Source organism: Carcharodon carcharias, chromosome 14 (assembly GCF_017639515.1).
Source record: "Carcharodon carcharias isolate sCarCar2 chromosome 14, sCarCar2.pri, whole genome shotgun sequence".
Lineage (NCBI taxonomy): Eukaryota > Metazoa > Chordata > Chondrichthyes > Lamniformes > Lamnidae > Carcharodon > Carcharodon carcharias.
In genome coordinates, this window is record NC_054480.1 from 18,842,153 (window position 1) to 19,130,510 (window position 288,358).

Below are 288,358 nucleotides of genomic sequence, written 5' to 3' on the forward strand. Positions count from 1 at the left end.
AAGCCTCTTGTTCTCTTTACCCAATCCTGTATATCCTTCGACATCCAGGGTTCTCTGGATTTGTTGGTCCCACCTTTTGTCTTTACTAGAATATGTTGGCCCTGTACTGTCCCTATTTCTTTCTTGAATGAGTCCCGCTACTCTGACGCAGAAGTAGCTGCTCCCAGTCGTCCACTCTGACAAAATCATATCTGATCTTATTAAAATCAGCCTTCCCCCAGTTTAGAACTCTGATTTCTGGCCCATCCTTGTCCTTTTTCATAACAACCTTGAAGCTAACGGAGTTATGATCACTATCTGCAAAATGCTCCCCCACTGATACCTCTACCACTTGCCCAGCTTCATTCCCTAAAAGTAAGTCCAGGACTGCCCCCTCTCTTGTAGGGCCTTCTATGTACCGGCTTAAAAAGCTCTTCTGGATGCATTTTAAGAATTTCGCTCCCTCTAAACCTTTCACTCTATGATTAACCCAGTTAATGTTGGGGAAGTTGAAATTCCCCACTATTACTACCCTATTATTTTTAAACTTCTCTGAAATTTGCCTACATATCTGCTTTTCTATTTCTCTCTGACTGGGGACTATAGTACACTCCCAGCAATATGATTGCTCCTTTTTTGTTTTTAAGTTCTACCCGTATGGCTTCATTTGAGGAGCCTATTAAGATGTCATCCCTCCTTACTGCTGTAATTGATTCCTTGATCAATATTGCGATGCCACCTCCTCTTTTACCTCCTTCCCTGTCTCGCCTGAAGACTCTATATCCTGGAATATTGAGCTGCCTGTCCTGCCCCTCTTTCAACCATGCCTCTGTAACTGCAATGACATCATCCCTCCGTGTGTTAATTTGTGCCCTCAACTCATCTGACTTATTTGTCAGACTCCTTGCATTCAAATAAATACCATCCAACCTTGCCAAACCCCCTTGTGCCTTAACTGGCCTATAATTTCTATGCCTTCCAGACTCACTTGCTCTCTCTTCTAATTTTGGCTGTGCATCTCCCCCTACTGAACCTCCTCTCAGGATCCCATCCCCCTGCCAAGTTAGTTTAAACCCTCCCCAACAACACTAGCCAACCTCCCCGCAAGGATGTTGGTCCCATTCCGGTTCAGGTGCAACCCGTCCACCTTGTACAGGTCCCACCGCCCCCAGGAACAGTCCCAATGTCCCAGAAATCTAAAGCCCTCCTTCCTGCCCCCTCTCCCCAGCCACGCATTCATCTGGACTAACCCCCTATTTCTATACTCATTAGTGCATTTCACTGGAAGTAATCCAGTGATTATTACCTTTGAGGTCCTGTTTTTTAATGTTTCCTAGCTCCTTAAATTCTGCTTGCAGGACCTCATCCCTCTTTCTACCTATGTTGTTGGTACCAATATGTACCACGATCTCTGTCTGTTTGCCCTCCCCCTTTAGGATGCCCTGCAGCTGTTCGGTGGCATCCTTGACCCTGGCACCATGGAGGCAACATACCATCCTGGAGTCATGTCTACAGCCGCGGAAACGCCTGTCTGTTCCCCTTACTATTGAGTCTCCCACCACTATTGCTGTTTCTCTCTTTTTCCTTCCCCCCCACCATGTGCAGCTGAACCACTCACAGTGCCATGAGCGTGGCTGCACTCCCCAGAGGAACCGTCACTCTCATTGTTTTCCAACACAGAAAAACTATTCTCGAGTGAATGCACCCTGGGGATTTCCTGACTACCTGCCTGACACCTTTCTTCTGACTGATGGTCACCCATTGCCTCTCTGTCTGCACTTAACGTAAGCTGTGCGGTGACCATGTCTAAAAATGTGCTAATCAAGAAACTCTCAGCCTCGCGGAAGCACCTCAGTGCCTCCAGCTGCCGCTTAAGCTCTGAAACTCGGAGCTCAAGTAGCTGCACATTGTGGTCAGTCAGAGCGCAAGGAGCGGCTAGGCTTTCCCACATGTTGCAGGCGGTACATAACATGGGCCTAAGCTGCCCTGCCCTGCCTCTAGTTGAAAAAAAAGCCCTTACTTTAAGTTAAATACAGTAAAAAAAAGTTAAATTTTTTATGTACTTTAAATAAAAACTAGAACTCTTACCTTTCCTTAGCTTAATCTAATTTAAACTGGAGAAAAACATTTACCCATTACTCACCAATCAGCTGTTACCTTTGTGCTGATGTTGCTTTTTAAGCTTCTCCGCACTCGTGCTGGTTCTGATTTCTCCGCCGCTCTCTCGCTCTGTCTTGTGATGTCGCTCTTGTTATTTTCAACAAGAACTGACTGCAGGACACTCTTCCCAGACATTCTCCCTCTACTCACCCTCCCCACCCCCTGCTGACCCTGCCCCACACCCCGTTAACACAATTGTCCACCACTCCCCCTCCTGGTTTTCCAGTCGCTGAGTTGGTCACCCTGATGTGAATATATACCCTGGGACGACATGTCCACTGTCACTCTGCCATCTTGCGCCGAGCCACAATGTACAGTCCACCAGCCACATGGAGAGCTGCAAGAAATACACTCGAGGAAGCTCCAGCAATTTGAGTCTGAAATGTGAATATTTGGTACTTATGGGATCCAGAAGGTCAACGCTCTGTCTTACCTTTCAGGTGGGTGTAAAAGGTGCCACAGTACTGTTTTGTAGGAGAGCAGGGTAGTTTTCCCCAGTGTCCTGGCCAATATTTATTTCTCCAGCAACATCGTTTAAAAACAATCACGTTGTTACATTGCTGTTTGTGAGATGGTGCTGTGTGCAAATTGACAGTCACGTTTCCTGCATAACAACAGGGACCACACTTCAAAAGTACTTAATTGACTGTAAAGCATTTTGAGACGTCCTGAGGTTGTGGAAGATGCTGCAGAAATGCAAGTTGTTTCTCGTTTTTTAGTTTAGTTAATTTGCGGAATAGACGTTGAGATGATAGACTGTTTAATAAAATGAACAGGGTGAACAGGGTGAACAGAGTTCTGACTCATTGGGAATAGATGGTTAGACAGTGACACCAAACTAGGAGAATCATCAAAACATGTTGAGCTGCTACAGGATATGAACCTAAACATTGAGGTGACAAAACAGTCTCATGACTGAAACCTCCAGCTTGCAAGTAACAGCACATCTTCTGACTTAACAGCGTGCAAAAAGGCTGAATGGTTATTTTTGTTCAAACCTCGCTAATACACTCTGCATACACTCCTACCACAGTCATTAATTGTACAGATAACCCTGTTAGTAGCTAGTACTGGAGAGTCAGCCCTGTTCCATATACAGTGAGGACTGGAAGTAAGTACTGACCTTTGTGCAGTCAGTAACAATGGCCAGTTCTGCACTCAGTCTAGTTCCATGCACAGTCATTAAGACAGACACTCCTTTTTTTGTGTGCAGTCAATACAGCCACCAGTCTGGTTTTAAATACAGTCAGTATTAGATGGTCAGTCCTGTATCCAAACCTGAATAGCATGGTCAGGCCTGTGATATATTCTGTCAGTTCAGTTAATATTGTAATCAGTGTTACACAGTCAGTCCTGTTACAGTCAGTATAACACAGCTAAGGTCACTATTAAACAATCTGACCTGTTATAGTGAGTATTTAACAGTAAGTCTAGTTACATAAAGTTATGTGTGGGTGTGGGGATTAGAATTCCCCTCATTTGAATTCTAGCTGCCACTTTTATGTCCGTCCCAGCATTTCTCAGTGTCCACATAGTCCTCAAGTTATTTACTACGATTCTTATTTTAATATCATCTGAAAGTTTTGCTTTCTCTAACCCTATATCCAAATGCCAGAATTTCATTGTGTTTGTTTTGGAGTGAGTCCTTTGATAGTTCTGTTCTTATCTATTTCATTATAACCAGAGTATCTGTTATATTGTTACATTTTACCAAAATGATTTAGGAACTATATCATCATGTGTAAGTATACATTAATATCCAGAGTGCCAAATCACCTACAGCTGTCAGAGTGCCAAAGCAACAATGTATGGCTCCACAGCACATGGTGAGACCTGGGAAAATACTTTCAACGAAAGCTCCATTATTTGTGCCTAAAAGTCTGATTGTCCTGAACTTCTGGGAATCAAAACAGTCTCACTGGCAATGGCTTAGTGTCCTGCTTCTGCACCATTACCCCTGGTGTCCCACAAGAATCTATCCTTGGCCCCCTTCCTATTTCGCATCTATATGCTACCCCTTGACGATATCATCCAAAAGTACAGTTAGCTTTCACATGTACACTGACAACATCCCGTCCTACCTCACCACCACCACCCTCGACCACTCCACTGATGCTAAATCATCAGACTGCTATTCGACACCCAGTACTCGAAGAACAGAAATTCCTTCCAATTAAATATTGGAAAGACCGAAGGCATTGTTTTTGGTCCCCCATCCATTTTGTTCCCCAGCTACCGATTCCATCCTTCTCCCCAGCAACATTCGACCCCAAGATGAGCTTCTGACTTCATATTCATGCCATATACAGTTAGGACTGGAAGTAAGTACTGACCTTTGTGCAGTCAGTAACAACGGCCAGTTCTGCAGTCAATCTAGTTCCATGCACAGTCATTAAGACAGACTCTCCTGTACTTTGTGCAGTCAATACAGCTACCAGTCTGGTTTTAAATACAATCAGTGCTGGATGGTCAGTCCTGTAACGTACAAAACCTGAATAACATGGTCAGGCCTGTGATATATACTAAGGCAGCCTATTTCCAACTCAGCATCGCCCTGGCTTTGCCCCATTTCAGCTCATTTGCTGCTGAAACCCCGATTCATGACTTTGTTACCTCTAGACTTGCCTATTCCAACGTTCTAACCTCTGTAAACCCAAGGTCACCAAAATGCTGCCTGTGTCTTAACTCGCATCAAGTCCCATTCCCCTATCACCCCTGTGCTGACTGACCTACCTTGGCTCCCAGTCAAGCAACATCTTGATCTTAAAATTCTAATCCTTGTTTTCAAATCTCTGCATGGTCTCACTGTTCCCTACTTTTGCAAATTCCTCCAGCTCCACAACTCTCTGATTCTGTCCTCTTGAGCATTCCCAACTTACCTGTCTATGATTGGTGCTATTCAGCTGCCTAGGCCCTAAGCTCTGGCATTCCCTCCGGACACTTCTCCACCTTACTTCCTTGCTTTTTTATTTTAAGGCACTCTTTAAAACCTACCTCTTTGACCACGCTTTTGGTCATCTGCCTTAATATCTCCTTATGTGGCTTGATGTGGTAATTTATTTTATAATGCTCCTGTGAAGCGCCTTGGAATGTTTTCCTACATTAATGGCACTAAGTAAATATGAATTGTTGCTCTCGATGAGAACTGTTATTGCTGGGAATGATTGTCCTCGGTTTGAACAGTGGGTGCTGGACACATCAGGGAGGGAACCTTGATCTTTCGAATAACTATTCCTCAGTTGCTGTTTACATTCGGCATCAGCAATGAAACAAACCTCAGTAGGTGATGTATAAGTCTTGTTATGTGCATCCATCTTCTCCTCCCTGTTCTTTTGTAACAAGATCTAACTATAGTTGTCCTCAGCGCTCATGGTGACTACTGATAGAGGGAACAACGAATATCTTTTTCCGAGCAGTTTAATTACTTTAAGACTGCCTGACATATTAGCTGCATCTGAGCTCAGGGCGATTTTTCAGCATTAATTTTCCACATGTAATGAATTCCTTTTGGTTAAACATTTAGAGTGTTTCTTTTAATTAGACGCCATTAATTCAGAAGAAATGCTTTTATTTGCAAGCTGGAAGTTTTAGTGATGAAGCTGTTAGCCAGTTAGCAGGCACTGTTGAGTGCTGTCTATGGCTCATTTAGCTGAGTTATATTAAACTGTGCGATTAACAGGAAACCAAGATTTCTTTCCGATGTACAGCTTTGGCACTGGAGGCATTTCACACTTGACAGTAGATCACAGGGAGAGAGAGGAAAGTACAGGCAACTCCTTTGTTTTATCCAATGTGAGTAATGCAGAGATCTTATTGCTTTGCTTACATGACAGGACAGAACAAAATCCCTCTGAACCTGTAACATGTCATAAGAGCGGGACTCAGGACATGGCAAGAGCTCAGAGTCCAGTGTGTGTGTGTGCGTGTGTGCGTGCATGTGTGCATATGTGTGTATGACTGCGGTTAGAGTTAATTGTGTTGCCCATTGTAGTCAAACAATTCCCTGGGACTCACTGTTAAAGTTTGCATGTGAAGAAAAGCTACTTGGGGGTTTAACTGGGACCAATGAAATGGCACAAAGCAAGAACCAATGTGCTAAGGAGGGGATGGAGAGAAGTAAAGGAGAAGTGGATTTAAAATGTTTTGCTCCTTCAGGAACACTGCACTCAATCAGACTGCCAACCTTCAAATGTACAACTATAATGAGTGCACTGCTCTCTGAGAGACAATGTGGAGTTTCTGGCTTGCATGTGAGTATTACATGGCCTCAGAACGTTGCCTCAGTTGGAATTCACAGGTTTCAGTCTGACCCTGATATAACTGAAGGTTAACAGTTCCACCAGCATCAGTTAACTACAATGACGTTCTCTCCTTATTTTTCTAACCGTAATTCATTTTTTTTGTTGAAGTTTATAGGTGATTACAATTTAGTGGCAAGCATCACACTCCACTAGAACTGACTCTGAAATGAAGCAGCATTTAGTACAATCCCACGTAATTGAAGCATGTAAAAAGCTTAGGGGTACCTAGGAAATGGAAAGCAATTGAGTGTCAAAGTAAAATCTTCTGGTAGAAGGTGACATACTGACTGCTGAGTGATTAAAGTCATTCATTATTCAGAAGGTTCCTTTTCATTTTTGGAATGACTAATTAATGTTAATATTAATTAATGAAATGCTGGATTTTTGCTCCTCATGCACTGTGTGGATGACACACCAATAACCGAATGAAGGGATATTCTGGACTCGGCTCCCAGATTTCTCAAGCAGTACCTGCTAAGGACTGCTATTCCTTTTTTTTTAGTGGATTTTGCAGTTGTCAAGGTGGTAGATGTCAATGTTTGGAATGAATACGTGTTTTCCTCATTGTGGGCACTCTGTGTCAGCATGAAGCGCTGCCGTGTCAGGTAAAACACAGGTTATTTCCCCCCCCGCCACATTCCTGAATGCGCCAATGGGATGTTTTTTCCAATTCCCATATTAGAAATGGAAATACTCAGCTGGCCAAGAAGAGGGGCCAGAGAAAATGAAGGCCAGCAAATCTCGCGCCTTCTTAGCCCAGTGTCTTCATCTGCAATAAATACAACAGAGGCCGGAATGCCAGAGTGGAGCTCATGAGCCATGCCAGGCCACGCTTAACATAGGGTTGACCACCTTGGCGCAAACCATTGTCTTATGAGACAGAAGAGAAAAAGAACATTAGCTATTTTGTGGTCTTTGATCAAGGTTTCCAATTTAGGAGTAAGTTATCTTGATTTTCTCATATATGAACCTTGGGCAAGGCAAGGATGCCTGAAGTGAAAATCTACTCTTTAACACTAAAACTGGCACAGTTTAGTGTTGCCAACACGGCCTTACATAGACAGGATTCAGACTTTATAAATAATGAAGTTTCAGGATGTGAGTTTGACACTAAGATGATCTGCCCACATCACCAATTTTAAGACTCTCATCCTTGCTTCCAAATCATTCCATTGCCTTGCCCCTACCGAACTTTGCAACTACCTTCAGCCCTACAAGCCTTCACTTACTCCGTACTCCTCCACTCCTGGCCTCTTGCACATCCCCGATTTTAACTGGCTCTACCATTGGTGATCATGCTGCCTAGGCCCTAATCACTCAAATTTCCTCTCTTAACCTCTCCGCCCCTCTATCTTGCTTTCCACTTTAAGGCACTCTCATCAAAAAGTTTGAGCAAGCTTTTGGACATCGGTCCTAATATCTCCTTCTGTGGCTGTGTGTCAAATTTTGCTTGATAACCCTCTTGTGAATCGCCTCAGGACATTTTACTAAATTAATAGTACCGTGTCAATTAAGTTGTTGTTGCCATTGGCAAAGCCAGAACTTTGCCCATTCCTAGTTGCCCTAGGTTACGGCGGGCCCTCTCGTTGTTGCAGTCTATATGGTGAAGGTGTTCCCACCACGCTGTTGGGTAGGGAGTTCCAGGAATTTGACCCAGCGATGACGAAGGAATGACGATACATTTCCAAGTTGAGAGGTCATGTGACCGGGCGAGGAACCTGGAAATGATCGTTGTTCCCAAAAGCACCTGCTATCCTTGACCTTCAGCATGTGGTGGGGGTCAGGGGTTTACCGAATTAAAGTAATTAGTGACCTGTAATCTTTTTAATCTCTCGAGCGATTTCAGGTATTTCGATATTTCATATAAACTGAAGGATTATTTATTATTGTATTAAAGAAGATGAAGCTGGTGAGGCTGCTGAAGTCACAGCTGCTTGAATCCAGTGGTTTGATGGTCAGAGAAATTTGTCTAAGTGACTTGTTGTCACTCAGAACATAGCATTTTCCACCAAAACTCTTTAAATGCCACATTGTGGCATTAGTGAAATTCATTACTGGACTTCCTGTTGGAGCAGATCATTTGACCTATTACAGTGACTGAAGGTCGCACTGCTTCTAATTTAATGGTTGCAAAATTTTTCCAGGCCCTTTCAACCTTTATTCTCTTTTCATTTGGTTATTTTTTAATCCTTGCAATCCCTGTACTTTTCCAGAAGGTGGCACTCAATCAGTGATATGCAGATTGTCACACTTGCTTCTACAGGAACCCATCCAGAGCGTCAAAATTAAGAAATTAGGGAATTGTAATTCATGTTCACTAACTTTTAGGCTCAACTGTTCTCTGCACAATAAGAGGCCCAGAGGCTAATGATCTGGGGACACAGGTTCAAATCCCACCACAGCAGCTGGTGGAATTTAAATTCAATTAATAATCTGAATTTTAAAAAAAAGCTAGCCTCAGTAATGGTGACCATGAAACCATTGTCAATTGTCACAAAAACCCATCTGGTTCACTAATATCCGTTTGGGAGGGGAATCTGCTGTCTTTCCTGGAAAAACTCAGCAGGTCTGGCAGCATCGGCGGAGAAGAGCAAAGTTGACGTTTCGAGTCCTCATGACCCTTCAGCAGAATGCTCTTCTCCGCCGATGCTGCCAGACCTGCTGAGTTTTTCCAGGTATTTCTGTTTTTGTTTTGGATTTCCAACATCCACAGTTTTTTGTTTTTATCTGCTGTCTTTCCTGGTCTGGCCTACATGTGATTCCAGACCCAGAGCAATATGGTTGACTCTTAACTTCCCTCTGAAATGGCCCAGCAAAAGCCACTCTGTTCAAGGGCAAATAGGGATGGGCATGAATGTTGGCCTTGCCAGCAATGACCCCATCCCATGAAAGTATAAAAAAAAAGTATAGGCGAGAGTGTTCACAGTCCCAGTCACTTATCACTCCTGTAGCTCAGCTAACTAACTTCAAAATTCTTGCCCTCATGTAAAAACCCCTCCATCGCTTCACTGATCCCTATTTCTGCAACCTACTCCTGTGCTCTGACATTGCTTCCAACTCTGCTGAGTTGCTCCTGTTAATGTGCTACTTTCAGTGGTGGAGCCTTCATGTGTCCTGTCCCAACATGCTAAGACTCTCTACGTAAGACCCCCTGCCTTGCTCCACCCCTTACGCCCTCAAAAGGAAAATTCAAATCAAACTTTTAGACCTTGGAGTGTTATCTGTCGCTCAGTGGGTAACAACCCTGCTTTCTGAATCACAAGGTTCTGGGTTCAAGTCCCATTTCAGGGCTTAAGCACAAAAGTCAAGGTTACCACTCTAGTTTAGTACTGAGGGAGTGCTGTACTGTCAGAAGTGCCACCTTTCAGATATGATGTCTGTCTGCTTGGGTGGATGTGAAAGATCCCATAGCATTAGTTGAAGAAGAGCAGAGGAGTTCTTTCTGGTGTCCTGGCCAATATTTATCCCTCACTCAACATTACAAAAATATTGCTGAATAAAGACATTTTGTCGAAGCTTTTTATCTTGCACTCATTAGGACCAACGCAAGAATACCAATGACAGGGAAACAACTTTATACTGTATGAGAAGACAGTGCTGATTTGTTGGCAAGTAGACCATGAATGGCAGAGGCGTTGCTATGGAGAATGCACCAGTTAATGGAGACTGGCAATTAACTGCCAAGCATTGTTTGAAATTTAAACAAGGCAGCTTGATTATGATTGGTCAAGGCATTACCCTGAAGAATGAACCAGTGAATGGATATCACTTATTTTGTTTAGCTGAAACAGGCACAATGTTTGTACATGTTCTTTCTGTCTGCAAAGAATAGGGCCAACCAATCAGCAAATCTTCTCATACAGTATAAAGTTATTGCTTCCCCTGGCATTGGTATTCTTATGATTGTCCTGATGAGTGAAAGATAAAAAGCTTTGGCAAAATGTCTTTTTCAGCAATATTCAAGTTCTACAAAAAATAGGTTATCTGGCCATTATCTCAATGCTGTTTGTGGGAGCTAGCTGTGTGCAAAGTTGCTGCTGCATTTCCTACTTTACAACAGTGACAACACTTCAACAGGATTTTATTGGCTGTAAAGTGCCTTGAGACATTTGGTGGTCATGAAAAACACCATAGAAAATGCAACTCCTTCTTTCTTTTGAAAAAAAAACTCTTTGAACTTAAATCCAAACTCTTTAATTGTGCCTCCCATTCTGCTCTATCCTGCTCTTCCTCAAACCTCACCTCCAACTGTGAAGCACCTTGAGATGCTTACCTTTATTCAATTAAGGTACAACATAAATTAAATTGCTGTTTTTAATACCTGTCCTTTGTAGCTCCATTATCAATCATAATGGTATGTGTGATATAGTGACGCCATATCGTTTTGCCCTTTATACCCTCCCTCAATAGAAAAGAAACATTTGCAATTATACAGTGCTTTTCATGACCATGAGATGGCTCAAAGCACCTTACAGCCAGTGAGACATTCTTGAAGTGTGGTCACTATTGTAATGCAGGAAAAGTGGCAGCCAATATGTGCATAGCAAGCTCCCACATACAGCAATATGATAATGGCCAGATAATCAGTTTTTGTTATGTTGATTGAGGAATAAATATTGGCCAGGACATGAGGGAAACTCTCCTGCTCTTATTCAAAACAGTGCCTTGGGATCTTTTACATCCACATTCACATCCTCGGATTGGTCTAAAGTACATTACAGACAATTTAGTATTTTTGAAATGCAGTCACCGTAGGGAATGCAGGAGCCAAAATCCCACAAACAGCAATGAGATGATGACCAGATAACATGTTTTAACTGCTGTTGATTTGCTTGGTCAGGACACCCACGAAGAACTCCCCTATCTTTCTTCCTCAAATAGCGCCCTGGGATCCTTTATGTCCATATGATAGGGCAAATAGGGTTTTGGTTTAATATCTCATCTGAATGACAGCACCTCCAACAGTGCAGCACTCCCTCAGTCATGCACAGGGAGTGTCAGCCTAGAATATATGCTCAAATCTCTGATGTGGGTCTCGAACCCACAATCTTCTGACTCAGGAATGAGGGCTCTACCCCCACTGAGCCACAGCGGACATTTAAATAGCAAATTTCATCTCAGTTTCTTACATGATTGCCATCAACATTGGGAACTCACCAGGCAGAAACGCTCAGGGCCAGCCTGCTTCCACTAATTCTGGGCTGTGTGGAGTCTGGGTGAACATATCCTTATGCCTTTATGCTACTTGGGTGATCACCAGACATTGATTTTGACTGGGGCTTGAAAAGCCAAATGGTTTGAATCAAACCTTTAATGAATTAATAGTCAATGCAGTTGCTTTCATCTTCTTTTTGGAATTCTACCTGGATGTCTAAATCAGGACTTTAGACATAAGAGGGCAAGGTGTGAAAGATGAACAGCCTGTCCCTGTGTCGTTCTACTGTTTTTGTATCTTCTCAACTCAGTCATTACAAATGGATTTCACACCTCTATGTTCAGTGTTTAGCCCTGAGGGTTTTCTTTGTGTGGAGACTTCCAGATTCATTTAATCTGCACCAATACACCGCTGTGGTTAACATTCATGCTGTGCAACTCAAAGAACAATGAACTACACATTAAAAGCAGTGGGTTGGGAAAGGGGCAAAATACCCAGCCAAGTTTCTGAGTCCTGGTTGCTCTTCAGTGATCTCTCTTGGAGCTCGTGTGCACACTGGCGTGGGTGAGAACAGCTATGATTAAGGTACTGGAAACTGTCAGCAAGTGTGGAATCATATAAAGAAAGAACTTGCATTTATATAGCATCCTTCATGACCTCAGGTGTTTTACAGCCAATTAAGCAGGATTGCTGTTGCAATGCTGGAAGCACAGCAGCTAATTTTGCACACCGCAAAATCCCACAAAGAGTACTGTGATAATGACCAGCTCACCGGCTTTGTGATGGCTGATGGGTTAATAGCCAGGCATCTCAGGTGAACTCCTCTGCTCTTCTACACCCACCCAAAAGATAGAGCCTTGGTTTCACACTAAATCTGTGCATGCAAAATTTCAGGTTGCTGAGCAGTTTAGAGGCAACATTGGTGTCAGCTCAGGTATTTGTGTACATATCACTGGAGTGAGACTTGAACACATGACTATCTGACCCAGAGACAACAGCGATATCCACTAAGCCACATCTGACTAAATAACCCAAAAGGTACTTGATAGAAAATGGGTAAAAAAGACAATAGTGGTGAAGGGGAGGTAGGGCCAGTGTACAGTAGCTAAATTCAGTGGAGAAGAGGAATCAAATAACCAAGGAATAGTTCGGGGGAGGAGGGAGGGGAGTTGTGGCAGTGAGGGTTGCAGGTTGAGTACAGTGACAGGAAAGCACAAAGACATCATAAACTATTCTTCCCATTACTAATTGTTATGACCGTCATCCCAAGAAAGGCTCATGTTTTGGAGAAAGTGTTTGCATTATCTAAAACTACAACCAATGCCGAAGACAAGATTAATGAAAAAATCAAGAGCTTTGAAAATGATAAACACAAGCATATGGAAAAGATGCAACTTATTGGCCCAAATTGTACTCCCATCGACAGCTTCTTCCTACCCAGTATGTTCAGTCAAAGTGCCCATTTGACAGTGGTGTCTCCTCAAAGACAATCAAGCACCCATTTTTCTGAAAGAAAACATCTAGATCAGCCAATGAATCATACATTTTTCAAAGATCAGTTATATGAACGGTTTGAAAAGAAAGTGAAGAATTTGGCAGCATTTGAAGAGTAACAACCGATATTTTAAAAAAAACAAGAGTAAAATTACTTTGTAACGTTGGCACCCATCCAATAATTATGGTGGATTTATTTATTCATTTGCCGCTAACCTGTTTTTGTTTTTCTTGCTTAATTACGACAAACTTGCATTTTACCCAATTAATTAATTCCAGATGTAATGCATTACCAGCCATGTAGCAAATGACTAATTAAACCAATCATTAAGGGGTTGACTTGACTAAAATAACCAAATGAGCCATCTTGTAGCATTTTGTGCCTGTTAAGTATGTTTGCTGTAAGATGCACCCTGTGTTAAAGGAAAGCTGTCACAAATCTACTGTATTTGGCATATATTAAACGGCTGTGATTTATGCTGTGATTAGGAAATACTATGATGAAATTATAGACGCACGTTATTAGTTTTAAACAATGTCTGATTTCTATTAAGTAACTCTAATGACTGCATTGTATTTCTATACTTAAAGGCTAAGGCACAAACATGCCATAAATGGAAATTGCTCCCTAGGTAACTTGTGCAATGATTTTGCTGTCATAAGGTGAGTCAACTTTGACCTGTATACAGTAAAAATAAATGAAGGCTCAGACGAGAAGCACATCACACACTGACTAATAGACCCCAGAAAGAGTCAAAGCAGGGGCCCCTCATTGCACTGCCTCTGCACTTCAATTTATTTTTTATTTTGAAATGATGACAATTTTGCCAACATCAATGATAATGAACTGATGATTAAATGATTAAAGAGTGCTTTTTGTTTAGTGAGATCTCAGTTGATGCTGCAAATCTCCAATGGTTTTGTTTAATGTTAGTTGTAGGAAATGGTATCATTCTTCAATGTGTTTGTTGTAGCAGACTGAATTAGGCAAGAACAAGGAGAACATACATTAGCATTTCAGTGTTACAGCTCAAATCAATTATAGATATAATAGTGATATTTAAAGGAAAAAAACCTTTTTGCTTAAATATCAATTATGATTACATTTTTCTACACCATTTGGAGGTAAACCTTGGGAAGAGATACCATTCCAAACATTGTCTGAGGATAGTCTCTAAGAATTTTTGTTATAATGATTACAAACAACAATGATTTGCATTTATATCTGTAGGGGAGTCTTCACAGGATCGTTATCAAACAGGATTTGACACAGCCATATGAAGACATTCATCACTGATGTAGGTTTTAAGGAGCATCTTAACGGGTGAGATGTTGGCGGGGAGGTGGAGAGGTTTAGGGAGGGAATTCCAGAGCTTAGAACTCAGACAGCTGAATGCAGTAACTCTCAAAGCTGCCACAATGATTCCAATGTGTTACCTGCCTCCAGGCTGAAAGAATATTTGGCTGTGGCAAAGGTGTTTTGAAGGCTAGTCTGGTTGGCAGATTCACAAGATAGTTAACCTGTGTAACTAATAACCGCCAACCAACATGCATAACTGTAATGTAAAGACTAACATGTCTATGGTCTTGCCACACGTTTGAGGGTTTTGATGCTACATTTCACAGTATCACAGTATCTTTACAATGCAGAAGGAGGCTACTCGGCCCATCAAGTCTGCACTGGCTTGCTGAAAGAACATTCCACCTAGTCCGCTCCCCTGCCTTATCCCTGTAACTTTGCACATTCTCTCTTTTCAGGTAGAAATTCAATTCCCTTTTGAATACCTCGATTAAACCTGCCTCCACCACCCTTTCAGGAAGTTTGTTCCAGACTCCAACCATCCTCTGGGTGAAAAAACTTTTCCTCTTATCGCATTTACTTCTTTTTGCCAATTATTTTGAATCCGCACCCTCTAGTTCTTGATGTTCTCTTGAGTGGGGACAGTTTCTCATTATTTACCCTGTCCATACCCCTCAGGATCTTGAATACCTCTATCAAGTCTCCTCTCAGCCTTCTTTTCTCCAAGGAAAGGAGTCCCAACCTCTCCAATCTATCCTCATAGTACAGTTTATTTTTATTTTTTTTTTACATTTACCTGTCAATGACAGGCCCAGCTTTGATGAAGTAAATGAATTGGCAATGCAGCTTCTGGAGACACCAAGACCAACCTAAACTTATGGTTTTCTCTGGTGCCTCCAGGGTCTCTGTTAATAATTGTTGCTGGAGCTGAATAAGGCTGTCTTGTCTGTTCAATGTCAGGCTAAGTGGTTTTTCTCACCTGCCTGTCTGTACCTACCCCTGTCAATGAGCCAGAAACGAGGTTGCAAATCTCAACTTAAAAACAATTGTATGCATACAAGTGTGATCATGCTCAGTTCTTTTTCTGTTATTCTGATTTTGCCCTGAAATATGAATGTGGCAGTAATTGCCAGAACATCCCAAACCACCAGACTCACTTCTTAAAAATGATCTGACCTTCTGCCCCTCTGAAGATGCTGAACCTCTCACTGTTGTTCAGATCTATGGGTACAGGCCAGCTTCAGTTCTTCACTCAAAAGATCATTGTTCACGCATGTATCTTAACAGTGGACATTGGTAGTGCTGTCTATGGAGACTGTTCTTAATCTCACTTGACATCTACGCACTCACAGTCCCAATAAGCAGGGTCACTGTATGGATTCAGGAGTGTGAATCCTGACCAACCTATTTTACCTCAGAGACAGCAGGATGTGTCTGCCAAACTGCTTCTCTGTTGTTATCGCTACTGTGCTTTATGTAATTTATTTTGGGGGACATGTTGATACCTAATTAACACAGGTAAACCATTTTTGGAGCCCATATTTTTACACTGCTTAAAAAATAGTTTTTTTGGTAAAGCTTGAAGCGTGGGAACTCTGAGCTTACGCTTCAGTAGGGTGCAAAATAAAGCACAGATCAAATGGTTAATTAAGCACTTTAATTTCCACAGTTCTTACACTGGATTATTTAGTGCACCATTGATGTTACAGTTACAAACGAAGATACACTAAATAATGTGTTATTAGTTGAACGACGAACATCAGGTGACTGTCTGGTATTTAATCAATAAATAGGGCTAATAACTGCAGACAGGGTAATCTTGCCACAAATAGTTCCAGAATCAATTTTAGTTTTGTTTTGTGTGCGGTTTTGTTTAAACAGAATGCTGACAACATCATTAGTCTGGGTAACATCAGTCAGTCTAATAGAACAGAGGAGTTGATTCAATGCCATGACCCCAGCTAGCGCAAAAAAATAAAACAGGTCGGTATGTGCCTGGGTTTCTCAGGGGTAGAAGGAGGTGGGTGGCACAGTTGAAAAAAGGGGAACCCAAAGGATGGATCTGGGAGTAGGCAATAAGAAAAACAAGGGTTGCTGCTGTTGCTTCTGTTACTTTAAAGTATGAATGGCCAGAATTGCCCATACAGTGCAAGAGGTCATCGCTGACGGTGCTAACAAAGCTGTTTCTGGCAGATCCACGCAAGACTGACAGGAGCAGAGCTGAGCAGGTTCTGGACAAGTGTGCCTTTTTTTGAAGACTGTGCCTGTGAAACTTGGGTTGAATGGGAACTGCTGTCGGATGAGAATCGCTGGCTAAATCCTTGTGGAAAAGGGACTGGAATTCTATCGAGGGAGATGCAAGTCTTGAAGGGCTTTGTGACTTAAATTGGTGCTACACATGCTGAGTGGGCTTCTTGATAAATCTCTGAGATCTATCTTTGCTGTATCTATTATTTAATGTGTAATTTATAATTTATATTGACCATGATTTGCCTGTTAATTCATGTTTAATTTATGCTGATTTTGGTTTGATTGTTAAAGTAAAAGTTATCAAAAGGTGAAATCTTGTCCATTGTTGTTTTTCGTTGGGGAGCCTAGTAAATTCATTTCTTTTGGTTTGTTGATCTCCACTGGGATCATAAAAATATGTTGGGGTGGTTTTCATCTGCCTACCATCTGTTTTCTTTGACATGTACAGGGTTAGTAGCAAGTCAAAACTTTGATCTGATGCCTGCCTGATGCAATTTTCAGGCAGGATTCTATAGGTGGCTAGTTCTCTCATCTTATTAAGGAATTAAAGAAGGTTAAGAGGGCAGTGAACTCAGGAGAGAGAGCATGATGAGTTGAGATGGAGGTTCAAATCACTTAAAGAGGTCGAGGGAGGAAAGCAGTGAAAATAGCTTATTCAAGCAGCAAGGTAATTCAGAGGGTGGTAGAAAAACAAAGATTTTACATGAGAAGTGAGGGGTGGAACAAGGTGAGGTACTCAAAGGAGGAGAAAGTACCAGAGGAGGAGGAGGATAGACCAAGGTGAGATTCAGTGATGAGTTCCCTATCACCACAGTGATGATCTGGGTGGGGCAAATGGTGGAAGGTGTGACCAGGCAGAAAGGCTTCGGTTAGTGGGGCAGTGTCATCACCCCTCAGCCAGGTTCCTGTCAAGGCTACGATGTTGATGCAATCATTCACAATAAGCTCATATCGTGAGGGCTTTGTTCATGAGTGAACGCACATCATGGTAGGTGATGTGGCGAGGGGTGCGTTAGAGCTGAGCCGCTGCCAGAGTCCACAGGGTCAACACTGGGAGGGGTAAGTTTTGATGGGGAGAAGATTGGCAAGGTTAATGCCCAGAGATGGAAAGGTCAGCGAGGGAGTAGAATGGGGCAATTGGGTTGCTGCGTGTAATGAATCCGCAGCAAGTGCCTCGATGGGAAATTTGAAGGATGCAGTGGGAATCTAATGTTGTCCAAGAGGGAGTAAAACTTGGGCTGGAGGCAGGAGATTAGGAAGGTGAAGGAACACTGGAGGTTTGGAATAGGGATTTGGGAAAGTAGAGTATCTGAAAGGGGAGAAATGAAAGGAAGCAAGGCAACAGGAGAGAAAGATCGAGGGAGGGTAAAGAAAAAATGGAGGAGAAAACAAAGTAGAAATGGAAGTGATGGTCCTTGGATCCAGAATGGCAGCCAAGATGTGGGATAATGGGGAAAATTTATTCAATCACACAGGCCTGGTTATGTATTATTAATAGGAATGCATGTATTCTAATACTGAATGAGGAACAAAGAGGAGGTAATAGGCAAGAGTCAATGTTTTATTTTGAAGCCAAGAGCAGCATGATTGCATCTGGCTCAATTAACACCTAATGTTGGTCCCTCGTTGCCTTGCCCCTCCCTTAATATCCCACTGCCAGTTTAGCTTCACAGAGGATTTCTTGCCCCTTTGGGATCAGTGAGATGCCTTTCAAGGCTTGTTACCTTCTGGCAGATTGTAGATGTTACTGTAGCGAGAACTGACCATGAGGGGCTTCAGGCCTCTCATCGACACCCTGTTCCAATGGACGGAGCAGGCCAGGCTGGGTCCTCGTCCAATAGAAGACCAAGTTTTGAGGTTCTAAATAGGACTGGGTTTAAATATGTTACTGAGGTTGCAGCTGAGAGAGCTAGCCACCTATGTTGAAGCCAGCTTGACAATTGCATCAGGTGGACATCTAGTGTAAATTTTGGACCCATTGCCCCTTCATGCCAAAGACAGCAGGTGGTAGGCAGGTGTAAATAACCCCATGATGTACTTTGAATCAGCTCCGTGACACTATTAGACTAACATTGCCTAACCTAATGATATTGTCAGCATTCCGTTTAAACAGTACCGCATACAATACAAAACTAAAATTGATCCTGGAAATCTATGTAGCAAGATCGCCTTGTCTGTGGCTATTAGCCCTATTCAACAGTTAAATACCAGACAGTCACCTGATATTCATTGTTCAACTAGTAACACATTATTTAGTGCATCTTCACATGTAAGTGTAATATGTAGCATCGAAGTATTCACTCACCTGTGCTAATGTCTCCCTCTTTGGCGCAGTGTAAACTTTTGCCTAATTGTGCTCATGTGAAGCATTTGGAGCATTTAATTACATTAATGACACCATATAAATATAAAACAAAGACAAAAAAACTGGAAAAACTCAGCAGGTCTGACCACATCTGCGGAGAGGAATACAGTTAACGTTTCGAGTCCGTATGACTCTTCAATACAGACTCGAAATGTTAACTGTGTTCCTTTCCGCAGATGCTGTCAGACCTGCTGAGTTTTTCCAGGTTTTATGTTTTTGTTTTGGATTTCCAGCATCCGCAATTTTTTTGCTTTTATCCATACAAATGTAAAATGTTGTTGATGTCATCGATGAGAAGCCTGAACCATTTTCAAAGCGGTTGTCTTTAAGAAGGAAAGACCCTACATTTATATAGTGCCTTTCACCACCTCAGGGCATCCCAAAATTCTTCACAGGCAATTCATTACTTTTGAAGCGTAGTCACTGTTGTAATGTAGGAAATGCAGTTGCCAATTTGTGCACAGTAATCTTCCTCAAACAGCAATGTTTATATGACCAGTTTTAATGATTTTGGTTTAGGGATAAATATTGGCCAGGATCTCCCCCCGATAACCATCCTGTTTAAAAGAGGAGATAGAGATGGCGAGGCGGAGATTTCCAGAGTGCAGGGCCAAGAAAGCTGAAGGCACAACCACCAATGGTGGTGTGGAGGAAAGGGGCCAGAGTTCAGCTGGGTATTCCAACCACACTGCCTGCAAAATCTGCATCAGTGCAGATTGCATCTGCAAACAAATATTGGCACGAGGTGGAAGTAAAGCATGAGTGAGTGAACACCTCAGGCTCATGACTGTAAACTATAATGATGTAAATCCAGCCATTGGGCTCAGTAATTCCCCCGATCCAGTTCTGTCAGCCATGTCACTGGCATTAGCTACTGGGGGTGTGGGGTGCACGGAAAAACTCCCAACGATCAACGGATTGAAATGGAAAAGCAATGTTATAGTTAACAGTTATAGTTAATCCTAATACTTTGTAATGGGTCTTTCAAAGTAGCAATGATGGTGAGACACTCTCCTTAATCCTGTAATGAAAATAGAATATGTGCTATTTCAAGTAATATTTAGAATAATTTATCATTTCAGGAAATCTTCAGATTTCAAATACTTTCTATTTAATAGACAGACCACTCTTCCAATATTGGGTTCCGGGCATTCATTCATTTGTTGGCTGGGGACAACTCATCCACTTATTTCCTTCCCTTGTGTGGGGAACAGCCTTGTGGTTGAGATTGGGAGTTTAGGAAGTGAGAACAATCCCAAATTCGACCACAATATAATATAAAAGCAAAATACTGCGGTCGCTGGAAATCTGAAAGAAAAACAGAAAATGCCGGAAAAGCTCAGTAGCTCTAACAGCATCTGTGGAGAGAAAGACAGAGTTAATGTTTTGAGCCCGTATAGCTCTGAAGAATCACACAGACTTGAAACATTATCTCTGTCTTTCTCTCCACAACTGCTGTTAGACCCAATTCTACCACTCTGTACACGTGCACTTTTGAAATCCTCTGCACTTTCTCTCACTATGTATCTAACACAAATTCTATAAAGACTTGCATTTACAGAATGCCTTAATGACCTCAGAACATGCCCCACTGCCTTACAACCAATTAAGTGCTTCTGAAATGTAGTCACAGTTTTAATATAGAAAATGAGATAGCCAATTTGCATGCAATCTTCCAAAGGCAACAACATGATATTAACCGATAATCTGCTTTTGTGATGATTGTTGAGGGATAAATGTTGTCCAGGACACTGGGGATAATTCCCCTGCACTCCTTCAAGTAGTGTCATGGGATCTTTTATACCTCTGAGAGTGTGATTTCAAACACTTTCTATTTAAAGTGGTTTAAAGTCTCGTACAAAAGATGACACCTCCGACAGAGCAGCACTTCCTTAATGTTGCGCTGTAATATGAGCCTATATAGAATATAATCATACAGTGCAGAAGGAGACCATTTGGCCCACCATTCCTATGCCAGCCCTTTGGGAAAGCAATCCAACTTGTTCCAATCTTTTCCCAAGCCCCTGCAATTTTTTTCCTTTTCACATCAGATCCTTACAAACTACTCCAACAAAATGCAGAAATTGGTGCTTGTAAATCTATATGGTTACAATTAAAGCTTTCAGTTTGTTTTGCTGTCAAATATCCAATCTTCAGTTTACATTTGTTCCATATCCCCTTTAAGCTCTCGGAGTTGACAACACCGAGCTGTAGTTTACCTTGTAATAGTCTTACATTAACCATGTTTATTTGATAAATTTACCAAAAGGGAGTTCTCATTTTCAAACATGAAGTGAACTCTCAAGGGGGCTAATCTCCTCAACTGCGGGGGAGATGCAAACTCTGCATTTGGATACAGCTCCAATGTAGCTGCTGACTCTGCCGAAATGGCTCTGCTTAACTTTCTGGAGTGGGACATGAACTCACAACCTTTTGACTCAAAGGCAAAAGTTCTACCACAGAGATTGCTCATTGGAAATCAGTGGGATGTGATTTCCTGTTGTGAACGATTCAATCTCTCTGAATGTTAAGGGGCCCTGCTTTTCCACAATCATAGTGATTTTCGATTTTCTCTCCAATGTACACATACCAGTCTCACAAACCTTGTTGTTAGTGTTCTGCTGTTATTTGGCTAACCAACTCTGATTTGCTTCTTTCTCACCAGTGACCAGTGCAGACTCAATGGGCCGAATGGCCCCCTTCTGCTCTGTAAAGCTACAGTGATACTGTGAACTCACCTTCAATTGCAAGGCTGAGATCAGAAAATTATTGCATGAGAGACTGCAGAGAAAATTGAAGTCTCACAGCTCCACTACGCAGATGCTACTGTGCTACCTGTGTTCCAAGAAGTCCATTCTAAACTATTTCTCAAGTCCCCTGATGTAGTGTGGTCTTGCCACCTATTTGTAGCAGAGTTGATCTGCAGACAACTTTCTAAGTGGAAACTTTAGGGGCAGGATATTTAGCTTGGTGGGTGGGCATGCACCCGACCACCTCGAGCGTTAAATAAAGCGCATTGACGTCGGCCGAGTGTGCCGATGTCAACGCGCACTCTCGCGATATTTCACTAGACGGGTACGCGATGGAGAAGGAGGTGCGCCCGCCGTTAAGTTAAGGCCCTTGAGACACCAATCGTCTGCAACTTTACGAAGCCTGTGTGATTTTTAGGCCGTCGCACGGGCAAAACGGGCAGGCGGGCGTGTCACAATTTGCAAAACCTCACCCACGGGCGGGATAAGAGGGGTCAGTGGCCTTGATAAAGTGATTAGTGAGGAGTGCAGGATATCACTTGCTGCTGGTTGCTTCTGTGAACAGGACTGCTTCATTTCGCTTCAGATCTGCATTCAGATATTTTAGAGGCTTCAGTTCAGGACTCAGTGTTGTTTTCCAGGCCCTCGGAGGATTCACACCATGTGGGACCTTCCAGGTGTCAGACAGTCTTCCCTTATCCTGGTAATGGGGATTGTGGTCTCTGCTGGAGGGTCCTCTTCTGAGGAGGAAGAGAGGGCCAGAAGGGGGAGGAGGACAGGTGTCACTATTCAGCCTCCAGGGGAGCGACCTACGGGAGGAGGGGCACAGATACAAAGGGCGCAGGGCCAGCAGGAAGTCCAAGGCGGAAGAGGCCGCAGAAGACATCACTATCCTGCTGCCAGGGTTTACAGGTGGCGATGCAGCTACTTCAATATGTCTGAGGCACAATGCCGATGGAGGCTCCGTCTCTCACAGGAGACTGTGATCTTCATCTGTCAAAGGATCGGCCCTGAGATCAGCTCCGACTGTATGGGTGGACACCACGCCACATGCCACTGGCTCTGAAGGTCACAGTGGCCCTCAACTTCTACACCTCCAGCTCTTTCTAGGTGCGGGATCTGTGTGGAGTGTCCCACCCAGCTGTCCATAGTTGAGTCAAGCTGGTGACAGATGCTCTGTTCAGGCGTACATTGACTTTCATTCTTTACCGTACAGATGATGCCAGCCAGGCTGAGTGAGCCAGATGCTTTGCAGCGATTGCTGGGTTCCCCCATGTCCAGAGTGCAATAAACTGCACACATGTGGCTATCAAGGCGCCGACGGGTGAGCCCGGTGCCTTCATCAACAGGAAGGGCTTCCACTCCATGAATGTGGAGATAGTGTGTGACCACAGGATGCAGATTCTGCGAGTCTGTGCAAGGTACCCAGGCAGCTCCCATGATGCTTACATCCTGAGACACTCCCAGGTGCCGGGGCTCTTCAGTGCTCCAGCCCGACTGGATGGATGGCTGCTGGGTGACAAGGGCTATCCCCTCAAAAGATGGCTCATGATGCCTCTCCGCCACCCAAGAACAGAAGCTGAGCATCAGTACAACAACAACATGTCTCCACAAGGGCGGTGGTAGAGAGAATCATAGGTCTTCTCAAGAGGCGCTTCCGATGCCTGGACTGTTCAGGGGGTGCACTCCAATACCCCCCAGAGCGTGTGTCACTGATAGTGGTTGCATGCTGTGCTCTCCACAATCTGGCGCTGGAAAGGGGGGGACACAGTGGAGGAAGAAGATCTTGACGCAGCTGCTCAGATAACAGACGATGAGTCCAGTAGTGGATCTGAGGACGAGCCTGGTCAGGAGAAGGCTGAGGGGATAGACGCTGACCTGGGTATCCTCCAGGGAGGCAGGGACACCCGGGACACTTTGATCCGACACTCCTTCAGCTAGACTATCAAATAAGAACCACCATCGCCACATGCCGGGACTGCAGTCTCCACACTCGATCCCTGACAGGACCAGTTCCTTCATCAACAACATACACTATGTGCCTTTGCAATGAAGTTTCAGGAGATACACATCCAGCATAAAATCATGGCTTACCCTGTACCAAAAGCTAATGAAACCTCCAGAAGCCAGTTGCACAAAATAACGTATCATTTATTTGGGAATGTTAAAAGTAGCAGAAATTGCCATGAACTGGCGTTTTCCATCACACCATTAAAAAAAGAAGAAAATGAGGGAACCAAATATCACCAGTGATAAGCCTGTGTTGTGCTTAAGGTGCTTTAAGTTTTCGCTTGTGGGTGCTATGTCTGGGTGCTCCCCCCTTGCTGGCATCAACACTGGAGACAGCCTGCTCACTCTGCTCTCTTGTTGATCTTGATGATCTTGGCGGGCGTCCTCTGGCCTCTGAATCCTGTGCTAGACCCGCCTGGGAGGGAGCTGCCAGTGCCACTGCTAGCAGTTCCCCAGTCGCTGCAGCCTCATCAGATGCCAGGGTTACTGGCAGATGGGCAGAGGAGCTGCTGCCGTCATCCAGGGCACCCTGAGAGGAGCCCGCAGAGATAGCAAGCAGCTCGTGCACCAACATCAGGTCGCTTTGGACCTCTCTGCTCACCATTGCCGGACGGGCACGTAGCTGGGATATTGGGTGACCAATCCATCTTCCACACTGACACTGACCAGCTGAGGTCATTGCTGGTGTGAGGGCTTGCAGGTCCAAGCGCAACCCCAGGAACCCCAGTTTGAGTCCCTGGAGGAGCTTCTCCATGAGAGCCATCTCTCTCCCCATGGAGGAGACATTGCACTCAATCATGAGGGTAAACGCAGTGCTTATGCTCCACAGGGACTCCTCCACAGTGAACACCATGGCACGCTTTCCTTCATGTATCTCCACCAGATCCTCCCACACACCCTGTTATATGTCCAGCATCTGCTGCTTCAGGGACAACTCCAGGGGGACATCATCACCCACTGACTGAGCATTGCCCTGGTCTCCAGCAGTCCTCTGACTAACAGCACCCTGGGCACTCTCTGCCTCCGCCTGCACCTCAAGTGAGTGTGAAGTGTCCTCACCAGTGTAGACTACATGGTGATGTTTTGCCCACCGAGATGCCGGTATCAGTGCTGGTACCTGCTTGACAGAGAGGGTGTGACGCAGGTGCGTGGTGAGCATGGTGGTCCTCAGGGATCAGGGTAGACCTTCAGGCCCCATCATAATGAACTGCTGGTGAGTCTAAAAGGGAGAAGAAGGACGTGTCATTAGTTTAAGTCCTGATACTGTCACTGTGCATGCCTGGCAGCCTGATGAGACAGAGATACGAAACATGGTACCCTCATCTTTCGATTATCAAAGGAGATTAAAACACACAATTAGCTGTACCAAGATACATGCTCGTCTTCCAATGTTTCCTCAGCCTGTGCCATCTTTCAGAGAACAATACAAAGCTTACTGCAGGGACTAGCCCAAGTTGTAGTCTACTTAGATGATGTAGAAATAGGTGGGGAAAATATATATATATATATATATATATAAAAACATTAAAAAATAAATACTGAAAAAAGGGATCAAAACTCTCTCCTCCATCCTCACCCCTTTTTGCTGAGGAAACATTGAAATGTATATTGGTACAGCCATTTGTGGGTATTAATTGTGATTAATTCCCGGGAAGCATTGCCCAACTCTAATTGTTGATATACGTGACTCATGCCAAGCTTTGCACACGTTGTCCCTCCTGCTAGCTTGGCATATAGGACTTTGATTTTTGGATCGGGGTACCTGTCCAGTTCGGCTGCTCTGCTGACCGTTAGTTTATAGTCCCCACAAATTTGGACGCTTTGGTCTGGTTTAAGGCAGGGACTATAGGTGCTGAGAACAGAACCACTTTTATGACACCCAGCCTCTCCAGCTGGTCCAGCTCAGCTTCAACCTTCTCTCTCAGGGATTTTGGCACTAGACTTTCTTTCATGAAGCGGTGGGTTGCTTCTGGATCCATGTAAATCTTGGCCTGCGGGCCTTGGTTTTTTTCCCAGTTTGCCCTTGAAGACAGTGTCATAGTTCTTAAGCTGCTTTGGCAGCCCACTTGCTCTCAACTGGAAAATTTCAGACCAGTTTAATTTAATCTCCTTTAACCAATCTTGTGTAAGAAGGATTGGCTCTTCCCCTACTACCACTATCATGGGAAGCTGTGCCGATTGGTTATAATGGACAGTTACTCTGCTGATATCTTTTACTTGGATTTCTTCGCCTGTGTACGCTTTCAGTTTGGCAGATGTTTGTTCCAAATTTAATTGATGTTCACCATTATTTAAATATCTGAAAGTGTGTTCTTCAATTATAGTAATGGAAGCTCCTGTGTCTACTTCTGTTTTTACTGGTTTACCGTTCACTTGTACTGTAACAAGTATTGGCTCTGTCTTCCCAATTTTCATGTTAAACAATGAATAGATATCAGAATTTGTTGTTTCAGGCTTTTCTACAATGTAGATCTCAGTGGGCCTGTTCTGTTGCTTGCAAGCCTGTTTAAATCTCTCTTTTCACTGTCTCATCATATGTCCACTTTGGTGACAAAAGTCACATTCCACTTTTTTAAACTGCCAATCGCTAAAAGACTGATTGTTTCCACCTCGATTAAAATTGTTCTTCGATTTAGCTGTTAAATATTTATTTTTATTTTTCGGTTAGTGGGGGCTGTTTCTTGCTTTGGGGCAGAGTCCCCCTTTCTCGTGCCATTTTCGGCTGACTGTTCCTGTCCTATTTGGAGTATGCAGCCATTTTGCATCCCTTGTATTGCTTGTGAATCTCTTACAGTGCTTTCCATGGCTAAGTGCTATTTCTAATGCCTTCTTAAATTCCAGATTCACTTCAGCCAGCACTCTTCTCTGAATAGTGTTTTCTTTCACAGTAAACAAGCTCTGAGCATGTCATTCAGAGTCTCAGCGAACTTGTAATGTTAATTGCTTCAAATTCACCACATAGCTAGCAATTGTCTCACCCGGGGCTCTATTTCACAAATTGAACCAGAACCTCTGCATCATGACTGAGGGCATGGGTTGAAAATGTCCCTTCATGAGGTGCCATCAAACTTTGAATCAAGCCAAAGGTTTTGCTCTTACAAGTACTCAAGAGGATCGCTTGCCTCTTTTCTCCCATGATTTTGTTCACTTGAAAGAACTGCGACCAATTATCTGTAGCTGGCTCAAAGGGGTTGATTCTATCAAATTGTGGCATTTTGGGTGAATATATCTTCTGTTATTTTAAACAGATGTTGATACTCATAATTGTGGGGCAAGGTACAGTACCGATTTGGATTTAATCTTGATTTATCCTCAACACCAGTTTGTTGTAGGGTGGCCTTGTCGCCTATTGGTAATAGAACTGATGTGCAGCCAACTTTCTAAGTGGAAACATTAGGTTTATTTACAATACAGACAGCAACAACTACATGTGTGCTTTCAACTCCATCTCTATCTCTACAATGACTGGAGGTAGACTGCACTGCTAACACAGATCATGTGATCTTACATTACAGGGCTATTCTTAAAGGTACAGTCCAACAGTTAACAAAACCATAATTATGACATCCTCCTAATTTTATCCACTCCTTTCAAGGGCTCATCTTTGGACAATCTGGACAATGAAACTCAGGAGAACAGTCAAATATAGTGTATCAGAGTCACACACAGTGGATTTGTTACTGAACTAGTAACCTGGAGGAACAAAAACAGAAAATGCTGGAAAAACTCAACAGGTCTGGCAGCATCAGTGGAGGGAGAAACATAGTTAATGTTTCAAGCCCGTGTGACTCTTCTTCAGAAGAATAATTTGGAGGCTTGGATGAGAATGTGACTTCAAATCCCACGATGACAGTTTGAAAATTTGAATTTAGTTTAAAGATCTGGAAATAAACAGCTGACACCAGTAGAATGTATATGAAGGTGTCAAATGTTATTAAAAACCCACTGATTCACTGATATCCTTTTTAAAAAATTCTTTCACGGGATTTGAGCTTCCCTGGTTGGGCCAGCATTTATTGCCCATCCCTAGTTGCCCTTGAGAAGGTGGTGGTGAGCTGCCTTCTGGTGGTGTAGGTACACACACAGTACTGTTAGGGAGGGAGTTCCAGGATTTTAACCCAGCGACAGTGAAGGAACAACAATATATTTCCAAGTCAGGATGGTGAGTGACTTGGAGGGGAACTTGCAGGCGGTGGTGTTCCCATCAATCTGCTGCCCTTGTCCTTCTAGATGGTAGTGGTCATGGGTTTGGAAGCTGCCGTCTAAGGAACCTTGGTGAGTTCCTGTAGTGCATCTTGTAGATGGTACACACTGCTGCTACTGTGCATTGGTGGTGGAAGGAAGGAATGCTTATGGATGTGGTGCCAATCAATTGGGCTGCTTTGTCCTGGGTGGTGTCAAGCTTCTTGAGTGTTGTTGGAGCTGCACTCATCTGGGCAAGTTGAGACTTGTGCCTTATGGATGTTGAACAGGCTTTGGGGAGTCAGAAGGTGAATTACTCGCTGCAGGATTCCTTGCCTCTGACTTGCTCTTGTAGCCACAGTATTTATACGGTTAGTCCAGTTCAGTTTCTGGTCGATGGTAACACCCAGGATGTTTATAGTAGGGGATTCTATGATGGTAATGCCATTGAACATCAAGGGGTGATGGTTAGATTCTCTCTTGTTGGAGATGGTCATTGCCTGGCACCTGTGTGGCGCAAATGTTACTTGCCACTTGTCAGCCCAGGCCTGGATATTGTCCAGGTCTTGCTGCATTTGGACATGGACTGCTTCAGTATCTGAGGAGTCGTGAACGGTGCTGAACATTGTGCAATCATCAGTGAACATCCCCACTTCTGACCTTATGATGGAAGGAAGGTCACTGAAGAAGCAGCTGAAGATGGTTGGGCCAAGGACACTACCCTGAGGAACTCCTGCAATGTTGTTCTGGAGCTCAGATGATTAACCTCCAACAACCACAATCATCTTCCTTTGTGTAAGGTATGACTCCAACCAGTGGAGAGCTTTCCTCCTGATTCCCATTGACTCCAGTTTTGCTAGGGCTCCTTGATGCCACACTTAGTCAAATGCGGCCTTGATGTCAAAGGCAGTCACTCTCACCTCACCTTGGGAGTTCAGCTCTTTTGTCCATGTTTGAACCAAGGTTATAATGAGGTCAGGAGCTGAGTGGCCCTGGCGGAACCCAAACTGGGTGTCAGTAAGCAGATTATTGCTTAGAAAGGGCCACTTGATAGCACTGTTGATGACCCCTTCCACTACTTTACTGAGAATCGAGAGTAGACTGATGGGGCGGTAATTGGCTGGGTTGGATTAGTTCTGCTTTTTGTGTACAGGACATACCTGGGCAATTTTCCACATAGCTGGATAGATGCCAGTGTTGTAGCTGCACTGGAACAGCTTGGCTAGGGGCGTGGCAAGTTCTGGAGCACAAGTATTCAGTTCTACTGCTGGAATAATGTCAGGCCCATAGCCTTTGCACTATCCAGTGCCTTCAGCCATTTCTTCAAATCTTGTGGAGTGAATTGAATTGGCTGAAAACTGGCATCTGTGATGCTGGGGACCTCTGGAGGAGGCCAAGGTTGATTATCCACTCAGCACTTCTGGCTGAAGGTTGTAGCTAATGCTTCACCCTTAACTTTTGCACTGATGTGCTGGGTTCCCCCATAATTGAGGATGGGGATATTTGTGGACCCTTCTCCTTCAATGAGTTGTTTAATTGTCAACCATCATTTATGACTGGAAGTGGCAGGACTGCAGAGTTTAGATCTGATCCGTTGGTTGTGGGATCACTTAGCTCTGTGTATCACTTGCTGCTAATGCTCTATGGCATCAAGTAGTCCTGTGTTATACCTTCATCAGATTGACACCTCATTTTTAGGTATGCTTGCTGCTGATCCTGACATGCCCTCCTGCACTATTCATTGAACCAGGGTTGATCCCCTGGCTTGGTGGTAAAGGTAAAGTGGGGGGTATGCTGGGCTATGAAGTTACAGATTGTGTTCAAGTACAGTTCTGCTGCTGGCCCACAGCACCTCAAGGATGCCCCGTCTTGAGTTCCTAGAGCTGTCCAAAATCTATCTCATTTAGCACAATGGTAGTGCCACACAACACGATGGAGAGTATCCTCAATGTGGGACTTGACCTCCACAACGACTGTGTGGTGGTCACTTCTATCAATAATGCCATGGGCAGATGCATCTGCAGCAGGCTGGTTGATGAGGATGGGGTCAAGTATGTTTCTACCTCACCGTTTGCCACAGACCCAGTCTAGCAATTATGCCCTTCAGGAGTCTGCCAGCTCGGTGCTACCGAGCCACTCTTGGTGATGGGTATTGAAGTCCCTCACTCAGAGTACATTCTGCGCCCTTGCCACTTTCAGCGCTTCCTCCAAGTGGCATTCAACATGGATTCATCAGCTGAGGGATGGTGGTACATGGCAATCAGCAGGAGGTTTCCTCGCCCGTGTTTGATCTGATGCTGAGGACTCCCAGAGCAGCTCCCTCCCAACCCAACTGTACACCACTGTGCCACCACCTCTGTTGGGCCTGTCCTGTCAGGGGGACAGGACATACCCAGGAATGGTGACGGTGATGGTGATGTCTCAGACACTATCTGTAAGATTATGATTCTACGAGGATGACTATGTCAGGCTGTTGTTGCTTGACCAGTCTGTGAGACTGATTCCCAATTTTTGGACACGGTGTTAGTGAGGAGGACTTTGCAGGGTCAACAGAGCTGGATGTGCCACTGTCATTTCCAGTGCTTTCGTCTCTTTTTTGAGGCTTTATTGAACCATTATGAGAGTCAACCACAGGTGTGCTTCCCTAAAAGGCAATCAACAATGGTTTCATGGTCATCATTAGACCTTTAATTCCAGATTTTTTTTAATTGAATCTGCTGTGGCAGGATTCGAACCTGCATCCCCAGAGTGATACGCTGGGGTCTCTGGATTACTAGTCCAGCATCAATGCCACAGCACCATCACCTCCACTCCTTCTGTAGCTTTTACAGAAGGAAACCTGACATTCTTACTGAGCCTGGCCTATAAATGACTTCAGACTCACAGCAGTCGTGTTCACTCTTATTAACCCCATTTGAAGCGGCTTAGAAAGCCATCCAGGTGCGCCACTACATTCACAAGCAAGTAGGGACAGGAAATAAATGCAGCCTTGCCAGCAATCTCATAGCCCAAGAATGAATAAAACAAGAAGTCACTTACAATTCACAGGTGTACACATTCTGGCATTGGCCCTAGGAAAGCGATCAATCTCCTTGCCAGGGGTGTTTGAGCCCAATTGGACTTAGCTTCTTCTGGTCCAACTATGCGGGTAAGTCAGTTCAGAGCGTGGACAAACCTGGGAGCTTTTTGGCTTTGCAGCACATGACACAGTGCATCTTTCCAGTTAGGCAGCAGCTAAGTTCCAAACCACCTTATTCAAAATTAGCACCTAATATAACTAGTACACAATAGACATTGGGCGTGATTTTCCATCCCCGACACTGGTGGGCATTGTCACAGGTGGGCCAGCAAAATTTGGAGAGCTATTGACTTTTAACAGCTCTCCAAAAATTTCCCATCCTGCCTGCATCGATTCTTGCCAGTGTCAGGGCTGGAAAACCCCACTTATTGTACATCTGGTCGAATTCCTCAGTTATGATATCACGGTGCAGGAAAGGTCTGGACAAAAGCGTGTAGAATTCCCCCGCAGATCACACACTACCCTGGTTTGGAAATACATTGCCGTTCCTTCTCTGTCGCTGGGTCAAAGTCCTGCCACCCTTACTGTGGGAGTACCTTCACCAGACAGACTGCAGCTGTTCAAGAAGGCAGCTCGCCAGCACCTTCTCAAGTGCAATTAGGATGGGCAATAAAGGCTGGCCTAGCCAGCGACATCCACATCCCAAGAAGGAATAAATAAAAGAAATGGCACAATCAATCTTATCTGCAGAGGCGTTTTATAGCAAAAAGCAAAAACACTAGGGAGGGCCAGCAATCGCCAGTAAACACACACGTTTGTCTTTGTTTCTCAGATTTAGTATCACATGGCAATTCTGATGAATTAAATTCTCCTTTAAGGGGTCAGTCAGTGGTTCTATGCTTTACTGTGTCTGCTTGTAGTACATGTGCATTGACTGGTGAAGTATTCAGGGCATGATTCTGCTGAAACTGGTAGGCATTAGTGTTTATAGGAAGTAAATGAGATGGAACTCAATAGTGGAGGGATGAACTGCAGCGCAAAGGCTAAGATGGATGGGGAGTACTGATGCTTAGTACACTCACAGACTGCCAGTGAAATAAATTTCACCTGCCTCCTAACTCCCTTTGTTGCGGAGTGACAAAGAGGTTTAACCCTTGAGAGGAAGAGTCTACTAAAGAGAAGACTTGCATAGTTGGATTACAGAGGTTGAGATTCACGGCAGAAAGCATAATTTGGGTCTCTGACGTAAATCAACAGATACAAATAACATTCAGTTCATGCAACACTCAGGAAAAAATAACAATCTACATACTGTAGGATGTAACAGGGCTAAGGAAGTCTTTAGTTCCAGCCCCTGTTTATTATGATTAGCAGATTGCCTTTTTTTTAACTTCATTTGAGCACAGGATCATGGTAAGGTTCGTTTATTTAAATTTTATACTGTTCTCATTTACATTTCCTTGTTACTCGTTATCGGCACCGTTTTTGAATTCTAATTAAAGCAACTAATTTATAGTTCATCTAATCATACCACCTATTCAGCCCTTCACACCTGTGCTGACTCTTTGAATTAGTCCCAGACCTAAGCCCTTTCCCCGTAGTCCTACAAAATTTCCCTTTTCAAGAATTTATACAATTCCCACTGAAAGTTTTTATTGGACCTACTTCCACTACCCTTTCAGTTGGCGCATTTCATATCATAGCCACTTACTGTGTAAAAAAAAAATCGCCCCATCTGGTCCTTTTGCCAGTTAGCTTATGTCTGTGTTCTCAATCAGGTTCCTGACCATCTAGTCAGTGGAAACAATGTGTCCTTATTTACTCTATCAAAATCCTTCATAATTTTGAATGCTCATTTAAAATTCCTCCATCCTTAACCTTCGCTGCCCTAACAACTACAACTTAAGCATTTAACATATTGGAATACCCCAGAGCACTTCACAGGAGCATTATCAAACAAAATATGACACCGAGATACATAAGGAGATATTAGATGAGATAACAAAAAGCTTGGTCAAAGAGGTAAGTTTTAAGGAGTATCTTAAATGAGGAAAGTGAAGTAGAGAGGGGAAGAGATTCAGGGAGGGATTCCGCACCCCCCCCCCCCCCCCAGAGCTTAGGGCCTAGGTAACTCAAGGCACAGCCACCAATGGTGGAGTGATCAAAATCGGGGATGCTCAAGAGGCCAGAATTAGATGAGCATAGTTATCTCAAAGTGTTGTGGGGTTGGAGGAGTTTACAAAGATAGGAAGGAGCAAGGCAATAGAGGGATTTGAAAACAAAGATAAGTACTTTAAAATCAAGATGTTGCTTGACAGGGAGCCAATGTAGGTCATGCAGGAACCACAGGGGTGATTGGGGAATGGGACGTGTATGAGCTAAGACAAGGGCAGCATGGTTTTGGAGACCTCAATTTTTCAGAGACAGCATGTGCGAGACCAGCCAGGAGTGTGTGGACTGGTCAAGCCTTGATGTAACAAAGGCACAAATGAAGGTTTCTGTAGCAGATGAGCTGAGAGAGAGAAAAAGTCAGGTGACTTTACAGAGGTGGAAAAACATGGTCTTTGGATGGTACAATTATGTGGTTGAAAACTCATCTCGAGGTCAAACATAACATCAGTCTTGCAAACAGATTAATTTAGTCTCAGACTGTTGCCAGAGGCATGCTGGAGTTGGTAGGTAGGGCATGGAGTTGGGAAAACAATACCTTCAGCCATCCCAATATTTAATTGGAGTAAATTTCTGCTCATCCAGTCCTGGATGTCAGACAGATCTAGCTACTCAAAACTGGGTATCCATAAGGTGCTATGAGTCATCAGCATCAGCAGAATTGTATACAACCAGAACCTGTAACCTCATACGAACATACAAACATACGAGCATACAAAATAGGAGCAGAAGTAGGCCATTCGGCCCCTCAAGCATGCTCTGCCTTTCAATAAGATCATGGCTGATTTGTTTGTGTTTGGAATTTCACAATCCCATCTACCCCGATAACCTTTGACCCCCTTGCCCAACAAGAATCTATCTAACTCTGCCTTGAAAATATTCAATTACCCAGCCTCAACTGCCTTCATGCCAGTATATCTCCCACCCTACCATTAGCATCAAGCAAGGGGATCAACCCTGAGGAGTGTCAGAGAGTATACCAGGAATAGCACCTGTCATACCGAAAAGCGAGATGTCAACCCGATGAAGCTGCAATGGGTACGTGGAACTACAGTGAGATGTTTAAAGGAAGAGAATATGCCAGAGGAGTAGGGGGTCAGGCCATGGTGTAATACAATGATAAGCACTGCACCGTCAGCACACTGGTTTTGATGGGGCAAGTAGTAGAAGATATAACCAGGCAGGGAGTCTTCCTTAAGGTGTCATCACCTCTCAGCCAGGTTTCTGTCAAGGCCATGATGTTAATGCAATCAATCATGCACAGTAAGCTCATGGATGGCAAAGGCCATGTTCACAAGTGAATGGCCATTTTGGAGGAAGGTCTGTAGCGGGGATGGAGAGAGCTGATCTGCTAGCATATCAGCAATGGGAGGGGTGAGTTGGATAGGAAGGAGATTGGAACGATTAGCCCCTGCAGCAGGCACACTGGGCAGGAAGGTCAAGACCGCGATGGGGCAATATTGCTGCTCATAATGAGCCTGCAGTGCCGAGTGCCTTGTTGAGCCCTTTGGTGGATGTGTAGAGAGAGGCATAGAGGGAAGCTGTAGGCTTATCTAAGAGGGAGTCAAATCAGCAAGAGAGTAGAAAGGTCAAGGAGTACTAAAGGGCTAGATAGGGAATTAGGAGGGCAGCTCTGAGAGTGGAGAAGTGAAAGAAGCATGATGATGGAAGAGAGGAGTCCAGGAGGGATAAAGAAAATAGAAGTTAAAAAGAGCAGAAGTGAAAATAGAGTGATAGCTCGCTCAGATCCACGGAGGCAGTCAAAATTCACACGGAAATGGATTCAGGGCAGCTCAAGTTATGTAGGCCTGGTTACATAAAAATGAACATGCATAAGAACCTGATAGTAAACAGGGAATAAGAAAGGTATGGTAATAAGAAGTCCAGAGTTAAAGTCAAAGGTCTCAAGGTGGGATAACAATGACATAGATATGGTGGAGTCAGCGTGGAGCATCGATTAACCGTTGCCTGAGTTCAGAGACATGAGTAGTGAGTGAAGTCCAGAAGGTATTTGAGGGTAAGCTATTGGAGGACACACGTATGGAGGAAATTTTGCAGAAATGAAGATCCAGGAGGTGTACAGTTCTGTCACATGATCAGAAAGAATGAAAGCAAAGTTGAGTGACCCCATAAAATCTCGAAGTAGCAGAGCTTTGCTCTATTACTCTGCTGAGTGATTTTCTGGTCAGGAACAGACTGAAGCTGCAAAACCGGTAAAACCAATGGTCAGTCACAATGGTGGTGGGGGATGGTCTGTAGTTTGATCCAATTTACTTCAAAATCATAAAAGAGCAGTAGATCAGTGATGGAAATTGATCTTTATGGTATAGCCAGAGCTGCCAGTGATAAAGTGCCTTCTTGAAGACAAAAGAAGCCCAAAAATTTGAAGCCAAATTTAAGGGAAGATCTCGATCTAGATTTTTCTATTTGCTATGTTTTTTTCATGGCTCACTGACCAAAAGCAGTAAATTATGGACAGTGGCAGAGTCTTGAGAATTGGAATTGGATGCAATACTTTATAAATTCTTTCACGGTATGTGGGCATCACTGGCTGGGCTAGCATTTGTTGCCCATCCCTTTAATTGCTGTTGTATGGTGGTTAACCATGTTCTTGAGCCACTGCAATCCATATGGTGCAGGCCTGCACATTCATAGTGCTGTTAGGAAGGGAGATCCAGGGATTTGACCTAGAGACAGTGAAGGAACGGCGATATAGCTCCAAATCAAGCTGATGGGTGTCTTGGAGGGAAACTTGCCAGTGGTGGTGTTCCCATGCATCTGATATCACTTGTCTCTTGTGGTGGTAGAGGTAGCAGGTTTGGAAGGTGCTGTTGAAGGAGTCTTGGTGAGTTGCTGCAGTGCATCTCTATATAGTATACTCTGCTGCCAATGTGCATCAGTGGCTGAGGGAGTGATTAAGTTGGTGGATGGGTGCTGATCAAGCAGGTTGCTTTCCCTGGATTGTGCTGAGCTTCTTGAGTGTTGTTGGAGGTGTGCTCATCTAGGCAAGCGGAGAGTATTCCATGACGCCCTGAATTGTCCCTCATTGATGGTGGACAGGCTTTGGGGTGTCAAGAGGTGAGTTACTTGCCGCAGGATTCCTAGCCTCTGACTGGTTTCTGTAGCCACAGTATTTATATGGCTAGTCCAGTTCAGTTTCTGGTCAATGGTAGCACCCAGGATGTTGATAGTGGGGGATTCAGTGATCATAATGCCATTGAATGTCAAGAGGCGATGGTTAGATTCTCTCTTGTTGGAGATGGTGCCTGACACTTTTGTGGTGTGAATGCTACTTGCCACTTGTCAGCCAAAGCTTGGATATTGTGCAGGTCTTGATGCATATAGACACAGACTGCTTCACAATCGGAGGAGTCACAAATTATGCTGAGCATTGTGAAATCATCTATGAACCTCCCCATTTCTGACCTTATGACGGATGGAAGGTCATTGAAGAAGCAGCTGAAGATGGTACTATATAGGATACTATCTTGAGGAACTCCTGCAGTGATGTCCTGGCCTGACAACAACACACTCATTTTATTTACCTTTGTGCTAGGCATGATTGACTTGAATCAGTTCCACCCTGATTCCCATTGACTCAAATTTTGCTAGGGTTCCTTGATGCCACTCTTGGTCAAATGCAGCCTTCATGTCAAGGCAGTCACTCTCACATCCGCTCATGAGTTCAGCTCTTTTGTCCATGTTTGGACCAAGGCTGTAATGAGGGCAGGAGCCGAGTGGCCCTGGCAGAACCCAGCTGAGATTTAACCAGTGGTTATGGTTTAGCAGAACATTCTGGCTATGGTATATATTTAATTGGAAAAATTGGCTTTTCAGTGTGCAAATTCTAAACTACTGATCAGAATCAGGTAAAGAATCCACAATTCTATTCTATTATGTAATAAAACTGGACTTGATCTACTGAAATTCCATAAACTAACTCCATCATTGTAATGAGTTAGAATTGTGGATTGTGATTGTAAAGGGTTAACTCTAAAGATAGCTACTGAGCACGTACGTAAGGAGCTATGTCATAAGAGATGTCGCTCACTGAGGTAAGATGAGTGAAAAGCACCTCAGGGAGTAGCAGCTATGTCCTGATGTTTTAGGTGTGGCGTAAATAACACTATTTTGAATGAAAGATCACTGCCTTCAGCAAGACCTCTTTCTAAAGTAAGACGGCTAGGAATCCTGAGACCAAACCCACAATAACAGAGTGATCACCGAAATCTGAAATAAGAATTAATTTGACTTATTCAGTCATTGTAAACCAGTGTCCCTGATTTTATTCAGACACCATTTTCAGTTGCCATTTGGGGGATGCCATTTAAGGAATCATTATACAGTCCTTTACGTCATAATTTCAGCATCATTCTTCCATGACAACATCCCTGTAAACTCTTAAAGCAAACTTTAACTTAAAATCACATTTAAAAATAACTTACAGCTAGATCCTTTCCGTGGAAAAATGCCCAAAAGGAAAAACCTGGAAATAACTTAAATGAAGAATGGTTACTTATTCCGGTGAGATCCCAGAGAGCTTGGAGGTACCAGTGGGATTCTAGTCCACTATTTAGGAGAAGGTGGGGAGGAAACAGAACAAAGATATCAACACGGTGGCCCAACAATCCCCAAAAGGCCCCCTGTTCCATATCGTAACCTCCTGCACAAGGCTGAAGAAGGGCAACTTGATCATATTCATGTCCATGTAGCAAGTAATTGTACCAATAGCTCTGAGGACATGACTACTCCAGAGAGAAAGAGACACAGAGAGAGAGACAGAGAGAGCTCAAGTCTGGTCCCATGTGAACTCCTGCTTTAGTTTTCTTTAAATCACGGCGAGTAGAAACGAGAGAGGGTGGGGTGGGGCGGGTGGTGGTGGGGGGGTGGGGGGTGGGCGGTGGTCATGTCACATTTTAATTAGGAAGTCGAATCAGAATTTCAGGGATGGCGTTGTGCAGTGGAGTAAAGCAGGGCCATTTGCTGCCCATCCTGTTATTAATATTTTAGAAGATATACCAAGGGATGACAAGGCAGCATGTTATCAGCGGCATTACTTGGCCTTTCACTTCTCAGTCCTTTCACATACGCACACAGCACCATTCAGCTGTAGTTTTATAAATTCCTTCTGATGAACATTATTATTTTGAAATATGAAAGAAGGAAGTTGAAAATCATAGGTTTATACTGAATCAGAAACAAATCTGAACTTAATCAAATTTGCTGTTCCCCTCTCATAACATTTGCAGCAAGATTTGTGCTTGTGCTAATCTTTCTTCCGGGTCCGACATTGAAGAAATCAGGATGTATTTTCTCGTGGCGATCTGCATAGTTAGTGACTGGCACTAAACATTCGTCACGACAAATTGTAAACACTGTGGCTCAGTGTGTAACGTTCTTACCCCTGATTCAGAAGGTTGTAGGTTCACCCCAAAGACTTAAGCACATAATCCAGGCTAGTGCTCCACCACTACTGAGGGAGTGCGTTGGAGGAGCCATCTTTTGGATGAGATTTTTAAACCAGGGGCTGGATATCGTGTTCCCCCACCCCCAGTGAGTTTGAAGGCAGGGGCTCGTACAAGCCAGTGGCTGGCCTGCCTGCCACCCTAATTGCCCATCTTCAACCTGTCTGAAATTTTATGGGGACCGGGGGGGGGGGGGCGGGGTGGGCGCGAGGCATCAGGTGACCTACTCACCCTTGTGCCTGTCGAAGCCCATAAGGGCCTCATCCTGCCCCTGCTGCTATTTTACCTGGAGCATGTAGGAAGACCAGCAAGCTTTAGCTGCACAGGCTGGTGTTGGGTAAAGGGGGAGGAACCTCCTTTGTGGGTCCCCTGGGCCCATTGGAGGCCTCCCCTCCAAATTCATACTTCCCCCTTTCACCCCCTGGCCTCTCAAAGCCTGCCTCCCACCCTTGTCACTCCTCTGGCCAGGACCCCCCTTGCCCCAGCAATACCCTGGGCTTTGTTGGAACTGTCTGTAGTCCCAGCAGTGGCCACCGATCCCAGCTGGCGCTGCTGGGACTGGGACCCATCCGGTTGGCTGGCAACTCTCTTAAAGTCCAGACCACCTGCTGAGATGGGGCAGCAGTCCTGCCTTAAAACAATTAACGCATGCTGTGGGGCAGCCATTAATATTGTGGGCTGACTCACCATTGAATTTTTAGCTGGGCGATGTGGGGGTGGGGGGAGCGGGGTATTGGTGGTGTTGGGGCCCACAGCACCAAATCTGTCCCTCAGGTGAACGTAAAAGGTCCCATTACACAGTCTTGAAGAAGTGCAGGAGAGTTCTGCCTGGTGTCCTGGTCAATATTTATCCCTCAACCAGCATCAGTAAAAACAGATTACCTGATCACTATCACGTTGCTGTTTGTGGGATCTTGCTATGTATGAATTGGCTGCTGCATTTCCTACATTATGATAGTGATTACATTGCAAAAGTAGTTAATTTGCTGAAAAGTGCTGCGTGTCATCTTAAGGTTATAAAAAGACCCATATAAATGCAGGCCCTGAGCACACAAAGGACAATGCAGCCCGTGCGATCGGCACCACATCCACCGCATTCATTCCCTCCACCGACGCACTGTGGTGGTGCGTACCCTACACAGGATGAACTCCAGCAACTCACCAAAGCTTCTTTGACAGCAGCTTCCAAACCTGCAACCTCTACCACCTAGAAGGACAAGGGCAGCAGATGCATGGGAACACTATCGCCTGCAAGTTCCCCTCCAAGTCACACAAACTGCCCTGCTTAAAAATACATTGCTGTAGCTTCACTGTCGCTGGGTCAAAATCCTGGAACTCTCTCCCTAGCAGGACTGTGGGTACATATATCTACACCAAATGTATTACAGCCATTCAGGAAGGAAGCTTTTCCCAAGGGCAAGTAGGGACTAATAACAAATATTGGCCTTGCCAGTGACTCAAACTCTGAGGTACAGAGGAATTTGGCTGCCCTGGTACATGAATCACAAGACGTTAGTATGCAGGTACAGTGAGTGATTAGGAAGGCAAAAAGAATGCTGATGTTTATTGCAAGGGGAATGGAATAAAAAAGTAGGGATGTTTTGCTACAGTTTTGGTGAAACCATATCAAGAGTACTGTGTACAGTTTTTGCCTCCTTAAGAAAGAACATCATTGCATTCGAAGCAGTTCAGAGAAAGTTCACTTGGCTGATCCCTGGGATGAGGGGGTTATCCCATGAGGAAAGGTCAGACAGGTTGAGCCTGAACCCATTGGCATTTAGAAGAATGAGGGGCGATTTTATTGAAACATATAAATCCTGAGGAGACTTGACAGGGTGGATGCTGAAAGGATGTTCCCCCTTGTGGGAGAGACTAGAACTAGGGGACACAGCTTAAAAATGATGGTCTCCCACTTAGGATGGAGATGACGAGAAATGTTTTCTTTCATAGGGTCGTGAGTCTGTGGAATACTCTTCCCTAGAAACCAGTGGAGGCAGAGTCATTGAATATTTGTAAAGTTGAGTTAGATAGATTGTTGATTGACAAGGGAGTCGAAGGGTTTAGGGGGTAGGAAAGAAAGTGGAATTGAGGCCACAATCAGATTAGCCATATCTTATTGAATGGCGGAGTGGGCTTGAAGAGCCAAATGGCCTAATCCCTCTCCTAAATTCTATGTTTGCAGGTACACATCACATGAAAGGACATTTAAAAAAACACAACTATCTGATGTAAAGCTACAGATGGCACAGTGTGAGGTGATACAGAAGAACTAAAATGCTTGAGTGCAGGATAAAAAGAAACCTCTTCAGTCTACATCTGTCCTAACATTTTGAGTTTTGCTACCTTTATTTATTTTTGAAAACGTCAGTTCAGAAGCAGAGATGAATTTGTGGTATACCACTCTCACCCTATCAAATCGTCCCCATATTGGCATGAATAGTCAAAAGTTGTTTTTTAACTAGGACTCCATCTGAGCCCTTTCAGTCTTTTTTTTTCACAAAGGCCCCAACCTGTTTTTTTTTCAGCAATTAACTGCTGAGTGCCCTGGGGGAAAATGAGTCATCATGTGTCAGACTTGGCAGACATTCAGGACCGAAGACAAGTGCAGCTTCAACTGAGAGGCAAGAGATAAACATCTCATGGTGGGCGCAGTGACTCTCAGCTCCGCATAAAGGTGCCTCTGACTCTTGCTTTGTGTGTAAATGATCTGTAGAAAACCGATATGGCAGGAAGAAAAAAATGCCCCGTGAAAATCTGATATAAATAGCTGGGAGTGAGAACAGAACAAAAGGGAAATACATAGGAACTCAATTTGCATATTTAAGCAACCTCCCACAGGAAACAGGCAGATGTGTTGCTCCTGGAATTTATAGGCCTGCCTGAAAATTGCATCAGGTACGCGCCTTGGAAATCTGAATTGATGGCAGAAAATGCTGGAAATACTCAGCAGGTCTGGCGGCATAGGTGAAGAGAGAAACTGAATGAATGGGCGGAATTTAATGGGCACGGCTGTGGGCTCATTCACTGGATGGAGAGCCAGAGGCAACCTCACTGCCGCCATTCCGCGCCACCTCTTCCTGACCCGACTTACTGCCAGTCAGGCACTGACCTGGTTGACTATGGGTTCCTCGGCTTCTTCAGGCCGGATGCCCCGCCTGTGAGTGCTGGCAGTCAGTCAGAGGTCGGCGGCGCTCCGTTACTGGTGGGAGCGGTGGCCACTGCTGACAGGAGGTCCAGGGAGAAGGATTTTCACTGGAGCCCTGGAATCAAGTTCGGTAAGGCAGGCTCGCCTGGGGCCCACTCAGGGAGGCCCCGGTGAGGGAGACGGGACATGGGGAGTTAGTGTTTTGGGGCAGGTCAGTGTCTTCACTCGTGGGTAGCCCATGCCTTTGGTGGGTTTTTCCATTGGACGTAGGCTGCCTAAGTAGAAGGAACCCCTCCAGTGGGCTGCAGGTTGCCTAATAGTGTGACCCTCGCCTGCTGCTGGTTGAATACCAGCAGTGGTGGAAAGAGACCCTGGAGTGGATACTTAGGGGCCTCAACTGATTTCCAGGAAATAAGGTTGTCCTTGAGCTTTCCCAACCCTGACTTAATCCGGGGCAGGGGGTGGTGGGGGTGGAATTAGGATGGTGACAGGGTCCCTACCCCGACATTCATGCCTGCTTAAACAGACTCATGTCTCCTAGCCCACCTCCAGGGGTAGAGGGATGGAGAATAAATTCCACACAATGTTTCAGGTTATGGACTTTTCATCAGAACCCTCAGAATTTTGCTTTTGTACACCTTGGAAATGAATGGGGCAGGGGAGGTGCCTCCTCCGATGTTCAGCTGAAGACAGCTTTTTTTCCAGTCGAATGATGGGCAGCCAGCAGTTGAAAATCACCGCCTAATGAGTTATAGATTTCATAATTTTGTTGAAAATTGACAAATGATGTTTGTCCTTAGCCATCAACAGCAAAATAGTAAAATAAGGAAAATGCTGGAATCTATTATAAAAGATGTGATCAATGGATACTTGGGCAATCTTTAGGGGAGGCAGTGGCGTAATGGTTTTGTCACTCACTCATCTTCCAGAGTCCCAGGGTATTGCTCTGGGGACCTGGGTTCAAATACCGTCACAGCAGAGGGTGAAGTTTGAATTCAATAAAAACCTGGAACTAAAAGCCTGGGAGAGGATTTTCTCCTTGTTTGGGCATGGTGGGTGGGCCTGGGAATGGCTGAGACTGACCGCTGACTGCGCTTTCACACTAGCTGGCCAATGGTTAGCCAGCGTGAAAGAGACTCAGTGCTGATGGGGTGGGGTTGGGGTTGGGTTGGGTTGGGTGGGGTGGGAGGAGTGCAAGCGCAGAAGTGTGTGCACGTGTGGGGGTGCTGCCTCAGGGAGCTGATGGATTTTAAATATAAAAATAAACATGTTACATGCGAGATCAACATGTCCCCATATGTGACTCAGTCAAAACATTATCATTGTTTTTTTTTCAGTAGGCATTAGAAACCACATCCCACCCATGGATGAGGTTTCATTTTTCATTTAAAAATGCAAAAGCCAGCTGGCCTATTTGCCACCCAACACCGCCCCCCCCTCCCCCCCCACCACCACCAACCGAAAGGGTTGGGCAGGCAGCGAGAAATGCCGCTTAATTCATTACATGAGGGCTTTAATAGGCCTCTTAATTGTCGGCGGGCACGCAGCCGCCCCTCGTTGGCGCCCTCTGACCCAACGATTGCAAGAGTGTGCGTGATGATGTCAGGACTCTCGCCCAACGTCATTGCGCACTATTTCACTCCCATTCGGGTCAGGACGAAAAATTCTGCCCATGACAACCCATGAAACCACTGGCGATTGTTGTAAAAACTCATCTGGTTCACTTATGTCCTTCAGGGAAGGAAATCTGTCATCCTTACCTGGTCTGGCCTACAGATGGCTCTTGACCCACAGCGATGTGGTTGACTCTTAAATGCCCTCTGAACAAAGGCAGTTAAGCTTGCTGGCCTAGCCAGCGACGCCCACATCCCATGAAAGAATATTTTTTTAAAAAATCCTGATCTGATTGGGCACTGTCAACATGGATTTGCGAATGGTAAACCATGTTTGATGAGCTTGTTCGAGTTTTTTGAGGATGTTAATAACAAAATTGATAAAGGAGAGTAGAATACTTGGATTTTCAGAAGGCTTTTGATAAAGTCCCCCACAGGAGGTTGATTAGTGAAATAAAAGCTCATGGGATAGGTGGCAGTATACTGGCATGGATTAAGGATTGGCTAACAGGCAGAAAACAGAGTAGTAATAACCGTGTCATTTTTGCATTGGCAGGCTGTGACTAGTGGCGTACGGCAAGGATCAGTACTTGTGTCCCAGCTGTTCACAATATATATATCAATGATTTGGATGTGGGGAACAAATGTAATATTTCCAAGGTCGCGGATGCTACAAAGCTAAGCAGGAATGTGTGTTGTGAGGAAGATGTAAAACGGTTACAGGAGGATTTTGGATAGACTTAATGATTGGGCAAGAACATGGCAGATGGAATATAAGGTGGAAAAATGTGAGGTTTATTAATTTTGTGGACAGTGAAATGTGTTCTCCATTTCAATTTTCTCAGCAAGCTAGCCTAAAAGGCAGTTTGTCTTAAAAATGCTAGTGGTTTTGAATGTAGAGGGAACAGATGTGCAGAGTATTTCCTAAATGGTAAGAGATTAGAAAGTGTAGATGTACAAAGGGACCTGGTTGTCCTTGCCCATAAGTCACTGAAGGCTAACATGCAGGTGCAGCAAGAAATTATGCAGGTCAATGCAATGTTAGTCTTTATTGCAAGAGGATTTGAGTACAGGTGTAGTGAAGTCTTGCTTCAGTTGTAAAGACGTTTGGTTGGTCTGCACCTGGAGTACTGTGTGCAGTTTTGGTCCCCTTACCTCAGAAAGGATATACTTGTCATAGAGGGAGTGCAACAGACTTGTTCCAGGGATGGCAGGACTGTCCTATGAAGAGAGATTGGGCAAACTGGGTCTGCATTCTCTAGGGTTTCGAAGGATGAGAGGTGATCTCATTGAAACCTACAAAATATTTAAAGGAATAGACAGGGGAGATGCAGGTAAGATGTTTCCCCTGGTTGGGGAGTCTGGAACCAAGGGACACAATTTCAAAATAAGGGAGAAGCCACTTAGGATCGAGATGAGGAGAAATTTCTTTACTCAGATGGTTGTGAATCTGTGGAATTCTCTCCCCCAGAGGGCTGAGGAAGCTCAGTCACTGAGTATGTTTAAGGTAAGGATTGATAGATTTCTGATTAATAATAATGTAAAGTGTTATGGGGATAGTGTGGGTAAAAGGCATTGAAGTGTTCATCAGCCATGATCGTATTGAATGGCAGAGCAGGCTCGATGGGCTGAATGGCCTTCCCCTGTTCCAACGTTCCTATGTACCTATGTCCTATGTTCCTAATCATGTTCACGTTCAATAGTTTGTTGAGTTGTAATGTGACATGTTTTTTCATCTCAGTTTCCTCAACCTCTCACACCAGTAAATATTAAAAATGCTCAACATAAACAGCATTTGGAACAATAAGTTGTATAAGAGCTGAAATAAAATCAGAATGATGCGCTTGTGCTCAGGTCACAGTCAGATTTTTCAATCTTATACTCTTCAAAATGGATGCTTATATCAGTGTCATGTAATTATATCAGCTCATTCAAGTCATGTGTTTAGCTCCATATTCAAGCTAATTAATAAAGCCTAGAAATTACTGTTGGTGATGCCAATGCCAATAACTCCCATGCCCCATCTCCCTCACTGAGGCATCCCTGAGTGTGGACCCAGTGAGCCTGCTTTACCATTCCTATGGGAACGCAATCCCATTTGAAATTCTGCTGTCTACACATGAACACAAGAAATAGAAGCAGGAGTAGACCTCATGTCTCATCGAGCTCGCTCTGACATTCAATACGATCATGTCTGATCTGGGGCTTCAACTCCATTTACCCTGCCCGCTCCCCATATCTCTTAATTCCCTGAGAGACCAAAAATCCGTCTATCCCAGCCTTAAATGTATTCAACGATGGAGCATCCACAACAATCTGGGGTAGGAAATTCCAAGGATTCACAACCTGTTGAGTGAAGCAATTTCTCCTCACTTCAGTCCTAAATGATTGGCCCCCAATCAGGTAAGAACCCAACCAGGTCAAAGCCTTCATTAAATTAGTGGGAAGAGGAGTATACAAAGCTGAGAAGGCCTTGACTGCCAATATTGCCAGCGATAACTATTAGCCTTAAATAATGTTGAATATAATTTACTTCAAATATTTGACTCTCTCTCCACCCTCCTTCAGCCACCCAGCCTTTCGTCATACTAACTCTCAAACCTTTTGAGCCTTTTTGCTGTGCTTTGCGTTGTAATTGGCAAACAGTAGGAGAAAGTTAATAATTGAAACTGGAAGATGGAGTGAGACAGAAAGGATTCATGGATTTTAACAAATTTACAACCAAAAGAAAGGCGGATACAACAGGCTGATTGAGAGACAGGAAGTGAAGCGAGTTCGGAATAACAATGATGAGGCTTGAGAGACTACCTCTGGGGTTTGGAAGAATGCTGGAACTAACTAGAATGCAAGTTATTTTGTGAGGCAATACAGCATTTCATTCTTTTTCAACTCTCCCAGATATCTGCGCTCCTCTAATTCTGGCCTTTTGAACACCCCTGATTTTGGTGCAGGTCAACTCTTGGGTGGTGGCCTGGGCTTTAAGCTCTGGAATGCCTTCCCTACACCTCTCTGCCTCTCACTTTCCTCCTTTAAGACACTGCTTAAAATCTACCTCTTTGACCAAGCTTTTAGTCATCTGCCTCAATACCTCCTTATGTGGCTCAGTGTCATATTTTGTTTTCAATGTCCCTGTGATGAGGCTTTGGGATGTTTTATTACATTAAAGACAGTATATAAATATAAGTTGTTATTTTTGTTATATGTAAAGTACAGACTAGGTAATAAAAGGAATAATTTGATATGATAGTGTTTCAGCTCTCGTAGATCTCACCACCAATATTTGTGCATATGCCGTGTATACCAGACAAAAGGCATAACTTATTCTCACCGTGAACTCTTCCGTTGACACCTATTTCAGTGTCTTGTTTATATTAAATAAAAACAGGATAAAGAGAACAGCAGTCTCATTAGTCAGCTCTGATGCTTTGTGAACTGTCTGAATCCCAGTGTGAACTTTTCCACAGTGTCACTGTAAACAGTGGATGAGTAACTTCTGTCTGGTACCTTCTGATTTGTCTCTGCCTTGATATCAACTCTTGTGTATCTGCATTGTAAACTGGGTGAAAGGTAACAATTCGCTCCTGTCTGGTTACCGTTTGACTCATCTTGTCTCAGTTTCACACCTTGTATAAAGAGCAATAAATATGTCAAGCACTGGTGTCTGAGGCTAGAGGTTCAGGACTTGTCAATACCCCTGACCAGTAGCAGGCGTATAAACTGAGATGCAAAAGAAAATTGATTATATTGATAATGTTGTTAGAGCCTTGGAATGTTGTACCACCTTAAGGTTCGATGCAAATGCAAAGGTTGTAGAAATCCAAAATCAAAACAGAAAATGCTGGAAACGCAAAGCAAGTCAGTCTGAAAGAGAAACACAGATTAATACCTAAAATGTTAACACATCTTTGAGATCTAAACAAATGTGTCCAACACAAACAGTGTAAATAAGTAGCAATCACATTGAGGAGCAGGTCTAAACTGCAGCCCACAACTGATCCGTGCAAATGGGACATTCCTGACCTGAGTCACAGGGGCAATTGGTCTCAGTAAGCCCTGGGCCAAGGGAGGTAAACCAGCCAGTGTTCCCTCCCCTGATTGCTACCTATTGACATAGGCGAAGAGGGGTTTAAGATAATGATAGCTGCTTACCTCATGCAGGATAACTAGAATTTTAAATTTGTTTTCTGAACTCTGATAAGCAGTTCTGCTACATCAAAAGCAAAACTCATTAGAAGATTAAAGGTTGTACAATTATAAACCTCAAGCACATGTCTACTAAACTAAAACACAGAGTAATGTCTGGTCAAGAAGTAAGTGATATTGTTACATTGAGAATAGAGCACAGAAACAGGGCATTCAGCCCAACTGGGCTATGCCGGTGTTAGGTTCCACTCCCTATTAAGGGCAAGTATTAAGGCGTAACACTTCTCATGTATAGTCATGGGGAAGCTTTTTTTTTAATATATCTTTCTTGTTCTGGCCCTGTACTCCTTGAACGGATTAGCACCAGATCAGAAAATCGAGAGTGTGCATTCATTATTTACTGTTTTGCAAAGAGTGTGCTCATGGGCCATGTTAACTAGAATCTGGCAATACTGTGAGAAGCAAAAAAACTTCCAGTCAAATGCACCAATCCTGGATATAGATTTTTTCCAAACATATATTTTATTTGTAAAATTTATAAAAGTACATTACATGACCATTCAAAGTTGACATTACATAGAAGTGCATTTATGAAAGGGAAATCATGTTTGACAAACCTGCTGGAGTTTTTTGAGGATGTTAACTAGCAGGATGGATAAGGGAGAACCAATGGATGTGGTGTATTTGGATTTTCAGAAAGCTTTTGTTAAAGTCCCATATAAGAGGTTAGTTTGTAAAATTAAAGCACAGGGTAACGCAGGTAATACATTGGCATGGATTGAGAATTGATTAGCAGATAGAAAACAGAGAGTAGGAATAAATGGGTCTTTTCTGGATGGCAGGCGGTAACCAGTGGGGTACTTCAAGGGTCAGTGCTTGTGCCCCAGCTATTCACAATATATATCAATGATTTGGATGAGGGGACCAAATGTAATATTTCCAAGTTTACTGATGACATGACACTTGGTGGGAATGTGAGCGATGAGGAGGATGTTAAGAGGCTTCAAGGTGTTTTAGACAGGTTGGGTGAGTGGGCAAATACATGGCAAATGTATTATAACGTGGATAAGGGAGAATTTGGTAGGATAAACAGAGTGACAGAGTATTATTGAAACAGTGATAGATTGAGAAATGTTGATGTACAAAGGGACATGGGTGTCATAGTACGCCAACCACTGAAGACAATTGTGCTGGTGCAGCAAGCAGTTAAGAAGGCAAATCATATGTTGGCCTTCATTGCGCCAGGACTTGAGTACAGGAGCAAGGATTTCTGACTGCAGCTGTACAGGGCATTGGTGAGACAACACCTGGAGTATTGTGTACAGTTTTGGTCTCCTTATCTAAGAAAGGATATACTTGCCATAGAGGGAGTGCAGTGAAGGCCCACCAGACTGATTCCTGGGATGGCAGGATTGTCGTAGGGGGGGAGATTGGGCTGACTAGGCCTGTATTCATGAGAAGAATGAGAGGAGATCTCATTGAAATATATAAAATTCTGATAAGGATAAACAGACTGGATGCAGGGATAATATTTCCTCTGGCTGGGTGTGGGGGGGTTTGGGGGGGTGGGGGTGAGGCAGGGGGAGGTCTAGAGCAATGGGTCACAGTCTCAGCATATGGGGTAGCCCGTTTAGGACTGAGATGAGGAGAAACTCAGAGGATGGTGAACCTATGGAATTCTCTACCACTGAAGGCTAAAGACACCAAATCACTGAATATACTTAAGAAGGAAATATTTAGATTTCTGGACTTTAAAGGCATGAAGAGGTATGGGGAGAGTGCGGGAATATGGGGTTGAGATAGAGGATCAGCCATGATCATATTGAATAACAGAGAAGGCTCGAAGGGCCGAATGATCTACTCCTGCTCCTATTTTCTATGTTTCTAAACCAAATCAGTTTCTTCCAATGCTGTATGTCTTCACTACTCACTACATTTACAATAATGCTCAATATTTACAATGTTCATTACATGTCAAACATATGGCCCTAGGGGTTTTACACAGTTTCTAGTCCCTCGCTGTACTAAGGCTGAAGGGCCTTGGACAGCAACCTTTCCCCATGGTGCCTTTGTAGCAGCTGCCCCAAGTTTTTGTGCCTTCCTCAGCACTTAGTCCTGGAGCTGGAATTTTCCAGTCTGCAACACTTGGTATTGGACAGTTCTTTGCATCGGATAACCAGCAGGTTTTGGGCAGACTAAATAGCATCTTTGGCCAAGTTGATGGTCCTCCAGCAGCAATGGATGTTTATCTTGGGTGTGTGTCCCTGGGAACAGCCTGTAGAGCAGAGTTCTGCATCACACAGCTTCTTGGGATGAACCTCGACACAATCCACTGCATCTCTTTCCAGACCTTCTTTGCAAAGCCAGATTCCAGAAAGAGGCAACAAAAGAGAATCTAACCATTGCCCTATGACATTCAATGGCATTATCATCATTTAATCCCCCACTATTAGCCTGGGGATTACCATTGACCAGAAACTGAACTTGACCAACCTTATAAATACTGTAGCTATAAGAACAGGTCTGAGGCTAGGAGTCCTGCGATGAGTAACTCACCTGACTCCCCAAAGCCTGTCCACCATCTACAAGGCACAAGTCAGGGGTGTGATGGAATACTCCTCACTTGCCTGGATGAGTGCAGCTCCAACAATACTGAAGAAGCTCAACACCATCCAGGACAAAGCAGCCCATTTGATTGGCACCCCATCCATAAAGATTCACTCCCTCTACCTCATGGTAGCAGTGTATACCATCTACAAGATGCACTGCAGTAATTCACCAAGGCTCCTTAAGCAGCACCTTCCAAACCCATGACCATTACCATCTAGAAGGACAAGGGCAGCAAATAGATGGGAACACTATCACCTGCAAGTTCCACTCCAAGCCACTCACCACGCTGACTTGGAAATATATCTCCATTCCTTCACTGTCACTGGGTCAAAATCCTGGAACTCCCTTCCTAACAGCACTGTGGGTGTACCTACACCACATAGGCTGCAGTCGTTTAAAGAAGGCAGCTCACCACATTATTCTCAATGGAGATTAGGGATGGGCAATAAATGCTGGCCCAGCCAGCGAAGCCCACATCCCATAAATTGATTTTTAAAAATGGTTTCTTCACCATTACAGCCATCTCAAGGTCCGTGTATGGTGGCACTAACCTTTCGGTAATGTAGCTGCTAGGAGACATTGTAACTTTGATTGTAACAATGAAAGAACTAGCATTTACGTGATGACTTTCACAATGAGGGTGTTCAAAAAGTGATTGGTAGTTAATTAAGTACTGTTGAAGTATAGCCACTGTTGTAATGTAGGAAACGCAGCAGTCAGTTTTCACACAGCAAACAGCAATGAAATAAATTATCCTTTTTTTGGAATAAAGTACTTTAACAAGGCTCAGCACAGACCCATCTATTATATCTAATGAAACAGACACACAAAAGACTCACACAAACACACTCATTCAGACAGGCAAACAGAATTAGTTCATCTGGGTTGTGTGAAGAAAAAATGAAAAGTTTGTTAACAATTCAACCGATTGAAACCTGCATTTTATTACGCACAAAATTGGTTTGGACATCCATTAAAACAGCAGAGAGGTGTTTGCTTTTTATACGTTGCATGGTTTTACTAACTCATTCCTATTTCCTAAGCCAGTCCAAGTGAGCCGCATGGCATCGCATATTTCTTTTTGAGTGTTTGTTTTCTTCTCTCCTCCACTGAAGAGCCCCCATGGACTGTTGCTCAGCTACACTTCCACCGAAATCTCTAGTTATCCAGCCAAGAAAGATAGAAAGAACTTACATTCATATAACCCCTTTTACTTCTACAGGACATCCCAAGTGCAAGTCGGCTCTGTTGTTATGTAGGCACAAGTGGCAGCCAATTGTACAAAGCATGGTCTCACAAATGTCAAATGAGATTGGTTGTCAGGCTAATGTGTTTTGGTGGAGAGATGTGTGTTGGTCTGGACACTGAGAAAATTCTCATTCTTGTCATGAGATCTTTGACGCCCAGTGGAACAGATAGAGTGGAACTTAGTTTCTTCCATCTGTGCAGCACTGATTCCTGGGAGAGGAGAGAATTTTTTTTTAATTCGTTCATGGGATGTGGGTGTCACTAGTGAGGCCAGCATTTAATGCCCATCCATAATTGCCTTGTTCAGAGGGCATTTAAGAGTCAAATGTAGACCAGACTGGGTAAGGACAGCAGATTTCCTCCCCTAAAAGGACATTAGTGAACCAGATGGGTTTTTTATGCCAAAACAAAAACAAAAATAAAAATACTTGGAAAAACTCAGCAGGTCTGATAGCATCTGAGTAGAGGAACACAGTTAATGTTTCGAGTCTGTATGACTCTTCAACAAAGCTAAGGAAAAATAGAAGAGAGGTGAAATATAACCTGGTTTAAGGGGGGGTGGGACAGGTAGAGCTAGATAGAGGGCCAGTGATAGGTGGAGATTGCCAAAAGATGTCATAGACAAAAGGACAAAGAGGTGTTGGCGGTGGTGGTATTAGTTAAGAAATGTGCTAATAGGTGACATTAAGGGTAGAAAGCAGGACAAGCAAGGTACAGATAGCCCTAGTGGGGGTGGGGTGGGGGGAAGGGATCGAAATAGGCTAAAAGGTAGAGATAAAACAATGGATGGAAATACATTTAAAAATAATGGAAATAGGTGGGAAAAGAAAAATCTATATAAATTATTGGAAAAAAGGGGGATCGGAAAGGGGATGGGGATGGAGGAGAGAGTTCATGATCTAAAGTTGTTGAACTCAATATTCAGTCCGGAAGGCTGTAAAGTGCCTAGTCGGAAGTTGAGGTACAGTTCCTCCAATTTGCGTTGAGCTTCACTGGAACAATGCAGCAGGCCAAGGATGGACATGTGGGCATGAGAGCAGGGTGGCGTGTTGAAATGGCAAGCGACAGGGAGGTCTGGGTCATGCTTGCGGACAGACCGAAGGTGTTCTGCAAAGCGGCCATCCAGTCTGCGTTTGGTCTCTCCAATGTAGAGGAAACCACATTGGAAGCAGCGAATGCAGTAGGCTAAATTGAGGGAAGTGCAAGTGAAATGCTGCTTCACTTGAAAGGAGTGTTTGGGCCCTTGGACGGTGAGGAGGGGAGAAGTAAAGGGTCAGGTTGCACCTTCTGCGGTTGCATGGGAAGTTGCCATGGGAGGGGGTTGAGGTGTAGGGGGTGATGGAGGAGTGGACCAGTGTGTCCCGGAGGGAATGATCCCTGCGGAATGCCAGATGTGTTTGGTGGTGGCATCATGCTGGAGTTGGTGGAAATGGTGGAGGATGATCCTTTGAATGCGGAGGCTGGTGGGGTGATAAGTGAGGACAAGGAGGACCCTATCATGGTTCTGGGATGGAGAGGAATGTGTGAGGGCGGATGCGTGGGAGATGGGCCGGACACGGTTGAGGGCCCTGACAACCACTGTAGGTGGAAAACCTCGGTTAAGGAAGAAGGAAGACATGTCAGAAGAACTGTTTTTGAAAGTGGCATCATCAGAACAGGTGGGAAGGAACTGAGAGAATGGGATGGAGTCCTTACAGGAAGTGGAGTGTGAGGAGCTGTAGTCAAGGTGGATGTGGGAGCTGTGGGAGTTGGTAGGCTTGTAATGAATATTGGTGGACAGTCTATCACCAGAAATTGAGACAGAGAGGTCAAGGAAGGGAAGGGAAATTCAGTGATGGACCACATGAAAATGATGGAGGGGTGGAAATTGGAAGCAAAATTAATAATTTTTTCCAGGTCCAGATGAGAGCATGAAGCAGCGCTGAAGCAGTCATTGATGTACTGGAGAAAGAGTTGTGGGAGGGGGCCAGAGTAAGACTGGAACAAGGAATGTTCCACATACCCCATAAAGAGACAGGCATAGCTGGGGCCCATGCAGGTACCCATAGACACACCTTTTATTTGGAGGAAGTGAGAGGAGTTTAAGGAGAAATTGTTCAGTGAGAGAACAAGTTCAGCCAGACGGAGGAGAGTAGTGGTGGATAGAGGTTGTTCGGGCCTCTGTTCGAGGAAGAAGCGGAGATCCCTCAGACCATCCCGGTGGAGGATGGAGGTGTAGAGGGATTGGACGTCCATGGTAAAGAGGAGGCGATTGGGGCCAGGGAACTGGAAATTGTTGATATGATGTAGGGTATCAGAGGAATCGCGGATCTAGGTGCAAAGGGACTGGACAAGGGGAGAGAGAATGGAGTCGATAGCAAAAAATGAGTTCCGTGAGGCAGGAACAGGCTGACACGTTCAGTCTGCCAGGACAGTCCTGTTTGTGGATTTTGGGTAGGAGGTAGAAGCGGGCCGTTTGAGGTTAGGAGACTATGAGGTTGGAAGCTGTGGAAGGAAGATCTCCAGAGGAGGTGAGGTCAGTAACAGTCCTGGAAACAATGGCTTGATGTTCAGTGGTGGGGTCAGGGCGAGGTAGGAGGCAGTGTCTGATTTTTATGCCTATAGGCAATGGTTCCATGGTCATTATCAGACTGTTAATTCCAGGTTTTTATTGAATTCAAATTTCACCATGTGGCGTGGTGCTGTGGTAATGGCCCAGAGCATTACCCTGGGTCTCTGGAATACAAGTCAGTGACAACACCACTATGCCACTGGCTCCACCGTTTGGAGATTGGGCCGACTAGGCCTGTATTAACTGGAATTTAGAAGAATGAGAGGCAACCTCTTTGAAATGTATATAATTCTGACAGGACTGGACAGACTGGATGCAGGGATGATGTTTCCTCTGGCTGGGGGGTCTAGAACAAGGGGTCACAATTTGAGGCCATTTAGGACTGAGATGAGGAGAAACGTCTTCACTCAGAGGGTGGTGAACCTGTGTAATTCTCTACCACTGAAGGTTGTGGAGGCCAAGTCACTGAATATATTTAAGAAGGAAATAGATGGATTTCTAGACTCTAGAGGCATCAAGGGGTATGGGAAGAGAGCGGGAGTAAGGTATTGAGGTAGAGGATCAGCCATGATTATGCTGAATGGTGGAGCAGGCTCGAAGGGTCGAATGACCTACTCCTGCTTCTATTTTCTATATCTATGTTTCTACCCCCAATTTAGTGCTGCTCTGAGGTGTCAAACTAGGTTAATTGCTCAAGTCCTGAAGTGGGGTTTGAACACACAACCTACAGACTCAGTCTAATCCTGCCCTCACCTGACAGTTACAGACATGCACTTTCCAATAGAATAATGGGCAGGAATGATGTTGCTGATATTTCCTCCACACTGACTGTGCTGCAAGGACCCGTTGTAGAATCCCCGAGTTAGCAGAGACTCTCTATTAAAGTTGGGATCCTTCTCCTCTATGTAGCTCAGTAACAAATCAGTTAAAGCATCAGGGGAACGCAGACATCATATAATAATTCGTTTGGGATACTAGATACAGGGCTAACAGAACTGTCATATGTGTGGCCAAGGGAGGCTTTTGGTTTAATTCCAGGATTTCTTACTTACAAAACAAACAGGTATTATTTTTTGGCACGAGTTCTAATCCACTGCAACGTTTGTGACATGATTTTTGTTCCATGTGTAAAGGGGGAGGGGAGGGGTCACACTGTCAATGGGAGTATGTGTACGTAAATGGAAAAAGTAAAATAGCTAATAAATATTTAATTAGGTGAAGTTGTTTCATGCATTTGACTCCCAGTTTGAGTAAACAGTTGCCTGTTTGTTGAAGGAAGATTGACTCTGAGGAGTTCCTGAACCTGCACCTGTTGAACTAGCTGTTACTAAACAAATTCCATCTCTGCCGGTTTGACAATTGATTTTCAGCAGAGCTATGTGTTGCAGTCAACATCTCTCTTTCTTTCACTATGTGCTTTCACTGCTGACCAGGTCAGTTCATATTTTCAGTTGCCAACTCAATGCCTGTCCATTGCTCACACCAACTCGCCATGTTCTTCCTTGCCTGCCTTATGAGCTATTATATCAGTTTTCTTTGGGCTGTGGCAATCTTTCCTGTGACTAATGATAATCAGTCATACCATGTCTTGTTCCCTGTTAGTATGATGACCCTCAGTAATTTAACAACATCTACCAAGCCCATGACCTCCACCACCTAAAAGGACAGATGCATGGGAACACCATCACCTGAAAGTTCCCCTCCAAGTCGCACACCATCCTGACTTGGAAGTAAATTAGCATTCCTTTCACTGTTGCTGGGCCAAAATCCCCTACCATCCCACTCCCGACACCACTGTGGGAGTACCTGCATACTGTGTTTAGCGTTAGCTCTGAATTTTCTCAGGGCCTGGAGTGTGGCTGTATCCATGGTAGACACAGCTTCAGCCATGTAGAATTGGAATCCCCTCCAACTGACTTTTATTTAATATAAAACCCCAAAAAATTTGTTTCATGGACATAAATACTGCAAAACAAGCAGGCCAAACCTCAACACACAGAGGCAGGCTGTACTGCCAGGGGTTAATTTTCAAAGCATGTCAACACCAAAATTGATACTATGTAAAGACACCGGGACATTATCATCTCAAGGGCACAAAGCAGATGCCATCAGACATTCCAATTAAAGAAACTAGGAGACCTAGCAGATGGCCCCAGACAACAGTCATATACAAACAAACATTGACAACAGCTAAGGAGAAATGGGCTTTATCACATGCACATCAATTTGGGAGCCAGGGAGATCACACCTGGATGGGGTCCATTGTTTTGGTCATGGATACAACATTGCAATGAATGGGTTTGTCTGGACCAAGGCAGGTATCAGACTAAAGAGATTAAGAAGGTGCTAAGCACCGGCCATCCAAACAGAATATCTCCAGGAAATATGCTTTGATATTGTCGATAAAATTTGTAACAAAAGGCCAAGGCTGTGGGGTCTGGCATTGCAATTACCAAGGAGGATCAGGAATGGTCAACCTGATTCACAGACCTACAGCTCCCACTGGAACAACCAACCGTGGGGGGAGTAGTAAGTATCAGCCGGATCCGATGGATATTGGGGCTGAGGTTTAAGGGTAGTTTTAAGGGTGGCAAAGGTTTGAGTTGGACTGAGTGGGCCTTGGGGCAGAAATGTAGGGTTTTGCCTGTGGGTTTTTCGTTTCAGTGAGGGCTTTTATTAATAAGCCGTGGTTCTGAGTGTTGTGTGGCGTTGTTACGCTGGATTAGAGCTCTTGTATTAGGGAATTGGGGGATGTTTTTGTTAATAAACAAGCTTGTGGTTGAGCCTAAAACTCCATGTCTGTGTAAGTTTGTCCTTTTATAAAATCCTAAAGTCAAGAACTAACAGTAAAGGTGAACCCACTCGCGAAGAGCCCCTTACAGTCGGCTGATCCAACATGTCTCTGGTCCTCCTGGAATCCCTGAGGCCAGAATATTTACATGAAGTGGCAAGCCCTTGTGCCAGTGTTGGCTGCTACATTGATGGGGCTAGCCTGAAGGTATGGCCCTCAAAATACTGCCCACCTTTTTCCCACTTGCAGTCAATTGCTCTGAGAATGATAGTTCTCTAATCTGGCCTGCAGCGGGTAAACGTTCTCCAACATCCCAAACAGCACTGATGCAAGCGATACACAGTCATCCCTGGTGCCAAGCTTTCGTAGGCGTGTAAAAATGGGATGGTGTTTAATAATGCCATTTCTACATCTGCATGTGCCCACCCTGTTGTGGGCAAAGTGTTGTGTGCCTATCCACATATGGCTCAGGAGTTTCAACTGGCAGAATAAGCAGAGTGGGCCCAGTATATGGCATCTCACTCCAATTTTCACCTCTGTTTGGCCCCATTGTGTGCATTTATTATGTCAGCATGTGTATGCCTGTAGGTAACGTGCATTTAGTGTGTCTATCTGTGTGTAATGTGTATAGTTAGTGTGTTAGTCTCCATGTAACATGTGCATTTAGTGTGTCAGTCTGTGTAATGTGTACATTTAGTGTGTTAATCTTCATCTAAAATGTGCATTTAGTTTGTCAGTTTGCATGTAAAGCATTCTAAAATGCTTATTTACATTCATATGTGGAGATATACAAACTGTTGTGCTTATAATCAGCTCTTGTTTGATAGTGAATGAATAAATCACGGCATTCCTGGATAATCAATAGAAAGCTTTTCACTTAAAATAATAAAACAGAGGGGTCTTTAGTTGTGCAGTTTTATGTAGATGAAAGCTATTGTATGTGTGTAGTGAAGTGTATCTTGTACTGCTGTATGTTTCCAGATTAGCTCATTTGCTAAAAATTGGTTTGGAATGCAGAATGGTCTATTAGCGTTACATTATTGCGTCTCAGAAGATAAATTGTCTTGTATTGAGATGATGCAGCTAGCACTGGGAGTTAACAATCCACTTTCAGCCCTTTCCAAGACAGATGGGACAGTCCGTGTCTGGACCGTGATTGATTTGATTGGAAAAGCCTGTTGAACAGGATTGCATGAAGATTGATGGTTGTTCCCTCTAACAATATTTCAACAAGAAAAAAGACAAACAGAAAAAAATGTGACTGCAGTTAATAATATCTAACAGTCTGCTTTGGTTCCGGTTAAAATAAAGTGTGTTAAAAAGTTGTAAAACTGCACTGCGAAAAGTGAATCCCACTTGTGAACTTAACTTCGATAGAATTGTCATTCTTGTTGCAAGGTAAGAGTAATGCTCTGTGGTCAGACTGTCCTGTACCTTTAAAGGCAGCCGAATAGTGTTGATTCCTTACATGCTTGGAGTTGGCCTGAGTTCTAAAGTAATCTTGGAGTAAAGGTAGTCCTTTACAAATTTTTTATTCTGCTAAGCATATGGCCAGGAAAAATCCTCCATCATCCCTCAGACTGCCTGGAAACTCAACATTTCCACCCCAACACACGTCGGGTAAACGAAGTAATTATATTTACAGAGGGGAGGTGAGGAGGATGGTGTTTTTTGGAAGGGTGTTCTTGTAATCTGGATTTACTGGTTTACGCGGTGATGGGAGCAGTAGTAAGTTTCAACAGCAAATTGGATAAATGCGTGAAAAGGGAAAAATTGCAGGCCGATGGGAGTAAGAGCAGGGGAGTGGGACTAATTGGATAGTTCTTTCAAACAGCTGGCACAGGGATGATGGGCTGAATGGCATCCCTCTATATTGTATGATTCTTTACGTCTTCAATTTTGGTGCAGGTCATGGCTTTAGGATGGCGAGAGGAATGGTGGGGAAGGCAGGATGAAGGGATTGTGATTGAGGTTTCCATTCTAAGTTTGGTTGTTGGTTGTCTGTGTGGCAGGTGTGGTATGTGTGAGGGACATTTATGATTTTCTCAGTCCCAGCAACGGGCTCTGAGCATTTTTTTTGAACTCTTTGGGTGTCACTGGCAAGGCCAATATTTGATGTCCATCCCTAATTGCCCTTAAGAAGGTGGCGATGAGCCACCTTCTTGAAATGCTGCAGACCATGTTCTGTAGGCACAACCACAGCGCTGTTAGGAAGGGAGTTCCAGGATTTTGACCCAGCGGCTGTGAAGAAACAGTGATATAGTTCCAAGTCTATGGATGGTGTATGGCTTGAAGGAGAACTGGCAGGTGTTGATGTTCCCTTGTCTTTCTAGATGGTAGAGGTCAAGTGTTTAGAAAGTGCTGGCAAAGGAGCTTTGGTTAGTTGCTGCAGTGCATCTTGTAGATGGTACACCCTGCTGCCACTGTGTGTTGGTTGTGGAGGGAGTGAATATTTAAGGTGGTGGATGGGGTGCCAATCAAGTGGTCTGCTTTGTCCTGGATTGTGTGTAGCTCCTTGAATTTTGTTGGAGCTGCACTCATTCAGAAAAGCAGAGAATATTCCATTACAGACCTGACTTGTGCCTTGTAAATGGTGGACAGGTTTTGGGGAGGCAGGAATTGTGTTACTTGCTGTAGAATTTCCAACCTCTGACCTGCTGCTGTAGTCACAATATTTATATGTCTGGTCCAGTTCAATTTTTGGTCAATTGTAACCCTCAGGTTGTTGATGGTGGAGGACTCAGAGATTGTAATATCATTGAATGTCAAGGGGAGATCGTTAGATTCTCTCTTATTGAAGGTAGTCATTGCCTGGCACTTGTGTCGCATATATACAACTTATCACCCCAAACCTGAATGTAGTCCAGGTCTTGCTGCATATAGGCACAGACTGATTCATTATCTGTTGCAAATGGCACTGAACATTGTGAAATAATTACTTATGACCTTATCCTGGAAGGTTGGTCATTGGTGAAGCAGCTGAAGATGATTATGCCTAAGATACCACCCTGAGGAACTCCTGGAGTGATGTCCTGGGGTTGAGATGATTGACCTCCAACAACCCCAATCCTCTTCTTTGTGGTAGGTGTGTCTCCAACCGCTGGAGAGTTTATCCCTGATTCCCCTTGACTTCAATTATGCTAATGCTTTTTGATGTCGCACTCGGTCAAATGCTGCCTTGAAATCAAGGGCAGTCACTCTCACTTCAGCTATTGAGTTCAGCTCTTTTGTTCATACTTGGACCTAGGCTGTAATGAGGTCAGGAGCTGAGTGACCCTGGTGGAACCCAAACTGACCATCGGTGACCAAGTTATTCCTGTCTAAGTGATGCTTGATAGCATTGTCGATGACCCCTTCCATCATTTTGCTAATAATTGTGAGTAGACTGATGGGGCTTGGATTTATCCTGCTTTTTGAGGTCAGGATTTTCCTGGGCAATTTTGCACATTGTTGGGTAGATGCCAGTGTTGTAGCTATACTGGAACAGCTTGGCGAAAGGCATGGTTAGTTCTGGAGCACATGTCTTCAGTGCTCTTCTCCTATCTTATTCTGCTATCACATTCAGCTATCTTATATTTATGCCACTATCACCACTTTCTTTAGTCTTTAACACTACCATTAACACTCCCTTTGTCTTGTGTCCATGATATCTTTGTCAAATTTCTCCTGAGCTCCCACCTCTCTCTGACCTTCTACTTTGCTCCACCTATTCCACCCCCTCTTAAACAGTATAAAATCTATCATATTTCTACCTCTCTTCAGCTCTGGAGAAGAGTCATACAGACTTGAAATGTTAACTCTGTTTCTCTCTCCACCGATACTGCCAGACCTTCTGAGTTTATCCAGAATTTTCTGCTTTTATTTCAGATTTACAGCATCTGCTGCGTTTTGCTTTTATCTTCAGTACAATTGTTGGGATATTGTCAGGGCTCATAGCCTTTGCTGAATCCAATGTCTTCAGCCGTTTCTTGCTGGGTCCTCTAGAGTTTCAGGTTCAGAAGGACTCTCTTCTGTTTGACTGGGCCACAACTCACCAGTGAGACCCGATCTCCCGTGGGTAGGATCATCAAAATCCTCATGACTATACCCAACCCCAGTGAATGTTGCCTCCAAAAATGCTGGTCTCAGTGCATGTTCATCCTTGCTGCAAACCCTGTCGCTGTGATTTCAGCCACAGACAGCAGCTGGCCCAAAGCTACTCACCAAGAGTGTGTGAAACCATTTGAGGCTCTGAAGAAATTATCTAGTCCTTCTGCACATACGTTTTAATAAACTGGAAATAACACTGTAATATTCAAAACATACAGCACAGAAGGACATGTTTCATTCCATCATGCCTATCCAGATAATCAAATACTCCCTGCTCCTTCCCTATACTGTAGTCCTGAAAATCCTTCCTTTTCAAGCTTATGCATAATTACCATTTGAAAGTTTACTATTGAATCTACTTCCACCAACCTTTTAGACAGTGCCTTTCAGGCAAGTGGCCGCGTAGAAATATTTCTCACCTTCTCTCTGGTTCTTAAATATTATTTATGCAGATATTCAATGCCTTTGTCTGTTGTTTCAATAAAGACATAAACCTATTAACTTCAATTGAGCTAACACAAAGAAGAAATTTGATGCAAGTGGGTTTGAAGTGTTCATGCAACATTAAAATCACATCACTTAATTTCCAGATACATATCTCTCAAATGGACTGGAAATGAACTGAACTGGAAATCTTTCAGGTAATTCACATGTTAGATTCAGGACAGATTTTATTCCCAACTCGGAGGAAGAGGGATGACAGATGGAGCTTCCAGCATGATAAAAATCAGTGTTACCTGGATTAACCCATTTCACAAACGGGTTCTGGAAATGGGTATAGGAGCCTCATTTCGGGGCAGCTGCCATGGTCACCTGAAAAAGGACCCCGCTGATTTTAACAAATCGGGCTTTCCCACTGCTAAATTGATCACAGTTGACCCCATAATGAGGCAATGTTCTTAGTTCTGACATAAGGCCCCATCCAAAACCTTAAACCCTCTTGACTTTTTACAGCTTTAGACCTTTAATGAAGTACGACTCAAACAATACAATACAAAAAGGAAGAAAGGACTTGCATTTATATTAAGCTTTACGTGACCTCAGGATGTCCCAAAGCACGTTACAGCCAATAAAACACTTGTTTGAAGCGTAGTCACTGTTGTGGGAAATGCAGCAGCCAATTTAGGCACGGCAAGGTTCTACAAACAGCAATGAGATAATGGTGAAACATAGGTGAAAAGTCAGGCTCAGTAGCCTCAATAGTTTTTTAGGCGCTGTGAGTGCCTTTAGGTTTCCAGAGTGGTGACTGCAGCACGTGCGCACACTCCTGACATGAAGCGTCCCATATGCCATCTTGGAAAAGGCATTAGTGAGTGTGCCATTAATGTGGCCTGGAAGTATGCAGAGCTGACAGATCATGATGACCTGATTTGACACCAGCACTTTCATCTTGTAGCTCGACATTCCAGCCGATGTTCTCTCCTAAGCTCCCACAGCTGACAGCGTGTTAAGCAGTGGGAAGAATACCCCCCCCACCTCCCCCCACTCACCCGCCTGCACTGTTTAGAGGGATCATCAGCTGGAGGCATCATCATAGAGTCATTTATGGAACAGGAGGATGCCATTCGGCCCATCTAAAGGTGGGTTGGTTGCTGGTTGATTTCTTCTGGTTGACTCTACAATTTTATGTTTCTTTGGTGTCTTCCATAGTTGTTTAAAGTTTCAAAGTCTACAGGGAGTGTGGGGGGGCAGGTGCTGAAGTACTTTTTGCTGACTTCAAGGCAGCTGTATAAACTAGTTGCTCCCAGACCCAGGGCAGAATCTTAGGTCCCGTGGGCAGGCGTGTGCCTGACCCGGTCGGGCATGAATCGTGTGTGATGGCTTCAGGCGATTGTCTCAAAGTCATTGAGCGATATTTCGCTTGGCAGGCATGAGCAGGTGCCGGAGCTGCGCCCATCATTAACTAAGAGGGCATTTAAGGCCATTAACAATCCAATTGATGGCAATTTTTTGTTGCCCGTCCGATTTCACCCTCATAGCATGGGCAAAATGGGCAGGCTGACATTTTCAAAAATCTCATCCGCGGGTGGGATAAAAGGGGTCAGCAGCATTGCCAGTGTGAGTAGTGAGGAGTTTGGTACATAGTTTGTTGTTGGTGACGTATTGGTACTTGACAGATTCATATCTGTCTGGGGCTTCATTCTTAGCATTTCCAGGCTTCATTTCAGGTCTTATTGGTGTCCCAAGGACCCCGGAGGATTCAGACCATGTGGACCCTTCCAGGTATCAGACATTCTTCTGGAACCCTGGTAATGGGGATTGTGGTCTCTGCTGGAAGCATTTTCTCTGAGGAGGAAGAGAGGGACAGAAGGGAGAGGAGGCCAGGTGTCCCTATGCAGCTTCCAGGAGAGTGACCTGTGGGATGAGAGGCACAGGCACAAGGGGTGCAGGATCAGAGATCCGTCCAAGGTGGAAGGGGCCGCTGAAGACGCCACTATCCTGCTGCCAGGGTTTACAGGCAGCGATGCAGCTACCTCAATATTTCTGAGGTCAATGCCGAAGGAGGCTCCGCCTCTCCAGGGCGACTGTGACCTCCACTTGTCAGATGATTGGGCCTGAGATCAGCTCCAACTGTGTGGGTGGACACCCCAGGCCAGTGGCTCTGAGGGTCACAGTGACTCTCAAATTCTATGCCTCTGGCTCTTTCCAGGGCTCGGTGAGTGATCTGTGTGGAGCCTCCCAATCAGTTGGCCACAGTTGCGTCAAGCTGGTGAGAGAAGCTCTGTTCAGGCAGGTACTGACCTTTAGTCTTTACCGTATGGACGATGCTAGCCAGGCTGAGCGAGCCAGAGGCTTTGCAATGATTGCTGGGTTCCCCCACATTCAGGGTGCAATCGACTGCACACATGTGGCCATCAAGGCACCAGGCGGGTGCCTTTGTCAACAGGAAGGGATTCCACTCCATGAACGTGTAGATAGTGTGTGATCACAGGATGCAAATTCTGTAAGTCTGTGCAAGGTACCCTGGCGGCTCCCATGATGCTTACATCCTGAGGCATTCTCAGATGCCGGGGCTCTTCAGTGCTCCAGCCCGACTGGATAGATGGCTGCTGGGTGACAAGCTCTATCCTTTGAAAAGGTGGCTCAAGACATCTCTCTGCCAGCCAAGAACAGGGGCAGAGAAGCGTGACAACACGCATGATGCCTCCACAAGGGCAGTGGTAGAGAGGACCAAAGGTCTTCTGAAGATGCGTTTCCGATACCTGGACTGTTCAGGGGGTGCACTACAATAGTGGTTGTGCTCTCCACAATCTGGCACTGGCAAGGGGGTTGCAGTGGAGGTAGAGGATCTTGATGTAGTTGCACAGGCCACAGATGATAAATCCAGTAGTGAGTCAGAAGAGGAGCACGGTGAGGAGAATGCTAAGGGCGTGGAGGCAGACCTCGGTAACCTCCAGGAAGGCAGAGACACTAGGGACGCTTTGATCCAATGCTACTTCAGCTAGGCTGCCAAAGATCTGCTTCCACCTCATGCCAGGGCTGCTGCCTCCATCCCAGATTTCTGAAAGGATCCTTTCATTTGAACTCAAAGAACACTCAGTGCCTGTGCAATAAAGTCCAGTATTATATACTGGCATACCCTGCACCAATAAAACAAAAAGGTGAAGCATACTCAGCCCATGATGACAAAAACAAAATTTACCCCATTTTGACAATTCCAAACAATTTACATAACCTTCTTTGGTCTTCATTCCCAGGCCAGTATAGATAAAGCAATCATAAATGAACATAAAATCACCTGTGAACCATCCCTCTTTAACTTATGTCTCTGAGTGCTATGTCTTAGTGCCCCCACCCTCGCTGGCACCGACATTGGAGACAGCCTGCTGACTCTGCTGTCATGTTGGCCTTGATGACCTTGGCAGCCGTCCTCTGGCCAATGGAGCCTATGCTGGCCCCACCTGGGAGGGAATGGCCAGTGCCATGGCTGGCATCTCCCCAGTCGCCGCAGCCTCATCAGATGCAACGGTCACTGGAAGAGGGGTAGAGGAGCTACTGCCATCATCCAGAGCGCCCTGAGAGGAGCCCGCAGAGACGACAGGCAGCTCATGGACTAACGTGAAGTTGCTCTGGACCTCCCTGCTCATCATTGATGGGCGGGCACCTGGTTGGGATACTCGGTGCCTCATCCATCTCCCACACTGGCACTGAGTACCTGAGGTCACTGCCTGAATGAGGGCTTGCGGGTCCGAGTGCATCCCCAGGAACCCCTGATTCTGCTCCTGGAGCTGCCTCTCCATGAGAGTTGCCACTCTCTCAATGGAGGAGGCAGCGTGCTTGGCCATGAGAGTCAACGCAGTGCCCAAGCTCTGCATGGGCTCCTCCATAATGGAGACCATGGCATGCATACCCTCATGGACCTCCGCCAGATCCTCCCGCATATCTCACTGGACATCCAGCATCTGCAGCCTAATGGACAATTCCAGAGGCTCATAATCTGCGTTCGACTGAGCCTCGTCCTGGTCCCCAGCAGCCCTTCGACTGCTGGTGCCCTGGGCACTCTCAGCCTCCACCTGCACCTCAAATGAGGGTGAAGTGCCCTCACCAATGTGCACTGAGATACGAGCTGCTAACCTAATGCCCACTGGGGTGCTGGTGTCTGCTTCAGAGAGCGGGTGTGACGTAGCTGCAACTGAAGCCCGGTGGTCCTCTGGCTGCAGGGGTGGCCCTTCGGGGTCCAGAGACCGAGTGCGTGCTGGTGAACCTAAAAGAGAGAACCAGGACATGTCATTAGTTAAAGTCATCACACTGTCACTGTGCATGCCAGGCACCCTGGTGAGACAATGGAGATCTGCAACACGGTGCCATCGTCTTCCAATGATCAAATGGGATTCCAGGTTCGAGGCTTACATCAATAAAGAGGCTGCACTAGATTGGTTGCACAAGCCAAAAGTCTCAATTCTGCACTCATACCTTCGTCTGGCACCCCCGCCTCTCCATGCCTGGTTGCACGGGGAGTGTGCTGGCTCTTGAGCTCAAGGGCATCTCTGAGCAGCAGGAGGATGGGTGGGCCTCCACCTGTATGTGCCCTCTCTGCTTGATAATGGCTTGTTTTCTCCTGAAAGGACAGAGTAGCATTGATTAGTCCACTCTCTACCTACAGCACCATTGCAGCCTGGCCAGCCCCAGCTGAGGAACACCTCGCAGGGCACATCTGAGTCATGGCCCTCGAGCCGCAAGGCACTCAGTCCAAGCAGCCAGGGCTCGGTCCCTTGGCCAGCTCCAGTGTGATTGACAGTTGACACTCAGACTCCAGCACCCCTGAGGTCCATGGGAGGACAGCCACACCTTAACACTTCAGCACACTGACCGATGCCAACACGATAATCACCCTTCCGAGTACAGCAAGTCATTGAAGCGCTTCAGCCGCACCACATCATGGCTGCTCACCACATCCTCCCATGCCCTCTTGGTGAGGTATGGTGGACTGCTCCTCCCATCTCTGGGGACAAGGGTATCCCTCCTGGCAGCTGCCTCCTCCAGGAGGATGGCCAGGCACTCATCCGAAAAGCGAGAGGCTGACCTGCCCTCCAGCTTGCCGTGCCCAGCCACACCCGACTCTGTAACTTTAGTTTGAGAATTCAGAGGAGGTGTCCTTCTGTGCCAGCCTTCCAGGGGTTGCCTGGACCCTTTTTAAACTGGTTGCTGCGTTACCATTGGACCCGGCAACCGACAGGCGACAGGCTCCTGTCCCCGCAAGGCCCTCCCCGGCCAACGGGGTAACGCACTTCACGCCAGGTGGGTCTTGGTTGGCCTGCCAGTGTGAAATCGTAGTCAGTGGCCGATTGCGGGTGGTGGACCATTTCCCGGCTGCTCCCAGGCCCACCCACTGCACCCACCTGACAACCTCAAAATCCTGCCCCTAGATACATTAGTAGACATTCTTCCCTTTGGTATAGGGCATGACTTGGACCTCTGCTCGCTCTGAGGCCTTTTCATTCTGTGTGTGGAGGACCTCCTGACCCCATCCCCCCAACCACCACCCTACCCCCTCGCCCCCTCGCCCCAACACCCCTCCAGGGGCAGGACAGCTTTTCTTGTTTACCCCTTCTCCACCAAGACCTCCAATACAGCATCAGGAAAGCTGGTTGTCCATTCTGTGCCACTGAATTGTCCATTCAACCATTCTTCTATCTTTCCCAGGTCAGATTCAGCTCCCAGAGGGCTCCAGGTATCTGCTGTAGCCATAATGTACCTCCCCTTTGGGAGATGTAGGCTAGCTTTATAGTTAGCAAGGATTGATTTTGGACCTCCCCCTGATACATGCAGCCAATCAAAAACACAGTTAGCATTGTCTACTCACTGAAATCACATTTATGAGCAGACAGCATGAGGATACTATAATGATGGAAGCTTGATCATCTCGACTGGAAACATTAACTCTGTTTCTCTTCACAGGTGTTGTCTGGCCTGCTGAGTGTTTCCAGCATTTTTTGTTTTCATTTAAGATACTATACTCCCTGTGGATGGGCGCAGAGTAATCACATATTGCAATCGCCTCACCCATTTTCAGTGGTTCTCCCATGTTTTAGTTCTTTGTTTTCAGGTCCATGTGCCAGACTACTGGACTCCAATTTGATTATCAGCTCCAACTTTAGACCATAAGACCATAAGACGTAGGAGCAGAAGGAGGCCATTCAGCCCATCGAGTCTGCTCCGCTATTCAATGAGATCATGGCTGATCTGATAATCCTCAACTCTACTTTCCTGCCTTGTCCCCAAACCCTTGATTCCCTTACTGATTAAAAATCTGTCTATCTCAGCCTTGAATATACTTAACAACCCAACCTCTACAGCCCTCTGCGGTAAAGAATTTCACAGATTAACAACCCTCTGAGAAAAAAACTCCTCCTAATTTCTGTTTTAATTGGGCACCTCCCCCCCACTCTAAGATTATGCCCACTGGTCCTTGACTCTCCCACAAGGGGAAACAACCTCCCAGCATCTTCCCTGTCAAGCTCCCTAAGAATCTTAAATGTTTCAATAAGATTGCCTCTCATTCTTCTAAACTCCAATGAGTACAGGCCCAACCTACACAACCTCTCCTCATAAGAAAATCTCTCCATACCTGGGAACAACCTAGTGAACCTTCTCTGGACTGCCTCCAATGCCAGTATATATTTCCTTAGATAAGGGGGCCAAAATTGTTCACAGTATTCTAGGCGTGGTCTAACTAGCGCCTTCTATAGTTTTATCAAGACTTCCCAATTTTTATGCTCAGTTCCATTTAAAATAAAGAAATAAACTTTGCAAATCTTCATCTCCCAAAGTGAGAAAAACATGACTGTTCACCTCCACTGCATAGCCCATTCCACACATACAACAAATGCTTTGAAGAAAAGAGCAAATTTGATAAATATGATCACATTTCAACTAAAACAGAACTTTATGCTAAGATTTTGCTTCAATGAGGCAGGTCCAGTTCATTCATATCTGAATTGTATTATCCCAGGGTGAACTGTAAACAAGGCTTTTGAGATCAAATTCTTCAGGAACGGGTACTTGCGCATGCTGAATGAAACACTTTAGCCTTCAGTCCTATCCCTCTTTCTCTTGAATTTGGGATGCTCTTCAGTAGATAAAAGATTACTAACACACTTTCTCAGTCTTGTAGCCCCAGGCACCTTTCTAGAAGCCTGCTCCTCTTGGACTGTGCTCTCCCAATGATCAGATTGATGATGCCATTACACAAGCAACAATGAGCAGCTGTGTGAAGACAACAGATGGGAGTCAAATAGGTTTAAGGAAGCCATGAATATGCATTCAGAGAAATTTGGCCAGTGGATCGAAAGCCTGAGTTTCAAAGAGTGATACAAGTCCATATAAACTCCATTAGTCTAGGGAACTTGAACTGCCAGGGATTGGATGCATATTCCCCTCCTTGGGGTGTGAAGGATCTATATGGAGATTTACCAGGACCACCGGGGCTTTGCCGATCAATAGGTATATGACCTTTAAAACAAATAAATAAAATAAACTCCCACCTTTGTTGCTATAATGTGGTTTAAAATATAAATTTAATTGGGTTTTCCAAACCTCGCAGCAATTATGCAGCCTGCTCTAACCCACGTAGGAGCCTTGCTTTTGAACAGTTTAAATGAGTATTCTGAAGGAACAAAAATACAATATCGCCATAGATAACTGCTGTCTGATGGATGAGTGAAACATTTATATGAAATGTTAACTGTATGTAAAGTGATTGATAATGACTAATCTGAACCAATTATCAGGGTCAAATTTCAATCAATAACTCTCTGTTTTCACTTTCAGCCTTCATTAACATTGCAGAATCCCCCATAAGAGACCTTACATCTGCACAAACCTCTTAAAGTGTTGAAAATGTTTTAAACCATTCCTTCAAGTATTTTCTACGGGTAATATTTTCAAACATTACTCATGGCTTTTCCTAAATGCTATAGCACAATGATGGGCCTTCAGTCTGACTTTGGTGTTGAGCTACCAAATCTAATTCCACTCTCATGTTTGCTTTTTGTGTTCTTTAGGATTCTTCTTTTTCAAGCAACAATTCATCTTTAAAACACATTAAATTGAAACCCTGTCTGCTTCTTAATTACATAGAGTGTGCAGCACAGAAACAGGCCATTCAGCCCAACCTGTCCATGTTGGTTTTTCTGCTCAACTTGAGTCTCCCCCCCCCATCCTTCTTTATCTAACTCTGTCAGCATAATCCTAAATTCCCTTCCCCCTCATATGCTTCCTGGCTTCTCCTTAAATGAATTTCTACTATTCATCTCAGCTACTCCCTAGATAGCGAGTTCCACATTCTCACCGCTTTCTGGGTGAAGAAGTTTCTTCTGAATTCTCCATTGGATTTCTTGACTATCTGACATTGATGGTCTCTAGTTTTTCTCTCTCTCTCTACAAGTGGAAACACTTTCTCTGCATCTACTCTAACAAAACCTTTCATAACATTAAAGACCTCTATTACATCACTCTTCAGCCTCCTCTTTTCTCTTAAGACCCAGCATGTTCACTCTTTCCTGATAGGTATAACCTTGCAGTTCTGGTATATTATAGAGATGAATATCCCTGAGCATGGAATACAAGAGAGAAAGTTATGCTTCAGTCATGTAGAGTCTTTGCAGGACCCCACCTGGCAATTGGCGTTCCGTTTTGGACATCACACATCCAGGAGGATTTATTGGACTTGTAGGAAGTGCAGTGAATTAGAATTAGGCTGAATCAGGGTTTCGATGGTTAAATTATAAAGACATATTACACAGGCTAGACTATAGCTTATGTTCCTTTGAATATGGAAGATTTGATTGAGGTGTTTAAAATGTTTAAAGAATTTGGTAAGGTAGGAACCATTTGCTCTAGTGGGGGAACCAAAAACAAGGGGATGTAAACTTAGAGATGGGTCATTAGGAATGAAATCAGGAAGCACTTTTTACACAACACAAGGTGGAAATCTAGAACTCTGTCCCCTAATGGTTGCAGATGCCTGACAGCAGCAGCTATCAAGGCTGAATTAGGTAGATTTGTGTTTGGTAAGGATATGGAGCTGGAGCTGAGGCAATAATCAGCCATTGAATGGTAGAGTAGGTTGAAGAGCTAATTGCCTATTTATAGCCTCCTACTGGCACCATGCCCCTAAGAGGACATTGGCAACCATGGACTTCCATTGCATTGGTCCCTGATTATGCTTGGCAAAGTACTGCAGTAAACTCTCTTGGTCTGGAAGAATTAACAGGCTGATAATCAATCTGTTTGGCCAGATTACAAACACACCTCCTATGGCCATCAAGAACTGAAATGGGACTTGAACCCAGAGCTCCTGGCCAAGAGGTAGAGACTCTACCGCTGCACCACAAGACCTCCTCACTTATACTCACCACTATCACCACCACACCACCATCGCCACCACCAACACCACCACTTCCCCCCTCCCCCCAACATCCAATTTCCTTGGAAAGGCAAAAGCCAGAGAAAAACGTGCCTATTTTGGAAAAGAAAACTCTGTGAAATTGCTCGATGACCCCCAAAAATGATTAAACAAGCTCAGGATGACCACAGACATTGGGCGATATAATGCCCAATGAATTAACTACCTCTTGTGCCAACAACTTATGGATAAGAATAAAATGAGAACCATTATCAGCATTTTAGGAGAGAGTTGCTGAGCAAGCGAATAAACAACTACTTGCTTTAAAGGAGCAAAAACAGAAAATGCTGTAAAAATTCAGCAGTCTAGCAGCATCTGTGGAGAGAGAAACAAGAGTTAATGTTTCAAATCCATATGACCCTTCTTCAGATTCTTCTTGCTTTAAAGGAATGACTTCACTGCTGGTGTGAATTCCAAGCAAGAACATATTATTTTAGTGATTCTCAAGTGATTGAGCCAGTAAATCTTAAGGGAATGTTAGTATAGTGGTTACGTTACTGGAGTAGAGGCCTGGACTAATAATCTGGGGAGACAAGTTCAAATTCTACCATGCCAACTGTGAAATTTAAATTTAGTTAATTAAATAAATCTGGAATCAAATCTGAGTTTCGGTAATGATGATCATGAAACTACCAGATTGTCTTAAAAACCCTTATGGCTCACTAATGCCCTTTAAGGAAAGAAATCTTCTGCCTCTACCTAGTCCGGCCTACATGTGACTCCAGACTCAACATGTTCCATGTGGTGTGTAAAAAAAAAGGCTTCTGTCCTCAAACCTTTGTTTTACCCCAGATGACCTCAGAGGTCACATGATTATGGCAAGTCACAAGGCATTTTCCCAAACACACATCAATATAGTTGACTCTTAAATGCTGTAGTAATTATGGTTTTATTTAGTGTGTGTTGTACTTTTAAGAATAATACTTGTTAAGGAAGATCACATGACCTGTAGTAACCAATAGGAGAGTAGATGGGGCTGCCTCAGGTGTTTGTGTAGAGAGCGAGTTGGAGTTGAAAGCACATGTGTAGTTGCTGCTGAATATATTGTAAATAAACTTAATTCCACCCAATTCTATCATTAATAGACAACTCAGCCATTCTACAACAAACTGGTGATGAGGATGGGATAGGATTGTATAGAAGAAACGAAGTTAAGAAGAAAGGAAGATAAGCTCACCATATGCTGTCACTTTAAGTTTAAAGAAAAAGGGCCCTGATCCAAGTGGCTGAGAAATCTTGTGAAGCACTCCCGACATTTAAAAAATAATACCAAAATTGTAAGACCATCTGTTTGAGAATCTACAAGAAGGGTGAACAAAACATTAAAAAAAGAAAAAACCCTGCAGAATTGCCCAGAAAAGGAAGAAGAAATCGCTGCTGTGTTTTTTTTTCTGAATAGGAACCAAGTCTTACAAAGTTAGAAGGGAAGGCCCACAATCACGGGGATCCTGCCCAAACCCAAAAAAGTGCAGGAAAAACAGCACAAAAAAGCCCGACAATTGCAGAGACAGCCTGAGTGAAAAAGCTGTGACTGCTCTTAAAGTGGCGATACAATTAAAGAGGTAAGAAAGATGGCTATGGACAGAAAACTAGAAGAGACCCCAGAGAGAAGGCAACTCTGCTAAAGGGAATAAAAGACCCCAGAGAGAGCGGCAACTCTATAGAAGGCAACAAGAGACCTCAGAGAGTGGGCAGCTCCGACAAGGGCAACAGGAGACTTTCAGAGGAAGGGCAACAAGAAATTAAACAGTTGAAGGGAAAGTTGATTGTCCTTCAAGGTCAACTGCAAAAGGAATGTGTCACCATTCGGCAACAGGAAGAAATGAAGACTGTCTTAAGCAGTAGGATGGAAGCACAGCAGGATAAAATCGAAGAGGGCTCGGGGAAGCCCTGGTAATCAGAGAGGGCTGACAAGAAGCCCTGGGAGTTGTGTACAGCTGGTTACAGCCAGGAGACAGGAGCTTGGATAAGCTCCAAGGCAGTGCCAGCTCAGTGAAGCTAGTTGTCTAGCAAAGAACGGAAGAACCAGTTAAATGAAGTCAAAGTCTTCATTTGTCTTTGAAAGCAAAAGTCACAGAATTCCCCAAGGAGCAGCCAGATAATGAAATTTTGGGACTCAGCCACTGAGCTCAGACAAGTTGAGCTGGCATCTGAGAGAAGTCTGGCCAACAGTGAAGTCAAAAAGGCCAAGATTAAAGTCTGTGCTTGAAAGCAGAAGGCATGTAGAAAGAAGATATAGAAATACTAATAGGGCCTCCACCTAGTTGAGGAGGAAGTGAAAGCCATAAGAGAGACTCCTGCGCCAAAGAACGCCTCAGAGCTCAAATCATTTCTAAGAATGATCAACTATTATGGGTCTTTCTTATCCAATTTGTCTAAAGTGCAGGTGCCCCTGCATTCTTTACTCAAAAAGAACCAATGTTAGGCTTGGGAGGTGCTCCAGAAAGAAGCCTTCATAAAGGTGAAACAGGTGTTCCACTCGTCCAATCTAGGGCATTATGACTACAAACCATTGCCAGGATTGTTTAGTGAGGACAAGGCTATGCCACCCATAGCCTCAGCAAGAATACACCGATGGGCCTTAATTCTGGCAGCAAGCAAATACACTTTCGTATATAGGCTTGGCAATCAAATCACAAATACCAATGCTGTTAATTGTTTGCCTTTACAAGAAAATGATGAGCATGTCTCAGTTCTACAGGAACTTGTTTTCCTGTTGAATTTCTTAGATTCCTCATCAGTGTGTGCTCGACAGATCAGAGACTGGGACCTAATCCTATCTCTAGTATGAGAACAAGTGCTACATATTGGTCACAGGAGTCCGTATCTGATGAAGTGAAACCGTACTTCAACAGGAGGCATGAAATAATCAGCCAGGATGGCATCTTATTGTGGGGAGCATGAGCGGTAGTTCCTCCAAAGGGAAGGGAGCCACTTTTAATTGAATTATACAGTGCCCATCCAGGAACTTCCTGAATGAAGACGATAGCACACAGCTATCTATGATGGCCTGGAATGAATGGCGAAATAGAGAGTTTAGTAAAGCACTGTGTGCAATGTCAGTAACTGCAAAGGTTGCCAGCGACAGCTCCGTTACACCCATGGGAGTGGCCATGTAGACCCTGGGTACAGTTACACATTGACAATGTTGGACCTTTCCTGGGAACAATGTTTCTGCTCAGTGTCAATGCCCTTTCAAAATGGTTGGACGTAAATGAGGTGAAGTCAGCAAAGTCAGCCACTACAATTGAGAAACTACGTCAGAGTTTTGCCATTCACGGACTACCAGAAGTAATCATTTCTGATAACAGCACAGCATTTACGTGTGCTGAGCTTCGACGGTTTATAAGCGTCAACAGTATCACTCTTGTGAAAACTGCACCGTACCACCCTTCCTCAAACGCACTGGCTGAAAGGGCAGTTCGAACGTTCAACGCAGGCATGAAAAAGCTAACTGACGATTCCTTAGAAACCAAACTAGCAGGCTTTCTTTTTCATTGCAGGACTACCCCTCACACAACACCAGGTGTCACACCTGTGGAGTTATTGTTGAAACGCTGCCTCAGGATGAGATTGAGCTTGATAATGCCGAATTTAGAGGGGAAGGTGGAAAAGAGTCAGGGAAGCCAGAAAACTAGACATGACTGGCATAGTTACGAGAGGAAATTTACCGTGGGAGAGCCAGAAGACATGAAGAACTTCGGCGAAGGACTAAAGTGGTTACCGGGTGAAATAAGTGCGGTGACTGGACCTCTACCTTACCACGTGGAGGTGGAAGGCCTGATCATCTGAAAACATGTGGATCACTTAAGGAAGAGAGAGACAAATCACCGAGATTTTCTTCCACCGGTGATCATGACCGGGTCTGTGTTTCCTTTTGGGAATACTCAACCCAGGATTGTCTGTTGTTCCTGTAAGAATTGAGGATACAGAACTGCAAGTGCCCTCCGAAACACCTGATGTTCAGGCAACTCCAGAAAAAGAGGTTTCTGAAAAAGAATCTGAAGTTGTGGAGCTGAGACGTTTCACACATACCAGGAAACTACCTGAAAGACTGAACTTGTAAATTCCTTACCCAGTGCAAATATGATGTTGTCTTGAAAAATTATAAACATGTAAATACAATATATATAGCTGAGTTAAAGTTGTAGGAAGGTAGTAATTATGGTTTTATTTAGTGTGTAATGTACCTTTAAGAATAATACCTGTTAAGGAAGATCACGTGATATGTAGTAACCAATAGGTAGCTCAGTAGTAACCAATCGGTAGCTCAGGCTACCTCAGGAGACTCAAAGTTGAAAGCAGACATGTAGTTGCTGCTGAGTATATTGTAAGTAAGCTTAATATTTCCACCCAAGAAGTGTCTGCAGATCAACAGTATCATTAATAGCACAACTCGGCCACCCTACAACAAATGGTCTCTGAAATGGCCTAGCAAGTCACTGATTTGTATCAAATGGCTACAGAAAAGTTACACCAGATGGACTTCAGTGATTCAAGAAGGCAGCTCACCACCACCTTCTCAAGTGCAACTAGGGATGTGCAATAAATGCTGATCTTGCCAATGATGCCATCCCACGAATGAATTAGAAAAGAAATTGATTTGTTCAGTCTTGGTTTTCAGTTGCTTTTTAGGGTGATGACAATGAAGCACATTTCAAACATACGGGATTCCCAAAGTGAATTACTGTACAAATTTCACATAAATCAGACTTTCCTATTTTCTCCAAGTGGGCAAGAGAGAAACAGGTGCAGGGGAGAGAAAAACAGGAGAGGAGGGGAAAGAGAGAGAGAGAGAAACCAAGTGGTGAAAGGGAAAATGGGAAAAGAGAGAGAGAGAGAGAGAAACCAAGTGGTGAAAGGGAAAATGGATAGGAGAAAGAGATAGAGAAACTGGTGGAGGAGAAAAGAAACAGAAGTGAAGCTAATATGATCTTGGCAAAAATAATTGTGATAATTAATATCCAGATCTAGTGGGCCTCAAGCGGTTATGAGATTATTTTTTAGTAGGACTTGGCCCAAGACAGATTTGAGGATCATTCCACTGGATTGCAGAATGTCACAGACCCAGGTGGCCAGTTTATATGGAAAGCATGAGATTGCAGTTGTTCAGGCATCAGTAATGTGACTAGAACTGGACGCTCAACATAGTAACACATTACCATTAGCTGAGCAAGGAAGGGTTGCCATTTGTCCTCCTGAAGCTAATTAAAGCAAGTAAATGTCCCCCAGATGATAACACAAAATCCAGTGGGAAAGAAAAGTTTCAGGCTTCATTAGGGACTCATACGCAAGCACTCTGATGAGAGAGATGGAATTTGTGTGACGCTAGGACTTAATTAGCACATGACTGCTACAGTGTCTCTGAGGTAATCAGAGCAGTCTCTGGCTGACAAACAGGTTCAGCATTTGTTAACTTCTCAGCGTCTGTGTTTTTAGGGTGTGTGCATCTGTATCATGTTGACTGTGACTGATGCCTTAGCATTTGGTTGTGCTACTGGCACCAGTCTCTGACACATACATGATGAGTTAGAACCAGTGCACACCACAACCGCGATGCTTTGCTCCCAGCTGCAGAATAAAGCAGGTGGCCAAGAGGGAAACTGGGTGGAGATACCATTCTGCTAGGACTCTGCCTGCTGTTGCCTTGCCTCTACAAAATGCACAGCAGGAATTCATCAAGGCTCCTTAGACTGCACCTTCCAAACCCATGACCATTACCATATAGAAGGACAAGGGCAGCAGATGCATGGGAACATCACCACCTGAAAGCTGCCTTCCAAGCCACACACCATCTTGACTTGGAAATATATCACTGTTCCTTCACTGTCGCTGAGCAAAAATCCTGGAACTCCCTCCCTAACAGCACTGTGGGTGTACCTACACCACATGGACTGTGGCAGTTCAAGAAGGCAGCTCACCATCACCTTCTCAAGGGCAATTAGGGATGGGCCATAAATGCTGGCCTAGCCAGCGACACCCACACTCACATGAATGAATGAAAAAGCAGTCTTGGCAGAAATAATGCCGGATCAATAATGAAATCAGTCTGTGCAGAATAAACACCAGAGTGCAGCGAGTTCCTACTTTCTGAAATTCCATGATTGTAGGTTCCCCATTCTGATCTGGTATGTATATATCTTTATACATTGCTCAGAGAGAGTCATTGGACAGTGAAACTGCTGGAGCTTTCTCAGAAATGACCCTGGCAATCCTAATTTATAATTTTCTGGGACCAAAGTGTTTGATGGGAACTGAACATTGTAAATGTGTACACTTACACATGAGTATGAGGGAGAGGTGGGGATAGGGAGCTGGATAAGCAAATGGTAAATCCCGTTTTTTAAGCAAACATAGGATTATGGTAGTGTAGTGGTTCTGTCACTGGACTAAACCTAGGGCACGTGAAATCAAACCCCACCATGGAAATTAGAATACAATGTTTTTTAAATCTGCAAATTATAAAATTGATACCGGTAGAATTGATATGAAGCTATTCGATTGTGATATAAACCCAAATAGTTCTTGTCTTTTAGGGAAGGAAATCTGCTGCCCTTACTCAGTCTGGCCTATATATGACTCCACATTTTATTTCTGATTTTTTCTTAAATGCAAATTTTCAAACTGCCATAGTGGAATTTGAACTCCCATTATTAGTTCTGACCTCTGGGTTACGGGGTTAGTAGCACAACAATACACTATCTGCACCCATTAATAAAGAGCTAAGAGACAAAATAATATAGATAACTATAGATTATAGAGATTCAACCAGATGGAGATATGAAGACAGATGAGGGATAAAGGGCTATAGCGATAGATTGGGATATAGATTATAGAGATAGAACACCATTAGATGGAGTTACAAAGTGTAATGAACCTGATGTACTGGACAGGTTTCTTACTTGAAACAGATAACTATATTACAGTGCTCTTTTAGAAGTTATATGCTTGAAACAGGTCCATGACTAGAAAGCTCCACCTCCCAAGATTACCCACACTTAGGGCTCATTGGTCAAAACAATCACTTGAACCATAAAGGCAGTAGGAAAGGTTATACCTTCAATCACTACATTTCCTCCTCTATTTTTTTTTACATTTCCTATTTACAAAGAGTATTTTAATCCACAACATATACATATATGCACAGGTCATGCAATTAAAGATTAAGTCTCTGAAATGGCTTTCTAATTCGGTTAGAGCGGTATTGCTCTACCACTTGAGAGTCTCTCACTGGATTGACATGATCAGGAACTGCAGCAACAGGTACATCCTTAGAAAGTGGCAGTTCAGAATTAGGCAATTCAACAGAGTCATCAGGTATGTCTATTCCAGGTCGATTTGTCACCTCAGAGATCAATTATGGGTGGAATAGCTGGTTGCTGAAAAGTCTGTCTACTCCTTAGATGATCCGCATGTTTTCATACAATTCGGTCCTCCACTTCCACTTGGAATGACAAGGGCTCAGTTTCAGAGACAATTATACCAGGAATCGAAATAGGTCCATTTCCAAAATTCCACACGAAAACTGTATCTCCTACAGTAAATATTCAAGCTTTGCTATGAATATTGTGATTCAGTTTCTGACTACTCCGATTCTTCTCTACCTTCCCCTCTAAGTTTGGAAACACCAGACTTAACCTTGTACGAAGGCAGCATTTCATCAGTAATTCAGACGGTGTTGAAACTGTAGTTGCATGAGGAGTCAAACGATAATTGAGAAGAAATTGTGAAAGTCGAGTTTCTAGAGTAGCTTCGAATACCTCTTCATTCTTGATTTGAAAGTTTGCACTGCTCTTTCAGCTAACCCATTTGATGAGGGATGGTATGGTGCAGTTTTAATATGCTTAATTCCATTTAAACTCATTAATTTTTGAAATTCTGTACTAGTAAAGACTTACCGTTACCTGAAACAATGACTTCCAGTAGGCCATGTATACAAAAACGTCAGTGCAGCTTTTCAATAGTTGCACATGATGTTGGTGATCTAACTTCATACACACCCATCCACTTAGAATGCACGTCGATGATCACTAAAAACATGGTACCTAATAATGGACCTACATGGTCTACATGTAGTCTAACTCAGGGTGGACCAGGCCACCCCCACGGATGCAGTGGGGCTGAATTGGGAAACTTCTGTTGTTGCTGACATGGGAAGCAGTGCTTGACCATGCTTTCAATGTCACTGTCCATGTCTGGTCACCGGACATAGCTTCGCGCAAGCATCTTCCTCTTTGATATGCCTGGAGGTGCACTGTGAAGCTCTGTTAAGAGTGGTTCTCTTCCTTGTGAAGGGATGGTGACTCTTGATCCACACAACAAGGTTCTATCTTGACAGCCTAACTCTGTTTTACGGGCATGAAATGGTCTTATCTCTTCAGGCACTGGTGAATTCGACCATCCTTGCAGTATCTGGTCTCCAACTTCTGACAAAATTGGATGCCTGTTTGTCCAATTCCTTATTTGCTTTGCATACACAGGCAAAGAGTCCAAGAAATTCAGCAAGAGCACAACTTCTTGTGGCACTAGAGCATGTACAAGATGACTAAGTGCGTCTGCATTCGCAATAAGTGCGCCAGGAAAGCGTTCTAGGTGCTCTACGTACTGGCTCCAGTCTTCCCCATAAGGGTCAATTCTGCTGAAGAGTGGCATGATTGGTGAGTAAAGTTTTCTTTTTTTCCTTAAGAACTGATGTACTCACATTCACCCAGTGAGGTGCAGTGTTGGAGCCATTTTACCCTTGCTGCCAAATGTAATGAACTTAATGTGCTGGACAGGTGTCTTACTTGAAACAGATAACTTTATTACAGAGATAAAGACAAAAAAACTGCGGATGCTGGAAATCCAAAACAAAAACAAAAACAGAATTACCTGGAAAAACTCAGCAGGTCTGGCAGCATCGGTGGAGAAGAAAAGAGTTGACGTTTCGAGTCCTCATGACCCTTCGACAGAACTTAAGTTTGAGTCCAAGAAAGAGTTGAAATATAAGCTGGTTTAAGGTGTGTGTGTGGGGGGCGGAGAGAGAGAGAGAGAGAGAGGTGGAGTGGGGGTGTGGTTGTAGGGACAAACAAGCAGTGATAGAAGCAGATCATCAAAAGATGTCAACAACAATAGTACAAAAGAACACATAGGTGTTAAAGTTAAAGTTGGTGATATTATCTAAACGAATGTGCTAATTAAGAATGGATGGTAGGGCACTCAAGGTATAGCTCTAGTGGGGGTGGGGAGAGCATAAAAGATGTAAAAAAAAGGAAGGGGGAAACAGAAAGGGGGTGGGGATGGGGGAGGGAGCTCACGACCTAAAGTTGTTGAATTCAATATTCAGTCCGGATGGCTGTAAAGTGCCTAGTCGGAAGATGAGGTGTTGTTCCTCCAGTTTGCGTTGGGCTTCACTGGAACAATGCAGCAAGCCAAGGACAGACATGTGGGCAAGAGAGCAGGGTGGAGCGTTAAAATGGCAGCGACAGGGAGGTTTGGGTCATTCTTGCGGACAGACCGCAGGTGTTCTGCAAAGCGGTCGCCCAGTTTACGTTTGGTCTCTCCAATGTAGAGGAGACCACATTGGGAGCAATGAATGCAGTAGACTAAGTTGGGGGAAATGCAAGTGAAATGCTGCTTCACTTGAAAGGAGTGTTTGGGCCCTCGGACGGTGAGGAGAGAGGAAGTGAAGGGGCAGGTGTTGCATCTTTTGCGTGGGCATGGGGTGGTGCCATAGGAGGGGGGTTGAGGAGTAGGGGGTGATGGAGGAGTGGACCAGGGTGTCCCGGAGGGAGCGATCCCTACGGAATGCCGATAGGGGGGGTGAAGGGAAGATGTGTTTGGTGGTGGCATCATGCTGGAGTTGGCGGAAATGGCGGAGGATGATCCTTTGAATGCGGAGGCTGGTGGGGTGATAAGTGAGGACAAGGGGGACCCTATCATGTTTCTGGGAGGGAGGAGAAGGCGTGAGGGCGGATGCGCGGGAGATGGGCTGGACACGGTTGAGGGCCCTGTCAACGACCTTGGGTGGAAAACCTCAGTTAAGGAAGAAGGAGGACATGTCAGAGGAACTGTTTTTGAAAGTAGCATCATCGGAACAGATGCGACGGAGGCAAAGGAACTGAGAGAATGGGATGGAGTCCTTACAGGAAGTGGGGTGTGAGGAGCTGTAGTCGAGATAGCTGTGGGAGTCAGTGGGTTTGTAATGGATATTGGTGGACAGTCTATCACCAGAGATTGAGACAGAGAGGTCAAGGAAGGGAAGGGAAGTGTCAGAGATGGACCACGTGAAAATGATGGAGGGGTGGAGATTGGAAGCAAAATTAATAAATTTTTCCAAGTCCCGACGAGAGCATGAAGCGGCACTGAAGTAATCACCGATGTACCGGAGAAAGATTTGTGGAAGGGGGCTGGAGTAGGACTGGAACAAGGAATGTTCCACATACCCCATAAAGAGACAGGCATAGCTGGGGCCCATGCGGGTACCCATAGCCACACCTTTTATTTGGAGGAAGTGAGAGGAGTTGAAGGAGAAATTGTTCAGCGTGAGAACAAGTTCAGCCAGACGGAGGAGAGTAGTAGTGGATGGGGATTGTTCGGGCGTCTGTTCGAGGAAGAAGCTAAGGGCCCTCAGACCATCCTGGTGGGGGATGGAGGTGTAGAGGGATTGGACGTCCATGGTGAAGAGGAAGCGGTTGGGGCCAGGGAACTGGAAATTGTTGATGTGACGTAAGGTGTCAGAGGAATCATGGATGTAGGCGGGAAGGGACTGGACAAGGGGACAGAGAAGGGAGTCAAGATAACGAGAAATGAGTTCTGTGGGGCAGGAGCAAGCTGAGACGATCGGTCTACCGGGGCAGTTCTGTTTGTGGATTTTGGGTAGGAGATAGAAGCGGGCCGTCCGAGGTTGGGCGACTATCAGGTTGGAAGCTGTGGGAGGGAGATCCCCAGAGGAGATGAGGTCAGTGACAGTCCTGGAAACAATGGCTTGATGTTCAGTGGTGGGGTCATGGTCCAGGGAGAGGTAGGAGGAAGTGTCTGCGAGCTGATGCTCAGCCTCCGCGAGGTAGAGGTCAGTGCGCCAGACAACAACAGGACCACCCTTGTCAGCGGGTTTGATGACAATGTCAGGGTTGGACCTGAGAGAATGGAGTGCAGTAAGTTCAGAGAGAGACAGGTTAGAATGGGTGAGAGGAGCAGAGAAATTGAGACGACTAATGTCGCGCCGACAGTTCTCAATGAAAAGATCAAGAGAAGGTAAGAATCCAGAGGGAGGGGTCCAGGTGGAGGGAGAATATTGGAGATGGGTAAAAGGATCCGTTGAACTGGGAGAGGACTCCTGCCCAAAGAAGTGAGCCCGGAGACGAAGACGGCGGAAGAAGAGTTCAGCATCATGCCGAGCCCGAAATTCATTGTGGTGAGGGCGTAAGGGTATGAAACTAAGTCCTTTGCTGAGCACTGAACGTTCAGCATCGGAGAGGGGAAGGTCAGGGGGTATAGTGAATACACGGCTGTGGTTGGGATTTGAAGATGGGGTGGGGACGGAGGGACAGGCCGGGGTGGAGGGTCCTAGATGGGTGTTGGTGTCGATGAGTTGTTGGAGCTTGTGTTCCTTAGCACTTGAGAGAAAGAGAAAAAGTTTCTTGTTGAGGCGTCGGATGAGCCGAAGGATAAAAGGAAACTGGGGGCACGCGCAGCTTTGAAAAAGGGTACGGCGGTGCTGCTGGAGGGAGAGGTCGAGTGTGTTCATATGGCGGCGCATGGCATAAGTTTACTACAGAGCTCTTTTAGAAGCTACATGCTGGAACCAAGTCCACAGCTAGAAAGCTCCGCCCCCCAGATTACTCATGTTTAGGGCTCATTCGTCAGAACAATCATGTGATCCCTAGAGGAAGTAGGAAAGGTTATACCTTCAATCACTACACAAGGATGCAGAGATAGAGATTGATAGAGTTAGACAGTGGTATAGAGATACGGAGGTCGATGCCAGTGTAAGAGAAACAATGAAAGATAAGTGTAGGTTATATAGACTGAGGTAAATATAGAAGTAGAATTACATGAAAGTAGAAGGAAGACACAAAGCTTCAGACACAGATTATGGAAATGGATATGGATAGTGAATGAAAAAAGAGCCATCTATACAAGATAGATAACAGGGCTGATTTTCCTGGGTTTAGCACCCAAATAGTGACTGAAGAACAGTTGCCACGCACAGGAAAATTGTTTGCTAATCCTGTCTCTTGTCTCCACTCAGTGCTTGAGTAACAAAACCAATGAACTTGTCTTACTGTTTTTCTGGTGATTACATGGATGTGCAAATGAATGTCAAATGGTTCTCCACAAAGATTTCCTGTTAAAATACTGGGTGCAAGTGAGGAACAAACTATCCCCATAAAAACCAAGTGCCACCCCTTCCTGTGTTGTCACTGAGGTGCTGCAGGACAGGCTAATATTGTCAAGCACAAAGAATGAGTTTGCCACTCAGAATTTGTCACTGCTAGTCTTCCATAATTAGTGATAGAGGCTGTGTTTTTAACTGTTGTACCCCGTATGGCCCCATCCCCAACCTTCACATCTATTGAACATGCCTTATTTTGAAGGAGAAGTGGGTAAACAATCATAATATCTCTTGCCAGCTGTTAACGTTATTTGCATTGCCCTCTCCTTAGCTATTAACAACTGGCCCCCTACCACTGAGTGAGAATGTCCCCATCCATGGCAATATAATTTGAAATAAAAACTAAAGTCTCACAATCCAGCAGCCTCCTTCTATGCCCTGTGCCATCGTTCTTCAGATCCACACTTATTCTCCCTGCCCTTTTTCTAACATTCTTCACAGTTTTAGAAGTGTTGTGGTAAGGTCAAGTCCTTTTGTACCTGTCAGAAGCTGTGGTTTTCATGTTGCTGGTTTTCACATTTAACTAAAAGGCTCTGTAACTCTGCAGCAGTGCCATGACTGGAATGACTGCAATTCCTCAAACATGGTTCACTTCTAAACAGTGGGCAACTCTTTTTCAGTCACTATTTGGGTGCTAAACCCAGGAAAATCAGCTCTGTTGTATAGATGGCTCTTTTTTCATTCACTATCCATATCCATTTCCATAATCTGTGTCTGAAGCTTTGTGTCTTCCTTCCACCTTCATCTATTTTCATCTAATTCTACTTCTATATTTATCTCAGTGGACAACAGACCCACCATGAACCATGTTTGGGAAGTTGCAGCCATATCAGTCGCTGCTGCAGAGTTACTAAGGACAGCGCTTTTTAAATAAGTGTAAAAACGAGCAACATGAAAACCACAACTTCTGACAGGTATGAAAGGATTTGACCTTACCACAGCACTCCCAAAACTGTCAAGGTGAAAAAAACCTTTTCCCATTATCTGTGTGGATAATGTCCTTTTGGGTTCCCAATGTGGCTTCCATTTTACATCCTCTCTTAATGCCACTGCTGCCTCATGAACCTTATTCCAATCAGGCCTGACAGCCTGACTGTGCAGCTATCCACAGAAGCCCCAAAAAAACCCACACTCTACACTGTCTCACTACTTTAAAGATACTCTTTAAAACTGACTTCTTTCTTGTCCTAATATCTCTTCATGTGACTTAGGACACTGTTTTGTTGGATTAAAAGTGCTACCGAAATGACACATCATTGTTATTTTTTTAAAAATCATTCACACAATGTGGGCAACATCACTGCTTAGGCTAGCATTTATTGCCTATCAGAGGACATTTAAGAGTCAACCACGTTGCTGCAGACCTGGAGTCACATACAAGGACAGCAGATTTCCTTCACCAGACTTTTAATGGATTTAAATTTCACCATCTGCTGTGGTGGGGTTTGAACTCCAGGGTCTAGCTGAATTAATAGTCTAGTGATAATACCACTATGCCAACACCTCACATAGAGTCATAAGGTAATCAGAGATATTTAAGGACTACAGAAATTCACAGGGATTACAGGGATAGAAGCATACAGATATAGAGAAATATAAATGAAGAGGCAGGAAATTTAGAGACAGACAGAGATTCAGTGCCAGAAATAGAGGCTGCAATTTTGTGGAGGTGGCAGAACTCCATGAGGGTCAAAAGTTGGGAGGGTGGTGGGGTCGTGACCCCAATTAAGAACACGGGCACCCATTTTGCTGGTGGTAGCTAATTAAGTGGCTACTGTCCCAATTGAAGACACCAGTCTACATCCAAGAGCTGCTGGCCGAATCAGAGGGCCGGCTGTTCAGCTACCTTGGCAGCGCCATCACTAATGGTGGCTGCACCTGTAGGTTCAGGGTGCATTGAAGGCTTTGTGACCTTGTCATTGAAGCTATCTACGTATATATTACGGAAAATATTTTTCTTTTAAACTGGTGGTTTAGTCTGTGGGTGTGTCCGTGTGTGTGTTAACTGGATTAAAGCCAGCTAGTCTGGGTACTTTGATGTGTACTAGTTTTAAGATGTAAGAGAAGTAGATTGAATTTGCATTTTTTGAATGCAGCATTCAGGAAGTAGTGTGAAATCTGGCACCGAGCAAAGCAGACACCAAGCAATACATTTATATTACTCATATAAATAGGTACTATGAAAGGGGTTTTATTGCTAGGAGAGATGGAGTTCAAAGAGGCTGGTGATACAATGAGAATTTACATTCAGTGAGATGTGCTGGATATAACCAATAGCAGCTTTTGTGTGTGGGGAGTGGAGGCAATGTAAGATCAAAGTAGCTGTAAATCTACAACTCTCTCCACAGGAACCAAAGTGAGAAGAACCTCATTTTGAATTTGTAACGTGAAAATGCTTTGCCTGGTGTCCGTTTACATCTATGGGTTGCTGTGGCCTTAATGGAGATTAGTTTAGGAATTTTTTTAAAGTTACGATAGTAGTAATTTGTAGCCATGTATATGTGTTTAATGTGTTGTAGCTTAATAATAGGGTTCATTTAATTTAACATAAACCTCTCGAGAACTGGTGGTCTGATTCCTGAATTTAGAGTTGCATCTCAAACATACCACTTAAAAATATAGGTTATGACAGTTGTTTAAAGTTTCTCTCTGGGATTTTTAAAGAACTCAGCTTTACCAAACTGCTGGGCCATAACAGCCCTTGAAGTTAAGTAAGTAGGTTTGGGGGCTCTAGGGCCAGGCAGGCAGGCTTGGTGAGGGGGTTGGGTGGGTCACTGAGGACAGGCCACATCATTGCCACTACCACTGGAGGGCCCCTCCGTGGGTCATGGAGTGTCCAGAAAGGAGGACCCTCCTGAGACCACTGATATGCCACCAGGGTTTACCTGTCCCCACTTGGCAATGGACCTTCCTGATGTGGGCCAAATGCCTGCGGAGGTGGGAATTGGCCCTTAAGTGGCTCAACTGGTCTCTGGGTGAGCAGCTGATCTGTTACTTTTTCTGTTGCTGGTAAAATGGCATGACGGCAAAGACATCAGACATTCCCCCTAACACCTTCACACTCCATTTTGCCAACCCTCATGCCTCCCAGCCCATTTCTAATGGGCTTGTAAAATTCAGCTCAGAGTTACAGAGATTGGTCATGACAGTGTAATGAATGGAGAGGTAAATGAAGATATAAAAGAAAGATAGAGCTGGATAGAGAGATAGTTGCCTTTGCACTTTAGCTCAGCATTTTGGCATTGCCTTTGACTGGAAACAGGGTAAAGAACAGATTGAAATGTGGAATGAATATACAAATTGTATGGTAATGAAATTGAATTCTGTTGTGGAGGTTACAAATTAGCTCCCTTAGTTGAACATTGCAAGCCAATCTATCTTGTTGTGACAACTGAATGGCATTGTTTAGTTTGCTCCTTTATATTGCTCTGAAATATCTGTATCCATTGCAGTTACCTCATCTGCGTGTCTCTCTTTCTATGTGATTGCACCCCTCTGTTTCTATGTAAGTCTCGAATGTCTTTCACTGCTCAGAAGTACTATGTTCGATCACTCAACTGTGCTGAATTAGTGCTCCTATTTGGGATGATGGTGGGGTGTGTTACAATTGAGCTCAGTACCCTTGGCTGAGGTAGGAGGGAAAAGAAAGGCGGGGCCTCCTGATTTCCATATCTATTACGTTTCCCATTGGAAAATGTGCACATGCAGACATCAAGCAAGGATGCAGACCGAACTTGGCACATCACACGATGGCCTCCAGAGCCAAGCATGCATGATGAATAGCTACTTGTATGAGGTGCTGGAAGGGTGCCACACCCCCCAAGGAGCTGTGCGCTAACATGACTCAGTACTTTCAAATGAAGTAAGAAAAGCAAATATCAAACAGTTCGTTGACAGTTCTTTCTAATCTGCATTATTACACCCAACAATACGTTTGATGGTCTAACTGCCGCCTGTAAATTAAACTGCAGAGTTTGTAATTTGTATTTTATTGCTCGAATAGTAAATGCAGGCCATTACCTGGCATTTTCAGCTCATCTAGTCGTAACATGCAGACCAAATTATCTCTGCGGTAGGTGCTTAAATGTTGTTTATTGGAAAGGTTTGTGTCATATGCATGCATACAAATGTTAGTAGCAGCTATGCAAAAAGTAATAATTCCAGCCTAGTATTCCAGGATTTATTACAGACGGTAAGTTCACCATTTAAGGATAAGTTAGTTCATTGTCCTGCTTGTGAAGACTTCCAGAAACAAAGTATCAAACCTGGAGAAATAGACAGCAAATTAGTCTTAAGAGTCAATCTCGAATTAACTTGTAAAGTAGTATTTATGTTGCCGCTTATGAACTGGGAGGGAGGTGTTCAGCTGAGGGCCTTTGCCACTCTCTGGCCAGGATCTTCCATTCTGGAGTCTATGTTTGGTGACGGGTGAGGAAGTGAAAGCGATTTCCACTGGGGGTGTGGGATGGCTGACCACATGCGATCTTGCGCTCTTCAGCTCATTTCATATGCATCTGCAAGGAGCTCGCCAATTCTCGTGGCAGGAGTGGGCAGGAAGTCCCTACCATTACCTCAGGGTGGGCGGGGGGGTGGTTGGGGTGGGTGGGGGATCAAAGGTCTGGGCGCCATATTTAAAAGGCGGCCAGACAGCCAGTCACTCACTGCAGGCGAGGAGCATCAGTCTGGCTGTTATTTAAGATTCTGCCAAGACCAGAACATCACAGACATCCCCCTGCACCCCCCCACCCCCCCCAGCCCCAGTTCAGCAAAGCCTCCTTGGAGATTCTCCTCCAGGCCGTCCAGGGGGTGCAGTTTCCCAGGGATGGCAGCAGTAGACTCTCCCATCTGACCACGACGGCCTGGGCGAAATTTGCAGCGGAGTTAACGCCTGTGGGGCTCACAGGGGAACAGCCCAGCAGTGCAGAAAAAGTTTAATGATCTGCCGCGCTCTGTCAGGGTAAGTGGCAAAGTAGCACTCCGAATGGCTTACTCCTGTTCCTATGTTCCTATCTCCCTATCAGGCAGTGTAAGTGTGCGAATGCACAGGGATGTCAGACAGGAGTTTGGGTTGCAGCACTCACCAGAAGGTGGTATATGAGCACTGAATGTGTGCCAGCCACTTCAAGCTTTTGAAAAATTCTTTCATGGGATGTGGGCCTCGCAGAAAAGGCCAGCAAAGCGAGCATAGGTCTCCAGATTACCAATCTAGCAACATTACCACTGCGCCACCATCTTCCCACATGCTTTTAATGTTCTAACAGCTGCCGGGCATCCTGCTTGTTAGTCACTCAGGACCTGCCATAGGCATGCATGCTCCTAAACAGCTCATGCACCCATTGGGATGACAATCAATCCTTCTGTCTTTCTGCAGGACAAGGACGTGCACAACAGGAGATGGTGGGCAAAGATGGGAGGTGGCATGCCAGCCATTCAAGTCCTCACCCCTTTTGAGGAGGAGGCTGCCCAGCTAGCCGGCGTGGAGCAGGACTGTGTCTGTGCTGATGGCAAGATAGGACTCCCCCAGGAAGCCAGTGAGGGTGGCTCCAGTCTGCAGATACGCCCACAGAGTGAGACATAGTTTTAATAAGGTAGCCTGCTTAGGCATCTACTAAATCTTTCTTTTCTCCATTCCAGGTACCAGCAAGAAAAAAGAGGAAGGCCCACAAGGGAGACCAGCCATCGAACCAGCCCCAACCCTACCTCTGAGGGCAACGCCTCAGAAGATGCACCACCATGACGTTTACCTGCACCTTCCACCAGAGCAGATACATTCACTTCGGTGGGTCTACATTCTATAGTAGCCTCAGCGTCACAATCTGGTGAGCACATCATTGACACAGTTCCATAGCTGGCAGAGGAAGCGATAGTAAAGGTCTCTGATACTTGGAGGGCTGTTGGAGACCAGGCCCCTGCTCAGCCCCATGTAGATGATAAGCCTTTGGACATGTTGGAGATGCAGAGGCAGGCAGGGGAACATCAGGCAGACATGCCACACTGGACTGAAGGCTGGAGGAGTCTGTTCACATGCTGACTGCTGTCGCGGTTCCGGCATGTGAGTGCTTGGCTGCCATCATGGAAAGGGTGGCAGCTGCCTTGGACACCCAGGTCCAGCAGAACACAGTGGCTGCTGGGTATGTGCTTGGGCCTGCACTCCAACACTCTAGGCATTGGTACATCGCAGTAGTGGCTGGGCGAGAGGGGGCAGGGCACTTTGACCTACCTCCAGATGCCCTTTCTCCTCAAGATATCAGGCAGGTGCTATCATGCTCCCAAAGGGAGGAGGACCACCAGCCAGGCACTCTGGGGGCTTCAGCCCAAGACAATCCAAGCGTTCCCTGCCACTCCACCTCCCTTCAGTCAGTGACCCCACCGCCTCTAGCAGGTCAACTGAAGAGCAAGTACCTGCACCTAGGAGACCCTTAGTCAGCCAGGGCCCTCTAGGCTTCAGTCCACTAGAGGATGCACACCAAAGTCATCATCAACAAGGCATAGTAGTCAGCAGGCTGCCTCAACCTCAGCTGCAGGTATTAGGGCTACATCTAGATGTAATAATAGAAAAAGAATTATAAAGATGCTTTGAAGGCACACAGGTGGCACAGGTGTACAGTATTGTATGTACTTTGGCAGTTGTAAATATATGGTCACTTGCACAGTATTGAAGTATCCTGGATTCCATCTTGCTGCTGGTTGCTTCAATGATCGCAGGCACTGGGTGTGGATTTTGGGCCCCCAGAGTCCGATAATGAACTCCTATGGATTAACTCCTCTCACATTATCAGCATAGTGATTACTCAATAATCCCACACGTGCATGGTTAAACATGTGAGCCTGTGAGTGTGTGACCTGCGCACGCATCACGCAAGGCATTACTTTCAGCTCACCATGTTATACTCTGAAAATGATGTGTGCGCAGTGTTCAGAGAGGTCATTGCATCTCCTGCTACTGTTGCCCTAAACTAAGCTGTGTCTGGATGCAAAGACTACTCAAACAGGCAAGGAACATTGCAGATGCAGTTTCAGTGTTGAAAGATTGTCTTCTTGACAATAGAAAACCAAGGCTTCCCTACATGTCTGGTGAAAGTTTTGGTGGGTGAGTCCAATTGTTAATGGCCTTCCTTAGTGATTTGTCATTTTGAGCTAACGTGGTGAAGGCTGCAAGTGAGGAGACAATGGGCAATTTAGCCTTGACTACAATAGGGATTTGAATGTAGGATTTAAGAGGTGTGTTTGCAGTTGACTGAAGCCTTTGTCAGACCTCACAAAGAGGTTTGTTTGGCCTACTCGTCTCCTTAATAAGGGTGGCAGTAGACCTCGCGTAAAGGGTTTGCAACCAAAGTGCACCAGACATCATTGAAGGACTGGGGTATTAGTTCATGAGGTGACAGAGAGTAGAATGGGCCTCGGTACTGGACCATGCCGAGGGCGATGAGGCGATCCATGTGTAGCATCAGTGGTTTTAACAGGGCTCTGCAGGGACCATGGAGGAAAGATGTTTATCTTGGCTGGGTGTCCAGAAAGATGAGTCACAGTCTCACACTAATACTTAGATCATCCCGGGCTGAGGCTTATAGGCATCTCTGAAGTTGGAGTGTCCGGAGTGCTTGCTACTTAAGAACCCACTGTGCAGGTGAGGCACTCTCCAAAGTAGCCTCAAAGATTCCCAGCCTGAAATAAGTGTCAATGGATATGGGTTTACCATGGGCGAGTGGTGATTGGAGGGCAGGGACACGGTCTTCCCTGATTAATCTGCATGGAGGAGGGATCTCGAGAGATGAAATGGTGTTTTCATGCTGCTCCTCCCTGTAGACCCATCTATCTGGTTCTGCCTGAAAGGGCGCTCTGCAAGATTTGCCCCCCATTGCGAGTTTGTGAGGGTGACATGAATGCATCCCTGCCGAGGTTAGATTTTAAGTCGCCTTCAAAGTGCCATGCATACTGACTTTGTGAAGACATGGGAAAAATCTCATTTCTACCTACAGGTGCCCGAGGTTGTGAGAGGACAAAATGCTGTGCAGACGCTAATGCATGCATTTAGCACCAGGGCTCTGTATATCAGCACACTCTGGCACATGCAAAGAATCAAACCACCAGCAGGGCAGACGTGAAGTAATACATTTTAATTCAGCTAACATAAATCATGGTACATTGGAGTAAAGTGTAATGTCTGCTACCAAAAAGGAGCTGGGGCCTTCCAGCTATCAGAGGATAGAAAACCAATTAGTAAAGGAAATGTCTCAGCAGCTTACTCTGCCTGGAATGTTAGCTATCAGATTGTTGTAAGCCTGCTTGCCATGTCATACCCTCTCAATGGCCTCTGCATGTGCTTACGTGACATCCTGGTCCTCACCATCACCACCCCCTTCAGTATCTTCATTGTCGGAGGAGACGTCTCGGTCCTCTGTCTCCCTCAGCCAAGAAATCCCGCCTTTGTAGTGCGAGGCTGTGCAGGGTGCAGCATACAACGATGATCTGGGACACTCTGGTGAGTTTTAGAGAGCCCTGCGTGAGTTTTCCATCATCTTTTGAATGCCTATTGTCCACTCAATCGTGGACCTTTTGGAGGTTTGTGCTGCAATGTAGCTCTCCTCAGCAGCACTCTACGGATGGTGAACTTGCGTTATCAGCCGCATCTTCTGGGGGTATCCCTTGTCCCCAAGGAGCCAGCCCTGCAATCACCAAAGTGCTTCAAAAACCAGTGGCATCTGGGAAGGGTTCAGAATGTAGGCATCATGAGAGCTTCCTGGGAACCGAGCACAAACATGCAGGATTTGTCTTGTGTAATTACATATCAGCTGTTCAAAGAGTGGAAACCTTTCCTATTGATGAATGTGACTGGCTGTTGCCAAGGTGCTCTCAAGGCCACGTGTGTGCTGTCAATAGTCCCTTGCACTGTGGGAAATCTGTGATTGCTGCACAACTCAACAGGACTCGGGACGTAGGCGGAATTGGACAAATTGTGTGCTTCTTGATCAGGGGACCTGTCACCTCCTTGTATGCACTTGTGTGTCGTTGACTGGGAGATGCCACACAGGTCCCCAGTGGAGGCTTGGAAGAGCCACAGGTAAAGAAGTTTAAGGCAGCGGTGACTTTTAATGCTCGGAATGGGAGGGTTTAAATTAGATTGGCAGGGAGATGGGAGCCTGAGAGCAGATTCAGATAGGACAAATTCAGAGCAAGGAGCGGGACACCAAATATTAGCGAGTGACTCTCACAACAGAAGAAGCACAAGTTAAAAAGTCTACAGCACAGGAATTTGGCAGTGTTAAAAGGTATGTATTTAAATGCAAGGAGGTTAGCAAACAAAGCTGATGAGCTGAGGGCACAGATAGACACATGGCAGCATGATATCATTGCTTGGCTTAAAGAAGGGCAAAAATGGCAGCTGAACATCCCTGGATATAGGGTGCTCAGACAGGATAGAGAGGGGGATAAAAAAGTGTGGGTCTAGCGTTATTGGTTAAAGAATCAATTACAGCTGTGAGGAGGGATGATATACAAAATGAAGCATCAAATGAGGCCATATGGGTTAAGTTCAGAAATAAAAAAGGGGCAGCCACACTGCTAGGAGTGTACTGTAGATCCCCAAATAGTGAGAAGGAAATAGAAGAGCAAATATGTAGGCAAATTTCTGAGTGAAAAAAACAATAGGGCAGTAATAGTTGGGGACTTCAATTACTGTAATGTCAATTGGGATGTGAACAGTTGGGGGAAGGGGGCATTCAAAAGCGAGATTCACAGTGTAGGCATGCCCCCACAAAGAAAAAGGGTGGCACTCCAAATCTACAGCACATTGGTTATCTAGAAGCATGCAGGGTAAAGTAAAGCAGAAAAAGAAAACTTATGACAAGCACAAAAAAAAATTAGAAACCTAGGCCAGAATTTTATGTTTGGCGTGTGGCAATAATATGAACATAATATGACCTGCAGTGACGTAGGCTTGTGTCTCGACGTCACCGTCCACCCTTGCAATATTTCACTAGTTGGGCCTGTGATGAAGATGGAGGTGTGCCCGCCATTAATTAATGGGCCAGTTAAGGCCCTCGAGACACCAATTGTCTCAGAATTTATGCAGCCCGTGCGATTTTTCAGGGTGTCGCATGGGCACAACGGGTAGGTGGGTAAACCACATTTTCAAAAACCTCATCCATGGGCGGGATAAGAGGGGTGAGTGGGCTTGCTAATGCAAGTTGTTTGTACTTTAGCTTATAAGTTGCTGCCGCTTGCTTGTGTGAACAGGATGTCTTCATTTTGCTTCACAGCTGCTTTGATAGAAATATGAGGCTTTAGGTCAGGACTCCGGAGGAGTCATACCACTTGGGTTCTTCCAGGTATCAGACAGCCTTCCCTTACCCTGGGAATGGGGATTGTGGTCTCCACTGGAGGCACCTCCTCTGAGGAGGAAGCGAGGGCCAGAAGGAGGTGGAGGCCAGGTGTTCCTATTAAGCCTCCAAGGGAGCGACCTGTGGGAGGAGAGGCCCAGGCACACAGGGCACAGGGCCAACAGGAAGTTCAAGGCAGAAGGGGCCGCAGAAGACGCCACTATCCTGCTGCCAAGGTTTACAGGTGGCGATGCAGCTACCTCAATATGTCTGAGGTGCAGCGCCGAAGGAGGCTCCACCTCTCAAGGGAGAGCGTGACCTCCATCTGTCAGATGATCGGCCCTGAGATCAGCTCCGACTGTGTGGGTGGACACCCCATGCCAGTGGCCCTCAACTTCTATGCTTCCGGCTCTTTCCAGGGGCCGGTAGGTGATCTTTGAGGAGTCTCCCAATCAGCTGTCCATAGTTGTGTCAAGCTGGTGACAGACACTCTGTTCAGGTGTGCATTGACTTTCATTCACTACTGCACAGACCAGGCCAGGCAGGCAGAGCGAGCCAGAGGCTTTGCAGTGATTGCTGGGTTCCCCTGCATCCAGGATGCAATCGGCTGCACACAAGTGGCCATCAAGGTGCCAGCGGGTCAGCCGGGTGCCTTCGTCAACAGGAAGGGCTTCCACTCCATGAACGTGCAGATAGTGTGTGACTGCAGGATGCATGTTCCGCAGGTCTGTGCAAGGTACCCTGGCAGCTACCATGATGCTCACATCCTGAGACACTCCCAGGTGCTGAGCCTCTTCAGTGCACAAACCCGACAGGATGGATGGCTGCTGGGTGACAAGGGCTATCTCCTCAAAGGGTGGCTCATGACACCTCTTCGCCATTCAACAACAGAGGCTGAGCAGCGGTACAATAGGAGCCACGCCTCCACAAGGGTTGTGGTAGAGAGAACCATTGTTCTTCTCAAGATGTGCTTCTGATGCCTGGACCATTCAGGGGGTGCACTGCAATACGCCCCAGATCATGTGTCACTGGTAGTGGTTGCATGCTGCGCTCTCCACAATCTGGCACTGGAAAGGGGGGGACGCAATGGAGGAAGACGTTGATGCAGCTGCTCTGGCAATGGACAGTGAGTCCAGTAGTGAGTCCGAGGGCGAGCACGGTCAGGAGAACGCTGAGGGGATAGACGCTATCCCAGGCAACCTCCAGGGAGGCAGGGACACCCGGGACGCTTTGATCCAACGCTCCTTCAGATAGCCTACCAAATAAGAAACACCACCACATGCCAGGGCTGCAGTCCCCATACTCGATCCCTGACAGGAACATTTGCTTGCTGAACAACATGCACTATGTGCCATTTCAATAAAGTTCAATGACAAACAAGTCACTCATTACATCATGGATTACCCTGCGCCTGTGGAACAAGTACCCAGAGGCTTGTTGAACAGAAACACGTTTAATGATATGGTGCCTGGCATACATAATACAAATGAAATTGATAGGTGTTATCCATCACACCAATTAACATTTAATGTAAAAGTTGGGGGAAATATATCACCACTGATAAGCCCGTGTTGTGCTTAAGGTGCTTCAAGTTTTTGCTTGCGAGTGCGAGGTCTAGGTGCTCCCCCCTCACTGGCACTGGCATTGGAGACAGCCTGCTGACTCTGTTGTCCTGTTGGCCTTGCTGAACCTGGCAGGCATCCTCTGGTCCGTGGAGCCTGTGCTGGCCCCGCCTGGGAGGGAGCGGCCAGTGCCACAGCTGGCATCACCCCAGTCACCTCAGCCTCATCGGATGACACGGTCACTGGCAGAGGAGCGGAGGAGCTGCTACTATCATCTGGAGCGCCCTGAGAGGAGCCCGCAGAGACAACAAGCAGCTCATGCACCAACGTCAGGTTGCTTTGGACCTTCCTGCTCATCACTGATGGACAGGCATCTAGCTGGGATACTGGGTGCCCAATCCATCTCCCACACTGACAGTCACCACCTGAGGTCAGGGCTGAGCTCATTCCCAGGAACCCCTGATTCAACTCCTGGAGGACCCTCTCCATGAGAGTTGCCACTCTTTCCATGGAGGAGGCATTGTGCTCGGCCATGAGGGTCATTGCATTGCTCACGCTCCATATGGGCTCCTCCATCACAGAGACCATGGCACGCATTCCCTCGTATCTCCGCCAGACCCTCCCCCACACCCTGCTGGACTTCCAGTATCTGCTGCCTCAGGGACGACTCCAGAGGCACATCATTAGCTCCCAAGCATGTTCCTGGTCCCCAGCAGTCCCCCGACTGCTGGCGCCCTGGGCACTCTCTGCCTCCGCCTGCACCTCAAGCGAGTGTGAAGTGCCCTCACCGCTGTGCACCAATGTAATGGCCACCGAGGTGTTGGTATCTGCGCTGGTACCTTCTTGGCTGAGAGGGTGTGACACGGGTGCGTGGTGATGGGTGCTGTCCTCTGGGGTCAGTGGTGGGCCTTCAGGGTCGTCACCCCAGTGGGCTGCTGGTGAGCCTGAAAGGAAGAACAAGGACATGTCATTAGTTGAAGTCATTACACTGTTACTGTGCATGCCTGGCACCCGGATCAGGGTGTCCTCGCCTTTCCATTATCAATGGGGGTTCCATGTTTGAGGCTCACATCAATACAGAGACAGCAGTGGGATAGTTGGAATTACAGACATTCTGACCTCAGTGCACTGCACTCTTATCTCCCGGTAGCATCCCAACCTCACTGCAGTCGGTTGATCTAGGCACATGGCGCCTCTCCAGCTCCAAAGCCTCCTGCTCATGTCGAGTTCGGATTAGTAGGTGGGGCAGGCAACTGCCAGTCCGCAACCTCTCGGCATTGCTATGAGATGTCTTCTCCGGAAGGGACAGAGGAGCATTGATTACTCCACTCTCTACCTGCAGCGCCACTGCAGCCTGGCCAACCCTGGAATACTTCGCAAGGCTCAGCTGGTTTGTGACCCTGGAGCTGCAAGTCACTCACCCCAAGCAGCCAGGGCTCACACACAACCCCCCCCCCACCTCCCCCCCCCACCACCCAGATGCTGCCTCATTGACGTTTTCCACTCACACGCTAAGACCTCTGAGGTCCACGGCGGGGGTCGGGGGGGGGATGAGCAGCTCCTAACTGCTGTGCTAAGTGACCCATACCAACATGGTGCTCACCCTTCCCGATCGCAGGAGATCATTGAAGCGCTTACGGCAGTGCACCCACGTGTGCCTCACCACATCGTGGGAGCTCACCCTGGATGCCACCTCCTCCCAGGCATTTTTGGTGAAGTTGGGGGGGGCGGGGAGGGGGGGCAGCCTCCTCCTCCCCTCACAGAGGAAAGGATCTCTCTCGGTGCTGCCACTTCCTCCAGTAGAGCAGCGAGACACTCATCAGAAAAACACGGGGCCGACTGCCCTGCTGACCTGCTACAATCTCCATTACGAAGTGCAAGTGCCCGACGAGGGAAAGATTCTAGCCTTACAGGAGTATTGAAAATACTGGGATGAAGTAAAAAATGAAATCAGGAAAGCAAAGAGAAAATATGAAAAAAATATTGGCAGGTAAAAGCAAGGAAAACCCAAAGATGTTTTATCAGTACATTAAGAGCAAGAAGATAACTAAGGAAAGGATAGGGCCTATCAGGGATGTACAAGGTAAATTATGCGTGGATGCAGAAGATGAAGGCTGGGCTCTTAATGGACACTTTGTCCCTGTCTTCACAAAGGAGAAGAATGATGATGCAGACATTCCAGTTAAGGAGGAGTGTGAAATATTAGATACAATAAACATAATGAGAGAGGAAGTACTGGAGGGACTGGCATCCTTAAAGATGGATAAATCACCAGGGCTGGATGGATTGCATCCCAGCCTGTTAAAAGAAGGGAAATAGTGGATGCTCTGAGGATCATTTATCAATCCTCACTAGATACAGGTGATGTCCCAGAGGATTGTAGGTCTGCGAACATTGTACCATTGTTCAAAAAGGGTGCAAGGGATAGGCCAAATAATTATAGGTCGGTCAGTCTGACTTCGATATTGGGCAAATTATTAGAATCAATTCTGAGAGATGGGATAAACCATCACTTAGAAAGGCATGGATTAATCAGGGATAAGTCAGCACGGTTTTGTTAAGGGAAAGTCAAGTATTACTAACTTAATTAAAATTTTTGTGCAAGTAGCAAGGAGGATTGATGAGAGTGGAGCAATGGATGTGGTCCATATGAATTTTAGTAAGGCATTTGACAAGGTCTCACATGGCAGACTGATCAGAAAAGCCCATGGGATACAGGGGAATGTGGTGAGTTGGATCCAAAATTGGCTCAGTGACAGGAGAGAAAGGGTAATGATCTACAGATGTTTTAGCAAATGGAAAGTGGTTTTCAGTAGCATTCCACATGGCCTAGTGTTGGGTCCCTTGCTGTTTATGGTATATATTAATGATTTTGACTTAAATGTGGGAGGCATGATTGAGAAATTTGCAGATGACACAAAAATTGGCCATGCAGTTGATAGCGAAGAGGATAATTGTGGACTCCAGAATGATATCAATGGTTTGGTTGAGTGAGTGAAAAAGTGGCAAATAGAATTCAATCCAGAGAATTGTGAGGTTATGCATTTGGGAGGGCAAACAAAGCAAAGGAATACTCAATAACGGGAGGATATTGAGAGAGGTAGATGAAGTGCGAGACCTTAGTCCACAGGTCCCTGAAGATGGCAGGGCAGATAAGGTGGTAAAGATGGCATATGGAATGCTTTCCTTTATTGCACGAGGTAATAGAATACAAAAGCAGGGATGTGATGCTGGAACTGTATAAAATGCTGGTTAGGCCACAGCTGGAATTTTGTGTTCTGGTCACCACATTACAGGAAGGACATAATTGCCCTGGAGAGACCGCAGAGGAGATTTACAAGAATGTTGCTTGGACTGGAGAATTGCAGTTGTGAGGAAAGATCAGGTACCCTAGGGCTGTTTTCTTTAGAACAGAGAAGGCTAAGGGGTGACTTGATTGCGGTGCACAAAATTATGAGGGGCCTAGATAGTGTATTTAGGGAATACTTGTTTCCCCTAGCGGAGAGGTCAATTATCAAGGGGCATAGTCATGCTGCCGGCAAATGTGGTTCCAATTTTGGGGTTGCAAAACCTGCGGAAAGTCAAAGAATCAGGCTATAAGCTAAACTATAAATTCTATTTGGGAGGAGATGGTGGCATAGTGGTATTGTCACTGGCTACTATTCCAAAGGCCCAGGGTAATGTTCTGGGGACCCAGGTCTGAATCCCAGTGTGGCAGATGGTGAAATATGAATTCAATAAAAATCTGGATGACCACACAACCATAGTTGTAAAAACCCACCTAGTTCACTAATATCCTTTAGTCACATTAGGCCTTACCTGGCCTACATGTGACTCAGACCCACAGCAATGTGGTTGACTCTTAATTGCCCTCTGAACAAGGGCAATAAATGCTGGCCTAGCCAGTGACACCCGCATCCTGTGAATAAATAAAACATGGTTGCAATTACCAATTTAGGGATTGTAGCCACCATTCTGTGTTTAAGATTCCTTAAGTTAGGATCCGTTACTATAGCTGAACTATAAATTCTATTTATATTTCAATTCCTGGGAGATATGGAAAATCCAGCAGATTCACCTGCTAAGATGCTTCCATTATGAGCAGATTCACATAGTACAGAGCATCTTCATTATTGCAAATCTCTTGAACTTAAAGCAAATTCCCCAGCTCCATTATAATCTATCGAGGAACTGAAGCTTTGATCAGACAGATGGGCAATAAAAAGCACTTTGATGAAATCCATGGGCTTCTATAGTATGTTTGCACTTTTTGATGAAGTTATTTTGTGACAAGTTCAGTGTATGATTTGCACGTACTGTTTGAGATCCTTTGTGAGAAAACTGGAAGGCAAATTACCCAACTGTTCACAAAAATCCAATTTAAGACTTTACTATGCAGTTAGTTCCTCAGGTTGGGTTAAGCTGCTGGTCTTGTGATTTATTTTGTTTGCTATCTCTGTGCTCTGAAGGAGTGTTCAGACATTACACCCTGCACTCCCAGGGCCCAGTTAACACAAATTAAACAATACTCATATGTAAACTGTGACATTGTACCAGAAGAGCTACAATGAAGAACATGTACCAAACAAGGAATACACAATATGAAAGTGTCATATCTCTTAATAATCACACTTGCAACTCACTACCAAAAGGTGGGAGAATCTGCTGCTTCCCACACCAACCCATCGTTATGCACTCTCAAGAGTGAGACTGTCAACTTAGTGTGAACTTGTACCAAATTCTAGTGAGTTGTTGGCTCTATGCATGACAGGAAAGTGTTGACCCTTCCTAAACTTGTTTAATTGGAAATCTTACTGGAGCGAAAAAGGAACTTTCATCTGCCTATTGGCAAGTCTTTGATGGGGCTGGTTGTCACAACAGCAGTAACTCGTATTTATCAAAATGCCACAAGATGCTTTATAGGAGATAAAAGGAGCTGGCGCCAACACTTTTGTGGGAGGGATAGGAGGGATGGCCGAAAGTTTGGTTGGGACAATGGGTTTTACGGGGACTTCCAAAAGATTGAAGTGGAATGCAGGGGGGTTCAGGAAGAGAATTCCAAAAAGGGCTGAGGCAACTAGCTGAAGATGCAGCAAAGGGTGAATGAGCACCCGGGAAGCTGGACGACACAGTAAAACTGGAGAACGTTATAGAAATATAATGGAGCAAGGTCCATAGAATAATTTATAGATAAGGGCAAGGATTTTAAATTCAATGCACTGGAGGAGTGGGAACAACAAAACCAGCAACAATGTGGGTCACGGATAAGCAGGTCTTGGTGTGAAACGGATTTTAGTTCAATTTTCAATGAAGCTGTGGATTATTAGTTTGGCAGCAGTAGGATAAAGTGGGCAATGCCAAAGGGATGATAGTGAACAATCTTCGTCATGGATAGAGTATGGGGTTTGAAGCATAGCAGTGTTGAAGAGTAAGCTGAGGTTCTGTACTGTTTGGTTCAGCCACTGTGGGAAAGGATTTGATGTTCAGGGTCTGGAGTTTCTGAGGGTGTGAGGTGGGTTGGGGGCAGTGGGTTGAAAATAATAGCTTTCCCAATACTTGCTTCTTTATTGTCGGACAGCATAGAGAAGGTCATGGGTTTACGAGAAATGATGCAGAGGTATGGCTAAATGTTGGCATACATACAGGGGCTGAGCCCTTGTCCATGTATGATGCCACTGAGGACAATCTATAGGTCAGGAAGAGAGGTGGGCTCTGGAGATGATCATATGGGAGATAGTGATGTGTTAGCTGTGCTGGGACAGGTGGGAATGGTACAGTACAAGGATAGTTTCACTTAAGAGGACCATGGAAAGCTGATGGTGGAAGAAAATGACATGACTAATTGTGTCAAAGTGGATATTGTTAGTGCTTTTAACCAGGTTGATCTCAGTGACTAAGTTGAATGGATTTGAACAGAACAGGAAATTGGGACAGATGAAGACTCAACTGTGCAGATCTCTGAAGAGAGGGGAAGGATAGAGTTTGAGTGGTAGGAGACAGAAGAGTCTTTTTGAGAGGTATGGCTGATGGTGACAGTTTTCAAGGCAAGAAGACAATGCCTGAACAGAAGGAGCTGTTAACAAAGTCTGCGGCCACTGGGGCAAGGGAGGGTAGTTGAACACAGAGGAATTAAAGAGAAGCAGCAAACCTTTGGGATTAAAATGAATGAGAGGTTAGAGGGGGCCGGCAGTGAGGGGAACTGCAGAGAGATCCAGGAGCTCCTTATATCGGGCGCTGGAAGTGAGGGAGGGGGTTTGAGGAGCTGATATGTGAGGAAATGAGCTATGGGTTATTCTTGCACTGAAAGACACATTAGATTGATTTGGATTTCAAAAAGCTTGCTGGGTTTTATTTACACATATTGGGAATTCTGCACTTCTCTTCATTTATTCCCTGTAATATTTTCTTCCTATACATTAGACGCTTTCCACACCATTGTGCAACAAAAAGGGCAGAGCAGTGGACTGCTGCCAGGGATGTGTGTGCTTACAGATGGCATTCCCACAATTTCCTTATCCTCATTTACAGGAAATCATCTCAGTCTCTATCCAACACCTCCCAGCTCATATTCTACCACAGCTTATCAGCATCGCTATTTTATTTTAAAGCATTAATGTATAATTAACAAAATACATTAATGGACAATAAATCAACTTGAGGCAACCTGATATGAATTATTGATCCTAACAAGGTATTTGGTGAGTTGACCACTGGCTGACCTCAAAATCACATACGTGGAGTGAGCCAATCTACCAAAGTTCAAATTCATTCACATTTGTCTTCATACCTTACTTATTCTACTCATTCTTATTTTTTTTTTAAATTTTAGAATGCTTCTGCCACCCTCTGTTATTTTAATTTGAACATTTCAGGACATTTCTATTTAAGGTTGTGCGGCAAAAACTAGAGATGTGCATCATTTGAAAGACTGTGAGATTTTACAAGGCCAATGCAACAGCCTCATTTAGTCAAGCATGATCAAAGGCAATATGAAAAATAATTTAAATTAGGTATGTGGGCAGGAATGCTGATTCAGGAGATAATCACTCAATGCAATAGACCTTTGTTGTCTTAACTTTGTCACACGTAGAATGTGTCATCCTGATTTAATTGTTCCACTGCTAGCAGTTGTGCCTTCAGCTGCCAAAGCTCTAAACACTGGAATTTTTGCCCTAAGTGTCTCTGACTCTCTACCTCTCTCTCCCTTTGAACTGCTCCTTAAAATCTACCTCTTTGACCATGATTTTAGTCACCTGCCCTAACATCTCCTAACTCTCCTGTGAAGCGCCTTAAGACATTTCACGATGCTAAAGGTGCTTTGTAAGTGCAAGTTGTTGTTGTTAATCAATATTTCCCTCATATTGCATCAGGGGAAAGTTAGGACCATTTAAAATCAGGGGTGGATGGAGCTTAGTAGTTTGGCGAGTGAGCTTGCATGAATTCCTCACAAGAGGCTGATTTGCCAGCCTCCTTCTGCTCCTGCCCAGCACCGGGGCAATGAACTCAAAGGGTGCTGCTCCTGTCCAGACTCAGCACATGCTGGTGCCTGCAGGGGAGCACCCTCTCCACTAGAAATGTGATTGCACATGCAGGCCTGGCCCCTGGACCCCTGTGGACCCACCGGTTTGATGGGTGTCTGGGACAGTTCATATCTCCAGGTCTCAGCCAGTACCCCCAAGGCTGGGAATATTCTTTCAACTCTCCTTAGTATGCCCACCATGGGGTTGTGCCTATCGCTCGGGGCCAAGTCCACTAAGCGTTGATGTAAAATGGACCGAGATAAAAACAAAAAACTGCGGATGCTGGGAATTCCCCCCCTCTCCCCTCCACTTCTCTCCCCCCACCCAACCACCCCCCCATCTTAAACCAGCTTATATTTTACCCCCTCCTTGGATTCACCCAGTTCTGCTGAAGGGTCATGAGGACTTGAAACGTCAACTCTTTTCTTCTCCGCCGATGCTGCCAGACCTGCTGAGTTTTTCCAGGTAATTCTGTTTTTAAAATGGACCGAGACCTGTTTTGCTGGGTTTCTTCCCATTTGTCCTGTGATCAGTTGAGAATGTGTAAAAATCTTTGTAAAATGTGACACAGTGTCAGGTTAGGATGCAATGGATATTAATAGAAAAGCATGGTGAGTAACCAGGACATGGAGAATATAAATAGAATAGTTTATTAGAATCAGAACGTACATGTATCTCAGTAAACAGAACAAAATAGTGTGATAGATCTGGTAATACCAGTGGTGAGCAATTGAGCTCTTTGTGTTTATTTTGATGTAAGGGATGTAGTCTATCCTCTGCTGCTTTCATTTACAAGATGACACTTCCCAAGTATTGCAGCCCTTGAAATAAACTGTAATCTGGCCAACATGATCTGACTGTAGAGTTATCCCCTTGCTACTCAAAGGGTTAAATGAATTGATGAACAGGTTACAAGCCTGTTTGACAAAATGGACAAGAACATATCTGGACTCACAGCATTTCCCAAAATTAGCTCTGTATGTGTTTGAATGAGATACAAAGAAACCACACACCTATACAAATGAGCGAATCCGTGCACAGTCACAGGGCTATTTTCTGCTATAAGGATTTTCAGCAGTATATGGTCATTCTACAAATAGGCAGACAGGAGTCGGGGTAGGTGTTAATAAACCCTGCTTAGTCGCAGCTCGGGAATGCTACCAGCCTTAACATTCTGGAACTCAAAGACTCGATGGCTTTTGACAACTGCAACAGCCATTGCCAGCACAGTCTTGTGGGGTGGGAGGGCTGGGGGTAGGCGGTGGGTAGTGGGAAGTGGCTGGGAACATTTCAGCAAGGACTTGGCCTTGCCTCCGTATTAGAATTACAAGCGTTCCAAGGATGAAAGTACTTCTCTGACTGTGCAGCAATTTTCCATTGGCAGAAGCCACAGCACTCAGTCTTGGAAGAGAGGCGAATAAAAGCCATGATTTCAAAGGCCTGGTTTTCCTTGTGGTTATGCCTGTGAAATGCTCAGTTCCCAGACACAGAGAAAAGAGAGACAAGACTAGTTGTGGATCCACTACACTAGCTATCCCCGGATTATGAGGAGAAACCCCATCAGGCAGAGCTGGGGCCCACTCTTCAATTTTTCATGGGACAATATGAATGTAAGTCAACTATTTGACTTTGGGGCCTTCACAGTCAAAACTGGCATCATTTGATGCCCCATCACATCCATTTTACAGCTGCATTGGCAAATGGGAACCTTGGTTGATGTTATTTCACTCCCTTGTTCAGGACCCACAAAACTATTCCTTGTTTAATTTAATTCTATACCATGCATCTTGATGACAAAAGAATAAGATGTATCTGGGATGATGAAGATAAATAAAAGTATGCAATTATATGGCCATCAGGGAGCTCAAGCTGTTTGCAGTCAATAAAGTACTTTCCAAGTGTGGTCACTGTTGTAACATAGCAAGTGCAGCAGCCAATTTGCACATAGCAAGCTCTCACTTTATCTCATCAAATAAACTATTTATTGAGGGGCAAATTGTGGCAAAGACACCGGGGCTAACTCCCCTGCCCTTTTTCAAAATAGTGTTATGGGATCTTTTACACTCACCTGAGGGGCCAGACAGGACCTTGGTTTAACATCTCATCCAAAGGATAGTAACTCTGACACCCCCTCGGTACTCCATTGGAGTGTCAACCTTGACTTTTGTGCTCAAGTTCTGGAGCAGGTCTTGAATCCACAACCGCCTGATGGGAAAGTGACAGCTCTACCCACTGAGCCATGGTTGACACTCAAATTGGGTAGATATTGATTCTTGTTGTGTCCGCTCTGTACATCGCTAATGAGTGTAATAACACACACCCAATCTGAGGCTGCATCATGAGGTTCACCATTCTGAACAAAGTGGATTTGCAGGTGTCCTGGGAGGCCTCCTAAAAGAGGCCACTTACATATGTAAATGAGGTGTCCAAAACCTGTTTTAGACCCTCCTTATATAAATTGGTTTAGATTGAGCAGACATGTGTTGGCCCTGCTCCCTTTAGGATAGATATTTCTGTAACCATTGCAGCTTAAGTGGTGCCAGCCAATGAAATTCATTTTTGTTCGTGGCATCCTATTGGCAGTAGAAGGAGCAGGACACTGGCCGACGCCACAGATCTTGCGATTGGGCACTTACCACCACCTGTTGCTGCTCCAACCCTCCCTCTGAAACTTACCTTAGGGCCTCCTGCTGGCCAGGTAAGCAGCCCCCATTCAACATTGAACTGTGTGAGCCGATTGTGGAGATGTGACAGAGGCTGGCAGTGTGTGGAAAAGTTGTTAAGGAGGCCTGAGGACAAATTTCGGGCAGGCCTCAGGCTTCCTGATTTGGGCACACACTGTCGGTTGGGACCACTGATTGTGAACCTGAAAATGGGCTGCAAACAATTTCCATCCCTTTCTTTCTGATGATATTTTGGCCTAAGTGCCTAGTATTCCCATCATCCTTCAGTAGGATGGAATTGTTGGAGTAGCAAATGAAAGTTGTAACTTTGGATAAACCAATGGTTATTATTAACCATTCAAACAAACCAGGTTCTTCGCCACATTTCCACCTGTACATTGGGGGGCAGTTAGTTTCAGATTTGGGTGTGAGCATTTGGTAAGCACAGCTTCAAGAGTTACTTTTGAGCCTCAGGTGGTTTAAAAACCTGAGCCTGAGCTGTAGAAAATTGGTCAAAAAGTGAGAAAATATGGAACTGGGTGTGAGGACCGGACATCCTGCTGGTCTGTTCATGACTGCTCAAATCCAGTCTGAAGCTGAGATTCAGGATTCAATAAATAAAGGAAAATTTGGATTTGAATTATTAGACACAAGGACCTTAGTCTCCAATGCTGAATGTTTTTTTTGCTCCTTTCAAACCATGCAGACTCTCCAGCGTACTGTCCGATATGACCACATGTGCAGCATGTGTTGCCAAGTGGGGAAACTTGAGCTCCGGGTTTCAGAGCTCGAGCAGTGGCCGGGGTCACTGTGGCTCACCTGCCTGGCTGTGAGCTACGTGGATAGCACATTCAGAGATGTGGTCACACCGCAGGCTAGGAGCATGCAGGCAGAAAGGGAATGGGAGGCCGCCAGGCAGCCCGAGGGAACCAGGCAGGTAGTGCAGGAGTCCCCTGGGATCCCGCTCGCAAATCAGTTTTGCATTTTGTATACTGGTGTGGGTGCTGGTTCCTCAGAAGAGTGCAGTCGGAGCCAGGTTTGTGGCACCACAAGCAGCTCGGCTGCATGGGAAGGGGGGGTGGAAAGAAGAGTGGAAGAGCAATAGTGATAGGGGATTCATTAGTTAGGGGAACGGACAGGCCTTTCTGTGGCCATGGAAGTGACTCCAATATGGTATGTGGCCTCCCTGGTGCCAGGGGGTCAAGGATGTCACTGAACGGCTGCAGGACATTCTTCTGGGGAGGGTGATCAGCCAGAGGTCGTGGTCGACATTAGTACCAATGACTTAGGTAGGAAGGGGAAGTGGTCCTGTGATCAGAATTTAGGGAACCAGGTCGAAAATTGCAAGCAGGACCTCAAATGTAGTAATCTCCGGATTACTCCCAGTGCCATGTACAAGTGAGTCCAGAAATAGGAGGATAAGGTAGATGAACGCTAGGCTGGAAAGATGGTGCAGGAGGGAAGGCTTTAGATTCCTGGAACACTGGGACTGGCTCTGGGGAACAGGCATCTGTACAAGCTGGATGGGTTGCACCTGAACAGAGCTGGGACTGAGTTCCTTGTGGCGCGTTTTGCTATTGCTGTTGTGGGGGCCTTAAACTAACTCAGCAGGGGTGTGGGAACCAGGAGAGTATTAGCGAGGAGTACCGGCGTGCACAAAGTACTCGGAAGAGACAGATAGCACTAATAGAGAATAGGAAGTTAATAGGCAGAGCCGGAGTAAATGAAGTCTAAATCAGGGTTACTGTGCATGTATGTGAATGCACGGATATAGTAAATAAAATTGCAGAGTTATAGCCTCAGATCGCCATGTCGAACTATGATGTTGTAGCAATAACAGAGACCTAGCTCAAGGAAGAGCAGGACCGGGTGTTAAATATTCCTGGGTACAAGGAAAGAAAAGATAGGAAAGAAAGGAAACAAAGATGGGTGGCGGTATTGGTTAAGGAGAGCATTGCAGTACTGGAGAAAGAAGATGTCCCAGAGGGCTCAAGGGAAGAATCAATTTGGCCAGAGCTAAGGAACAAAATGAGTGCAATTACATTGCTCGGTGTAGTCTATAGACCACCAACTAGCGGGTAGGATGTAGAGGAAGAAATCTGCAGGGAAATTACAGAGAGTAGCAAACATTATAGAGTAGTTATAATGGGGGACTTTAATTATCCAAATGTAGACTGAGATAATGGTAGTGTAAAGGGCAGAGAGGGCAAGAGTTCCCAGATTGTGTTCAGGAGAATTTTTTGCAGCAGTATGTGTCCAATCCAGCAAGTTAATTCTTTCTACCAGCTGTGGCTCAGTTGGTAGAGTTCTTGCCCCTGAGTCAGAAAGTTGTGGGTTCAAATCCCACTCAAGAGACTTGAGCATAAAACCTAGGCTCACTATCCAACACAATGCTGAGGGAGTGCTGCACTGTAGGCCACGCCATCTTTGGATATGATGTTAAACTGAGGTCCCGCCTACTCTCTCAGGCATAGTCCTATTTCAAAAAAAGAGTTTTATCCAGTGTCCTAGCCAATATTCAACTAGTATCACTCAAACAGATCTTCTGGTCATTTTTACATCGCTGCTTGTCAGAGCTTGCTGCGTGCAAATTGGCTGCTGTGTATCCTCCCTTACAACAGTAACTGCACTGAAAAAGTACTTTATTGCCTGTAAAATGCTTTACAGCGTCCTAAGATTGTGAAAGGCATGATATAACTGCAAGTCTTTCTTTCCTATTTGTTTTATGGTTTAGAACTACAGCTGGGAAACAGGCTAGGAGCAGAGATTTAATCATGGACTCGCCCCCACTACGGCATCATGAAATTCTACTCGAGTGACGTTGCAAATGACAGTGCAACTTACAGTCTCCACTATTCACATTCATGTCTCTGTACACATTTCTTTTTGGCACAGACCCACATTCAACCAGGTTTGTTGGTGTTAATTACACGCGGTTCACTTCCAAATAAACTGTTTACTTTCTATATATTTTTCTCGATCTACCTTAAACTAGGAACAGAAAATGGTCATCAGATCCAACCAGCCTATCTCCTGTTAATGCATCAACTCCAAACACCTTTCAAAATCTGTGCCAATTCTGTCTCTCTCCAGATACACATTCAATTGCTGGTTGAAAACATTTTCAGTTAGTTTTGAAATCTTTCCCTGGTGATCATTTCCACAAGTTTCTTATCATTAGAATTAAAATAATCCATGTGATTTCCCTTCTTCCTCCTAAGTTCCTAATTATTGACTCAAATTTTCCCCCTTCACTGTGATGAAAGTTTTATTTGTATGAATTCACTTGTATAGAACAGAATCCTCTCTAACTGCTTCTTAGAATTTATAAATTCAAAAGTTGTTATTCCCCAGGTGAGTTCCATCAATTTGTTATGATTCTGGATGAGATACCTCAATTTGTTATGCTCCCAGGTGAGGACGGATGAACTGGCTCCCCTTCTTTATTCTATCACCTTGGTTGGTGGCAACAAGGTTAATTTGAAAAGGAACCCTTCCCTCGTGGATAACTTTTCCCAATCCAAATGTATTTATGTTTTAAAAGGAGCCAATTTAACCAGGATTTCTTGAGTCAAAGAAAGTGAGTTTATTAGTTACTAAAACACGAGAAAAAACTAATAAAAATGGAGCATGTATATAGATTAGAATTGAGAAGTAAGTCCATAAATACAAGTTAAAAAAGATATACGAATCAATCTTTGGCTTGACCATGAGGAGCAGATGGTGAAACATTGTGACTGTTAACTTCGATGATTCCGGCAGAGCTGACTTTGGCAGTTGTGCAGTTGATTGGGAGATTCTTGGTTCTACAGGTTAGCTGAAAGGAGTTGTCCTGTTTCCTTTCTGACTGCAGCTTTGCTTCTAGCAATTGGAGAGTGTCGTTTTACCTGCAAGTGCAGGGATGCCTGGTTGATGTTCTTCAGCTGTGACCTTCACAGCACATACCAGCATCAGGACAGAGCACCAAAACTAGTACACAGAACTAAGGTTGTGGTAGTCTTTTTAACTCCTTTTCTTGTGTATTCCTGGAAGGGAAAAACAAACACGTCTTTTGCCCAGAAACTGCTTTCTTTCAACTCAGATTATATTCACAGTCTGGGATATAACTCAACAGGAGATGGTTCCTGCTGAGGTGGTAATCAGCTTCTATTATCTCTGCAACCACGGGAGATTACAGTTCAGCTTTTGCATTGCATCTCTCCCTTTGAAGCGTCTCTGTCTAAAGTAGGCCTTGACACCTTTTAAGGTGCGTCATTCCATTCTCTCTGGGCTAGTTGCTCAAGTGTAATCCACATAGGAATTTTCCAGCAAGTGATTATTTTACAGCCTTAGTCAGCTTTTGCTTATAAGTCCTTTTTTTTCAAAAAACACATGGCTTACTTAAAAGTCCAATATGTCCGTATGTAAGTCAGGGCTATGATCTGCGGTCATGACAAAGTGAAAGGAATAGGTAATGTTCTTTGCTTCCAAAGGGTGCTGATTGGATTGGATCCTAACTAAGGAAAAAAAATTACAGGGCTGTGGGGAAAGGGCAAGGGAGTTGGACTAATTAGATCGTTCATTCAAAGAGCCAGTACAGACATTATGGGCCGGCTGGTCTCTTTTTATGTTGTAAAATTCCATGAAAAGGGCAAGGTGGGTCATTTCTCATTGGCATGAGAGGAATTTTACCCTGTTGGCATGATGCTATAAGCATGAGAGTGAGCTATATTAATCGGTATGTGGGTCTTTTATATTTTTTATTGGCATAATTTACTTTATGGCATGATGTGTGTCCCTGGAATGGAGAGAAAGGTAGATTGTATATGATCAGCCTCAACTTTGGAACTTAAAGAAAGAAGAAACGTGCACTTAATGCCATTTGCATTCAGTGTCCCAGGATGACCCAAAACACTAAAAAAAAGTCACGTTTTGCTTAAAGATAAAAAAAAGAGGAAAGTGGTGGCAATTGGGGAGTTGGGGGAGGGGAATAAAGTCTCTCAGCGGTTTGATGGGAAGAGGGGGTCGAGCTTCTCCTGATTCCACACTCAGGTACAGTGAGTATATTTTAAATGCTTACTGGTCGTGTCCTTCAGTGTTCTCATTAAGGTCAGCCTTTTAGGCTGCACATAGCCCTAATTTTCCTGATGGCATCAACTGTGTTCGGGGCCACCCAATATTGGAAGGGGGCAATCGAACAGGGGTTAGGCTTCTTGTTCGAATTTGCAAAGGGCCTAATGCCTGTTTCTGGCATGAACCTTGGCAGCCAACATTCTTGCTTACATTCAAATGGCGAGCAATGTGACCTTTGGCCCATGTTGAGCATGTGCTTCCTGTCTGCCATACTGGGAGGGGGGAGAGACACCACTTTGCGCCTGGAAAATGATGGCAAAGAAGCAGTGGCATGTTACCACCCACCCCCAAGTGAGATCTCCCAAAGTTGTTGACCCAGGGGCGACCCCTCAATTTGTCATTGTCTGGCTGAGACACCCCCAAATTGTTATGCCCTGGGTGAGGAAGGATGAACTGTGCAGTAATTATGGTTTTATCTAGTGTGTAATGTACCTTTAAGAATAATATTTACTAGGGAAGAACCCATGATCTGTGGTAACCAACAGGAGAGTAGCTTGGGCTACCTCAGCAGTCAGTGTAGAGATAGAGTTGGAGTTGAAAGCACACATGTAGTTGCTGCTGAGTATATTGTAAATAAGTTTAATGTTTCCACCCAAGAAGTGTCTGCAGATCAACTGTATCATTAATAGCACAACTCGGCCACCCTACAACAAACTGGCTCCCTGCCTTTTTTTAAAACCCCCCACCCCCTTTGTTGATCGCAACATGATTTAATCTAAAAAGGATCCCTTTCCTGGATACCTTTCTCCCAGACCCTATCATTCTGGTTTTGAGGGAACCAATTTGATCAGACTTCCCTGAGTTAGAGGTAAGAGTAAGTTTGTTAACTACCAAAGGCAAGAAAGGATAAAACACATGCATACATGGTCATAAAGGTTAAAAGTACGAATTTAGCTTGAAGTAAGTGAATATAAAATAGGTATACAGAACAGTCCTTGACTCATGGGGAGTAGGTGATTGAGTATTATGGGCTTTTGCTATTCGAGATTACATAGAATTGACTCCGGTAGACAAATAGTCGGGTTCGAGGTTCTAGTAGAGTTGACTCCAGTAGACGAATAGTTGGTTTTGAGGATCCAGTAATGTTGAATTTGATAGAGAAGGAGAGAGATTGGGATACCTGCAAAATGACGAATTGCAGGGGCATTGTGTGTGACTGTTACTTCTGAGTCCAAGGGCTGCATCTTCCGGTCGGCAAGCAGAGGGTGCGGGGGGTGGGGGGGGGGGGGGGGGGGGGGGGGGGGGGGGGGGTGGGCGGCTGCGGGGGGTGGGGTAGGTTGGGGGGGCCTGCTTGCCAACACTTAAAGTGACGGGGTGGGGGGGGTGGTGACGTCGGATGCACACCCGACGTCACCCCGGCGACATTTAGATTTTCAGTTCGAACTGTTGAAGACCTATATTAAGGCAATTAAAAAAGCAATTAAAGTGATTAATGGGCCTGCCTGCCCAACCTTAAGGGCTTCTGACAAAACACGAAACCTCATCCATGGGTGGGATGAGGTTTCATGAGATTTTATGAAGTCTCTAAATAAAAGAAATTGACATGTGACACCTCATGTGACAGTGACGTATGAGGGGACATGTCAGGAATTGTTTTTCAATGTTTCGAATCTGAGCCGATCTCCCTAAGGCAGCACTTTGCCTCAGGGAGCTCCGTGCGCTCTTGTGTGCCAGCGTGCGTGAAAGAACACACTCCCGGCCCAAGGAATCCCCCCACCCACCACCCGCACAGCGCTTCCTGGCTGACATCACGCTGGGTGGGCCCAGCGCCAATCGGGAACCTGTCTACTCTTGCCAGCTCCCACAAAACCCTCCTACCACACCCCCCCCCCCCCCGCCAACCCCCCCCGAAGAGGGGAAGATCCTGCCCCAACTCCCAGCACTTGCTCTCTCTTCTCAGAATGCCTGCCAACAGACAGGTACCAGAGCCGCCTTTCAGCTCTTTTAACCCCTTCTCTGTACATTCTGAGTGGGAAGCGAATTCACAAATCTGCCCGGGGATTGCTGACAGGATTTCTTGATGAGATGATGGTTATCTCCCACTGAGTCCCATCGTCTCTGCTGGAGGGAGCAATTAGTTTCTGCGTTTCTTTGGAAGTATATTGTCTGGCAAACAGGGCGGGATTCCATTAGCTCTTAGGAAGTCGCCCTGCAGCATTCCAGCCAGTGGCTTGTGTGCATTTAAAAAAACTTAGGAGGGAGGATTTTGGGCGTTGGGCGGACATGGTGGGTGGGCCTGGGAGTGGCTGCACAACAGTCCGCCGGCCGCGATGGGGCCCCTGACTGTAATTTCATGCTGGCTGGCCATTAATTGTACCTGCTGCCTGGGTGGAGGGATGGGGGTGGGAGGGCGAGTGCGGAAGTCAGCATACACGCACGGGCGTGCTCACAGAAAGCTCCCCGAAGGCATGGAGCTGAAGGTTTCTCACATTCAAAGCAAAGTTTAAAAAAAATAAAGAAAACACGTCCCTGTGAGCAGGGACATGTTGAAAACGAGTTCAAAAAACATTTGCTTTCTTTTTGATTAACGTCGGAAACCTCGTCCCGCCCGTGGATGAGGTTTCCTCGAAAAACCCAAAGGCCACTTGGTCGCGTTCGCCCCCCCCTCCCACCCGCCTAGCCGGAAGGTTGGACAGGCAGGGAAAATTCTAATTAACGAATCGATTAATGGGCTTAACGGCCCTCTTAATTGTCGGTGGGCGTGCTGCCGACTCCCGCTCGCGCCTGCTGACTGAAATATCGCGCGAGTGCGCGATGACGTCAAGACGCTCGCCCAACTTCATCATGCGCTATTTCACGCTCGGGCCCGCGCCAGCTCGCCAAGCTGAAAATCCAGCCCCAGGTCTTATACTTAAAGTCTAAAATTTCCGGATGTAATGCGGGGTGTCTTTTGTTCCCTTCATTATCATGACAGGTGACATGAAGGCAAACTTTTTTCTGCAGCGAGTGGTTAGGGGTTGGAACGCGCTACATTAGATATGGTGGAAGCAGGTTGAATCATTAGACCTTCAAAGGAAAATTGGATATTATTCGAAGAGAAATAAAATTGCAGGCCTACAGAGAAAAGGTGGGGGGAGTGGCACTAGGTGCATTACTCTTGCAGGGAGCTGGCATGGACATGATGGACTAAATGGCCTTGTTCTCTGCTGTAACCATTCTATGATCCTTTGGTTCTGAGTTTCTAGGCCATTATCTCAATAGCGCACCATCTTTGTTGCACATTCCTCTTTATAATATACTTCACGGGCAGGCTTCTAGATCCAATGGGTGTAATTCCTGTATAGTTTCATCAATGTTAAAAGCACTGATCAGTTTATTCAGAAATTCCAGCCAAACACCGAGTCTGGAACTAGGAATAAAGGCAGAGGCCAATGAAGTATACATGTCTGAAAAAAAACTTTCCAAATGGATTGTGCTTGACATGTGACCTTTACTCAGGACCTTTACAGAGAATATGACACTGTAGTCATGTCACTTTCTATTAAGTCAAGTAGTGTCCTCAAAGGATTGAGGAGCCCCCCCCCACTCTTTGTATGGTGTATTTGGAATGTGTGAAACAAAACGAAGGTTACATTCTTATATAAGGGTAGATGAATATTATTATATTGGTTTGCAGGCTGGACAATATTTCAACCCCTCAACTTTTGAAATAGTGCTATTGGGGAAGTGGTGGTGTTGGGGGGTGGGGGGGTGGGTGGGGTGGGGGGGGTGCGGTGTGTTGGGGGGGGAGGTGCTGTGACAGAGGGGCAGGATGATTATGGAAATTAGAATTTAACGCCTCCCCACTACTCTTTCGGTGAGAACAGCTGCTGCTAATTTATCTGTCCTTGACAGTTTAAGCTGGAAATTTGGATACTTGATTAAGATGACACAAAACAAGTGTTGAATCATTTCTACATTAAATCTTAAATCGTCTTGGTACCCTCCATTGAGTTCCCGGTAGGGAGGGGGGTGGGGGGGCGTTGGTGGTGGGGGGTGGGAGAGTTGATAAGCTTCAGGAATGACTGAATGCTGTTTGCAGGACAACAGTTACCTACTGCACATGTCGGCACCTTAACCACCGTCAGTCCCAGTGCAACTAAATACCAAGCGGGTCTCATGTAAACCTGGGGCCAATGTGTACATGAGCCTGCTGAAAGTTAGATGGCAGTAAATCTCCGAGGGTGAGCTCTTGGCATCGAGGTTACCCAGGTTGTGGGTTTCAGCTTACGAGTCTGTTCACTGCCAACAGCATTCCCAGCCCACGAGAGTTCCACTGTCTGTACTTGTGCTCCTATTTTTAAATGTCACAGTGATTAACCCTTCCATTAGCTCCTTCCTGTGGCTCAAATAAACGTTCTTGCTGTGGCACAAAGATTTGAATGTTCTTAAGAGTTCTTATGGAGCTACTTGTTTTTCCAGTATGACAAATTGAATTCTCATGTATAGTTGCCAAGAAATGTCATACTTAGTTTTGGATGGTGTTTCAATCAAAACCGCTCAGAACCATGGATTGAAAAGGTCAATGTGCAAATTTTTGCCCGCGCCCCATTTTTTCATGTGTTCAGCAATTCAATTTAAACAAAAACAACAGAAAACAATGAATAAGATCATAACATTAATTTAACCAAGCAGGGATTTGATTTTTAAATTCGAAATGTCAACACTGCCTGCAGCTGATTTTTGCAACTGATTCACCACGTTTAGCCAAAAGAATATTAGAAATCTTGTTAGGCGAAACTGCATTACAACAACATTCAGCAGCTTCTATTTATGTGGTGACTTTAACTTGGTAAAATATTCCAAGGCACTTCACAGGAGTGTTATCTAACAAAATTTGACACGCTTCCATATAAAGATCTCTTAGGAGTGGCTTGGTCAATGTATTAATTTTTAGGATGCTTTAAAGGAAAAGAGTGCACTAGATAGAGAGGATGTTTAGGAAGGAAATTCCATACCCTAGGATTGAGGCAGCTGAAGGCACACCCGCCAATTGTGAAGTAATGAAAATCCAGGATGCCCAAGAGGCCAGAATTGGAGGAGTGTAAAGGCAAGTGACATTCATGCCACAGAAGTGCAAGGCAGTGACCATCTCCATCAAAAGAATACCTAACCACCTCCCCTTGGCATTTAACAGCATTGCCATTGTCGAATCCCCCACTATCAACATTCTGGGGGTCTTCATTGAACAGGAACTTAAGTGGACCAGTCACATAAATACAATGGCTAGAAGAGCTGGGCATTCTGTGGAAAACTACTCACCTGACTCCCTAAAGCCTTTCCACATCTACAAGGCATGTCAGGAGTGTGATGGAATACTCTCCAATTTCCTGGATGAGTGCAGCTCCAACTGAGAAGCTAAACACCATTTAGGACAAAACAATGTTTTTGCTTATCCACCACCTTAAACATTCACTCCCTCTACCGTTGGCAAACCATGACTGCAGTGTGTGCCAACTACAAGTTGCACTGAAGAACTTATCAAGGCTTCTTCAGCAGCACCTCCAACCCTGGGATCTCTACCGCTTAAAAGGATAAGGGCAGCAGACACATGGGAACACCACCTCCTCCAAGCTCCCCTCCAAGCCACTAACAATTTCGACTTGAAAATATATCATCTTTCTTTCATTGTCACTGGGTCAAAATCCAGGAATACCAACACAGTGAGAGTACCTTCACCATACAGACTGCAGCAGTTTAAGAAGGTAGTTGACCACCACCTTCTGAAGGGCAATAAGGGATGGACAATAAATGTTGCACTTGCCACTGATACCCACTTCCCATGAATGAATAAAAGTAAATCTTGGAAGATTGTAGGGCTGCAGGAGGTTACAGAGATATGGAGAGGTTTGAAAACAAGGGTGAGAATTTTAAAATTGAGGCGTTGTTGACTGGCAGTCAATGAAGGTCAGCAAGCATAAATGATGATGGGTGATTGGGACTTGATGCAAGCTAGGATACAGGCAGCGAAGTTTTTAATGGTCTTTGAATATATTCACGGTGGAGTTAGACTGATTTTTGATCAGCAGAGAGTCAAGGGTTTTGGGGACAGGGAAGGAAGTGGCATTAAGGCCACAATCAAATCAGCTATGATCTTACTGAATGGCGAGCAGTCTTGAAGGGCTGAATAGCCTACTTCTGCTCCTATTTCTTATGATCTTATGAGCGCAAGTTTATGGAAGGTGCACGGTGAGAGGCTGGCCAGGGAGAGCATTGAAACAGTGAAGCCCAGAGGTAATAAAAATATGGACGAAACTTTCAGCAGCAGATGAGCTGAGGTAGACAGGGGTCCTGAAAATGGGAATGATGATAGGACTGAACTTGAATCCATTGGGATTGAGTACTGATCATGTCAGGCATGGATTTATTTGGAGCTGCTTGTGTTAGAATTGAAAGCATTGCTCCACAGTGTTACCTTGCAGCAACAAAATGAATTACTGCCACTCTCCTGATTCAAGGAAAGTGTTTGGCTTGGAGGAGATAATCACAAAAATGCGGGGGTGATAAATTGGGGGAAAAAATCAGGCGAAAAGAAGACTTTTTCTATTTAACAATGTTTTTTTTTTCCTTCCACTAGTCCAGTGTCCTTTCTCTCCCCTCCCTCCACCACCTCACCGTATAACATTTCAACCCTGAGAGACTGAGCAAACAATCTGCCCCTGGACTCTGTAGCTGTAACTAGGGTGCACAGGGCAGGTTGGCTTCAGATAATTAATTAGTTTTGTTATTAAATAGAAACTAGTCATTAATAAATCTAATAGGGAATTCAGGAGTAACTTCTTTATCTTGATAGTGGTAAGAATGTGGAATTTGCTGGCCACATAGAGTGGCTGAGGCAAAAAGTGTTGGTGCCTTTAAGGGGGAGTTAGTTTTTTAAATTCTTTCACAGGATGTGGGCATCACTGGCTAGGTCAGTAGTTACCATTAATCGCCCTTGAGAAGATATTGGTGAGCCACCTTCTTGAACTGCTGCAGACAAACGCATCAGAGAGAAAGGGGTAGAAGGATATGCTGAGAGGGTTACATAAGGAAGGGTGGGAAGAGAGTTGTGCAGAGCATAAATGCTGGCAAGGGCTATTTGGGATGAATGGCCTCTTTCTATTCTATAAATTCTATGTAATTTTTGGACGTTACTCTCCCTTCCACATATGTTCCAACTGAAGATGGAAAATGACTGTTGGATATTGTGAAGGATTGTGCAAACCCATTTTTATAGTATAAATAAAACTGGGGTACAAAATTAGTTAGATTTTCATTTTAAAGGCAGTCGACCATTATTTAATCTGCAATTCTTTTTCTCTTTTAAAGTACTTTGTTTACTACCTTCGCATCCCTTCCCCGTCTTTTGGCAAACGTTTCAGCCAGGAGGGAAGGGCAAGAAGAGACTTGACTTTAACAGTGTCATTCATAAGCAGGAAGCATGCTGTAACAGGCCGTGATGACAGGTGCAAACCTTGAGGCTGGGATTCTCCACCTATTGTTCAGGGTAGGGAAGGGCGGGTACAGAAGATGCACCCTTCCAGGGAATCAGGTACAGCCAGGAGGTATTCATCATTTACGCTGTGCATATTTGTCTCTTTTGAAAGTCAAGTCTTCAGCAACGGCTTGGGAGATTTAGCAATAAGTGCTTCACAGTCATGAAGCAATTTTCAGGTATTTAAGAGAACAGCTGTCCTTACATTGTGAAGAAAGTTATCTTTATATTTGCTGACTACAGGAGCCAACATCAAGACTGTCACAGTGATTAACCCTTCCACCAGTGTGTTGGCATTTAATTCTTTAAATTCAGCCTCAACTGAAACATTCATAACAATATTTTCTCCATGTCTTTTCCTCTACCTTTGCTAATTGCCTTAAATCTGTGTCCTCTGGTTACCAACTCTTCTATCATTGTTTCTCCTTATTTACTTTATTAAAAGTGTTCATGATTTTAAATATTTCTAATCCCTAAGCTTCTCTGCTATAAGGAGAACAACCCCAGTTTCACTAGTCTCTCCACATAACGGAAGTCTTTCATCACTGGTACCATTCAAGTAAGTCTCCTCTGCGCCTTCTCTAAGACCTTCGTGAAGTATGGTGTCCCGTCTTGGCCACAATGCACCAGTTGGGGCCATTCCAATGTTTTGTAAAGCTTTAGCATTAACACCTTGCTTTTGTGCTCTGTTTCGATGAAGTCAATCTTGCAGCTCTTTCGAGCAGAATTTCATGTACAACCTTGCATTGTACCAGATGCAGGTATTGGAAGGCTGAAACCATTTTCAAATAGGGGCTTGTTTAAATGCCACTGACGATGGGAGGGCATGCTACAGATGCCCAGTTGCAGGATGCTTGTTGTGAGAGCAGCCAAGGTATTCCCCCCATTCTCCACCCTGGTTTTCCACTGTTGGCTGCCCACTTTTCAGGTGGTGAACACTCTATCCATTTGCCCTTCAAAATTGCAACGGAGGTGGGGGTCCTACAACAGCTGGGACACTGATTTGCATATTTAAACAGCCTCCTGCCCACAACAGGCGGGGTGCACTGTTTACCAGTTTACAGGCCTGGCTGAAAATTGCAGCAATTGGGCCTTGGACATCCAAGGGACAACCTAGGTCTCTCCTCACTCCCAATTTTCAATGGCCAACTGTCTGTGTTTCTGGCGATAAGCAGGCAGCCAGCAGTTGAAAATTGCACATCAGAAATGTACAGCCAAGAGACTGGTGGGTAAATCATTTTACCCTCAAAAATATTTTGGGTGATTTGATTGATTTGATGATTAGCTGTATCTCAATTGGTAAAACTCTCGCTTCTGGGGGAGGTCATAAGATTGTGGGTTCATGTCCCACTCCAGAGATTTAAGCACAAAATCTAGGCTGACACATCAGTGCAGTACTGAGAGAGAGCTGCACTGTCAGAGGTGCCACCTTTTTTAAACCGATGCCCTGCCTGCCCTCTCAGGTGGATGTCAAAGATCCCGTGCACTATTTCGAAGAAGTGCAGGGAAGGTACCACTGGTGTCCTTGCTGTTATTTATTTCTCAATCAACATCAAAAAAACAGACTATCTGGTCACAACACATTTAATGACACAACTAATGTGACACAGGTAATGCAATGGAATCAGATATTTAGAAAGTATTCATTAGAAGGATATGATTTCCTATCATAATAGAAACATTGAGCAACATGCAATCCATTGCTCTCAGGTCCACCAAACAGTGACTGAGTGGTATCGCTGGGCTGACACTCCACTGTCAGAGACTTCCCCCACTTTCAGATGAGATATTCCATGACACTTTAGCCAGGATTGACTTTTGGCCGCTCTCCAAATTCTCACATCCTGCCCGCCACTGGCAGGACCAGAAAACCCCGCCTATATATCCAAGAAAAGCAGGTGGGTTCTCCCGGCGTCCTGACCAATATTTATCCCTCAACTTACATCATTGAAGAAGATAGACCATCTAATCATTTATCTCATTATTATACGTAGATCTTGCTGTGTGAAAATTAGTCGCTATGCTTCAAAACTATAAAACAGTTTGTACAGCACAAATCGAGTTTGTGCAATCTTTCGCCCTAGTTGAAAAAACATTGCGTGAGAAGCGGCCTGTTCCAAGAAATAGCCGCACTCCCAGATTGAATTAATCACCAATGAATGTTTCAGCTCATTGTGGTCCTTTGAGGAGGGAGGCTCTAAAATTTAAACTGATCATTTTGGATGTAAGAGCACTAATAGGCACCCTCTGAATGCTTTTAAGTGTAATTTTTCTAAAAGTTATGATGAGTCTGACTAACCAGCAAATGGTTCTGTATAGTTATTAACATCACTTTCAGTTATTTAAAATTGGTGCACGGTGTGCTAGGCACTCTTACATTTTTTAAATAAAATTTTTCTAAAAACATTGTTCAAAATGCACCAGTTCATAGTAGATTTTGTATTTGGCGACTAGCAAACACGTTTTAGCAGAAACATGAGTAAAAGTCACTTTTCAAAACTAATGCAATGTTGGGCGTAATTTGCCCCTGCATCACAGATTGGGCCCATGTGGAAACTCAATCCCTGGATGTTTAGACAAGGAAGATGATAGGCAAAAAAAAAAATCTGAGTAACAATGTGTTGGGATAGATTTTCATCTTCACTGCAGGAGATGGAGAATGTGGCAGGCATGTGATAATCGTCAAGGGCTGGACAACCTCACTCAATTCTCATTCCACAGATTTCAATGAACTGAAAATGCATGGAATTATAGAATGTTACAGCACAGAAGCAGACCACATGGCCCATTGTGTTCGTGCCAGCTCTTTGATAGAGCTACCCAAGTAATTCCACTCCCCTTCTCTTTCCCTATAGCTCTGTAATTTTTGTCCTTCAAGTATTCATCAAATCCCCTTTTGAAAGTAACTTGAAAAGAACAGGTGATTCACGTAACCAGATTACTGCCCAGGCAGTATGGCAATGGTCCTTCCCATCATGTTTTTACCTATATAAATAGCAAACTGTCCAGGAATGCTCACCTAAACACATAGAATAAGGTGTTCACATTCTGGAAACCATTAACTGCAAATGTGCAAATAAATCATTAGACCTCAGCTGGCCTGAGTCCAATTCCGAGCACCATATATTAGGAAAAATATCAAAGGCTTGAGGAGGGATTTATCAGAATAGTACCTGGGATGAGGGACTTCAGTTATGTGGAGAAACTGGGATCGTTCTGCTTGGAGTAGAGAAGATTATGGGGAGATTTAATAGAACTGTTCAAAATTACAAAGGGCTTTAATAGAGGCAGTAAGATAAAACATATTCCATTGGTGGATAAAAGCAAAATACTGCCAATGCAGAAACAGAAACAGAAAATGCTGGAAAACTCAGCAGGTCTGGCAGCGTCTGTGGAGGGAGAAACGGAGTTAACGTTTTGAGTCCATATGACCCTTCTTCAGAGCTGAAGAGTTAACAGGTCCTTTGTCCTTTAGTTCATGACATCTTTGTCAATCTCTCCTTTGTCCCCACCTATCACTGGCCTTCTATCCAGCTCCACCTGCCCCACCCCCCTTAAACAGTATAAATTTCATCACATTTCTACTTCTCTTCAGCTCTGAAGAAGGGTCATATGGACTCGAAACGTTAAGTCTGTTTCTCTCTCCACAGATACTGCCAGACCTGCTGAGTTTTTCCCAGCATTTTCTGTTTTTGTCCCATTGGTGGATGGTGGGAAACCTAGGACACAGGTTCCAGATAATTGGCAAAAGAGCCAGAGGGGTGATATGAAGTGTTTTTTTGGTGCGGTGAGTTTTGTGATCTGCAATGCACTGCCTGAAAGGGTGGCTGAAGCAGATTAAATTGTAACGTTCAAAAGGGAATTGGATAAAAACTTGAAATGAAAAGAAATTGAAGGGCTATGAGAAAATAAGCAAGGAAGTGGGGCAATATCCTTCTATCCTGTATGATTCAGAGATTATAATCCATGATTCTGTGTAAAAAGAAATGTCCACTCCCTGTTTAGAAAGCTTACAGTCAATATTGCATTGCTGATGCGTCTCACATTACAATAGTATTTTCATGAGGTATTCAAAGCATTTCCAATTTAAACTGTATTTTGAATCATTCTTCTTGCCCAACTCACTATTTTCTGTCTAAGGTACTCTTCTACTCTGATGCCTCGGCCTCTAACCTGCTGTCTTCGGGAGAGGGAAATAGAGGCTGGACTGACCCATCCTTCTTAATGTGTAAGTGGAGTGTAGTTGGCTCGAGAGCAACTTCACTTATGTTGAAGCAGATAAGTGTGCTCAGCATTCAGAGGTAAGGGAATTGGATGCACAGTCCCTGGGACCAGTGTATCAGTCCCAAAAGGGAAATCAGATGAAGGGTGATATAAAAGACAGGAGCTGTGACAGAGGTTTCAGAGGTAGAGGAAGTGGAGACCAAGGATGAATTTATGAGGAAAAATCAGAAGCTTGCCAGAAGAAACAGAGATGCATAGTTATCAGGAAAATGCTCCAATGTTTCACAAAAAAAGGCTAGAAATAACTGTGCAGTATTAGCTTACAAATGCTTAATCTCCCCATCTGACATTGCCTTTCTGTTCTTTTAACAAGGTGACTTTATTTTGGTCATTTTAACCAGCTAAATTTGTGGAGCAGATAATGTCATATGATTGCATTAGGGTAACTCCTAGACTTTGATGTTATTGCCCATGGAAAATGGGTAAGTGGAATCATACAGCACAATGCACATTTTTTTATTCATTCTTGGGATGTGGGTGCCACTAGCTAGGCCAGCATTTATTGCTCATCCCTAAGATCATTAATTGCCCTTGAGGAGGTGGTAGTGAGCTGCTTTCTTGAGCAGCTGCCGTCCATGTGGTGCAGGTACACCCACAGTGCTGTTAGGAAGGGAATTCCAGGATTCTTACCCAGCGACAGTGACGGAACAGCAATATATTTCCAAGCCAGGATGGTGTGTGACTTGGAGGGGAACTTGCAGGTGATGGTGTTCCCATGCATCTGCTGCCCTTGTCCTTCTAGCTGGTAGAGTCGCGGGTTTGAAAGGTGCTGTTGAAGGAGCCTTGTTGAATTGCTGCAGTGCATCTTATAGCTGGTATATACTGCTGTCACTGAGCGTCGGTGGTGGAGGGACCGAATGTTGAAGTTGGTGGATGGGTTGTCAATCAAGTGGGCTGCTTTGTCCTGGACAGTGTCAAGCTTCTTGAGTGTTGTTGGAGCTGCACTCATCCAGGCAAGTGGAGAGTATTCCATCACACTCCTGACTTGTGCCTTGTAGATGGTGGACAAGCCTTGGGGAGTCAGGAGGTGAGTTACTCATCACAGGATTCCAAGCCTCTGACTTGCTCTTATAGCTACAGTATTTGTATGGCTAGTCCAGTTCAGGTTCTGGTCAATGTAACCCCCAGGATGTTGATAGTGAGGGATTCAGTGATGGCAATGCCATTGAATGTTAAGGGGAGATGGTTAAATAATTTCTTGATGGAGGTGGTCATTGCCTGGCACCTGTGTGACGTGAATGTCGTTTGCCAGTTATCAGCCCAAGCCTGAATATTGTTCAGGTCTTGCTGCATATGGGTGCAGATTACCTCAGTACTTGAGTCGTGAATAATGCTGAACATTTTGTAGTCATCAGCAAACATCCCCACTTCTGGCCTTATGATTGAGGGAAGGTCATTGATGAAGCAGCTGAAGATGGCTGGGCCTAAGAGACTGCCCTGATTGACCTTCAACAATCACCACCATCTTCCTTTGTGCTAGGTATGACCCCAGCCAGTGGAGAGTTTTCCCCCGATTCCCATTGACCCCAGTTTTGCTAGGGCTCCTTGTTGCCACATTTGGTCAAATGCTGCCTTGATGTCAAGGGCAGCAACTCTCACCTCACCTCTTGTGTTCAGCTCTTTTTGTCCATGTTTGGACCAAGGCTGTGATGAAGTCAGGAGCTGATTGGCCCTGGCACAGCCAAAACTGAGCATCTGTGAGCAGGTTATTGCTAAGCAAGTGCCGCTCGATAGCACTGTTGATGGCACTTTGCATCACTTTGCTGATGATCGAGAGTAGACTGAATGGGACGGTAATTGGCCAGGTTGGATTTGTCCTGCTTTTTGTGGACAGGCCACACCTGGGTAATATTCCACATTACCAAGTAGATGCCAGTGCTGCAGCTGTACTGGAACAGTTTGGCTAGGGGGACAGATAGTTCTGGAGCACAAGTCTTTAGTACTATTGTCGGAATGTTGTTAAGACCAATAGCCTTTGCACTATCCAGTGCCTTCAGCTGCTTCTTGATGTCATGTGGAGTGAATCGAAATGCCTGAAGACTGGTATCTGTGATGCTGGGGACCTCCAGAGGAGGCTGAGATGGATCATCCACTCAGCACTTCTGGCTGAAGATGGCTGCAAATACTTCAGCCTTATCTTTTGCACTGTTATGCTTGGCTCCCCCATCAATGAGGGTGGGGATATTTGTAGAGCCTTCTCTGAAGAAACAGGCAGTGGGAAGGTAATTATAAGTTTGGCAGATATTGGATTAACATAGAAACATAGAAAATAAGAGCAGGAGCAGGCCATTCAGCCCTTCGAGCCTGCTCCGCCATTCATCATGATCATGGCTGATCATCCAACTCAATAGCCTGCTCCTGTTTTCTCCCTATACCCTTTGATCCCCTTCACTCCAAGAGCTATATCTAACCCCTTCTTGAAAACAATGTTTTGGCCTCAACTACTTTCTGTGGTGGCGAATTCCACAGGCTCAACACCCTCTGGGTGAAGAAATTTCTCCTCATCTTAGTCCTAAATGGTCTCCCTGTATCCTCAGATTGTGACCCCTGGTTCTGGACTCCTCTACCACCGGGAACATCTTTCCTGTATCCATCCTGCCTAGTCCTGCTAGAATTTTATAGGTTTCTATGAGATCCCCCTCATTCATTTGAACTCCAGCGAATATAATCCTAACCGACTCAATCTCTCCTCATATGTGAGTCCTGCCATCCCAAGAATCAGTCGGGTAAACCTTCGCTGCACCCCCTCTATAGCAAGAGCATCCTTCCTCAGATAAGGAGACCAAAACTGCACACAATATTCCAGGTGTGGTCTCACCAAGGCCCTGTATAATTGCAACAAGACATCCCTGCTCCTGTACTCGAATCCTCTCGCTATGATGGCCAATATACCATTTGCCTTTACCGCCTGCTGCACTTGCATGCTTACCTTCAACAACTGGTGTATAAGGACACCCAGGACTTTTTGTACATTCCCCTCTCTCAATTTATAGCCATTCAGATAATAATCTGCCTTCCTCACCTCACATTTATCCACGTTATACTGCATCTGCCGTGCATTTGCCCACTCACTCAGCTTGTCCAAATCACACTGAAACATCTCTGCATCCTCCTCACAGCTCAACCTCCCACCTAGCTTTGTGTCATCTGCAAATTTCGATATATTATATTTAGTTCCCTCATCTAAATCATTAGTATATATTGTGAATAGCTGGGGTCCCAGCACCGATCCTTGCAGTACCCCACTAGTCACTGCCTGCCATTTGGAAAAAGACCCGTTTATTCCTAATCTTTGTTTCTTGTCTGCCAACCAGTTTTCTATCCATCTCAAAACACTACCCCCAATCCCATGTGCTTTAATTTTACACGCCAATCTCTTCTGTGGGACTTTGTCGAAAGCCTTCTGAAAGTCCAAATAAACCACATCCACTGGCTCCCCCTCGTCAACTCTACTAGTTACATCCTCGAAAAATTCCAGTAGATTAGCCGCCTCTTCTATATCTTCTATGAATTTCCTGTCCACTGCCTTCAATAGACTTGAGGGGAGTGGGGTGGAGGTAGGGTGGGTTTGAGGTGGGGTGAGTGTGCAATGGGAAGCTAATTCACCAAAAGTTAAAATTACCCCTTACTAAACTGAGCTCAGTTAGGGTTTCAAGAGAGCCGACAGCCCTCTGCTCTGTTACCCAAGTGGCTATTCCTGAGCCCTAGACATGTTAAGAATGCAATTAAACACACTGTTAAATTTGTCCTGAAAGGCCTCTTTCCTCTTAAACAGTGAAAGAGATTAAATTGAGACAGAGGTGTTTAATGAGACACTATGTGTGTTGTACACAGTGTCATCATCCCTCCCCCCATCCAAACCAGCCCCTGCTGGGAGTCCCAAAGCCAAGCAGGGAATATGGAGCACCATCCATCACATTCCAAGTTCTTCCCACAGAATAGCATTGCTGCTCCAGACACCAGGATATGCCATTAGTCTTCATCCTTTGATGCAGTCATTTCACTTGTTTCCACCTAACAGATGGCTCCGAGCAGCTTTTGAATGTGGCTTCTCTCAAAAACAATCACTAATGTAGGTGCTTGGGCTGTCTTAGCTGGCAGCATAATCCCTTTCAGCTTTGATAGCAGCATTCATGAAGGCAGGTAAAAATTTAACCAGCCTGCTTTTTAGCCGAGGAAACATGGCTTCATTCAAAGTGATGATGAATTGCCTCTGTCAAAACTACATGAATGGTCGTATTGAAAAGTGCCGCTCTTTGTTCTACAACATCGCTTCTTGTTATCCCATGTTTAAATGCCAACATAGTCAAAGAGTTTTGGAGGCTTGTGCACTGCCTGTCAGGGAAATATTACTGAAGAGTCCTCCCCATCCCCTATTCAGGCTAGACTACCAACTCAATCAGGATGAGTGATTCAAAACAAACTGAGCAGGAACAGCCTGCTGAGACACAAGGGGAAAAAAAAATCACTTCATTTACAGCCCTCTCCTTAGCTGAGCACTCAACTCATGCTCAGCGAGAAATGAGAAAGCAAAAGGCACATTTTGGGGCCTCGGCAGTTCATCTGTTATAGCTCCAGTGTTGTTTGTACTCTTCTCTTTTAGTAAGGAGTAAAAAAAAAACACCCACTACAATCTAAACCTCCATGAGCCATTTTTCAATGTGTTCATGACAAGTCCTGATTCCTACAGCCCGTGTCAGCTCACAAAGTTCAAGGCGATTTTTTGGAATTCATTTTAAAATCTGCGCACAACCTCATTCTTCATAGTCACCAAAAGATCCCACTTCATCGAATCATGTACCGGTATCTCACTCTCACCACCAAATGGGTAACTTAGGTACATGTATGTTGCTCAGCATGCCAGGGGCTTAGCTCCCAGGTTACAGGTGCAGGATAATTTTTGACGGAATGCGCCATCATTTTGAGGGGTTATTGGAGAAGAAATTTCGGTGAATATTTTCGGTCAACTCGACCATCATTAGTGGGGGAAAGCATTGAGAAACCTCACACATAATAATGGCCCACTTATGGACCTGTAACCCAGCAAGAAGTCAATGCATTTAGGAGAGATGGACATTTTAGGGAGAGAAATAACATTGTTTTTTTCATTCATTCTTGGGACGTGAATGTCAGTAGCAAGGCTAGCATTTATTGCCCATTCCTAATTGCCCTTGAGAAGGTGGTGGTGAGCAATCTTGAACCATTGTGGTTTATTGGTGTAGGTAGACTCACATGCCACGATAGCGAGGGAGTTCCAGGATTGTGAAGTCATTATAGTTCAAAGACAGGATGATGTGTGACTTGGATGAGTACTTGGAGGTGGTGGTGTCCCGTGCATCTGCTGCTCTTGTCCTTCTAGGTGATAGATGTCGAAGGTTTGGAAGGTGCTGTCGAAGGGACCTTGGTGAATTGCTGCAGTGCACATTTTAGATGATACATGCTGCTGCCACTGTGTGTCAGTGGTGGAGTGAATGTTTAAGGTGTGGAAGGGGTGCCAAACAAACGGGCTACTTTGTCCTGGATGGTGTCAATCTTCTTGAGTGGTACTGGAGCTTCACTCATGCAGGCAACTGGAGAGAATTCCTTCACACTCCTAACTTGTGCTTTGTGGATGATGGACAGGCTTCGGGGAGTCAGGAGGTAAGTTACTCACTGCAGGATTCCTAATCTCTGACCTATTCTTGTAGCCACCGTATTTATATGGCTGGTTCAGTTCCATTTCTGATCAATGGTAATCCCCAGGATGTTGATGGTGGGGTTTTCATCGAATGTCATGGGGAAATGGTTTGGTTCTCTCTTTTTGGAAATGGTGATTGCTTGGCACTCGTGGGGAATGTTACTTGAAAGCGGGAGAGTTAAGAGTTCAACTCTTCTTGTTGATAATTGTTACCTTAACTGCATACAATAAACAGCAGGAAATGACAACCACAGCAGGGACAAGCTGAAATAAATTCTCTGTCGCTGTTTGGAATGTGGACAGTTTACAAATTTATGAAATGTAATCTTCGGCTCAGAGAAACAAATTAAGGGTCATTGTCAATAGCTGGAAAAATATTGCCTGAAAGGCCAATCAAATCTCCAGAGGACCTCAAATATTTGAGGATTATTGAAAAATATATGATTTAGCACTTGACAAAAATAAATGAATAAGGTGCAGTATGAATGAACACATTGCTATGTCAAAGCAAAATCCCGCTGTGTGTAAGGGGTAAGTAGTACATCATTCCCATTATAAGGTGATAAGCTTGACATTGTCTTTGACTCCATTGTATTGCCCATCTCACATTTTGTTACTTGGGATATGATATTATTGGCTTTAAATATTAAGTATATTACAATAATTTGAAGCAAGTCCTTTCCAGGTATGCTTGTGAAAAACCCTGGCGCATGTATCTCCACAAATACTTCTTTCAAGTCAAAGCCCTTGGGGAGGGGTCAGAACAAATTGCATCCACTGTTTCTTATTCAAATTCTGTAACTCTTTTTGTGTCATAGCTTTTATTCCCTTTACATTATATACAGAGGTGTTAAAAAGTGTGAGCCCTTCTGGAATCAACTGTCCCTATCAATTTCTCGGGTCCTGTCAATGGCTACAAGTTAATGTAGCTGGTGTTTTGACTTATGTCACTTCATGAAAGTATAGGTTCCTTCTCTCGCTTCAGGTACCATGGCCTGAAAGGGCATTGCCAGCCATGGACATCTGTGTTGGTCCATGGTTATTCTTGCGCAGGTATTGCAGTGTTTTTCCATTGCCTTCTGCAGATGGCTAACCAGGAAACTCTCCCACTCGCCATAGGTGTATTAGAAGGATTTACAGGTTGATAATAAACCCGCTTGCTCATGTTACGAACACACCTTTTTGTATCCATCATGTCCTCTGGTGGGACCTGCACATGGATCTTCTGGCTCATAGATAAGGACATTACCACTACGCCACAAGACCTCTTGTGTTAGGTTCCTCACTGTAATAATAATTCTTCACAGGAATATTGTGCAAATATTCTGTATAACGCACAAAAAAGCTTGCAGTTACGTAATGCCTTTCACGACTGCAAGGCATCTAAAAGTGCTTTACAGCAAAATGAACATTTCAAAATGGGAGGCAACTTGTGCACAGCAAGATCCCATAATGCACTGGTAATCTGTTGGTTGAGGGCTAAATATGAGCCTGGATGAGTAAAATTTGACACTGAACCATAGAAATCAATGTTAGGTTAGCTGAACGAAAGCTTGATCAAAAGAGCAGGTTTTGAGGACCGTCAAAGGAGGAGAGAGAGAGGTGGAGAGCTTTAAGGAGGGAATTCCAGAGTTTAAGGCCTGGGCAGCTGAAGGCATGGCCGCCTGTGGTGGAGCGAAGAAAATCAGGGATGTCCAAGAGGCCAGGATTGAAAGATTGCAAAGATATTGGAAAGATGTGTGGCTAAAGTTTACAGAGTCAGGGAATGGTGGGATCATGGAAGGTTTTGAAAACAAAAATGAAAATTTTGAACATCGTGGACAGAATTTTCTGCCTGTTGGGCGGGCGGGCCTGACCCAATCTCCAGCGGGCGGGGAGTCGATCCCCGCCGGAGAAGCGGGCTGCACCGCCATTTTACATGGGCGGGCCAATTAAAGCTCACCCAGCGTGACATCCGGCAGGAAGCGCTATGCATTTCCTGTGCGAGTGGGGGGGGAGATTCCCCAAAAGCGAGTACACTCTTTCGCGCATGTGCACGAAAAAGCGTACATCTCCCTGAGGCTAAGTGCTTCCTCAGGGAGATCGCTTCCATGTTGAAAAACATTAAAAATAGGAAAAAAAATTCCCTAACATGTTCCCCTCATGTAACAATGTCACATGAGAAGGGACATGTTCATAATTTACATACTAACTTTATTAAACTTTTTAAACCCCTACATGAAACCTCATCCCGTCGCTGGATGAGATTTCATGTTTTTTCTATTCCTCGCCCGGGTTCCTGGCCTGCCCAACAACCTGAAGGTTGGACGGGCAGGCCCTTTAATTGTTTGAATGATCCTGTCAATGTCCTCAATTGGCCATTGACAGGTCGGCGGGCCCGCAGCTGATTTTGCTGCACCCCCGCCTTCCTGAAAATTTAAATGGGGCGGAATGACGTCCGGGGTTCAGCCCAAATCATCCCGCATCATTTTACATGTTGGCGAGCGGGCCCCGCCCCCTGCTCACCCACGGCAAAATTCTGCCCCATGACATAGTAGCGATGATTGGATTGCAACAGGACATTTTCACAACAGTCCAACCATACCAGTGCCCCTTGGGATCTGTTCTTCATTTACTGGTGCAAGTCAGTTCTAAATGGGAAAGAACTATTTTTTATCTCGCAAGAATGATATGTAGTAATTGCACACTAATTTCCTGGGTCAGTCTAATTCCATAATGATTCCCATATCCAGAGTTCAGCCGGTGTTGAACATTGCTGGTGGGTGCAAAGAATTGAAACTTCGTGAGATTTAAAGGGATGGGGCCAACTGGTGGGAAGTGTCCCAAGAGGGTGACAAAAATTCTGAAAGCCTTTAAAAGGGCTCAATAATCTTCTCAACCATTGTCAGCAATAGCCAAGGTTGAGAGGATACAGCATTAAGTAGCAACACATATGAAAAAAACAACTTGCATTGATACAGCACCTTTCATGACTACAGGACATCCCAAAGTGCTTTTCTGCCAATGAAATGCTTTTTGAATTATAGTCACTGTTGTAATGCAGGAAATGCAACGTCTAATGTGTGCACAGTAAGCTCCCACAAACAGTAATGTGATGACTAACAGATAATTTGCTTTTGCACTGCTGATTGAGAGATTGGCCAGGAGACCAGGACCTTGCTCTTTTTCAAAGCACTGCCATCTTTGATGCTCACTTGAGAGGACGGACAAGTCCTCGGTTTAACATCTCATCTGAAAGACTGCAGCAATGGCAGTACAGCATTCCCTCAGTATTGTACTGGAGCATCAGCCTTGATCTTTATGTTCAAGTTCTGGAGTGAGATTTGAATCCACTGCACCTGCATCCTTCTAACTCAGATTCATGAATTCTGCCAATGGAGTCACAGCCGACACACGGTGAAAAGTTAAGTGACAAGAACCCTTGCTTGCAGGCACGCGATGGGGTGATGGAAAACTTGACTCCCCATCCTTCCCTGCCCTCAACCTACCCTCCACATCCCCTGCTGTTTGGTGGCCGCTGGAGCTGACATGGTACTGCACGTGGTTGCTGCAAAAAAAAGTTGCCCTCTGTGTGTCTTTACTTAACCATTACACTGGATTGTACTTGCGAAGCATGCCAGTCATAACATGTTTTCATGAAAGAAGGCTCGACAGGGTATTGTAAGCCAGAAGGATCTGATCATCTGTATCACTAAAGTGTCAGCAGATTAGCTACCATTATCACACACACACTTGACAGCAACTAAACTGAACTCCTGTCACATTGTCCAAGTCAGCAGGAAGTCAAATGGAGAGCTGGTGGTGCTATCTGCAGCAACGTGAGGTGATCCATCCTTAACATGTAGCATAGGTCAAGCACAGTGAGGCCTTTCCACCCAGGCTGAAATGCCATTGAATGCCACTTTCACCTCATTATAATATGTTTTGCAAGATCCTGCAATTTTTAAGGTAGGAACTTCAGACATCCACCCGTTTGCCTGACAGAAATGAGTCCAGCATAAAAATGCAGATGCTAAGAACTATGAGACACTAATCCTCTTCTTGTATCATTATTTCCCATGAACTTGTGAACATGGGCATGTGAATCAATCTTACTGATTTACTCCAACAAACTGAGTCCAATGCAACCCAAACCAATCCAACTCAACCCATTCCCAGTGCAACTCAACCCCCCTTACCCAGTCTATATAATGCATACAATTATCAATTCCATGCTTTTGCTTCTGACTTCCTAGATTGATAGGATTATAGAATGGTTACAGCTCAGAAGAAAGCCATTGGCTTGTCGTGTCCATGCCAGCTCTCTGCAAGAGCAATTCAGCTAGTCTCACTCGCCTGTCTTTCCCCACAGCCCTGGCAAACTTTTCTCTCCAGGTAATTATCTAATCTTCTTTTGAAGGCCTCAAATGAATCTGACCCCACCACTCTCTCAGGCAGTGCATTCCAGATCCTAACAGCTCACTGTATAAAAAAAGGTTTTCCTCATGTCACTGTTGCTTCTTTTGCCAATCATCTTAAATCAGCGCCCTCTGGTTTTCAATCCTTCTCCAGTAGGAACAGTTCCTCCATTTCTCCTCTGTCCAGAAACCACATAATTTTGAACACCTTTATCAAATTTCCTCTTAATCTTCTCTTCTCCAAGGAGAACAGCCCCAAGCTTCTCCAATCTATCCATGTAATTGAAGTTCCTCATCAATCCTTGGAACCATTCTCGTGAATCTCCCCTGAACTGGGTTGTATTGAATTCCATATCAATACAAGTTGTTTTTTTATATGTATGTTACTACTTAAGGCTCTATCCCCTGAACCTTGGCTACAGCTGACAATTGGTTGAGATGATTATTGGACCCTTTTAAAGGCTTTCAGAATGTTTGTCACCCTCTTGGGACACTGTCCATCAGCTGGCCTAATCCCTTTAAATCTCAATACAGTTTCAAGTGTTTGCGCACCTTAGTAATGCCAACATCTATGGAAACCTGGATATGTGAATCATTATGGAAATAGTCTGACCCAGGAAATTTGTGTGCTATTACTATTTACCATTCTTGCTAGGTAAATAGGTTCTTTCCCATTTAGAACTGACTTATACCTGATACTCATCAGGCAGAACACTAGATGGATATCCGAGTATTGGCCTGGTTCTGTCAGACTTAATGACATTTTCATTTAGATGTTTAACTATATTGTTTTTTCTTAAATTCCCAGGCAGAATTCAAAACTACTAAATGGGAAGCATGATAAATTATCTCTAATCACTAAAAACTTTTACCATGTAGTGGGAAGAAAACTGGCAAAATTCAACAGTATAAAAGGATAGATCTACCTAGAATTGAATTAAAAACCTCATCACCTATAAAGTATTCAACATTTTTAGAATTTTATACAAGTTTTAGAAATGACAATTTGTGACTAAATTAACAGTCGCTTGAACAAATGCAGGTTAATTAAGGAAAGCCAGCATGGATTTGTTGAGGGTAAATCATGTTTGACTAACTTGCTTGAGCTTTTGGAGGAGGTAACAGGGAGGGTGGATGAGGGTCATGTGGTTGATGAGGTGTGCATGGAGTTCCAAAAGGCATCTGATAAAGTGCCACATAGCAGGTTTGTCAGCAAAGTTATCCATGGAATAAAAGGTAGCATGGATAGGAAATTGGCTGAATGACAGGAAACCAGAGAATATTGGTGAACACTAGAGAAAGGTATATAGTGGGGTTCCCCAGGATCGATGTTAGGACCTCTGCTTTTCTTATCTGTATTAATTTGGTTGTGCAGGGCAGAATTGCAAAATTTCCAGATGACACAAAGCTGGGAAGTATTGTGAACTGTGAGGAGGGTAGTGATAAACATCAAGAGGACATAGACAAGATGGCTGAATAGGTGGACAAATAGCAGATGAAAATTAACACATGGAAGTGTGAAGAGATTCATTATGGCAGGAAGAACAAAGTGAGGTAAAATAAAGGGTACAGTTCTAAAGTAGGTGTGGGAGTAGAGGCACCTGGAGGTACCTGTGAACAAATTATTGAAGGTAGGAAAAGGCAGGTTGAAAACGCAGTTGTGATGAAAGTATAAAAATAATAATAATTTTCACAATATTTTTCTGGTTTGTTGTGAAGTAGGTTTGTGGGGGTACGTGTAGTTGGGTCTGTGTGTGATTTAATTACATTTTGTAGTCAAGTAGAATGCAAGCTATAACTCACCAAAAGAAGCTAGGTGCTTGATATGCTAATGAGTAAACATGGATACTGGCTTAGCATCTAAAGTGTGAAGGGAACTCACATTCTTAGATAAATGAAAAGATTTGGATTTCAAAATGATCTTGGTCTGTTTACAACTAACCAGATAAGCAAGGCTAAGGAATGTGTTTATTCTTCCCAAAGATTACTGACAATATATTGGCAACATGGAAGTTTTTATATTATGAAGAAGCTACTGTTTCAAAGACATATGGAACAATATAATTTACATAGTAAAAAGAGACAAACATATATAAAGAAGGATGAAAGGCAGGATATCACCCCTGTCGGGGGCGAACTTGAAGTGCGGGTGCGCAGAGGCGCGCTGCCGATCGGCGCCCCCAATTGGGGGCATGGCGCCATTTTATGTGGGCAGGCCAATTAAGGCCCACCCAGCCTGACGTCCACGCGGAAGCGCTGTGCACTTTCTGTGTGGGCGGGGGGTGGGTGGGTGGGGGTGGAATCTCAAAATCGAGAGCGCTCTCTTTCGCGCATGCACACGAAAGAGCGTACTCATCTCTCTGAGGCTGAGTGCTGCCTCAGGGAAATCGGCTGTTCTGTGACAAAAATTAAAAATAGAAAAAAAAATTCCTTACATGACACTGTCACATGAGTTAGGACATGTCCATAATTTTTACAAAAACTTTAATAAAATTTTTTAAAACCTGCGTAAAACCTCATCCCGCCTGTGGATGAGGTTTCATGCTTTTTCCAATTCCCGCCGGGGCTCCTGGTCTGCCCACCAACCTTAAGGTTGGACGGGCTGGTCCATTAATTAGCTAAATGACTCTGTCAATTAGCCATTGACAGGTCAGCGGGCACAAAGCTGATCTTGCTGCGCCCCCGCCCACCGGAAAATTTAAATGGGGCGCGGTGACGTCGGGAGTTCCGCCCGATGTCACCCTGCATCATTTTATGCGTTGGCGAGCAGGCCCCGCCCCCAGCTCGCCGACAGGAAATTCCTGCCGTATGTGTCAGAAATCCATGTAAGATCTAACAGGAGTTTGTGAAATAATCTTAACAAAGCCTCCAGCCATGTGTGCATAAGTCTGCCACATAACAAACCTGAACTTGGGGAAAAGCCTTTTGGAATTCCACTGTCAAGTAGGTATTGTGTTAACTTGCTGATTCTATTTTAAATCTAAAATCTATTTTGGACTGTTGCCTCAAAGGGGGTATAACTGAGGGTCAGGTTAATTAGGAATTTTAGGAGTTATTATAGTAGTAAATAATTGTAGCCTTATGTATGTGCTTGAAATCTTTTATAGTTTGGTAGTAACTATTTTAATTTAATTTTTAAAATCTCTAATGATCTTGGGGCTGTATCTTCCGGTTGGCGAGCAGGGGCAGGGCCTGCTTGACGATGCATAAAATGACACAGGGTGACTTCAGGCAGGTGTCCCGATGTCACCTCACGTCATTCTCATTTTCAGGTCGGTGGGTGCGCAGCTGACTCAGCTGGGTGCCCGCCGGCTTGTCAATGGCCTATTAAGGCCATTGGAAATGTAATTGAACCTTAAGGTTGGCGGACAGGCCGGGAGCCCTGGCGGGCTTCAGATAAAGCATGAAACCTCATCCACGGGCTCATCATTCTCAGGCAGCGCTTTCCAGATCCTAATGACTTGCTGTGTAAAAACGAATTTCCTCCAGCCATATAAATGTGGCTACAAGAGCAGGTAAGAGGCTGGGAATTCTGCAGAGATTAATGTGGGGGGCGGGGGGGGGGTTGTAATGGTATTGTCACTGGACTGGTAATCCAGCAGTAATGCTCTGGGGATCTGGGTTCAAATCCCACCAAGGCTGTTTGAAACTTCTAAATATTTAGAATTAAAAGTAAAAACCCATCTGGTTCACTATTGCCCCTTTAGGGAAAGAAATCCACTGTCCTCCTGGTCTGTGTGTGACTCCAGACCCACAGCAATGTGGTTGACTCTTAAAAATGCCCTCTGAACAAGGGACAATTAGGGATGGGCAAATAAATGCTGGCCTAGCCACCCACAAACTAATATAAAATAAACCTCCTGACTCCCTCAAAGCCTGTCCACCATTTATCAAGGCACAAGTCAGGAGTGTGATGGAATACTCTCCACTTGTCTGTGTGAGTGCAGCTTCAACAACACTCAAGAAGCTTGACACCATCCAGGGCAAAGCTACCTACTTGATTGGCTCCCCATCCACAAACATTCACACCCTCCACCACCCTTGATGTAGAGTAGCAGCATTGTGTGTACCTTCTACAAGATGCAAAACACCAAGGCTCCTTTAACAGCACCTTCTGAACCTGCAACCTCCACCCTCCACCACCTAGAAGGACAAAGGTGGCAGCAGCGGACAAATGGGGACACCACCACCTGCAAATTTCTGTGTAAGCCACACCATCCTGACTTGAAACTATTATCATTGTTCCTTCACTGTCGCTGGGTCAAAATCCTGGAACTCCCTCCCTAGCAGAATTATGGGTGTACCTACACCAAAGGGCTCACCATCACCTTCTGATGGACAATATAAATGCTGGCCTAGCCAGCGATGCCCATGTCCTGTGAAAGGATAATTTATTTTTCTCTCATGTCGCTGTTGCTTCTTTTGCCAATTGTCTTAACCTGTGGTTCTCCATTCTTCTGCCAACGGCTGAAGAATTGAGATGATCTTACCAACAGAAAATGTTTAAAACAAACGGATGATGCTTGCCTTCAGTACTGAGGGTGTGCAGCATTGCCAGAGGTGTTATCCTTCAGATGACATGTTAAATTGTCAGCCCGTTCAGGTCTATATTGGTACCATTCAAAGAACAATAAAGGGGTTTTGTGTGCCTTGGCCATAATTTGACTCTCAACCAACCCCAATAAAATGGATTAACTGCTCATTTATTTCATCTGCTGCACTTAGAACCAGGCCATGAGAAAATTGTTTGCCCCATTTACTTACGAAACTACAGTGACTGCACTTCAAAAGAAATTTGTTGGCTGTGAGATGGGAACTCCTAGTGGATGCAAAAAGTGCCAACTAATTGTATAAAAGCAAAATAGTGCAGGTGCGGGAAATCGTTTGTAGCCTCCTTATGTCCTCTTCACAACATACTTTCCTACCTATCTTTTTGTCATCAGCTAATTTAACAATCATACCATCGGCCCCTTCATCCAAATCATTTATATAAATTGTAGAGAGTTGAGAACCCAGCACTGATCCCTGTGGCACACCATTCGTCACATCCTGTCAACCAGAAAATGAGCCATTTATGTCTTTTTTTCATTAATTCATGGGATGTGGGTTTTGCTGGCTGGACCAGCATTTATTGTCCATCCCTAAGTGCCCTTGAGAAAGTGGTGGTGAGCTGCATTCTTGAACCGCTGCAGTCCATGTAGTGTAGCTGCTGATAGGAAGTGAGTTCCAGGATTTTGACCCAGCGACAGTGAAGGAGCGGCGATATATTTCCAAGTCAGGATGGTGAGTGACTTGGAGGGGAACTTCCAGGTGGTGGTGTTCCCATCTGTCTGCTGCCCTTGTCCTTTTAGATGCTAGTGGTTGTGGGTTGGAAGGTGCTGTCTAAGGAGACTTAGTGAATTCCTGCAGTGCATCTTGTAGATGGTACACACTGCTGCTATTGTGCGTTGGAGGGAGTGAATGTTTGTGGATGTGGTGCGAATCAAGCGGGCTGCTTTGTCCTGGATGGTGTCCAGATATGATTCCAACCAGCGGAGAATTTTCTCCCTGATTCCCATTGACTCCAATTTTGCTAGGGCTCCTTGATGCCACACTTGGTCAAATGCGGCCTTGATGTCAAGGGCAGTCACTCTCACCTCACATCGGCAGTTCAGCTCCTTTGTCCATGTTTGAATCAAGACTGTCATGAGGTCAGGAGGTAAGTGGCCCTGACAGAAGCCAAACTTTTGGAGGTCAGTGATCTCAGCTCCAGGACATCACTGCAGGAGTTCCTCAGCGTTGTGTCCTCAGCCCAACCATCTTCAACTGCTTCTCAATGACCTTCCTTCCATCATAACGTCAGAAGTGGGGATGTTCACTGATGATTGCACCATGTTCAGCACCATCCGTGACTCCTCATATACTGAAGCAATCCATGTCCAAATGCAGCAAGACCTGGACAATATCCAGGCTTGGGCTGACAAGTGGCAAGTAACATTCACGCCACACAAGTGTCAGGCAATGACCAGCTCCAACAAGAGAGACTCCAACCATCGCCCCTTGACGTTCAATGGCATTATCATCACTGAATCCCCCAATATCAACATCCTGGGCATTACCATTGTCCGAAACTGACTGGACTAACTATATATATGCTGTGGCTACAAGAGCAGGTCAGAGGCTAGGAATCGTGCGACGATTCACCTCCTGACTCCCCAAAGCCTGTCCACTATCTACAAGGCACAAGTCAGGAGTGTGGTGGAATACTCCCCACTTGCCTGGATGAGTGCAGCTCAAGAAGCTTGACACCATCCGGGACAAAGTAACTATTTGATTGGCACCACATCCACAAACATTCACTCCCTTCACCACCGACGCACAGTAGCAGCAGTGTGTGCCATCTACAAGGTGCACTGCAGAAATTCACTCTGGCTCCTTTGACAGCACCTTCCAAACCCATGACCACTACCATCTAGAAGGACAAGGGCAGCAGATAGATGGGAAAACCACCACCTAGAAGTTTTCCTTCAAGTCACTCACCATCCTGAATTTTAAGTATATCACCATTCCTTCATTGATGCTGGGTCAAAATCCAGGAACACGGTTCCTAACAGCACCGTGGGTGTACCTACATCACATGGACTGCAGCGGTTCAAGAAGGCAGCTCACCACCACCTTCTCAAGGGCACCTAGGGATGGGCAATAAATACTGGTCCAGCCAGCAAAGCCCACGTCCCATGAATGAATAAAAAAAAATGTCTTGAGTTGCTAGACCTGTTGGAAATCTATCCTATTTAGCACAGTGGTAGTGCCACACAACACGTTGAAGGGTATCCTCAATGTGACGGCGGGATTTAATCTCCACAACGGATGCACAGTGGTGACGCCTACTGATATTGTCATGGGCAGATGCATCTGCAGCAGGCATGTTGTTGAGGATGAGGTCAAGTATGTTTTTCTCTCTTGTTGGTTCCCTCACTAACTGCCACAGACCCAGTCTAGCAGCTATGTCATTTAGGACTTGCTACCAAGTCACTCTTGTTGATGGACATTGAAGTTCCCACCCTGAGTACAGTCTGTGCCCTTGGTGTTCAACATGGAGGAGCACTGATTCATCAGCTGAGAGAGGGCGGTACATGGTAATCAGCAGGAGGTTTCCTGGTTTGACCTGATGCCATGAGACTTCATGGGGCCTGGAGTCGATGTCGAGGACTCCCAAGGCAACTCCTTCCTGACTGTATACCACTGTGCTGCCACCTCTGCTGGGTCTGTCCTGCCGGTGGGACAGGACATACCCAGGGATGGTGATGGTGGTGTCTGGGACATTATCTGTAAGATATGATTCTGTGAGGATGACTAGTCTGTGAGACAGCTCTCCAAATTTTGGCTCTAGCCCCCAGATGTTAGTCAGGAGGACTTTGCAGGTCCGACAGGGCTGAGATTGCCTTTGTTGGTTCTGGTCCCTAGGTCGATGCCAGCTGGTCAGTTCGGTTTCATTCCTATTTTATGGCTTTGTAGCAGTTTGATATAACTGAGTGGCTGGCTAGGCCATTTCATAGGGCAGTTAAGAGTTAGCCACATCGTTGTATGTCTGCAGTCACATGTAGTCCAGACTAGGTAAGGCTGGCAGAATGCCTTAGTGAACCAGATGGGTTTTTACAACAATCAACTGGTGGCTGTCTCCAATGGGAACCCCCTTGTCCATCACCAGCTCACCCAGTAAAAGCAGCCAGGCTGCCCACCTGGCATTGTTCTCCCATGCTGTGGAATGAGGCACTTAAGTGGTTATTAATTGGCCACTTAAGGGCCTCAATAGGTCCAAGGGTGGGCAGGCTGCCCGATGCCTCTAGCACTCCCTATAAAATGAGACCCGTGTTGGGACGGGTGGGTAGGTGGCAGACAGGCTGCATTTATGAGCTCAGCACCACCCTCCCACCCCAACTCCAAACCAGTCAGTGGGGGACCATAAAATTCCACCCCAAGTGGATCAGTACACTGTAACTTGTCCTTGCCAATGGAAAAAAACATTCATTGAGCCCTTGATACAATTAATTATCATGCCAAATGCAATTAATATAATCATTTCAAAAGCTAATATCTGACTAATCCTCAGAGTTCAATGCCAAAATAACTAGTTGTGGCATGTACCCTTACCAAGTAAGCTCAATAAATCCAAAACTAGACAGGGGGCTGGACAGCAGCACAACAAGGATTGGGATCATAAGATTTTCTTTCATGGTCATAAAATATGCAGCCAAAATTTTAATAATAGTGCCTAAACACCATAAAATGCAGCCACAAGTGAAACATGAAGAGAATTATATTCTTAAAACTAATCTGTTGGTGTTTGTTTCACCTTTTAGAAGTATCTCTACATCCTATTCAGAGAACTCTGATTTTCTGTTCCAAGTGTGACAAGCCTACAGTTATTATTTCTTTATTCATTCATTGGATCTGGGCATTTAAGAGTCAACCACATTGCTGTGGTTCTGGAGTCATGTAGGCCAGACCAGATGAGGATAGCAGATGTCCCCCAGATGGGTTTTCACAACAATCAACAATAGTTTCATGGTCATCATTAGACTTTTAATTCCACATTTTTATTGAATTCACATTCCCACCATCTGCGTGGAACCTGGGTCCCCAGAGTATTACCCCGGGTCTCTGGATTACTAGTCCAGCAGCAATACCTCTGTGCCATTGCCTCTGTTTCTAGCTAGCTCGTCAATCTTCTATCCATGCCAATATGTTACCCCCTAGACCATGAGCTTTGATTTTCCACAATAACCTTTAATGAGGCACCTTATCAAAAGCTTATTCTTTAAGCTTGATACCACCTTTAACTTTTTTTAGCCAACCATGGATGGTGGATCCTCCCCTTGGAATTATTTTTCTTTTTGGAATTTTGTGTATTCTGAAACACCTCCATAAATGCCTGCTACTAGATCTCTATTGACTTATCCCTAAGCTAAACTGCCAGTTCACTTTCTCTAGCTCTGCTTTCATGCCCTGATATTGCTCTTATTTAATTTTAAAATACTAGTGTTAGTCTTCTCTCCCTCAAACTGAATTCAATCATTTTGTGATCACTGCTACCTCGGGGTGCCTTCCTATTAGGTCTATTAGCCCTATCTCCTGCACAATATCAGGTCCCCAGTGCTCCCTGGTTGGCTCCAGGACATGCTGATCTAAGAAATTATCCCAAAAACATTTTATGAATTTGGTATCTATGCTACCTTTGCCCATTTGGTTGTTTCAGTTTATATGTAGATTAAAATTCCCCATGATAATCGCTGTACCTTTCTGACAATCTCCCACTATTTCTTCTTTGATACCCTGTCCTACCATGTGATTACTGTTAGGGGGCCTGTACATCACTCCCACAAGTGATTTCTTGTCTTCGTCATTCCTCATCTCTACCCAAACCGCTTCTATATCCTGGTTTCCTGAACTTAGGCCATCCTTTTCTATTGTGTCGATGTTGTCTTAAATTAACAGAACCACCCCTCCATCTTTTCCTAACTTCCGAAAACTTGTGGGAGTGATGTACAGGCCCCCTAACAGTAATCACATGGTAGGACAGGGTATCAAAGAAGAAATAGTGGGAGATTGTCAGAAAGGTACAGCGATTATCATGGGGAATTTTAATCTACATATAAACTGAAACAACCAAATGGGTAAAGGTAGCATAGATACCAAATTCATAAAATGTTTTTGGGATAATTTCTTAGATCAGCATGTCCTGGAGCCAACCAGGGAGCACTGGGGACCTGATATTGTGCAGGAGATAGGGCTAATAGACCTAATAGGAAGGCACCCCGAGGTAGCAGTGATCACAAAATGATTGAATTCAGTTTGAGGGAGAGAAGACTAACACTAGTATTTTCCGAAACATACCCTTCAATGTTCAGGTCCAAATCTATCCCAGCCTGCAGCCATGTCTCTGTAATGGCTATTAGATCCTACTTATTTATCTCTATTTGCACTATCAGTTCATCTGTTTTATTTCAAATGCTACATGAATTCAGATATAGTGCCTTAAGTTTTGTCCTTTTTATTATTTTTGTAACCTTTAACCTTATCTATTGGTTTACTCTTAGACTTGTAATCTCTATCCCATCTTGCCATGGTCTGTTTATCATTTCCCAAATTAACACCTTCCTCTCTTGCCTTGTCTCTACTCTTCAATGTACCACATCTTCCCAAATTTGATCCCTTGCCCCCACGATTTAGCTCAAATCCTTTCTACTTCCCTAGATCTTAAAAAAAATGTCTACTCTTACACTCAGTCTTTGTTTCTTTATGCATATTTTCCCCTCTGAATGCGAAATCCCATTGTTTCACTCCGTCTTTAGACTTTATCTTTCTGATAATAAAAATCTCTCATAGCACTGTGTTTTACCAGTAATCTTTGGGAAAAATAAACACGTTGGGCAGAATTTCACCCGTGTTAGACGGGCTTGGCGGGGGGCAGTCGGAGAGCTGACTGACAACCTCGATCGGGCCAGAAGGCAATTTCATGCTGATGGGCCAATTAAGGCCCACCCAGCGTGAAATGCGAGCGGCAGTGCTGAGTACTACCTGTGCAGGTTGACGGGGAAGGGGGACGTGTGACTCGGGCGAGCATGACTTTTGTGCATGCGCGCCAGTGCTGCCTCAGGGAGATGAAGTGTTAGAAAAAAATAGAGAAAATAAAAACGTAATGAAATGTGTCCCCTCATGTGACTCTGTCACATGAGCAGTTACATGTTATCAATTAAGTTTTATGATTTTTATTCTATTTTTAATTGCGTTAGGTAAACCTTATCCTGACCGTGGATGAGGTTTCCTAAAAAGTGCAAAGGCTGCTTGGCCTTTTCGCCTGGACAAAAAATTCAAGTTAATTGATCATTTAATGCCGTTAACAGACCTTTTAATTGTTGGTGGGTGTGCGACGAAGTCAGCAGCGGCGACCGAAATATTGCGCAAGTGCACGATGATGTCTGGTTTATTTAAACATGTAAATATTCTTGTACACCTTACATTCTAAACTGCCCCCATGTTTAACATGTTTACATCAAAGCATCAGACCAGCTGCCTTTAATCCAATTAAATCTAACATGCACACACGCACACACACACACACACACACACACACGCACACACACACGCACACACACACACACACAAACATACACAGGCACATACAGACACAGATGCCACTATTTTACGATAAATTCCAATAACATTATGAGAATTATTATATCTCCCTGACACAGTACACCCGATTACCTTTTGGAGTTTCATCAGCATGTGCTATTTTTCAGCGAGCCATGGAAAGTCTCAGCAGGGACTTCCACATGTGGTCATTTACTTAGATGACGTTCTTATCTCTGGATTGCATGAAGCTGAACATTTAGCCAACCGTGAGGAAGTGCTGAGAAGATTTTGGAAGCAGGTGTGCATTTGAAGTGAGAAAAATGCACATTTCAAGCATTGGATGTAACATACCTGGGTAACAGAGTGGACACTATGGTGTTGCATCCTGTTGAAGACAAGGTCCAAGCCTTAAAGATGCACCATCGCCCTGTAATGTGACAGAGCTTAAATCTCTCCTAGGTATGATTAATTACTTCAGCCATTTCTAACCTAATCTAACCACTGTACTGGCACTGCTACACTTCTTGCTGAGGAAGAACCATTACCGGTCATGGGGTTCACAGCAAGAAGAAGCCTTTGTAACAGCGAAGAAACTACTTCATTCATCATGCTTGTTGGTACATTATGACCCATCCAAAGAGCTAGTGTTAGTGTGTGATGCTTCTCCTTATGGTGTGGGAGCTATACTGTCACATCAAATGGAGGATGGATCAGAAAGATCCATTGGCTACGCTTCAAGAAGACTTTCCTAAGCTGAAAAGGGTTACTCTCAGTTGGTAAAAGAAGGATTGTCAGTTGTATTGGCATCAAGAAGTTTCACCAATACCTACACAGGAGACATTTTACAATTGCTTCTGACCATAAGCCATTGAGAGGTTTGTTCAGTGAAGACAAAGCTATTCTGCCTATAGCATCGGCGAGAATCCAACGTTGGGCTTTGATGCTATCAGCTTGTGAGTACACATTCACATATAGCCAAGGCAGATGCACTTAGTCATCTTCTGTTATCGGGTAGTGTTGTCAATACGCCTGTTCCACAAGAGTTAGTGTTATTGTTCAATTTCTTGGATTTATCACCTGTATGTGCCAGACAGATCAAGAATTGGATGAACAGAGACCCACTACTGTCAAAAATCAAAGATATTGTTTTACAAGGATGGCCAAGAACACTTGTGTCTGATGACTGTTACGATCCCCGCTGAGCTTACCCCTGGACCAGCCTTATCCCAGAGTGAAACCCAGCTGATAGATCTTGACTTTTATTTGTTTGTTTAGATACATGGAGAGCAGCTACTGAACAGAGGCACCGAAGTCATCTGATGAACTCTTAACAAAAGAATAAAACATTTATTAAAGAAGAAAAGATGAACTATATTACAATACTCCTTCACCCCACACTATATCTTTACAGATATATACAGATTTGTAAGGATAACACAAGTTACAAAAGCTATCTTACACTCTCATGTTCACAGTAGGTACACAGCCCATGTACACAAATAGGCACCCTGTGGTCAGACACACCACACTCTGAAACCAAGTGGCAGATGCCACCTCAATCAGATGCTATGGATTTCTCCTCAACTCCCCCCAGGCACTTGTCACATCATGAGTTAACCGGTCTCACTGAGTTCAGTCTTTCACATGAGGGTTTCCAATCTCCACTCTCCAAGACCTCACCTTGGAATCTTCTCATAAACCAACGCTTTCTCTCAGAGGCCTTCCGCAAGGATTCACCTCCAGGGTTTCAAACTCTCCTTCCAATGTTCCTCTTCCCTGGGTTGCCACATGCATCAAAGCTGTCTTCTGAGCACTGTATCTCACTGACTCAGCTGTCAACAGCACACACTGCTTCACACACCCATAGCAAAGAGTTACAGACCTTCAGTTGTTTCTTTAGACCTTCTTGCCTCCTGCAAGCTGTTCTCACTTTAAATCTGCTTCCTGCAGCTTAAAGCTTTAAACTTGAAGCTTAGAGCCTTTCTCTGCCCCTCACTCTTAACTTCACATAACAGGATCTTTTCCAGGTTCCTGTTCTTCCTTTGTCTAGAAGGTTTTCTTTGAACTTTCCCCTGTTTCTGTCTTACTCTTTTGGCCTTGGAACTTTTTGGTTCTTTTGGGAAATCTGCAGATCCCTCTCCCAGGGCCAAGTCTCTCTGGGGTCTTGGCCTCAAACTGAACTTAAAACTGCTGTTTCTTTAGTTTTTGTGTGTCTGTGGGTCGGACTGGCCTCCCTGGACCCCTGTTGCTAGACAGTTATCCAGTTTTAAATCCTGCACCATTATCTCAACTATGTCTGCTTTCCTCACCCCTTCAGGTAATTCTAACTCTGGCTTATCTACCAAGCTTACTCTTGCTTAATTTCTGTAAATCAGTCAGAGTTACATTTTCCATCTGTAAGAAAAGCCTTAGCAATCTCCAAAGCCATTTTGAATTCTAACCTGTCTAATATACCTCACAGCAACTTCAATTCCTATGTCCAGAACCTCTTCATGTCCTTGTACTTGTTTTGAAGGATTCACAGATCCCACCAATGTTCAAGGGTTTCCAATCCCACCTTATAATGATAACCCTGGATCAATTATTTTTCCACATCCAATCACCCACTGTCCTTATTTCAAATCCTGCAGGAGCCCCACTTTTTTATTATCTAGCTGGGTTCCACCCTAGGATCAGGCTTGTCCCGGGGTAATCTTAGCTGGGATCATAAAATGGCTTACGACCATTTTATTCCAGAAACACTTAACTGAGTTGTCAAGATGGAATTCTACTATGGTGTTCAAGAGCCGTGGTCCCACCACAGGGTAGAGAATCATTCTTGGCAGAGCTCCACACTGCACACCCAGGTATATCGAAGATGAAGATGCTGGCACGTAGCTATGTCTGGTGACCAGGAATAGACAATGACATTGAGAGCATGGTTAATCACTGTTCCCTTTGCCAGCAACACCAGAAGCTACCTGCTTCAGCCCCTCTTCACCCATGGGAATGCCTGCTCGTCCTTGGGTTAGACTGCATATTGATTATGTGGGACCGTTTTTAGGCACCCATGTTCCTATTGCCCATCGATGCACATTCAAAATGGCTTGATGTCTATGAAGCAAAAATCAACTTCAGCTGCAACTATTGAAAAGCTGCATCATTCCTTCAGTATACATGGCTTACCTGAGGTTATTGTTCCTGATAATGGAGCAGCTTTCACCAGCGTGGAATTTCAGAGATTCACAGACCTGAACGGTAGCCGGCACATTAACACTGCTCCCTGGCATCCTTCACCCAACGGCGTCGACGAGAGAACTATCCAGGCCTTTAAAGCTGGTATGAAGACATTGTTTAGAGGTACTCTGGAGCCTTGCCTTTCCAGGTTTCTCCTAAGTTACAGTACAACACCGCATACTACCACGTGCTTGACACCATCAGAGTTATTGATGAAAAGCCGTTTGCCTACGTGTTTATACTTGGTGTTTCCAAATCTAGAGGGGAAGGTGACAAAGAGCCAGAATAATCAAAAATTGAACCACGGTTGACACAGCAAGGCTCATGTAGCCGACCCTGTGTATGTGCATAATTTTGGAAATGGACCCTACTGGGCTCCAGGACCCATCAATTCAAAGACAGGTCCATTATCTTTTCAAGTGTAAGTCAAAGATAGAATTGTATGTAAACACATAGATCATATTAGGACTAGAGAAACATCCCAATGAATGCAAGATCAACCTGTGATTGATGTTTCGCTGCCGACTTCTGAGGTGTGTGACCATCCTACAGCTGATATTCCTGATGTATCTAACGAGTTGCTAAATATACAGAACTACCCAGTTCCGATGTATCTCCTAGTGCAGCTCCACATCCCATTAATCCTGCTCAGGAACCTCCTTCGGTAGAGTTATGCCACGCTAACCGTCTCCACCGAGCTCCTCAGTGACTTGATTTGCAATCACCAGGGACTGTACAAGTGTTTGCTGATTTCTCTGACATTTTTTTTTAAATTGTAAATGTAAGAAACCTAAAAGGAGAGGAAGTTTAGTAACTAGATGTATTGTCTCCCCTCCTGTCAATCACTCGTCATGTGATACGATTACAGGGGCTTCAACCAATAAGCTTATTGCGCAGGTAATCCTGTGGGCGGGACTTCCGACAGAGAGATCGCGTCTAGTGTGGAAGTACCTCTACATGTCTCTGAAATAAAGTTTAGGCTTTTCTTCACCAAACCTGCTGCTCCATCAAGTCATTACAGGTAGCATAAATAAAGAGAAATTGTTTTCATTGGTTGAACTGTCTATAATGAAAGGGTACAGATTTAATGTGTTTGACCAAAGAACCCAGAGGTGACATGCAGCATGTGATTAGATTTTGGAATGGTTGATGGGGTGATCGATACAGATTCAAGGCGAATTGGATAAATACTTGAAGGAGAACAAATTGCAGGGATATGTAAAAAGAGAGGGGGAATGGGGCTAACTGCTTGTTCCTTGAAAGAACTAGTTCCAATAATCTGACTAGCCTTCTTGCGTGCTGTGCTATTTCAAAATTGAATGATAAACAGCATCTGCCCCCACCCCTCACATTCATGTTGAACCCACACAGAATCATCTTCCGATGCTAATGACTACTTCCCACCTTCATTTTTATTTTCTTCATTCATGGGGTGTGGGTGTCACTAATTGTTCTTGAGAAGGTGGTGGTGAGTTGCCTACTTGAACCTCTGCAGCCCATGTGATGAAAGTACTCCCATAGTGTTATTAGCTAGGAAGCCATCAATGATAAAGGAATGGCGATATATTTCCATGTCAGGATGGCATGTAACTTGGAGGGGAACTTGGTGATGTTCCCAGGCATCTACATCAAATCATCAGTGATCAGTAACTCGTCACACTGGCAATGGCCTACCCACTAACTGTAATTCAAGTTTTGAAATTACCACCAAGGAATTCTGACACTATAATTCCCTTCATAGATTATTCTATTCCTTTTCCACATGTTCAAATCTTTCAGGACTGTACAAGCTACAGATGGTTCTTACATAAGTTAGGAGGCAGGCCAGTCAAACCCCTTGTATTGAGCAGGCGTCTAATCAGGGAGATTCCCATCTCCTGACCTGCAGCCTGAGAATTGTAATCTCATCTGTGTCTGGATTGTACTGCTAATTTCTGGCATTTTTCATGCTTTCTCTCACTGGAGAGAACTGCATACTTTATCATTTTCAGAGATGGCTTTCTTTCTCTGATGCTCCTGGTGCCAGTGCTAGGAATGTGGTGCATTGTTAGAGGAACCATCTTTTAAATGAGACATTTGGCTGGATTTTACAGGCTGCCATGGGTCCCCGCCCCTTCCCCCCTTGACTAAAAGGTCAGTGGGTGCAGGCAACCAGCTGAATTTTATAAGCCTCTTCCGCCTTCAAACCCACTGGCGGGGGAGCTTAAAATCCAGCCCATTCAGCCACTGTCTATTTTCCAGCCCAGTTGGACATAAACAATCCCATGATTCTATTTCAAACAAGAGCAAGGGAGTCCGCCTCAGTGTGCTGGCCAATATTTATCCCTCAACCAGCATCACTAAAAAAAAAACTGATCTGCTCATTATCACATTGTTGTTTGTAGTATTTTGTGTTATGATATGGCAGGTGGTAATTGCCAGGCTGACCAAATCCCAAAGGGAAACTTGGCCAAGCTATCATAATTAATTGCAATTTGTATTTTCATTATGAGAAGGTATGTGCAATTAAGTCAGAAGTAAAGAGTCCACTACCAATTCTGGACATTTTTAAAGATTAAATCAAAACATTTACTAATAAAATAAATAAAAACTTAAACACACAAGATTACAGTTACACAGTTAAATTTAGTCTTACAACATTTCCCAAAAGATTTCTACTTAGCTAGACTCCCAAAATAAATAAAAAAATAAAAACAAAAAAAACTGCGGATGCTGGAAATCCAAAACAAAAACAGAATTACCTGGAAAAGCTCAGCAGGTCTGGCAGCATCGGCGGAGAAGAAAAGAGTTGACGTTTCGAGTCCTCATGACCCTTCGACAGAACTTGAGTTCGAGTCCAAGAAAGAGTTGAAATATAAGCTGGTTTAAGGTGTGTGGGGGGTGGGGGGGCGGAGAGAGAGAGGGAGAGAGAGAGAGAGGTGGAGTGGGGGTGTCGTTGTAGGGACAAACAAGCAGTGATAGAAGCAGATCATCAAAAGATGTCAACAACAATAGAACAAAAGAACACATAGGTGTTAAAGTTGGTGATATTATCTAAACGAATGTGCTAATTAAGAATGGATGGTAGGGCATTCAAGGTATAGCTCTAGTGGAGGTGGAGGGAGCATAAAAGATTTTAAAATATTTAAAAATAATGGAAATAGGTGGGAAAAGAAAAATCTATATAATTTATTGGAAAAAAAAGGAAGGGGGAAACAGAAAGGGGGTGGGGATGGAGGAGGGAGCTCAAGACCTAAAGTTGTTGAATTCAATATTCAGTCCGGAAGGCTGTAAAGTGCCTAGTCGGAAGGTGAGGTGTTGTTCCTCCAGTTTGCGTTGGGCTTCACTGGAACAATGCAGCAAGCCAAGGACAGACATGTGGGCAAGAGAGCAGGGTGGAGTGTTAAAATGGCAAGCGACAGGGAGGTTTGGGTCATTCTTGCGGACAGACCGCAGGTGTTCTGCAAAGCTGTTGCCCAGTTTACGTTTGGTCTCTCCAATGTAGAGGAGACCACATTGGGAGCAACGAATGCAGTAGACTAAGTTGGGGGAAATGCAAATGAAATGCTGCTTCACTTGAAAGGAGTGTTTGGACGGTGAGGAGAGAGGAAGTGAAGGGGCAGGTGTTGCATCTTTTGCGTGGGCATGGGGTGGTGCCACAGGAGGGGGTTGAGGAGTAGGGGGTGATGGAGGAGTGGACCAGGGTGTCCCGGAGGGAGCGATCCCTATGGAATGCCGATAGGGGGGGTGAAGGGAAGATGTGTTTGGTGGTGGCATCATGCTGGAGTTGGCGGAAAAGGTGGAGGATGATCCTTTGAATGCGGAGGCTGGTGGGGTGATAAGTGAGGACAAGGGGGACCCTATCGTGTTTCTGGGAGGGAGGAGAAGGCGTGAGGGCGGATGCGCGGGAGATGGGCCGGACACGGTTGAGAGCCCTGTCAACGACCGTGGGTGGAAAACCTCGGTTAAGGAAGAAGGAGGACATGTCAGAGGAACTGTTTTTGAAGGTAGCATCATCGGAACAGATGCGACGGAGGCGAAGGAACTGAGAGAATGGGGGCCCATGCGGGTACCCATAGCCACACCTTTTATTTGGAGGAAGTGAGAGGAGTTGAAGGAGAAATTGTTCAGCATGAGAACAAGTTCAGCTAGACGGAGGAGAGTAGTGGTTGATGGGGATTGTTCGGGCCTCTGTTCGAGGAAGAAGCTAAGGGCCCTCAGACCATCCTGGTGGGGGATGGAGGTGTAGAGGGATTGGACGTCCATGGTGAAGAGGAAGCGGTTGGGGCCAGGGAACTGGAAATTGTTGATGTGACGTAAGGTGTCAGAGGAATCACGGATGTAGGTGGGAAGGGACTGGCCAAGGGGAGAGAGAAGGGAGTCAAGATAACGAGAAATGAGTTCTGTGGGGCAGGAGCAAGCTGAGACGTTCGGTCTACCGGGGCAGTTCTGTTTGTGGATTTTGGGTAGGAGATAGATGCGGGCCGTCTGAGGTTGGGCGACTATCAGGTTGGAAGTTGTGGGAGGAAGATCCCCAGAGGAGATGAGGTCAGTGACAGTCCTGGAAACAATGGCTTGATGTTCAGTGGTGGGGTCATGGTCCAGGGAGAGGTAGGAGGAAGTGTCTGCGAGTTGTTCGGGCCTTTGTTCTCTGTGATTTTTCTTTTCCCACCTATTTCCATTATTGTTAAACATTTTAATATCTTTTATGCTCCCTCCTCCCCCACTAGAGCTGTACCTTGAATGCCCTACCATCCATTCTTAATTAGCACATTCGTTTAGATAATATCACCAACTTTAACACCTATGTGTTCTTTTGTTCTATTGTTGTTGACATCTTTTGATGATCTGCTTCTATCACTGCTTGTTTGTCCCTACAACCACACCCCCCGCCACTTCTCTCTCTCTTTCTCTCCGCCCCCCCCCCTCCACCCCCCCCCCCACACACCTTAAACCAGCTTATATTTCAACTCTTTCTTGGACTCAAACTCAAGTTCTGTCGAAGGGTCATGAGGACTCGAAACGTCAACTCTTTTCTTCTCCGCCGATGCTGCCAGACCTGCTGAGTTTTTCCAGGTAATTCTGTTTTTGTCCCAAAATAAGTATCCTTTTTCAGGCAGCAGTACAAATAGATTCTCAATCCATAAAACATCCAGTAATATTACCACCAGGCTATAAGGAAAGTATTTCACAGCTTCTTTCTCCCTCTCACTTAACAATGGAACTCCAAGCCTTTTAACAAATCCTTGCTCGCTGGAACATGCAAACACTTTTCTGGGGTGGCTAGAAGCTGATACTTCATAGTACACTCTTCAAGATCTCACACAGCCACTCTGCTCAAACAGCTTTCAACCTTTCCTTAAATATATTTTTCCCCCTTTGATCTTTAAATCCATTATTTTAAACTTTCTTTGAAACTCAAACTCTTCCAAATATAAGATCTTTCATGTTTCCATCTTGTCTTTGCTTTTGGGTCAATAAAATACGATATCCCCACTACTTGTTTACCTATGAACTCCTGTAAGATGCAATCGTTTTCCTTGTCACCTTCTAATTCCCATTTGAAATTCAAACAACTTCTCAATCTATTTGCAAATGCAAATGTTAGCTCATCCATTTCCATTTCAAAATGCCTGCTTTTACACTTTAATCCCTTTGCTGATTTAAATCGTACAGTCAGACTGTCTTCAATTTAATTAAATTAGTCACACATACACAGCACACACACACACAGCCCCCATAAGCCTGCTTCGGTATCCCACAGAAATATTAGGAAAAAAATGAAATTTCCTTTACACTTGCTGTGTCTCAAATAGGCTGTCACATTTTCTGCATTACACTAGTTACTGCACTGGAAAATATTTAATTGGCTGTGAAGTGTTTTGGGACATCCTGAAATCATGAAAGATGCTATACAGATCCATGTTATGAATTTGCGGATAGAAATGCTGCATCTCTCGCTGTACTGTAGGAGAAAAGAGAACATGGAGAAAGGATGAAAGGGGGGAGAGAGAGGAAGAGAAAGGCAAGGGCATAATGATGAGAAAACTTTAGTGTCACTTGGCTATCTGCTACAGCTCATGTGACAGATGCATCTTGCCACTTTTAGCCAAGGTTATGTTATTGGCATGTATTTGTTTTACAGCTGAAAATCTTTTGTCTAGGATTTATCCAGCAGTGACAGCACTATGGAGTGTAATCTTCCAATGAATAAAAACATACTCTGGTCATAACTGCACACCAGCTGGAACTTAAATCAGAAAATAGCTGAGTGATGTTTAACACGGATCATTCAAAGCAGAGACCTCTACTGAATACACATGTATACCTCCATGCACAAAAGATTTCTAAACAAGCCAACTTGCACACACCCATATGCTTCACTTTCTTTAACATCCTCTGCACCTGCTAACTTCTAAGTGCTGACATGCGCCTGTGGTCTGAATTGCTTTATTAGATTAGCATCGCGGAAGTTAATAATGTATTAATTTTTATTCATTTGACATATAAAGCCAGTTATTTTAGGCCCTGTCTCCTTCCACAAAACGAAGTATTCATCAACTGTCAACATCAATCTTCTCCAAATGAGACCTCACCGATAATTCAGAATTCTGGATATACATAAATGACATTACAAAAATCTTATTTGAAGATGCACAGAACCCCTGGGATGATTGAGGGATTTAAGGTTATTTAAGGTTATGCTGTCAGCAGAATACAGAAGCTAAAACAAGACGAGATAAAGGCTCCTCCATTTTCAGTGTCGAGATCAATTTTGTCGTAATTTTCAGAAATTAACCCTTCCAAGATTTTTAAGCATCCTTTGATATGTTTCGAAATATCTCACAATGAGGAATGCTTTATTTGTTCATGGCATTTCAAAGTGAAATGAGTGTTACCAGTGTTTATTCTTTAATGCTTTGTAATTCCCTCTTGCAATATCCTGCCTCTCATCATTAACTCGAACCCCACATTCCTGACATCACTGCTAGAAGCAGGCCAACATCACAAAAAGAACTCTGGCCACTGTCTCAGCTTAAAACAGACCAGCAACACCCTAGGCATTCTAATCGGCCCTCAGGCTCTCCACCTCAAAGACTGCTTACCTCCACCTCTGTAACTTGCCTGTCTGCATCCCTACCTCAGTCTATCTGCTGCTGATTTCCACAGCCTTGCCTTTTTCATCTCCAGACTCATATATCCCTGTGGTCTCCGGACCATCCTTCCAGTTTCCAGCCTCCAATCATCAGCTCGCCCAAAACTCTGCCCTCTCCTATACCGCGTCAAAACCCACTCATCCGTCACCCATGTCCTCGATGACCTACGTTAACCCCTGGTCCTCCAACAGCTCAAATTTAAAGCCCCGTGTGCTCATGTTCAAATATTTCCCCCCTCTAGCTTTGTAACCCCCTCCAGTCCCCTCCCTTCCTTTGATCTTGGCACTTGTGCAATTCCACTTTCCCTGCTTAGGCAGCCATGCTTTTTAATGCCTAGGCCCCACACTCTGGAATTCCCTCCATGGATGTCTTTGCACCTCCCTCTCCTCCATCCTCTTCTCATTGCCTAAGCATTTGGTCACCCCCAATGGTTCCTTTAAAATGTACTTTTTGTACGTGGCCTGTTATTTCAGTGCACTGTCCCTTTATGTTTTTTTGTGCGGCTGTGCATGAGCGATACTCATCAGGGCAGAAGGCCTGACCCCTACCTTCCAGGCTACTGTGCTGCTGTGCACCTTCGCAGCTTCGGGGAAATATTACATTGTGTCTTCTAGCTTTTAGAAGTTCGAAATAGTCACATTTTTAGACTCAAAAGGCTGGAGCTTCTTCAAGCGTATTTCTTCCAGCTCTCCGTGTGGCTGGTGGGCTGATGCATTGTTGCCCGGTCCCTCAAGTGGGCGTAGAGTACCTGGCAATGAGGAACCCACACACAGAGCATCCCCCCCAACCAACCCCCGCCAAAGAGGCTGCAGGTTTGCTGGGCGGACTTCCGAGAGCATGGGAAAGCATGGGAAATTCCTGAGGCATCATTAAACTGAGGTGGCCCCAGGGATAATCGGTATCCTGAGTCAGTCACTCCTGTCCTCCCACTTAATTGGGGGAGGTTCTCCTGCTGCTGGGAGACTGACATGGAGCCTCCACCCACCATTAAGTTGGCTTGGCTGCCATGGTTCCTGCCACAAGAGTATTCATTAAATCCAGCCCAATTAGTTCCTAACTCGCCATGAATAACATGACAATATAACATCGCTCCTTCTTTAAAAAATTAATGCCTTTATATCAATAACTCTGCTCCAATCATTAACTTTCTTTTCTGTTACCTAAACTAAAGAAGATTAGCAAATGACTTTTATAAATTGCTTGAAGACATTAAGAGTCTTTTGTTTGCTTGTTTACTTTTCTAAAAAAATATTACCACTGTATAGCTTAGGTGTTAAAATGTTGCGCCCCATCATCTGAGCTAATGCAACACTTACAGTCAGTTGTTGGCCGGGCACCACTTCTCCTCAAGCTCACTTTTACAATTCTGCAGCATATGTTTCTTGTCCAAACGCTTTAAGTGTCTGTCTTCCACTGGTTTTTCAGCCTCTTGCTGTACCCACTCTTGCTTGGCTTCCTGCATTTCGTATTTCCTCTTTTAAGTTCTCCGTAATTTCTCGCAATGGTCACCAGTAAGCCATTCTCTAACTGTGATATCAGGCGGAATTTTAACCATGGTGCACCATTCCCCACAGTGGAACAGGAAGTGGGTAGCGCTTTCACCCTCTCGCTTTTTTTTCTGACTCCCACGCGGTTGCAATTAAAATTTAAGGAACTGGTGGCGTGCATGGGAGACACGTACAAACTCGTAGTGGTGGAACTCACCATCAGCTGACATTGCAACAGGTACAGGCAGGTTATAAAAGACAAACAGGGAGGTTCTTCATCAACTTTTCTGCCCAACTCCATTGCCATAAGACATATTGAGAGCACAAAGATGGCATGGGTGTTTTTCAAATATAAATCTCACTTGTAAATATTTCGTATTATATTGGTTTCACTTTATCCCCGCGTTATTTGTTGAGACTAGCTTAGTCAGAGAGCTAAGTGTACTGGCATGCCTTACGGTTAGCAGGCATTGATAGATACGGGGGGAGTTAGAGACACTGTGGAAGAAACAATGTTGTGTTTTTTTGTTCACTCTTTATTGAACATTCAGGTTAGTGTCCAGCGTAGTATTCACCACTCTGTGGAGCATAGCCAGGGTGACAAACTCTCACGGAGAAGAAAATTAAGGGACAACCTGCCATGGGGGTCTGTGTGAGTTGGACTGGTGGGCGGGGGGACCCTTGGGGGTGGGGTGGGGGTGGGGTCGGTGGTGGTTGCAAGAGCTCTTAGAACATGCGAATAGGTGGAGAGTGGGTGCTGTGCATGTGCAAGATTTAAATTACGATCCAAACTAAGGACCAACAGCGTTCCAGCACCAGCAAGGCTGGTGTTTGGGACAGTGCGGTCAGATACAGGACGATCCCATAAAATAATGGATGATTGGTCGCCCCATGTGACCCTGCAGGCTCGGCCCACACTCTCTCCTATGCATTGCAAAGGACATTGTCCCAGATAACTCTCAGCAGGAAAATTGAAATGTTTTAGGTGAACTCAAAGCCCTGTAAAGACTCTGCTAGCCAAAACCCTGACATAGATACACATTTGGACTGTGCTGACACAGCCTTCAGGTCACTCACTGGAAAGAGTTAAAAGCACCACCTTTGAGCTACCAGGCACACTGCGTTTGAAACTGAAGGCAAGAAACTGCTTGAAGGCAGCAGAAGACCACAGAACTGACTGAAAGAGAGAGAGAGAGAGAAGGCCACATATGTCACCTCCCACCTTAGGCTGAATCAGGCAGCAAGAACTGCATTGAGCCAGTGAAGTTGCTGCCTAGCTTGTTAAGTACTGCTTTTGTTGCTTAATAAATGTTTCCTGGGTACATCAATTGATTGTCTCCTATGACCTGAATGGTGAAAGTCACAAAAGAACAAATTAATATTGAGTGAGTGCAGACCCATGGATTTGGAGATTGAACACCCCTCAAAAAACTTACAATGCGCTGTTGAAGCTTTGACCCAAGGTTCAGGATCTCCCTCTTGGATGCCTCCTCTGCTAACTGTACAGCTTACAGTTTCTGTTCCATATGCTCCTTTTCAGCCACGTTATGTCCTGTTCAAACTTCAGCCTTTCCAGGTCAGTGACTTTATTCTCTGGTTCTAACTTTTTACTTTAGAGTGCTATTTGTTTCTCAGAATCTACTCCTTTGGCTGCCTGAGCTTTCTGAATTAGCTCTCCTTCCTTTTCTGTCAAGAGCTGTTCATATTTCTCAATATTGACCTGGAGAATTTCAATATCTGGCTGCAACCCATTCATTTGGCTTTACACGTTGTTTCTTGCAACAATGGAAATTACCCAACCTGTTGGCTCTGTGATCTCTAGCAATCACTTCCTTGCTTCTGATCAGAGGGCACTTATCCATTGGTGTACACTGCAACCCTCAATGCCACCTCCTTCATCCCCTGGTTTACTGAGATAAGCTGCAGTTGTTCACAACTGCTCAACCCCAAGGCAGCAGGACCATCTGTTCCAGTGACATAGAACATACAGTTAACAGCTTTTCCTTTGTGTGTCCCTCAATTCCCTTGTATGCTATTAGCATGATGTTGTTTGGTTTTGGAACATCTTTCCAAGGGTAACCATTTTCTTACAAATTTTCAGGAAAGATCATCTGGCATAGTCTGAGCGGGATAATGTTACTCTGTGCTCTGGAACAAGATTTATGATTATGAACTTATTTCTCACCTTCTTCCTGATCTGAATGGTTGTGTGAATTTCTTTTCTCTGGGAATTGGTGCATACAGCCATTTCATGCAGTTGTATGGTTCCTATGCCTATGGTGCTCTCAGACTCACCGTCATCTTCCAGAGTATGGATGTTTTTGTTTCTTTTCCTTCTTATTCATCCTGTTGCCCGGTCCCTGATAACTTGGTCACTGTCCTTTTTCTTTGTTCTGCGCATCTTTTCCCAGTGATTGAGCTTTCCACATGCTCTGCAGTTTGATCCATATACCATTTCCATCTGTCTGTGAACTCACGTGGTTGTCTGCAGATCCTGTGCATCTTTCTCTCTGGTGTGCGTTTTTTTTTTGTTGCTGTTTCACTTTGTCAACACTGCTGCCTTTTTCATGACTTAACTGAAGGCTAGTTATTGGGTAGTCAGCATCTTCATCTGTCTACTCGTGGTTTCTTGTACTCTGGCAATGTCTGCTCTTACGGCACATTGGATGTTTTACGTTAAGCTGCTCAAATCCCAGAGGGAAACTTGAAGCAACTGCCACAACTGTTTTGCAATTAATATTTTTATTTCAAGATGTGTGCCTTGAATTCAGTAGTGATAAGTCCACCGAGTCTTAGAGGTTTTTTTTAACATAACTAAATTAAACATTTATTAATGAAATAAATAATGTTAAGCACATACCTAGGTTTACAAATTACTACTATGATAACCCCTAGCTCCCCTAAATAATCTAACTCCCAGTTACACCCCCATTAAGGCATCAGTAAAAACAAAATAGATTTTAACAGACCCAGGCAAAGCACACAATAGCCTGGACAGGGTTATTCATGGTGAATTATCTTAGCTCCTGTTCCAATAGGCAGCAGATTGGTACATAGAGGCTGGAAGCTTTTCACACTTGTTCGGTCTTAGAATGCCTTTTCCTTGCACACAACCTTATCGCCTTCATGCATGTTTCTCCCTTTTTAATGTAAATCCCATTGTTCCAATATGTCTTTGGACTTTACCTTTCTAATAATTTACCTTCCTAATAATAAGAATGTACCAATTTTATCAGTAAGCTTTGGGAAAAATAAAGACACCGTTTGGCTTCTTCTGGCTAAGTGTAACATTTCACCCTCTCTTCTAAAATTCAAACTATTCTACTTTACCTAAAAATGCAAATTTTCCTTTATACCGCACATTCTAAAATTCAGCCACATTTACTTATTTAGCATTTCAAACCTAGCATCTCTTCTGATGCATCAAAGCCTTCAGACCAGCTGTCTTTAATTCAGTTAAGTACCCCACCTCAACATACAGACTATCCAGACCCCACTGTTCCTACTTTACAATAGATCCCAATAACATTATGAAAAGGATCATGTTTTCATGTCACTGCGGTCTATGATATCACAAACCTATCTTTTCCAATCAAATCTTTTTGTACTTCAGGGTAGGGAGAGCCCCAAATGAGCTAAATTTATCAATGTTTCATCTGTTTCCTTGAATTACATTTTCTGGCTGCATTTTTCAATCTTGTCAAGAAATTGTCAACAGGCTCATCTTGTTCCTGCCTCAGGCTTTGAAATTCATATTGGTGGATCCAATGATTTGCTTTTGGCTGGAGATGTGTGCTGAATTTTTCAAAACATTGTCTGGGTTTTTACTGTTATGCTCACTCATCTTGCAGCTATTATACAAATTTAACCCTTTCTCTCCTTTAAAAAAACATCAAAGCTTGTCTCTGAACTAGGGTCAGTCAAATCACCAGTAGCTTCCCCATATTCACCCTTGTCAATTCAGTTTGCCTTAAGTCTCTTTCCCTTTGGGCCTAAACTTCCTTCTGTAGCTTCTCCAGATGGAAGACACATTTCCTCTCTTTCTCTCTTTCCTGAAATTGTCTCCACTCTTCTGGACAAAGCTGCGTCAGGGTTACCCCGTCTCGCTCAGGTTCTGAATCCTCTACCTGTTTCTCTTCTGGGGAAGAAAGAAGTGTGCAGTCAGCACTTTCAACACCTCAAGGTTTTGTGCCTTTTGAGGTATTATAAATTCCAACTGCTTAGCTATGGTTTTTTAGCTGTTCTGTGGTTAGCGATGCTAATTTAGCCTAAGTTAATTCCTCCTGTTGCATGAGTGCCTTTGCATCAAAGTCAGCCATCTTACTTTCTATTGTTAGCAGTCACCGAGCTTATTGCTGGAATCCCTTTTTCTCTTTGTTTCTACACTTTTTTTGATGTTACTTTTCCTGTCTACTTCCAATTTTCTTTTAAAGTCAGGTTTGGCTTGTTTGCACTGGCTTTACATCCCGAATGACATCTCCCAGTTCTGTTGTAGACAGGAGATGTCCGGTCCCTTTGGACGAAATTCTCCCAAAATGAAACTTAAGTGCGCTGGCGGGCGATTTCGGCAGTGCCCAGCCCGCTGTCCGTAATGGCGGCAACTGGCGCCACATTCTGCGCTTGGAGTCTCATTAATTATGCAGAGGCGCGTTCTGCTCTGAGTCACCAGGCAGGTCAGGAGCTGACTTGTCTGCCTGCCATCAGCTGGTGGGTTCGAATGTCCAGGCGCCATATTTAAAAGCCAGTTGAACACACAGTCTCAATCTCTCCAGCCCACCAGAGGTGTCTGCAACCCACAAGAGAAAGGCCGAGAGCCTCAGGATGAAGTTTGCACCCTGCTTCACGCACCAGGCCCTCCAGGCCTTGGTCAGAGGGGTGCAGGAACAACGGCATGTGCTCTCCCCATGCATGGCTGCAGGAAGCACAGCAGCCTCACCTCTTGGGCAAGGGACACCATAGTGGAGCAGGTCAGTGTGGCTGACACCCACACCCGAAGTGCCACCCAGTGCAGGAAGAGGATGAATGATGTCATCTGCTCCAACAGGGTAAGTCATCCTTCAACTCCCTCTGAGGTCACATTCTCATCATGGCATCATGCACCCAAATGGCTACTCTCTTCAGGGGTCTCGCGCAACCATTAGTGGGGAACACATATCAACACTCGTTCTCTCACCGAGACGTTCACATCACCACCATCCCATCTATCATGTTGCTCACACTCCATCCTCTGGCTCTTCTGGGGAGGGCTCACCACACGCAGGGGACATACATCTCACCCACCCTCTGCCCCATCCCTTCTCATCACATGCCTTTCTTCTTCTTACAGTCCAAACTGGTGCACAACAGGCATGAGAGAGTGCAGACCATGGGAGGAATGTCTGACATCCTCGCCCTCACTGCGTTTGAGGAAGCTGCAGCCGAGCTGGCTGGGGAGGACAGGGATCGCTCCTGTGGGGAAGGGGAGATCGGCCTCTCCCACCAACCCAGCACAGATCACAGCTCCATCACTTCTTAAATCTTGACATTCACAGTGAGTCACGTGAAGCCTCCGGATCTTCATCCTCTGATGAACTCTCATTCTCCTCCAGACCATCCTCTGGCAGGGGGTCACCTCTTTGCATTGCCAGATTGTGAAGAGCGCAACATGCTGAGATGATATGGGAAACCCTATAGGGAGTGTATTGGAGTGAACCATCTGAGCAGTCCAAGCATCTGAAATGCATCTTCAGAAGCTCTATGGTCTGCTCTATAAGGGAATGTTGGAGCTGTGAGCAGTGTTGTACCGCTCCTCGGAAAGACTCTGAGGGCGACGCACCAGGGTTATAAGCCAACGTTTCAGTGGGTGACCCTTATCCCCATGCAGCCAGCCCTGCAGATGTAATGGCCCCTCAAAAATCTCAGGCACCTGGAAGTGACTCAGGATGTAGGAGTCATGGCAACTCCCAGGGTACCGTGCACAAACATGCAGTATGTGCTTCCAGTGATCACACAACAGTTGTACATTGATGGAGTGATAGCCCGTGCGGTTTATAAACATTAGGGCCTGTTGCCATGGAGCCCGTATATCCACATAGGTGCAGTCAATTGCACCCTGCACTCTTGGGAAGCCTGAGAGGGTGGCAAAGACGATGAATCTCATAGCCTGGTTATCTTCATCCAGAGCAAACCTGACATAATGATGGGCCTTCCTGTGAAGGGCATCTGTGACCTCCTTTATGCATTGATGTGTTGTGGACTGAGAGGTGCCACACAGGTTGTCTGTCGATCCTTGGAAAGAACCGGAAACTGAATGCTGCAGTCACCTTTAAAGCCACTGGCAGGGGATACCCTCCAACTCCACATGGTGTCAGGTCTTCATGAAGAATATGGCATATGGGATGTACTAGATCTTGGGACAACTGGAGACATGAATTGCATTGCCTCGCTCATTTGTAAATCAGATACTCTTCTATGATAAACCTTAGGACCCTGACAAAGGCAGTATTGAGCCCTGGATCCATATCTACTTTTGTCTTCTCCCTGAAAGAAAACATTGAAGACATTAATGATTCAAGGGGCAAGAAAGTGAAGCTCAGAAGATGACACGCTTGGAGCCCATAAGGGTCCATAGTTTTTCTTGCCCTAGTTGCATGGTGGCTGATGCTGCCTTGTCCTTGAGACACTAGCACCCACACTGAGGTGACCAAGATGGCGTCGCAGATATGTAACATCTTGAGCCCTGAGTGGGATGCTAAAGTTTAAGTGAAATGACTGACCCGATCTAGCTCTGTGTTCCAATCTCTGATGTGGCATATTAATGACCAATTAATTGCTCATGGTCAATGATTGGATGCCCTTTGGCTCGTTAGGAATGTCAAATCTGGTGAACATGTGACAGGCCTTCATTGATGGAATGCCACATATGATACAGCTGTGTCTCCTTCACTATTTCCTGCATTCCCAAATTCTACATTCCTCTATGTTACACTAGGGATGCAGCGACTGTGATGTGTAGCCACTGAGTTCTGAGTAGCTTTTTAACAGTGCTAATGAAGCCATTGGCATTAAGTGGCTTTCATGGCAAGGAGCGTCTTCCTTTCTTTCTAAGCAGGCTGCTGCTTACTACGGGGGCAACAAGAGGTTAGAGGACCACCCCAGAAAGGCACCCCCCCCTTGTGTTCGCCCTCCCCCCTGACTGTCATCCGACAGCCTTCCCTCCCCATGGCCACCGTCATGTTTGTCAGCTTGACCTCTCACCTCACAGCCCACACCCATTTGAAGTGCTACTGTCTGAAAGTGGAGGCCTGCATGTGTACCACAGCCCAGTGGTGTTCCTCGGGACAATGAAAGCAAAGAGAAGGAGCAGTCCAACCCTACAGCCCCAGCAGGGTGGCGTTCATCGCAACAAGACCAGCGCACGCTATGGCAGGTAAGTTCCACTCACCTCGACGTTACCTGCGAACTGAGGTCTGACCAGTGCAGGTCGCCCCTTTACAACCGGGTTTGATGACGGTGATGGAGTTTGCCGCTGGCGTGACGGGAGATTGGAATGCGCGGCAAGATTCCGGCGAGCAGCTGCTTTAATGAGCATTCATGACATGCAAATAAATGCAAATGGCATTCGCGCCACTAGTCAGCGTGATGACCGACCCGCCATTAAAATACCGTCAGGAGAATTGCGGCCTGTTTTTACCACGGCGGGTTTCTGATTTTTTGCCTCCTGCTGGATTCTCCGCTCCCGCTCGTCATGAAACCTGCCACGGGCAGGATGGGAAAATTCTGCCCCTCCAGTCCATAACCAGAGTGCTTGAGTATAAGGTGTGTTTATTTCCTTATCCTCAGAGTTATTTTTCTTAATTAAAAATAAATCCCACCAGCAGGCATTTTGGAGATTTAAAAAAAAAATGGCCATTTATTACCGTACATTTCCCCAGATGTCTGAACGCACCTGTTCCAGTACAGCTACAATGCTGGCACCTACCCGACAATGTGGAAAATTGCCCAGGTATGGCCTTGTCCAAAAAAGGACAAATCCAAACCAGCCAATTACCGCCCCTTCACTCTACTCTTGATCATTAGCAAAACGGTGGAAGGTGTCGTTATCAGTGGCACTTATTCAGCAATAACCTCCTCACTGACACCCAGTTTGGGTTCCGACAAGGCCAGTCAGCTCCTGACCTCATTATAGCCTTAGTCCAAACATGCACAAAAGAGCTGAACTCCAGAGGTGAGGTGAGAGTGACTGCCATTTACATCAAGGCAGCAATTGACCAAGTGTGGCATCAAGGAGCCCTAGCAAAACTGGAGTCAATGGGAATCAGGAGGAATATTTTCCACTGGTTGGAGTCATACCTAGCACAAAGGAAGATGGTTGGAGGTCCATCATCTCATTCCTGGGTCATCATTGCGGGAGTTCCTTCGGGTAGTGTCCTCGGCCCAACCATCTTAGTTGCTTCATCAATGACCTTCCTCCCATCATAAGGTCAGAAGTGGGGATGTTTGCTGATGATTATACAATGTTCAGCACCATTCATAGCTCCTCAAATACTGAAGCAGTCTGTTCCCATGTGCAGCAAGACCTGGACAATATTCAGGCTTTGGCTGATAAGTGGCAAGTAACATTTGTGCCACACAAGTGACAGGTAATTACCATCTCCAACACGAGAGAATCTAACCATTGTGCCTTGACATTCAAAGGCATTACCATTGCTGAATACCCCACTATCAACATCCTGGGGGCTACCATTGACCAGAAACTGAACTGGATCAGCCATATAAATACTGTGGTTACAAGAGCAGGTCACAAACTGGGAATTCTGCAGCGGGTAACTCACCTGCAGACTCCCTAAGACTTGTCCACCATCCACCAGGCACAAGTCAGGAGTGTGATGGAATACTTTCAACTTGCCTGGACGAGGACGAGGGCAGCTCCAACAAAACTCAAGCAGTTTGACGCCATCCAGCACAAAGCAGCCATTTGATTGGCACGCTATCCATCACCTTCAACATTAACTTCCTCCACTGCAGATGCACAAATGTACCATCTACACGATGCACTGCAGAACTCACCAGGGCTCCTTCGTCAGCAGCTTCCAAACCCATGACCTCTTCCACCAAGAAGGACATGGGCAACAGATGCATGGGAACACCACCAACTGCAATTTCCCCTCCAAGCCACTCACTATCCTGACTTGGAAATATATCACCATTCCTTCACTGTCGCTGGGTCAAAATCCTGGAACTCCCTTTCTAACAGCACTGTGGATGTATCTACACCACATGGACTGCAGCGGTTCAAGAAGGCAGCTCACTACCACCTTCTCAAAGACAATTAGGGATGGGTAATAAATGCTGACCTAGCCAGCGATGCCCACACCCCATGAGCAAATATAAAAAAATCTCAATCACTCATCTCCCTCATATTTGCAGCTTCATGAGAATCCTTTGTTTCCCAAAGGCTTTCACTCCAACTGAAGTAGTGAACTCAAGCAAGAAGACATCAGGCAGGCACAAATATCAAGACTGAGTTATAAATTACATTTTTTATGATTACAGCTTTTACTTCACCTGTATCTAATCCTTAAGTTAAAGCCGTAATCATAAAAAATGTAATTTATAACTCAGTCTTGATATTTGTGCCTGCCTGATGTCTTCTTGCTTGAGTTCACTATTTCAGTTGGAGTGAAAGCCTTTGGGAAACAAAGGATTCTCATGAAACTGCAAAGTCTCTTGTAGGTGAATAGTCAGGAGGTTGGTTCTCAGGTAGATTTGGAAGCTGGAACAAGTACAATACTTTAGCTGCATTAGTAGACTTTCAGCTATGATGGTTCAGCTGTTTCAGATGTTTCCTGGTGCTTCAAATGTTTCTCATACACCCAGATATGCTTTGTTTTATGTGTATTATACTGCAGTTAATTTCAGTCACATGACTGCAGGGTTAACGCTTCTGGGGTTCAGACCACCACGATACAAAAGTAGTTGACAATGATTATTCACCCTTATCTCTGTGCCAACTTGAACTCAAATACTCTCCTTTGTGCAATATGGAGGCCAACAGTCTAGTGATTTCATATTCCTCAAAAACTGGTTCATCCTTAAACAAGGAGATGTTTAAAACTTTGCGGTGGCTGTGAAGTACCCTTATTCAGATCCATGTTTAATGAAATATTGGCCACAGAATTGAACACTGTCCACAGTTTAAATGCCCATAGTCACAGGTTAAGTTGCAGCCATCTTAACAGAGTTTGTGGCCACTTCCATAAAATATGATCTTATGCTATTACTGAGTGTACCAATTTGCCCTTGTTGGACAAGGCATCTATTGCCCATCCCTAACTGTCCTTGATAACTGCTCTAGTTCCGCTGCAGTCCATGTGGTGTAGGTACACCCACGGTGCTGTTAGGAAGGGAGTTCCAGGATTTTGACCCAGGAAGAGTGAAAGAATGGCAATATAGTTCCAATTCAGGATGGTGTGTAACTTGGATAGGAACTTGCAGGTGGCAGTGTTCCCATGTATCTGTTGCCCTTGTCCTTCTAGGAGGTAGAGGTTGCGGTTTTGGAAAGTGCTGTTAAAGGAGCATTGATGAATTGCTACAGTGCATTTTGTAGATTGTACAGACAGCTGGCACTGTGCATTGGTGGAGGAGAGAGTATTTAAGGTGGTGGATGGGGTGCCGATCAAGCGGTCTGCTTTGTCCTGGATTGTGTGGAGTTCCTTGAGTTGGAGCTGCACTCATCAGGAAAGTGGAGAGTATTCCATTACACTCCTGACTTGTGCCTTGTGGACAGTGGACAGGCTTTGAGAAGTCAGGAGGTGAGTTACGTGCTGTAGCATTCCCAGCTTTTGACCTGCTCTTGTGGCCACAGTATTTATATGGCTTGTCCAGTTCAGTTTCTGGTCAATAGTATCCCTAGAATGTTGATGGTGGAGGATTCAGTGATGACAATGTCACTTAACATCAAAGGGAGATAGTTAGGTTCTCTTTTGTTTGAGATCATCATTGCCTGGCACTTGTGTGGTGCAAATATTACTTGCTACTTATCAGTCCAAGCCTGAATATTGTCCAGGTCTTGTTGAATGCAGACACAGATGTTTCAGTACCTGAGGAATGGTGAATGCTACTGAATACCAAGCAACCCAAACCTACTGCTGGAAAATTCCTCAGCATACACTTTTGATGAAGTATCACTGGATGAATAGGAACAGCTTCTTGCCCTATAACATACGTAAAAAAAAATGTTATTTCTACAGATCCTAACCTTAAGGCTGTGATATTGGAACTGTAAAGAGGATCAATTTTTTAAATATTGAATTTAACAAATAAACAGCAGGGTAAATGTTTTCATAAAATGTAAGTTAGAGAATTAAGGTAGATAAAACCATTACTCAGATCTTAACTAATTAAAATTAACAATATAAACCAGGGGGAAAATGAAATAAGTTAAGATATTCTTTGGTTATACCATTAATTTCAAAGATGTCCAGATGGTGCTTCGCTGTTCAGAGTGCACTGTCCTCCTTGGAGTGCTCACAATTCTCATAAACTGCTGGCTCATGTCCCACCTCAGCTAGACACAATCTGGCTTGCTATGTTTTCTCCCTGTCTCAACGAACCCATCTCAACCAACCCACTTGACAGTGCTATCCCTATCTGAAGTTGATAACTGATACCACAGCAGCTATTCCTGTGAATTGTCGTGGTATAACTGATGAACATATGGATCAAGTATTGATACCTTTATTATATAATTTAGGGAACTCAATCCTGACACATGTAAAATGGACTAAACAGCCCCTTTCCCGGCTTTAAGCTTCCGTGACTCAAACGCTATCACACTCAAACTTGCAACAAAGTTTTAGAGTGGAATCGTCCCAGATTTGCACTAAGTGTGGTAGCAGGTGGGAAAAGGGGCGTTTTACAAGCCGGCCGCAATGGCGGCTTTTCGTGCCGTTTGTCCCATTCCCGCCTCTTTAACTATGCAGCCACAGGAGACAGGTTGTCTTGCTGGTCGTCAGCCTCCGATTTGACTGCCACGCTGTTGCCTCACTGCTTCCTCACACAGGCCAGTTGTACGCAAACTTCTCAATGTTTGCAGCCCAGGAGGACACCGATGAAGATATGGGCCCAAAAGCCAAGAAGAGTGCAGCCCCCTGATTCAGTGACGCATTCCTGGGACACCTTCTGGACACCTTGGAGCCCGCCATAATATCCCCTACCCTCGCTTTGGCCACAGAAGGCCCAGCAGTCTCACCATTCTGGCTTGGGAGGTGGTGGCAGAGGTGGTCAGTGCCAATGCTGAACACAAGAGGTCATCCATCCAGTGCAGAAAACAGATGAATGATCTCATCTGTGCCGCCAGGGCAAAGCAACCATCTCATCACTCTAAACTCACACACTCACAAGGTCATCACACATTTACTGGCATCTCACTCAGTGCCAGCTCAAGGGACATCACCACTCACTCTCACACACAGGCCCTCACATCTCCATAAATAAAAGCAAAATACTGCAGATGCTAGAAATCTGAAATAAAATAGAAAATGCTGGTAAAACTCAGCAGGCCTGTCAGCATCTGTGGATAGAGAAACAGAGTTAACGGAAGAGTCACATGGGCTCGAAACATTAACCCTGTTTCTCTCTCCACAGATGTTGTCAGGCCTGCTGAGCTTTTCCAGCATTTTCTCTTTTTATTCCCTCACATCTCCATCTGGCCTCATCCCCTCTGGAGACTGCCTCCTCAGCCCTCACCATCTTGAGGCCACTTGCACAGATCAACATGTGCCCCCACACACACCCTGGGATACCCTCCTTCCCCAGTACAGCCCTCGCCCTGCACCTTCTCACCTTGCCTGAGGTCTCTTCTCCCTCTTCTTCAGACAAGCCCTAGCCCTGCAGCCGTTGAAAAGCCATTCTGCCTTATGGCTGGTCTGGTAGGTAGAGACCTGCCCGTGAGCCCTCCCAACAGTGATGTGGTGCTGCCTACGAAGCCTGGCGCTAATTACCATGAGTGCTGCCCGATGAAAGGTAGGCAAGCAAACCTTGAAGTCCCAAGCAAAGTGCAGCTCGCCAGGTGCACATTGCTTATGTACAGTTGTGAAACGTGTTGACGAGTAATCACGCCAACGTTCCAGGATGATCCAGCGTGGAGGGGGGTGGGGAGGGGGGGGTGATTCCGGCAGGCAGGGCTTATAATGAGATGCAAGTGTATTAAAATGACGTTCCCGACATTGGCGGTGGGGAAACACGGCTCACCATTGAGTGGCGGAGCTGAGGCTCGCAAACTGGTTTCACCACGGCATGAAACTGATTTTTGGCCTTCTCGTCGTATTGTCCACTCATCCCGGCATGATGCCTGGCACCAACGGGGGTGGAAAATTCCGGCCTTACTTTTCCTGTTTCTGAACTCTGGGGCAGAACTTTATGGTCCGCTGCCAGCAGGTTTGCATGCAGGGGATGCCCATCAAATTCTATGGGTGCTCTTCCCACCCACCCCTGACCTGGCAGCGATTCTGCAAGCGGGTGGGCAAAGCCTACGGCAGACTGCCCACCCTTGACCCAATTGAGGCCCTTAAGTGACCAATCAGATGGCCAGCAGCTCTCTGAGGCATGACTTCCTCCCCGGAAGAAGATCAGGGGAGATCCCCTAGCGTTCTGGCCAACATTTATCCCTCTTGCAATACCTAAAAACAGATGATCTGGCTGTTTATTTGTTGTTTGTGAGTCCTCAATAATCTTATTGATCATTGCATGATAAGTAAAACACATTTATAATGGCCTATCAATTCTCTGACCCTACTTTATTTAGCTACCATTTTTTTTCCAAGTAATACTGTATTTGTTAAATATTACAAACCTTAGAATAAACTTAGCAACACCTATGAACTGTTTTACTATGACAGCAATGTCAGTGATTTTCAATGGACAGGGATTAACATGCTTAAGTGTTTAAATGTGCATCCAGTACAGCCCATATTGGCTTTGGTCTGTCTTGACAACTAATCAAATCGTCAATCATTTCATTTATAGTCTGTTAGAACTTTTGACCAATCATTTCTATATTGATATAGCCCAACTTACATTCTAATATGTAAGGCTACAGGAATATTTTTAATGGCTTCAGTTCCAAATCTCAGGTACAAAGAATTAGTTTGCCATTAGATCTACAGATGGAATCTCAAAAGCAGAGAGGCTTGGTTACCATAGTGCAGACTGTGAAGAATAGGTTTCTTATATTTTGCACAGAATATTTACCTTAAATCATCAACTTTTCTCAATAAACATATACTAATGAGGTCAGAGCCACTAACTCAGTTGCATCATGCAATGAGGATGCTGACAATTGATGCCTGTGCTGATAACAACTCCACTTGATGATCAATCTGACCAAAAACAGAATAAGTTTTCTTCTCCCACACATAAATCTGAAAGGGTGCTATACCTCATAATACCAGTGAGAGATCTAAGGTCAAACTGTCACCTGAAGCTCCTCAATATATTACAGCCATCTGAATGTTCACAGGCATCCATTAATCTATATATAAACTAGCTCCACCTCTTAATGCCTTAAAGCTTCCATAAACATACTTCCATTAAACGACCCGATTCTCACGCTTAGGTTACATTCCTTAACTCCTGCTCAAGCATCCATTATTCTGTACATAAATCATCCAAACCCTTCAATTATGTTACAGCCTGCGATCACCCAGCCCCAGATATTTGTTATTATCTATGTAATAGTTATTATCTCATGCTAACAGACAAGTCTACTACAGGGCTGTACCCTCCTCTTTCAGAACGCAATTGTATAGTTGTTGGATTAGATGCCAATGTGTGTTTATTATTATGTCCAGCCACATTACAATAACCCATTGACAACTTAGTACTGATTTATAATAATGCTGATTGTCAGACCTGGTTCATAATATCATAAGAAAAATAGGAGCAGGAATAGGGCCCTTCAGCCCATTAAGCCTGCTCTGCCTTTCATAAGATCATGGATGATCTGATTGTAACCTTTACTTTACTTTGCTGCGTGACCCCCAAAACCCTCCACTCCCTTGTTCATCAAAAATCTGTCTAACTCAATCTTGAATATATTCAATGAACCAGCCTCCACTACTATCTGTGGAAGAGAATTCCAAAGGCTAGCGACCCCCTGAGATGGGAAATTACTCCTCATTTCCATCATAACTAGGAGATCCCTTATTTTAAACTGTTCCCCCTAATTCTAGAATCCCACTTGAGAAGAAATATCTTCCCAGCATTGATTCTACCCTGTCAAGTCCCCTCAGAATTTGTTTCGATAAGATCACCTCTCATTCCCCTAAGCTCCAGTGAGTATAGGCCCAACTTGTTCAACCTTTCCTCATAAGACATCCCCTTCATCCCAGGAATCGGCTTAGTGAACCTTGTCTGAACTGCTTCCAAGTAAGGAGACCAAAACTGTGTACAGTATTCCAGGTGAGGTCTCACCAATGCCCTGTCCAGTTGCAGCAAGACTTCCCTACTTTTACACTCCACCCCCTTCAATAAAGGCCAACTTTCCATTTGTCTCCTGTTATGGCCACGTAAGGAGGGGTAAAAATGACTTCTCTGTCCAACCACACCAAGTCTGACTGTAAAAGGCTTTGTAGTGAATTTAGAAGGATGAGGGTATTTTACTCAATGCTTTTGTTTAACCATTTACGTATTGATTGCAAATAAATGAGTTCTTGAGGATTAAAACAAAAAAGGGTTTTTTTTATTGCATTTAAAACCCACCCAGGTAAAGATAGCAAAATATTTAAAAAGGTAAACCTAGCCACCTCGAAATTTTGCGACCCACATCCAAACACACACAAGCATGCAAAATTTACAAGCTATACTGTAGGTAGTTAGTTTCTGAGCCAAATTACAGTTCAATGCTTAAAGATAAAGAAATTGAGAGTTCACTGTTTATGAGTCCTTGGGTGTATCACTGTGGCTGCAGCAGAGACTTTTGCAAGCTCATTTGGATTCCTGGAGTTGAATTGAAGCTCGTGCAACTGCAATTGCTGGAGACAATTTATTTTTAATCAGCAATTTGCCTCCTCCAGAAGTTAATGAGTTTCACACCTTAGGTTTCTTTCGATGGAAAATTCACTATCTCTGATCTGGATTTTTACACTCTAAGAGATAGGAAATTAACTTGGGAGAGGAGAGAAGGGAGCACCTACTGCTCCATTTTCCAGACTCCTCAAAACTGTTTGCAGATTGCATGCTGAGTTTTCAAAATGGTTACTTCAATCACATGATCTCTCTCCCCATAATGATTTCGGAAGATGATTGTTTATCCGACAACTGAACCGATGGTTAATTTTGTTTTATGGCCGAGGGGTGTGTAAATTCTGTAATATCACAACCATTAACCCCCGTGCCCCTGCTCTGCCCATTTGCCTGCTCCCCCCAAGCTCCTGCTCTTGTTTCTCTCCATGCTCCTGCTCTTCCCATGCTACAATGCTCTCAGTGCTCCTGCTCTCTCCCCATTTTTCTGCTCTCTTTGTGCTCCTGCTCTGTTCATACACCTGCTTTTCAGTGCTCCTGCACTCCCTGAGCTCCTGCTTGTACTCTGTTCCTGCTCTCCTGTGGTCTTGCTCTCTATGTGCTCCTGCTCTTTCCATGCTTCTGCTGCCTCCATGCTCCAGCTTTCTCAATGTGCCTGCTCTCTAACTGTGCTCCAGCTTTCTCCATGCTCCTGCTCTCCCCATGCTCCTGCTGTGCCTGCTCACCTGCTCTCCCAATGTGCTACAGCTTACCCTGTGCTACTGCTCTCCCTTCATTCTCCTGCTCTCTGTGCTTCTACTCTCCCCAGGCTCAGACACTCTTCATGCTCCTGTTCTCTCTATGCTTATGATGTCCCTGTGCTCATGATGTCTCTGCTCTCCCCTTCCTCTGACTCTCCCCATGCTCCAGCCCTCCCTGTGCATGTGCTCTCCTGGTGCTCCTGCTTTTTAACCACACTCCAGCTCTCTCCATGCTGCTGCTCTCTCTCTCTGTTCCTGCTCTCTCCCCTTGTTCCTGCTCTTTCTGTGCTCATGCCCCCTCCATGCTCTTGCTCTCTCTGCTTTCCTGCACTCTTCATGCTCCTGCTCTCTCTCCTTTCCTGCACAGTTCATACCCCTGCTTTCTCTGTGCTCCTGCTCTCTACCCAAGCTCCAGTTCTCCCTGTGCTCCTGCTCTCGCTCCTTTCCTGCATGGTCCATACTCCTGCTTTCTCTGTGCTCCTGCTCTCTCCCCTTTTTCCTGCTATCTCTGTGCTCCCAGTCTCTCCATCTTCCTGCTCTGTCTGTGCTCCTGCTCTCTCTGTGTTCATTCTCAGCCCATGCTTCTTCTCTCTCCAGGTTGCTGCTGTTCTCTGTGCTCCAGCTCTCTCTCTGTTCCTGCTCAGGCTGTACTCCTGCTTCCCCATGCTCCTGTTCTCCCTCTCTGTTCCTTTTCTCCCCATGCTCCTATTTCTTGCTGTGCTCCTACTCTCCCCATGCTTCTGCTCTCACTGTGTTCCAGCACTCTTCGTGCTGCTGTTCTCACCATGCTCCAGCTCTCTGCATGTTGCAGCAGACTCTGTGCTCCTGATCTCCCCATGTTCCAGCTCTCTATGTGCTCCTGATCTCCCCATGCTCCAGCTCTCTATGTGCTCCTGATCTCCCCATGCTCCAGCTCTCTATGTGCTCCTGATCTCCCCATGCTCCAGCTCTCTCTGTGCTCATGCTTCCTCCATGCTCCTGCTCTCTATCTATCCAAGTTCCAGCTGTCTCTCTGTTCCTGCACAGTCCATACTCCTGCTTTCTCTGTGTTCCTGCTCTCCATGCTCCAGCTCTTTCTGTGCACCTCCTCTCTCCATGTTCCTGCTCTGACTGTGCTCCTGCCTCTCCCTGTGCTCCAGCTCTCTCACTGCTCCTGCTCAGTCTGTACTCCTGCTTTCTCTGTTCCTTTTCTCCCACTGGTCCTGCTCTCCCTGAGCTATTGGTCTCTCCATTCTCCTGCTCTCCACGTTCTCCTGCTCTGCCCATTTGCCTTCTCTCCCTGTGCTCCGCCTCTCTCTGTGCCTCTGCCCTTCCCATGCTCCTGCTCCCTCACTATGCTCCTGCTCATCCCATTCTCCTATTCTGCTCCTGAGCATTGTTTTCAATTCCACGTTTTATTAATTGAATTTAAATTCCACCAGCTGCTATGGTGGGATCTGAACCCACATCTCCAGAGCATTACCCTGGGCTTCTGGATTACTAGTCCAGTGACATTCCACTACGCCACTATCTCCCCTTGGACAACCTACATCAGGGGACTCAAGGCGTGCAGCATGAGAAATAACACCATTGGTGTCTCCACAAAATCCTTCAAATTAATTTGCAATATAGGCAATCTAATGTCTCTTAAACCAACATTCCCACCATTAAAGACGCTAATTACCCAAAACCAGCTTCCCTGAGCAGGTCACATCGTTTGCATGTCTGACACCAGGTTCCTGAAACTGCTGTTCTACTCTGATCTGCACAGTGGCCAGACAATTAAAAGAGGACAGAGGAAATGCTTAAGGGGCATTCTCAAAGCATCTTTGAAGAGATCCAACAACCCCACCAATTCTTGGTAAACCCTAGCCCGTGACCTCCCAACTTGGAGAAGGTGCGTTCGAGAAGACACTAAACACTTCGAGAGACTTCGATGGGAGCGTACAGAGGCAAAATCCCAGCAGTGAAAGGAACGCACTGCCTCCCAAGCAGCTCATCTACTTGATCCTTCACCACAGCCCACCCCACTGCAGATCGCACATTGGACTCGTTAGTAATCAGAGTTCAGAAGGAACATCCTTGACCTGAAATGTTGGAGGGATTTTGCTCTTCCTGTCAACATAACCAGAAGTGTGTGCCACTTTTGCTCTCCTGCTTTTTGCTGGTTCTCACATAATTACAATGAAAATTTAAAGTGCTGATGGTGTGCACGAGAGACAAGTACAATCACACGGTGGGGGAAGCTTTTCAGTGGTGAGACCTGCCTTCAGCTGTCAATGTGACAGGTATGGCTGGGCTGTAAAAGGGAGGCTCTGCATCACGGCCAAGATGGACAAACCCAACTCCATTACCATTAACATAAGACTTGAGAGCACGAAGGTGACATGGGTGTTTTTCAAAATTAAATTTCACTTGTAAACATTTCACATTACATTGTTTTCACTTTATTCATGTGTGCATCATTGTTATTTATTGAGACTAGTTTATCAGAGAGCTAAATGTATTGACCTGCCTCAGGGTTGACACATATTGATGGTTACAGGGGAGTTCTTTATTTTGGATGGAACAATGTTGTGGGTTTTTTTGTTCACTCTTTATTGAATGTTTTAGTTAGTGTCCAGTGTTGCACTGTATAGGACATGGCTGAACTTACAGGCTCAGCTGGCCCTCCCTTCTATCCATTCGAAAGGACTTTGTCCGAGGATCACTCCCAGTGGGGATAACTTCTTGGACTCGAACTCAATTTCTGTCGAAGGGTCATGAGGACTCGAAACGTCAACTCTTTTCTTCTCCGCCGATGCTGCCAGACCTGCTGAGTTTTTCCAGGTAATTCTGTTTTTGTTTTGGATTTCCAGCATCCGCAGTTTTTTTGTTTTTATAATTAAAACATTGTTGGTGAACTGAAAATACTTTGAGGATTCTGCCAGCCAATACCCTGAGATGGACTCATATTTGGACTATACTGACAATGCCTATTAGACATCTTATTTTCTTATCTTGACTGACGGTTCCCACTGTTAAATGGATCCAAGAATGGATGGTGAAGCAAGACATAGATCTTTTCCTTAATAGTAGGTTTACTCATGAGATGCAGCATTACAGATCTCTGCTGCCGAACTACTAACACAATGTCCCAGCTGACTATATTTGCTCTTAGTCTTCAATCAAACAATATCCATCAGCTGTGTATCTCTAACAACATTATCAACAAATGATTAACACCCATCATCACCCCCACCACACCCAGGATGCCAGCCCCTTCACATTTCCACTCCTCCATGCCCCTGACTCCATCCCCTGTCCTCCCTTGGATCCCTCTTCAACTTCTCCATGCCCCTGAACCCACTCCACACACCCTCCCTCCTGATCAATTGCTCACCCTTTCTGATTCCAAGCCTCCATGCAGGCTGCCATTCTCCTGCTCCCCTCCCTTGGGCCTTAGAGTTAAACAAGGAAAACCGCTGACCTTACACATAACTGCACAAAGCTGACTGGTGAACCTAAGCAAACATGAACTGGGTGCCATGAGATTCTCAAGCACTGCTGATTTTACCATGAAAAGGTTTTGCGCTAATGAATATTCATGGCATGCAAATGTATTACAAGTATGAACATAGGAACATAAGAACTAGGAGCAGGAGTAGGAATAGGGCCTGCCCTGCCATTCATTACGATCATGGCTGATCTCATTTTGGCCTCAACTCCAATTTCTCGCCCTCTCCCCATAACCTTTCAATCCATTACTAATTAAAAATCTGTCTATCTCCTCTTAAATTTACTCAGCACCCGGCATCCACTGCACTCTGAGGTAGTGAATTCCACAGATTCACGACCCTTTGAGAAAAGTAATTCCTCCTCATCTCTGATTTAATTCTACCACCCCTTAGCCTAAAACTATGCCCTCTCATTCTAGAAAGCACCAGAAGGGGAAACATCTGCTCCACCTCTACTTTATCTATCCCCTTTAGCATCTTATATACCTCAATTAGAGGTATACCTCTTATATACCTCAAACAGAGGACTTAGGAGCACAAGTAGGCCATTCGGCCCTTTGAGCCTGCCCTGCCATTCAGTAATGGTTGATCTGGTTGTGATCCCAATTCCACTTTCCTGTCTGCTTCCCATAACGCTTGACTCTCTTGTCTATCAAAAATCTATCTTAACTCTGCCTTGAATAAATTCAATGACCCAGCCTCCACTGCCCTTTGGGGAAGAGAATGCCACAGGCCAACAATCTGCAGAGAGAAAAAAAAAAATCACCTCGTCCCCATCTTAAAAGGAAAACCTCTTCTTCTTAAACTGCGTCCCCTAGTTCTAGTCTCACCCCTAAGGGGAAACATCTCAGCATCCACCTTCTCAAGTCCCCTCAGGATCCTATATGCTTCAATACAATCACTTATCATTCTTCTAAAATTCAATACATATAGGCCCAGCCTGTTCAACCTTTCTTCATAAGATAAGATCTTCATCCCGGGAATGAGTCGAGTGAACATTCCCTGAACTTCTTCTAATTCAATTATATCATTTTTCAAATAAGGAAACCAAAACTGTACACAGTAATCCAAGTGTGGTCTCACCAAGGCCCTGTACTTTTTACACATTGGTGTGTCGGACCCACCCCCACACGCCGACTGAAACATCCTGCCCAATGCCTCCTTTAATGAAGACAGATACAAAATAGCTGTTCAATACCTTCACCATTTGCTTGTTTTCCATTATTAATTCCCCAGACTCATTCTCTGGATGACCAACACTAGCTTTAGTTATTCTTTCCTTACTTAAACACTTGTAGAAACTCTTACTATTTGTTTTTATATTATTAACTAGCTTTCTCTCATATTTTCTTCCTCTTTTGTTAGTCATTCTTCAGTCATTCTGGTTCTGAAATAATGTTCAATCTTCTGACCTACCACTAATCTTTGCAGGTTTGTGCAGTGTTTTTTTCAATTTGCTACGATCCTTAACTTCCTTATTTAGCCGCGGATGCTGAATCCTTCTCAAAGAATCTTACTTTCTCACAGGGATAAATCTTTGCTGAGAGTTATTAAATGCCTCAAAATCTTGCCATTTTCTACTGTCCTAACTTTTAACCTTGTTTCCCAGTTCACTTTAGCTATCTCTGTCTTTGTACCCTTATAATTACCTTTATTTAGGCTTAAAGCGCTAGTCCTAGAGCCATACTTCTTCCCTTCAAACTGAACATGAAATTCCATCATGTTATGATCACTGTTGCCTAGAGGCTCCTATACCATGAGGTTATTGATTAATTCTGTCTCACTGTACATTACCAGGTCTAGAATAGCCTGCTCCCTTGTTGGCTCTATTATGTACTACTCTAAGAAACCCATTACAGGCCAATATGATGCCTGACACCCTGCAAGTACTCCATTGAATTTATCTCTGCATCTCAACCTGCCGTTGGGAAATTGAGATTTCACATCCTATCTAATTAAGTCACTCCACATGCCATATATCCCACTCCTGCGGGCTCAATAAAATTCCCCCTGTTAACTCTGTTTCTCTCTTCTCAGATGCTGCCAGACCTACTGAGCATTTGCTGCATTTTCTGTTTTTATTTCGGATTGCTAGCATCTGCAGCATTTTGCTATTTGTCTCAGTTACTCGTTGTGGTAGTGCGTTCCACATTCTAACCACCCAAGGCTTTGTCGAACTTCCTCACAGGGCTACATTCTCAATATATCAAAATGAGGTTCTTGTAAAAGAACATTATCAACAAACAATGTGAAAAATAATGAGCATTCTTCTTCCCATTATGTTGTGTAGCACAGTCGAGCTCTCCCCCTCTCACTCCATCTGTCTTAAGTACCCTGGCCTGGGGCTGTTGGCTAGCTAGAGCTTATTGAAATCTCACTTGGGAAATAACTTCTGCATTGCTCATTAAGAGATTCTTCACTCCATAAAACTCACAAAGCAGTTGTCGTTTTTTTTCCTTCAGCACTTTATTTATCAAATGCTACAGTTAAGTGTATTCTCACATTTATTGAAAGACACAAGGTATTCTGGATCCTTACAAGGCTCCAGTCATTGTGGCTATAAAACATCAACATTGATAAATGCAGGAGGAGCTGTTCCCCTCTTTCTGTAGTGGTATTACACTAGTAGACTGTGTGTGTTCAAGTTGGCACATGACCTGGATCACAGCATCAGTGATTAGGTGAAAACGCCAAACTTTAATGCAGCCACAAAATTGAGCTGCACAATAGGCAATATAAAATGGTTGTGAACACGAGGGGAACCCAGCCACCGGAGGGTGATAACATATAATGGTGTCACCTCTTTCTTTCTCGCTCCCTCTTCTTGTATTAATTAACAATGCCAAAAAAAAGTCTAGAAAGCTGAATATATGCAAACACCTTCTTTGTATCGAAATATTAGCATCAGTTCTGAAGTATAAAATCTGCTAGATATTTTGGGAGAATTCTCTTGAGCGCCTCAAAGCAGATACTGAGGAAACAGGGCTGGTGGTACATGTAGATGGCTGGTTTGGTTAAAAGCTGGTGCTCTCAGGCTCAGGATCTTGGGCTGGGGGTTAGAAGACTGGAAATGATTGTAAGAAATCAGGGGCCTGCACTGGGCACTGCAACACAAGACTAGGTGATAAAGATAGTGGTTCTGGATTAGATATTAGCTTCTCCGCATTGGGGGTGGGGGCAGCACAGGCATCTATCGCAAAGTCAGTGATTGAATCAGGACCGGGGGCCCACTGTTGGCTGTGGCGTTTGCATACTTGACCATATAGTAAATAACACTGGGACTGTGGAAGGCCTATGGCTCAGGTGGGGTTTTAGGGCTTGCAGGAATGGGCCAGAGGGGTGGGGAGCATTCACCGTGGCTGGTAGAGCCATAACCGAAAGCGGAGCAGATCACAGAGCCAGTTTAGAAGGAAGCGATCTTGCAGCATTCCGACATCTCGATTTGATAAGTTGTGCAATGAAGCTGGGAACCAATAAACTAATGAATATTGCACCAGCTGTCATTGACAGAGGTAAGCAAATAATGTTGGTGGGCCTGTGACTTGTTGTGATCGGTGTGAAGGTAGACCAGATCACCATCGTCAGCTGAGAAGAGTGGTGGGTGCACTCCTTTGGTCTACAGCATAAAATTAGTGTTCCCATTCAGGTGACACAGCATGACAGGTATGGGAAATAAAAATGATAGCATGGCTCAGTTAGGCCTCAGTTTGAAGTTTTAACTGAGTTATAACCTGGGATCATTTTACATTATTACAGGATAGCTGAATTGATGGGAGTCCGTAAGAAACTATCTCAACCAATGATGAGGCTGTTGCTTGGATGACGTGCACCATTGTTGAAGATAATGCCAGTTTTTAGTCTTCTTGTGTTGACTGAGGCAAGGAGAAAAGTGCTTCGGAATTAATTTTGGTGAATTCTTGTGCTTATTATGATATAGGAGGAAGAAGGAATTTGCGTTTATTTAGCGCTTTATCACATTCTCAGGAAATGTGGAACTGTTTCCACTGCCAATTAATTACTTTTAAAGTGCAGCATCAAGATCTCACAAACACCAATTAGATGAATACAGGGTAATCTATTCTTAACAAGGGTGAAGGGCTGATAGGAACCCCAGCAGAACTCCATGTTAACGTTCTAATGGAGCTGTGGGATCTTCATATCTGCTTTAACAGATGAAACATTGCTTTAACATTACACTGAAGCTGTCAAAATTAGGTTTCACTTAGAGCAGTCATCGGACAGCAGAGACTTTTATCTGATCGGTTTAGGTTTGAACCCAGCTGCTGGAGATGAAACGACAGTATTCTAACTAACTCCACATCTCCCTGCCGCAGCAGTCCCTTGAGAGAGAAGAAAGTTTCATTGCAGATTTGGAGACCTGAAAGGGCTTTGGATGAGCATGATTGGTGTAGAGCCCTTTCAGCAAAGGTTTTCATTTGCATCCCATAGAATGAAATGATCTCTGTAGCGTGCCACCACTATAACTCACAGACAGTGAGAAATGACACAGATGACACACGGATGAACCACATTATGGCAGTAGGACCTTACTTGGCCAAGCTTCAACAGCTGTCGTCATTCAACTTTTATATTACTGATTTTGTTGCAAATTCCAGGAATCGAAGCCTAGAAATGATTTATCTAAGATTATAGGGTGTTCTAAGCCAGAGGGAGTGACTGGTTGTCCATTAGAATTGTCGAATGGTTACAGCACAGACGGAAGCCATTCAGCCCCTCATGTCTGTGTCTACAAGAGCAGCTTAGCTAGACCCATTCCCCTGCCCTTTCCCCATAGATTTGCAAAGTGTTTTCTCTTCAGGTGCTTATCCTATTCCCTTTTCAAAGCCATGATTGAGTCTGCCTCCACCATGCTCTCAAAGTGCATTCCAATATCTTTTAGCTCACACACTTCATTAAATGTTTTTCCTCATATCACCATTATTTCTTTTGTCATCCCACCTTAAATCAGTGTCCTCTGGTTCTCAATCCTTCTGCCAATGGGAACAGTTCCTTCCTGTCTAATCTATCTAAATTCCTCATGATTTTGAATACCTCGATCAAATCTCTCAACCTTCTTGTCTCTAAGGAAAACAGTCCAAACTTCTCCCATCTATCTAACTGAAGTCCCCCATCCCTGGAACCATTCTTGTAAACCTTATCTGTATGCTCCCTAATGCCTTCACATTTTCCTAAAATATGCTGCCCAGACACAACACTTCAGTTGAGGCCAAACCATTATTTTATAAATGTTCATCATAACTTCCTTGCAGTTGCCTCTGTTTATAAATCCCAGGATCCTGTAGGCCGCTTTAACCACTTTCTCAACCTGCCCTGCTACCTTCAACAATTTGTGCACCTATACGCCCATGCCCTCTGCTCCTGCACTAGCTTTAGAATTGTGCCTTTTTTTTATATTGCCTTTCCTTCTTCTTCCTGCCAAAATGTATCACTTCACATTTCTCTGCCTTAAATTTCATTTGCTATGTGACTGTCCACTCCACCAACCAGTCTGTTCCCTCTTGAAGTCGATCACTATTCTCCTTCCTGTTCAAAATGCTTCCAAGTTTTGAGTCATCAGCAAATTTTGAAATTATGTCCAGGTCTAGCTCATTAATATATATCAAGTTAAGCAATGGTCCTAGTACTGACCTCTGGGGACTCCCACTTTATTCCTTTCTCCAATCTGAAAAACAACCATTCATTAATGTTCCCTGCTTCCTGTCACTCAGCCAACTTTGTATCCATGCTGCCTCTGCCTATTTATTTCTGTGGCTTCAACTTTGCTGACACGTCTATTATGTGGCACTTTATCACAACCACTTGTGAAACAACTCAGTATATCACACAGAACACTTCCCTAACCCTGTCCTCCACGCAAACATATGGGGCAGGATTTTTGTTTCGGGTCAGGACCATCACTGGACCTCGACCTTGTGCTGTGTCTGCAGATCTCCACCAATGTGATTTTCATATCATTGGCCAATTAGTGGCCATCCAATTAAGGGGCAATGAAGGGCCAATAGGAGGCCCCTCAGCACTGAGACTGCGGCAGATGCCGATGTAGGTGGGGAAAAGAGAGAGTGCCTCAAGGTGGAGGTCCTCTCTGAAGAATCTTCAAAGTTTTAATATAAAAAGTAGCCACAACTGCCAGGCCATCGTTGTGGTGTGGGAATCCCTCCATAGGGCAGGTTGTGACCATAGTTGTGACCCTAAGGTTATCCCACTGAGGTGTTATAACTTTGACAATAGTATCATTGCATATACCAGTCGGAGTCAGCAGATATGCCTTAATAGGCCCTTTAATTGGCTTAAAAAAGTAGGACAAATCAAACTCGTCCAATAACCATTCTTGATCATTAGCAAAATGATGGAAGACGTCACCGACAGTGCTTTCAATCAGCACTTACATGGCAAAAACCTGCTCACTGAAGCTCAGTTTGGGTTCAGCCAGGGCCATTTGGCTCCTGACCTTATTACAGTCTTTGTCCAAATATTGGCAAAACAGCCAAACTCAAGAGGTGAGGTGAGAGTGACTGCCCTTTAATCAAGGTAGCCTTTGACTAAATTGGCATTAAGATGTCCTAGCAATACAGGAGTCAGTGGGAATAGGAGGAAACTGGTTGCAGTCACACTTAGCGAAATGAAAGATGGTTGTGGTTGTTGAGGTGAATCATCTTAGTCCCATGGTCAAGAAAACAAGTAATTGTAATTATTTCACTGCCATATTTCTTATGTACTGGAAGACAGGCTGTTGGGGGTTGTAAATGTGGTAATTGGAATAAGAGCCAGAGTGACTGCAAGAGTCTAAAATCAAGAGTAAGAAGTGGTTTTGATTTGTCAATGAACCAAGAGGAACTTCAATCAGAGTTTTAAATAAAACAATAGCAGAAATAGTTTGAATCAAGTTATTTTAGTTCAAAGGGGGATATATGCAGGTTGTAAAAGGTATAAGAAAGGGAAATAAATGGTAAGTTTTTTCTTTACAAATCTAAGGGCTAGGGTAAGGAAACGAGTCTGATCAATTCCGGAAAGAAAACATTTCTGAAGAGATAGTAGGGAGATCAATGGGAAGGAATGCATTTAAGGAAATATTGAAGCCTAGGTGGGGGTAATTGCTTAGATCTCCCAGAAGACACCAAGATGGCTTGACTGAACTCCCTGAAGGCAGTGTGAACAAGGTCAGACCTGGGGAACCAGCTGCTGTCAGTCTCAGAGAGCACCCCAAGGAAAAAGGCACTGCATGGTAAAAATTACTGGAATTCTATAGGTTTTAAAATCTTTAAGGATAGTTGCCAAACAGAAAAAGGGAAGGTTAGCCCTGAGGGTAATTAAATTCAGATCTTTTGCAACTGTTGTAAAGTACTTGTGTTTAAGTGTAATTGTGTTTTTTTTGCTTTAACTTTTTAAATAAATGTTTACCCTACTATAAAAATCATTACAAGCAGTCAGAGACATCATTTCCTGATTTCAGAACCTCTCCTCATACTATGCAAATTGAAAAAAAACATTTTGGTAGCTGTTTCAAGTTTCCCTTTGGGATTTGGGCAGCTCAGCATTTACCATCCGCCATGCCATAACACCCAGGACATCACAGCAGGAGTTCCTCAGGGTAGTGTCCAAGGCCCTGCCATCTTCAGCTACTTCATCGATGATCTTCCTTCCATCATAAGGTCAGAAGTGGGGATATTCACTGATGAATGCGCAATGTTCAGCACCATTTGCAACTCCTCAGATACTGAAGCAAACCATATCTGTTATCATATGACTTTAAGGGATAGCAGCATGACATCACTTGAAGAAAAATGTATCATGTGATCCACTCTAAGTTTTACTTTTGCTTTGAGCTGAGCATACACAAAGCTCTGATGCTTTCAATCTTTAAACCTATGTGTCATTGTTCTAATGTGCCTAGTCTTAATAAATGAACACATAATGTGTTTACCCATCCTGAGTGAGCGATTGGTGCCTTGTGTCATGTACAGTATATAAACCCAAATTATTATGTCATTATAATAACACGAAAATGTCCATAAGCAGCAACACTTGGACAATGTTCAGGCTTGGACTGTTATGTGGCAAATATCATTTTTTTTATTCATTCACTGGATGTGAGCTTCCCTGGCTGGGCCAGCATTTATTGCCCATTCCTAGTTACCCTTGAGAAGGTGGTGGTGAGCTGCCTTCTTGAACTGCTGCAGTCCATGTGGTGTAGGTACACGCACAGTGCTGTTAGGGAGGGAGTTCCAGGATTTTGACCCAGCGACAGTGAAGGAACGGCAATATATTTCCAAGTCAGGATGGTGAGTGGCTTGAAGGGGAACTTCCAGGTGGGGGTGTTCCCATCTATCTGCTGCCCTTATCCTCCTAGATGGTAGTGGTCATGGGTTTGGAAGGTTCTAATGAAGGAGTCTTGGTGAGTTGCTGCGGTGCACCTTGTAGATGGTACACACTGCTGCTACTGTGTGTTAATAATGAAGGAAGTGAATGTTGATGGTGGTGGATGGAGTGTCAATCAAGTGGGCTCCTTTGTCCTGGATGATGCCAAACTTCTTTAATGTTGTTGGAGTTGCATTCATCCAATCAAATGGTGTGTATTCTATCATACTCCTGATGGTGGACAGGCTTTGGGGAGTCAGGAGATAAGTTACTCTCCACAGAATTCCCAGCCTTTGACTCAGACCTGCTCATATAACCACAGTATTTATATGGTTGGTCAAATTTGATTTCTGGTCAACGGTAACTCCCAGGATGTTGATAGTGGGGGATTCAGCGATGGTAATGTCATTGAATGTCAAAGAGAGATGGCTAGAGTTGGAGACTTGTGCGGCGATGGCATAGTGGTATTGTTGCTGGGCTAGTAATCCAGAGATCAGGGCTAATGCTCTGGGGATGCGGGTTCAAATCTCAACATGTCAAATGGTTCAAATACAAATCTGGAATTAAAAGTCTAATGATGACTATGAAACCATTCTCGAATGTTGTAAAAACCCATCTGTTTCACTAATGCCCTTAGGGAAGGAAATCTGCCATCCTTACCTGGTCTGGCCTACATGTGACTCCAGATCCACAGCAATGTGGTTGACTCTTAAATGCCCACTGAAACTCAGTTGCATCAAACCGCTACAAAGTCTCAAGAAAGGAATAAAACCGGATGACCATCCAGCATCGACCTAGGCATGGGAACCGACAATGACTGTCAACCCCGCAGTCCTCCTTACTAACATCTGGGGCCGAGTGCCAAAATTGGTAGAGCTGTCTCACAGACCAATCAATAAACAGCCTGACATAAGACAAAAGCAAAAAAATTGAGGATGCTGGAAATCCAAAACAAAAACAAAAATACCTGGAAAAACTCAGCAGGTCTGGCAGCATCTGCGGAGAGGAGAACAGTTAACGTTTCGAGTCCGAATGACCCTTCAGCAGAACTAAGTAAAAATAGAAGAGCGGTGAAGAGCCTGACATAATCATCCTCATGGAATCATATCTTACAGATAATGCCCCAGACACCAGTGGTAAACAGTCGGGAAGGAGTTAACCTGGGAGTCCTCAACATCTACTCTGGACCCCATGAAGCCTCATGGCATCAGGTCAAACATGGGCAAGGAGACCTCCTGCTGACTACCACATACTGCCCTCCCTCAAGGGATGAATTATTCCTCCATGTTGAACATAACACAGGGCTACTTGTGTGTCAAACAGCATAAGCAGCTAGTCCACCATCTATAAGGCACAAGTCAGGAGTGTGATAGAATACTCCCCACTTGCCTGGATGAGTGCAGCTCCCACAACACTCAAGAAATGTGATAGCGTCCAGGACAAAGCAGCCTGCTTGACTGGCAACGCATCCACAAACATTCACTCCCTCCACCAACAACGCACAGTAGCAGCAGTGAGTATCATCTACAAGATGCACTGCAGGAATTCACCAAGGCTCCTCAGGCTGCACATTCAAGAAGGCAGCTCACTACCACCCTTTCATGAGCATTTATGGATGGGCAACAAATACTGGCCTCGCCAGCGACGCCTACGTCCTGTGACACATTTAGGAAAAGGTCACCCACCACTGGCAAGTTGGTAAACATCAGCTCCCCACCAAAGCAGCCTCCTTTAAAATGGTCCAGAGACGGGGACATGCTGACAAGCTGGCCTGCCAGCTAATTACAGGAAATTGTTGGCCTGCACGCTTCTGATCCTGTCTCCACAGCTGAATGAGAACTGGGCCCATAGTGTCTGTATCCCCTGTGTTCACTTGAGATTTGAAACACATTATAATTTCTTACTGCTGAAATCTTTTCAAATAAAACTGTACTTTTTCCTCCTTCCTGACCCTCTTCGTGCCATGTACCATGTTTCACTAGAGAACTGGTCATTACCAGTGCTAAAGCCTCCAGTAGGAGCAAATCAGTGTGTTCTGGGATAGTTATCCCTTTGATATTTTCTTTTGTCTCATGTGAGCGTGCAAGGGTTCTGCAACCCCTGTCCATTTATCAAGGCCAAGATTGGATGTTCAATGCCTGGGCATATAATATCCTTGTAAATAGTCCTTTGATAGGACAGAAGTTGGAGTATTGCTGAAACACGAGATATGCTGTTGAAGCTTTTTGTCTTGCACTCATCAGGACAGATGCAAGAATACCAATGGTAACTGGAACAACAATTTATACTGCATAAGAATAGAGTTCTTATTGGTTGGCAAGTGGATTCTTATTTGTAATGGCGTTGTCATGGAGAATGCACCAGGGAACAGTCCACTGCCAAGCTTTTGTTCAAATTCAAGCCAGGCAGGTTGACTTTGTTGTTCCCATTACTATTGGTATTCTTGCAATTTTCGTCCCACACTCATCAGTACAATTCGCAATTGAATTCGCAGTTAACTGTCAGTTATCGGTTAACTGGTGCAGTCTCCATAGCAATGCCTCTACCAATCAGAGTCCACTGGCCCACCAATCAGCACTCTCTTCTCATACAGTATAAATTGTTGCTCTCTTTGCAAATGATATTCTTGTGAACTGCCCTGATGAGTGCAAGATGAAAAGCTTTGCCAGCACATCTCTTATTTGGAATATAGAATGATACAGCTTATAAGAAGGCCGTTGGACCTGTGTCAGCCCTTTGAAAACGCTATCCCATTTATCCCACTTGCTGCTCTTTTTCCACAGCCAGGAAAATTTTTCCTTTTGGTTTTTTAAATCTAATTTGCTTCGGAAAGTTACTATGGAATCTGCTTCACCCCTCTTTCAGACTTTGCAATCCACATCACAACCTGCTGCTGGATTCTTTCTAATGTTGCCTCCCTGGCTACTTTGCTTACATATAAAGATTTTCCTTTTCCCACCTATTTCCATTATATATAAAAAAAACCCACTAGAGCTATACCTTGAGTGCCCTACCATCCATTCTTAATTAGCACATTCGTTTAGATATCACCAACTTTAATTTTAACACCTATGTGTTCTATTGTACTATTGTCGTTGACATCTTTTGATGATCTGCTTCTATCACTGCTTGTTTGTCCCTACAACCACACACCCCCACCCCCCCTCCACCTCTTTGTCTCTCTATCTCTCCGCCCCCCACACGCACACCTTAAACCAGCTTATATTTCAACTCTTTCTTGGACTCGAACGCAAGTTCTGTCGAAGGGTCATGAGGACTCGAAACGTCAACTCTTTTCTTCTCCGCTGATGCTGCCAGACCTGCTGAGTTTTTCCAGGTAATTCTGTTTTTGTTTTGCTTACATTTTCTTCAATCTTTCTCCCCTGGTTTCCCAGCCTTCTGCCACTTCACAATGTTCCTTGATAGATTAAGGTTTACCAAAAATAACAAACCTTCTCATTCAGAAAAGACCATTCAGAGGATGCTTGTGTTGACAGAGATTTTATTAATGAGGCACACGGCTGTTGGGCTATTACTATACTTTGTAATGAGGGTTAGGTATTTGGTCATAATAGGTCACTGCATATTTGATGGACAAACTGTTCTTTAGTATAGCTTCATGATCAAAAACCTGGGGATCTTAAATGTTATGTATTGGTCCCAATCCGCATGCTCTGGTCACGCAGGAACAAAATAAAAGAATTTTAAATATAAACGCCAAAATTATTCATGGGATTAAAAATAGTAATAATGTTCAATTAGGAAATTGGCTGCTACAGAGGAAATGCAGTAAAACTCTTGACAGATTTTGCATACATCATACATCAGTGAAGTCTAAGGGGATTAAATGCTAATAGCTCTGCCTTATATTCTGATTGAATGTAAAATTCTTCACTGCAACATGCTGATGGATCTGTACTGTTACAAATGGAGGTCTATGCTGAGATTCAGCTTGTGAGTTTATCAGAATTTCCCAAATCAGGTGAAATAAACAACTAAAGTGTTGATCCAGTAACAAGCAGTCTGTAGCATTGTCTGATGGACATCCTCTCATGTCTAATCAAATCCTCTTCCCATGCCTCTATTATTGTTCCAGAGACTCCTAACCCTTACCACAAAGTTCTTGTAATCTATTGGGCAGATTTCCTGATCAATTATGCCGGATTAGTGGGAGTAAAGTGGTTTTAACTGATTGGAATAATGGGCATTGATCTTGATGCCAGTTTTCTGCCCATTTAATAGCCCATTCCAAATCTCCAATTGGTTTTGTGGTGTATGAGAAGCGTTACGACTGGGTGAGGAGAGACAAACTGGCTCCCCTTTATTCGACCTCCTTGGTATGGTCGCAACAAATATTTTCAATTTCTTTTGCCCAAAGATGCCTTTTCCAATCCAAATGTATTTACTTTTCAATAAGAAGCCAATCAAACCAAGTTTTCTTCAGTCAAAGAAAGAACAAGTTTACTAGCTGCTAAATCCGAGGAAAGATAATAAAAGACACGAGCATATGCACACACACACACACACGCATATCAGGAGTAGGAAAAGTCAAGGTCCAAATAAAAGTTAAAAGAACATACAATTAAGTCCTTCGCTTGTCCTTGAGGTGTAGACTGTTTGAAGTTAGGTAGTTCCCTTTAAGATCCTGGAATTGAATTGAAGTCCAGGTACTCACTTTGCTTGAGACAATTTCCTTCCTTTTAATTCCATGATCTGTCTCCCAGTAATCGATGGGTTTCTCCTGAGATTCTTTCCAATGGGCAGTCAATAGCTCATGGGTTTTTTTTTTATAATATTGAGATGGGGCTTTTCTTAACCCATTTGTGAGAGAGAGGGAGAGAGAGAGAAGAAAAGAGACTCCTTACTGTCCCCCTCAGCAGTTTTTCCAGATGACTTCAATGATGTATCTCTGTGCATGGCTTGGAAAAACCAGTTCTTAAAAAACCTCCTGTCTCTATATTTCCAAAAAGGAATTCGATTAACATGTCTTGCAGTCATTGTTGTAGAACATGTAATCTCATTTTGATCTTTCATCTCAGAAACTTTTGACACATTTCAGTATAGTAGAAACCAACAGGAGTTGGAGTTATTTTATCTTCCACAGGGGAGTTTGAGTGTCTGTTGTGTGCAACTGGCTGTTTAGCAATTCCTATTGTCATTACTGTTGATTAAAATTCAGCACTTTACAATTTTAATCTCTTTCTTAGTTGGACTGTTCGGTTTTGATGCCTGTAGGTTTCCTTTGAAATGTCTCTCTCTTCACACTTCATTTTGGAGGGGATTCTTGTTTGCTATTCTCACCATCATCTTACAAGGTGGCCTTGCATTTTAAAGCAGCTTTCTGTTTCATTTTTTAAAGAATTGAATTTCGAGTCAATTGAAAGTTTTAAAAAATTGATTTTTCAAAAATAAAGAGGCATTTTCGTGACTGAAGTGTCTGCCAGTTTGCCCTTACATATATTAAAATTCCTATCCAAAATCCACAAATAGGACTGTCCCGGCAGACTGATTGTGTCAGCCTGTTCCTGCCCCGCGGAACTCATTTATTGCTATCTTGACTCCATTCTCTCTCCGCTTGTCCAGTCCCTTCCCACCTACATCTGTGATTCCTCTGACACCTTACGTCACATCAACAATTTCCAGTTCCCTGGCCCCAACTGCCTCCTCTTCACCATGGACGTCCAATCTCTCTACACCTCCATCCCCCACCAGGATGGTCTGAGGGCACTCCGCTTCTTCCTCGAGCAGAGGCCCGAACAATCCCCATCCACCACTACTCTCCTCCGTCTGGCTGAACTTGTTCTCACGCTGATCAATTTCTCCTTAAACTCCTCTCACTTCCTCCAAATAAAAGGTGTGGCATGGGCCCCAGTTACGCCTGTCTCATTATAGGGTATGTGGAACATTCCTTGTTCCAGTCCTACTCCGGCCCCCTCCCACAACTCTTTCTCAGGTACATCGATGATTGCTTCGGTGCTGCTTCATGCTCTCGTCTGGACCTGGAAAATTTTATTAATTTTGCTTCCAATTTCCACCCCTCCATCATTTTCACATGGTCCATCTCTGACACTTCCCTTCCCTTCCTTGACCTCTCTGTCTCAATTTCTGTCCACCATTCATTACAAGCCTACTGACTCCCACAGCTACCTTGACTACAGCTCCTCACACCCTGCTTCCAGTAAGGACTCCATCCCATTCTCTCAGTTCCTTTGCCTCCGTCACATCTGTTCTGATGATGCCACTTTCAAAAACAGTTCCTCTGACATGTCCTCCTTCTTCCTTGGTGGTTGACAGGGCCCTCAAACATGTCCGGCCCATCTCCCGCGCATCCGCCCTCACACCTTCCTCTCCCTCCCAAAACCATGATAGGGTCCCCCTTGTCCTCACTTATCACCCCACCAGCCTCTGCATTCAAAGGATCATCCTCTGCCATTTCCGCCAACTCCAGCATGATGCCACCACCAAACACATCTTCCCTTCACCCTCCTGGCAGTATTCTGCAGGGATTGTTCCCTCCGGGACACCCTGGTCCACTCCTCCATCACCCCCTACACCTCAACCCCTTCCCATGGCACCTTCCCATGCAACCGCAGAAGGTGCAACACCTACCCCTTTACTTCCCCTCTCCTCACCGTCCAAGGGCCCAAACACTTCTTTCAAGTGAAGCAGCATTTCACTTATACTTCCCGCAATTTAGTCTACTGCATTCGTTGCTCCCAATGTGGTTTCCTCTACATTGGAGAGACCAAATGCAGGCTGGGTGACCGCTTTGCAGAACACCTTCGGTCTGTCCGCATGCATGACCCAGACCTCCCTGTCGCTTGCCATTTCAACACTCCACCCTGCTCTCATACCCACATGTCCGTCCTTGGCTTGCTGCAATCTTCCAGTGAAGCTCAATGCAAACTGGAGGAACAGCACCTCATCTTCCGACTAGGCACTTTACAGCCTTCCGGATTGAATATTAAGTTCAACAATTTTAGATCATGAACTCTCTCCTCCATTCCCACCCCCTTTCCCATCCTGCCTTTTTTTTCCAATAATTTATATAGATTTTTCTTTTCCCACCTATTTCCACTATTTTTAAATGTATTTCCATCCATTGTTTTATCTCTACCTTTCAGTCTATTTCGATCCCTTCCCTTCACCCCACCCCACCCCCACTAGGGCTATCTGTACCTTGCTTGTCCTGCTTTCTACCCTTAATTAGCATATTCCTTAGATAATGTCACCAACTTCAACAGCTCTTTGTCCTTTTGTCTATGACATCTTTTGTCTAGCTCCACCTATCACTAACCCTCTATCCAGCTCTACCTGTCCCACCTCCACCCCCTTAAACCAGCTTATATTTCACCTCTTTTCCATTTTTACTTAGTTCTGTTGAAGAGTCATACGGACTCGAAACGTTAACTGTGTTCCTCTCCGCAGATGCTGCCAGACCTGCTGAGTTTTTTCAGGTATTTTTGTTTTTGTATTAAAATTAGGTTGCTATTTTGTCAATGAGATGTCCTGACAATTTCCCAACATTTAATTAGGGATAGCGGTTATATAAAATACAAGGTTGTTAGGTTATCATATTTACAAAAATGCTTTAGGAGAACTCTGTATTAAGAGTTGCAGTAGCATTCATGGACCAATTGTGGGCTTTTTATTCTTTCTTCCTTCCTTTTTGTCTTTTGTTTCTATTAGTGTCAAGTGTTCTAGAATTTGTTGTTGTTGGTATACCTCAGATATTGGGAAATGGGAGTCCTGGTCAGAATCTCCTTTATTTGTTTGTTATTTATGATGCCGGCCTTGGCTCAGTTCTGACTCTTATTTCTAAGTCAGATGGTTGTACTTTCAAAGTCCAGAGCAAAATCCAGGCTGACACTCCTGGTGCCAGTACTGAGGGAGTGCTACACTGCTGGAGGTGCTGCTTTTCCTGATGAAATGTTAATCCAAAGTCCTGTCTGCCCTTTCAGGTGGATGCAAAAGATCCCATGGCAGGGAGTACGCCAATATTTGTCTTTTAACTAACATCACCAATAAAAACTGCTCATCTGACCATCATCACGTTGCTGCTTCTTACATTGCAACAGTGACTAAGAGTAAAATCTTACTGGCTTTGAAGATTTCCTGAGGTCAGGCCCAAAAGTGGATCACGTGCCGTTGGTGATACCTGGCCACCCACCTGCATGATCTTACTGGAGGCGGCCAATTAAGATGATGCCTCTGGCAGCGCCATCCAATTAAGGACAGTGGGCAACCTGGCTGTCCCAATGCGAGGTCCCCCAGCGATGTCTTGCCAGCAGCCCCAGACTACAGCTGTGGTTCTGTGGTAGAAGAGGCTCTGGGGGTGGGTGATGAGTCAAGGAGAGCTCGCTGGTTCTCTGGTGTGCTGCAGGCAGGTTGCCTCCAACAACCTGAGGTGGGGTGGGGGGGTGGTGGGGGGGGGAGGGGGGGGGTGCGGGGGGGTGGGTGGGTTGGGGCGTGGGTGGGGGGAGTGGGAGGAGGAGGGGGGCCCATCTGCCACCAGTTAGATCCTGGCAGCATCCTCAGTCTGGCCCCAAGTGGTCAGTTAATCACCATGAATAGGCTACCCACAGGTGCCAGGCAAGTATCTCTTGCAGGAGGAATGTGCTGGTCTGTTGACCTGACAGCAACCTTTCAGATTTTCTCCCTGGCTGTGCTTGCAGCCCCACCTCTGCTGGTTGGTGAGATCTGACCCTACATTTCAAAAGTACGTGATTGGTTGCAAAGCACTTTGGGTAGGAGCTGGCAAAGCTAACTGCACAACTGCACAGAATTGGATTTAGATCCTGAGTCGACAGGTAGCAAGGTGTGGCACTGTGCCATATACAGCTCACACGCACTATAAAGTTGGCATTCTCAAGTCATTTTTCCTGAGCTCCCTCTGGTAGGGAGAGCATGCTGGAAGAGCAAGCACACCACTCTTATTGCTTTCACCTCATTCAGCATTATTGCCTCTTGAGCAGCTAGTAAAACATAAGGTTGAGTTTCTGTGTCACTCCCCAGCCCTTGCCCACAGGCTCAGTTTCCTGCTGCCACATTTGTTGTGCCAGCCACCGGCATAAATTCCAATGATTTTATTCTCAAGACAAACTGCCCTTTGCAAGTGCGACAAGATGAGATGACGTTTTTTTGACTTTCCATTATAAAATTGGCCAGTTTTCAACCTGCGTCGTGCTTTAGTAATTGTTAACTTTCTTCCTTAAGAGCCTCATTTTCTCTTCCTCAAGCTCTGATGAGTGTGATTAAAAACAACTTTGATTTGTTGCTTTAGTCATTCGATTGGGTCAACCTCACCCTAATAATGAACAGAAAAAGCTTCAAACAAAACAGACATTTTAAGTCTCAGGTTACAAAATATGAAAGAAGGGAAGACTTCCATTTATATAGTGCCTATCATGACCTCAGCGCCCCCAAAGGCGTTTACAGCCAACAAAGTCCCATTGAAATGTACTCACTGTTGTAATGTAGGAAATGCGCAGCTGATTTGCACACAGCAAATTCCCACACACATCAGTGTGATAAAAAAGCAGATAATCTGTTTATGTGATGTTGATTGAGGGACAAATATCGGCCAGGAGACAGGGGATAATTCCACTGCTTTTCTTTGAAGTAGTGCCACTGGATCCTTTACATCCACCTGACAGCAGATTGGGGTTTTGGTTTACCGTTTCATCCAAAAGACACACCTCCCGACAGGGCAGCACTCCCTCAGTATGGCATTGGAGTGCCAGCCTGGAGTTCTCAATTCAATTCCTGGAGTGGGACTTGAACCCATAAATCTCTGACTCAGAGATTAGACTGCTACAAACTGAGCCACAGCTGAAGTACCTTCAATGAGGCTTTCATCACAGGCATGTGACAGACTCATAAATATTCGAAAACTGTGGTCTGAAGACATCACAGAATCACAGAGCAGAAGAGGCCCTTCGAGTCTACGCCAACACGTGAGAAACACCCGACCGACCTACCTACCTAATCCCATTTACCAGCACTTGAATGTTATGACGTGCTCATCCAGGTGCTTTTTGAAGTATGTGAGGCAACCTGCCTCTACCACCCTCCCAGGCAGTGCATTCCAGACCGTCACCAACCTCTGGGTAAAAAAGGTTTTCCTCACATCTCTCCTAAACCTCCTGCCCCTCACCTTGAACTTATGCCCCCTTGTGACTGACCTTTCAACTAAGGGAGACAGCTGCTCCCTATCCACCCTGTCCATGCCCCTCATAATCTTGTACACCTCGGAAGACAAGATGAATTTGACCCCTAGTAAGTTATGCATAGTGTCAACTTGGGAAAGCGGCAGGGACTGGAACCAGGGTAAGAGGCCCAGGTAAGGTATAGTTTATATTTCTTTAAAGGTACCCTTGTAGCCTGGGACGATCAGGAGCATAGCGCCAGGCCCCATCAAGAAGCCTTGGGCCGTCCCTGGCCCTCGCTTTCCTTCACCCAGACTGCAGTCATTTGGTTTCCCCCATAGCCCCCACCATCACTTACCTGCTGGGGACCATTTTCTTAGGTCACTGGTGGCAGTGCTTTAAGATTTGCCAGTCCTGTTCCATGGCCATCATATTGTTTCCATCAGCTTTAGACAGGAGTCCAATGTGGAATGTAGTGATCAGGCTCATGGGTTAAAATGCTCCCTGATGCAGCTGGAAGGGGCTTATCATGTGTCCCCTCAACCAGCGCTGCAATGGAGCCCTGAGTTAAAAGCAAGCCTTTTCTTTATTCAATAAGGTAAGATTTAGCCACTGTGTAACTGAATGGAGTTCTTGTTTATCTAACATGGTAAGGGATATATGTTTATTGGGGATCCTGTTCATTCAGCTGGGTGAAGGCAGCATTACTGTGTGGATTTAATTTATTGTTTATGCAGTGGCTTATGGAGTTCCTGTTCACACAGCGGAGGAAAGGTTAAAACACCCAACTCATCTATTTTTTTCGTGAATTTATTTCCAATTATTTAGCACAGCAGAGGTTAATGAATCCTGAAATGGTAAAATTGATTTGGGGCTGGAATTTCAATGTCGGGAAGAAACTTTGAATAACACGGTTGTCTCTGTGACGGAACAAAACAGGAGCCCCCCTGCAAACTGCCTCAATGAGACCCGACTGCTGTTTGATTTTGGGCAACAAGCTTTGTTTTGCTTATTGTACTCCTTTCATTTGCTGCCGATTTGCAAATCTGAATGGCTGTCGCTTGCTTCATTGGCTTTTCCGCATTTCAGCACAAGCTTCATTCACTTCTGAATTCAACACTTCATAATAACGCTTCCTTCCCAGTTGTTAAAGTTTAACAGGTATTTGTTGAAATGCGAGCCAAGCTCTTGAAGCCTTATCATGGTCTAGAGGGACTCTCTGCACGGTGCAGTATCATCTATGGGTGATTTTTCTTCTACTCTGTCTCCAGTGACACGGAGTACAGTGCTGTAACCTGATGAATGGTCCTTGTTTCCTGATCAGAAAGGCTTGCTAACAGTTTTACTGTGTCTCCATCCCTGTAGTAAAGATTAATTAGACAAGCAAATAAGATCGATTAGTCTTTAGCTGTGACCTTTCAGGGTGTGCATTGGGCTAATAGCTAAAATGGGGATTATAGCTGGTAATAATGTCTGAGTGCAAACTGTAAAGTGGAGCACACACTACTTAGTGAGAATTGATTTAACTGTGCTATGAGACATTTCTAAGAAAAACTCATGATTGCAGTTCTGGCATTTTCATTGACTAATTGTCTTCAATTCACACAGCCAAAAAAGTATTTCAATGAATGAACCCATTAGGTATCTTAATCATTGCAATGTTCTGCTCCATCCCAGTTTTATTGGGTTTTAGTGTAATTATCCCAGATTTCCTCCTTGTGTATTTCTACCCTTTTTTGAGGGGTTTAGGGTAGAAACGGAACAGGTCAGACATTTTTAAGTTTTGCATTGCACTTTTGCTGTCTGTGGCACTTTTTCCCATACATGTGTCATCACCTGGAACTCTGACCCTTGAAGTTCAAATTCAGTTGGGCATCAATTGTTTAACAATTATCAAGCCAGGGGGAGGCCTTGCCCCCTTTGCAGGTGGTTACAAGTACGTCAAGTATTTCTGTTCAGAATCAGCTTCCATCATGTTAACTTCATGAGGTGTTTCTCCTTGCAATAGTTGCTTCTGCCTGAACCTTATAAGAAGCAGGAGGACAAATGCGGCATTTGGGCTACTGATGTTGGGGCCTTGGGCTTAAAAGGAAGTACATGCTGTTTTCTGGTGACTATGGGCCTGGTTAATGCTGGCTGAATAACATTTGCTTTACCAAGCTACTTTGCTTCTATTGATATTGAGCTGCTGTTATGATTGTCTTTAAAATGATGAATGTTTTTTTGACGTCCTGTGTATCTAAGTTACAAGAAAATGTGGGTATGTGGTGTGTATCATGAGCATTGATATAGCCTAAGTATAAGTCATTGTTGTAATGTAGGAAACGTGGCAATATCTCAGCCAATCAGAGTCTTCTTGCCAACCAATAAGCACCCTTTTTTCCTGTAGTATAAATAGTAGTGATCTTCTGAAATTTGGAATTCTTGCATTTGTCCTTGGGTGCAAGATGAAAAGTTTTGGAAACATGTTGCTCTTTTCAGCAATAATGTAGGAAACATGGCAGCCAATTTGTACACAGCAAGCTCCTACAAACAGCAATGTGATAATGACTAGATAACATTTTTATTTTTAGCGATGTTGCTTGATGAATAAATATTGGCCAGCACTCCCCAGTTCTTCTTTGAAATAGTGCTGTGGGATCTTTTACGTCCACCTGAGAGGGCAGGCTGGTTCTGGATTTAACATCTCATTCAGACGACGGCAGCTCCAACACTACAGCACTCCTTCAGTACTGCACTGGAATGCCAGCTTCGGTTTTTGAGTTCCAGTTGCTGGAATGAAAATTGAACTACAACCTTCTGACTCAGGTTACCTCTTATCTCTTCTGACTCAGAGATAATGGTGCTACTGACTGAGCCATAGCTGATACAACTTGTACTAATACTAATGCTGTGCAATGATACCACTGTAGTATAAAGGGTTAACAGTTGGAATATGCTAGTGAATAATGTAGATGATGATGTATTACTGGCATCAGCCAGTCCAGTGTTCGACTCTGGAGAGAGAGGTTTGATTCAAGCCTAGGAGCAGCATGCCTACTCTGTAGCCTGTTCAGATGTAGTACCAATAAACAAGTATTACGCAGATATCAGAATAGGTCTACAGTCTGTCTATCAACCAAGTCCCATGTCCAACGTAGAAGGACACATTTCAGAAGATGCTAGCAGCAGTGGAGATATCAATGTAAAAATCACGTTGGTATTAGTGAAGGAACCAAAGTGTGATGAAGCCTTAAAAAGCAGAATTGGCAGAAGAAGGAGGTACACTGGAGAGAGGTAACGATGACCATACCTGGTGAGCAGTTCCTCACCTTGCCCTGCCGGTTTGACTGCCTCATGGGCCCGCAGAGAGGCCTGTAGTGGGAATTCTGGGAACTTAATTTTCTCCAGTTCTGAGCAGCATCAGACTTTCTCGAGAAGGAGCAAAAGCTTCAAGTTAGTTCCTTTCTTTATACCGTAGGTCCAGTAGTAGATGATATTCTCCAAAGGCAGGGAGTGCAGGAGTCCATTCTTAAAGCCTTTGATGCCTACTTTATCCCAAAGCAAAATTTAGTAATTGAATGAGCACGTTTTAACCAGCACTCACAATGACCTGGGGAATCAATTGAATTATTTCTAACCGACCTATATTGCCTAGCTAGTTCTTGTGGATACTGGGTGCTGAAGGATGAGGTAATCTGTGATCTCATAATTGTGGGTGTTGCTTATGGAAAACTTTCTGGCTTTTATCAGACCAATGATGACCTTACTTTGGATCAAGCGAGGCAGGCTGAGCTTAGAGCATTTAATTAGCCATAATTTGGGGCCACTCTGAGGCTTCACATCAGTGTGTAGATTGGGTAGGCCAATGGGCTGTGGCCCCAACCGTAAGAAAGCCCACCAAACCAAGTGAAAGGACAGGAAAAACCACACTGGCAGCCATTTGGAGATGCTTGCATTGTGGCACAAAAACCCAGCATAGACACCCAGACTGCCCAGCAGGGGGCGTGGAATGCTTCCAGTGTGGCATAACTGAACATCTCAAGCATTTCTGCAAATTCAACAATTTTAATCAAAATTGAAGACCGGACCTAACATATTCCATCTAAGAAATAGAAAGTCAAGAAAAAGATGAAACTACAGAGTTCCCAGAGGAAGTTGATAGTCTTAATCAAGACTATTGGTCAGTTACAGTCTAAGTTGAAGGCTTTGATACTACCTTTAAATTTGATACTGGAGCTGATGTTAACATATGAGTAGATGATCGTGACTGGCTACAGCCTATCACCCTTCATTCATCGGACATCAAATTACAAGGTCCAAGCGGCATAGGCATTCCAATCAAATGCAGGATTATTGCTCCTCTTGCTACAAGGCGTGACAGATAGTTGATGCTCTCTATGGTCTTCACAATCAACGTACATCCTTATTGAGTGTCGACATTGGCATTCGACTAGGAGCCTTAGAAAAACCAGATGATGCTCATCACGTGAATGAATCACTGTCTTTCATGCAACAATCTTAAACCTTTTATTTAGAAGCAGTGGAAATTCAGCCTTCAGAAGCTGAGGAAGTTTATACAATCAGCAGTAAGTTCCTTTCTTTCACAGAAGTACCATCCACTGGACCCAGGGCAGACATGGACATTATGAATCTCTTAGTTCTTCACAAAGTAAGGCCAGAGGTGGCAGATATAGGAGGCACTGCAGCAGACCATACATACAAACATAACAATTATCATGAAGACGTGCTGGAGCTGAATTGGCTCTTCCTAGCAAGTGATGAGGAAGAATCCCTCACAGTACTGAGTGATCTCTTGGAGGTTGAGGTCCTGGAGAATGATTCATCTTTCCTGTTGATGGACACACCATATAAAGTCTCTGTCATCTTTTTAGAGGAGTCAGCTGTGCTTCTCGTGGCTGAGCAACATTCAGATCTTAGTTCCACTGAATGTACTGATGTGTTGCCTATTTTATCTCTTGTCATCCATGAAGAATCTTCAACAGAGGATGCTTTGCCTGAGTCTAGATCAGAGTCCATTGAGGATCAAACTGCTAAAGAGCTGGTACCTTCCCAGAGGGCCGAGGAATACTGTGGGAGATTGAATCCCCAGGACTGTGACTTGTGGAGGGGAAGTGTAGGATTTGGAATTGGGTAGAATCTGTCGTTGTAAAAAGGTAGGTATAGAGATGTAATCTAAATAGTTAAAGACTTGGTCGCATGTTGTTGTTGAAGTAGGGTAGTATGCTTGGGGGGAGGTATAGTATAAAAGGTTAACAGATGGGATATGCTAATGTGTGTGAGAGAGAGAGAGAGAGATATTGAAATCATGCCTAGGAGCAACATGCCTACTCTGTGACTGTTTAGAAGTAGTACAAATAAACAAGTGTTAAATAGATAACAGAGTATATCTACAGTCTGTCCATTAAGCAAGTACCTAGAGTCCAAGGTAGAAGGATGCATCTCAGACAGCCATCATTCCATTTACTACAAATCTGAAAGCATTAGTGGTCAGTTAACGCAAGTAACAAAATATATGGTGTGGGTGGGGGTGGTGGGGGAACAGAAATATGTCTTGGGCAGTAGTGGCAATAAAGGGGTAATTGGAAATTGTTAACCTGCTTTACACTGTCCAGTTTTCTATTGATTGTCTTGCGTTATGTCCAGGCTGAATCTCATCTTAAAGAATGGTAACTTCCTTGAATCAATCATTCCTCACTCAACCAGCATCACAAAAACAGGCAAAGCAGGGGAACACAGGAAATGGAGTTCCTCGAGCTGAATTGTGACCTAACTCCATATACTATGGAGCCCTATATCCCGTGATATTTTTGGTTGACAAAATGGTATCAACCTGAAGATTTAATATTAAGTGATTTAACATCAATTGCTGTTTATGGAAGAGAGTTCAAATCTTCTATCACCCTTTGCATGTAAAAAGCTTTCCTGAAACCACGAAAGGCAATAGATAAATGCAGAGTTGTAGCAGTATATGGCATTACACAGCACAGTATAACAATGTGTAGTTGTGTCTGACACTGTTTTAATGACATGAAAAATGCTGCCGTCATAACAACGGTTTCTCCTCTTACCCATCTGCATCATCCCAATGCTATCTTTTCCACTCATTTTACTGGCATCATGTATGAAGGAGTGTTCCAGGTGTGGATGCTCAGTGATGATCACTTTTGACACTCTAACGAGGAATGGAGCAACAAAGCGACACCTATGCATTCCTTTAAGGTGAGCAGCCAGGGTGAGGACTCGAAACGTTAACTCTTCTTCTCCGCCGATGCTGCCAGGCCTGCTGAGTTTTTCCAGGTAATTCTGTTTTTGTGTTACCAATGTCACAAGGCAAGTGAATCAGGAAATTCATTCATCAGAAGACGAGTCAGAGGTCGGAGCTGGCATTGGTACAACATGCGGTGACTGCCTTCAAAAGAAAGATTGTAATTTATGTAAGAAAGGCCAGGTGATTGTATGGTTCAAATCAAATTGGTATAAACAATTAGCTGCTGTATAAATTGGCTGCAGCACTCAGCTCTGTTTATATCCAGGGGGCCAACTAGCTCTCCAGTGAAATCTCTGCTGCCTTAATGAAGATGTCAGATGGTAGCAGGAGACAGTAAGAAAGAATGTGAGGCAAAGCTGTCACTGCCCTACTGTCTTCTCCAGCACAGAGAACGAGTAGTGAGGGTGTGAAATAGCAGCCTGTCAACAGACAGCTGGACAAATCCATTTTAACTGAGGATAGGCTCAACAAGGGGGAAAAAACAAATGTTACACAGTAAACGGGGCACAGAGACTGGAGCAGGTCCAAACCTGGACACATAAAGATCCGTTTGCTTAATGTCAATATTTTGAAAAGCCTCCTTTGCTTTCATGTGTTGTCAATTGCTGCGCTACAATTTTCAAAATTGTTGTTGTGGGCTTAATTGAATAAAAATCAATCTCCAGTTTTTCAAAGTCCTCCACCAAGGGCAAACCCCTTTTAAGATTTTTACACGCATGTTTATTTTTCAAAGTAGAACTTCCATTCCATGATTGTAAAAATGCTGACTGAGTGATGACAATGCCGATTATCCCATTCACATTTCCATTAAGCAAAGCAGCAAAATAAACTGAAAAGTTTGGAAATGCACAATAAGATCTATTAAGTGTAACAACCATTTTAGGGCAGGGGCTGGATTTTACGATGCCCCCCCCCCCACCCCAACCACCAGGCGTGTTTCCAGCGGGGGGAAAGGGGGCACGTAAAATATATCTTGTGGTTAGCCCGCCACATTCCCACCCACCCCTAATCCGATCCCCATAAGGTGCCCATTAGCTGACTCGCCTTTAGGCCTATTGAGGCCCTTAACTGGTCAATTATTGCCAACTCTCTTTCATTGCCCTAATACACAGGGCAGGCGAATCACCCAAGTTGGTGAAAAGGCAGGAGGGAAAGGGGAGGGCTATGTCCCGTCGGAGGTGCCCTGTGCGTATTGGGGCACCAACCCCTCCTAGCATGCCCCCCAACTTTGTGCCTCCCTGCCTGGCCTCCAAAACCTGCCCCACCACCCCATCCTCCTTGCCCCTCCCATCCTTAGAGTGCCCGATTCCTCCCGCTCTAAAAGCCCCAGAACTTACGCTGGTCCTGTCGCTAAGATTTTCCTCCCTAGAACTCCTTGCAGTCTCAGCTGTGGCCACTATTGAGTTCTGGGACTGCAAGAACAGTTGGCAAATCAGATTGGCTAGCAGTTCTCAAAGATGGGATTTCCTTCTACTGAGGGGCAGAAGTCCGGCTGTCTGCTTGTTTAGGCTGTCTGCAGTGTGTTATTGCTGTGGGGCAGCCCTTACTTCCAGGGATGGGTGAGGGGGAGGGGAGATGGTGAGTAGTACGCACCCCCCATCCCCAATTGTAAAATCCAACTCTAGCAATCACTGCAACCAATCCGCACACCGCGGGATTTCACAAACAGCTCATATTTTAGTGATGTTGGTGAAGAGATAAATAGTGGCCTGGACACTGGAGAGAGTACCCCTGCTCATCTTTGAAATAGTGCCATGGATTTTTAATGTCCATCTGAGGGGCATGCAGGGTCCCTCTTCAATAAAGTCCCATAGGGGGTTGGAGACTAGTGATTCCCATAGCTAGTAGTGTCTATAGTTAGCATTACACTGTGGCTCATGGTAGCTCTTTCATCTCTGAGTCAGAAGGCTATGGGTTCAAAGCCCACTCCAGCCATTGAGCACATATAATCCAGACTGACACTTCAGTGCAATACTGAGGAAGTGCTGCACTGCTGGGGATGTCATCTTTTGGATGAAATGTTCAAATGAGGCCCTATCTACTCTCAAGTGAAAGTAAAAGAGTCTCATGTTCTGGCCAATATTTATCTCTCAACCGACATCACAAAAACATATTATCTGGTCACGATCATGTGGCTGATTGTGGGACATCCCTGTATAGAAATTGGCTGCTGCGTTTCCTGTGTTACAACAGTCACTACACTTCAAAGATACATTGTTGGCTATAAAGCTCTTTGCGATGAGCTGATGTTGCGAAAGGTGCTAAAAATGCCAATACTTTCTTTCTAAAATGGAAAGGAGACATCCCTGCAGGCTTCGTTTTAAATGAAGTCCCAATGAAACCTCTGAAGGTCTATGGATATCTAAGTCTTTGGGGCTGTCAGGCACCCTGGGGACAAGTTCTGGATCTGCTATCAATGGCACTCCCTCAGAGAGTGATAGGATTTTGTAAGGTACTGGTATTCAGAGATAAAGAGCCAAAGCAAAGTGGATGCAATTAAGATACAGATCAGCCATGATCTGATTGGTGCTGGCTTGTGGGCGTGTTATGACATGGCAGACGACGTGTGCCGGGTGGATCAAATTCACGAGGGAAACTTGATCACGCAGTCACAATGATATTGCAATTTGTATTTTATTTTGAGATGCATGCCCTGAATTCAGTAGTAATAAGTCCACCCAGACTCTAGAGATTTTTTAACAAAACCAAATTAAACATTTATTAACAAAAGAAAATATTTTAAACACATATATAGGTCTACAAATTACTACTATAATAACTCCTAAAACCCCTAATTAATCTGGCTTCCAGTTACACACCTGTTAAGGTACCAGTAAACAAAAAAAAAAATGTTAACTGGCTGGAACCTATTTAAACCTAATACCCTGGAGAGTAGAATTCAAAGTGGCTTTTCCCAGCTTCTGTTTCAGTGGACAGCAGCTTAATGCACAACTACTCAAGGCTTTTCACACTTCCGGAAGATCTTACAATGCCTTCCCTGACAAATAGCCTCATTCTCCATTATACATGATTCTCCATTTTTATGCAAATTCCATTGTCCCTATATATTTTTGGAACTTTACTTTACTCACAGTATAAATCTATTCATGGCGCTAATATTGTTAATAATCTTTGGGAAAAATAAACACACTGCTTGGCCTAGCTTCTCTGGCTAGGTGTAAGCATCCTACCATCCCTTTGAAGTTCAAACTACCCTGATTTATCTAAAAATGCAAATTCTCCTCACTTTACATTCTAAGACTTCAGCCATGTTTACATATTTAGCATTTCAAACCCAGTTTCTTTTGATGTGTCAAAGCCTCCGGACCAGCTGCCTTCTTCAATTCAATTAAAACACACACACGCACAGGCGCAAACTATCCAAACCCCACAATTAACCTACTTTTAAAATAAATCACAATAATATTCTGAGAATTATTATACTTCCGTGACAGGGCTTAATGGCCTACTTCTGTTCCCATGCTCAGCAATAAGTCACCTTTACAGTAGGCCCTCTGGGGTGGATTTTATGTACCCCTGCCAGGTGGGTTTTTGATGGAGGGCATATAAAATAAGGTGGATGCCAACCCAATCACCTTCCTTCCCAGCCCCAAGATCATCCCAATAGAACACTGGGTGGGTACATGCTAAAATTGGCAGCCCTCCTGTCATATTTAAATAAATAAACAAGGGCCAATTGAGCTTGTTAACAAGCCATTGACCCCGATAATACGATGCCCCCTGATAATATGTTGCCCATGCCAAAACACAGTTGGCATGGGCAGTCAGGCAGGAGTGAGCAGGGCTCACTTTTTAAAGACTTTTTAAAAAGGTGGGAAAGAAGGGAGGGTACCATCTTTGGTGGTTGCCCTTTACACATTGGGAGGCAGCCCACTCCCCTCCAAGATAGTGCCTCCCTTTCTCCATACCCAGCTGCTTTGTAAAATACACCACTCTTCTCCCCCCTGCTCCTTCCCTAAACTGCCCAAACCCTCCCTGTCCAATAGCCTGGAATTACCTTGCTCTGGGATCCATGGGCCTTCTTCTTGGGCCTGCTTGCATTCCTGGCAGCACCCACTAATGTGCTCTTGGTGCTGCCGGGACTGATGCAGCTGCTGGCCAGTCCAATTGGCTGGCAGTTCCTGAAGGCAGGACTTCCTCCAAAGTGACGGGCAGAAGTCCCACTAGCTACCTATTTAGCCCACCCCACAGTGCGTTACAGCAGTGGGGCAAGCGAGTCAGCTCCACACCAGATTTGCTTCTGGGAGGGGAGGGGGGGGCGAGCTGTCGTTGCCCCGCCCCCCCCCAACCTTGTAATATGGTCTTCTTTGGCTATTCAAAATTAAGAGTGACTTAAACAGTTTCTCTATTTTCCCAAAGTGAAGCCAGTCATCTGACAAACTCTCTGAGTGTTGGTGGGACAGTTAGTTATAAGCGTGATTGATGGACAAAGTCAAAATGTCAAAGGTCACTGGGATTCCAGCTTGCATTCCCACTGAGGTGTGATGTGGACGCTTTAACCACTGTGCGATTTTGCCTTTTCACTTAAATCAATTTTTGAAAAAGAAAATGCGTTACATTTGACCAGTTTCCGAATGTAAAAATGAAATGGAAAATCTGTGTAAAGACGCATGAAATATTCTTTGGCAACATCAATATCAAGGGGGCTATTGCCAAGTCCAGTTAGACAGTTTACGAGTGAACAGTAAGTGGACTGGAATAGAACAAGAATGAAAAATGTGGTGAGCCTCTGTATTCGTTAAATATTAAGTGTTTTCTCTGTGGGAGGTGTCAAGGAAAGTATAGTGTAATAAATGCCATCAAAGCAGAAAACAAGCAGCTCCGCGGTGATCAATGAATTACCAATTTATCTTAAAGGGGAAATTAAACCTACCACTAAATCACTAAACGTTTCCAAATAATGTAGTATTTAATACAGATTGACAGCAGTACCGTTATAGGTGAACATTTAGTTCAGTAATCGAACGTTAATTGAGAACGGTACTACTGATGTCAACTGAAATTTTGATGGTCTATTAATCAAAAATAATTATTGTGCTTCTCATGCATTTCTTGTTTTAAATCTGTCCCCTTCCAGTTTACCTATTTCCAATGTGAAGTGTGTTCAAGATAAACCAGAAGTTTTGTAATCTGGTGGATAGGGCTTGATATGACAGTCAATAATAAGGGTGCTGTACCAATGAGCCATTGCTATAGTTTTTGTTACATTAGCAACCAAAAGTATGGTTTTATATTATTCATAGCAGGCAGTGTATCCTACCAATGCTTTAAGCCTTTGGCAGTGGGCATTATCTTATAGCAACAATAACATAACGATATATCCCAGGAACATCACAAGAACATTATAAAGCAAAATTTGACACGAAGCTACATAAGGCGATGTTTGGACAAATGGCCAAGAGCTTGGTCAAAGTGTTAAGTTTGGAAGAGCATCTTAGAGGAGGACAGAGAGAGACGGAGAAGCAGAGAGAGCTAGAGAAGGAATCCAGAGCTTAGGACCTAGGCAGCTGAAGATACGGCCAACAAATGGAAGAGCAACCAAAATTGGAGATGCTCAAGATGCCGGAAATAGAATAACGCAGATGTCAGATCAGAAAAAATAGCAGCAGGAGTAGACCACAAGGCCCCCTTGAGCTTGCTCCGCCATTCAATACGATCACAGCCTCAGCTCCACTTTCCTTCCCACTTCTCATATTCCTTGATTCCTTGAGAAATAAAAAATATTCCCATCTCAACCTTAAATATATCTCAGGTTGTGAGGCTGAAGATTACAGAGATAGGGAGGGAGGAGGCATGGAGGGATTTGAAAACAAAGATGAGGATTTTAAAATTGAGATATCGCTTAACCAGCTCCCTCCGCAATGATGGCAAGGCAGCTGTGGCCACAGTTTATTATCAACATTTTTTGCAGTCTTCAAAGGATGCCTCCATCTCAAGGCGCCCTTGCAGTCTCTCACCTATGTCGACAGTTCCTACCTCCCCTGGTGGGGTCAGTTGGCCCCCAAGAACCTCGGGTGCTCCCATTGGCCATACCGCCTACATAACCAGCCTGCCGTCCTTCATTGGACGGGGCTCCCAGATGTGGACTCTTAATTGGCTGTCTCCAGTATATCTCACAGAGATGGTCAGCTCTCAAAAACATTCAGGGTCGGGACCTGGAAATGGTTCTACCTGATGGGGAAAAACTAATTATAACTGGATGAGAGTCATTCAGGGCAGGATTCTCAACTGGGGGTCGACAGTCCCCAGTGGGTCCAGAAGTTTTCAAGAGGGGTGTTAAATCTTTCAAGAATAACATCTTTTTGAAAATCTCTTTCTGTGAGCTAGATCAACAAGAATTATAAGCGAGGTTAATGACCAACGACAATGGCAACCTATTTATTGCTAAGAATGTGACCTTGAAAGTGGCTATAAATGTTTTTATCCACCTCCAAGTAAGAACTTAATTTGGTGCACCGATGCAAGTTTGGTCAGAAGTGGTGCCAATGCCACTGATGTTGGAGGAGGGAAGACACTGCCCGTTCTCCTCCCTAATGTGTTAGTGACAGTTGGCAGCAGGTTCTTTTCCTGGCACTGGTGGGGGGGTAGGGGGGGTGGTGGTGGGGGGCACATACCCTGCCACCAAATTTAAATCTGGCAAACAGGTTAGTGTAGCTGGGTGTCTGTTTTATGGGATAAATGGGCTCAGAATGAATCAAAGAGCCTCAGTGAGTGTTCGGCTGACTCAATCTTTCCCTCTTTACCACTTGTGCTTACCTCTTAAAAATAGTTGCATTACAGGGGCCTGTAAAGTTCCTGGGAAGATATTCAATAAGAAGCATTCAGAATCAGAACTGCATTTGCTGTTAAAACATGGATCCTTTTTTGATTCCTCCTAGACTCTCTGTACAGGTACATGTGTGCATGGTAGCCTTAAGCGGACAAGATGCACAATGCAATTTTCAATATGCTACAGGGGCCATGGAAATTTTTATCACTCAGGAAGGGTGTTTCAGAAGTCAAAAGTTTGAGAACCACGAGTTAGAGTACTAACGCCTTAATATTATAGTTGCTAACCCAGCTCAAATAGAGAGGCTAAAGGTCTTCTTAAAAGGTTGGGGTCAAAGGATGTTAGGTACTGTTATGTCATCTGCATTTCAAAACAGCCTCCAGGGAGAATGATAGTTTCCTTACTGGTGGGACTGAGCAGCAGATGTAGTTAGAATATTGTCATTCTGAGGATTTGGGCTTCAATCCAATAATGAGAAGGTGTTTAGGAATTTATATATAAATGAGTCAATTAATTCCTAAATAGGACCTAGATATTAAAAGGCAGCCTCTGCCCATTCAAAATGTGCAGCTGATCCTTTTTGTCCAGACTTTGCTGAGTGGTTATCATGACAAATAGATCAATTTTTTGAAGTTTTGCTCTTCCACACAATGATAGGGAAATAAAGCAGAAAATAAATAAGATCTCCCCACGAGTTGGTGAGATTGTCTTCTTAAACTGATCTACTTCAAGGCAGATGTAAATAAACATAAACTAATAGAGAATTCCTTCAGTTGGAGATGTGGGCTGTTAAGAATGTAATGCATTCAGTTTGAAGCAGACAGGAACACAACATTTAATAGAATCAATCCCACACAGAGGAATTCAGGACACTGTGTAGGCAGTAGGAGAACAATACTGAGATTCATCATTCTTTACTCAGTGTTTATTTCCCACTAATAAAACTGGGTTGTGGTTGCCTTTCAAACCCATTTTACATGTTTTAGACAGAAGGTACATAGTTCCATGAGCTCCGCTGGAGAGAGATAGTTGTGTTAACCTTTTTGTGTCCAATCAGGTGACAGGCATCCTTTGAACGGGAGTGCCTGAGTGACAGCTGAAGTGAGCATGGTACTTATAGATCATAAAAATCATAACGCTATTAAAAATCTTTTGCAACAAATTGTCTTTCTGCAGTTAGCAGAGGAAATAAAACTGCAGTGAGCTGAACTCCAACGAAAAACAACTTCCTCAAGTTTGTACTAATCAGTTCAAGTGTAAAATCTTAAAATCATACTAGGCTTTCTTGATTTTCTTTGACAATAGATGTAGCCTTGAGGCAGTGTTGGCAAAGGTTTGGTGGGTGTAGCTAATTTCTAAGTGTTAGTGCTTCATAGGGTTTGATTGTGACCCTTATTTCTTTCCCATTCTATTTTACAAGCCTTGCAGGTGCCAGTGTGTTAGGAGTTTAATGACTGAAGTTAATCTCTTGAGTGTATTTTACTTTGATTCAAGTACTTAAACGCAGTACTGTGTAAGAATGTGAAAGCCCTGTGATTGTCCTCTGAACATGAGGTGATGTACATGATCAAGGAACTTGTGAAAAATGTCAATGATGAAGTAGATGCAAATGATTAGGTGTGAATCGAAGAAGTGGTTGTGCAAGCTTTGCATATTAGTCAATAAAAGTAATTTCCATTAAAAAAATCCATACCTTAGTGTTGGTTTGTTTTAAGATGGCATGACATTTAGGAAGGCAAATGTAATGACTTACAAGAAGGGTAATCCTGTATAATGGAAGATTTAAGATTCAAAATTACATAGTAATTTGGAGGGTATGCTCACAGCAATTCCAACACACATGAAGATTGACACTTGTTGTCCTTTATGTGTGCACCAATTGATCACACCCTCACCTTTGAGGCCCATAACTGAGTGCATAATTAGATCAACAATCTATGAGGTGCTGAGGGGGTGCTGCAGTGTAAGAGATATTGCAATGTCAGAGGTAGTGTTCTTCAGCTGAGATATTAAACAGAGACCCGACTGCCTGTTCTGATAAACACTGAAGATCCCATACAGCTTTTCCAAAAGAGATTAAATGGTCTTTCATTCAGTTGCTGTCTATTGGATCTTGCTGTGTGAAAACTGGCTGCTTTGTTTCATTTCAAATGATTAATTAGCTACAAAATGCTTTGGGGCATTCTGGAGGATATGAAAGATAGTTTATAAATACAAGTTCTCCCTTCTTTCCAAAGGAAGCAGTGTTTTCCTGCTGTTGTGGCCACCATTCCTCTTTACTAATACTATGGGAAAAAACTGACTAGCTAATGAACTCCTGGCTGTTGGTGGGATATCGGGGTGAACAATGGCTGCTGTGTTTGCGTAACAGCAGTTATTTGACTCCAAAATACCATTCATTAAATGTGAAATGACTTGAGATGTTCCTGGGAGACATGATAAGGTGTTAAGCCAAGATAAGGCCTTCTTCCTTTCAAGTACTTCAAAAGTGAAAAGCATAGTCCAGTTAATCAATGTGCCGTTTCAATAATGCCACTGTTATTAAAATCAAACCTCTTTCACTGTTGGGTTTCTGACTCATTGCTTTGAAATCTACAATTTCTAATTCAGAAACTTAGGCCTCGGTTTTAACCTTCCTGGCCCAGTGAGAATGGTGCACAAGAGGGGTTTAGGATCAGGTCAGGTGGGGTTAGTGACATGAGTTTGCTTCGTTCCAGGCCAATGCCATTTTATCTTTGCCGACTTTCAAATTGGCCATGGCTCCTACAAAACCCAGGCAGACACCTACTTTAATTGTCATGGCCCAATCATTAGTGCTGCAAGCTGATTTTAACAAAGAGTCAGGGAGGCCTGCAAGATGTAAAACTAGTGAACTGGCCAGAAGAGGCCAAGAAAGTTTTGTGAAGAAATCTTGTGGGCCAGGACGAGCAAGAATGCTCCCCATCAGGCTCTGTATGGAGGCCCTTCGGCCTACCCAGCCTCGACCTTGTCTCTCCTGCTGTGAGCTGGCATCGGTTGCCAAAGACCTTGGCTCAGGTTATTGCTGAAGACTACTTCCTGAGGTCCTCAGTGTCCTAAGGCTCCCGACCCAATTTTGTGCTCCCACCTACCTGCCCTGACATCAGTCCTGCTGGGAGACAGTGCTGGATTATTAAAAAGAGGCCCTGGAGTTTGGATATTCTGAGCCTCACACTGAAATCACTGAGGGTTCTCTCACTTCTGCAAGAATACAAGAATTAGGAGCAGGAGTAGGCCAATCAGCCCTCAAGCCTGTTCCGCCATACTGTTAAATCATGGCTGATCTGGTTGTGGTCTCAACTCCACTTTCCTACCTGCCCCCCCCCATAAGCCTTGACTCTCTTGCTGAGCAAAAATCTGTCTAACTCTGACTTAAATATATTCAGTGACCCAGCCTCCACTGCCTTCTGTGGATGAAAACCCCACAGACTAATGACACTCAGAGAAAAAAATTCACCTCATCTCAGTCTTAAAATGGGAGACCCCTAATTTTTAAAGCGTGCCCTTTCTCCCAGAAAAAAAAATCGAGGCCATGGATCCTTAAGTGAACAATTCTAGTTACTGGGCATATTGTTCCATCCCCAACTTTTGATATTTCACAGATGCTGCTTCTGCGTAGCCTTTAGTTAACGTGAATCATTTTATATTGGATCTGTTGGTTTGCAAACCAATTTTTAATATGATTTAGCTTTTTTAAGTACATTTGATTTTATCTGAATTGAGCCACGTATACAATAAATTGATCTGTGTCAGTCTGTGACCTGGATTTGTGCAGTTAATCAAATTGAAATTGATCTCAATTGGTTTAGGTAGACAGTAGTTTGATCGTGGCTTCTGCTGGCTCCGTTCAAAAACCATTAAGAGTTTTTCCCACAAAGCAATATTATTCATATATTTTGCAATGTCCGACAGATTAAATCCACAGCCTGCTCTCCTCACATCTCTCCCTGGTCGTCTTTGTTAAATTTGCTATTCAGTACTATACAGCAAATGCTGCATATTAAGATTGGTGTTTTTTTTAGGGTATTATATTCTGGGTTCATGCATACTGCTCGCCACAGTGACTGTGATTTTTAAAAAAAAATTCTTTCCGTGGGATGTGGTTGTTGCTCGCTAGGCCAGAATATTTATTGCCATCTCTAATTGCCCTTGAGAAGATGGGGGTGAGCCGCCTTCTTGAACTGCTCCATCGTGCCTGTTGTTTTTTTTTTGCAAAAATATACTTTATTCATAAATCTTCAAAAACATTTCGAAACATTTCAAATCACCATTACAAAAATACAAACAGGTTCAACTTTTACAACATGAAACACAGGGTGTATCAGAAAAATCAATGAAAATTTCAATCATTGGCAGACATACATTTTAAGCTGTACATCCCCAGAGGCTCTTTACAGTTCCCAGCCCCCCAGTGCACTGTGGCAGAAAGGTCTTAGGCAGCGACCCTTCCCCATTGCGCCTTTGCGGCAGCTGCCCCAAGCTTAACTGTGTCCCTCAGCACGTAGTCCTGGACCTTGGAAAGTGCCAGTCTGCAACACTCGGTCGGGGACAACTCTTTGCGCTGGAAAACCAACAAGTTTCGGGCAGACCAAAGAGCTTCTTTCACCGAGCTGATGATCCTCCAGCTGCAGTTGATGTTTGTCTCGGTGTGTATCCCTGGGAACAGCCCGTAGAGCACAGAGTCCTGTGTCACAGAACTGCTCAGGATGAACATCGACAGCAACCACTGCATCTCTCTCCAGACCTTCTTTGCAAAGACACAATCTACAAGGAGGTGAACAACGGTCTCTTCCCCACCACAGCCACCTCGAGGGCAACGTGCAGAGGGGGAGAGACTCCTGGCGTGTAGGAAGGATCTGACCGGGAGGGCCTTTCTCACCACCAGCCAAGCTACATCTTGTTGTTTGTTGGAAAGTTCTGGTGATGAGGCATTCTGCCAAATGACTTTGTCAGTCTGCTCAGGGAACCATCCCACAGGATCCACCCTCTCCTTTTCCCTCAGGGCCTTTAAGACGTTACGTGCCGACCACTGCCTGACGGACTTGTGGTCGAAGGTGTTTCCATGCATAAATTTTCCCACGAGGGACAGGTGGTACGGCACAGTCCAACTACTTGGAGCGTTCTGCGGCAGCGTGGCCAGACCCATCCTTCGCAACACTGGGGACAGGTAGAACCTCAGCATGTAGTGACACTCGGTGTTTGTGCACTGAGGGTCTACGCACCGCTTGATGCAGCCGCACACAAAGGTGGCCATCAGTATGAGGGCGATGTTGGGCACGTTTTTTCCCCCTTTATCTCGAGGCTTGTACATTGCGTCCCTGCGGACACGATCCATTTTCGACCTCCAGACAAAGCGGAAGATGGCTCGGGTGATCGCCACCACACAGAAGTGTGGAATGGGCCAGACCTGCGCCACGTACAGCAACAGCGAGAGTGCCTCACACCTGATGACCAGGTTCTTACCCGCAATGGAGAGGGAGCGAGGCTCCCACATGCCCCGTTTCCTTTTCACCATAGACACTCGCTCCTTCCAGTTTCTAACGCGTGCCCTGGTCCCTCCGAACCATATCCCCAGCACCTTCAGGCCATCAGCCCTGACAGTGAAGGGGACAAAGGATCGGTCAGCCCAGTTCCCAAAGAACATGGCCTCGCTCTTCCCACGATTTACCTTGGCTCCCGAGGCCAGTTCGAACTGGTCGCAGATGTGGATAAGTCTGCGCACTGACAGCAGATCCGAGCAGAAGACGGCGACATCGTCCATGTACAGGGAGGCTTTGATCTGAGTGCCTACACCAGCTTGGATCGTCACCCCTCTTATGCCCGGATCCTTCCTGATGGACTCAGCAAAGGGTTCTATGCAACACACGAAAAGAACAGGCGAGAGAGGGCAGCCCTGCCTGAATCCAGATTTAATAGGAAAGCTTTCTGATTCCCACCCATTGATTGAGACTGCACTACTGATGTTAGTGTAGAGCAGTTGGATCCAATTGCAAATTTCCTCCTCAAACCCCATTTTGGAGAGCACATCCACCATATAGGTGTGCGATATTCTGTCAAAGGCCTTCTCCTGATCCAGGCTGATGAGGCAGGTATCCACACCCCTGTCCTGCACATAGGCAATCGTATCCCTGAGCAGCACGAGGCTGTCAGAGATCTTTCTGCCTGGCACAGTGCAGGTCTGGTCAGGGTGGATCACCAATTCCAGAGCGGATTTGACCCGATTGGCGATGACCTTGGACAGAATTTTATAGTCCACATTCAACAGTGAAATGGGTCGCCAATTTCTAATTTCCTCCCTTTCCCCCTTGTGCTTGTAGATGAGGGTGATAATGCCTTTCCTCATGGATTCTGACATACTGCCGGCCAGGAGCATACTCTCGTACACTTCTAGCAGGTCTGAACCGATCCAGTCCCACAGAGCCAAATACAACTCTGCCGGCAAGCCGTCGCTTCCGGGAGTTTTACTCTTCTCGAAGGACTCAAGGGCCTCAGTCAGTTCGTCAGGAGTTAGCGCTTTGTCCAGACTCTCCCGTGTACTGTCATCTAAGACCTCCGTGATAGAGGACAGGAAGGACTGGGAGGCCGTGCTGTCTGTGGGCTTCACGTCATATAATCCGGCATGGAAGGATTTGCTAATCCTCAAAATGTCAGATTGCAATGGCTTTACTGAGGCGTCTTCTTCCTTCAGGCTGCTGATCACAGAGCTCTCTCTGTGTACCTTTCGGAAGAAGAAACGTGAGCACGTCTCATCCTGCTCCACGGAGCGGACTCTGGAACAGAAGATGATCTTGGAGGCCTCCGAGGCAAAGAGCGAGGCTTGCTGGCTCTTCACCTCTTGGAGTTCCTCCTTGATATCGACCCCCATCGACCGCAGCCAGAGCAGATTCTGCATGTTTTTCAGGAGTCGGGACATTTCCCTCTGTTCCTTTCTAGTTTTCTGGGTGCCTTTGAGGACGAAAAACCTCTTGATGTTTCCCTTGATCGCTTCCCACCAGTGTGTCAGTGACTCAAAGAGGGGTTTCATGGTTCTCCAACCTTTGTAATCCCTCTTGAGCTCCTCAATGTTCCCTGGGGTCAGCAGTTGCACGTTTAGCTTCCATACTCCCCTGCCAACCCTCTGGTCCTTCTCTAAGTGACAGTCAGCCAGTAGGAGGCAGTGGTCAGAGAAGAACACCGGCTTGACGTCGGTGGATCTGTCTGTGAATGCACAGGACACAAACAGGAAGTCTATCCCGGAACAGACGGACCTGTCTGGCCGCGACCAGGTGTATCTACGCTGCGCTCCATCTGCAGGGTTGCTGAAGACGTCGTGCAGCTTGGCATCCTTTACTGTTTCCATCAGGGATCTGGACGTAGCGTCCAATCTGCTGTCGGCCCTGCAGGATCGTCCAGCCGCATCGATGATGCAGTTGAAGTCACTGCGTGCCATCATGCCTGTTGTTTTGGTGCTATGGGTATTGTTTTGCTTTGAAAATGGCATCCATGGCTCATACACACTGTGGTGTTGGCCATGCCAGGCACTATTTTAGTGAGGGTATTTAATGTTGATTTGACTCCAGGCCTGACATTTTGCTACTCAATGCTCCAGCTAACACCGACACTTAAATATGCACATCTGAAGACATGTTTGGTCACAGAAGGGATTCCCCCAGCAGAGCTATTTAACTGAACTGTCAACTATTAGCAGGTTAGTTTTGACTTATTTCCACTAACTCAACAAGAGCCAGTGGAAGTGTTTGGTGGTTTCCAGAATTGTTTAAAGTTGCTGAAGGCTGCAGGGAGTGGTGTGGCATGGGTTCAAGGATTTTGTCCTGACTTTAATGCATCTGCACAAGCTGCTTGCTCTCAGATATGGGTGCAATTGTTTGCAGCCCCCTTGGCCAACAGCATGACAGGGGGGATAAGCAGAAGTGACACAGAGTAAGACAAGCTTCTTGAAGATGGAGGAGGAGGGGGGCAGAGAAAGGCTCTCAGCAGTGTATTTAATCAAGGTATGTAGGGAGTAATTCTCCCGTCTGGACTGCAGCAAGGAAATGTGTGTCAGGAGTCTCCACTTCAGTAAGCAGGCCCTCACTAAAATCTGCTGCCTGCTTCAACCACAACAGCAGCCTCAGGGCAAGGTGAGGACGGCATTAACTGTGGCTGTCAACGTGACTGGAAACATGAACTTTTATGCACCTGGCTTCTTCCAGGCTGGAGAAAATGGCGTTTGCAACACCTTTTCAGTTTTTAGTGTAGATAGTCTAGGGTAGCTCAGAGGTAAGGACAGGGGTGCACAAGAGCTCAGAACTTGTGGAACATGGAGGTCAGACAGCACATAATGGCAGAGGAAATCACAGGGAGATGGAGTTGGGGTGGGGGCGGGGGGGGGGGGGGGGCAGTGGGAGGGGGTGCAGGGGAAGGACATGGAGGCATTTGCAGTTGAGGCTGGAGAATTTGAAATCATTCTGATGGGAGGATAGAAAGCCAGTGTAGGTCAGCAATGACTGGAGTGATGGGCAAGTGGGACTCAATGCAAATCAGAAGGTAAGCAGTGGAACTTGGGGTGTGGGAATTTGTGGAGGTCATAGTTTGGAAGGGTAGCAAGAAAGGGATTAGAGAGGTCAGGAAGGAAGGTGACCAATGTGTTGAGAAGATTGTTTGTTTGCAGTGGGAATGAAGTGGGGGTGAAGTATGGCAATGATAAGCTGGTGAAGGACAGCAGATGGGTGCTTAGTAGGCTGTGGAGTTTGAAGTTTTCTTATGAGTTAATGGAGAGAGGAGTTTCAGACAAACACATCATTAGGGCTGAACTTTATGCAGAGACAGTGGGCCCGCCCCCTGAATGAAAAGTTGGGGGCCAAGCTGGGCTCTGCTTGGTGGGGTCACCCCGCAGCCATTTTATGGTCGGCGGCTGGTATTTGGCTCAGGGAGAGGCTTCCACCCCCACCTGGGAGGAAACCTGCCAGCTCTCCAGTCCCTGCAGCGCTACCAGGAGTGGCAGCCAGTTCTGGGACTGTATGTACGAACATATGAATTAGGAGCAGGAGTAGGCCACTTGGCCCCTCAAGCCTGCTCCACCATTCAATAATATCATGGCTGATCTGAATGTAACCTCAATCCCACATTCCTGCCTATCCCCAATAACCTCTGACTCCCTGTTAATCAAGAATCTATCTAGCTCTGCCTTATAAATATCCAAAGATTCTGCTTTCACCGCCTTTTGATAAAGAGAGTTCCAAAGACTCACAATGCTCTGAGGGAAAAAAAAATTCTCCTCATCTGTTTTAAATGAGCGACCCCTTATTTTTAAACAGTGACCCCTAGTTTCAGATTCCCCCCACAAGAGGAAACATCCTCTCCACATCCACCCTTTCAAGACCCCTCAGGATCTTAAAGGTTTCAATTAAGTCACCTCTTACTCTCCTAAATTCCAGCGGATACAAACCTTACCTGCCCAGCCTTTCCTCATAAGACAACCTGCCCATTCCTGGTATTAGTCTTAGAAACAGTTCAGAGAGATGTACGACGCATTTACATCTTTCTTTAAATAAGGAGACTAGTATTGTACACTACTCCAGATGTGGTCTCACCAGTGCCCTGTACAAGTGAAACATAACTTCCCTACTTTTGTAATCAATTCCCCTCACAATAAATGATAACATTCTATTTGCTTCCCTAATTACCTGCTGTATCTGAATACTAACCTTTTGTGATTCATGCACTAGGACACCCAGATCTCTCTGAATCTCAGAGCTCTGCAATCTCTCACCATTTAGATAAAAGCTTCTTTTTTTGTTCTTCCTGTTAAAATGAATGATTTCACATGTGCCCACATTATACTCCATTTGCCAGATCTTTGCCCACTCACTTAACCTATTTATGTCACCTTGTAGCCTCCTTACATCCTCTTCACAATTTACTTTCCTACCTATTTTTAATGTCATCAAATTCAGCAACCATTCTTTCGGTCCCTTCATCCAAGTCATTTATATAAATTGTAAACAGTTGAGGCCCCAGCATTAATCCCTGTGGCGCACCACTTGTCACATCCTGGCAACCAGATAAAGACCCATTTATGCCAACTCTCTGCTTCCTGTTAGCTATCCAATCTTCTATCCATGCCAATATGATACCCCCTACACCATGGGCTTTTATTTTCTGCAATAACCTTTGATGTGGAATTTTATCTAATGCCTTTTGGAAATCTAAGTACAGTACATCCACCAGTTCCCCTTTATCCACAGCACATGTGACTCATTCAAAGAACTCCAATAAGTTGTTTAAAGATGATTTCCCTCTAACAAAAACAGAAAATGCTGAAAAAACTCAGCAGGTCTGAAGCATCTGTGGAGAGAAAAACAGTTAATGTTTCGAGTCTGAAAAAGGGTCATGCGGACTTGAAACGTTAACTGTGTTTCTCTCTCCACAGATGCTGTCAGACCTGCTGAGATTTTGCAGCATTTTCTGTTTTAGTTCCGGATTTCCAGTATCTGCAGTATTTTGCTTTTATCCCTTTTACAAAACCATGTTGACTCTGCCTGATTGCTTTGAATTTTTCTAAGTGCCCTGCTATAACATCTTTAATAATAGCTTCTAACATTTTACAATTAAGGCCCACCCAGTGTGACGCACACCTGGAAGCGCTGAGCGCTCCCTGTGCGGGTGGGGGGAGTAGGCTGAGTTGGGGCTTACGTCTTTCGCACATACACGCAAAAGAGCGCAGAGATTAGTTTGATATGTAGAAATTTAAGTAAAGGATAAAAACAATTTTAAGACATGTCCCCTCATGTGACAGTGTCACATGAGCTGGGACAGGTCTATGAATTTTTTTGAACAATTTTATTAAAGTATCAAAACCTTCATGAAACCTCATCCCGCCCGTGGATGAGGTTTCATGATAAATGCGAAGGCCGCCTGGGCTCTTCGTCTGCCCACCAGCCTTAAGGTTGGACAGGCAGCTGTGTTAATTATTTCAATTGGAATTTAAATGGCCTTAATAGGCCTTTGACAGTTCGGTGGGCGTGCAGCTGACTGTGGTGAGCGCCCGCTGAACTCGAGATCCGAATGACGCGCGGCGATGTCGGAACGCACGCCCGATGTCACGCGTGTTATTTTATGCGTCAGCGAGCAGGCCCCGCCCCCACTCGCCAAACTGAAGATTCTGCCCCTGTTTTCTGTCTCCCTCCCTTTTTGAATAAAGGAGTTATATTTGCTATTTTCCAATCTAATGGAACCTTCCCAAATTCCAGGGAATCTTGGAAGATTAAAACCAAAGAACCAACTATCTCACTGGCCATTTCTTTCAAGACCTTAGGCTGAAGTCCATCCGGACCTGGGGATTGGTCAGCCCGCAGCCCCAATAATGTGCTCAATACCACTTCCCTGGTGATTGTAATTTTCCCGAGTTCCTCCCTCTCTTCCATTTCCTGATTTACAGCTATTTCCAGGATGTTACTTGTATTATAGTGAAGACTGAAGCAAAATACCTGTTAAATTCATCTGCCATCTCCCTACTTTCCATTATCAATTCTCCAGACGCAATCTCCATAGGACCAGCGTTCACTTTGTTAATTCTTTTCTTATTTAAACATCCATAGAAACTCCTACTATCCGTCTTTATATTGCTAGCCAGCTTTCTCTCATACTCTAATTTTTCCCTCCTAATTGATCTTTTAGACATTCTTTGCTGTTCTTTATATTCTTTCCAGTCTTCTGACCTGTTACCTGTCTTTGCATAATTATATGCTTTTTCTTTAAGTTTGATACTGTCTTTTTAACTTTTTTAGTTAACCACAGATGGTGGGCCCTCCCCTTGGAATTCTTCTTTCTCATTGAAATATATTCTGTGTATTCTAAAATATCCTTTTAAATGTCTGCCACTGAACTTCTATTGACATATACCTTAACCTCATTTGCCAGTTCACTTTAGCTAGCTCTGCTTTGATGCCCTCATAATTGCCCTTATTTAAGTTTAAAATACTAGTTTTGGACATACTCGTTTCTCCCTCAAAATGAATGTAAAATTCAATCATGTTATGATCGCTGCTACCTAGGGGTGATTTCTCTAGGAGGTTATCAATTAATCCTATCTTGTTACTCAATACCAGGTTGAGTATAGCCTGTTTTCTGGCTCCCTCCAGAATGTGCTGTTCTAAGAAACTATCCTGAAAACATTCCATGAACTCTTCATCTACGCGACCTTTGCCCATCTGATTTTTCTAGTCTATATGTCGACTAAAATCCCTCATGATTATTGCTGCACCTTTCTGGCAAGCTCCCACTATCTCGTCTTTTATACTCTGTCATCCTGTGTAGTTACAATTAGGGGGCCTGTACATCAACCCCACAAGTGAATCTTTGCCTTTATCATTTATCATCTCAACCCAAACTGTTTCTACATCCTTGTTTCCTGAACTTACATCATCCCTCTCTGATGTGCTAATACCATAATTAATTAATAGAGCCACAACCCCACCTTTTCCTAACTTCCTGTCCTTCCTAAATGTCACATAGCTTTCAATATTCAGGTCCCAATCTATGTCATCCTGTAGACATGTCTCTGTAATGGCTATCAGGTCATACTTACTTATTTCTATTTGTACTATCAGCTCATCTGTTTAGTTTCAAACTAGATGCATTTAGATACAGAGCCTTTAGTTTTGTCCTTTTATTATTTTGTAGTGTCTAGCCTTATCTGCTGATTTACTCTTAGATTTGTACTCTCTGTCCCTTCCTGTCACAGTCTGTTTATCATTTCTCATATTAATACCTGTCTCTCTTGCCTTGTGTCTACTCTTTGGTTTACCACATCTTCCCAAATTTGCTCCCTTGCCCCCATTATTCAGTTTAAAACTCCCTCTACTTCCCTGGTCAGGCAGCTCGTGAGGGAATCAGCCCCAGCACGGTTCAGGTGTAGACTGTCCCAATGGTACAGATCCCACTATCCCCAATACTGGTGCCAGTGCCCCACAAACAGGAATCCACTTCTCCCACACCAGTATTTGAGCCACACTTTCATTTCTCTAATCTGATTTGTCCTATTCCAATTTGCACTTGGCTCAGGTAATGGTCCAGAAATTATTGCCTTCTTCTTAATTTGGTACCTAGCTCATCATAGTGACTATGCAGAGCCTCCTCCCTCATCCTGCCTATATAGTTGGTACCTACATGGGCCATGACCACTGGATCCTCCCCCTCCTACTGCAAGTTCTTCTCCAGCCCTGAGCAGATGTCCCTAAACCTGGCAATGGGCAGGCAAAAAATCCACCTGGGCTCTTGTTCTTTGATATAGGGAACAGTGTCAATCCCCCTTACTATACTGTCACCTACTACCAGTACATTCCTTTTTGCTCCCCCCAAGTGCATGGCTTCCTGTACCACGGTGACATGGTCAGTTTGCTCATCCACCCTGCAGCCCCCACCCTTATCCAAACAAACTGAGAGAACCTCAAACCTGTTGGACAACTGTAGAGGCTCACATTCCTCACTCCTGCCCTCTGAGTCACCTTACCTGCCTCACCCACAGTCACACCCTCCTGTCCCTGGCCATTGGCCAAATCAGAAGACCCTATCCTAAATGGTGTGATTGCCTCCTGGTATAAAGCATCCATATAACTTTCCCCCTCCCTGATGTGGTGCAGTGTCTGCAGCTCAGCCTCCAGCTCAACTATTCTGAGCCAAAGTTCCTCGAGCCGCAAACACTTACTGCAGACGTGTTTGCCCTGGATCACAATGTTATCCAGGAGCTCCCCACATGCTGCAGCCTTGACTCATCATCGGTCCTTCCATCCTTAATGTGTTTTAAACAATTACTTAATTATAATAATCACTTATTTACATTGCCTACTTATATATTTTATTAACTTTACCACCAAATTGTGTACTATTTTAAACCTTAGGGAATGGGTATAGCTAACCCACTTACCAGATACTCACCAAACAGCTAGCTCCTTTCCCTGTGATAGAGCAAGAACCAATTTCTATGGGGTGAGAAAGGTGGAAAGGGGAGATGAACAACTCACCACTCCCCTCACTCCAAGTCTTCACTCCGTTTGCCAAGGCTGCACTAAAGAACCCTGAATTTCTCGTAAACTGAACTAGGGCTACAGTAACCAGATTCACCCAGTTAGCTAATTAACTACTCAACTCCTACAACTGGGAGTGACTTTACCCTGTCTAAACTGCAAGAAAGGAAGAACTTACATAGTACTTTCCAATTACTGCTAATTACAGACTAGATTAGATTTTAAGAGCAAAACTTAAGAACAAAATTAACATTTAAAACTCTCCTCTCACCAAACCCTCAGCCTTCAATCAGCTAGTCAACTGCACTCTGTGTGTCCAATGTAGGCAGTCCCCAATGACGATCATCGATGGAGCTAGATGAGAAGGTAAACTGGCGTCTTCCACTGGGACCATCCTGGAAGACCCCATTGAAAGGGGTGGAGAGCCACGTTTGGGAAGTTGGTTGAGGGGAAACAGGCAGGTAGAGGGGAATACTGCGAGGTTAGCCTCAGTTGGACACAGGGGGCAGAATTTTCTGCCTGTCAGGCAGGTGGTCCCGACTCAATATCCGGTGGGCGGGGAGCCGATCCCCGCCGGGGAAGCAGGCCCCGCCGCCATTTTACGTGGGCCAACCAATTAAGGCCCACCTAGCGTGATGTCCAGCAGGAAGCACTATGCGCTCCCTGTGCGGGCAGGGGGGTGGGATTCCCTAAAAGCAAGAGCGCGCTCTTTCACTCATGCGCACGACAGAGCGCACATCTCCCTGAGGCTAAGTGCTGCCTCAGGGAGATCGCTGACAGTTTGAGAAATATGAAAAATAGAAAAAAAAAATTCCCTAACATATCCCCCTCATGTCACCATGTCACATGAGATGGGACATGCTCATAATTTACATAATAACCTTATTAAACTGTTTGAAACCCTGCATGAAACCTCATCCCGCCACTGGATGAGGTTTCATGTTTTTTCTAGCTGCTGCCGGGGCTCCTGGCCTGCCCGTTAACCTTAAGGTTGGACGGGCAGGTCCTTTAATTGTTTAAGTGATCCTGTCAATGATCTCAATTGGCCATTGACAGGTCGGAGGGTGCGCAGCTGTTTTTGCTGTGCCCCCACCTTCCTGAAAATTTAAATGAGGCGGGGTGACATCAGAGGTTCTGCCCGATGTCAACCCGCATCATTTTACGTGTTGGTGAGCGGGCCCCGCCCCCTGCTCGCCCACAGCAAAATCCTGCCCTAGGGGTGTCTGAACAGGAGGGACTCCTCACAACCCCAAAAAGACAGTCGGGCCATGTGGTGTGGAAACCTACTGCCGCTGGTAAAACACCAGGGGTGGTGCAAAGAGGCCCTTTAGCAGCCACTTAAGGGCCTCAAATGGCCCAAGGGTGAACGGGCCACCTGGTGCCTCTCACACTGCTGGTAAAGTACCAGGGGAGGCGGGTAGACAATGAGCAAGATGCCACTGCTATGACACCTGATTTTAAAGCCCCACCCCCACCACCCCCAGTCTGCCCGCCCGCTCCCGGGAAGGCCGTAAAATTCCACGCTTTGTTTGCAAAGGTCCCAAGGAGTAACTTCAAGCTCAGATATCATCACTGCTCCTAATGACGATTCAAGCAGCCCATTTCCTCTTGTCACGAGGTGGGTGCAGTTATAGACCTCTCAGGCTACAGAACTTAACACGGTTGCGATAGATCAGGAATTACTTTCGGACATGGGCCCCGGGTTTCCTCAATGGGATCACAAACCAACAACGTGGCCTCAAAGATCATAGAATTTTGGGCATAAGTTACACACGAGAGTACAATACGCCCAAATCTCTTTGCTCCTTTACAACTGTTAATCAATTGCTCTGTCTGAAAGCATCTCCACCCATGTCAATGAAGCACCCCCCCCAAGTTACAGAGTGTTACATGCGAGTTTCCCTGCAATTGCCCTTGCTTAGCAGTGCTCCTTAAATTACGGCCAGATTTTCAAGCACAGCAGGAAGCAAAATCATTTTTCTGGCATTTTATTGTAATTGTTTGAGCTGTTTTATTTTTAAAAAAATCTATCCTCACTGAGGCCTGCACTGTATTTCTGTTTCTTTGAATAGATTTTTATGGCATAAGTGTAAGTCATGTTAAAAATCGAAAAGCTGCTCTGATTAAAAATGCTGTGCCTGATGTGCATGAATGATGGCTGAGTGAGTTAAGTCTTCAAATTTTTACACTTAAAGGGGCAATATTCTTCATTGTTTACTCTGATTTACATCCATTTTATGTCAGGTATATTTGAACGAGAAGCACAGGAAATTTGGCATTGACGGAATTGGGTGCATTTTGCAGTCTAAAGTCTAGGCCATGGGATTTTCCAAGAATTATTGCAACAAATTACCAACCTGAATATTGATTTCAAAACAATAGAAGATAAAATTTGTATATTGGCCCATAACCAGGTCTCATGAGTCTCTCTGTCTTATGAACTCAAAGGTGCTCAAATGATACAAAGGTGTATGCATGCTTCAGTTCTGCTTAAATGAAGCGTGGACTGGGTTGCAATTCAAATAATTGCAGTAAAAAAGGGGAATGACTTTGTTTCCTGCTGTGCTTGAAAATCTGGCCATAATTTAAGGCGCACTTGTGAGCAAGAGCAATTGCAGGAAACTCGCATGTAACACTCTGTAACTTGGGGGTGCCCCATTGTTATGGGTGGCGATGCATTCAGACAGAGCAATTGATTGACAATTGTGAAGGATCAAGGAGATTTGGGCATATTATGCTCACGTGTGTAACTCACACCCGAAATTCTGCAATCTTTTAGGCCACATTGTTGGTTTGTGATCCCAGTGCAGGAAGCCCCAGACCCATATCCGAAAGTAATTCCTGATTTATCACAACCGTGTTAAGTTCTGTAGCCCGAGAGGTCTATAACTGCACCCGCCTCGTGACAAGAGGAAATGGGCTGGTTGAATTGTCATTAGGGAGCAGTGAAGATATCTGAGCTTGAAGTTACTCCTTGCAATTTCAACATGCGCCATCCCAAAAAATTCCAATGCTTCACAATGAGCTTGACAAGGCACCACTCAAAATGCATGACAGAGCCTGGGCCATCACATCGTATCATCAGAATTCGAGCAATATCAGGCTGACGGACAGCTTTACTGATATATTTTAAACATGCGGCGTACAGAGGTCAAGTGTGTAGATGTTTATTGCCTGCACCATGCAGCAGGTTATTGGGTACCATACTCCAATGGGGTTATTTTGTTCCTCTTTCAATGTAAATGATATGTTGGTGATTATAGTGTATCAGCATTAAGGTCCCTCTGGGGTTAAAGGTCAAGTATTACCACTGATCTCTGGAATCCACTGCACAGTTCTAAGGGTCTGTTGCCTTGTGTAAGGCCATCAGGGGTCTGCCTTGTGGCAATTTGCTGGTTTTGCATGGCTGCACATAATCGTTTCATTTTACAGCTTGCAGCAGTGCCTGGATGATTCCTAGGTCAGTTGTACCTTTATAGATGGAGACATGTATTAGCAGTGAAAAGGATTATTGCCACTCCTCCTCAATAAAGCTTGAATGCTTTTCGATCTGGAACAGCTCTGACATATGTTACTAATTCATATTAATTCAACGCCGTTAATGATGAGGTATCATTACATCCCTGCAAGCGAGATGATCACAAAGCATTAAAGCTGCATTCGTGTTGTTCCAGCAACACTCACAATGGCATTCTGTGCAATTGGTTAAAGATGCTTTGTCAATGGAACTGGGTAAGTTTTTAAGACAGCCTCAGTCCCTGCTAGAATGGCTCTTTTTTAAAGAGTGTTGGCTGCTATCTGGGGGATAAATTCACTTTGCAGCGAAAGTAATCGGGGAGTTGTCAGACATGCCAAAACTTTTGTCGCTGAATCAGAAACTTGTGGATTGTAGTCCCACTCCTGAATCCCAGGTACACAATAGGTACATGTACATAATCCAAGGAGGCACGCCTGTCCAATACCGAGGGAGTGCTGCACTGTTAGAGGTGCCATCTTTCAGGTGAGATATTGAACCAAAGCCCTGTCTGCCCTCTTGCCATCCCCCTCACCAGGGCCTGCCTGATTGGCCCTGGCACCCCAAGACCCCACTTACCAGGTTATGGGGGTGTGGACCCACCATTGATAACTCCTCCTTCAGGTGCAGTCCTAGCAGTGGCCATCGCTCATGGTGGTACCGTTGAGGCTGCTGAGCTAATGACAGATAGCTCTTGGGGCAGGCAATCATCCTTAACAGGGATGCCAGATAGTAAATTGGCTACCACACACATGATGTGACACCAGCTTCATCCTCAGTTTTTCGGGCCAGTCAGTGTGACCCTCAATGTCAGCACTAAATTCAGCCCATAGAGTCGAACAGCGAAGGAGGCCATTTGCCCTGCAAAGCTGTGCTAGCTCTTTGAATAAGCTGTCCAATTTAGTCCCACACACCAGCTTTTTCCTCATAACCCTGGCAAAGTTAGCCCACTTAAAATGCATATCCAATTGCCTTTTGAAAGTTCCTATGGAATCTGCTTCCACCACTCTTTCAGGTAGGTGCATTCCTCACCATACCAACCCACTGTGAAAACAAACACTCACCGTTTCCCTCTTCTTCTTTTTGCCAGTTAATTTAAATCTGTTATCTCTTGTTGCCAACCTATACATCATAAGGAGCTGTTTCTTCCTCCTTCCTCAAACTAAAGCTCTCATTATTTTGAGTCCTGATATTAGACCTCCTTTAACTTACTCTGCTCTCAGAAGAGAATTGTCTACTTACATTTAATTAATTGGGATAAAGAAAGCTTAATCACTCAGAAGGCTAAAATATGTAAATATAGGGGCTGGGTCAAATGTGAATGTTAGTTGGTCGAGTTATCCTCCAATATTCAAGAGCTAATTTAATCTTACCTTAGACCAGGTTTCAAAACTGCACAATAAGTAAAGATGGAATGGCAATGCTCATATTTTCTCCCAAGATCCTATTTATGTTATAATGCATGGTACAGCAATTTTTTTTTCAATATGAATACTAACAGTGCTAAACCGATGATGCTTGCATATGTTGCTGAGTACTAGACCTTTATAACATATACATCCTGTCAGTTCTATTATATCACGCATTATGTGGAAAAAGCAGTTTAGCAAAATGCACTTAAGAAAACTTATGGTTACGAGACATAATATTTATGAAATGATACAATCCAGTTTGCACTTTACGAATGCAGAATAAAAGAGGAACGGATGATATCAATTCGCCTTATTTGAAGGGCACCCAGACAGGCTGTATGAGTGGACGCCTTGATAATCTGGTTGCTACTGGAAATTTATGATCTTGCCCCCGCCTCCCCCCACCTGAGTTAACCTCAACTGCTTCTCCTCCCTTAGTCACATTGGACTTCCCTCCATCAGGCTCAATCCTCGTTCCACCATCCTCGCCCGGCCTTCGTTGACCCTCAATCTACCCACCATGACCTGTGCTTAACTTTCATTCACCATTTCATTTCACTTTCATTCTGCTGTCACCATTGATTTTCCCCCTGGGCACCCAGGACCCTGTTACAGATGCCCCTCCATCACCATCGATTTTCCCCTTGACACCCTGGATTCTGTTATCCTTGACCTGCCACCCGTCATCCTCGAATCTCCCTCTATCACCCTTGACCTGCCCTCTGTTAACCTCAGTTCTCAGGACATGACCATTGATCTTCTCTGTATAATCCTAAATCTCCCCATAATCATGCTTCACCTCCCATCTATAGATATTGACCTACCCTATAGAGTCCAGCTTCCTCCTCCTGTCCTGCATGAGCCCTCGTGTGTCCTATATGACCCACGTTCATATCCTCCATCAGTCAACCATGCCCCAAGTCCCCTTGCACAGCCAGCACTCAATCTCAAAGCATCGGTGCCTCTTCTATCTTGGTCCAACAAAGTGTCTCATTAAAGCAAAGCAGCTCCTACTCAATCCAAATCCACCAAGAAGACAACCTCACCTGCTGCACATCACCTTTAACCAGTCATGAATCTGTTTCTAATTCATTGCATACATAATTGCAAAGGTACCATTTAATCTGGCAAAATGGTGCTTTAATGATTGGACTAATACATTAAAAATAGGTTCTCGCCGCTTGCATTTGGGAAGCTCAATTCAGCTTCAATCCACTTCGAAGTTAGTTACCTACTTTCATCCCACCGCCGGGAAGGTGACATTTCGCCTCGCACACAATTAAGTGTGCCCACCCATCTCGGTTCCCGCTTCTGGCAGGAGCACAAGACTCTGGCGACCGTTCAACACAGGAGTCAATAAATTGTGCTTAAAAGTAACTTTTATTCAATTCATAAGTGAAATCATTGAGGGTTAACACAATAGCTTTCAAATTAGAACAAAGGCATTTTCTCAGCAAGAGAAAAGTGTTTAGGTTTAAAAATAGCCATGTCCTTTTTTTCTGTTTATATTACCGTTATGAGACTAACACACTAAGGATGAAAGGGCTTGCATTAGCAAAGATAAAACTGATGTACTCCCTGAAGATCTGTGGCAATACATAAGCCTGGCATCTCAATCAATTGTATTACTGGCAAATACTGCTTGATGTATATTACATTATATAATAGGGGATACGAAGGGTCACGAGGACTCGAAACGTCAACTCTTTTCTTCTCCGCCGATGCTGCCAGACCTGCTGAGTTTTTCCAGGTAATTCTGTTTTTGTTTTGGATTTCCAGCATCTGCAGTTTTTTTTGTTTTTTTGATACTAGAGGTATATGGTTGCATTTTCCCAAATTAGGCTGGAACTTTACATGGAGGCTGTGGCCTGGATTAAAAGTCAGGGGACAAACCCGCCTCCAAGTGGCTGGGAAGCCCTGAGCTGATTTAATGGATATTGGACTGTTAATGGATTCAGGTCAAGGCATCTGCCCCCATCTAAGACAAAGTCCCACCTCCCAGACCAACCAGCCAAACAATGACAGCAGGTCTCTTGTCCCAGCAGCACCACTGAGAGTGGTGGCCAATGCTGGAACTACAGCCAGTCCCTAACAAAGACCTTTGCTGCCACTGGATAACAAGGTGAGCAGGAGGGTTTGCCATGGCCAGACTGGCAGGCCCCATCAGGAAGGCGGGGAATGGAACATGGCGACTGGGGAGTATTGTAGTGGGGGGCCTCCATGGGGCACAGGGTGACCAGCAAAAGGGAATCCCTCCTCCTATAGTCCGCAACAAGGCTGTCAGAGTTCACCTTCCCTTGCCATGTGACATGGATACAACCTCACCATTGGTAAAATACCAGTGGAGTTGGGCTGATGATGGTCACAGCACCCTCTGCCAGGATACCCTATTTTATGCCCTTCCTACTCCAACCAACTCCTGGGGTGGGGGCGTTAAATCCTGCCCTTAGTTTTTAAACACATGGCAGCTTCATTTGCGGGTCCGTAACCTGGAGAGTTCTGCACCTTCCAGTTCAATCTTCTGGAAGGTGGTCAACCAAGAACCTGCCTGGATTGTCATCCAGTTAGGGATAGCAGGCGTGTTGAAGAGGCAGGAGGACAATTGTGATTCCAAGGGCAGCTGTTCAGCTTTTACTGTATCTGTAGTGAGCTTTCTGCTGAGGTGAATGGGATGAGAGAGGATGAGAGGCAACTGGAGACACAAAATGGGCGGAGGAAATTGTAGCCGCTGCATTGTTCAATTGTTCTGTATTTGATTATGTGAGTCTGTTTACAACTGATCCTCACTGTGTCTGATTGTTAAGTTTGGTTGTGGACTCAGGGAAAAGTAAACAACACTGCTTAAAGAGCTGGAAGTCAGAGCTGAAGCATGGAGTAGACATTTTGAAGCACTGCGAATGAAACCTGTTACCCACATAGAAACTAGTGTCATGCCTGCGTAGATGTGAGATATGAAATACACAACAGCCACCTCTTCATCACCTGCACAGCCCATGACAACAGTCCCCAGGAGTTAATCAAGCAATGGTGAACCTCTGCCTGTGGATGACCTCAGGTTTGTTGCTTTGTACCTTTAATGGCCTGGTAAAATTCCCCCCATGCAGTCTTAGTTTAGATGATGGGCTTCTGATCTATGACCTGATCCAATAACCTTCGAGCAAAAGCTGGGAGCGCTACCAACTGAGACAAGCAAACACACACACAATTATCAGTGGGGGAATGCATTTTGGAAGACATTTCTAATAATGTGCTTTAGGACACTGAAGCAAAATAGGGACATAGAGACAGAAGTGGGTCTTTTAGCTCTTTGGCTCTGCTCAATCATTCATTGCGATCATGTCTGACCTGTACCTCAACATCATTTACCTGTCATAACTCCGTACCCTTTGATAATCTTGCCTAACCAAAATCTAACAATCTCGGTCTTGAGAGTTCCAATTTTGTCACTGCATCCACCAGAATTAAAATGAGCAATTAAAGCCAAGCAGTCCATTAAGGATGTTTTTGGAAAGTTATTTTCCTGCAAATACACAGCTGTAGGGATAAATCCTCGAAAATACTGAAGTCTGAGAAAATTTTTATTGCCGTACTGAATTATCTACTGCAGAAATTTGTGCAGTCTCTTTCTTTCATCACCAATAAACATTTCATTAGTATTCCACTGATCTTAACGCTATCTTCAAGCTGAATCTTCCACTTTCTTCTGGCTTGTGACAGCAACCATTTTATAATGGGGTGGGGGCAAGTGGAGATGGGTGGAAAAGAGTAATGCTTGTAACCAAAGGAGCCACATTTTAAATCTGATTTCCATCTGATAGCAGATGATGCTGTTCTCTTTTGATTGCCCAGAGCGCATGACCAAACTTCACTCTCTCATCACTACAATTTGAATATCCTAAAAGCAATGTCACAAATACAGATGTATAGATGTATTTGAAATGCAGAAACTCTCAGAACCATATTTTAAAAATATAATCTTCAATTGAAGGTTTATGCCTTAAAACTTTTAAAAAAAAATCAAAGCATATTATTTCTTTAAACCAATGCAAAAGACTGAAAAGTTATACATCTTCTGAAAAGAAGATAGATTGATGCTTTCATATTGAGTTCCTAAGTTCCAGGTCTTTTGGCTCATAGCCTCAAACCCTGGGAAACACATCACTGAGAAACTTTAAAGGGAAAGCAAGATTTGCATTTATATAGCACCTTTCACAACCTCAAGGTGTCCCAAAGTGTTTCATCCTTGATGTCAATAAACACAAGTCCGTTAATTGAAGCAGAGAATGACCAGTGGTCAAAATGAAAGAGGGGGTAAATTGCTTTCTGAAATTTTCATTGCCCCTCTTGCCTGGTCCTCCTGTGAACCTAACAACTTGTTGAGTCTAGAGAAATGATATGATCGCAAATAAAATTTCTGAAATATGGATTTGAACTGATTGTTTTGAGGAGACATTATTATAATGGTGCTATTTGCAATTATTGCTTTGTAAGACCTTTTTGACAAGACTTAATTATCGGCCGGTTAAATGTTTTTAAAACATCGATTGTCAGAATTGAGATGTACATGCGAAGGAGTGAGATTTATAAGATGGATTGCACAGCAAAGATCATTTGAAATTAAATGCATTTAGATTGGATTATATTGATCAAAAGGATAAATAGACTATAATTTCATTTGCAGAAAATTTAAACAGTCATTTTCAACTTCTACTTAACTGTATGTCAATATCCCTTAGCTGAATGATATGATAATATGTGCATTAAAACTCTGAATAATCGGAATGCAAGTCCAATATCTGGCATGCCAATATGACAGCATCTTTGGATTTATTTTGCTGCATGACCCATAAAAACTCTATCTGACATCTTGCCAATATCCCCATAGATCCAGCTGTGCACACGTAGCTGCTGTCTCCATTAATAAAAAAAGAACTGAAGGTTCTGAAGAACTGAGAACTGAAGAACTGAAAAAAAGAACTTTATGTTCAGAATCAGCTGTGCCATGATCCCAAATCCAAATTGTGCTAGTTTGGACCTAAGAAGCTTTCTCCCTGTTGACCCAGTTTGGATCATGGTCATCGTGGGTAGAGACAGATCAACCACCTTTTCCCTGTCCCCCTCAAACCCTGCTCCCCCAGCACAGCCTAGTCTACATTCTTTCAATAAAGAAACCACAAAGAAACTTTGAAGTCCAAGATTCAGAAGGTATGGGATTCTAGATCTAAGAATGTTAGCATCAGCATTCGCCCTCCTTATAATTTTACCTTTTGCATTACCTTGTGGCTTATAAAAGAAAGCTACCATTTCAAAAATGAGTAACACGCTTCCAGAATCTTAATAGCCTAAATTTCAAAACCAGCATTTCAAAGCCATCGCATATTTAACACTAAAAGATCAGCTGACTTGGATGACACAGCATGGGTTAAAGACTTCAAATGGCATTGCACAGAATCCTAAATACAGAAAGCATTGTTCTGTAAGCTGAGCTGTGAAAGAAAATGGAGCATGGTGAAATATGTTCGCTATTATGTATTATAATCTAATGTTTGGCAGTACAAGGAGTAGATTACAATGCATCATCCTGTAATGCGATGAAATAAAATCCAGCAGAATATGGTGCTGGAATGCATATGCTACAACAGGGCAAAATACAATGGCCTATATCTTCCATTCCCTGGGATGCCGTACCTGAGGGGTACTGCGGAGATGCACTAGAAAACACCCTCCCCTCCACCACGCCCTCTGGAAGTCACCACATGAGGATTGCATGCAATTGCCTGGAATGTTCAAACTTCCATTGGGCTATTAGCCTGCAAAGGGAACCATCCGACACTGCAAATTAAATCACAAACTTTGGATGGTTCCAACTGTCTTACAGTAATAGTTACCCAGAAAGAGTTAGAAGAATTAAAACCACTTGTAACTTCTGGGTAACTATAGCACTGCCAAACCCCTGACTCTCACGCAGGACTCCCCTCCTATCCCTCAACCCTCCACAGAACCCCCTTCTACAACCCCAACCCACCTGGATGACCATCCCCAAACCAAAAACCCAACAAGGGAGTCCCTGAATATCCCCCACCCCCCACCCCCCCACCCCCAATTACACAACATCATCCCCCTGACTACATCCCTGTTGGGAAAAAGAGACAGTTTAAGTAAGTTCTATTTGTATTTGTGGATGTTAGGAATGAGTTTTAGCTTCAGTTTGATTTGTATTTCTGTATTTGTGTGTTATGAAATGTCAAATTGAGTTTTAGTTTCACTTTAAAAAGGTGCTTGCATTTCTAGTGAGAGTTTCACAATTGTAGGCTAAGTTAAGCAAACAAGAGTAGAGAAAAACAGTGCTGTCGCCTAGAAACAGGGGTCCAGAAAGGCAGGTCCCTCCCACAGACACAAACACAGAAAAGCTAGAAACAGCAGTTTGTTTTGGAAGTTGTTGGTGTTCAGCTGGTTTTGAAAACAGCTGCCGGACAGAAGCAACCTAGAAGGGACAGATAGTCAGTTCCAAGCTAAAGTCAGTTGAAAATAGCTGCCAGAGAGAGACTGGAGCAAAAGGGACAGATAGCATGTCCCAAGCTAAAGAAAAGATCCCAGAATCCAGGGGAGTGGAACAGGAGAAAGTCCCAATCAGATCTTCCAGTCAAAGGAAAGACAGGAACCTGGGAAAGGTCCTGTTAAGTGAAGTTAAGAGTGAAGGCAAGAGAAAAAAGCTCCAAGCTTCAGATGTAAAGAGACAAAAGCTGCAGAAAGCAGATTTAAAGTGAGAATAGCTTGCAAGAGGCAAGAAGGTCCAAAGAGACAACTGAAGGTCTGTAACTCTTTGCAATGGGTTTGTGAAGCAGTGGTACTGTTGACAGCTGAGTCGGTGAGAGAGAGTGCATGGAAGACACCTTGGATGCATGCTGTGACCCAGGGAAGAGGAACATCGGAAGAAGAGTTCGAAACCCTGCAGGTGAACCCTTGCGGAAAGCATCCGAGAGAAAGCATCGGTTTGGGAGAAGATTTGAAACCCTCATGTAAAAGACAAAGTGCAGCGAGACTTGTTGGCTCACAGTGTGACAAGTGTCTTGGGGGAGTTGTGGAGAGATCCATAGCATCTGATTGAGGTGGCATCTGTCACTTGGTTTCAGAGCGCGGTGTGTTTGACCACAGGCTGCCTATTGGTTTACATGACCTTTATATTTACTGTGAATCTTACAGTATGAGATAGCTTTTGTAACTTGTATTATCTTCACAAATCTTTATATATTTGTAAAGGTATACTTGTGGGTGAAGAAGTATTTTAATATAATTCATCTTTTCTTATTTAATAAATATTTTATTCTTTTGTTAAAAGTTCATCAGCTGACACCTGTGGCTCTGTTCAGTAGCTACTCCCCATGTATCTAAACAAACATAAAAGTTAGGATCTATCAAGCTGGATTCCACCCTGGGATCAGGCTTATCCAGGTTAATCTCAGCTGGGCCCATAACAATCCTCAAACTCCACTAACCATCCCAGCTGACTACCCCCCCACTGATCACCCCCCCGCTACTGACCTCCCCCCACTGACTCAACACCCAACACCCTCCCCACTGCCCACCCAATCCTTCCCATCCTACAACACCCAACCCCCAGCCCTACCCACTTACCTTACAAATTTACCTTCTCCCTGGCTTCCCAAAGTGGCTGGGCCTTTAAACATACCTGCTTTACGGCAGCTAGTGCTGTAAAAAAAGGGAGGTGGCTTCCTTACCTCTGACTGTCCTGTCCCCGACACAAGGCCACGGGAACCAGCTGCATTGCACTGTCCTAACCCGGCCTGAGTCAGAAAGACGGGCGAGAAAGGGGGGCTCCGTTTCCAGGTAAGTAACTAGGAGTGGAGTGGTGATCCGACTCTGATTGCCACTCATGGATGTTCAGGGCCAATGTAATATTGTTGAAACAAGGCAGCAGCAACTTGCATTTATATAGTGCTTTTAAGGTCGTAAAACATCCCAAGGCACATCACAGGTATATTGTCAAACAAAATTTGACATTAATCAATATAAGGGGATATTAGGACAGGTGACCAAAAGCTTGGACAAAGTAATAGGTTTTAAGGAGTGTCTTTAAGAAGGAGAGAGAGGTGGAAATGTTTGGGAAGGGTATTTTAGAGCTTGGGGTTCAGGAAATCAATAGTGGAGTGATTAAACCAAGCATGTGCAAGAGGCTAGAATTGGGGCAGCTTAGAGATCATGAGTGATACCATAACATTCAATGCAGTGCATGATGACATAATCTGGTAAAATGTAATTCACCACATGACAACATGAATATCAATAAAGAAATGCATCAGGTCTTACTGGTGAGAGATTATGGCCTGCATTTTTCTACAGAGGGAGAGGGTCTCCGACTTAAGCCAAAATAATGCCGGAGACCTGATTCCCACCCCGCACCCAGCAGCCAACATTTTCACCAAAGGGGGGATCGGGGATGGGTTGTAGCTGGCACATCTGTGGTTCATGGAGGCAGCTGCATGATTGTCAAACAGATCCAATTTTCATAACTGGGATATCCAAAACACAACTTGTGGGCTTTGGAACTTCCAGGAGAACTTACCAGAGTTCTTTGGAGAGGTAGGATACTGTTTTGGATAGGTCCAGGAACACCTTTGGGAGAGGCCAGATATCCTTTTGGAGGGGTCAGGTGCCCTTTAGGATTGTTAAAAGTAGACATGAAAGTGCATAGAAAATGTATAAACTTATTGGAACTGTCCAAGCTGCCAAGGGAACTGATAAGCTGTGAAAGCATTCAAATCTCTTGGCCTTTAAATTTGGCAAAAAAAACACAGGCTTTAAAAAAACATGCTGCAATAAAAAATGTTTGCTATTTCACTCTGTCTTGGCATAAACCGGATAGCGATCATCGTAGGATTGTGCTACATGACTGATTTTCACACCTGATCATTATCAGAGTGGGGCGCTTGTCAGTTGACAGCTCCAAGTGGTTGTAAATTCTTTGATGTGGGGTTATGAATACAATCACTTAAGACCATAAGACAGAGGAGCAGAAATTAGGCCATTCGGCCCATCGAGTCTGCTCCGCCATTCAATCATGGCTGATAAGTTTCTCAATCCCATTCTCCCGCCTTCTCCCCGTAACCTTTGATCCCCTTACCAATCAAGAACCTATCTATCTCAGTCTTAAATACACTTAATGACCTGGCCTCCACAGCCTTCTGTGGCAATGAATTCCATAGATTCACCACTCTTTGGCTAAAGAAGTTTCTCTTCACCTCTGTTCTAAAAGGTCTTCCCTTTACTTTGAGGCTGTGCCCTCAGGTCCTAGTCTCTCCTACTAATGGAAACACCTTCCCCACGTCCACTCTATCCAGGCTTCTCAGTATTCTGTAAGTTTCAATCAGATCCCCCCTCATCCTTCTTAACTCCATCGAGTGTAGACCCAGAGTCTTCAAACGTTCCTCATATGTTAAGCCTTTCATTCCTGGGATCGTTCTCGTGAACCTCCTCTGGACCCTCTCCAGGGACAGAACATCCTTCCTGAGATACGGGGCCCAAAATTGCTCACAATATTCTAAATGTGGTCTGACCAGAGCCTTATAAAGCCTCAGCAGCACATCCCTGCTTTTATATTCTAGTCCTCTCGAAATAAATGCCAACATTGCATTTGCCTTCCTAACTATCGACTCAACCTGCAAGTTAACCTTAAGAGAATCCTGGACTAGGACACCCAAGTCCCTTTGCACTCCAGATTTCTGAATTCTCTCCCCATTTAGAAAATAGTCTATGCCTCTATGCTTCCTACCAAATGCATGATCTCACATTTCCCCACGTTGTATTCCATCTGCCACTTCTTTGCCCATTCTCCTAACCTGTCCAAATCCTTCTGCAGCCTCCCTGCCTCCTGAATGCTATGTGTCCCTCCACCTATCTTTGTATCATCTGCAAACTTAGCCAGGATGCCCTCAGTTCCTTCATCTAAATCATTAATGTATAAAGTGAAAAGTTGTGGTCCCAACACTGACCTCTGCAGAACTCCACTAGTCACTGGCCGCCACCCTGAGAAGGAGCCCCTTATCTCCACTCTCTGCCTCCTGCTAGACAGCCAATCTTCTATCCATGCTAGTACCTTGCCTCTAACACCATGGGCTCTTATCTTACTGAGCAGCCTCCTGTGCAGCACCTTGTCAAAGGCCTCCTGGAAGTCCTAGTAGATAACATCCATTGGCTCTCCTTTGTCTAACCTACTCGTTACCTCCTCAAAGAATTCTAACAGATTAGTCAGGCATGACCTCCCTTTGATGAAACCATGCTGACTTTGCCCTATTTTACCATGCACTTTCAAGTATTTTGAAATCTCATCATTAATAATGGACTCTAAAATCTTACCAACAACCGAGGTCAGGCTAATTGGCCTGTAATTTCCCGTCTTTTGTCTCACTCCCTTCTTAAATAGGGGGATTACATTAGCGATTTTCCAGTCCTCTGGGACCCTCCCTGACTCCAGTGATTCCTGAAAGATCACCCCTAATGCCTCCTCTATCTCTTCAGCTATCTCCTTCAGAACTTGTTTTTATAATGGATTAAACACTTGGAATGAAATATTTGTTTTTATGAGGGATTACGTAATTGAATGAAATGTTTTACAAGGGATTATATAGTTGAAGGAATATAAAATAGTGAATGTTTTTTTATTAATGAGGGGCCTAAGTTTTTGTAAAGTTTGAGAAGGACTTTGGCTTAGCCAAAATGGCACAGGAGACCTGATTCCATAAGTTCTGCCTCCAAAACTGGCATTCTCAATTTTTGCCAGGGGATGAATCAGGGTAGGTTGTAGTTTGCACGGCCATGGTTCACAAAGGCAGTGCATATGTAAAAGTACAGCTACCTTCAAACAGATTCAATTTTCGTAACTGAGATGTCCAAAGCCGGATCTATGGGCTTTAGACTTTTCAGCGGAATGTCTAAAGCTGCCAAATTTCATTGCAGGAGAAGGGTTTCCATTTGGATAGGTCCAGGAATACCTTTTGGAGAGGCCAGATGTCCCTATGAGAGAGATCAAGTGCCCCTTAGGATTGTTAAAAGTAGATATGAACTTGTCAAAAATGGATAAACTTATTGGAACTGTCAAGCTGATTAGAACAGCCAAGGTGTCAAGGGAACTGTCAAGCTGTCAATGCATTTAAAGCTTCTGTTTAAATTAAAAAAAACATGCTGTAGTTTAAAGAAAAGTGCTTACTATTTCACTCCGCCTATTGACATAAGCCTGAGGGTTTTAATTACAGGAATTATGCTGCATGACTGATTTTACAATCTATCATTAACACTCTGGGGTGCCTGTGAGTTCACTGTTTGACAGCTTCAAGTGGCTATAGGAAGGAGGCAGTGGCATAGTGGTATTGTCATTGGACTGGTATTCCTGTGGCCCAGGATAATGATCTGTGGACCTTGGTTTAAATCCTACCATGGCAGATGGTGGAATTTGAATTCAACAATATTTCATTTCAAGTGTTTAATCCCTTATAAAAACAAGTTCTGAAGGAGATGGCTGAAGAGATAGAGAAGGCATTAGGGGTGATCTTGCAGGAATCACTCAAGTCAGGGAATTAAAAGTCTGATGATGACCATGAATGATTGTTGTAAAAAAACTCATCTGGTTCACTAATGTCCTTTAGGGAAGGAAACTTTCTGGCCCACATGTGACTCCAGAGCCACAGTAATGTGGTTGACTCTTAAATGCCTCTGAACAAGGGCGATTAGGGATGGGTAATAAATATTGGTCCTTGCCAATGATGCCCACACCCACAAAAAAATAAAGCCTTTGATGTGGGGCTATGAATACAAATGCTTGTTTTATAAGGGATTAAGCGCTTGAATGAAATTCTTGCTTTTATAAGGGATTATGCAGCTGAAGGAGTGTATGTGAAGCAAATGGTTTTTTTTGAGCGAGTGTTTTTATAAAAATTAAATCTGAGAACTTCATTTCATCTCAGCATGGGTCCTGAGGTCTGCCCTTGATGAATACTGGTTGAGTTGACATAAAGAGTGTAAGGGCAGAGGGTGGTGAGTGGGGGCATTGGTTGGCATGAGTTGGCGCTAAATTGACATAGGGACTATAAAGGCCCCTGGGGGCTGGTAGAGGGGCATAGGTTGGCATGGAGGATATGAGGGGACATGGGAGTTGGGAAGAGGAACACGGGTTGGCACCGGGGCTATAAAGGTCCATGGGGGTGGGGAGTGGACATATCTTGGCATGGAGGGCATGAGGAACCATGGGGGCATGTGGACCATGAGGTGGGATGGGTTGGCATGGATAGGGCATGGGGACTTTGCGGTGGATGAGGGGATGTGAAGGGTGAGGGCTGTTTTTTTGTTTTATTGGTTACTTTACAGCTGGGATGAAGTCCCAGGTCACCAAACAGGGCCTTTCACATGGCCCGTTTCTGCACCTGGCAGCTGCTTTGGCTGAATCTGAACTTTCGGGGCAGCAGGCCTGACTCCCAGTTAGACCGCTCCCTCATCCCAACCCCGGAATAAAAATTAGACCATCTGGGGCACTTTCTCCTGAGAGAGTTTGCGGAGCTGGGAATTTTCCTGACTCAGGAGTGAAAATTCAGGCCTGTGTTGCTATAGGCATTTCCTAGCTCTCATTTAATGGGATCCCCAATCCATCAGCAATGATAATTAAACATTAGTTCCAGATTACTACATTCCAGTCTACAGAAAGATTTGGTGATAATGGGTGTAATTTTCCCAAATATGCACTAAGTGCGGTAGTGGGCAGTCAAAATGGTGTCCTACCCACCGACGGTGATGGCAGGTTCTCACACCGTATCATCCCAATCCCGTCACATTATTTACGCATTTGCAGGAAACACTCCGTTTCCATGGCGGGCGGGTTCTCACTTGCCCTCCCGCCATCACCCCACTGTAGCATCATGCCGCCCGCCATGTTTAAAAAGGCAGCCACCAGCACACTGCTCATCGCTACCAGCTCACCACTGCTGCCCGGGAGACATGGCCAGCAGCCCCCAGGTTTAATGCTGGGTCCCTCGAGCGACTGATGGATGCCGTGGAGGCCCGCCAAGATGTCCTGAACCCCCGCTCTGGCCGCTGGATGGGCAGCAGCATGATCAATCCAGCTTGGGAGGCAGTAGCAGCGGTGGTCAGCGCCAATGCCCTTCAGAAGAGGACGGCCACCCGGTGCTGCAAGGGGATGAATGATCTCCTCAGTTCCACTTGGATAAGTCACTCTTTTCATCACTCTCAATTCGCACACTCACAAACCCAGCACACACCCACAGGGCCCTCACTCACTGCCAGTTCAAGGGACATCACCATTCATTCTCTCACACACACCTTCATTGTCCTCAGCCCGTCCGTGGGACCACTCACCACCCACACACACCAGGCACAGTTATCATCTGGCCCAACAGGCATCCTGCTTACACTTTCCCCATCTCTATCCATGCAGGACAAGCTAGTACACAAGAGAGAGAGAGGTCGCAGACTGATGATGGAATGCTCTAAATCAAGGTCCTCACGGACTTTGAATACAGAGCAATCCAGCTGGCTGGCAAGGATCTGACCGGTCCTGTGCTAACGGTGAGGTCAGTGCTGCTCTGCCAAGTGAGGATCCAGCAGTGCAACATCCATCAGACGACCATACCGTGAGTGATGTGTCCTCTTTCACAGGCCACTGCCATGCACTAATTATCTCCCTTTGCTTTCGCAGGCACATCTGCCAAACAGCCGACAGAGTCCATGACCCAGGGCCTCCAATCAAGCCCTGAATGAAACCTCCAAAGGGGAATCTGAGGTCCCATCACAGCGCTCACCCACACCCTCCACCAGCGCAGAGACACACACCTCGGTGGGCCCTAGCTTTTGGGTAGCCTCGGGATCACAATCTGGTGAGCGCTTCACACTGTCTGATCCACAGCAGGCAGAGGCAGGGACTTCCCAGGTCCCTGGCATTCAGAGGACTGCTGGAGGCCAGAAATTTGCTGAGTCCGAGTCAGATGACGAGCCTCTGGACTTGGTCATATCACAGTCGCTGGAGCTGCAAAGGCAAGCTCGGGAACATCAGAAAAGGATCTCTGCTGCACTCCTCAGATTGCAAGGCAGGATGGAGGAATCCATCCTCCTTCAGGCTGTGGTGGCAGCGCCGGCATGCCAATGTACCAAGATCAATACTGGTAGGGTGGCGGCAGCCATGGAGACCTTGGTCCAGGGCATTGCTCCTGCACTGCTGCGTGGACGGAACTCCATCGCTGACGCCATAGTTGGCCTACTACAGTGTGTATACGAGAGGGGTGCGGGGCAGCTCGGTCCCACTTCAGCTACCCCTTCCCCTCAAGGAGTCAGCCAGGGTCCCCATAGGGAGAAGGATCAGCAGGTGCCCACTCCAGGCCCATCCACCCAGGTGACTCCGAGAGTGACCTTCCCATCCGAATCCCCTCTTGCTGTGACCTCAGCAGCTCCAGCTTCACAGGCCAAGGAGGGTGTCACTGCCACACAGTAGGACAAAGCAGTCCGGGGCCCTCCAGGTCTTGGCTCTCAGAGGACGCCCGCTAAAGTCATCACAGACTGGGCGTCAGCAGGCAGCCTCCACCTCCGCTGTGAATGTCAGGGGAGCACCAAGACGTAGAGGCAGGTTTAGGAAAGTTACGGAGAATTAGTTGTGCAACCTGGGCACGGGTGTTAATCACTTGTACATAATGTTCACTATTGTCAATAAATTCCCAAGAATGTCTCCCTGCCTATGGCTCCTTGTTCTGATGAGCAGTGTTCCTGTCACTCAGATGTGAAACCTTTCAGCACAAGATAAAGGCAGGTGTCTCAGTCCAGGGCCTCCTCCCTGTGCTCTGTGCAGCCTTCAGACCAAAGTGATGGTCCAGCCGCACACTCCCTGGAAACATTACTGATGCCTGCAACTCGGCGGTGCTGGTCATTGCTGCCAGAATGTTGTGGGCAGGCACCACAGAGTTCCGTCATTCTCTCTGTGTGCTCTCCACACCGTTAAGGTGTGACCAGTGATGCTGTGCTCCTGAAGGGCTCAGGTGCTGAAGGTGGACAAAGGATCAGATGCTTCGAAAGTTTCCTGGCTGTGTCTCCATGATATGACCCTGACCACAGAGCACAAGCGAGCTGCCCTCGGCCAGACAGGAGTCAGAGATTCTCAGAGGCTATAGAATCATAGAACACTACAGGCCATTCAGCCCTTCTAGTCTGTGCCAAAATATTATTCCGCCATTCCCATTGACCTGCACTAGTCCATAACCCTCCAGACCTCTCCCATCCATGTATCTATCTAACTTATTCTTAAAACTCAAGAGTGAGCCCGCATTTGCCACATCAGATGGTAGCTCGTTCCACACTCTCACCACTCTCTGAGTGAAGAAGTTCGCCCTAAAGTTCCCCCTAAACCTTTCCCATTTCACCCTAAAGCCATGTCCTCTCATGTTTATTTCTCCTAATCTAAGTGGAAAGAGCCTACTCGCATTTACTCTGTCTATACCCCTCATAATTTTGTAAACTTCTATCATATCTCCCCTCATTCTTCTATGCTCCAAGGAATAAAGTCCTAACCTGTTTAATCTTTCCCTGTAACTCAACTCCTTAAGACCCGGCAACATCCTAGTAAAGCTTCTCTGCACTCTTTCAATCTTACTGATATCCTTCCTGTAGTTAGGCGACCAGAACTGCATACAATACTCCAAAGTTGGCCTCACCAATGTCTTTTACAACCTCACCATAACATCCCAACTCCTATCTCAATACTTTGATTTATGAAGGCCAGTATGCCAAAAGCTTTCTATACAACCTTGTCTACCACTTTCAGGGAACTATGTATCTGAACTCCAAGATCCCTTTCTTCCTCTGCACTCCACAGTGCCCTACCTATGTGAAGACTTATGGAGTGTCCTCGTTTGCATGTCGTCATCATCCTCTTGCAATCAAGTGACTATTAGGGCCTCCACTGCATCTCCATGATAGGAGCATTATCAGAGGGTTTGTGCGCTGCCATCAGCCAGACTGGAGTCAAATGATCACAAATAAGTTGAGGATCTATGGGGACACCTCAATGCATGTTGTCATCACCCTCAACAAATCTAGCAACTATGAGGGTCTCCCGAGCAACGTTGCCTCGTCTAGCCAGTGTGAGGGCCTCATCCCCACTATTGTTGCCTCCGAGGATCTCCTCAGCCTGATTCCCATCGATGTCCTCTCTTCAGAGGAGATGTGCAGCTCTTCCATCTCCTCCTCAGCCAGCACATCTCCCAGTCGGAGCGCCAGGTTGTAAAGGGCACAGCAGACGACGACGCTGCGTGACACCCTCTGTGGACTATATTGCAGGGCTCTGCCAGAACGGTCCAGGCACCGGAACCCCATCTTCAACATCCCAATGGTCTGCTCCACCAAGTTCTGAGCTGCTTCATGAGCCTCATTATAACATCGCTTTGCTGCAGTTCGAGGTCACCACCCAGGTGTCATCAGCCACAGCCTCAGTGGGTAGCTCTTGTCCCCTAGGAGCCATCCCTGCAGCCTCTGTGGACCCTGGAAGACTCAAGAAATCTGTGACTGACTGAGGACGTAGGTGTCGTGCACAGTCCCTGGAAACCATGCGCAGACCTGCAGGATGCGTTTCTGGAGGTTGCATACCAGCTGCACATGCAGTGAGTGGAATCCCTTGCGGTTGATATAGTTCACCCTGTGCAGTGGCAGAGACCTGAGCACCACATGGGTGCAGTCGATTGCACCCTGCACATGTGGGAATCCTGAGATCCAGGAGAATCCAATGGCCCTTGCATCCTGGCTGTCCCGGTCCCGGGAGACATGCACAAAGTTGTGTGCCCTCACAAAGATGGCATCCGCGATCTCATGGATGCATTTGTGGGTGGCGGCTTGTGATATCACGCAGAGGTCACCTTTGGAAGGAGCTACTGGCATAGAAATTGAGTGTCGCGGTCACTTTCACATCCATTGACAATGGATGCCCTCCATGTCCCCTTGGCGTCAAGTCCTGCAGTAAGTGGCAGATGTGAGCAACCAGGTCCCTAAACATGCGCAGTCGTCGGCGACACTCGTTCTCAGTCATCTGCAGGAATGACAGGTGGCGTCAATAGAGCCTGGGTGTTGCTTGACACCAACCAGCCACGACTCACTGTTGCTCCTGGGGAGTGTGTGCAGCTTCCCCTGCAGCCCCTTCTACCTGAGGTTGCTGTTCCTGCCTTTGCATGGCCAGGTGCCTCAGTCGCTCTCTCCTCCGTCTTCTTCACTCTCTGTAGGCCATCAGACGTACAGCTAGGTCACAAGGATCCATGATCCTGACATGGTCCGCCGGCAGCATGAAAGAGAGAGAGACGTGGTTATCATGGGTGAAATTATTACCTTTCCTGGTCCTGTCTGACAGCCCCTTAATTCTTCCCGGAGAGTGCTGGTCACCCCTCGGATGGCCATTAATGAGGTCGCTGCAAGGTTGTCCTGTCAGCCTATGACATGGGGGAGACAGCTCCTAACCAGGTTGCTGAGATTGCAAGGGGCAGTGAGTGCCTCCAGCAGTGACCGCTACACGGTCACCGTTGCTGAGGAGATCGTGCAATGTGTGCAGTCCAACTGCTCCGCGGTCCAGTAAAGTGGTCGTGGACTCGAAGTCTGTGCCAGGGGGTGGGGTGTGGGGGGTGGCGGGGGGAGAAGGTCTGGAGCCCTTGATGGCACTTTGGTGCCTCTGCATTGCTTGCGTGGGCGGGCAGGCTAAGAGCACGACCCCGATCATATCACTGTGGCTGCGCCTGATCTGTCTCAGTAGCAGAGCGATTGTCAGTTTGTACAAGTATCCCCACTGCATGGCCACTTCCCCCACCTACCCTGCCCCCCACCTCGATTCCTTGTGCATGAGATCCAACGCCAGGGCAGCAGTTGCACCCCCACCACCCCCGAAAACAGCAACAATTGTCGCCGAGGCTGGGGGGGGGGGGTGGGGGGGAGGCACTTCACCCAGGACCCCCCGCGCCCCTGAAGCCTGCAAAGCAACAGGCGACCCTGGCGAGCTGTGGAGAACGATGCTGCTTCACTCACCTCAGCTCCCCCAAAGTGAAGGCCGCCGAGCGCACGTTGCTTGTGAAACACGTCGCTGTGCTTTCCCGCCAGCGTGGACGGATGATCCGGCGGGCGAGGGTCGAAGAGCCTGGCGAGATGGCCTTGTAATGAAGTGCTGATGTGTTACAATGAGCTCCCAACAGCCATTGGCAGGAAACGGGCAGAGTAGACGATCAGGACCTGCCTTCCCACCATTGTGAAATCGATCGCGCCATGTTGTCTGCACATGCCACCTATCACGCCCACTGCCAGCGGGCATGGGAAATTCTGCCCAACATTTTTAAAGATACAACCAAAATGAGAAAGAAACCTTTTCCTTTGTGACTGTTCCTATAATTCCAGGGAGATGTTAACCTACATAAGAATATCATGTCATGTCCTATTTGTGAAGCACTCAAACTTCTGACATGATAAGATAATAACGGTGATTCCACAGTTTAAATTGAAGGAGAGTCTCACACTGCAGATGCGTAGGGTGGAATTTAACAAGAGGCAAGCAGGTCCTGATGGCAGATCTGGAACTGGGTGCCACTTCTGCTTGTGTGTTGGGCCTCAGTGCAGGTGCAATTCAAACTCAAAGGGCTGGTGGTGGGCATGGGAGACATATGTGATCACATGGTGGGGGCGATGATATGACATATGTGATCACATGGTGGGGGGCGATGATATGACATATGTGGTCACATGGTGGGGCGATGATATGACATATGTGGTCACATGGTGGGGCGATGATATGACATATGTGATCACATGGTGGGGTGGGTATTCATTGGAGGATTCCACCATCAGTTGACGGTCCAGCAGGTATGGGCAGGCTAGAAAAGAGCCCCCCGGACATACAGGGAGACTCTGCATCATGGCCATAACTTTCCTGTCCACCTCCATCCTCTCAGTGCTTTGTTCCATTTCTTGACGCAGCCCTTCATCAGCCTCACACCCACCTCCAACTTCTCCCCCAATCACCCACCAACACCCCGCCCCCCCACCCCCCCGCCTTTATTATTCTTTTGTGCCCTGGCTCCCTACAATCACATCGAAGATTTTTTATTGTACACATGCCTGAGACCAGAAAGAGAGAGAGAGAGAGAGAGACAGGCCCCACGATTTAATGATGCCTCACTGCAGATTCTCCTCCAAGCCATCAGGGAATGGCAGGAGGTGCTCCTGCCCACAGATAGCAACAGAAGATCCTCTTGCCTGACCAAGGTGGCCTGGACAGAGATTGCAGAGGATGTGAGCAACTGCGGGCTCCACTGAAGGAAAAGGGTCAACGACCTGCTCTGATCTGGCAGGCTAAGTGGCACAATCGCATGTTACCAATGCGTCTCTCGTGGGGTCATCATGCAATATATCTTTGTGAATGGGCAGCTGGGCCAGAGGGGTGAATGCATGAGTAGCCTCAGTACTGCTCGGCAATGAGGTCAAAGCATGTGACAGTTTGGCTTCTCAGCACCAACGTGTGATGAGGTTGCATGCAGACAAGGGGGTTAGGTGTCACTTGGTATGTCACTAAATCTGCACGTTGTCGCGCAGGAGAAGCAGGCCTGTAACTCAAGGGTGAAGGCAAGGAACGGAGGTGGAGCTCACGCTTGAAGATCAGGAAGAGGCAGTGCGGACCGCAGGAAAGGAGGGTGGCTGAGCAATCACAGGCGGTGACGATGGACTGGCTGGGCATAAGAGTGAGACCTCATCTAACCAGGTGCTGGCATACGGGCACACAGGAGGCACATGAGGAAATATGATGTGCTCGTAGACTGTGCTGATACTTAATGTGATTATTTTTGCTCTCCACTACAGGTCTCCTTAATACCAAACCCAGTTCACAGCCACGGCAGGAGCGTAAAGACTCCAGCCCTGGGGATGATGACACCACTGACCCAGCGGTGTACTATCACATACCTCTTCCACCACCTCCACCAGCACAGTTACACTCAGATGGTTGAGGAGGAGTTGCATTTAGAACCAGGAGCACAATCTGGTGAGCACATTGGACACACATCTCAGCAGCTTGGGGAGACTTGAACAGCCGAGATCCCTGACACTTGGGCTGCTAGGGACCAGGCCCCTGCTGAACCCCACGCTGATGTCGGGCCTCTGGTCATGGCTACAATAAGCCTACTGGAGATGCAGCAAAAGATTGGGGAACATTTGACAGAGATGCCAGAGATCATTTGTAGCTTTGCATGGGCAATGGGGGAATCCATGCAAAACATGAGTTATCCCATGCCTCAAGCACATGAGCACCTGGCTTCCTCCATGGAGAGGTTGACACCAGCCATGGAGAGCCAGATCCAACATACAGGTCATATGCACTCTGACTTGCATTCTGTCACCTAGCCACGGGCTACATACAGAAGTGGTTAGGCGAGAGGGGGACAAGGCACCTGGACCTTCCTCAAACTGCACCAGTTCCCCTCAGGAAGATAGAGAGCTGCCATTGAGGGAAGAGAAGCATGTACCTGCTGCTCCGGGGACATCCACTAAGGACACCCCCAGGGTGAGTGGCCTCTCCTCATCCCCCCTGCCATTGACCCAATTTGCCTCCAATAGGTGAGGCCATAGAGGATGTCCTTGCACCAGTGCAGGAGACCCCCAGTAGGCCAGAACTCTCAAGTCCACCGGTGGATGCCCACCATAGTCATCAAAGACAACGAGACAATGCACAGACCAGGCTGCCTCCATCTCAGCTGCTGGTGTTGGGTTGCACTAAGGCATAGTGGCTGTTAGAGTAAACTATTGTGTCAAGCAAACCAATCTTGTAATGGGAGCCTGAAACAGGTGTTTAGTCTCCTATTTGCATGATCAAAGAAACTAATGCCCATTTCAAGCACCAATTCATCAATTCCTCCCCTTCTCTAAATAAGAGGGCAGTGCATTAGAATGTACTTGCGCTTGCTGAATACCATACTGTGGGCTTAGTTGGCTGATTAAATCCCAAAAGACAGGCACTGTGCAGTCAAATTTATAGGCCATAGTTTAATTTTTTTTCTGGTATAAACCTTAAGCTTTCTCCCAAGTAACTGTTCCCTTGGATGGGTCACAGTAATCTACACTAGAGTGGTCCAACATAAGAGTGTCATGAAAATGTAACAATTCTTATGATATTATTGTGATTTATTGGAAAGATAGGTTAAAAGTGGGGTTTGGATAGTTTCTCTGTGTGTATGTGTGTGTGTGTGATTTAATTGAATTGGAGGCAGCTGGTCTGGAGGCTTTGAGTCATGAAACAGAATCTGGGTTTAAAATGCCAAATACGGCTGAAGCTTTAGAAAGTGAGGTGTAAGGAAAACTTGTATTTTTAGGTAAATTAGGTTAGTTTCAATTTCAAAGAGATGGTTGGATGTTACACTGAGCCAGAAGAAGTGAAGCCAAACAGTGTGTTTATTTTTCCCAAAGGTTACTGACAAAATTAGTACAATGAAAGATTTATATTATGAGAAAAGTAAAGATGTAAAAACATATGAGAACAATGGAATTTACATGAAAAAGGGAGAAGCATGTATAAAGGAGATGAGGATATGTGTCAGAAGGGTGAAGGTATTCTAAAATCTAACACAAGTGTGAAAAGCCTCCAGCCTCTGTGCATTAAGTGGCTGTCTACAGGAAATGAAGCTGAGGGTACTCACTATAAATTCTCCGATCCAGGGTAATGTGTTGTTTTGCCTGGATCTGTTTAAATCTATTTGTTTTTATTGTTGCCTTAATGGGGGTATAACTGGGAGCCAGATTAATTAGGAGTTTTCAGAATTATTATAGTAGTAATTTGTAGCTTATGTATGTGCATGACATTTTTTCATTTGTTGATATGTATTTAATTTAGTTTTTTAAAAACCTATGAAGTCGTGGTAGTCTTATTACTTCTGAATTCATGGCATGCATCTTGAAATAAAATATAAATTGAAAAATAGCAGTAATTGCGTAGCAAGTTTTCCTCATGGATTTGATCAACCTGGCACACATCACCTGCCACCTCATAACAAGAGCTAAGGTATATGGAGAGTCATTTGCCATATGCAAGTGAATAATCAGTAAGGTTAGTGTTTGGTTAAAACAACACTGCTTTAAGGTAGCTATCCTAGAATCTAAAAGGATGGAGCACTCATAAATTTGATTCATCACTTTAATGATCAGTGGTTGTTTTCATTTCACAGAATCACAGAAGGAGGCCATTCAGCCCACCGTGTCTGCACTGGCTCTCCAAATGAGCACTATGATCCAGCACCATTTCCCTGTCTTTTCCCCGTACTCCTGCACATTGGTTCTATTCAAATAATCATCTAATGACCTCTTGAATGCCTCGATTGAACCTCGACATCACTTCCAGGTATTCCAGACCCAAACCACTCATTGTGTGAAAAGGTTTTTACTCATGCCACATTTGCTTTTTTTGCAAGTCACTTTAAATCTGTGCCCTCTCGTTCTTGATCCTTTTATGAGCGGGAACAGCTTCTCCCTATCTACCCTGTCCAGCCCCTGCATGATTTTGAACATCTCCATCAAATCTCCCCTTAACCTTCTTCTCTCCAAGGAGAACAGTCCCAACCTCTCCAATCTATCCTCATATCTGAAGTGGCTCATCCATGGAATCATTCTTGTAAACCTCTTCTGCACTCCCTCTAATGTGTTCACATTCTTCCTCTCATGTGTCACCCAGAACTGTACACAATACTCCAGCTGAGGTCTAATGAGTGTCTTATATAAATTCAGCATAACCTCTTTGCTCTTGTGCTCTGTGCCCTTATTAATAGAGCCCAGGATATTATATGCTTTATTAACTGCTCTCTCCACCTGTCCTGCCACCTTCAATGATCTATGCACATATCCACTCAGATCTTTCTGCTCCTGTACCCCCTTCAAAATTTCACCCCTTATATTATATTGTCTACCCATGTTCTTCCTACCAAAATGTATCACCTCACACTTCCCCGCATTGAACTTCATCTGCCACCTATCTGCCCACTCCACCAACTTGTCTACGTCCTCTTGAAGTTCCACACCATTCTCCTCGCAGTTCACAACACTCCCAAGTTTTGCATCATCCGCAAACTTTGAAATTGTCCCCTGCACACCAAGATCTAGATCATTAATATATATCAGGAAAAGCAAGGGTCCCAATACCGATCCCTGGGGAACTCCAATACAAACCTTCCTCCAGCCCAAAAAATATCCATTAACCATTACTCCCTGCTTCCTATTTTTCAGTCAATTTTGTATTCACATTGCTACTGTCCCTTTTATTCCATAAGCAATAGCTTTTCTCACAGGTCAGTTGTGTGGCACTGTGTCAAATGCCTTTTGATAGTCCATGTACACTACATCAACAGCATCACCCTCATCAACCTTTTCTGTGGTCTCTTCAAAAAACTCCAGCAAGTTAGTTAAACACAATTTCCCCTTTAGAAATCCGTGCTGGCTTTTCCTTATCAACCCATTTTTTTCCATGTGGTTACTAATTCTATCTCAAATAATTGTTTCTAGAATCTTACCCACCACTGAAGTTAAACTAACTGGTTTGTAATTGCTGGGCTTATTCTTACCACCTGTTTTGAACCAGGACACAATGTTTGCAATTCTCCAGTCCTCTGGCACCACCCCTCAGTCTAGGGAAGACTGAAAGATTTTGGCTAGTGCCCCTGCAATTTCAATTTTCACTTTCTTTAATATACTTGGATGGATCTCATTCAGTCCTGGTGCCTTGTCAACTTTAAGCACCGACAGCCTATTCAACACTTCCTCCTTATCAAAAAAAGAAAATTTGAACCCTCTGAGTGACAGAGTTTCCTCGTCTGTCATCTTGGCTTAGGTAGCATCTACCTCCTAGGTAAAGACGGATGCGAAGTATTCATTTAATACCTCAGCTATGGCCCCTTTGTTCATGGGTAAATTCCCTTTTAGGTCCCTAATCGGCCCTACTCCTCCTTTTATCACCCTTTTACTACTTATATGCCTAGAGAAGACTTTGGGATTCCCCTTTATGTGGGCTGCCAGTCTTTTCTCATTATCCCTCTTCGCTTCCCTAATATGCTTTGTCACCTCCCCTCTGAACCTTCTGCATTCCTCTTGGTTCTCAATTGTATTTTCTACCTGTCACCTGTTCAGGTCCTACCTCACTTGGGCAAACTCAGCTAGTCTTTGGCTGAATGACTGCGAGGAATACCAGTGAAAAGAAAATGTTTCATCCCGGAGGGAAACAAACATGGTCATTTTACCTTCTTCCTCATGCTGCGCCACCTGTTGCTAGGCAATCATTGCCTTATGATTTTCTAGGTGCAAATGAATAGCTTGTGTGAAAAATGTGGAAGTTGAGAGTAGGCATGATAAGGGTGGGTACAATGGACTAGTTTAGCATATTGGACTGATGTAGTTCTTAACAGATTGCATGCAAAAAGGCGAAGAGTTAGATGGCATGTGTTTGTGTGTGTGTTGAACATGAAGAGAATATTGAGAGAAACCTGAAGAGTGGGCTGTGGTTGTATACTGTGATGCAAAGTGTAACAATTACTTTAAACTGGAGGAGTTGAATGGCAGTCTTATCTATTCCTAAAGCAGGGAATACCACAAATGAATCTGGTAGCAGTAGGTTCAGCCTATTTAGCTGATGTAGCTAATTTAGATGCTTGGAGATGAATAACTCTGGGAATCCTGCCACCACAACCCACCCACCATGCCCCTGCAGCACAAAGTTACTCCTAGTTGGACAACAATGCTCAGTAAGGTGGAAACCAGGACATCCAATTGTCTTGGCAGGAAAATGGTGGATAATAGCAAATAAACTCCCACGGAAAGTTCACATGCAAGTACAACAAACATTTCAGAAAGTGAGTAGTAAGCTAGCCTTTATTGGAAAGAGATGGAGAATAAGAACGTGGAAGTCTTGCTGCAGTATGTATATAAGGCTTTGTTGAGAGCACACCTGGAGTACTGTGTACAGTTTTGTTCTCCTTGCCTTAGAGGGAGTGCAATAAAGGTTCACTACACTGGTTCTTGAGATGAGGGGATTGTGCTGTAAGGAGAAATTGAGTAGACTAGGCCTATATATCCTAGAGTTTAGAAGAATGGGAGGTTATCTCTTTGAACCATATAAAATTCTCAAGGGACTTCAAAGGGAAGATGCTAGGAGGATGTTTCCCCTGGGTTGGGGCATCCATAATGAGGAGTCACATTCACAGACTAAGGAATTAGGCATTTAGCATTGAGATGAGGAGAAATTTCTTCACACTAAGGGTGGTGGATCTTTGGAATTCTCTAATCCAAAGAGATGAGGATGTTTAGTCATTGAGTATGTTGAAGACAGAGATCAATAGGCATTAAATACTAAGGGGATTAAAGTATTAGAGGAATTCACCAAGCCTCCTTAGACAGCACCCTCCAAACCCACGACCACTACCATCTAGAACAAGGGCAGCAGACACGTGGAAACACCACCACCTGGAAGTTACTCTCCAAGCTACCCTGACTTGGAAATATATCACCATTCCTTCAACGTCACTGGATCAATATCCTGGAAATCCCTCCCTTACAGCACTGTGGGTTTACCTACACCACAGGGACCCACAGCGGTTCAAGAAGGCAGCTCACCATCACCTTCTCAAGGGTAATTAGGGATGGGCAATAAATGCTGGCCTGGCCAACGAAGCCCACGTCCCATGTGTGAATTAAAAAAAAATATATGGGGATAGTACTGGAAGGTGGAGTTGAAATAGAAGATCAACCATTATTGCATTGTATGGTGGAATAGTTTCAAAGGGCTGAATAGCTCTTACTCCTGGTCCTGTTTCTTATCCTCTTAACCACGTCATATCCAGCTGGATAATGTAACTTGTCCAGACAGATAATCCTACCTTGTTGATGAAAGAGCTTGCATCATGGAAAATAGTTTAACCAGGAAGAGATAAATGAAAAAAATGGGGAAAATCAATTGCATCATAAAGATTGCACAGATTACATTTTTCTAAAAAAATAAAAATAGCCTTAGAACATTGACTATCAAACTGCTGTCCATTAAATAACAGACAGAAGTATCTTCCACATCAGTCTCTGAGGCGCAGCCACGCGCCTGCGAGGTTATATGTTGGCTATGTCTTTGGTTCCTCAGCTCTGCTTTTGTGTAGTGTTTCCTTAAGCTTTTAGCTGTAACATTCACTGTGCCTTGGACAGTAGTTAATTTACAAAATCTCATAATATTGATTCTGAGATTTTTCAATCAAAGATGCTTTAACTGCAGAATATTACTCAGAGGCTAAACTGAACAGAAGATTCCATTTTTTCAGCTCACTGAATCGATTGCAATTTTCATACATTACTGCTTAATTATTTTAATCAATTTAACAAATGGTACGATCTCACAACTCTCTGCTGTAGGGAATGCAATAACTTGTGAGGAATCGAAGACTGCACAAGCATAAAGCTCTGAAGCGGCGCCGAACTAGGCTAATCCCTCTCTACATATCATAGAGTGTGTCACAGGCACAAATCCATTTGCTTTAATGATTTAAAGGCTTGAAAAACTCAAACATAGGAACTGGCAGCTCATAGCATTTCATTTCTTTACTATCAAATCTTCGAGAATATCAAAACAGATGCATTAATAGCATCACAAGCACGAAGGAAGGGATTACTTCTTTTCCCTCTGAAATGAAAAGTTTTATAGTCACATTTATTCATCATGTTCTTTGCTGTTTCATTGATCTGTTTAGGGATTATCTTTTATTAGCCCTTTGAGTACTTTGCTTTATAGTCTAATGCAAGAAGTGTCAAGTAAATAGTCAATTAATTACACATGTACTAGGCCCAGCTGCCAGTTCGCTGTTGATGAAAGATCCTTTTCTACAAACCAGTCACAGATCTTGATAATAGCTGAATAAGCAGGAATAGTCCCAGTTGTTGAATAACATGGTATTTACATGGTTGCTATGCAGTGTTAGGGGCAACAGGCAGTAGACTGCCATGTGCTCAGTAAAACTGATAAAGTTCTATAAGAGTTTTCACAGCCTTGCCATTTTTTGTCCACAGGTGGATGCCACTTACTCAAAGCTATTTTCTCCCACTATCTCGAACTTCTGGAGCTCTTTATCTTCCTCCTCCTTTTGTCACTTCTACAACCTATATTTTTTAATTCCTAAGAGTGAGTTCTCTTAGTCACCTCTTCCTTATTTATCTTGCTTTCTCCCCAACACTTTTCCAATTTTTTTTTAAGGCCCTTGCAATGGTGAGGTTGCTCAATAATAAGGCACAGTCACAGGTACAATTCTTGCACTTAATAAAATAAAAGTCTCACGCACTAAAATCAGGTAACTGGGACTTTAACAAGAAGGAGCGAACACTGAATAGTTTTGAAAACACACATAATGCAGCATTGCTGAGAAAAGACACATGTCGAAACTTTTTGTCTTGCATTCATCAGGATAATTTGCAAGAATACCAAATGTAAATGGAACAAGTTATACTGGATGAGAAGAGAATGCTGATTGGTTGGCAACTGGACTTTGATTGGTAGTGGCATTGCATTCTCCATAGCAATGCCTATAGCAATCAGAGTCCATTTGCCAACCAATCAGCACTCTCTTCTCATGCAGTATAAATTGTTGTTCCTTTTACATTTAGTAATCTTGTGACTTATCCTGATGAGTGCAAGACAAAAAACTTCAACAACATATGTCTTCTTTTAGCAATACTCAAGTTCTGTACTAGCAAACAACTATTTCAACACATAATACAGACGAACTAGGCTGCAGAGCTGAGAAGAGATGGTTCAGCAACAATGCAAATGATGCTGCAAAAAAGAGAGAAATAAGCGCTGTAGAATTGATATTGAAGGATAAGTGCTTTATTTCATAGAAACTGACGAATTTCCTTGTTTGTATTTGAGACAAGGATGCCTCAGTTGAGTCATGAAGCATAGTTTCCCTACGATGCTCCTGAGTGGATTGACTCGATTGTAAACTAGACAATATGAAAGGAAGTAACATCCTATCTTGAGGAAAGCTGATTCTCCAGCCTTTGGCAAGATACATGTCCAAAATTGCCAAAGGTTCTGGGCTAGTAGGAGGCAGATAAGATGCTGCAACATTTATTCAAAATTCATTCCTACCTTTTAATATTAAAAATCTGCAGGCCTGTTTAGAAATGGAACTCCATGCAAAATTCAAGAACCAGACATGATGATGATTAACCACAAATACTACCTGTTGTGTGTGATGGTCAAGTTGGTACTATTGTTTGAGTTGATCTGCAGACATTTCTTGGGTGGAAACTTTAAGTTTATTTACAAGGAACTCAGCAGCAACTACACATGTGCTTTCAACTCAAACTCTAACTCTACGCAACTAACTACTGAGTTAGTACTCTCCTATTGGTTACTAAGGATCACGTGATCTTCCTTAACAAGCATTATTCTTAAAAGTTTATTATACATTAAATAAAACCATAATTACTACACTGCCTTTCTTTTTAGGAAGGCTTTGGGAATTATATAGACTAATACAGAGTTGAATTTTTTGAGGATGTAATAGACAAGGGAATGCCCATGGATGTAGCTTATATGGACTTTCAAAAAGCATTCAATAAGATTCCACGCTAGACATTGTTAGATAAAATTGAAGCTTATGGAGTTGAAGGCAAATTATTGACCTGGCTAGTGGGTTGGTTAGATGGTAAGAGATAGGGAGTAATGATAATGAGTGTGTACTCAAATTGGAAGGAACTGACTAGTGGTGTCCCAAAGAATCTTTGCTAGGGCCTCAACTATTCACTATATTTATTAATGTCTGAGGTAACACAATAGAGAGCCATGTATCCAAGTTTGCTGATGCATCAAAGACTGATGGCATAGTAAGTAATGTAGATCAGAGCATAAAATTACAAAGTGGTAATGATAAATTAAGTGAGTGAACAAAATGACAGGTGGATTTCAACACAGGTGAATGTGAGGTCATTCATTTTGGACCAACAAAGGATAGTCCTGAGTGTTTTTTAATTGGTGAATAGCTAGGAACAGTTTAGCTCCAAAGAGATATATACAGATCAGTAAAATGTACTAGTCAGGTACAAAGAATAATTCCAAGGCTAATGGAAAGTTAAAATAAACTGCAACAGCTATACAAATCCCAAAAAATTTAAATCTGGAGTATACATCTCTAGCCACTTTAAAAAAGATATATTGGTCCTGGAAGGAGTGCAGTGCAGATTCACGAGAACATTAACAGGGCTCCAAGGATTAAATTATGAGGAATGATTACATAATCTATGCTTCTATTCCCAGGAACATAGACAGTTAACGAGTGACCTGGGTGAGGATTTTTAGGAATTTGGAAGGAATTGATGGGGATAGCACTTTCCTTTGAAGGGGTATATCTAGCATAATTTTCAAATCAGAGCCAAATCATGCAGCAGGGGAGTTAGGAACTTAATTCACATAAACCGACCTATCAGTAAATGATGGAACTACTGTCAGATGTTACTTGAGTTTACTAGGGATAAGCATTCCATTGCAAGATTAGCGGTGCAGTGAATAGAAAATAAAACTTACCATTGTATTGTTTCAGTAGGAGTCCTGTGGATTGGTGCCCACAACAAATTGGTACCAGAAACTATTGCGAAACCTGCACTTCACTACTTTTCTGAAGAGTCATGCGGACTCAAAACGTTAACTCTGTTTCTCCCTCCACAGATGCTGCCAGGCCTGTTGAGTTTTTCCAGCATTTTCTGTTTTTATTTCTGTGCTCCACTAACTTATTCAAAACAGCTAACAAAATTAAATAGAAGACACCATGTTCGATGAAGTGATAGGTAAAATAATTTAGGTAGTAATAAGATGGTACGTTTAAAAGCAGCGTGATTGATTTATGAGCTCAATGATTATCATATTAATTAATTACTTTGCATATGCAATCCCATGGAGAAAGAAAGCTTACTGAACCTGAGTACTTAGAGAAGGCTGAATAAAGGAATATAACTATCTGATCTGCAGTAAGGCTCACCTAGCAAGACTGGTTGTATTCCGACAGGGAGAGAGGCAACGAACAAAGCAATCTGAATTTTAAATCATACTTAATACAATGCTAAATTTTCAGCCTTGTTCTACAAGTTATGGTTTAATTATTAGCTTCAAAGAACCTGTTATGCACTAGCAGCAAAGCATCAGTGATGTCTAATCGTCTGTCCTCTGTAACATGGCAATCTTCACATTCATTTATCTTGTCTCTCAGACTAATTACCTTAAATATATCATTGTGTTTCTACACTTGTGTGCTTTCATGAACATAGCGACTAAGCTATTGGATTTGTAAGGCAGCAGGAATGTGTTCTGTAACACTTCATCTGTTTCTGGTAAAGTGAGCCAGCGGGATATCTTGCATAGTTAAAGCTTAAAACCCAAGCGTGCTGTATTATTAGATAACATAGAGCAATTATGCTGGCTGCATCATTATATGATACACACATTGTCAGTATTATTATATAAAAGAAAAACTTGCATTCATATAGCACCTTTCACAATCACAGGACCCCCCAAAACACTTTACAGCCAATGAAATACTTTTTGAAGTGTAAGCGCTGCTATAATATAGGAAAAGCAGCAGCAATTTGCACACAGCAAGCTCTGACAAACAGCAGTGTGACAATCTGTTTTTAGTGATGCTGATTGAGGGATAAGTATTGGCCAGGACTCCAGAGAGGACTGTCCTGCTCATCTTCAAAGTAGTGTCACAGACAGCAGGGCCTCGGTTTAATGTCTCACCTGAAAGGCAGCACCTCCAACATTGCAGTCCTCTTACTGCATCAGAGTGTCAGCCCAGATATTTGTATTCAAATCCTACGTGGGACCTGAACCATCAATCTCTGACTTGGAGGCAAGTGGGCTACCAACTGAGCCACAGCTAATGTTTAAGGTAACAATATAATGTATCAAAACACTTATATATGAATGTGTACAAGGTAAGGCCCTGCAGTATCATATAATGAACAGTGGTTGAATTATGATATACTATATATAAAGATTACTGTATTGCTGTTAAGCATGTGCCAGCTCAATCATATAATGTGTATTTCTTGTATTAATTTAGTTTAATGAATTAGTACATAACATATGTCGACTGTATTAGCGTAACAATACATACTGGATGAATTGTCACAAATATATATTGGCTATGCCGTATCTTACAGCTGCATTATTACACAATGTATACAGGCTGCATTATTATATTCTAGCTTATAAATATATGATATATGTTAGGTGGATTATAACATAATGTACACTGGTTTGTTATATGCTTGCTGGTTGTATGAAATAATGTTTGTCAGTTGTTTAATGCCACACCTACTGTATATAGAAGAATATGAGAACTGTGAGCAGAAGTAGGCCATAAGGATCCTGAATATTAACTCGCATCAAGTTGCATTCACCCATTACATGCTGCATGTGGACTTTCATTGGTCCCCAGAAGCCTCACTTTTAAAATGATCATTTGAATATTCAAATCCTTCCATGGCCTTGCACCTCCCTCCCTCTGCAACCTCACCGTGCCAATGTCTTCAGCTGCAAGGCCCTAGATTCAGGAATTCCCTCCCTAACCCTGTCTGCCTTGCTAAACTGCTTAAAGTCTACCGCTTTGAGCAAACATTTGGTCACTGTTTTTTAAGGTCTCTTTATATGACTCGGTGTCAAATATTTTCTCATCACCTAAAAGCATGAGAAATAAGAGCAGGAGTAAGCTATTTGCCCCTTCGAACTTGTTCTGGCATTCAATAAGATTGCGGCTGATCTTCTATCTCAAGCTAGTGTTGCCAAGAAAAGAAAACACATTCTTTAATTTCTATTGTCACATAATGCAACTGTCCACTTCTGGGTTGATGAATGGTGAATGAACATTCCCAATGGGCCTTGATGATATTTAATCTGTGAGTAACATGACGATAGATGTCAATTAAATCCAAGAGAAAAGAGGACTACAGCTTTAAATGCTGGATGTAAAAGAAAACGAATCAAATCTAACTAAAATAAATGAAAAATTTCTTACCTCTTTGACAGTCAGAGTGAGGGTTATTAAGTGATTCTCAATCATTCAATAAACCAGGAACTACGCCAGGGAGGGTCCTTGTGTTGTTTACATTATTTGAAGAACGTCAGTGTATCATCCTTAAACCCTTTTTAGTTGTTGTGACTGAGGCAAGAACCATACCTCACCAATGCCGTTTTACAAATAATCACACAAAATTACACCTCAGACTTTATGTCCTTGATTTTAAGCTGGCGGTGCAGAGGAGAGCATTTGGAACTACTCTGGAGCATGGTATGAGGAACGCTCAACCGGCAAATATAAACCAGCTGGCCTTAATTTAAGAACTACGTTGGAATAATTGAGCTTCATGTCTCATTCAAGGCTGATGGGAATGTTGTCAAGGCCAGTTGCTAGGAGCCACAATTGAGGCAGGAGCCAGCCACAGGCAGGATCCAAGAGAATGGGCCATGACGGAGGGCAAGTGTTGGGGAGTGGAGGGTGGCGGTGGAGGGCAGTGGGGTGGAGCTTTTGGGGGTGGTCACTAAACTGATACCAATGTGGGGAGGGAGTGAAGGAGTCCTGAGAACTTCTTTCTGCTCCTCCAAAGAATACTTGCCTCGGCCTCTTCTGGTGACTTTAACACCAGGTGGGCCTCTGCCTCGATCTTTGTAAAAATTACATTACGCCATTGGACAGACACTCGTTAGGCTGCAGCCAGAGCCTCTGCTGACTTCAAGTTCAGTGAAAGGAAGATATTGCCCGGCAGGAATAAAATGGAATACTTGAGGCTAGCAAGTAGACTCAGCCTTGTCTTAACTCCCCCTTCTGCACCATTCTCACTAGACAAGGGAGGGTAAAAGCACACCCTATTTTCCTGAAGCAGGCTATTCCTAATCCTATTTTTCTACATTGACAGGGAATGTGTTTTTTTTTACTGCTTATTGGACAATTAAGCAGTTACATCCATTCTCTGTACCACTTCATTGAGTAGACCAGGGACATAAAGTAAACAAGCACTTTAGAAAAATAGCATGCAGTAACACTTATTAACCGGCTCCAATTGCTCTTCTTGCTGACTGCCTCTGTCTTTGTGTACTCTCCTGCTCTTTCATTCACTCACTCTCTTCCAGAACCCCCCTTTTTTGATTGTCTTTTGCCTGTGAAGAACTTAATTTTCTGTAATTCTGCTGTTCTTTCATTCTAATCTCTTGCTTGACTTCTCTTTATCTACTTTCCCAGCCCTCTCTCATTCTTTCAGTCTCAGTATGTTTTCCTTTATGTGCAAATTTAAAAATTACTTTCCTAAAAAATTGCCCCGGTTTATAATGATAGTTTAATAGGATATTTTTCCCTTTAAGTTTACACACAGGGGAAAATATCTCCCAGTTTTTGTGTTTTATATCATCGATTGCAAAACAAGGATTGGCTCTGGAGGATTTTCTCATACTGCAATTTGGGACAGGGCCCTGAGTGGGTGGAATTTTAAGTTTGGGCAATAGAGTAAATATTGCAAGAACAGAAGGCTGTGGAGGCCAAGTCGTGAGTGTAGCAGTTTGATCAACTGGAGTCCACCACTGCTTAAATATAAATTGCCTCCTGCTTCTCTGTAGTATGAATTATTGAAACCAGAGATTTTTTATGGGATGTGGGTGACATTGGCAAGGCCAGCATATTTTGCTCATTCCTAATTGTCCTTGAACTGAATGGCTTGCTAGGGCATTTCAGAGGGAAGTTAAGAATCAACTACATTACTGTGAATCTGGAGTCACATGTAGGTCAGAACAGTTAAGGATGGAAGATTTCCTTCCCTAAAGAACAATACTGAACAGATTGTTTTTAATGATAATCAATGGCCACCATTAGTAAGATGTTCTATCAATTCCAGATTTAATCCTTTCTTTTTCAATTGAATTGAAATATTCAACCAGTTGTCCTGGTGGGATTTGAACCTCTGCCCTCAGCGGATTATCATGGCCTGCTGAGTTATTAGGCCAGTATTATTACCACCCCATCATCCTCTACCCTCTTCTCCCAATGGGCACGAGCAGTAGCAGGCATTGTATTTCTATTAACTTCAACAAGTTCGACATTACAGGTCGTGTATCCTTTAGACAAAATCCTCCGGGCCAATTGCGTTTCGTATTTCAGATAATTTTGGATTTTGGATTCCGCATTTAGGACTAGACCTACTTACATTACAATAGCTGAAGGCTAGGCTAGCTATAGTCTAAAGTAAATAAAACGGCTAGAAAAGTAAGATGTACCACTGAATAATAAACACAGGGTATCTGTATTAAGTTCCCACCCGTGGTGTCATCTGCGACTCTGCGTGTAGGAGAGGGTTCGCAAGGTAAACAATGCAGACAAACAAGTATGGTTTTTGGATGTGTTCAGATTTTGGATTTACAGATAAAAGATACTCGACCTGTAGAAAAATTCTTTATTATTTAAAAAAAAAGTTGATTCAGGGAGTTGCAAACATCGGTTTATCCTTCAATTCCCTTTTGTTGTTATTTTTCTTTCCTCTGCCTACTGTTTGCTTGGGTTGATCTTTAGCTATCATTCTGTTTCTGTATTCAACACAAAGTGTGGAGCCTTTTCTTTACCCCCCCCCCCCACCCACAACCTTACTCCCAATTTTCTTCGCTGGTGTTTTGGAAATCATTAATAAATAAAATGTGATGTACACACACAGGTTTCAGGCAGATAGGATGACATTTTTTCACTAAAGTCCCAAGATTCATTGGCAGAATATCGCCTTAGACCAATTTTGGGATTGGCAGCCATTTGCTTGCAGGGCCGATATTGACAAAAATGTCAAAGGAAGGTATTGATGGATTGATTGGGGATTTGTAAGTAAAGGTAAGGGAGATCAAATGAGAAAATAAAATTGATATGTTGGAATGAAAGGTTATTCTTTTCATAAAGCTAGGATAATAACAATGTGGCAGTGTGATAGTGGAACACCTGATGACATCCTGCATTTATTGGAATGAGAAACTGGCCATCACTGAAGAGGAATATATTGAAAAAGGCTATATTGAAAAATATTCATAAGGAGATCCATCTTTTTGTTGTTTCTTTTCTGGCTGCTTCTCTCCTGGCCCACACACCTACCTTTCTTTCAGCCTCTCGCTCTCTCTTTCTCTCTTATTCTCACTTCCCTGGTTTGTCTTTCCTTTATCCTCACCCTCCCCCACCACCCCCACCACTGCTTTTCATTTTACCATCCTTTGATAGAGCTCCCTGCATGAGAAGATTGGGTTCCACAGTCACATACTGAGCTCCCGGCGATTTGCTTGATCACACCACCAACAACAGCAACACAATGATCAGTTCGTCTTTGAGTAATGCAGCGACGCTATAACATGCCTGAAAGTCGCAACAAACTGGGATTGAAATCTTTAAAGCATAGATATGAGGGTTCACGGCATAAATCAGAATATATATCCCAAAAAGTAGTACAGAATTTCAGGAATTTGTTTTCTCTAGTCCATCTTTATATTAAGCAGGGGTGAATTTTCTCCAACTTTTAATGGGTTGTGGTGTCACATTTCCACTTCTGTCCTATTTCAAAATTTTACACAACTTAGGACCTGAAGGAATATAGATTTTATGACACTGTACCTGAAAAGCTATTGGTTTTGTGCTGTAGGACCTGAAGGTGTATTAAATTTATGATGTAGGACTGCAATATTACCAGGCAATTGTGACAACAAATTGACTTCCATGTATCGATTAGAAGGCGATTTTCAATATATTGCGTCAGTGAAATAACAGGGAGAGGGGAAGGAAGATGGGAAAATCACTTATCCTATGGGGAGATTAGAAAAGGTTGAAAATAATTGCTTGCTCTCTGAATCAATGGAACATTTTGCATTGGACACTGAAGGGTTAAAGTGCCATAACATGCTGTTTCATTGCAAGGTGTATACAAAGATTTCTATGCAGTAAAGGTTATTTAAAGTGCAGTGAGTGAGTGGTGAAAAGGGTAACCTAATTAAAAGGAATGTATTGGAGCCTTATTTACACAAAGGCACACTGTTAATTCAACTTTACCTTTGCGACTCAATGGGGATCAAACATGTCAGCTCAAATGTCCCCCTTCATCTGCAGTCATGCAGGGACATATGATAAGTGAGCTTCAGACTAATGTGTCTTACCCGCTTTCAGTATCACTCTTGACTAGATGAAATATCGATACCCTGCCCAACTGTAACAAAAGCAGGGAATGCTGCTGGAAATATACAGCAGGCCTGTCAGCATCTAAAGAGAGAAAAGGCAGGCGAATGTCTCAAAGTTGGAGCGTTTCAGCTAGAAATCCGTCATCGACTAAAGCCGCACTAATTGCTCAGCATTTTCCATGTTGCTCCAGATTCCCAATAGTATCAATCTCATTTTCTCTTTCTTTCCCATCTCTCCCAGCTTTGTTTGTAGAAGACTCCCTATGTTGCCTGTATGTGTACACAAAATCAAGATACTCCAGATTCTGGAAATCTGAAACGTAAACAGAAAATGTTGAAAATGCTCACCAAGTCAGGCAGCATATGTGGAGAGAGGAACAGAGTTAATGTTTCAGGTTCATGAGCTTTCATCTGTTCTCTCTGGTCACTGAGCACTTCCAGCAATTTCTATTCTTGTGGCATGTATGAAGTTCATTTCAGAGATGATTCCACTCCATTCCCAAAGTAAGCTGCGGATGAGTAACTCATCTATACCATCATTGGTGATAAATAGTTAATAGACCATTAGGGTGAAAGTCATGCAGCAAACCATATATAAGGCTCTCTGATATGGCACAACATCTGGATGTAATAGCTCCCTCATGAACTGACAAACCACGGAACTTCTCTGCTTCTCGAGCTTATAACGTGTTATTATATAGGTCCCAAAAGCAGCATTATGATGGGACGTGATGTCTAAAAGGTTCTTGTGTCATTGTGCACGTTGCATATCATCTATATAGTCATCATTTTTTTTATTTGTTCACGGGTTGTGAGCATTTGTTTCCCATCCCTAATTGCCCTTGAAAAGGTGGTGATGAGCTGCAGTCGATATGGTGTAGGTGTAACCACCGTGCTATTTGGAAGGGAGTTCCCGAATTTTGACCCAGCGACGGTGAAGAAAGATGTTGAGACATCAGGGGCCTGATTTTTCCCTCGGTTTAAGTGGATTAATTTTGAGTGATTTAAAGTCAGGCTCCAAGTCTCTACCCTGAATCAATTTTCCTCTTCTTCATTGGTTAAGTGTTTTTCTAATTTTTTATTTTCTTACTCTTACTTTATTTTCATCACTCACCCCAAATTCCATCTTCTCCCCAATCCTATGCTATCCGAAATAATTCTAACCAATCGTATTTCACCGAAGGCACATTTAACCCAAAACCTGACTATCTGAGCAAAAAGCACCAACCAATACATTCCAAGAAAAATTAATTAACAATGGCATTCAGCCCACCATGGTGGTTCCTCACCCAACTCCCCATACAAACCTAAGAATAAAGTTTATTAAGTTTGAAATTCACCACAGGATCTCAAACCGACTCCAACAATTGGCACCAACAATTTCTCCTTTTCACACATGCACCTCGTTACACGCAACGGCCAGGATTTTCCAGTGGTCGGACGGGTAGGCCCGGGAGTGGGTCGGGAAGCCAGCTGCCGCCAGCGGTCGGGCTCCGCCCACGATTTCACGCTGGCTGGCCAACTAACGGCTAGCCAGAGTGAAACGCGCACTGGAGTGCTCAGTGCTGCCGGGGTCGGGAGGAGTGCGTGCGCGGAAGTGTGTGTGTGTGCACGGGTGTGGGGTGGGGGGGGGGGATGTATGTGCAGTAAAAGTTCAAATGGTAACAGGGGAAGTTGCACCTTGCACAACCTGATGTTTCAGACAGGGGATAACTTGCCAGAGGGGGAGATGGAGGAGGCTAAGAACTCCTCAGACAATGAGGACCTGAAGGGGCAGGAACCTAAAGAGGCCCATGAGGATCACCTTCCACGTGATGATGCCCTCGAAGTGGCAGGATGTGGAAGACGTGATCGTGAGACGCTGATAGCCACAAGGCTCCAGCAGGAGTAAGGTCCAGGCAAGGGGAATCGAGTACATATCTCCTGTCCCTTAGTGCCATGTGAGTGCTCAGAAAGGCCTTTACAAACAGTGACATCAAGAGCAAAGTTTGCATATAGCCATGGACCTGCTGCCCTCAGGTATCATTAGGCCCTACTTTTTGGAAAGGTCAGCAGCCAAAATTGCATGTAGCTGTTCTGGGAAGTGGAAGGCTGCACTCCAATGCAAACCCTGCATCTATCGGACTTGATGCAGTTGTGGCCGTCTGAATGAGACATTTATTGTGGCAACAGAGATACACACATGCCTGGAGATACCATCATGACTGCAGGTCTTGTGCCTTGGCACAAACTATTACAACAGCTCATTTTCAATGAGACACCATTCCTGCTAAACCTCCAAGGCCCATGAGGATGCACAACTCCATGCTGTCTTGTGAGGAATAAAAGTTCCACACTCAAAGTGCAGACACTTTCAGGTAAGAGCTGGACACATCTCCCCGCCATTACACAAGGGGCGAGCAACTAACATGAGTCCACGAAACATCACATGAACCTGAGGCTCACAAAGGCAGCTGTTCACGGAGTGGGAGCTTGGGTCACTCTCACAATAAGAGGGCACATAGCTGTGTATGTGCAATGCATCTAAATGGTGAGACCATTGTCATGAACAGCAAATGTATTTACAAAGATGTATTATACATACAGTAGTGAACACCCATTCCCCTATAGTGAAATCAACATTCCTGAATTTTCCTAACCCTACTGCTACGTCCAAGTGCATCCCCAACATCCACATCACAGGTGGAGGCAGCCTGCTGACTGCAACACCCTGTTGTCCGTGGTTATCTTGGTGGGCCTCCTCTGGAGGGTTGAGGCCTGGAGGACCACGGCCTGCTTTGGGTCTCCTGCTTTGAGGCAAGTGCACCCTCCTTGGCCTGTGGAGCTGGAGGTGATGGGGCCACAGGCAGAAGGGATTGGGATCGGCTGGACACTCTCGGAGTCACCTGGGTGGTTGGCCCCGGGGTGTGCAGCTGATGATCCTCCTCCCTGTGGCTGCCTGACTCCTTGAGGAGAAGGGGCAGCGGGACTGAGGTCAGGGTGCCCTGCCCCCCTCTTACCTAGCCACTGATGGATGCCACCTATGCCTACAGCAATGGAATGCAGGTCTGAACACAAATCCAGCAGAACCTGCTGGAACTAAGATCTCCAAGGCAGTCGCCACCCTTCCCATTGGGACCAGGAGGCGCTTGCATGTCAAGCCACAAACACAGAAGGATTCCTCCATCCTTCGCTCTGGGTCTGTTGACTGCCTGATGTTCCGCTCCCTGTCTTTGCATCTCTAGCATGTTTGCGACCACCGTTTCCACAGGGTCATCATCTGACTCAGGCTCAGCAAGTGCCTGATCCCCAGCCATCCTCCATGTGCCAGAGACCTGGGCTGTCACTGCCTCTGACTGCTGTGGAGAGGTGTCAGTGAGGTGTTCCACAGAAAGGGACCCTGAGCCTAATCTAGATGTGTGACCCATTGAGGTGTGTGCTGTCTCTGCGCTGGTGGAGGGTGCAGTGAACATAATGATGGGTCTTCTTCAAATGGATCCTCGTCATCCTCCTCTGAGGTGGTCTGGGGGCATTCGATCTGCCAGTCTGTCTGGACCTATTACTATTTTTTAAGATATAAAAGATAGATTTAGTTCATGAACAGGCTGAATACAACATTGCATGTCACTCACTGTGAAGGCCAGGGTTTGACCAACTCATAGTGGCTCATCTGTACTGGCTTGCTGGGAGAGGCTGATCTCGCCTTCACCACAAAAACGATCTCTGTCCTCCCCTGCCAACTTGGCAGCATCCTCCTCGAATTTGGAGAGCTCCTGGATGCTGGCCATCCCTCCTGTGTTCTGGGATCTCTTTCTCTTGTTATGGGCAAGCTTGGCCTGATTGAAGCCAAATGGAGGGAGGGTTTTAGATTCCTGGATCACTGGGACTGTTTCTGGGGAAGGGGGGACCTGTACAAATGTGACAGTCTACATCTGAACCAGAGCGGGACTAACATCCTTGCGGGCAGGTTTGCTAATGCTGTTGGGAGGAGTTTAAACTAATTCAGCAGGGGGAGGAGACACAGAATATTAGCAGAATAGGGGCACATCATAATACAGTAAAGCAATCAAGTCAGAGGGGGTAAGGCAAGGCTGGATGGCCTCTACTTTAATGCCAGGAGTATTACAGTAAAATGGATGAGTTAAGGGTGAGGATTGACAAGTGGAATTGTGATATAGTAGCCATCACAGAGACATGATTGAGGGAGGTGCAGGATTGGCAGCTCAATGTTCCAGGATATAGAATCCTCAGGTGAGACAGAGGAGGGGTAAAAGAGGAAGAGGCATTGCATTATTAGTTAAGGAGTCGGTTACTGCAGTAAGGAGAGATGATATCTTGGAGGGCGCATCAAATGAAGCTTTGTGGGTAGAACTTAGGAATAAAAAAGGGGCAGCCACATTGTTAGGGGTTTATTATAGACCCCCAGATAGTCAGCGGGAAATTGAGGAACAAATATGTGCACAATTTGCGGTGGTGTGTAAAAACAATAACAATAGGGTAATTATATTAGTTGATTTCAACTTTCCCAACATTAATTGGGATAGACATAATGTTAAAGGCTTGGATGGAGTGGATTTCTTGAAATGTGTACAGGAGAACTTTTTAGGTCAATATGTGGAGGGCCCAACAAGGTACGGTGCAGTGCTGGACCTAATTCTGGGGAATGAAGCCGGACAGTTGGCTGAGGTGGTGGGGGGAGTATTTTAGTGATAGCGACCACAACATGGTGCAGTTCAAATTTGTTGTGGACAAAGAAATAGACAAGTTGCAAAAAAATGTTTTGGGTTGGGTGGAAGTGGATTTTAGTAAAATAAGGCAGGATCTGGCCAAGGTAGACTGGGAACAGCTACTTGTGGGGAAATCTACAGAGGAGTAGTGGGGTGCATTCAAAAAGGAAATGGGGAGGATACAGGCTCAAGATGTTCCCTCTAGGGTGATAGGAAGGAGTAACAAGCCCAGAGAACCATGGATGACCAGAGATATTCAGGATACGATGAGAAGGAAAAGAGAGGCTTTTAGCAGGTACAAGAGAAGCAAATCAGTGGAAGCATTAGTGGATACAGAAAGTGCAACGTGGAGCTCAAGAAAGCAATTAGGAGAGCAAAGAGGGGATATGAGGAAGCTCTGGTTGGTAAGAGTAGGAAAAATCCCAAGATATTCTATAAGTATATCAATGGGAAGAGGATAACCAGGGAAAGAGTAGGGCACATTAGGGACCAAGGGGACAATCTATGGGTGGAGCCAGAGGACATTGGTAGAGTGTTGAACGAATACTTCACATCCGTCTTCACTTAAGAGAATGAGGATGAAGGTATCGAACTCGGGGAAAGAGACTGTGAGGTTCTTGAGCAAATTGATATAGGGAATGACAAGGTATTGGAGGTGTTGGCAGGCTTAAAAGTGGACAAATCTCCAGGTCCAGATGATTTGTGTCCCAGACTGCTGAGGGAGGCAAGGGAGGAGATCGCAGGGGCTCTGACCCAAATTTTAATTTCTTTCTGGCCACGGGGGAGGTGCCAGAGGACTGAAGAATGGCTAATGTGGTTCCGCTATTTAAGAAGGGGTGTAGAGATAAGCCAGGCAACTACAGGCCAGTGAGTCTCACGTCAGTGGTAGGGAAACTATTGGAGAAAATTCTGAAGGAGGGAATCTATCTCCACTTGGAGAGGCAAGTTTTGATCAGGGATAGTCAACATGGCTTTGCCAAAGGGAGGTCATGCCTAAAGAATTTGATTGAATTTTTTGAGGCGGTGACCAGGTGTGTAGATGATGTGTAGTGCTGATGATGCAGTTTATATGGATTTCAGCAAAACCTTTGACAAGGTCCCACATGGGAGACCTGTAAAGAAGGCAAATGCACATGGGATACAGGGTAATTTGATAAGGTGGATTCAAAATTGGCTTAGTTGTAGGAGATAGAGGGTGATGACAGAAGGATGCTTTAGTGACTGGATACCAGTGTCCATTGGCGTACCACATGGGTTCTGCGCTGGGTCCCCTATTATTCGTCATTTATATAAACCACATAGATGACTATGTGGGTGGGAAGGATTAGTAAGTTTGCGGATGACACAAAGATTGGCTGGGTGGTTAACAGTGAGGTTCAGTGTCTTGGGCTACAGGAAGATATAGACGGGATGGTCAAATGGGCAGTTAAGTGACAGATGGAATTTAACCCTGAAAAGTGTGAGGTAATACACTTTGGAAGGAGTCATTTGACAAGGAAGTATTCAATGAACAGCACGGCACTAGGAAGTTCTGAGGAACAAAGGGACCTTGGCGTGTGTGTCCATAGATCTCTAAAGGCGGAGGGCGGAGGGGAATGTTAGTGGGTGGGTGAAAAAGGCATATGGGACACTTGCCTTTATCAATTGAGGCATAGATTACAAAAGTAGGGAGGTCATGTTGGAGTTGTATAGAACCTTGGTGAGGCCACAGCTGGAGTGCTGTGTGCAGTTCTGGTCACCACATTATAGGGAGGATGTGATTGCAATGGAGGGGGTGCAGAGGAGATTCACCAGGATACTGCCTGGGATGAAACATTTAAGCTATGGAGAGAGGTTGGATAGACTTGGGTTGTTTTCGTTGGAGAAGAGAAGACTGAAGGGTGATCTGATCGAGGTGTACAAGATTATGAGGGGCATGGACAGGGTGGATAGGGAGCAGCTGTTCCTGTTAGTTGAAGGGTCAGTCACAAGGGGACATAAGTTCAAGGTGAGGGGCAGGAGGTTTAGGGGGGATGTGAGGAAAAACATTTTTACCCAGAGGGTGGTGATGGTCTGGAATGCACTGCCTGGGATGGTGGTGGAGGCGGGTTGCCTCGCATCCTTTAAAAAGTACCTAGATGAGCACTTGGCACGTCATAACATTCAAGGCTATGGGCCAAGTGCTGGTAAATGGGATTAGGTAGGTAGGTCAGGTGTTTCTCACGTATTGGTGCAGACTTAATGGGCCGAAGGGCCTCTTCTGCACTGTGTGATTCTGTGATTCTGTGATGAGAATGGATGGAGCAGAGGTTGGGATGCATGCATGTCTGCTGTGTGCTGAGCATTCCCCAGTGAGGGCTGATGGTTCTGTTTGTGCAACATGACAGGTAAGGTGCTGGTGAATAGGCTTTCAATGTTGACGTGCCCCCACTAATATTGTGTGAGATCCCTGAGCTGTGTGACGCTTTGAGAGCATAATGTCATGAGCTTGGAGTGAGCTGAAGGTTGACTTACCCTGGCAGTACAGATGAGATCATTCATCCCCTTCCTGCACTGGATGGCATTTCTCTGGCAGTTGCCCATGGAGCTGACCTCAGGCTGGTGAGGTGAGATTGGAGGACCTCCTGGATTCACCCCAGAGAAAAAGAACCTCCCAGTGCTGGCGGACACCTCTAATTCAGGCCTCCGGGGAGCAGTGGCTGAACCTTGGTGCACTCTTCTTGTTCCTTGGGGCCATTTCTGGAACGGCCGACCACACAGCTGGGTTCTTCAGGTGGCATTTAATATTGGCACCAATCACTTCGACCCCAATGAGGTGTCGGCTGGTGGACGAATCAGTGTCTGTCCTACCATGTGATTCAGTGAGCAGCTTGTCTATGGATAATTAATGAGGTTTCAAGCAGAAGATCAGGGGTGAGAACCTGACAATCAGCAGGAAACTCGCGGCTAATCCTACCTGCCATTGCACTTAGGGCAGAATTGCCCCAGATTTGTGCTAAGTGCGGTAGCAGCGGAAGAAAGAACATTTTACCCGCTGGCTGCAATGGCAGCTTTTCATCATTAATCATGCATTCCCAGTAAACACGTCGTTTCGCTGGACGGCAGCCATTCACCTGTCACACTGTCACCTCGTCGCTTCCTCACGCTGGGCGCCGTGTATAAAGTGCAGCCACACGCACACCTCTCAGTGCTTCCAGCCCAGGACTGCTGCACAGAAGACATGAAAGGCAAGAAGACTCAGTGACACGTCCCTGGACGCCATCTGGACACCGTCGGAGCCCACCGCAAAGCCCTGTATCCCACGCTCTGGCTGCAGAATTCTCATCAGTATCACCACTCTTGGTAGGCAGTGGCAGAGTTTTTAAGTGCCAGTGTTGCACAGAAGAGGTCGGCCATTCGGTGCAGAAAATAGATGAATGATCTCATCCATGCTGCTAGGGTAAAACAACCATCTCACCACCTTAAACTCACTCTCACAAGCCCATCACACATTCAATGGCATCTCACTCACTGCCAGCTCAAGCGACATCACCACTCACTCTCTCACACACACCCTCACATCTCCATCTGGCCTCAGCTGCTCTGGAGACTGCCTCCTCAGACCTTACCCTCTTGAGGGCATTTGCACAGATCAACATGTGCCCCCACACACACACCCCGGGATACCCTCCTTCCCCAGTACATCCCTCACCCTGCAGCCTCTTCTCTTGCCTGAGGCCAACTCTCCCCCTTCCCCAAACAAACCCTAGCCCTGCAGCCATTGGAAGGGCACCACCCCCTCTGCCTTATGGCTGGTCTCGTAAGTAGAGACCTGCTCATGAGCCCCTGCTAGAAGCGATGTGGTGCTGTCTGTGAAGCGTGGCATTGATGACCATGAGTGCTGCCGAAGCAAGGCAGGCAAACGAACCTCAAAGTCCCGAGTGAAGTGCAGCTCGCCATGTGCACATAGCTTATGTTCAGCTGTGAAACACTCCATGCTGATGTGCTTGGATTATTCAGTGTAGGGGGATAATTCTGTCGAGCTGGGCTTATAATGATATGCAAATGTACTACAATGAAGTACCTGACGTCCGGCGGTGGGAATGGCAGCCCACCATTGATGGGCAGAGCGGACGATTGCAAACTGGTTTCACAACGGCATGAAACCAGTTTTTGGCCTTCCTGCCACATTGTCCACTCTCGCCTGCTATGACACCCACCAGCTGTCACGGAAAATTCCGCCCTTATTCTAGAGAGTGGAAAATACCACCCATAGATTTCATCCCTACTTCGATCTTATCTATTCATCTAGTTTCAAAGAAACCCCTTCCGTGAAAGGGGCTGTTGAGGCTTATTGGGCCCATGCTATAAAACAGTGCCTCCTCCAACTCATTGTGAACTACACAACAGGAGACCCACCAAAATATTATACTCTTTAAACTGGCCTTTTAGGGCATTGTTTCTGTGTGTGAGTGCCATATAAAGAAGCTATGGACATTCTGCCCATAATTTTTCATCCATTCGAATTAAAGATGTTAAGCTGCATACTCACTGTATCCCCCAATGTATGGCCAATATTTGAGGTTCCAACTGACAGAGCTTATTTGTATAACCTCCTCCTTCATTGTGTAAATGCCAAAATATTTCAGTATCAAACATTTTTTCACAGGATAGCTCAATCCACCACAGTTCAACCCACCACGGCTAAACCAGGCACAGTGCAATGCAACTCATTATAACACAACTGAACCTAAATGTAGTGTAATTCACCTTAGAACCCAATCTAGATCTAGCACCATCCAATTCACCACCATCAAATGAAGTGAAGCTTGGCACAAGCCAATTCAGTGTAACCCACAGCAGCATAGCAAAACACAACACAACCCAAAAGAGCATCTTATGGGGGAGAACATTGTATTGCATAGAACAAGGGAACAGAGCATCATTGACCTTCATAAAGGGCACTGCTACCCACAAAATAGGGCTCAGGTCTTTTATATTGAGTCACGTACTGCCCATTTTGCACATCAAATGCATCAGGTAACATGGACAAGAGATTATCTTTAAAATTGGAAAATAATCCCCAAGATATCAATTGTGCAGGTGCACAACCTTCTAGTGCTGATTCGTGTTTCCACTCAATGAATATGGGGACCCAAGATTATTAGCACTGACGTTGGCTGAAATCCATTTCAAGTACAACCCTTTGTGAATCCAGCATCTTCTGGAACCCCCACTTCCTTCGCTTCACCATCGGTGGCTGCTTCTTCGTTCAAAGCCCTGGAATTCTCTCCCACAACAAATTTGCAATTCTTTATGTCTCTTCACCTCTCCTCCTTTAAAGTTGCCGCTAAAAATCTACTTCTTTTACCAAATATTTGGTCGTCTAATATCTCCTTCTTTGGCTCTGGGTCAATTATTGTCTTATTACACTCCTGTGGAGTGCCTTGAGTTGTTTTGACATGTTAGAGGCAGTATATAAATACAAATTGCTCTTGAGTGCTGACTGAAGTATTTTAAGTATTTTTCCAATTTATTTCTTTTTCCGATATTTTGACTTAAGTTAGGTCAGGTGAGGATACGTTGCGGCGCATTCGTTCTGTGCCAGTGTCAAGGTTAAAGCCACAATGTGTTTCCCCATTGGGCTCCACATGATGGTACTTTGCGGTGAAAAAATTTAAGGACTATTGGAAGGATGCCTGACACGTTAGCTTGTACCAGAAACGTGCTGTGATCATAACTTTGACTTGTTTTGTCAGGGGATTATTGGATGCTGATGCTCCATTTCCCAAGAAATATTTCCAAATTTCTCCCAGTGAGTGGCTCCATAGCACCAAATTCTAGACACCCCTTTCACTGTGAGAATACTGAAGAATCTTGTCAAGGAAGCCAGTCCACCCCATTGCTGTTTACTTTTAAAATGGCGGCATCCCTTTAACCTTTATTGAATTGTAATTTTCCAGTCTGCCCATAAGAAAAACTTCTTATTTTTATGTAGAGAAACCTCCAATTTTCTAGGCACCCCACCCCCCCCAACACTCCACCCACAGATCTTTCACCTGTTACAGTAGACATTCCAACAAAGCCCAGTGAAAATTTAACCACGCTACATAAAAATTAAAGCTGTATAGGGCTCCTACAGCTTCATAAAATGCTCCCAGGGATCATTTATATAAAGTACAAACTTTACATTTTTTGAACTGAAGGGTGGTTTGAGAGATAGCTTACCCTGTCAATCATGTTATGCCCCAAGAAGTATAACGATATAGTTATGGAAGAATAAGAGATTGATTCCTGTGTCTAAAATAGCGAACTGAAACGAGCTCAAAACATTTACTCCCCGGAGCGCAATATTTCACCAAAGCCTCAAAGCTGTGCTACCATATGCCTGATTTGAAGGATGAGGAGATATTGAAGAAAAAAGGGTTGTAATAGGGCATGAGAATTACATGTCAGTGAATGGTGGTGCAAGTCACTACAATGAATGAGCTTGAATTAACATGTTCTCAAAAGAGTCCACTGCTTGCTCAACACAGCTTAAAGATGTCTTCATTACGATTGTCTATGCTGTCACCATGCATAGCAAGTGCCCTTTTGTCTGCTGTTCCTTCCAAGCTGGTTGTCATATGGGTGAAGATGTAGCATTAGCATGACAGAAGCAATGTCCTACAGAGCTTGGCGGCATTGCAACAGAAAGTGCATTCTTCACAGCAGGAGCACTACCAGCTGCTACAGATGCTGAATCTAGCAATTCTGACAACAATATCCATGGATACTCTATCCGCCCATTTTGGACCCATTGCCATACAGATGCTCGATTCCATAAAGTTGTGGTGTCAAGGATTATTGTCTTCTCATTACATTGTAGAAGATTGTTTAAATAGTGAGCTGCTTTGAAAAAGCTTAAAGTGACACAGACCTTCAAGTCAGTTTATTTTTTTCCCATTTATTTTTTCATGGGATGTGGCCATCGCTGGGTGGGCCAGCATTTGTTGCCCATCCCTAATTTCCCTTGAGAAGGTGGTGGTGAGCTGCCTTATTGAACCGTTGCAGTCCATGTGGTGTAGGTACACCCACAGTGCTGTTAGGGAGGGAGTTCCAAGATTTTGACCCAGGGACAGTGAAGGAATGGCATTTCTTGTCATTGAACTGTGACGATATCAAGATGTGTTATATCAAAGAGTAGAGACGAGGCAAGAGAGGAAGGTATTAATATGGGAAATGATAAACAGACCATGAAAGGAAGGGACAGAGAGTACCAATCTAAGAGTAAATCAGCAGATAAGGTTAGAGGTTACAAAAATAATAAAGGGACAAAACTTAACGTTCTGTATTTGAACGCACGCAGCATTCAAAGCAAAGCCGATGAACTGATGATGGAAATACACATAACTAAGTACAATCTGATAGCCATGACAGAGACATGGCTGCAGATTGACAAAGTTTGGGATCTGAATATTGAAGAATATGTGATATTTAGAAAGGACAGGAAGTTAGGAAGAGGTGAAAGGGTGGCTCTATTGATTAAAGTTGATATTAGCACAATAGAGAGGATGACCTAAGTTCAGGAAAATAGGGGCAGAATTTTGCCCTTGCTGGGCGGGTGAGCCCCACCGGCTCAGTGGCGGGCGGGCAGCCGATCGCTGCCACCAATCGCTGGCCGGGGCCAGCCGCCATTTTAAGTGGGCGGGCCAATTAAGGCCCGCCCAGTGGGCTGCCTGGCGGGAAGTGCTATTCGCTTCCTGTGCGGTGGGTGGGGGGAGGGATTCCCCAACTGTCAGAGTGTGATCTTTCGTGCATGTGTGCGAAAGAGTGCACATCTCCCTGAGGCAAAGTCCTGAAAGGCTGGCAAATATAAAAAACAGAACAATAAAAAATTCATTAACACGTCCCCCTCATGTGAAAATGTCACACGAGATGGGCCATGTTAATGAAATAAACAAAAACTTTATTAAACGTTTTTAAAACCGCTATCAAACCTCATCCCGCCGATCTGAAGTTGGTATGGGCCCCTCAAAATCATCAGGGATTGGCAAGTTAAGGGCCTTAACGAGGCCTTTAATTAATGGCGAGCGCATGTCCCACTGCATAGCGCGCCTGCCGACCGAAATATCGCGATGCCGCGCGTTGACGTTGGGACACTCGCATGATGTCAGTGCGTGACATTTTAAGTACTGGCACGCGTGCTCCACCACCTGCATGCCAGCCAGAAGATTCTGCCCTAGGATATAGAAGCGGTTGGTGTAGAGATGAGGAATGGTAAAGGCAAGAAGTCACTTGCGGGAGCAGTTTACAGGACCCCCCTAACAATAATCACACGGTAGGACAGTGTATCAAAGAACAAATAATGGGAGCTTGTCAGGTACAGTAATTATCGGGGGAGGATTTTAATCTACACATAGACTGGAAAATCAGATGGGCAAAGGTAGCCAGATAAAGAATTCACGGAATGTTTTTGGGGTAGTTTCTTAGAACAATATATTCTGGCACCAACCAGAGAGCAGGCTATACTAGGCCTGGTATTGTCCTATGAGATAGGATTAGTTAATGACCTCAAAGTGAAGGTACTCTTAGGTAACAGTGATCATAATATGATTGAATTTTACATTTAGTTTGAGGGAAAGGAGAGTGGTTCTAAGACTAATATTTTAAACTTAAATAAGGGCAACTATGAGGTTATGAAAACAGAGCTAGCAAAAGTGAACTGGCAATTTATGTTAAGGGGTGGGTCAACAGGGATACTGTGGCAGACATTTAAGGGGATATTTCAGAATAGACAGGATAAATACATTCTAACGAGAAAGAAAAATTCCAAGGGGAGGACCCACCATCTGTGTTTAAATAAAAAAGTTAAGGATAGTATAAAACTTAAAGAAAATGCATGTAATTGCACAAAGATGGGTGGCAGGTCAGAGGTTTGGACAGAATATAAAAAACAGCAATGAATGACTAAAAGATTAACAAGGAGGGAAGAATTAGAGTACAAGAAAAAGCTAGCTAGAAATATAAATACAGATGTTTAGAGTTTCTTCAGCTATTTAAAAAAAAAACTAACAAAGTGAGCATTGGTCCTCTAGAAAGTGAGAGTGGGGAATTAATGATGGAAACTAAGGGGATGGCATATGAATTGAACAGATATTTTGCATCGGTCTTCACTATAGAGGATACAAGTAACAACCCAGAAATAGCTGTAAATCAGGAAATGGAAGGGAGGGAGGAACTCAAGATAATTACAACCACCAGGGAAGTGGTACTTAGCAAATTGTTGGAACTGCAGGTTGACAAGTTCTGGGTCCTGATGGATTTCATCCTAGGCTAGTGAGATAATTGATGTGTTGCTTTTAATTTTTCAAAAGTCACAAGATTTGAAGAAATTTCCATTAGATTGGAAAATAGCAAATGTAACTCCATTATTTGAAAAGAAAGCATGAAACTATAGGTGAGTTAGCTTAATGCCTGTCATAGGGAAAATGTTAGAAGCTATTATTAAAGGTATTATATCAGGGCACTTAGAACAATTCAAACTAATCAGGCAGAGTCAACATGGTTTTGCAAAAGGGAGATCATGTTTAGCCGATTTATTGGAGTTCTTTGAAGAAGTAACATACTGTGGATAAAGGGGAACCAATGGATGTACTGTACTTAGATCTTCAGAAGGCATTTGATAAGGTGCCACATCAAAGGTTATTGCGGAAACTAAAAGCTCATGGTGCAGGGGGTAACATATTGGCATGTATAGAAGATTGGCTAGCTAACAGGAAACAGAGAGTAGGCATAAATGGGTCACTTTCTGGTTGGCAAGATGTGATGAGTGGTGTGCCACAGGGATCAGCGCTGGTGCCTCAACTCTTTACAATTTATATAAATGATTTGGATGAAGGGACCAAAGGTATGGCTGCTGAATTTGTTGATGGCACAAAGAGAGGTAGGAAACTTAGTTGTAAAGAGGACAAACGGAGACTACTAAAGGATATAGATAGGTTAGGTGAGTGGGTAAAGATCTGAATTTAATGTGTGAAAATGTGAAATTGTGCATTTTGGCAGGAAGAATAAAAAAGAAACATCTTATCTAAATGGTGAGAGGTTGCAGAGCTCTGAGATGCAGAGGGATCTGGGTATCCTAGTGCATGAATTGCAATAGGTTAGTGTGCAGGTACAGCAAGTAATTAGGAAAGCCAATGGAATGTTATTACTTATTATAAGGGGTATTGATTACCCAAGTAGGGAGGTTATGGTTCAGTCATACAGGGCACTGTCTCCAGTTTTGGTCTCCTTATTTAATGAAGGATGCAAATGCATTGGAAGCAGTTCAGAGAAGGTTTACTGAACTAATACTTGGAATGGGAGGGTTGTCTTAAGAGGAAAGGCTGGACAGGCTAGACTTGTATCTGCTGTAGTTTAGAAGAGTAAGAGGCGACTTGATTGAAACATATAAGATCCTGAGGTAATTTGACAGGGTAGATGTGGAAAGGATGTTTCCTCTTGTTGGAGAATCTCTAACTAGGGGTCACCATTTGAAAATAAGGGGTTGCCTATTTAAGACAGAGATGGGGAGAAATTTTTTTTCTCTCAGAGGGTTGTGAGTCTTTGGAATTCTCCTCTGAAAAAGGTTATTTGAATATTTTTAAGGCAGAAGTAGTTAGATTCTTGAGAAGCAAGGAAGCAAAAGGTTATCTGGGGGTAGGCAGGCATGTGGAGCTGAGGTTATAATCAGAGAAGCCAAGATCTTATTCAATGGTGGAGCAGCCTAGAGGGGCTGAGTGGCCTGTCCGTGCTCCTAGTTCATGAGTTCGTATGTATGTACTCAGTTGACAATCAAATTTAATATTTAGCCCTAAAGATTACTCCACAGGCAGAATTTTACATCCCATGGGCTGGCGCGTGCCAGACTCGATCGGGCGTAAAATAGCACGCAATGACATCGGGTGAGCATTCTGACTTCATTGCGCACTCGTGCGATATTTTGGTCAGCAGGTCCATGCTGGTGTCGGCAGCACACTCGCTGACAATTAAGAGGCCTATTAAGGCCATTATAGTTTCGGTCAGCGGTGATTTTTCGCTGCCCGTCCAACGTTACGGTTAGCGGGTGGGCGACTCGACCAGGAGGCCTTCGGATTTTTGAGGGTGGGATGAGATTTCCAACATCAATTAAGAAAAAATGTTTGGGCAGAGTTTTTATCATCTGTATGTTTAGGTGAGTGAGTCCGATGTGTGGACCTTTTTTCTCTGCATTTTTACATCTTTATCTTTTGGTGTTAAATTCTTCAGCTCCCTGAAGCAGCTCTCTGCCTCCACCCCAGCAGCGCCGAGTCTTTCAGTGCGCATTAATTGGCCAGTTGGGGGCCAATAGCTGGCAGCGGCACGTTTCCCGGCTGCTCCCGAGCCCACCCACCGCACCTGCCCGACAACCCGAAAATCCTCTCCCCTGTCTTTATTTGGACATGTTTACATTGCTACACACAGCAACATGCCAGGTAATGTACCGTGGGTATCATGGCTAAGAAGTACAACCTGTATTAATTTTTATTTATTCTTGATGAATAGATGGAGAGAGGAGAAAGAAAGAAAGAGTGGGAGAGAGAGGAAAATGGATGTTGTCTACTTGACATGTAATTTTCCAAGAGAAGAATTCTTTTCCCTTCTCACATATAGATATTAGCACTATTTAAATCTCATCTTTTCATCTGCTTTGAAAGCCCTTTATATTTTACAGAAGTCCAATTTGCATAGCACTAAATTACAGTAAATGGGGGTGGGGCTACTAATTAGAGTAAGTGGGGAGATGTTGGAGATTGCTAATTAGAATGGACTTGGCTATCTAACTACATCTGTTGAGAGAGGAAAAAAATAGCCAAATGATCTTTCCTTGACAAAAAAAGTCTTCACTCCTTTTTGTGCGTGCTGCGAATCAATAAGGAGAAAAAAGTTTCTTTTGTGACATCCGTGATATTTAATACAACAGCATCCAGAGAAAGGCGTTCAGCCCACTTTAATGGAGTTCGGTTCAAACTAGAAATAAAAAGCCCACACTGCATTGCAATTCTCCCTTTCCTCCTATCCACCCCACAGCGTGATTCAGTCCTCATGCTCAAGACGGGTCTTTCCATAACAAAATCTAATTGTGCTGCAAGCCGGCGTCAGGATTCATTATGGAAAGGGTTAAGTGCCCTGCCATTAGTCATACAGCTCATTGGTGGAACCACGCAGAGCATTTGGCAATAAAGCTCAGGCTGGCTCATCAGGAACAGTAGTCGGTCCTCAGTAAATTCACTTGTGCGTGAAATATTCACAGCAGAATTATGTAAACCGTAAATATGGGTATAACTGTTGCCTTTCTATTGCTATCAGCAGCTTTCGCTTAATTACTTACAGAAGCTAATGCCCTGGTAAAAGCACAACAAGGCTGTATTTACGACAAGCTAATTCTTAGGTACTGTAGGCATTGTTTCATTCGCAACAATGCATAACCATCTTCGGCAGCGGCCATCATTTCAAGCAGACATCCTTCAGTGATGCTGCTATTTTTCACTACTTTCTTATTAATTCCTTTGTCAAGCCCTATGTTACTTTAAGGTAGTAATTACCCTGTTAGCCTCAGATACTTGTATTGTGTAAGAACTGTTCTGTTTTGTTCTAAGTTGTGCACTTGTAAGAGGGTGCAGGAAATGGGGAAAAGAAAAGCCCTATCCTTTGGATAATGTTTCATTTGGAGAAGCTGGTATATTTCAGACTACCATGCAACCTGAAGAAAAATGTCTATCCTGGTCCTGAAAGCCTACAACTACTTGTATACAGTTAGTGATATTGGCAGGTCAGTACTTAAAATAAATGGATTCAAATAACCAATGAATGTGATATGTGTGTTTCATTAAACATTATCCAACATTTCTAGCCTAATAAACCTTTATTTTTCCGGTCGCGTTAGTTATATATTTTCTCCTGTTTCCGTACACTTAATGGTATCTTGTGATACTAAGTTCACAAAGTGAGCTCCCAACCAATTTGTTCGGTGGCCTCTACCAATGCCAGTCAGCCTGGAATTTCATTCAATGTTGCCAGGGTATTTGGAACTCAGTGACGGGATTGCAACTTCAAAGTACATTCTCGTACTCAGCGATGTGGTGTTTTGAAACTGCAGTGCGCTATGTCACAAGCAATGTGTTAACAATCCTATTGACAAAGTAGTTAACTTCCCTTCTGAAAGAGCAGAGGTGATAGAATGATTATAGATAGCTAGACAGAATGGTGGAGTAGCAAATGGTTTGTTATCTTCGGTGCAGAGAGAGGAACAGCAAATGTGATTGCACAGAAAGTCAGTCTTTGCTGGCACAGGCACAATGGGCCAAGTTCCTCCTTCTGTGCAGCATCATTTTATGATTCTTTTGACAAAACTTATTTACCTAGTGATGAAACACTATAGTACTGTTGAGTCAGCTGCTTGTGTTATCATCTGGAACTTTATACCATGTTTGCAGAAGTTCGAGCCTTTCCACTAATTAAGGTTTCAAGACAAACTAAACCAGAATTCCAAATCTTGAATGATTTCATGGAATTCTAAAGGAGGGCCTTCTACATTGCCCTCATGCAAACAGTTACTGCAAAGCTGGCGTTTGACAGATCTCATCTGACACAGTTGTACAAACAATCTATTGTTCTGAGTAAACTCCATAGCAGAATCTTCATCTCACTACATGGCCTTGTACAGATTGCCACAGGCATTGTTCGCATATATGCCCAACAGGAGTTAAAACAAAATGTTGCCAAGCCTTTGAGATCCATTTAAGCCTCAAACATGAAGCTGGCCAGCCAGATATGCATGCTATACACATGCCACTAAGTTGCTTCTTGTTATATTTACAGCACACCTCTTTTTTTTATTATTCTAGTTTTTTTAAACAAACTTCCTTATATATGGAATGGAATAAAATGCACGAGGCATTTGTTGTTTGTGCTCAGATGCAGAAGTCTGTATTTTAACTCTGATTTACCCCAATATGTCAAATTGGAATAGTCCTCCATAGAGAATAATCCCAGAGGATCACCAGACTTCCTTCCATTTATAATCAGATTCCTGCAACCTTTATAATTGTTAATCTACTTGATCATCCTGTGAACTAAATCATGGTTTCTACAAGGGTAAAATTGTTTTATTTTTGACTCTGATTTCTGGAGGTTGAGGGCAAGGAGTTTCTGGAGCATTGCCAATATTTGCAAGAGTCCCCTGGGAGCATTTGAGGGAGGAGGGGTCCTCGAGATTGTTTGTTGGGAAGGCAGTCATTTATAGGGAAAAGTTTAAAACCCAATAGTGTGGACTCACAAACTGAGATCTGATCCAACTGTGGGACTTGTCCAATAGTTGCACTGACTCAAACATGTACTGCTTCTTTACCTGCGCTAATGGATTCCTGCCACCAGGACTGTTTGCAGTTGAGCAGGACATGCGAGCATGGAAAGTGATTATTATTCCACTCTGTTCTTTACAAAATGATAAATTACTTAAACAAGTTCTGAACTTTGCCTTTCCTCTCAGAGTCATTTCTCATATTAGGATCTTACGTCTTGTTTTATGATGTTTGCTGAAACTATAGAAAATTAAATCTTTATAGCAAATTCAAAAACCTAGGTGATTGATGTGTTTTGAGGTTCCATTCTTGGAGAGAACGCTCCTAAAATTATTAGGGCTGGCTTTCCTCCACTAGATTGCCCTTCTGTTAATTAAACACGATACATATGCTTTTCTTTTACGAGCATCACTATAATTTGAAAATGGAAAGCATTTTCTCTCTAAATGCTACAGTAATTCTCCAACATCCTAAGGCCTGAATCTATTAATGGCACAGCCATAAAGAAAATGTTACTTTCCCTTCTCTTTTGAGAGCTCCAGTAGCATTCAGTGCAAGGAAACTAAATTCCAGTTGGGGGTCGGGGGGTGTGGTGGGGGTGGTGGGTGGTGGTTTGATTAGAAATAGCCCAAGCTCAGAATTCACAGCTAAGTGAGCTCATTCATCTTTAATAGATTCATTCCCATTTCTACAATGCCTGTTACTGCTGCTTAGTAAACATTTTCATTACATTGTCAATTTAATGGGAGCACTAAAACCTGCCAGGGCGCTATGGATACTTCCGTGCACTTAACACATCAAGCTGCAAAACTAACAGCACACAGACTCGCATGTGAACGACCCACTAAAAAAAACACACAAAAAAATACTTTATTAAAAGAAATGGAACAATTCCAAATCAGGTAAAGCTCTGCTTTGAAGGTAGGCAACACGCATTTTATTCCTATCTCTGAATCATTCCAAGGTCAAGTACAGCTCACATTGAATAAGAACATAAGAAAGCATGGAATGAGAAAAGCCAGTGGACCATGAGAAATTTGTGTGCAATAGTCTTTCCCTAATTTATTGACTCTCCTGAGAGATGCAAATAACCCACAAATATCTACAGAAGAAAACCCTGGAAAATTCTGACCCGACTCCAAATAAATTGTGATGCAACAGCTCATGGCATCAGTGGAATATTATTCACCTCTGACTGGTTGCCCTCCATTGGTGATATCCCTTTGGTCAGATTCTTCTGAAATCTAGTACCCTACCCATTATTCTATCAACTTGGTCTGTACTTATCTGTACAACCAACAATCCTGCTCAGTGCCAGATATTTTTCTAGCTTCATGAAAGGAAATTCATTCTTGGGCTGATGTTAAGAAATTCTTCTGTGGCAAAGAATGGTCAACACTTAAACTGAACTTGGCTAGTGAGGCAAAAAGAACTTGGAGTCTTTTAAGAAACAGTCAAATGCTATGATAGGGTTACTTTTAATCTTTGTAGAAGGATTAACTGAGATGGGCTGAATGGTCTTCCTTATCCACATTGGTCCTGTGAACATTGCTTTCTTTAGTGGAATTACATAGGATTACAAAGGATATGTGGCATAGAAAGAGGCCATTCGGCTCAACCAGTCCAGTTGATGTTCCACTAGAACCTCCTCCTGTTTTTCTTCATTTAAATTGATCCCTCTGTTCCCTTCTCCCTCATACGCTTGTCTAGCTTTCCATTAAATGTATCTATGCTATACATTTCAGCCACTCCCTATGGCAGCAACACCAGTCTTTGGATAAAGAGGTTTCTTCTGAATTCCCTTTCGGATTGCTTGCTGACTATCATACTTTGATGGCCTCTATAACTATAGGTATGCTCTTTTCTACAAACGAAAACATTCGCTCTGTATCCACTCAACAAAAATCTTCTACAGTTTTAAAGATCTCTGTTAGGTTCCCCTCAGCCTTCACCTATTCAAGAGAAAGGAGACCCAGCCTTTTCTTTCCTGATATCTATACCCATGTATTTCTGGTAGCTTTAATAATTTGCTTCACACATCTCCCAAGCTGTGAGGAAAGAAATTCTTCTAAGCAGGGCTCACGTTCGAGGTTCGCACAGTTTATTTTACAGGTTTTGCAATCACTGTTTAAGGTAAACAATCTTTTTCCATGCGTTTTGCATTTCAAATGTTTCATGATCTTTAAGCTTGTCAACGCTTCTGTTTCCTAAACATTCGATGTAGTAACATAAGTGACATCAAAGTGAATCAAAATTATCACAAAACATAGAGGTGATGGACAGGTCCTACTCCATGGTAATGAATACCAATGAAAGTTTTGGAATGTGCCTTCTCTCAATCTCCTTTCCCAATTTTGTCAGTCTATTTTCGTAACCTGGCATTTGGGGCTGAATATTCTCCTGAGCATCAGGAATCCAAATGCCAGAACCATTTCCTAATCCCATATCTTTTTGGTAGTATGTCAGCTACCTTAATTCTACAGGAGATGGCCAATCGACAGTCCATGGTAGGTGGCAGGTAGATTCTCGAAGCAGGAGCTCAGGGCAGCCCAGCCTAACGCAAGGGAGGCTGACAGCCCTCACTGGGTGACCAGTGGGAGTGCTGCTGATGACCAAGCAGCAGAAGTGCCAGGGAAGCTCTGCAGCCTACGTCTGACTCATGGGCAGTGGCTGAGGTCCGTGGCGATAGGAAACATCCATCTCCATGAATTGCACACTCGATGGCAAGGCTGTGAGATGGAATTAAAGCACCAACCTTGCCATTTTCTGCCCCCGTGTCAGTTAAATCTCAGTCACACATAACACAACCTCCACCTCCCACACCGCAACTGCCTCGTCTTATGTGCCAGAGTGCAGAGGCAACAGGGGTGGGGGGGGGGGGGGGGGGGGGGGGGGGGGTGCGGTGTGGGAGGGTGGAGGCACAAGGCTGGCAAGATTGCAGTCCCCTCACAAAATGCCCACAAAGTACCCCATTAATTGGCTTAACTGTCTGACTGGCGAATGGCGCTGCCAGGGGTGTTGCCATTTGCAAGTGCACTACTACCTCCAACGAGGAGGTGGGAACCCAGTGGGGAGCTGGCCCGTATTTTACTTCCAAAATTTCCACGCACTGCACTGCCTTCAAAGTCACCTCCACAGGGCCGGGAAAATTCTGACCCCTTGGAGTCCTAGGAGAGGTCTACTGTTTTTCTTTGAACCCTTTTCAATACTTCAATGGCTCTTTAAAAGTAAGAGAGTCCCAGACAATGGACGGAATCCTCTGTTCTCTCTGGTGGCGAGCTTGGAAGGGCATGTAATTAAGTGGGTTGGTGGTGTGCCACCTCCCTGCCTCCACCAGAATTAAGTTCTGGGCGGAAAGGACCTTGGTCCACCTTCCCGCCCATTGAGGCCTTTAAGTGGCCAATTAATGGCCACTTAAGGGCTTCATCCCACCACCACTATTATCAACCCATTTGTAGGTGGATCTGTTGCCATGAAGCATGCATGGCAGCTAAAACTGTGCAGCCAGCTTTTCACATCCGAGGTGGAGGTCCCTTAATCAAAGGCACTCAGTGCCTGATCAGGAATTGGCGGGGGGGGGGGTGGGGAACGGTGGGGGGGGGGCGGGTGTGGGTTGGCTGACAGCCTTTGCTGCCAATCCCCCTATACCCCTCACCCTGCAACCCCCACCCTGCGAAACCCCCTTCCCTACATTACTTAACTGTGGCCTTGGTCGCTTTGCAGCCATGGGACTCTAGGGGGTGTTTTCCCTACAGCTGCCACCACTTCCCCTGTGGTACTGCCGAGCACAAGAGCTGCCAGCCTCTGATTGACCAGCAAATCTCAATAGGTGAGGCTTCCATCCCTGGGACCTTGATTCCTGGGGAAGGCCCTCCGCTGGTCTTGCCACTGCCTGATTGGCTTGTGGCTCGCTGAGCCTTCCTGAAAAAAAGGCAGCTCAGGTCTCTAGCTGGCTCTCTAGGCACAACCCCCGATGCCTCAACAAGATTCCGCCCAATATTCCTCATGTGGATTTACCTCTGAATTACAAAGGGTTAAAACTGCATTTTAAATTGCAATGCCCTCAAGTTATAATGATTAGTCTCATTAACAACAGACTTACAATCAATGCTATTTGCCAGTCATTGATAATCTTCCCCAAGTCCTTATATATATGTTTCACATTTCCTTTGCTGATGTGAATCAATTTAATTCCGCATTTACCTTCATCTGACATTCCTTAACCCATCTCCCTAATTTGTCCAGATCCCTTTGAATAGACCTAATGTCCACACTTATTGAATTACACATAGATTATCATGAGTAAATCTGATAACATTACTTAAAGTACCTGACTTCCGCCCATTTTGGAATATTGTGATTAGGAGTAGAGTACTGTAGAACAGGTCGTGACGGCATTCTGCTATTCATTGCCTATCAACCCCCCAACCCCATACCCACCCCCTCGGTCACACCCATTCATCCTTATCACTGCTCTCTGTTTTCTATTTCCCAGCCATTTTTCAGTATAGCTGGCTACTTAAATCATTCTGCCTTTCTCTATGTTAAATGCCCTAAACGCTGAAGTATAATAGTTTCCGAGGTATTAAAAAAAGTATCTTCACTTCTCTTGTCTTCTAATTTAGTTACCCCCTCAAAGACTTCCTTTAGGTTCATGAGGAATCCCCTGCTGCTTCCAAAACATGTCAACTATCCCTGTGGTCTCTTCACTTTTCGACGCTGACAATGAGGTTTTACCCACTGCCAAAGCAAGTCTAACTGGTTTGTCATTCTTAGCTTCTTGCCTTAATTCATTTTTTTTCAGTACTGGATTAATCTTCCCACTCTCAAACAGTAACAGTGAGGCAAATTTTCTGAATTCACACCGGCGGTGAACTATCTTGTCACTGACATAGACTTGGAATATTTAGGTTTCTGTTACCTAAAAGCGTTTTTGCTGGAATCGTGCATATTTTTCCCAAATTATTTCCTTGGAGATTTTGGGGGTACCTCATCATGTACGAGAGCTTTGGAAAAAATAAACAAAAGATAGATATGACTGAATATGGTTGAAATGGAACTTCTTCCTCAAATCTACTTGCTTGCTAAAACTAGAGAAGGCAGGATTTATTGCTTTCAGCTCCTTCATATTTCACATGTAGAACGCAACTTCATATTTCTCAGAAGGTTTGATTTTTGACTAAAGTACTTAAATTGGGAAGCCCATGAGCATAGGCGCACAGGTATACCGCTGCATTTAATTGCAAGGATAACATCAAGACACCTGAAAATTATTTACTACAAGTAACCCTGAGTGATTAATGCATAAGGAAATAGGCCCAAGTCCTGTCTTTGAGATGTTTCATTTAACATTATAATCATGTGGAGAATTTAAGTGGAACATATCATGAGGAAACTTAACACGTTTTTGTTGGGGGAAGGGCATGAGGTTTTTGAACTTTTTCACCTGGGTGGGTATTAGAGTAGAGCTTTGTTGCAGCCTCTTTGTGGGTGTTTCAACAAATAAACCTTTTCCAAAAACCTTCTCTCAACATGGTAATTAAACAAAAAACTTAAGCTATTTGAAAGGCTCAGGTTCATAGAATGGGACAACATTCCTTCATTCCTCCTTCGACATCAAAGGGAATCTGAGGTGAGATCTAATTTTTTGCGGTCAGTTCTTCCATGACTCACGGGATCAGTTTTTGTTGGGAATGAGTGTTCACAGATTCAACTGCTACGCAGGTTGTGGATCTTGAATTTTTCATATGAGTCTTGCTCAACTCGCGTCTACAATGAGACAGGCCCTGAACCAGAAGGTACCTTTATAATAAAGGGTTTCCTCCAGTTTTTCGTACCTTGAAAGAGTTGTCCCCACTGACAGATGCCTATCTTTCACCGTTTCAGAGTCGCTTAGTGTGGAGGGAATAGAAGAGAAGAGCACGTACATCAAGAATTGACGATTAGGCGGTGACAAGTTTGGGTTTTAAAAGCCAGTTGATTGAAAGAAGATAGACTGAGGGAGGTAAGGAGTTACATTGCCTTGAGTCCTGGAAAATAAAGACTTGCACATCAGCTTTGGTTTAGTCAACACTTCTTTGTCCTTTTGTCTATGACATCTTTTGGCAATCTCCACCTATCACTGGCCCTCTATCCAGCTCTATCTGTCCCACCCCCCCTTAAACCAGCTTATATTGCACATCTCTTCTATTTTTCCTTAGTTCTGTTGAAGAATCATACGGACACGAAACATTAACTGTGTTCCTCTCCGCAGATGCTGTCAGACCTGCTGAGTTTTTCCAGGTATTTTTATCTTTGTTTTTGTTTTGGATTTGCAGCATCCGCAGTTTTTTGCTTTTAGCTTTGGTTTAGCGGTAGCACTGTTGCCTTTTCGTCTAGTCAGATGGTTAAAGATTCAAGTCCCACTGTGGATTCTTGGGCACATAAACTTGGCTGACACCCCATGGAGTGCTGCACTGTTGTTGGTGTCGTGTTTCGGATCAGGTGTTAAAACAGTGCCCCATCTGCTCTCACAGGCGAACGTAAAAGATTGCATGGTACTTTTGCAAAGAACATGAGTGAAATTCTCCCTGGTGTCTTGGCCAATAATTATCCTTCAGTACAACATCACTGCAAAGATTATTTGGTCATTGCCCTATAATGTCAGCAATCGTCATTTTTAGCCTATTGAACATATTGCTATGACACTCCACTATCCATTATTTTAATGGAGGATTTAAGCTGTCCAAAATAATACCTCCAGTAGTGCTTCCCAACTTATGGAGCTCAGGTTGCTAGGAAAGAGAACTGCTTGGTATAAGTCTTATAATAATACAATAGGCACTAAAACCATAAAACACTATGGGCAGAATCATCTCAGATTTGCATAAAGTGCGCTAGTGGCTGGGAAAAAAGTCATTTTATGGCGGGTTTTTGCACCATATCATCCCATTCCCACCTCATTAATTATGCAGCCACAGGAAACATGTTGTCTCACTGGTGGGCCATATTCAATTTGCCTGCCATGCCATTACCTCGCCGCTCCCGCACTCAGGGCACCATATTTAAACTGCAACTGAGTGCATACTTCTCAAAGCTTGCAGCCCAGGCCTGCTCCAGTTAAGACATGGCCCCAAAAGCCACGAAGAGTGCAGTCCACCAATTTGGTGATGCATCCCTGTGAGACCTTCTGGACACCATGGAGGCTCACCACAATGTCCTCTACCCCCGCTCTGGCTGCAGGAAGCCCATCAATCTCACCACTCAGGCTTGGGAGGCAGTGGCAGAGGTGGTCAGTGCCAATGCTGCACACAAGTGGATGACCATCCAGTGCAGA